Raw genomic sequence first — 288,358 nt, 5'->3', positions numbered from 1 at the left:
CCAGCTGCTGATTCCACTATAGTGCCATCACCCCAGGGGGGCTCAGCGGTTTGGAAATTTTTTAGTGTGTCTGCCTTAGATCAGAGCAATGCCATCTGTTCTCTCTACCTCCAAAAATTGAGCCGTAGAAAGGCCAACAGCCGCGTAGGGACAACTGCCTTACGAAGACACAAACTGCAATGGGAAGAGCACCAGAGGAAAAGCAGCACACAAAAGAAAAGCCACCCTCCTTCTCCTCTTCCTCCTCCAGGTGCATCATCTTCAGCCTCTTTCTCCCTTGCACCTTCACAATCACAGGCACCCTCCTCCACTCCGCCTCTTACCTTGAGCGATTCCTGCTCCTCTGCCCACAGCAGCAGTCAGATGTCTGTGAGAGAAAGCTTTGAGCGGAAGAAGCCAATATCTGCCAGTCACCCCCTTGCCCAGCTGTTACCATACCAGCTGGTGGACTTTGAGGCCTTCTATAAATTTGTGGCCATTAGGACACCGCAGTGGAAGATACCAGGCCGCAATTATTTCTCAAAAAAGGCGATACCCAAACTATACTATTAAGTTGAGAGGCAAGTGGTGTCATCTCTGGCACACAGCGTTGGGTCAAGGGTCCATCTGACCACGGATGCCTGGTCTGCCAAGCACGGTCAGGGCAGGTACATTACTTACACAGCCCATTGGGTCAACCTGGTGACCGCTGGCTAGCAGGGAGTACGTGGCTGTGTAGCGGACCAACTTGTGACACCTCCACGGATTGCAGGCAGGTCTCCTGCCACCTCCTCTCCTCCTGCTACATCCTCTTCGCTGTTGTCCTCCTCCTCCTCCTTGACTGAGTGGCAGTTCAACTCTACTGGTGCTGCAATCTCCTCTCCAGCTACACAGCCCCAGCTCCCCGGGGCCTATGCTGCATGCCAGTTACGGCGGTGTCACGCCATCTTAGACATGTCTTGCCTCAAAATGGAGATTCACACTGGAGCAGCTCTCCCAGCTGCTCTTAACAAACAGGTGGATCAGTGGCTGACTCGCACCAACTGGAGATCGGCAATGTGGTGTGTGACCACGGCAGCAATCACATTTCGGCTTTGAATTTGGGAAAGTTGACACATTCCCTGCATGGCACATGTGCTGAATCTCATAATTCAGAGATTTGTGTCTAAGTACCCAGGCTTACAGGATGTCCTTAAGAAGGCCAGGAAGTTGTGTGGGCATTTCAGGTGGTCTTACAGGGCCATGGCACGCTTTGCCGATATTCAGCAGAGAAACAACTTGCCGGTGAGACGCTTGATTTGCAATAGCCTGACTCTCTGGAATTCGACCCTGCTGATGTTCGACCACCTGCTACAACAGGAGAAAGCCGCCACCCAGTATCTCTACAACTACAGTAGAAGGGCGCACTTTGGGGAGATGGGGATGTTCTGGCCCAAGAACTGGACACTCATGCGAAATGCCTGTATGCTCATGCGGCCATTTGAGGAGGTGACAAACATGGTGAGTCGCAGTGAAGGCACCATCAGCGACTTGATCCCGTATGCTTTCTTCCTAGAGCGTGCCGTGCGTAGAGTGGTGGATCAAGCTGTGGACGAGCGTGAACAGGAACAGGAGGAAGAGTTGTGGGATCAATTCTCATCAGAACAAGATGTTTCCTCAACACCTGCGGCAGCACAGAGGGGGGAGGAGGAGGAAGAGTCGTGTGGGGAAGAGGAGTCAGACTCAGATGATGAGGAAGGTGTTTTTTTTTTGGGAGGAGGAGGCAGCAGAAGAACAACTGTAGCAGGTGTCGCAGGGGACTTGTGCTGCTCAACGTTCCCGTGGTATTATTCGTGGCTGGGGGAGGAGAACTTACCTGACCTCACTGAGGATGAGCAAGAGGAGATGGATAGCATGTCTGGATCCAAATTTGTGCAGATGGCACCTTTCATGCTGTCCAGCCTGTTGAGGGATCCCCGTATAAAAAAAACTCAAGGGGAATGAGCTGTACTGGGTGGCCACGCTACTAGACCCTCGGTATAGGCACAAAGTGGCGGAGATGTTTCCAAATCACCAGAAGGCAGAAAGGATGCAGCACTTGCAGAACAAGCTGGCAACTATGCTTTAGAATGCATTTAAGGGTGATGTCACAGTACAACGGAATAAAGGTACCACTGCCAGTAATCCTTTTCCCATGTCCACGCAGGCAAGGACAGGACGCTCCATTGATCCCATGGTGATGTCGGACATGCGGACATTCTTTAGTCCAACGCCTCACCTTAGCCCTTCCGGATCCACCCTCCACCAACGCCTCGACTGGCAGGTAGCCGACTACCTGGCCTTAAGTGTGGATGTAGACACTGTGAGCAGCGATGAACCCTTGGACTACTGGGTGCGCAGGCTTGACCTGTGGCCAGAGCTGTCCCAATTTGCCATCCAACTTCTGTCTTGCCCTGCCTCAAGCATCCTGTCAGAAAGGACCTTCAGCGCAGCTGGAGGCATTGTCACTGAGAAGAGAAGTCGCCTAAGTCACAAAAGTGTTCAGTATCTCTCCTTTATCAAAATGAATGAGGAATGGATCCCGGAGGGCTACTGCCCGCCCGAAGATTAAGTCAGTCCCCACACACAGCATCTCTGCCTGCACGCCGTGTGACTGCCTGCCCCAAGACTAAGTCGCTCCCCACACAGCATCTTTGCCTGCAGGCCGCTTGACTGCCTTCTCCGCCACCACCAACAGGGTCCAGGACACCAGGCGGATTCCTGAATTTTTAAGGGCACTGCTAGCAGCAGCCGCTATAATAATTTTTCTGGTGCGTGTACATGCCTGCCTAATTTTTCTGGCTGCACTGCAGCTGCAACAACAAAACAAAAGGCATGTACATGTGCCAATTCCCCTTCGTGATCGTTACCTTGACGCAGTGAAGGGGCTTGCGTATCACAATGAAGCAATGACCGATGGCTATAAATGGAGGAAAAAAAGCAAATTGGACATAATGTCACACAAAACTCCAAAAATGGGCTGGACAAAATTATTGGTACCCTTAACTTAATATTTGGTTACACACCCTTTGGAAAAAATAACTGAGATCAGTCACTTCCTATAGCCACCAATAAGCTTCTTAAACCTCTCACATCCATAATTTTGGACCACTTTTCCTTTGCAAAATGCTCCAGTTCGCTCTTATTGGAAGGGCGCCTTTTTCCAACAGCAATTTTAAGATCTCTCCACAGTTGTTCAATGGGATTTAGATTTGGACTCATTGCTGGTCACTTCAGAACTCTCCAACGCTTTGTTGCCATCCATTTCTGGGTGCTTTTTGAGGTTTGTTTGGGGTCATTGTCGTGCTGGAAAACCCAAGCTCTCAGACGCAAACCCAGCTTTCTGACACTGGGCTCTACAGTGCGACCCAAAATCCTTTGGTAATCCTCACATTTCCAGAGTTCATAATGCCTTGCACACATTCAAGGCACCCAGTGCCAGAGGCAGTAAAACAACCCCAAAACATAATTGAACCTCCACCATATTTCCCTTTAGGTACAGTTTTTTTCTTTGTAGGCATTATTCTGTTTTCGGTAAACAGTAGTATAATGTGCTTTACCAAAAAGCTCTATCTTGGTCTCATCTGTCCACAAGACATTTTCCCAGAAGGATTTTGGATTACTCAAGTACATTTTGGCAAACTGTAGTCTTGTTTTTCTATGTCTCTGTGTCAGAAGTGAGGTCCTCTTGGGTCTCCTGCCATAGCATTTCATTTAAATGTTGATGGATAGTTTGCGCTGACTTTGATGCTCCCTGAGCCTGCAGGACATCTCAAATTTCTTTGGAACTTGTTGGGGCTGCTTATCCACCATCCAGACTATTCTGGTTTGCAAACTTTCATCAATTTTTCTCTTCTGTCCACGCCCAGGGAGAATAGCTACAGTGCCATGGGTTGCAAACTTCTTGATAATGTTGCGCACTGTGGACAAAGCCAAATCTAGATCTCTGGAGATGGACTTGTAACCTTGAGATTGTTGATATTTTTCCACAATTTTGTTTCTCAAGTCCTCAGACAGTTCTCTTCTCCACTTTCTGCTGTCCATGCTAGTGTGGCACACGCAGACACACAATGCAAAAACTAAGTGAACTTTTCTCCTTTTTATCTGCTTTCAGGTGTGATTTTTAAATTGCTCACACCTATTACTTTCCCCAGCTTATTTTAAAGGAGCATCACATTTTGGAAACAATCTTATTTATCCACAATTTTGAAAGGGTGACAATAATTTTGTCCAGACCATTTTTGGAGTTTTGTGTGACATACTGTCCAATTTGCTTTTTTCCCTCCCTTTTTTCACAATACAGTAGAGTCCCTTTATAGTAAACTTCAATGAACCTGGGCAAGTAGTTTACTATATCAGAAGTTCGCTATATTAGAATTGGTCATACATTGCATATTCATACAGATGCATGGTCAGGACTTGCGGACTTAGATTGCTAGTGAGAGGTTTACTATAACAAGATTTTACTGTACTGAGTAAACTCTGTAGTGTTTGGGAAATCCAGGATATCAACAGGAGCAGAAATACTGAAACCACCTCATTTGACACCCATGAATAATGCCCAGATCAAAATCACAGATTTTGTTTCTTCTCTCTTCTAATGCTTGCTGTGAACATTAACTGATGCTCCTGACCTGTATCTACTTTATTTTATGCAGTACACTATTGCTACATGATTAGTTGTAATTGTATGACTCAATGGCATGGTGGCTAAGGGCTGGCACTTTTGCTTTCCAGTGCTAGTGTCCCAGGCTCAATTCTCAGCAAGGATGCTATCTGCATTGAGTTTGTATGTCCTCCCTTTTTATGTGTGGGTTTCATCTGGGGACTCCAGTGTCCTCCCACATCCCAAAAAATCACTAGTAAATTAATTTCCTTCCACACAAAAAATAAAAAAAAATAAAATAAAAAAATCAGACTATGGAAGGAACATTGGCTTGTGAAACCTGGTAAATGACAGTTTGTGGCAGAGATTGTTCAATGTATTTTGTAACACACTGTGGAAAATGTCAGCACTATATATATGCATACCAATACAGGCATTGGCAATAAAGTGGTCCGTGAGCTCACATCATTACTACAGATTCCTACTTTACCCTATTACGCATTATGACGTTCTGTACCTTGTTGTATGGGTAGTACTTGTAACAGTACAGAACTTTTAATTAATCTTTATTTTTCCCATTCTCCACTTTCTTTGTCCTGACCTCATATTGCTCCGGCATCACACAGGCAACACTTCATAGTTAGATGGCAGCTCTGTAGGAAATGCCTTAAAGGCTGTTCATTTGGTGGCTTCTTTAGCAAAAGTCTCCGTATAATTCCAAATCAGATAACTACAGTAAAGGAAAAATGCTGTCAGTGGTAGATTTACTTTGCAGATATCTAACTCCACTTCTGACAGTTGCTCTCTTTGATGTCTGCATAGAAGGTCGTAAACACAGACCTCTGGTAGAATTGAATGACAGCACCATGGGGTCTGCACTGACCCAATTGAAATCTGCCTGCTTGCTTCTTGTACGCACATCACTATGTAGATGGATGGCAAGTTTCTTCTGTTTTAATTACCATGATTTAAGAAAAGTGTGCTGCTAGCATATTTCATAGTGGCTGTAACGATCGGTGTAACACAGAGAGGGTCTGATTATTGGTGATCTGCAGTATCACCAAAAATACAGATATATACCTGATTATTGATGATCTGCAGTATCACCGATAATCAGATATATTACTAACCTCTGGACACCTGAGTACTATGAGTGTTTTGGTGTAACAGTAATACTTAGAGTAATGCACCTGCTGAGCAGGTGATAAGAAGCAGCCTGGAATACTGCTTATGCTGACACAGGAACCTTCCAACAGCCTGAGATTCTCCAAGGGGTGGAGTCAGGCTGAAGGTAGGAGGAACCTGCACAGGAGACTATCTCCTAAGGGGGAGAGATAGTTCCCAAGGTAGTATCAGATATCAAACAATGCCTAGTCTTGGTGTGAGGTCCGTGGTCTCTACACCCTGGAACTAGTCTGATGCACAACATAAATGATAATACAATTCCCTAGTCTGGGGTGTGAGTTCCGTGATCATCAACACCCTGGAACTAGTCTGGAATATAACATAAATGATAATACAATTCCCTAGTCTTGGGTGTGAGTTCCGTGATCATCAACACCCTGGAACTAGTCTGGAATATAACATAAATGATAATACAATTCCCTAGTCTTGGGTGTGAGTTCCGTGATCATCAACACCCTGGAACTAGTCTGGAATATAACACAAAGACAATACAAGTCCCTAATCTTGGGTGTGAGGTCCTTGATCATCAACACCCTGGAACTAGTCTGAAGTATAACAGAATGATAACACAAGTCCCTAATCTTGGGTGTGAGGTCCTTGATCATCAACACCCTGGAACTAGTCTGAAGTATAACAGAATGATAACACAGATTCTGACAATAAGGTCTGAGTGCTTCCACGTAGTGATCGCAATGGCAGACAACCAGTGAATGACCAGCACCCAGTATAAATAGCACAGCGCTCACCAGCGCCTCCCCTAAGTGCCGGATCAATGGGAACTGATTGAATCATCAGCTGACCGGCTTGGTCAGCTGACTCCCTTCTGGCTGTCATAAAAGTTCTGCCTCCCAGTGCGCGCACGCGTCCTTCTGAACCTGAGTGGACTATTAGTCCCAGCCACACCAGACATGTGTTGTGTACCACCCGCCGCACTGGACGCGGAACCAGCCGCACCGCTATCAGGGCATGCGGCGGTTTCTCCGCGTTCAGCCATACTAGCAGATGTAGGCCTATGCGTGCAAACCGCCGCGTTAGATGCGGAATCAGCCGCCTTGTTCTGAGCACACGCGGCGGCTTTTCCGCGTTTTCTCACAGTGGCCATAGGAAGTCTCTGAAGTCACTCCACTTCTGGGGATGATAGGATTCATTGCACTGTCTTCACTTTTCACATAGACAAATAATCCAGCAAAGCCCCCATTATTTGGAACTCTGGCAACCGGAAGTCTTAACTCGGCATGCCTGAGGGGATAATGGGGACTGTGCTTTATTTATTTTATTTATAAAGCTGCAAAATATTACGCAGAGCTGGACATTAGTTTAGGTTACAGACAATATATAGGGGTGACAAACAGCAATAAGACAATACAGGAATACAAGAAAAAACAGATCATGCAGCACAGTATGAGTACAATGTAATGCTTAGTCAGTCACTGGATGGAGCATGGAGATTAGGCAAGTCGAGTTCACTCAGATCCATAGGATGGGTGTACGGTGATGGAGGTGCGTGAACAGGTAGGACACATAAGGAGGAGGTCCCTGCCCGAAGGCTTAAAATCTAGAGGGAGAGGTGGGGACACAAAAGGTAGGGGACCAGAGTTCAGCTGCGAGTTTAGAGCACTAGTGAGGGGGTTAGGCCAGAGTGGACAGGTGAGTTTTGAGGGCCTTCTTGAAGATGTTGAAGTAGGGGAAGTCCTAATGGGGGGAGGTAGGGAGTTCCATAGTGTTGGAGCAGCTTTTGAGATGTCCTGGAGGGATTCAAAAAAGGTTAGCTGCTGTGGTGGAGCGATGGGAGGAGTGAATAATTTGATTTTAAAGGGATAAGTCCCCAATAAACTTGCTTATATTTTATGGTGTCTGCTGTATGACATTTGATTATTACTTTATGCTATATGGATGGCTTTCTCTTTGTATTTAGTGGTGACATAACACATCCATATGTAGAAAAGGTTAGGGGTAGTGAGCCCCTCAAGGCGCGATCTGGCCACCCCGGTAAGTCACTCGGCTGCTCCCACGGACACTGCGCGTGTAATCAAAACAGAAGAAAGAAAGGAGCGCTCTGAGATTTCAATACGTAAATAGATTACTAAGGTTGGAATGGTCTCACCTAATCGTAGTGTGGCTGGCACAGCGTACACAGCCGCGGTAGACAGGCGTCCCTCTAAGCCAGCCGGGGACCGGGCTCTCCGTATCGACAGGGCGGACGTGATGTCACTATTCCCAGCTCTCCTAGCGGCAGTTGCTATGGGGACCCAGACGCTTGCTCTAACACACGCGGATGAGCGTGGTGAGCGGCGTCTAGTCCGCCACAGGGGGCATGCATAAACAGGGAGATAAGGGCAGTAGTGCAATATAGCACACACACGTAAAGTATCTACATCACAGTCATAATCTATTTACGTATTGAAATCTCAGAGCGCTCCTTTCTTTCTTCTGTTTTGATAACACATCCATGGATTTGGCTCATTTGCTGTATTTTGTTAGTCTTTTAGGGTATGTATCTACCAGCTTTGCACATCTAGAGACTTAAATCCTTGCCCATTCTTCTTTGCAAAACTGCTCCAGCTCAGTCAGATTAGATGGACAGCATTTGTGAACAGCAGTTTTCAGATAATGGCCTCAATTCACTAAGTTTATGCATGAGATAATAAGGCAAGAGAAAACTTACCTCCACATAGTGAGAGAGTTATCTTATCTCTTCATTCCTTAAATTACCTCCTCTGTAGTTAAGTTGCCTCCTCTGTAGTTATTTTCACACGCAGTTAATTAATGTCCTGTCTTTAACTTAAGAATTCTGGAGTTATTTTAAAGACAGAAGAGTTAATTTTAGTTTTGCCTGAGGTAAAATGTTTCCTGAATACTACATGCCTCGTCACCATGGTGATAACTCTAGAAATGTTATTAAAGACAGGAGATAAACTTGGTGAATTGAAGCCCTTGCCACAGATTTTTGATTGGATTTAGATCTGGACTTTGACTGGGCCATTCTAACACATGGATAAGTTTTGTTTTAAACCATTTCATTGTTGCCCTGGCTTTATGTTTAGAGTCGTTGTCCGGCTGGAAGGTGAACCTCCGCCCCAGTCTCAAGTCTTTTGCAGACTCCAAGAGGTTTTCTTCCAAGATTGCCCTGTATTTGGCTCCATCCATCTTCCCATCAACTCTGACCAGCTTCCCTGTCCCTGCTGAAGAGAAGCACCCTCAGAGCATGATGCTGCCACCAGCCCACCACCATATTTGACAGTGGAGATCGTGTGTTCAGAGTGAAGTGCAGTGTTAGTTTTCCGCCACACATAACGTTTTGCATTTTGGCCAAAAAGTTCAATTTTGGTCTCACTTGACCAGAGCACCTTCTTCCACATGTTTGCTGTGTCACCCACATGGCTTGTGGCAAACTGCAAACGGGACTTCCTATGCTTTTCTGTTAACAATGGCTTTCTTCTTGCCACTTTTCCATAAAGGCCAACTTTGTGCAGTGCACGACTTATAGTTGTCCTATGGACAGATTCCCCCACCTGAGCTGTAGATCTCTGCAGCTCGTCCAGAGTCACCAAGGGCCTCTTGACTGCATTTCTGATCAACACTCTCCTTGTTCGGCCTATGAATTTAGGTGGCTGGCCTTGTCTTGGTAGCTTTACAGTTGTGCCATACTCCTTCCATTTCTGAATGATTGCTTGAACAGTGCTCCGTGGGATGTTCAAGGCTTTGGAAATCTTTTTTGTAGCCTAAGCGTCCGCTGTTTTCGCCGCTCCCCGCCGATCGCGCCGCTCAAACCCAACGGGTCTCACCGCATCTCACAGGCTTTGCCTGTCTCAATGACAGCAGAGCCATGTGAGCCGGTCAGAAGCCGTTTCATTGGCTCCTGGCCGTATCTATCAATGTAAGCTGCTCCCATTGGCTTACATTGATAGACATGGTCAGAAGCCAATGAAAGCGGCTCCTGACCGGCTCACTTGGCTCTGCCATCATAGAGACGGCAGAGTCTATGTCCTGGGTGTCTCGGCAAGCGGCTATGATGGCGGTTGCAGCGGGTATGTGCGGCGATTTGTCTGTATTTCGTCGGGATTCCACGTTCTTGTACCAGCGGTCTCTGGTCCTTAAGAGGGCAGAGACCGCTGGTACTTAAATGGTTAAAGGACACCTGTAAGGGTTAAAAAAAAAAAAAAAAAAAGAAAGAGCCGCTTACCTTACTTTCATTTTTGGCGACAGGCCACTGCGCCTGCGTGTGGGACAAAACTAGAGATGGCCCAAACGGTTTGACCGCAAACTTATTCACGCGAACTTCAGTGGTTCGTGTTCGTGGTGAACCGCCAACTATATGCGAGTTTGACCCGCCCCCTATACTACATCATTAGGGTCAACTTTGACCTTCTACATCACAGTCAGCAGACACAGGGTAGCCAATCAGGCTACACTCCCCCGTGGAGCCCTCCCCTTTATAAAAGGCAGGCAGCGTCAGCCTTTTCACTCACTCTTGTGGCTGCAGTAATCAGAGAAGGGAGAGAACCTGCTGTAGACATAGGGAAAGCTTAGTTAGGCTCTTGTTAGGCTTGTTAACTTGCTCCTTGCTGATACTTGTTGCCAAAAAGCACCCCTCAACAGCTCTTTTGAGAGCTAATGTTGTTCTTGTGATCTATATTTTTTGTGTGTGTTTGTCCCACAGACACTTGTGTTGCATATACAGCCCTGTCAGTCAGTCGCAGCTGGTCCTTGGCCCCTTGGTAATTTCTACCGTGCCACTGCCAGGCCCAGCACATTTAGTGACTACCTGTGTGTGTGACAGCTGCACATTTGTAATACCAATCACTGCATACCTATCTGCTCAGTGCACCTACCTACATGAGCGCACGCAGTGTTATATACCACCAGTCACTGCACCTGTTCACGGTACCTGTGTGTGTGACAGCTGCACATTTGTAATACCAATCACTGCATACCTACCTGTTCAGTGCACCTACCTACGTGAACGCACGCAGTGCTCCTCTGCCCACAGCAGCAGCCAGGTGTCCGTGAGGGAAATCTTTGAGCGGAAGAAGCCAATGTCTGCCAGTCACCCCCTTGCCCGGTGTCTGACAGCTGGCATGGCAGAACTGTTAGCTCGCCAGCTGTTACCATACCAGCTGGTGGATTCTGAGGTCTTCTGAAAATTTGTGGTCATTGGAACACCGCAGTGGAAGATACCAGGCCACAATTATTTCTCCAAAAAGGCGATACCCAAACTGTACCATGAAGTTGAAAGGCAAGTGGTGTCATCTCTGGCACACAACGTTGGGTCAAGGGTCCATCTGACCACGGATGCCTGGTCTGCCAAGCACGGTCAGGGCAGGTACATTACTTACACAGGCCATTGGGTCAACCTGGTGACCACTGGCAAGCAGGGAGTACGTGGCTGTGCAGCGGACCTAGTTGTGACACCTCCACAGCTTGCAGGTAGGCCTGCTGCCACCTCCTCTCCTTCTCCTCCTACTACATCCTCTTCGCTGTTCTCCTCCTCCTCCTCCTTGGCTGAGTGGCAGTTCAACTCTACTGGTGCTGCAATCTCCTCTCCAGCTACACAGCCCCACCTCCCCAGAGCCTATGCTGCATGCCAGGTACGACGGTGTCACGCCATCTTTGACATGTTTTGCCTCAAAGCGGAGAGTCACACTGGAGCAGCGCTCCTGGCTGCTCTTAACAAAAAGGTGGATCAGTGGCTGAACCCGCACCAACTGGAGATCGGCAACGTGGTGTGTGACAACAGCAGCAATCTCATTTCGGCTTTGAATTTGGGAAAGTTGATACATGTACCCTGCATGGCACATGTGCTGAATCTAATAATTTAGAGATTTGTGTGTAAGTACCCAGGCTTACAGGACATCCTGAAGCAGTCCAGGAAGTTGTGTGGGCATTTCAGGTGGTATTACACGGCCATGGCATGCTTGGCCGATATTCAGCGGAGAAAGAACTTGCCGACGAGACGCTTGATTTGCAATAACCCGACTCGCTGGAATTCAACCCTCTTTATGTTTAACTGCCTGCTACAACAGGAGAAAGCCGTCAACCAGTATCTCTACACTGAGTACATGGAGTGAGTTTGAATGGACTTTCAAACCAATGACTACATTCCCTTGCTGAATTAACAATGACAAATAGGCATAGGGCAGCATTCACTGACAATTGTCCTTCCAGCCGTAATGCAAATAAACCGTCCCCTGGTTATGTCCATTGCTCCCAACTATCTCTTTTTCAGAGGGAACTAAATCCCCGTCCCTCTTTCTTCCTTATTTGTCCCTTTTTCAGGACTCAAGTACAGATATACTGTATGTCAATATATGTATTTTTATATTGACAATGTTTTTAATATACTCTAATTGTTATTTAAATAATTTAAATTGATTTTTCTTATTTTTAAATGTTAAAATGAAGGAGAACTAATTTTGATACAGAGGACCAGTGTAGTCTGATTTTTTAAAACTGTCTTTTGCTTCTGAATTCTTTCCGGTATGTGTGACTCGGGAGGCGGGATAAGGGGTGTGTCCTAAAGTGTCCCTTTCTTATCTCAAAAAGTTGGGTGTTATGTATGTCTAAACGTATTTAAAAAAAAGCTAGCCCCTAGCTACAAATTGTGTATACATTTTTTTCAGCTGATAACTTGTGGAGGTATAAATTACAAATAATATTCTTACCAAATTGCCTAATCTTGAGATACTTAAAATCCTGATTTAGCCAATTGGAAACTTGAGTAAGGAGTGCGTATAAATTGTTGAGGCAATGTCTGCTGTATTGTGGATCTGAACCTCACTGATAACCTATTTTTTTCCATATAAAACCAAAAAGGTATCAGCAACCTTTCACAGCGCGTAGTTTAGATTTGGGTGATGTATTACAACTTGCACAACCTCCCATTATTTAATGCATATGATAGTAACTAACTGGTGTCAGACTTTGATAGTTGTGTCTTGCCAGCAAAGTGGGAGTTCAGAATCAGAATCAGAATCGGTTTATTTCGCCAAGTACAACAGGGGTTGTACCCGGAATTGGTTTTGGCACTACAGGGTCAGCAGTGGTACAGTAGACATACAGTGATACAGTAGAAACAAAAAGCACAGTGGTACAGTAATATACTTTAGGCATACAGTAGATAAAGAAGATTATACAAGTTTAGGCATAGATAAGAGATACAAAAAGAACAACCAAGAAGAGGGACCAAGGGGTCAATCCGCTCCTGTCTATGGCACTCCAAACACTTTGCAGTGATACTTGAAATCAGATGCCCCTTGGACTGTCCTTGGGGAGGGGGGGAGAGAGAGAGAAAAAATGTGTCCTCTGTAAGGTTGCGGTGGAACCTGGCCGGTTGATGTTCTGGTTGGCTGGCTGGCTGAAGTAGTCCCATGTGAGCTGCCTGTTTGGGTGAAGCGATGTGGTTGCTGCAATGTTCGATGATGGTGGCATGCACCCACCCCAGTAGAGAGATTGGTGGGGCTGGCGTGGTGAGCGGCGACTAGAGTATCCAGGTTGCACCTAAATTTAGCACCTGGTTGCGGCCTAATATAGAGCGATCGGGGGTCTGGTAACCGGACTTGGCAGTAATGGTGGCTGAGGAGACCGCAGACCGCCCACTATTGTGGAGATCCAGGCCATGGCGCAGGCTGGCATGGTCTAGCATGGAGGAGAGAGAAGCAGGGCTGGCAAGGTCTGGCATGAGTATAGAGTGGCAGGGCACACTAGCCTTGTCCGGGAGCTGGTCCTGGTGATTGGAGCCGAGATAGCTGAGATTTCCTCCTCCTGGTTGGAGCCAGGGCTGTGCTGCCGATGCTGCCCTGATCAGCTGGTGGACCGAGTTATGCATGAAGCCTCTTCACTACTAATATTATGATGGCCAAGTTAAACCATTAATAATACAAATGAACTATCACTTTTTTGGAACTTTTAATGGTTTAAATAAAGATATAAAGTTTTTGTGCAAGTTTGTGCTAATCAACTGTACAATATTGAACTGGCGACCCTGCGGTGCAGAGGGGCTCATGATCGATGCGGCCCTGAAAAAGTGAATTACAGATGCTAAATGCAATTTAAAGGACCAGTATACTCATTGAATGATGACATTCCAGCTCCACATCTTTAATTCAAAAAGAAGTGGACCTAAAACTGAAAAACATCCTGGCAATGCTTAGGAGAATGCATGGAGAACCATGTGATCTGTGTGATCAGATGATAGATTTGAAAGGCTCTGATTTGCAGGTCATGAGATCATGCGTTTTACCAGGAAGTCATCACAGCTAATCTGAACCTTACAAATCAGCTGATCAGACTGATCACATGCTTTTCCATGAGTTGTAAGCATTGTTATTCCTAATCAAGAATACACAACGTTCTAGTCCAGAAGTCCCCAAACTTTATCGGTAAAGGGCCGGGCCAACATACTTCAACATACTTCAGACTGCTGGGGGGCCGGAACATACATAAAATGATGTTGCAAAACATTACATTGAATCTAGGTATTGATTCTCCCCCCCCCCCCCCCCCTCCCCAATCATGCTCGGAGGAGAACTCTCAGCAGCAGCCATTCAGTCATGCGGCGCCCGATGAACGTCTTTGTGCACCAGACAATGGAGCATACCCAGGTGACAGCCTGCAGTCCAATTGGACAACAGTGTCACCTGATGCAGAATTGGATTGGAAGCCAGCGAATGACTGCTCACTGGCTTCTACAGTATGTGGATGGGGGGTGCTAACACTGCTATTCTATATGCAGGCGTCCGATATTTAAAGGTATAGTGGGCTGTATCTATAAGTTTATATATTTTGTTTGGAGGGCCAGTAAAAAATCCTTGGTGGGCCGCATTCGGCCCATGGGCCTTAGTTTGAGGACCACTGTTCTAGTCCATCATGAACTCTGCTGCACGACTCATCCACCTCTCCTCCTGCTTCTCCAGCCCTATACCCTTCTTTCAGTCACTTCACTGGCTGCCAGTTACACAAAGTGAAGGAAGACTGAGAGGCGGCGATCCAGGCTGACAGACACGCTGAGAGGCAGAGCTGCGGCTCATAGATCTGCCTCTCACGGAAGCGCTGCCCGGATTGCCCCTGGCGAGTTAGGGGGGATTTAGATAGTGTACAGCAGCGGGGATGCAGCGGCTTAGTTAGGGTTAATATGTTAAACAATATTTTTGGGGAAAAAAAGATTTTTAAGAGACTTCAGAGTCTCTTTAAAACCTGTATGCCACGCACAATAATCTCAAAGCTAAACAAGAAAACATGAATTTCTATATTCAAATACACAACAAACAATAGAACACTTTAAATATGATAATATTCTCATTTCAGACAACCACAAATTTTGTTGACTGACATATAAATAGTTTCTAAATATCAAGCCTGTCCACATATTATAGAATCCTATTTTGTCCACTAGAGGTCATCATCTGACAACTATCAACGCTGTAAAATTTTTTGAACTTGCGGTAATACTTACATCATGTTGAGTTAAGACTTTTCCCACTATAAAATCACAAGCATTGCGTTTTTTATGCTTTTTGTTGCATGTATGCACATTTTCTTCCCCCATTTGCATTTCTCACAATCAGTAAAAATCCCAGCAAAACACACGTAAATCCTGTAATATAATAAAAGCTCAAACCGTGTGAAAATGCAGCATACAGTGTAGTTCTGCATTTAAAAAATATGTGGTTATTTTATTTTGAGATTTCTGTGAGGAAAAGCATGCCCTTGCAAAATTGCAATTTACCCTTTCAAATTTCAAAACACATATTTAAAAACACCAGAAAAAAGTGAGTGGCAACCAGGGGCAGATTTCAGGAAAGGCCAGAGAGGCCCAGAGGCTTCCCGATCCTTATGGTTTCTTGCGGATTCAGATGTGCTTTAATTACACTTATTTACAACTGCATTATAAACCATGTAGCTTGTGACAAATCTCGCATGTGAGGAGCAGTTGAAAAAAGCATGGCCAAAAATGGGCGCAATTGTTATTTATCGATAAACGTCGGCATAATTGTTATTTATCGTAATATAGAAAGTCATTACGCTATTTAGCAGGCGGCTGCAATTGAATTGAATTCTATCGTATTATTGGTAGCGGGGATCAGCGGGTTTTAAGGTTATGCACCACTAGGGGGGTGTCTTAGGGTTAGGCAACAACAGGGGGGTCTTAGGGTTAGGCACCACCAGGGTGATTTTAGGGTTAGGCCCCCCCAGGGGGGTATTAGGGTTAGGCACCACCAGGTTCTGTGTGAGAGTAGGGAGAAGTTAGGTTACAGTTAGGTTCAACATTATCTGTAAATTTATAGATAATGTAATACCGCAATTAAATCGCTATTTACCGTTTGTTAGCGATTTTGTTATTAAATGTTGCACTTAAATTGTTATTTACTGATATTGCTAATAATATCGTTATTTAACATCGCGCGTAAATTAGCTTGCAACTTTTTCAAATGTATGCCCTGTATGACCCTCTACTCCTGTGTTCCAGTAAGACTTATCAGCAATAGATCAACATGTCAGCGCTGTTTACAAACATTACTTGTATGGAGCCTGTATCTGGCTGCTGACAAGGCTACTGTCCTCGATGGAGTAGAAAAGCAGCCGGTTGCTCAGGTACCATGGCTCACACAGGAAATGCCCCAAAGCCGTGCAACTTTTAGGTCTCTTTATACCTGGACCACTCTTCAGGCTTTTCATGGTGTTCTGTGCGCCATCAGCAGATAACTGCACCTTGGTTTTGGAGTTAGCGTATACACTTTGTTTTTGTAAAGGACAGACGCTTCCTTTTCATGTCTTGTATATGAACTCATATATTTGAACCTTCTTTCATATATTTGATATGCAATACCGCCATATCAAATATATGCGTAGTAGTATATGGGTAGTGACATGCAGCAAAAGTCCTCTGCACTTACTGCACTGACAGGACAGACCCTTGCCCACAGTTGTAAGTGCTCACGGTGATAAACAACACGGTTGGCAATCAGTAGAAAGTCCCTTTCACCGCACCATCCTGAGTGGGGACAGGTCTAATCTCCTCACCTGCATTTACAGTGGTTACCGTATTTTCCGGACCATAAGATGCACTTTTTCTTACTCAAAAGTGGGGGTGAAAAGTACCTGCGTCTTATGGTCCAAATGTAAAAATTGGGGCCAGCGCCAGGAACCCACACATACACTGCGGTCAGATAGCTGATCCCTGCCGCCCACCGCACAATGCCACAGCGTATCACTCACTTTAATTGCAATTTTCATGTGGCCTCCTCCCATAGTCCTGCTTCAGATGCCGATGGCCGATGTGGGTGCGCTGTCCATCACGGCCGCTGCAGCGCCAGACACGCTGACCCCTGCCGTCACACTTCCACTTGGCCTGATGTTTCCGGGGTCAGGGTCGGCTGTCCGGCGCTTTTGCAACAAGTTTCCCCCTCCAGAGGGCTGGCTCGCTCTTTCTGCGCTGTCTGCAAAAATGTTGATCCCTGCCGCCCATCGCACAGCGGGATCGCTCACTCTCTCTCCGGGCTTCCGTCTTCACATGTCCCTATGAGAAGCCGCCAGCCAATCAGGTGGGGGCCGATGGTCCTGCGCGCGGGAGCAGGCTCTGCCGTTCTAGCCAATCACTGCACTCGCTCTCCAATTCTACTCAGAACTAAGAGTTTTTACTGGAACTAAGCACTAAGACAGCCGACCCTGACCCGGGAAACATCAGGCCAAGTGGAAGTGTGACGGCAGGGGTCAGCGTGTCTGGCGCTGCAGCGGCCGTGATGGACAGCGCACCCACATCGGCCACCGGCATCTGAAGCAGGACTATGGGAGGAGGCCACGTGGAAATTGCAATTAAAGTGAGTGATACACTGTGGCATTGTGCGGTGGGTGGAGATCTGATTGGCCGGGTTTTCCCGGCCATCTGAAGGGGGCCATGTGGGAGATGGAGTAACAGGCCACAGGACATCCACATAACAGAGAGGGGGACACAGAATAAACACACAAAGGCCATAGGGGGACACAGGACTGACATAGGGGGACAAAACAAGGGCTGAGTAGCACAAGGAGGGACACAAAAGGTACAAGGTAGACATAATTTGGGGGGAAAGGTCCATAAGATGCCCCTGTGCCATGGACGCAGCAGGATAAGTATAGATTTTTTTCCCCTGATTTTTGTCCACAAAACCTGGGTGCGTCTTATGGTCCGAAAAAAACGGTACCTTCGAGGGGACCCTGGTTTGTGAGTATTATTTAATTGCTTTACATATTTCACCATTTCCAGTACTTACTACTGGGCTCTCGGTGTCCCATTTTGTAAGTATCCTGGTTTGCACACACTGGCCCATATGCAATTTACTTTGTCTTCTATGTTTTTTCCTAGGTGATAATTTTTCATATTCTATTTAAAATAACTTAATTACTCAATCACAAGTAGTTGAAGAAGTATTATCAGAATTATTTTTGGGGTAATTTTTTTGCTTGCTGGGGGTTTAAAAGGTATTTTATTGACAAGGTGTGAAATTATTAACTTGGAGAAAACTTACAGTAGGTAAAAAGTCAATTTCATATGGGCCACTGAGAGATACATTTGTACTCTTTGGTGTCTTGTTTTGCACATTGATTATTATTAATAATAAACGATAGCACTTATGCATTGCATCAGCATACTTCTATCACTGTGATCTTAATCATTACTGAACCAAGGTTTAATCACATAATTTTGAATCTCTGATGTTGACAGTACATTGTAGTTGGGCAGACTAATTATAATAGGTTACTGTGTCATTGCAAAGATTTTATTTGTTGTTTTTTGTGCATTTTTTATTGTATTGTACTATAATAAGGTATTAGCATTGATCATGATAAAATAAAGATATTGTGTATAATTTGTACAAACTTTATCTGAGTGGTACTGTTTTGGAGGCTTTCTGCAACAAAAAATCATGTCAGGCATGCCATGCACGGCTAGAGGGATTTGGATGCTTTTTTGCATCAGAGCAAGTGCCAGCGTGCATCTCAGAGACTTTTCGGCTTTGTATTCGGTTGCTATTACTGTATTACTTTTTATAGCGCCAACAGCTTCCATAGCGCTGTACATAGTGTAAAACAAATATTGGGGAACAGATTGTTGCTATGGGCAACATTAAATGTTTGGTCTGTGAGGATTCCAATATCTCTTGGTGTTTGTTGTACTGTCTAGGGCTCTGCCTCTGACGCAGGAGAACAGGGTTTGAATCTCAGCTCTTCCTGTTCAGTAAGCCTGCATCTATTCAATAAGGAGACCTTGGGCAAGACTCCCGAACACTGCTGCTGCCTGCTGAGCTGGCCCTAGTAGCTGCAGTTCTTAGAGTTAGGAGAAAAGTGTGATATAAGATGTTCTGTGTCTTTCTTGTATGTTGTGTTGCTGCTTGGGAGGAGCTTGCACTCATGTTGTAGTACCTAGATGGACAATCTGTTCTGCACATTGACTGGTGTTACTTTTATCAATGCAACAAAACACAATGGGTCTGATTTACGGAGATATCGCCTGAGACCTCCCAGAGTTTAGGACCCGTTTTCACTAGTGCTGAATTCATAGCAAATGGGTAACATTTCCCTGCATGCAAGATGGAAGGGGAGGGCCTATACCTACAATGGGCTGCCCAACTGTACTGCACTGAGGTGCGATTCTGGATGGCATGCTGCAGATTCCTGCAGCACGCACCCCAATCCCTATAGCCATGCATGGCCCAGCGTAGCGATTTGTGCTGTCTTTACAGCATGACAGAAGCTGCGGCCAAAATGGCCATGGCTCCTCGTGGAAACCGGCCCATAGAGATCAGAATCGCTTACTAATAGACTCTGACTTTGTATTTATTTTAAATCAACCAGGCCTGCTGCTTGTATCATCCTCACTGGAGATATATAGAGACATGAAAACATCCAGATAGAAAGAGAATATGGGAGAGCTGTGTCATTTAATTTGTACCTTAAGTCCCAATTTTAACACGATCAGAAGAAAAAGAGGATGTATCTGGGCACCAATCACTGAAAAAAAATCACCTATTTATTTTGCTTCAGTGATACATGCAATAATCTAGCCTTACAGCTGTTTCACGGGATGACCCGCTTCTTCAGAGGCAGATATCTGCTGCCTCTGAAGAAGCGGGTCATCCCGTGAAACAGCTGTAAGGCTAGATTATTGCATGTATCACTGAAGGTGTTGGAAGCAAAATAAATAGGTGATTTTTTTCAGCGATTGGTGCCCAGATACATCCTTTTTTTCTTCTGATCGTGTTAAGTTTGCTCTCTGGAGGCACAATTGCCTGCTGGCACCTGCATCTTCCGACCTGCCAGTCGCACATCTTGTGCCGATTTTTTCCTGTTCTCTCCACAAGTACCATTAAGTCCCAATTTAAAGGGATTTGAAGTGAGAGGCATAGAGAGCCTTTTCTGCAGTTTGGCCACTCGCCTGTTCTGCCTGGCGCACTCCTTCATTGATCTGTGTGCTCCTCTCTTCATCCCTGCATATTTGGTGATAACCCGGCACATTATCACGTTATATACGGCCAGGTCACTGAGAAGATGTGGCCAGCAGAGATGGGGACGAGGAGTGCGGACTAGATGGGGAGCCCAAGGACCACAACAAAGTCAAGGAAAGACCAGTTTGGGGGTCCTTGTGAGGGGAGGCAGTTGGTGAACTGTACACCCAGCGAAGATGTGCACAGTCTGTGCATCCAGCACATTCACTCCTGATAAGCTACGATTGCCTGAAGCACCCTAAATTGGTGCGGCGGTGGTGTGATGAGACTATTTGATCCACACTTTGGTCTCACAGGCCTGTTACAGCTGATTGGCTCTGCCTCACACTGCTCCTCCACTTTAAAGAGAACCCGAGGTGTGTTTAAAGAATGTTATCTGCATACAGAGGCTGGATCTGCCTATACAGCCCAGCCTCTATTGCTATCCCAAACACCCCTAAGGTCCCCCTGCACTCTGCAATCCCTCATAAATCACAGCCGTGCTGTGAGGCTGCGTTTACATCTGTAGTGTCAGTCTCAGCTGCTCCCCCGCCTCCTGCATAGCTCCGGTCCCTGCCCCCGTCCCTTCCCTCCAATCAGCAGGGAGGGAAGGGATGCAGGCGGGGACTGGAGTTCTGCAGGAGGCGGGGAGAGCAGCAGACTGACACTATAGAGATAAACACAGCCAGCTCTGACAAGCTGTTTGTCAGCAGCGTGGCTGTGATTTATGAGGGATTGCAGAGTGCAGGGGGACCTTAGGGGGGTTTGGGATAGCAACAGAGGCTGGGCTGTATAGGCAGATCCAGCCTCTGTATGCAGATAATATTCTTCAAACCCACCTCGGGTTCTCTTTAAAGAAGCTGATTGCATGTCATTGGTAAAGGTACCGAGTGTATGCTTGAGTGTGTGTGGCATGGTGATTAGCTTCTGAGCGCTCCTCTATGATTTTAGCTTGGTTTAATGCCATGCTGGAATAAAGAATGCCGGTTATACTTTTTTCATGCCTACTGAGTGATGTTGCCTCTTTCTCGCCCCTGCATGGATCGGCGGGTGTCAGCATCAGTTGCTCACCTGTAAAGGTCTGAAACCTACAGATGCAATTTTTTCCCTAAAGTGTTCAGAAACTCTGTGGGCGCAGAGCTTCAGAACACTTCGGACAAAGATGGCCGTGGCCGTCTTGCCACTAGAGGGGGTGGAGTTTCAGAGCTCTAATGGGTCGGCAGGTGAGTTGGCACTAGTCTAGTTTAGGGTGCCCAGCAGGAAATCTCATAGAGAACAGCTCTTCAATTACAAAACAAAGTGTTGTGAGTGGCCAAAAAGTGTGGGCATAGTTTACTACTGGAAACTAGCACCCGATCACATTAGGGGAATTTCCCTGTGAGGTTTCCTGCTGGATCTTCTAGCTCTCAGTTCCCCAACCCTATCGTCAAGGCCCACCAACAGTACATGTTGTGCAGAAAACCACAAACATGCACAGGTGGGGTAATTCGTGTCTTAGCAGAGCTGATTAACTACCTTTGTGGATTTCCCCAAAACATGCACTGTTGGTGGGCCTTGAGGACAGGGTTGGGGAACTCTGCGTGTAGCGCCTATAAAATAATTCCCCTTTAAGAAATAATAACTAAATGTATTCTAAACCACACCCACACTAGAGTGATTCCTTGTCTTATCAGCAGCAATGTCACCTCACTTCCTGCTCTCTGTGGCTGGTACAGGAAGTTAGTGGCAATCTCCCCAATCAGAATGCAGGGATCCATTTATATTGTAACAGAGGCCCCAGCTCTCCTGCACACTATCCAACAATGAAATTAAGCCTTTGGGGGGGGGGGGGGGGGGGTTCCTACTACATGATTAATGAAAAAATAATTATACTCACAGGACACCATCCCTTCCCCCTGCTCACCCTCCCTTGCCTCATATTCAGGCCCCTCATCACCACATAATTAGATGTGTCACCCTCCCCAGGCCTGGGACCCACTAGAAAGTGCAAAGCGCTATCACAATCGCTATCGATTTGTGATAGCGCTTTGTAAGCGATTTTGGGATCGATTTCCCTACTCCTATACAATACATTGGAGTGAAAACGCTACCAAAATGCTGCATGTTTTGTGATTGCAATTTGCCTAATCGAAATCGCTTTAGTGGAATCTGCCCCATCCATTTACATTGGCAGAGTGATTAGGGAAATCGCTAGCGATTGAAAGCGCTCCCTAAACGATAAAAAATGCTCTAGTGGGTCCCAGCCCTTATAGGCATTCTGGCTGTATAAAACAACCATGATGCAGCCAACCTGGCAGCAAAAACATATCTTGTGGTAGCTTGTGTCTGATGAGCAGCACCCTCTAGTGAGCAGAGGTAGAAGCCAGACGAACACAGGAAGCTAAATCCCAGTACAGAATATAGCCTTTAGCACAAGTATTGTTATTTAGTATTTATATAGCGCAGACGTCTCCCGCAGCGCTTTACAGAGTGCATAGTCATGTCACTGACTGTCGTCAGAGGCGCTCACAGTCTAATCCTACCATAGACATAGTCTGATGTCCTAGCATATTATTATTATTATTATGTATTTATATAGCACTTTACAGAGTACATAGTCATGTCACTGACTTTCCTCGGAGGGGCTCAAAGTCTAACCTCTACCATAGTCACAGTCTAATGTCCTACCATATTATTATGCATTTATATAGCACTGACATCTTATGCAGCACTTTACTGAGTACATAGTCATGTCAATGACAATCCTCAGAGGTACTCGCAGTCTAATCCTACGACTGACTAAATTAGAGAGAGGGCAACTGGCAATGTCTACTGCTCTTTGTGCCTGCACCCACTGCTTGAGACTAGAGATGGGCCAAACTGATCTGCCGGGGAATAGTTCGCAGCGAACAAGGGGCATTTGCATTTAACGCAAGTTTTCTTTAAAAAAAAAAAATTGTTTTCATTTTCCCCTTAGACTTTAATGGCAGGTGAGTGGCCGCCAACTTTAGCGGTAAATAGCAAAGCGCCCTTACGTGCTAGAAACACCAAATTTGTAGGGCATGTGGAGGGGGACAGTGGGTGCAAGAGGAAACATTTTTTTTTTTTTCAAAAACCCTTATAGTTTTTGAGAAAATCGATTTTAAAGTTTCATAGGAAAAAATACATTTAAAATGCAGTAAATGACAAATAATGTAGCAAACCTAACAGTAGTGTAAATTTCCATATATCAAAAGAAAGAGCAATGAATTTCATGACGGGGTTTCTAGGTGGTCTGTACGCAGTGCCCCCCTGAAAACACAGTGTAAGTGGCAACGCGTTGGCCAGGGATCGCTATACAGTCGCAATAGGGCTGTATAAAGATGCCTGGCAACTTTACCTATTTTTGAAACTTGTGGGAAATACAAAAAAAATGATGTGGGGGTCCCTCCTCCTGAGTCTCTTTAACCCCCTTGTCCCCATGCAGGCTGGGATAGCCATAATGCGGAGCCCCGGCCGCATGGCGCTTTGCACCCTGAGTTATACCAGCCCGCATGGCCCATGGTATGGGGGGATCTGGGTGGGAGGGGCAGCCAAGCCTCCCCCTCCCCCACAGAGCCCTTGTCCAATCCATGGACAAGGGACTCTTGCCCACCTCCGGGGCACCGGAGGTGGGGATAGACGACACCAATCCACCAGCTTATGCTGCAAGGAATACCTCTGCATCATAGGCTGCTATCAGCACAGAAGAGAAACTCATAGTGTGGCCCTCATCCTCCCCTGACCTCAATCATAGTGACAACCTTTGGAGAATCCTGAAGCAAAAGATATGCGGGTGGGAGACAGTTTACATCCAAACAGCAGCTCTGAGATTCTGACATCCTACCAATAAATTCAAGCAGAAACTCTCAAAAACTCACAAGTTCAATGGATGCAAGAATTCTGAAGCTGCTATCAAATAAGGAGTCCTACTTAATACATAATTTGACCTGTTAAGAGGTTCTTGATTAAAATAGCTTTTGATTATAGTAAATATGACCTCCTAATGCTGCACATTCAACAAACAAATGACCATTTTCAGATCTTTACAGCCTATAAAAGGTTTTAAAACTCTGTTGTGCATAATAATTTGGAACAGTGCATTTTAAGTTTTTTATTTTTGAAAAAATCCAGTTATCGTGAGGAAGTTTGTTAAGTAATATCTGAATTATGCTCGAATGGTTGATGACAAAGTTTATGCTGACTGCCACTTGCATCCACTATTTAGGAAAATCAGAGTGAAATATACTTTGCATAATAATTTGGAACATGGTGTACTTACTCCAGATCCTCTCCTTTTCTCTCCAGGGTCCACTCAGAGCAGGTTTCTACATGGTCGACTAAAGAAGCTGAGTGCATGTGCTGAGCGTCATATTCAGAGGTTGTCTTTTGCAAATAGATGTAAGAGTGATGGCAGAAGTAGCAGGGGGTTCAACCTGTCCTATGCTCAGACCACACGCCACACACTGCATCACATTGATCTGCATGACTGTTGTCCCAGAAGAAAGCTTCTTCTAAGGATCATGCGCGAGAAAGCACACAAAGCGTTTGTGGAGGACAAGCACACTAAGGACATGGATTACTGGAACCAGGTCCTGTGGTCTTGAGACAAAGATAAACCTATTTGTTTCAGAAGGATTCAAGTGTGTGTGGCAGCCACCAGGTGAGGCGTACAAAGACAAGTGTGTCTTACCTACAGTCAAGCATATTGGTGGGAGTGTCATGTTTTGAGGCTGCAGAGTGCTCATGGCACTGGGAAGCTAAAGTCCATTGAGAGAATCATGAATGCCAGCATGTAATAGGACACACTGAAGAAGAGCATGATCCCCTTCCTTTGGAAACTGGACCACAGGGCAGTATACCAACATGATAATCAGCCCAAACACAACTCCAAGATGACATCAGCCTTGCTAAAGAAACTGAGGGTAAATGTGCTGTACTGGCCAAGCAGGTCTCCAGGCCTTAACCCTAGTGAGCATCTGTGGGGCCTCCTCAAATGGAAGGTGGTGGAGCGCAAGGTCTTTAACATCCACCAGCTTCATGATGTTATCATGGAGTGGTGGAACAGGATTTCAGTGGTAACCTGTGAAGCTCTACCTAACTCCATGCCCAACAAAGACATACCACCTTAATGCCGACAATACTCAGATTTACCTCCACCTCTGATCTCTCCACCACCACGGACAAGGTCTCCTCATGCCTTTTAACTATTTCCTCCTGGATGTCAGCTAGGTTCCTGAAGCTTAACCTAGACAAAACTGAGCTCCTTATCTTTCCACCTAAAGCCGCATCTACACGCGTAGATGCGGCTCCAATCCTCCTTATCAATCGAGCCGCTGATGCGGCTCGATTGATAAGATCCGACAGGACGAATCTTGCTTCCGCTGATTCCCTGCTCGCTCCCCGCGAGGGGACAATGGCAGGAAATTGAGCAGAAGATAAGCGGCGCCGGCGGGGAATCGAATGCGACGCACGTGCGGCGAGCGAGGACGCGGCGGGCACGCGCGGGGACGCGGAAGAGGCGATCCGGCGGCTAATCGAGCCGCCGGATCGCAGCCTCATCTACGCGTGTAGATGAGGCCTAATGCTGCTGCCCTCCTCCCAGATTTCCACCTCACAATCCATAACATGACCATTCGCTTTCCAGGTCTGTTGCCTAGGCGTCACCCTGGACTCTCCCCTTTTCTTTTATCCCCAAAAGGTCATCAAAGCCTGCAATTTCCGCCTCTGCAATATCTCCAAGATCCGCACCTTCCTGACCCTGGACACTACCAAGCTGCTCATACATGCCCTCATCATCTCCTGCCTTGATTACTGTAACACCCTTCTGTCTGGCCTCCCCTTGAACCGCTTTGCCCCACTTCAATCAGTTATAAATGCAGCTGCCAGACTAATCCATTATTCTCACTGCTCCACATCCACCCTCTGTAAATCCCTGCACTGGGTCCCTTATCTGATCCAGGACCACACCGTCAAAATGCATTGTGAAGCCGTCTCAAGGTTCTATGCCTGGCCTATAAATCTGTGCACAAAATCTGCCCCACCTAAATCTCTGAGCTTGTTCACAGGTATACACCAGACCGCCCCCTCCAGTCCTCTGACCTATGCTTAACTGCCCCACACATTTCCTTTCTCCATCCTCTGTCTAAGGAGCAGAATGCAGCTGTGGTGATGTGGTGGCAACTTTTTGGTCTTAAATACCTTGATGGAGGAATGTCTTTTTTCAGCCAAACTATGTCATTGCATCTCTCTGCTTCCACCCTCGCCCCCCAGGGGCAGCCATGGTGTCCACCATTCCTTGGGAGCACAAGGAGGTCTACACGCGTCGCCCCTGTTGAGATGCAAAGTATTTAGCGTGGGCCAACTACTGCAGTGAACAGCAGTGAGTTATTTTTAGACCCTCATATTCTGGCAAGCAGATGCTATTAGCAAATGCTATGCCATTTTAATTAGTCAATAGACAATCAGGCAGCCAGTATATAGTCAAGTGAACCTGCACAGAGCACATACATTTCTTTCTCTCCAGTTTTAACTATGTAATTATGTAAAATAAGGTGATTATGGGGAGGAGTTTTTGCAATATCTGCTACTACAGTAAAGTTTTTGTAAGGCTGTGGGGCCTTCTTTAAACAAACAGTGGAATTCAGTTTTGAAACAAATCTCTGTGGATAGAATTAAAAGGTATTGCTATTATTAAATGTATTTTTGAATGGAAGCATACAGGTAGTAAACTCTTAAGCCTCATACAAACGTATGCAGCATGTTGCCTGGCAGGGTCTGGCTAGTCCAGTGCTCTTTTTGTATGCCAAGGGGGTGGCGGGTTTGAGGACCGACAAAGTGGCATGGTAGTGAAGTCACATGGCTGGCGGGGTAAGAGAGAACAATGTCTGAGCTGCCGATGGGTTGGGGGCTGCTGTGCATACCCTGGATCCTCAGCAGAGACTGAATTTCATCTAGTGTGTGTATGGGGGTTTAATCCTGGCTTATAGCTTCATTCATGCCAAAGCTTAAAGACAAACATGTCAAGGAACACCAATAATTCATATCCCATTACTGCTAGAAATCATAGTCTACAGTATTTATAAATTCCCTGCATTCAGAACTTTATTTGAATTCCTAAAAGCATATGGTAAATATTGTAATTGTTGATGAGCCGGAAACTCTCCTAACATGCAAATCTCATCTAACCCAGAAAATGAAAGCAAACTAGCAAATGAAAACCACGGCTGCCAACCAAATAGACGACAGCTGATTAATCAAATAATACAGTTTCCTGGCTGATTGGTAGCTTTCATTTGCTAGCTCTGCTTTCACTTCCTGTGGCTCAAGAGGTTTGCTAGTTAGGATCATTTTACATTACACAATATTCTTTATATTCAAAATGTGGCAGATGTGATTAAGGGGAGGGCAAACTAAAGTGTGATGAATCAGAAGAAAATATGCTGCAAACTGAGACTTAAAAAGTTCTTCATTAGTAATGAGCAAATATGGCAATTTTCTTTTTGCCATAATGATCGCAAAAATGTCACATCTTCACAGAGATAAGAATATTCATGTAAATGTATGTGCATGAGAAGATACGTGTTCACACAGATTTTTTTGTGAAAATATGTGGGTGTAAAAAAACTCACTTTTTCCAAACACATTAAATGGGCATGAGAAAACATTGGCCTCGATTCATAAAGCATTACCGCATGCGTTATCGCCCAAGCGGTAAATTACCGCATGGTATGTTGTTGATAGTTGATTCATAAAATTTAATGCATGTTTTTCCGCACGTAATTAAAACGTTGTTTGTGTCGGTAAACTGAATGAAGTGTATTCATGAAAAAAAAAGGGGGAGGAAGGAAGCGATAAATAACATGTTATCGCCAGTAAAGACCTGGCGAGTATATGTTATACATTTATATCTATATATATCTATATCTATATATATATATATATATATATATGTCTATATATATATATATATATATATATATATATAAATATCTATCTATCTATCTATCTAAATATCTATCTATCTATCTATCTATCTATCTATCTATCAAAAATAAGTCACGTGTCTAAAACTGCCCACTTCTACCCAGCATGCACCTTGTCATTAGGAAGTCAGCGGCAAACTACCGCACTCAGCAAATTATACCGACAGCTTTTCGCACCACCCCGCACACTTACCGACTGCTATCGCAATCACCTCGCACTCAGAATTTTTTTTATGAATTCACTGCAAAAACCCTCATTTACCGCTAGCGGCAATTTCACGCTCATCTCTGAACTACCGCACTTACTCTTATGAATCGAGGCCAATGTCTAAGAAGTTATTTTTTGCAAAATCCATTATATTTTCACAAACTATTGAGCCAGGCAGAGATGCAAATTGCAATGAAAAAATGACTTTGGCTAAAATTTGAGCTCATGCCTCTGATTATTAAAGAGCTAACAAATTACGCAGCCGTGTACAATAAATAGGGGAGACATTACGGCAATAAACAATGTTAAGCAAATAGCGATCAACAATGGTACACAAAATAGTGATGTAACAATGTAGGGCTAAATAAGCAGAGGGGCCGGAGTCCATATTGTGGCAGAGAAGAGCACAAGGGGAGGAGAGACATACTGCATAGGATTACAATCTAAGGGGTGGGGGAGAGAGATACGGGGGGGGGGGGGGGGGGTTAAGTCCAAAACGGACTAAAATAAAAATGTGTGGCTTATATCCACAGTAGCATGTATTGTTTTAAAACTATAATGGCCAAAAACAGAAATGAATTTTTTCGATTTTTTTTTCTTATTATTCCCGTTGAAATGCATTTAGAATAAAATATTTGTAAGCATAATGTACAGTATCACCCAAAGAAAGCCTGATTGGTGGCAAAAAACTAAACAAAATATAGATCATTTCATTGTGATAAGTGGTGATACATTTATTGGCGAATGAAAGGGAGGAGCACTGAAAGGTGAAAATTGCTCTGGTCCATAAGGGGAAAAACCCCTCAGTGGTGAAATGGTTAATCTTTTTCTGAATGTGCTTGCTACACTTTAAAGGGAACCTTAACCGTGGGCCCAAAAAAAAAAAATTAACTTACCTGGGGCTTTCCCAAGCCTCCTGCAGCCGTCCTGTGCCCGCGCCGGTCCTTCGGTGCCCTCCGGTCTCCCTCCGTGGCTAAGTTTCGTTTTCGGCCGACCGCCAGTCGTCCTCCGGCAAAGCGTCCTCTTCTTCCGGATTCCCCGTCGTAAAGAGCCGTAAAGCTCGTCCGCATGACGCAAGACGCGTCATGCGGACGCGCTTTACGGCTCTTTACAACGGGGAATGCGGAAGAAGAGGACGCTTTGCCGGAGGACAACTGGCGGTCGGCCGAAAACGAAACTTAGCCACGGAGGGAGACCGGAGGGCACCGAAGGACCGGCGCGGGCACAGGACGGCTGCAGGAGGCTTGGGAAAACCCCAGGTAAGTGAATTTTTTTTTGGGCCCACGGTTAAGGTTCCCTTTAAGCTCAGGATCACCTTTGTAATAAAAACACAGATATGGTTTGCGGTCACATCAGAAGGGGCAAGCTAGAACTGTATAAATTAATATGAATTGCTTTGATCGCCTACCATAATTACACAAAACACCACATAAAAAAAATAAATGAATCAGAAACTCTCCTTATGAAATTGTAATTTGATTAAATTCTGATTTAAAAAACAAACAAACAAACAAACAAAAAAAACCCTGAAAAGTGTTGATCTGTCAGACAGCTACGTCTTCATAAATCGGCGTCTATAAAAAAATCTGCAGAGATATAGTCTGGCTATCTTCACTTCTGTGAAATATTAATGTGTTTATTAACTTCAGAACTGAAATGGGGAAATAAAATAATTCTGGAAAACTAAAGGATCCTGAAGGAAATAAGGAGTAAAGGTATGACACTGATTTACTAACATTTGAATCTTCTGAAGACCCCAGCCTGGAGTGAAAGATTTCATTGAATACAAGCTCATGTTTGAATATGATGACAGGCCACATCACAGCGAACATTCCTCTGGCTGACCTCTCTTCATTTAGTTTCAGTGCTCCAGTAATTGAGCCAGCTGTTCCCTGCAGAGGAGAGCAGCGACAACATGGATGTTTATAAGCTGAAAAATGTCTTGGGTTTTGCACCTGCCTTCTGGTATCGCACAAGGAGTTGGCAACAGCATCCGGAAAATCATGTTAAGTTTTCATGGGGAAAATGGCCCCAGGTGGTAACAAGATCTCTTGTGCTAACTCAACCTCATGCATGTCTGATGTGACATAAATGTACCAACACCCTCCGCCTGTTCTATAGGAAGAAGTATTCCCCTCCTTCACCTGCTGCTAGGCCATTTACTGCAACCTAGAGCATGGATTCAAACGAAACAATAAAAACAACATAGATAAAACATTTTAAGATACACATAGTTGATATTCACTAAAATGAAAATTAAATGTGCTCTCAGTTAGCTTTCAGATTTAAATAGACGCATCTCATAAGATTGACAGAATAAATCTGTTTTTGTTTATACAGCTTTGGCATTATCTGTTGTCTCATTCATTGTCTGACAGGAATTCTGACCAACATACGGGGGAAATCATCAAAATTGACAACCCTATTTATTTTACTGACTAAAAGGTAAGTCGATGGAACATTTGGTAAGGTGTCTTGGTTTCTCACCAACATATATACTGTAGATAGAAAATGTATGTAGGTTCAATGGCAAGGCAGTGACTGGTACTGAAATAGCGTAAATATCAGAGTTGTCCGGAAAGTATGAGCCATTTGCGTTTATTTGCCATGCAATGTATTCTTCCTGTGTGATTTATCTTGCATCTGTAAGGTTAACCTCTTCTCTCCCTGCGCTGCTCGTTATATATACAGAAAAAGGCACAGCAGGTTATTTTTCTTGCGTCAACTGAAAAAATTTGGCACCCCATGCAAGTTGCTCAGGAGTTTTTATACTGCTACTGTGGAATCCATCGTTTGCTCTTCCTCATCTGGTATGCAGAGGCAACTGCTAGGGATAAGTACAAACTTCATAGAGTAAATAGCACTGCAGAAAAGATAATTGGATTGCCACTGCCGCCCCTAGATCTCCTTCCCCACTGCCAGAATGAGGATGAGGGCCACCAAAATCTTGCTTGACCCTTCCCACCCCTGCAGCTGCTTCTTCAAGCTCCTCCCATTGGGCCACCATTTCAGAGCCATCCCCTCCAGAACCACCAGGTGCTGGAGTACTTTAATCCCTCAAGATCTACTCCTACTGAACTCCAGTCCCCCATGATAGGTCTAGCTAGCACATGGACAGTTATTTTACCTGGAGCACCCTACCCGATCCTTCTTACTGTGGGGTCTGGCCTCTTACCCCAGCTACTGTAGTTCATATCTGTATCCCTTGGCTGAGTGTATGCTCCTTGGGCCTGTCTCATGATCATTCTCATGTTGTCTATTCTATCTCTATGACAATGTATGTACAACTGCCATGTGTTCCAAAAACAATTCCAGGTACGTCATTCAGCGCACTTGACTTATTAAGCAGATTCAAATGTGACAGCAGAATGCCGGTGACTGTTCTAATAGACCAGATAATGTATCAAATGTGCAGGTTCAAGAACATTTGAGAAATAGTGATCACAACATGATAACGTTTGATCTGGTGACTGATAGGCCACGGGGCAGCGGGACCACTAAAACTATGAATTTTAGAAAAGCAAAGTTCAATCAACTCAGGAAGGCACTAAATCTGGTGAACTGGAATAATGTACTACAAGGGGAGGACACTGAAGGGAAATGGCAAGCTTTTAAACTTACTCTCAATTAATATTGTAGTATGTATATCCCATATGGAAACAAAATATCTAGGAATAAAAAAAGGCCTCTATAGATGAATAGAAAGGTTAGAGATAAAATGAAGAGGAAAAAGAAAGCCTATAAGGTCCTAAAACAGGAGAGGGACCGGGGCTGCATTAAACAATTATAAGGAGTGCAATAAAAATTGTAAAAAATAAATTAGGCTGGCAAAGATTGAAGCTGAGAATCAAATCGCTAGGGATATCAAATGTAACCCAAAAAGTTTTACAAGTACATTAACTTTAAAAAAAAGAAAGGTTGACTGTATTGGATTCCTAAAGGATGAGGGGGGGAACTCAATGGTGGATGACCATGGTAAGGCAGAGTTATTAAATGCTTTATTTGCTTCTGTCTTCACAAGGGAAACATCACTGTTGCAAATTACAGAGGCAGAAGAGTCTCAATCTTTCCAACTGTAATATTAAATACTTATTAAATACTTAATGCAGGAAAAAGTGAAGGCAAGACTAAATAAATTAAAAATAGACAAGGCACCTGGCCCGGATGGCATGCATCTTCGGGTCCTAAGGGAATTAAGTTCAGTTATAGATAAACCCCTTTATCTTATATTTGTGACTCTCTTTCAACTGGCACAGTCCCAGTGGATTGGCGTACAGCCCATGTTTTCCCATTATTTAACTACCTCATGACCGCCCCACGCCAATGGGCGTGGCCGCGGCGGCAGCCCCAGGACCGCCTAACGCCAATTGGCGTCAAGTCCTGGGGCTCTAATTTGCATGCGATCGCGCGCACGCTGTGTGCGCATCTCATGCTCAGGGGGCGGAGCTATTGCCGCTTGGGAGACTGTTAAGACGGCGAGATCACCGTCTATTTACGCAGCGCAGCGCTGCACTGGGGATGGTCGTGTGACACGGCTGTCCCCCTGGGGGATAAGAGAGCGATCGGCTGTGATAGGCTGGCTGGGGAGGGAGGGAGGCTGGGGGAGGCAGAGGAATTTTTTTTTAACTACCTGTGGACCGAGCGAGTACGAATCTACGTCGGGCAGGGGGCGCTGCGGTTCTGGCCGGACGTAAACTCTACGTCCCATTGACTGCGCGCCCCCGCCCGTCCCCGTCGCTCGGTCCGCTCTGCCCCCGCCGCAATGTGATGCCCTGCCGCCTCTATGACGGCAGAGCACTGTGAGCTGGGCAGGAGCAGTTTTCTTTGGCTCCTGGCCCTGTCATCCATGTAAGCCGTTCCCATTGGCTTACATGGAATGACAGGGTCAGGAGCCAATGAAAGCGGTTTCTGACCGGCGTACAGCGCTCTGCCGTCATAGCGACGGCAGAGAGAGCAGCCTGCGGCGGGGACAGAGCGGCGTGTCCAGCGGGAGCGACGGTAACTTGCGGCGATTCGTCGGGAAGCGGCGGTTTGCTGGACCAGCACCCTCTGGTCCTTAAAGAGACTCTGAAGCGAGAATAAATCTCGCTTCAGAGCTCATAGTTAGCAGGGGCACGTGTTCCCCTGCTAAACCGCCACGATCGCGCTGCTAAACGGGGGTCCCTTCACCCCCAAACCCCCCACTGCAACTCTTGGTCGCAGACTTGGTCGCTCCTGGAGGCAGGGCTAACGGCTGCAGCCCTGCCTCCAGTCGCGTCTATCAGCGGCGCATCGCCGGCTCTCCCCCGCCCCTCTCAGTGAAGGAAGACTGAGAGGGGCGGGGGACTTCACTGAGAGGGGCGGGGGAGAGGCGGAGATACGCACTGACAGACGCGCGTGGGGCAGGGCTGCGGCGGTTAGCCCTGCCCCAACCAGGAAGCGCTCCCCGGCTGTACAGAGGAGATTTAGGGGATCAGGGACCCCCGTTAAGCCGCGCGATAGCGGCGGTTTAGCAGGGGCACACGTGCCCCTGCTATCTATGAGGTCTGAAGCGAGATTTATTCTCGCTTCAGACTCTCTTTAAGGGGGCAGAGGGTGCTGGTTCCGAAAGGGTTAAAAAGCGAACATAATTATTTATTTAAAAAAACAACTGGGGGGCGATCAGACCCCACCAACAGAGACCTCTGTTGGTGGTGGTGGTGGGGGGGGGGGGAAATCACTCGTGTTCTGTGTTGTGCGGCCCTGCAAATGTGCCTTAAAGCTGCAGTGGCCATTTTAGCTAAAATGTGCCTGGTCTTTAGGGGGTTTACCACTGTGGTCCTCAAGTGTTTAAGAAGGGCAAAAAATCAGATCCAGGAAATTATAGACCTGTAAGCTTAACATCAGTTGTATGCAAACTATTTGAGGGGTTACTAAGAGATACTATACATGACTTCATAGTAGAAAACAATCTCATTTCTCAGCATCAACATGGGTTTACTAAAGACAGGTCCTGTTTGCAAAGGCCTTCGACACTGTTCCCCACAAAAGTCTGGTGCAAAAGTTGAGGATGCAAGGACTGGGGAAGAGTCTGTGTGCATGAATAGGGAACTGGCTAATGGACAGAAAAAGAGTTGTGGTCAATGGATCATACTCAAAATGGGAGACTGTTAGCAGTGGGGTCCCACAGGGGTCTGTACTGGGTCCAGTGCTCTTCAATTTATTTATTAATGACCTAGTAGATTCAGTAGTGAGCAATGCTGCTATTTTTGCAGATGATACAAAATTGTGCAGAATCATCAACTCTCAGGAAGATAGTGTCATATTGCAACAGGATCTGGATAGGATGGCTATATGGGCACATACATGGCAGATGAAATTCAATGTTGACAAATGTAAAGTCATGCATTTTGGTCGTACCAATGGTCTAGCACCATACAAAATAAATGGGATACAGCTGGGGACATCAAACTTGGAGAAGGATTTAGGAGTACTCATCGACAAGTTAAATAATCGCACTCAATGCTAAGCCGCTGCAACTAAAGCTAACAAAATTTTGGGATGCATTAAAAGGGAAATAAAAACTTGAGATGCTAGCATAATATTGCCCGTTTAACTCCCTAGTAAGGCCACATCTGGAATATGGAATTTAGTTCTGGGCACCACATTACAGAAAAGATATTTCAGTTTTAGAGCAGGTGCAGAGACGAGCAACAAAATTGATATGTGGGATGGAAGGTCTCACTTACCAAGAAAGGTTAGATAAACTGGGTTTATTTAGTCTAGAGAAAAGACGCCTTAGAGGGGATCTAATTAACATATATAAATACATCATAGGGCGATATAAAAGCTTGGCAGAGCTTTTTGTCCGTAGGCCTTCTCAAAGGACTAGAGGACATGATCTGCACATGGAGGAAACCCGTTTTAGCCATTTATTTAGGAAAGGGTTCTTTACAGTAAGAGTGATTAAGATGTGGCATGCATTGCCACAGGAAGTAGTTATGGCAAACTCTATACCTGCATTTAAAGGGGACTTAGACGCTTTTCTTGCGTTGAAAGACATCCATGGCTACAATTACTAGGTAATGCCTAATGATAGATTTTTTTCCCCTTTTGGGGCTAATTGGACCATGCCTTGTAAGGGTTTTTCGCCTTCCTCTGGATCAACAGGGATATGTGAGGGAGCAGGCTGGTGTTGTACTTTGTTCTCTGGTTGAACTCGATCCAAATAACTATGTAACTATGTTCAGAAGCATTAACGTGAAGCCTCCCCCCACTTTCACATCCCTGCATCACTGTGATATTACTACAACTAAAGGGGCCCATACACCTAACGATTTTCCCGCCAAAATACGGCCGTTTCGATCACAGTGATCGAAACGGCCGTGAAATCGCCGCGCACACCGCTGACAGAACGATAGATTTCCGTCCGAAATCCATCGTTCCCGTCGACTCCCGTCGATCCATCCGTGCAGAAGATTTTTCTCGGGTCGGGAGTGCATCGATAGCAGCGTTCGAATGCCCGATGACCGACGCAATACAGCGGAGATACATTACCTGCTCCGCCGACGCAAGTCCCCGCTGTCACCTCCCGGCTGGCATCTTCTCCCATCACCTTCCGCATCACGGCATCAGTGTATAACTTCCTGTGTCACTGCAGTGACGGCAGACGTACAAATAGAGGGCGCTCTATTCGAACTTCTGCTGTCACTTGAGTGACAGAAAGTTATACGCGAATGCCGGATGTGTGATGCGGAAGGTGATGGGAGAAGATGCCAGCCGGGAGCCGATGCGAAGAAGATGCCGGGACCACGCGGAGAAGAAGACAGCGGTAGACCAGGGGACTCACGCCGGCTGGAACAGGTAATGTATGCAGGGGGGGGGGGGGTGGCTGCAGCTACACAGATTGTGATCGGTTTAAGGCTGAAATCGATTCACAATCTGTTTGCAGTAAGGTGGCCATACGATCCCTCTCTGATCAGATTCGACCAGAGTGGGATCTATCTTTTGGTCGAATCTGATGGCAAATCGACCAGTGTATGGCCACCTTAAGGGATTTAAAACCTTGTAAGAAGATAGGATATATGGTTAAATAAGGGAGGGGATTATATGGAGTACAAAAATAAATAAAATCAGAAGATACAGTGGGCCCCATCCAATTCAACTGGGAGATAATTTTCCATCTTCTGTTTAAAATTACTTTTCTACTGTGCAATTAACACCTACAAAAGAGTAGATGGAAAGTACAGTCAAAATATTCTGAGCATTTTCTTGCTTGCTGGTGGCTTGAGAGTCAACAAATCGTATACAAATTAACCACTTAAGCCCAACTGGACGAGATTTCTCGTCCAGTTGGGCTGCGCGCACTCCCGCGGGTCGCGCGCGCCCGCGGGCCCCCCCGTGCGCGCCCCCGCTACTGGCCGCTAGCCCACCGATCAGTGAAAGGGATTATAAATCCCTCTCGCTGATCGGATTCCCCCGGAGAAAAGCCGACAGCGTCTCTTCAGACGCTGCGGCTTTTCTGAGCTCTGGTCTCCTTTCTTCTGCCTGGGAGCGAGATCGATCGCTCCCAGGACTTTTTGATTCTGGCCATCTTGTGGCCAAATAGCAAATTACACCCAAAAAAATTTTTTTTTAAGAATAAACCTATAAATATATTAAAAAAAACCCTGTTTACCTCCCACACCAAAAAATACCCACATACAAGTTTAAATAAAAAATAAAATAAAAATTACAATAATAATAAAAAAAAAAAAACATAAATAGTTACCTAAGGGTCTGAACTTTTTAAATATTCATGTCAAAGGAGTATATCAATATGATTTAATAAATTATGGGCTTCTAAACAGTGATGGACGCAAAACGGAAAAAATGCACCTTTATTTCCAAATAAAATATTGTCGCCATACATTGTGATAGGGACATAATTTTAACGGTGAAATACCCGGGACATATGGGCAAATACAATACGTGAGTTTTAATTATGGAGGCATGTATTATTTTAAAACTATAATGGCTGAAAACTGAGAAATAATGCATTTTTTCCATTTTTTTCTTATTCTTCCTGTTAAAATGCATTTACAGTAAAGTGGCTCTTAGCAAAATATACCACCCACAGAAAGCCTAATTGGTGGCGGAAAAAACAAGATATAGATCAATTAATTGTGATGAGTAGTGATAAAGTTATTGGCAAATGAATGGGGGGTGAAAGTTGCTCGGATGTAAAAAAATTTCAACCCTTCGGGCTTAAGTGGTTAAAATGGCTATCCACTTTCAGATATGGCAAAATGAAAATGAAACTCCATTACTATTGAGAAAAAGCCCATTATGGGCCCTGACACACTAAAAAGCGTTTTGCGGGTCTGTTTTCTTTTTCTTTTTTTAATGCCTCCATTTTTTAATGCCTCCATTGACTTACAATAAAATCATGGCAAAATTGTTGCGATTTTTCAAAAAATCATGATTGCAGCAATTTTCCCGCGATTGTAATGTAAGTCAGTGGAGGCGGTTTTTAAAAACCCACAAAATGCTCTTTGGAGTGTCAGTGCCCTATATCATTTTTATACAAGTCAGAGATTAATTAAAACATCACTTAACCACTTAAGGACTGCAGTGATTGAAATCTACACCTTGTTTTGGTGGCTACCTGGCTGGCAGGGGTAGATTTCAATCAGCCGCCGCTGCGCGCATCCGTTTTCTTTGCGCCTGCTGATCTTACCACTGAATCCCGCCGTGTCCCATCACAGCTCACTTGCTCTGCCTGTCTCTATGATGGCAGAGCCCTATGAGCCAGTCAGGAGCAGATTTCATTGGTGAAAACCACTTCATAGTGTGAAGGGTTCTGCCTCTGACAAAGGAGTCCAGGGTTTCAATCTCAGCTCTTTCCGTTTAGTAACACGCTTGCAAATTTCTTTTCCAGGGAGACAGCACCCAGGTGTAAGAACCTGGGAATAAGTTGGTGCCTGGCCTCGACCGGATTGCGCCAACGGTCTCGGTACAATCGAAGGGAAAGAAGAGGCGGCACACCACTGGCTGTAAAAAGTTTCTTGCATTGTGACACTACATGTTACGGACATGCAGGTCCTTCATCAGGGGCATAACAGCAGCTCGACACACATGCAATATGGATATAGGCTCCAAGTGAACTGCCCCACCCGAGCTGGATATCTGCCCCATCCTGCATTGTTACTATTCCGCAATACAAGCAACTTTTTGCAGCCAGTGGTGTGCCGCCTCTTTACCTTCCTGTTTAGTAAGCTTTAACCTATTCAGTAAGGAGACCTTGGGCAAGACTTCCTAACACTGCTACTGGCAATAGAGCACACCTTAGTGGCTGCAGATCTGCTGTTTTGAGTCCGCCAGAAGAAAAGTACGATATAAATGTCTTGTGTTGCCTACTAAGTGAGCATCAACATACAGCCATTTTTTTTTTAAAGTGGTGCAACCCTTCTCACCCTCAAGTCCCATTGTCCTCTGCCAAGGACAAGTGGTTCAGCTTCACTGCATGCTAGGGGAGATAGGAGCAGTCTCTGCAGGGGTAATGTAAGAATCTGGGAGCCCCCTTTAATTAAGACTTTCAGATGTCTGCCCCCTTCCAGGTAAGTAGGAAAAGGGGTCATTTCTGAACTCAGACTAAGCAATTTTTTTCCTTCAAGTCTGCATAATTTCTTAAGAGAGTCATCAGGCTATTTATCCTACCCCCCGATCTACTTACCTGGGGCTTCCTCCAGCCTCTTGCAGATGACATGACCTATGCCGCAGCTCCGCTCTTAGCTGCCAGCCCAGGGTCCCAGCCGGTGCACAACTACTGCGTCTGCGCAGTACAGTCTGGACAACATGGACTTGATTGACAACAGCGCTCGCGTAGGCACAGTAGAGGACAGCCTGGCGAGACACCGTCGGGGACTCTGGGCCAGCGGCTGAGAGCGGAGCTGCGGCATGGGACATGTCAGCTGCAAGGGGCTGGAGGAAGCCCCAGGTAAGTAGATTGGGGGGTAGGATAAATAGCCTGATGACTCCTTTAAGGAGCACATGCACAATAGCTGTCCATAGAGGTCGGGGCCCAATCCATAGAAGGACAGTTCTGTTCATGAGTGTTATTCAGACATAGAACATTTATATTGTGCTTTTCTCCTGGCAGACTCAAATCGCACTAGGACGCACTCTATAGGCAGTAGCAGTGTTAGGGAGTCTTGCTCAAGGTCTACTACTGAATAGGTGCGGAGATCCGAACCCAGGTCTCCTCTGTCAGAGGCAGAGCCCTTAACCAGTACACTATCCAGACACTACTCAGTCACAGATGTAGAACAAGAGATAATGTTTTTTAAAACTTGGAAATGAATACCAGTGAAATATTTTAACTTGAATAAATTCTTATATACAGGTAATGGGAATAACTTCCGTTACCTACTGAATCAGGTAGAGACAGGCATGTGTAGTCTACAGTATTATAGGGTGATTCCATACTCAACCATAAGCCCAAGGCTTAGCAAAAGATGGTCATGATCCTTTCGTCCCTAACATTGGACAAGAGCAGTGAGGCTTTGCTGCCTCCTTTTGTAGATTGTATCTCAACCAATATTCTGGACCATGTGGGTTGGTACAGCTCAGGAGGTGGAGTTATGCCAGCTTGCAGGATGAGCAAGTAATTAAAGAGGCAGGGTTTGTGATCTTATTTATTTTTTGCACAACAATAAAAAAAAAAAATTATTTATAACTCTCGGGAGATACGTTTTTTGTTATACACCTTGTATTTTAAATATATTTGGGCACTTCCTACATAGCCATGAATCTAGCCAGATTTTCTACTTAACCACTTAAGGACTGCAGTCATAAAACCCCTTAAGGACCAGAGCCTTTTTTTCCATTCGGACCACTGCAGCTTTCACGGTTTATTGCTCAGTCATACAACCTACCACCTAAATGAATTCTACCTCCTTTTCTTGTCACTAATACAGCTTTCTTTCGGTGCTATTTGATTGCTGCTGCGAGTTTTAGTTTTTATTATATTCATCAAAAAAGACATGAATTTTGTCAAAAAATGACTTTTTTAACTTTCTGTGCTGACATTTTTCAAATAAAGTAAAATTTCCTATACATTTGAGCGCGAAAGTTATTCTGCTACATGTCTTTGATAAAAAAAAAACCCATTCAGTGTATATTTATTGGATTGGGTAAAAGTTATAGCGTTTACAAACTATGGTGCCAAAAGTGAATTTTCCCATTTTCAAGCATCTCTGACTTTTCTGCGCACCTGTCAGGTTTCATGAGGGGCTAAAATTCCAGGATAGTACAAATCCCCCCCAAATGACCCCATTTTGGAAAGAAGACATCCCAAAGTATTCAGTGAGAGGCATGGTGAGTTCATAGAAGATTTTATTTTTTGTCACAAGTTAGCGGAAAATGACACTTTGTAACAAAACAAAAAAAAAAAAAAAAGTTTCCATTTCTTCTAACTTGCGACAAAAAAAAATGAAATCTGCCATGGACTCACTATGCTACTCTCTGAATACCTTGAAGTGTCTACTTTCCAAAATGGGGTCATTTGTGGGGTGTGTTCACTGTCCTGGCATTTTGGGGGGTGCCTAATTGTAAGCACCCCTGTAAAGCCTAAAGATGCTCATTGGACTTTGGGCCCCTTAGCGCAGTTAGGCTGCAAAAAAGTGCCACACATGTGGTATTGCCGTACTCAGGAGAAGTAGTATAATGTGTTTTGGGGTGTATTTTTACACATACCCATGCTGGGTGGGAGAAATATCTCCGTAAATGACAATTGTTTTCTTTTTTTAACACACAATTGTCAATTTATAGAGATATTTCTCCCACTCAGCATGGGTATGTGGAAAAATACACCCCAAAACACATTATACTACTTCTCCTGAGTACGGCGATACCACATGTGTGGCACTTTTTTGCACCCTAACTGCGCTAAGGGGCCCAAAGTCCAATGAGTACCTTTAGGATTTCACAGGTCATTTTGAGAAATTTCGTTTCAAGACTGCTCCTCACGGTTTAGGGCCCCTAAAATGCCAGGACAGTATAGGAATCCCACAAATTACCCCATTTTAGAAAGAAGACACCCCAAGGTATTCCATTAGGAGGATGGTGAGTTCATAGAAGATTTTTTTTTTTTGTCACAAGTTAGCGGAAATTGATTTTAATTGTTTTTTTTCACAAAGTGTCATTTTCTGCTAACTTGTGACAAAAATAAAATCTTCTATGAACTCACCATACTCCTAACGGAATACCTTGGGGTGTCTTCTTTCTAAAATCGGTTATTTGTGGGGTTCCTATACTGCCCTGGCATTTTAGGGGCCCTATACCGTGAGGAGTAGTCTTGAAACCAAATGTCGCAAAATGACCTGTGAAATCCTAAAGGTACTCATTGGACTTTGGGCCCCTTAGCGCACTTAGGGTGCAAGAAAGTGCCACACATGTGGTACCGCCGTACTCAGGAGAAGTAGTATAATGTGTTTTGGGGTGTATTTTTACACATACAGATGCTAGGTGGGAGAAATATCTCTGTAAATGACAATTATTTGATTTTTTTTACACACAATTGTCCATTTACAGAGAGATTTCTCCCACCCAGCATGGGTATGTATAAAAATACACCTCAAAACACATTATACTACTTCTTCTGAGTACGGCGATACCACATGTGTGACACTTTTTTGCAACCTAGGTGCGCTAAGGGGCCTAACGTCCTATTCACAGGTCATTTTGAGGCATTTGGATTCTAGACTACTCCTCACGGTTTAGGGTCCCTAAAATGCCAGGGCAGTATAGGAACCCCACAAGTGACCCCATTTTAGAATGAAGACACCCCAAGGTATTCCGTTAGGGGTATGGTGAGTTCATAGAAGATTTTTTTTTTGTCACAAGTTAGCGGAAAATGACACTTTGTGAAAAAAAAAACAATACATATCAATTTCCGCTAACTTGTGACAAAAAATAAAATCTTCTATGAACTCACCATACTCCTAACGGAATACCTTGGGGTGTCTTCTTTCTAGAATGGGGTCATTTGTGGGGTTCCAATACTGCCCTGGCATTTTAGGGGCCCTAAATCGTGAGTAGTCGTCTTAAACCCAAATGTCTCAAAATGACCTGTGAAATCCTAAAGGTACTCATTGGACTTTGGGCCCCTTAGCACAGTTAGGCTGCAAAAAAGTGTCACACATGTGGTATCGCCGTACTCAGAAGAAGTAGTATAATGTGTTTTGTGGTGTATTTTTACATATAACCATGCTGGGTGGGAGAAATATCTCTGTAAATGACACATTTTTGATTTTTTTTACACACAATTGTCCATTTACAGAGAGATTTCTCCCACCCAGCATGGGTATGTGTAAAAATACACCACAAAACACATTATACTACTTCTCCTGAGTATGGCGATACTACATGTGTGACACTTTTTTGCAGCCTAGGTGCGCTAAGGGGCCTAACGTCCTATTCACAGGTCATTTTGAGGCATTTGTTTTCTAGACTACTCCCCACGGTTTAGGGCCCCTAAAATGCAAGGGCAGTATAGGAACCCCACAAGTGACCCCATTTTAGAAAGACGACACCCCAAGGTATTCCGTTAGGGGTATGGTGAGTTCATAGAAGATTTTATTTTTTGTCACAAGTTAGTGAAAAATGACACTTTGTGAAAAAAACAATAAAAATCCAATTTCCGCTAACTTTTGACAAAAAATAAAATCTTCTATGAACTCATCATACACCTAACAGAATACCTTGGGGTGTCTTCTTTCTAAAATGGGGTCACTTGTGGGGTTCCTATACTGCCCTGGCATTTTACGGGCCCAAAACTGTGAGTAGTGTGGAAACCAAATTTCTCAAAATGACTGTTCAGGGGTATAAGCATCTGCAAATTTTGATGACAGGTGGTCTATGAGAGGGCAAATTTTGTGGAAACGGTCATAAGCAGGGTGGCCTCTTAGATGACAGGATGTATTGGGCCTGATCTGATGGATAGGAGTGCTAGGGGGGTGACAGGAGGTGATTGATGGGTGTCTCAGGGGGCGGTTAGAGGGGAAAATAGATGCAATCAATGCACTGGGGAGGTGATCGGAAGGGGGTCTGAGGGGGATCTGAGGGTTTGGCCGAGTGATCAGGAGCCCACACGGGGCAAATTAGGGCCTGATCTGATGGGTAGGTGTGCTAGGGGGTGACAGGAGGTGATTTATGGGTGTCTCAAGGTGTGATTAGAGGGGGGAAATAGATGCAAGCAATGCACTAGCGAGGTGATCAGGGCTGGGGTCTGAGGGCGTTCTGAGGTGTGGGCGGGTGATTGGGTGCCCGCAAGGGGCAGATTAGGGTCTAATCTGATGGGTAACAGTGACAGGTGGTGATAGGGGGTGATTGATGGGTAATTAGTGGGTGTTTAGAGGAGAGAATAGATGTAAACGATGGATTTGGGAGGTGATCTGATGTCGGATCTGCGGGCGATCTATTGGTGTGGGTGGGTGATCAGATTGCCCGCAAGGGGCAGGTTAGGGGCTGATTGATGGGTGGCAGTGACAGGGGGTGATTGATGGGTGGCAGTGACAGGGGGTGATTGACAGGTGATCAGTGGGTTATTACAGGGAAGAACGGATGTAAATAATGCACTGGCGAATCGATAAGGGGGGGGGGGTTGAGGGCAATCTGAGTGTGTGGGCGGGCGATTGGGTGCCCGCAAGGGTCTAATCTGATGGGTAACAGTGACAGGTGGTGATAGGGGGTGATTGATGGGTAATTAGTGGGTGTTTAGAGGAGAGAATAGATGTAAACGATGGATTTGGGAGGTGATCTGATGTCGGATCTGCGGGCGATCTATTGGTGTGGGTGGGTGATCAGATTGCCCGTAAGGGGCAGGTTAGGGGCTGATTGATGGGTGGCAGTGACAGGGGGTGATTGATGGGTGGCAGTGACAGGGGGTGATTGACAGGTGATCAGTGGGTTATTACAGGGAAGAACGGATGTAAATAATGCACTGGCGAATCGATAAGGGGGGGGGGGGGGGGGGTTGAGGGCAATCTGAGTGTGTGGGCGGGCGATTGGGTGCCCGCAAGGGTCTAATCTGATGGGTAACAGTGACAGGTGGTGATAGGGGGTGATTGATGGGTGATTGATGGGTAATTAGTGGGTGTTTAGAGGAGAGAATAGATGTAAACGATGGATTTGGGAGGTGATCTGATGTCGGATCTGCGGGCGATCTATTGGTGTGGGTGGGTGATCAGATTGCCCGCAAGGGGCAGGTTAGGGGCTGATTGATGGGTGGCAGTGACAGGGGGTGATTGACGGGTGATTGACAGGTGATTGACAGGTGATTGACAGGTGATTGACAGGTGATTGACAGTTAATCAGGGGGGATAGATGCATACAGTACGCAGGGGGGGGGAGGGTCTGGGGGGGTCTGGGGAGAATCTGAGGGGTGGGGGGGGTGATCAGGAGGGAGCAGGGGGCAGTTTAGGGACTAAAAAAAAAAATAGCGTTGACAGATAGTGACAGGGAGTGATTGATGGGTGATTAGGGGGGTGATTGTGTGCAAATGGTGGTCTGGGGGGTGGGCAGGGGGGGGTCTGAGGGGTACTGTGGGCGATCAGGGGGCAGATCAGTGTGTTTGGGTGCAGACTAGGGTGGCTGCAGCCTGCCCTGGTGGTCCCTCGGACACTGGGACCACCAGGGCAGGAGGCAGCCTGTATAATACACTTTGTATACATTACAAAGTGTATTATACACTTTGTAGCGGCGATCGCGGGGTTAACAACCCGCCGGCGCTTCCGATTGGCCGGCGGGTTGACGTCGCGGGTGGGCGGAGCCTATTGCCGGTGGATGCGCGCGCATCCCAGCGCGCGATCCCCGGCCAGAGAGTGCCCCAGGACCTGACGCCAATCTGCGTTACGTGGTCCTGGGGCTGCCACTTTGCCGCCGCCAATATGAAGTAGGCGGTCGGCAAGTGGTTAAGGAGAAACTGTTGCGAAAATCCTAAAATTTAAAACACATACAAATAAGTAAGTTTCTTCCTGAGTAAAATGAACCATAAATTACTTTTCTCCTATGTTGCTGGCATTTACAGTAAGTAGTAGAAATCTGACATTACCGACAGGTTTTGGACTAGTCCATCTCTCCATAGGGGATTCTCAGCATGACCTTTATTCTTTATAAAGACACTCCTTGAAAAAATATTTAAACAAAGATGCTGGCCAGACTCCCTGCTCACCGTACACTTTTTTTTGGCAGTTGGACGGAGCAACTGCCATTCACTAAGTGCATTCTGAAAATAAAGAAATCCCTGTGAACACCCCCCCCCCCATGAAGAGGTGGGCTAGTCAAAATCCTGTCACTTCTGTCAGATTTCTACTACCTACTGTAAGTAACAGCAGCATAGGAGAAAAGTAATTTATGGCTCATTTTACTCTGGAAGAAACAAAGATTTTCGCAACAGAGGTTCTTTAACTATTGGTTTTAATTCTCTTATTCCATGCTCCTGTCTGACTGCAGTTAATAGGCTCCTGGTTACCTAGCTCACCTTACCCAAATTATTATAATGGGCTCAAAGAGACCAAAAAGCCCTCTTACTAAAAAAAAAAAAGTTATGCTAAATATGAATGGAAGGCATTTGCTTTGCGTGGAAAAGAAAGATCTCCCATGATGCTTCACTTCTCAATATACAAAACATTCCTTTAATTGTTTAATCAAGATTCATTAATTCCTGTTAAATCAAGATTATAGTTATGCAATTTGCTGTTCTGTACTTCCCTTCTTACTGAAATGGTTTCAGATTTGGAGTCTTGCTGAACAATTGCTCATCAGTTTTTAAGGTGTACAGTATAGTATTCACATAGCCTAAACAGGCATGTATTTGTTCACATCAAAATGAAATGATTAGATGGACTACTCAGCAGATACAAACCAGGACCTTCAGGGATCCAGAGAGGGTTTCTAGCTCAGTATGTATGGCTAGCATAGCCTTACTGATCTACAGTATGCTCACCAATGTAGAAATAATGAGAAGTCTTACGCTGAAGTATAATGGTTTGCCTAAAGTGCATAAAATAACCATTCCCCCCCCCTCCCCCCCCCCCCCCCCCTCAACCTGAACTGCCAGATACAGAAATCTGCCCACTGAGGCCTATTAACTTTACAAGGAGTAATTATCCATTTGCTTTTTTCCTGTTAATTCAAAATAAACAGAATTGACTAGGGTTCCCAGTGTAAACTTAAACAAGATTTATTAATACAAAAGAAATATACATAAAAGTATACAAATGTATTGTAGCTACTATGGAAACACTTCTGATTTTCAAATAGCTAACAATATACAACAGATTGCTAGGATACAGAAATGTTACTTTTAGAAATAATATGAACACAACTGGACCATTTACAGAGGAATTCTTTTTAAACAAACACAAAATACTGTTTTGGTTGCCTCAATATCAAATGCACAAAAAGATTGTCGACTTTTTACATACTTTTTCCACCAAAGCTTATTTTCAGTTTTGTATGAATGCTGGAATCTTAACTGCGAGGCTATGCTAGTATTTTTGGGCTAGATGCAATGCCTAACTTCCACAACCATTTCATCACACCGCCCAAGTGTTTTCTCACTAATGGAAGATTGTGTCTTTGTGACAGCCTGATTAAGACTTTTTTGAAGGCAGGGCCACCATCAGAAATGTTGGGGCCCCATACTGGGAAAACCTACTGGGCCCCTCTCACTCAGGCTTACTTTAATCACTAACTACTAAGGTAACTCCTGGATAACCCTCCCAACACCTCATCACATTAATGGGCAGCCCATGCGTGGCACTGTTTGCTGGGCCCCAGATACACTCAGGCCCCATACAGCAGTCGCCCTGTGATGCCCTGAAGGCGGCCCTGATTGAAGGAGTGGACACAAACTAACATTAGGAAATGGGGTATCTACAAAAGCTTCTAAAACGTAAATGCATTATTTAGACCACCAGCCGCTAAAGCCATTTTTATTGATGATTTGTCATTTTTTATGACTTTTTCAATAAAGAGCTAATAATTTACTGAAGGTGGTGCCTGCTTCACTTGGATCTGCTTATTTAGACCACCAGCATGCACACAAGCTGAACATATCAGTTTTGGTAGATCAGGTCCTTAGTTACATAGAAAACTGCTTCTTATTCGGATGGTGCCTAAACACAGATCAGCTAATTTTGGTACAGGGATGTGTGAATCATTTGTAATGAGAATTACGGAAATAGTGGCGTTCAGTGACTAGTTTGGGCGCCGGGAATAGCCGGAGCTAAAATTAGAAACAAACTTGGTAATTTGACCATCTGCAATAGCGGGTACATTATATGTGTGACCCCCCTCCCCCAAGTGGCGACAACTTGCAGGGGGAATAGTATTTAATAAGGCCCAGAGTTTCAGTGGGAGCGAGGTGAGCCATCTTTCGACTTCACCCTGCGCCCAAATTTGCCCTCAGCCATTTTAAATGTACATGCCTCAACGTAAACATGGCAGCATACCTTGTTTTTCAATGTGCTGTTTGTTCAGTATTGGAACAGCATGATCGGTGCAGATTTATGCAGCCAGGATCACAGCCTATGCCAAAGAATAATTACACAAGTGCTAGGGGTATATTTGTGATCATGTCAGGCTGGAGTGACATCATTATGCAACAAATCAGATACCCTAACCATACTGCCACAAATATGCACAAAATGTGCACAAGCTCAATAATATAACAATTTTCATTGGAAATATATAGAAAAGGAAACAAAATCTGGAACTATGTGCAAATTCAAGACTATTTAAATAGGGAAATGTAGAAATGACCTAAGCAACCAGGAATTTACAAATCCAGTTTATAATTGTCATTATGCACGAAAGTGCATCTGTTCTTTTACCTTCCCGGCCATGAGGCCAGCCCCCTTGGCTCTACACGACTACTCATGTTCTGTGGAGGTGGTCTTCCCCATTTATTGCTACAAGATGTAAAGCTGGCCAGGTCCCAGGGTTTCCAGTGTCACAGCCACAAAAGATAAAGGGCAGAGCATTAGAAGCCCCACCCCCTGGCCGACATTTCATCTTGGAGAAGGAGGAGATTAATGGCCTTTATTGAATGAGGCTTACAGCAGGAGGGGTCAGTAGGCCACTACAGCCTTATCTTTCAGCTGCTGTGTTCTAGGGGAGGCACTGACTTTCTCCCTGCTTTTTGGTCAGAGAAAGGACACGTGTATGTCCGTGCACACGTACACCTGTCCTCACAGTCCATTAGCAGTGCATGCTATGAAGTAAACTTCATGCTGGATTGTGCATAGAAAAAAAAAGCTAATCCATCAAAAACCAAGAAACACTGCTGCATGGAGTACAGCTAAGCAGGATATGCCGTGACATCCGAGACCGAGGCTGGATTCTCAACGGGGAAGGTAGAAGGCTTTTTTGCTTGCGTCTGCAGACTAGAAAAATCATCATTAAAAAAGCACCTATAACCCATTGTTACAATCATTACCAGTAATAAATATATGGTTTTTGTAACAATTCTGTCTTATTGTCCTCAAAAAACATCATTTCGGATTGTTTGCATTTATTGTCCTCAAACTCAGCCTGTGATATTTTCCTTCTTTCTGTTATTAGGTTTCTGAGGTTTTTTTCAGGCCAAAAGCCATGAAAGCTGCTGTGTAAAGAATACAGCTAAACAATCTTAATAAAGTAAAATATATCAGGTAGGAGGAGCAATATCTAGTATTAACCAATGAGAGCTGCAGTCTTCTCTCTTTCTGTCACTGTAACTCTCGATCTCAATCTAGAGTGTACACAATAGTGAGCTGTAAAAGGTATAAATAGAAAACAGCATTAACAGTAATATGGTTAGGGATGGTGAATGAGATGCAAGTAGTTCTGAGATAATGCATAGATTTATGTAAATTCTGAATGCAAATGTATGCAGCTTGAAAATGGACTAATCAAAAAACGCCTTGGCAGGATTCGATTGGTCCATCTTTAAACTACATCAACTTGCATTGATAACTTGCATAATCCTGCATCAACTCAGAGTGATTTGAATCCTACTGACCATTCCTAATGCTGGGTACACACTATGAGATTTTCTGTCCCATTTACTGTCAGTTCGATTATTTCCAACATGTGTGATTTGCTTTCAGATCGATTTCTGAGCATTTTCTAATCGATTTCCTACTAAAATGCACAGAAATCGATCGGAAAATTCTCAGATATCGATCGGAAAGCAAGTCGAACATGTTGGAAATAATCGATCTGATAATTATAATAATAAAAATAATACATAGCGTCACCCGAAACTACATCCCGTCATAGAAGTAGTGACAGTCCTATGGGGCTATCAAACTGATCGTGCGTGGCGGGGTTCTGTTGCGGCACCACAAAAGTTGCAGTGCTTCATGTGCAATAACCCCGGACGTGAGGCATACTTTCAATGGAAAGTATGCCTCGCTGATCGCACAGCAGCTGTAACGTGAGGTGTGACTTGATGGGACTGTTGCAGTGCGCTTGTAGAACGATTGCTCTTAAATAGTGTAAAAGGGGCCTAAGACCCCGTACACACCTAAAATCGTGATTTTTCCGCGATTAACGCGGAAAAATTCACTGGACGCTGTAGCGTTTTGGGAGCGATAGCAATTAGCGGTTCTATACATTCCAATCGCAAGAATCGCCGGCAAACCGCTGCATGTACCGCGTTTGCGGCAGTAAGTTTTTAAAAACCGCTAGCACTTTGCGGTAAGTGGAAATCGCGCGATTTCCGCTCAAGTGTGAATGGGCCCTAAATATGGGGTTAATGAATTGACTTTATGGTACAGTAGTGCATTAGGCCAGGCTGAGTTCCTGTCTGCTCACTACTACAGAAAGCAGAAAAGTTCTGTGCTGAATTTAGGGAATAGACAGATGTATTACAAGACAGAGGCATACATGTGCCACTGGTAAGGATTATAACCATATCCAGTATTAACATTACAAAACCAAAGCATACATGTATTACGGGCAATGATTGTAAGGATCTCCAACATTAATATAAATGGAGTGCTTTTCACAATAATGGTTCTTTCACAAGGCAGCAGAGGATGGAAGCAGCTGCAGAACACCTGCATCGAATAATTAGTTTTACACAAACGTAATCCTTCCCTGTTTGTTCTTATAGGGGGGGGGGCTCATTGTGATTGATTTAACAGAATACCGCATGGGCCCAATGACAGGACCATCAACCAGCCATTCTCAGATGCTGGGCTGGTTGTTTTGAAATCTTGTAGATCTAGCAGAGTTTCTGCCGGTTTCAGACACCACCTGTACAAGGCTCCCCACTCGCAGCTACAGAGCAAGCACTTGTACACCAACCGGGCTCATCCCCAATAAGTTAAACATTAACAAAACTTAGACACACTGCTACAAAGCACAACAAATGAAATTATTACGTTCGGTGGCATCTTTTTTCTTTTTCTTTCAATATATTTATATATTTACAGTACACTGTAACAATTTCACATATCCAGTCCTACTGGAAATGCCACATATTTATATATATATATCTAAGTACAAAAAAATCTATATATTATTTACATCATGCTTTGGGAAACAGCTTTTTCAGATTTTAACAAAGAAAAAGCAAGAATATAATAAGAAATACAAACAACATTCAAAACAAAACAATAAAAAAAGTGAATGAAGCATTTTAGTACAAAAATGCCGGAACAAGTGCATAGAATATATCATGACAAAACAACAGCTGACAGTAATAATGCTTAAGTGGCATAGTATCAAAACTATACATTTCAGGCATTTGTGTTGCTACTTACAGGTCATTATTTTCTACAAAAAAAATATTTTTGGCAGCTGGCATCTTAACAGTAGTGGTTTGTATTTGTGATTCAGTAATAGGAGCTGTTTGCACATCCTCTACTTTGAAATGCATCGTTTCGTTCTTTCAAGATCATGTTTTTTCCTAAAAATGAAAAAGATGCATTGAAAAGAGAGCAATGAGTGATTTGGTAAATATTTATACTCTTTCATTTGCCATCTATTTTCCTGCTATTTCATGAGATACACTGAGGTTATTTGATGAGCAGTGCAAAAATCTAAGTGCAAAGAACAAATCCTAGTAAGCTACACCAACCAGTCAGAAGCCATCTTTTGCGGATTTAGCTTCTGACTGGTTGCTATGGGTTACTTGGTGCTTTGTTTTCTGCAACCTGCAGGAAAGAAACAGTGGTCATTTCCATAGTAACTAATTTAGCGCTTCCTTTTAAAAAGCAGTAACTGACTGGCTACTATAGGAACACCTCTACCTTGCTCTAGTTTTTATAAATTAATAATGTTAGTGTTCAAAATCGGGTTATTGAAATTCAGAAACCTGAATTTGCCCATCATATTTCAAGACCTAGGGAAGATGACAGGTTGAGGGGGAGAGTTCACTTATTTGTGCTTCACTAGGCAAATAAATGAACTCCACCTCCTTCCCCCCCTGTCCACATGTCTGGGTGCTGAAGTGTGGTGATGGGCGAATTCAGGTTTCCAAAATGCAATAACCTGAATTTGAACACCAACACTATAAATGAACAGTTACCTATTCATACCACAGGATAAGTGATTATAAATACACTAGTGCGCAGACTAAAGAGGAAGTCCTATGACCTAGTAAGAACAAAAACAGTGTCAGAGCAGTGAACATGACGATCCACTGAAATGTTTCTATAAAGCTTGCCACATGCATTAGATGGAAATAAGATTTGCAAAGTAATAAGTTACCATCTACATGTGACCAATGATCACTATATGGACATGCATGCTTGCCGACTATGCCCCTGTCACCATTTGCTGCCATGCTGTAGAGGGGAAAAATATAAAGCTCCCGTCATGAAACCTTAATAAAAAAAAAAAAAATCTATCCTGGCTGTCCACTAAACCCCACAGCACCACAGAGTCACTGAGTGACAGGTATACCAATATTATTCTGGCTGGATAAACAATAAAAGTGACCCTCTCTCACACACACTTAATGAAGTGAGGCCAGATTTGTCTAGCGCGTTTAGTTTGCCTGTACTTTTTACCTCAATCAAGAGTACCCATTCCGCGTCACAGGGACCTGAAGATGAGCAGCAGGGCTATTGAACAAATCTCTCTCTCTATATTCAGATTTATATTCAAATACACAAAACATGTTGCCTTTATTATATAAAGTCTGATAGTATAATGCAAATAAAAGTGCTTAACTAGCTGAAAATAAGTATGGAGATGGTCCTTTCTCATCAGACTCTGCTTATCAGTACATCCCCACACCTCAGTTTTGATACCTTGCTTTTTCATCATTATGTCACAGAGTGAAGTTTTTACTTCAGCAGATATTTAAGCCAACACTTCTCAATGGCTTCCCAAATTAATATATTTAACCTTAATGCACACCCTACAAGTGCCATTTCACGTACAAAAAACAAAAGTTAACAATACAATGTTTTTCTTTCATTTAGCTTTCCACAGGCTTATGATAGTGTTATGTAAATGGACATAGGTCATCTTTAACTACTTTTTTGTCCCGCTGTTTCAGAAAGCTTTTGTTAAACAATTTATCCCCCAAGGCAAACTAAAACGTAACAGATCTTTCTTTATGCTTCATGTTGGATAGTATTTGTGCTGGGTAAATAACCCTTGCCTAGGCTAGAGCACAGGAAATGAAAATATCTCTCCAACAGAGACGTTTCAACAATGAAACCCTGACAAAAATTATATCCCTTCCCCACTCAACTGAAACAACAACAGAAATGGCATCTATGTCGCAATGGGAAGATTTCTGTCTTCAAGGCTAAGGGCCCATTCACACTAGGGCGATTAACGGCTGTTTACCACTAATCGCAAAAGCACTAGTGTAATGTTAAATATATGGGGCAGTGATCTCACTGCTGCAATCACCGGTGATTTGCGATAAATGCAGTCCATGCAGCACTTTTTTTTTTAATTGAGTGATTGCTTTTGCAATGTAAAAAAAAAAAAAAAAAAAAAAAACGCTAATCGCCAGTGCTTACAAAAAAGAAAACAACAAAAATGTACAGCAAAAAATTATGCGCTTTACCATGAAAGTAGTCTCTGCACAATGCTAGCGCTAATCACCAGAATTTTGCAACCCCCAGTGTGAAGGGCCCTAAGAGGTTGTCTGCTTCCAAAATAGTGAAAAGACTGCTAAGGTAAAATTGGCTTCATTTACATACATCAAAGTGCATTTGACGTACGGTATGTAGCAGAACCTGGTATACCTTCACCTTGTAAATCTCTCACCTACCTCACTCCCAGTGTTTAGGTGAATGGACTGCGAGAAATATTAACTTCTCTTAAATCCACACTGACATACATTTTATTGCAACAAGCCTGAATAAGTAGTGCATATGCCTGCTCTCTGTAGGAGGCAGCCACAGGGAACTGCAGCAGACACACAAACCATTGAATGTCTGATATTGGCATTGGAGAACATTGATGATAGTCTTTTCACCTAACCCGGATTCTGTGACTCTGACAAGCTTCTGTGCAGGTTCACATTCTGGCTATGTCTATTGCGGCTGCGCACAGAGGAAAACATGACGTTACAGCCGTCCACTTTACATTTATGGAGATGTTGAAGGTGGACAGTTTTGTAATGTGCCTTAAATGTCCCCTTGTTACTATACATTTTTTGGCAGATGTGACAGGTTATTGGCATACTGGAGGGGATGTTTGAGAAACTCTGTTCAGGGCTAACAACCAAATTCCAATTCTGGTAAGTCTTATCTTGTGGTATGAAGCTCAAGTTTTGACTGTAATCATGACTATTGTCCACTGGTAGGTTACCTTCTTCACTACCACCATCCGAGTCCCAGGAGGAATGAGAACTGCTTGCTGACTTCATGCTGGATGTGGTGCTCAAGTCCAGCACAACGCTGTCGCTGGCAGGATCTGCACCAAAGCCATCCAAACAAGCTTCTCTGATTTTGTTCATGGGGTAAACAAGACTCCCTGTTCGGTTCATTCCTTTAAAGATCACAGATGTTTGTCCAGAGTTTCTTAATGGGGAGTCCTGGAATCGATCCTTGGTCATATCTTTTAGAAGATAAGGGATATTGTAGGGGTTGTTTTGCATTTCTAGTACATCTTTGGTCAGTAGCTTATGATGAAGATTGAGATTAGAACTGTGTCTGAAATAAAAAGGACACATTATCATACTGATGCATACTTGAACCTGTCAATAACTAATGATACAACAAGAAAGGGGCTGTCTTCTTTTATTTAGTTTAGCAGTGCCTAGTGGTGCAGAGGTACTGGTGTTTAATTCATGCAGAATTGCAACGGATATTTGGAGTAAGTTTAGACTTTGCACCCAAGATATTATTACTGAGCAAGAAATATTATTGGACAATTTAAAGGAAAAAGTTATTTTGACCCCAAATTGGATTTAATTCCTAACAGTTGTTGCCTATGCACCCAAAATAATGGTTATGAAATGGAATCAAGTATTGGCCTCTACAAAGACGTAATGGATCTCATATGTCTATAATGATTTGTTCTGATATATTGTACACAACTACAGAAAAGTCTAGAAATGTAGGTCTGACTCACCAAATAAAAGTATTGGCGTCGACTTGTACTTGAGTTGGACCTAAATTTCTGACCAATAGGTGAGGAGTGGTATATTAAATGGAAATGCCAGTAAAAGTTTGATAAAGTCTGGTCATGTTGCATTAGTTCCTATAAGCTGAAACTGGGAGAGATCGTGCTATAGTACTTTGAATAAAAAAAAAAAAAAGGGGGGGGGGGGGGGGGTGTTCAGAGAGGACACATTCAGATCAAGAACTTGCATGGTAAGGTAAGATGAGACTATTACTGTATTGCGAATTGTATTGTTGGTAAATTATGCTTTTCTGGTTTGCAGTAATTGTAAACCTCTGAATTTGTTCCCCCCTTCTGTATGCTTAACTTTTTCAAAAAAGGGGGGGGGGGGGGAATTAATAAAGTTAAACAAAAATAATACACACTGTGCTAAAAGGGATGAATCACAAAACATTATTTCTCCTGTTCACCTTATCGGTAAGGGCTAGTTCATATTTGATGCGCAAATCGCAATTTTACGTTTCAAAATTTTACGTCTCAAAAGTTTCACATTTTTATCCCAATTTGCAATTGTGATTCCTGATCAACAGAATGAGCACTGCATGCAGCGCGGTTGCTTCAAATTGCAAATGATGTAGTGAGAATTTATCCATAGGGATACATTAGCAGCAGCGTTTTACTGATCGCCGGCGATCAGCAAAACGCTACCAAAGCACCCAGTGTTAACCAGCCCTAAAGGAATTTTTCAGCACTTTCTAAGTAAAGAAAATACTCAGAATAAGTTGTTCCCGATTGACTCTGTACTGTGTGCTATGTTTGCTGTGTGATTGTGTTCTGTGCTCCGGCTTCTGATCTCCTGGTCCTACTTTCCAGCTGTTCCGACTGGTTTTAAAAATGTTATACAGAAAACAATGTATATCTCGTATATACTAGGTAGAATGTAGTTTTACCTTATTTTTAGTAAACACTTATTGTACCATTTGCTGACTCACATCTTCGTTTATACTGCCAGTTGTGATCATTAGTTCCACTGCCAGTTCAGGCATAACGTTATTTATTGCCTGGCAGTTTGAATAAAGTGATTAATTAGCATGTAACCCTTACAGCTACAAATACATTTAAAGAAAATAAATTGTATCAAATTATATTTCCTAACTGTCCAGTAACTACCTACCTCCTTAAAGTGGACCCAAATTAAAAATACAAGATTTCAGAAATAAAATCTATTTTCTAAATTATAATAATAAATAGCAGCCTTTTTTCAGCTGCATGATGACAAATATGAAATATTTTACATTTATTGGAGGAACCCCTCCCTTCTTTTCAAATTGCCGGGATTTTTCCGGCAAACTGGTGGAGTAGATGGTGTCCAGCAATAGAGGAATTGCTAATGGCTGCCCCCAGTGTAACCCTAGCTATGAAAAGAGAAGGGTGAAAAGCATGCACTGAAATGATCATAGGTTTGAAGGAGTGTTTATTTATCTTTGTATGTGTCAGAGTGGTGCAACTAAATATTTTTAATTAAAAAAATGTTTGGTTTGGGTCCGCTTTAAGTAAGATAGAGACCTGTACACTCATATCATTAGCATTACTAATTCATGGAAATGTCAAACACTTAAAGAGAAACTCCGACCAAGAATTGAACTTTATCCCAATCAGTAGCTGATACCCCCTTTTACATGAGAAATCTATTCCTTTTCACAAACAGACCATCAGGGTAGCGCTGTATGACATATGATATTGTGGTGAAACCCCTCTCACAAGAAGCTCTGAGTACCGAGGTACTTCTGGCAGTTTCCTGTCTGTAAACCCTGTTACATTGTGGGAAATAGCTGTTTACAGCTGTTTCCAACTGCCAAAACAGCAAGCAGCAGATTCATCACTTGCCAAAAAGGTCCCCATGTAATAAATGTCAGAATATAAATCAGGGATTTAAACCATTTTACAATGGGCAAACACTGACTAAATAATTTATACATAATTATTGTAAAAATGAAGCACTTTTTTAATTAGATTATTTTCACTGGAGTTCCTCTTTAAGCCTTGTACGCATGTATAAGGTCTTTCACCTGGCAGGGATCGTGGTCTGAAGCTGTACAGACACATTACTAGCCTGAAATCAGTCCATTGCTATGGCAGGGTATGCACAACAGAGCAGCTTTCTGTGGGCGGGGTGAATGGGGAGAACAACACGATTGGGGGATGCTCAGATATTGCTAAAGATCCATCAGGAGGTCACATTACACAAATTAAATGTACGCTAGCCTATATACAGAGCTTAAAGTGGATCTGAGGTAAACTTTTACTCATTGCATAATTGTGTTCCTTTCTTATGGTTTATAGGGCATGCCTCAAGCCAAATACTTTTTTTTTTGTTTTAATACTCTAATTCCCTATAAACTAAACAAGCCATGCCCACAGGTTTTCAGAGAGCCTTGGCAGTAGCAAGGGCTTATGGGAGCTCAGTCTGGGTAGGAGGAGAGGAAGGTGTTACTAACCATTGATTTCCGAGGCAGAGGGGAGGAGGGAGGAGGGGGATTAGGTTTTTTTCACAGGCTGAGTGCTGAAGATGCAGATAAGCCTGCCTCTGTGTAATGTTTACAAACAACATGGCTGCTGTCATTGTATCACAGGAAGAAATAATCATATTCTATTGAAGCTGTTTGCAGATTTGTTGTGTAAACTATCTAAACTTTAGATATATAAACAAGTTACTTGTAATAGTTACAGACTAACCAGCAAGCTCATGGAGAACCAGAACTCATTGGAGTGTGTAAGGGACTACAATGGTCCTAAAAGCCCCTTTACTAAAATGCTAAGAAAAAGAAAAGTTTGCTTTCTTAAAACAGAAAGTATTTGTGATAATTCAGGTTGGAGTGAGCTTGAGAAGTCTCAAAAAAGCAAACTTTTGTTTTTCTTAGCATTTTAGTAAGGTACCATTGTAGCCCCTTACACACTCCAATGAGTTCTGGGTCACCATGAGCTTGCTGGTTAGTCTGTACCTCTCGGTGTTACAAGCCCTACTGCATAGAGCCAAATTAATCCATGCCATGCACTGATGAGGATCAAACAATCCGAAACAGTCTGTATGCATGTTGGATTATGGATTATTATGGCTATGTACAAATTAACAAGCTGACACATCATTGCATTCCAGCGGTCCTGGAGGTGTGTTTAGCTTCTAAGGGTAACAATGGATAATTTGCATATATTCAGCAGTGGTGCCTGGGAGACATCTCAAGCTCACTCCAACCTGAATTATCGCAAATTCTTTCTGTTTTAAGAAAGCAAACTTGTTTTTCTTAGCATTTTAGTAAGGGGGCTTTTAGGACCATTGTAGCCCCTTACACACTCCAATGAGTTCTGGTTCACCATGAGCTTGCTGGTTAGTCTGTAACTATAGTTTTTCATCTCGGATCCACTTTAAGGTGAGAAGATAAGGGTCTGCTCCACCCAAAGCTGACAAATGAAGGCTAGCGTGTAGGAACTTATGACCACCATTTTACATACAATAGTATAGCTAAGATATCAAGCTGATTGCAGGTTGAGATCAGAAGGATGACAAAAGCTATGCTCGGAAACATATTCAAATACAGGTCAATAGGCCACCATCCTTTAAACAGCATCAATGTGAAAATGGGTGTGAGCCTTTATAGCATTAGTGTACTAATTTTTTGAATTGTACTTAGGCATTGATCAAAATGCAAAATGACTACCTACATAGAGTTTGTAGAGTATGTTCTCATCTTGTCTGTGTGGGTTTCCTCTGGGCACTCTGGTATCCTTCCACATCCCAAAAACATAGAGATAAGTTAATTGGCTTCCGCCATATTGGCCCTAGACTATGGTGAACTTATGACTATGGTATAAATTAGATTGGGAGCCCCTCTGAGGGTCAGTTAGCGACAATACTATGTACTGCGCAAGATGTCAGCATTATAAAAATACTAAATAATTACTGTTTTTACTATATTTTAAAAATGGAATGAACTTATAACCAAGTGCGCTTAATACACAGGAATTATAGGTGTTCTCAGTATATCAATAGATAGATAATTATGAGTGTAGAGTAACTTTAACCTTTGTTTTTGCTGCCTCTGTATTTATTCAGCTGTCATTTTTAGATCGGTCAGCCAAGAGGTGTTCGATATGCACCACGCATTGGTGCCTATGCCCCCTCCATAGCAACATACGCATTACAAACATGAAGGCTAGCAATACATCTGTACAGCATCAGGGCCCACACTCACTCGAGAGATCAAGTCCCGACATTTGAAGACGTGTATATACCATTAGAATGCTGACTAAAGTAAGTCTCTAAAATATGTAAACGTTCTGCTGCTGATAATAGCTGAAGGACAAAAACAATGATAGTTCTCAATTATGAAAGGTTATTCCTATTTAACTCCCAATCCAGAGACATTTTATGAAATTCTACTTTAACCTTTGGCATCAGTATTTTAGCACTAAAATTATATAGCACTGTTGAATTGATGCTCAAAGCAGTCTGTGCTCTGAAATGTTTCTGAGGACAGTAGAAGTAATGGAGCAGGGAAATCTGAAAAGCTGGCTAGTAGCATTAAAAAGGCAGGTATACAATCCTAACTTCTGATTTCTATAGTTCAGAGTAGTGTTCTCATGAGGAATGCTATTAAAAAATAATTGTGAAATATCATGAACTACATTCAGTGAGTCTAAGCAAGTCAGCTGTGCTACATAAATGTCTACTAAATTTGTTTTAAGTAACACTACGCAAAGCATGTTTAGAAAGAGTAAAATCCTTGCTTAGGTAGAGGAGTCAAGCTCCTTAGCAATTGCAGAACCTGCAATGTTATGCATATGCCAAACACTCTCCAGCTAGCAGCTTCCTGTTCCTGGTTCCCTCAACCAAAGTCATATTTTCGGTCCTATGCAGTTGTAAAAAAACCTGTCACTTATGTACATAGCAAGATAACTGGCACTAAATGTGTCTAAAAAAATGTGTAGGAGAGCCCAGAATATCTCTTAACTTTAAATCGTATAGTATAGGAGTAATTATATCTTACAGCCATCAATTAACAAACCACATAGAAGAAATTTTAATGAGGCACAACAAAGACAATGCGTTTCACGGGTACTGGCCAGCTTCCTCAGGTCTATAAAAAGTGCCTACAACAGAAACATATGGATCGGAGGTCTGACGGTATGGCACAAGACAGGGAAGCACAGAGCGGGCAGGAGAACAATGCACTCAGCCTGTCCTCTGCCAGGACAATCTGCAAGGAACATTGCTTGCTGACAAATCGAGGGAGAGTACAGGTGGTCTGACCAGCAGTCTAGGCTTAGAATCATCTAGCAATTGTACAAGGCTTTACAACCACAACTTGTGCATACTCTGGCTTTCAGTATTAGAAACCAGCAACTCAACAACCACAAGAGTGAAACTGGGCAGTGGAGGAGTCAGACCTTGCTTCACTACTATATCCAAAAGAAATTATCTACGTAGAAGTGGGTGTGCAAATTATGTAGGGTCGGGCCAAGGCGAGATAGGCTCCAGCCTCAGGGCGCAGTGTAGGAACACAACTCACTCAGCTATCATTCCCCTATTGTGTTGGAATCATAGAGAAATACAAAAAGGGGATACATGGCATTGACTGCTAGCCAGATATTTAGAGATTAAGGGGTTGGGGGTCCTGGGGCGCCTCTATATCTAATAGCAATCGTGTGTGACAGCTGGGGTGGGTGGGATCAAGCGCACTTTGGTGTCTAAAGCTAAATACACATGGGGGACCGTTGTAGCTGGTTGCTGGCAGATCGGGGACGTGTGCGCGACAGCTCGGCGACACTTCGTCGCCAGGTCCCTCTGTGCAGCAGCTGTACACACGGCGCACAGAGATGCGGTGGAAGCTGTCGCCGAAGGTTCCTCCCCCCCCCGCCGGAAACTCTGTGCTCCGGCTATGGGTTGTTGTTGCTAGTCCGCATACACACGCGGTACGCGTGGCGGACTAGCGACAGTTGCGACGAAGCTGATGCCGGCGATTGGCTGGCGACAGCTCTTACTAGCGACGGTTCGTGGCGCGTGCTTGTACACACGGGGGACCTGACGCCGCAACACGCGCGTGCCACGTGGTTGCGGCGACAGATGTAACCCGTGTGTATATACCATTAGCCCTGGGTGCTGGAGGACCTTATCCCGGCTCTGAAAGTATGGCCTAATGAACTTTTGCATTACATCCATACCTTGTTAAAATTTCTGCCTTTGAAAAAAAAAATTGCCATTCATAAATGTACTGGACTTCAGGAGCAAAATGTGAACATTACTTCTATAGCAACAATAAAACAGTGGCTGAAGGTGGGCCTTAGCAGGTCCTCTGATGACACTGCTGGGAATGAGCACTATATGAACAATCCATTTCAGTATACTTTCTATGGTAAAGGGACAGCGGCGCAGTACATGAGGGAGTGGCTTCCGGCAAACAGGGTAAGCGGGATAATGGTATGTTTGCTCACCTGTGTTAAAAGAGGGATGAGGAACTGTAGTGAAAATAGCCTACTGAATAAAATTGCCAATTTTTTACAATATTCACTTAGTAATTTTTTAGTCAGTATTAGCCCATTGTAAAATATTTCCTCTCCCTGATTTACATTCTGAAAATTATCACTGGTGGTGACCTCTTTAGATCTGCTAGGTGATCTGTACGGAATGTTCGTTACTGGGGGTTTTAGGACGAGGGAGATACTGCTTGCTTGACAGTTGGAAAAGCTGATATTTCCCACAATGCAATGAGGTTCACAGACAGAAAACTGTCAGGACCATGGTCTTGACATCACACAGTGGGAGGTGTTTTAGCACAATATCAGCCCCTGATGATCTATTCAAGAAAAGGTACATTTCTCGTGGGAAAGGGGGCATCGTCTACTGATTAGATCAATGTTTGTTTAAAGTTTCTCTTTAGGTGACCTTGTGGTACACCTGCTCACATGCTATATTATTGTTTGTGATGGCCCTGATCAGCCACCTTGGCCAAGTTTCGTCTTGCGTGTACGAGGCTCAAGGCTGGCCTAACCTCTCATGATCTGTTTATACAATATTTGTACAATTTCCACAACTAACGGCCTACCCAAACAAGCTATCCAAATTACTGTTGTAAGGGAGAGCAGGCCTCAACTGGGTCACATTGAATCATAGGTAAAGTTCCTGACAAACACAGGAAGTATATACAGACTGCATTGTTCCAGGAGTGGACCCCTCTTCACCTGAGTTCACAGCTTATACTATAGGAATCTGCCCAGGCACATACCCTTCATATTCTACCAACCTAAAAATATCAATCAAATCTTGATCATGCTTAATTTTTCCTGATTAATGTTGACGTGTCTGTACAGAACTTGCCCCCGGAATGTCAACTTAGGGATCCCTGCAGGGGACAGTCCTTGTACTTGTATAAAAAGCTCAATACCCACTGGTGCTAAGTGGTAGAACAGATTAACAATATGTGGAAGACATTGATTTTTTACCTAATCTACAAAAACTGTATAGTGTATGCCTAGCATAATATGCAATCTCTCACAAACAAGGACTTCTTCCTGTCTCTGAAAAGGTTGGCTGCATGCTTATTCCAAATCAGTGACTAAGTAGTGATGTAAGTAAAATGCACATCCTCAAAGCATGAAATGATCGGTCCCAGGTTTTCATTCTATAGCGCCTTTAAAAGTTCCTTACATGCTTCAGATTTTATCCAACCCAACAGGCAACCCTCTAAGTGATCACTGTGGAGCACAAAGAAGACATTCTGCCATTTCCTCTAGTTCCACTCACTGATACTTCATAAAGATTAGCAAGATGATCCTGCAACAAGGTCTTGTTGCAGAAGCAGTGAATCCCAAGTCCTTATGTGCACATGAGTATGTATTCCAGCAGCAGTATGTCCTGTTTGGATAGGCGCTCGCTTGCTCAATGGGAGATGCATGGGCTAAAGTTAGAGAAGCTCTGCTGTCCTACAGACTCGCAATGAAAACCACCGACACCCCTGTGGAAATAGTTTACAGTATGTTTTATCTTTTGCACCAATAAATGTATATTACTACAGTGGTGCTGCTGGTGGTTTTACTCCCATTAGTGAAACAATAATCAAATAGAATTATATAGTCACACACACCAAACTATTTATTTCCAATGTACAGCTTAATGAAGGACCTGTACAAGAAAAATATTTTGGAATGTGAGGGTATACTTGAAATGTACTTGAGAAAATAAAACTTGTGGTAAGGCTGTGGTGGTAGTTATGTGAGTGGACTTCCACATCTGGAGGTAAAGACAACCTTTGAAGAGGACTCCTAGTGCCTACCATCAGTTTTTATTATTTTAAGTACACAATGGGCTTGATTTACTAAGGCAACTCCAGATATCTGCCAGTCTTTTCCAGTGCCAATATCACAAGTGATCTAGCAAACTTGGACTAGGTTTATTAAGTCTATAGAAAAACTGTCCACTTTTGAGCTAAAACAATACAGGCCTTCACTAGGCCATATTAAAATATATGTGAGGTTTCTGAAAAGAAAGTTAGCAGTTGTGTGTTTTGCAGCCTCACACATCCAAAGTCAGAAACGTATTAAAGAGAAAAACAAACAAACAAAAAAAAACTTGGAAGATGCAACTGCAATTACACAACCACTAATTCACACACCTCTCAAAAACCCAGACTATGATCTCATATTACCTAGATGATGGTGGCCAATTTTTTTTTTTGCAAAATAGCTTAATTGAAATGACATTGAGAAAATGGCAACAGCTCTAGCTAATTTGTTATTAAAAACAGGTAATTACAACAAAACAGCTTAAGATATACTGTATATATACACCGACCCAAATCAGTTTTGTTGGCTCGCTTATGAAATCCCCACTGGACATGCTTGGAAGTCTCAGGATAAGCTATGTTGACAAAGCGACAAAGTCAACATTGTGTGGTTTTACTGGCCCATTAATGGAGGGCAGTCAAGGCAAACACAATGTTTCAGGGTTAGTGCAATGTTTCATTTTCAAATAACTCTGCACCATTAATGATGCAGAACTGCATAAAAAGGGAGAAGTTAAACAGACTTAATAATGCTATATATTATAATATATGATGGCTTGCACCACTTTGTAAGAATAGCTTCAGCATCAATAAGGCTCTTGAATGCATCCTGTTCCATTTAGCCTTTGAAAAGGCTGAGGGATTATTATTATTATTATTTAGTACTTATATAGCGCTGACATCTTCCGCAGCTCTGTACAGAGTTTATATTGTCTTGTCACTTAACTGTCCCTCTGAGAAGTTCACAATCTAATCCCTACAATAGTCCTAAGTCTATGTATGTATCATGTAGTGTATGTATCATAGTCTAGGGCCAATTTAGGGGGAAGCCAATTAACTTATCTGTATGTTTTTGAGATGTGGGAGGAAACCAGAGTTTTTGGGAGGAAACCCACACAGACACGGGAAGAACATACAAACTCCTTGCAGATGTTGACCTGGCTGGGATTCGAACCGGGAACCCAGCATTGCAAGGCGAGAGCGCTACCCACTAGGCCACCATGCTGCCTGTAATGTTATGTTGCTTAGTAACAGCTCTAAACTTTTCTAGGTAGTTAGAATGAGTCGGGTAAAAAGGGCGCCGTGCGTCAAGGACATTTGGGCGCCGCCATAGGCCGTAGTGTGAATACAGCTATAGCGGCGCTAGGTGAGTAAATTGGGCATGGACAACAGACAGAGCCCAGATTGCAATAAAAACAGTGCAATTCAGCTGCAAGCAATAGCTGGAAGCCGAATTGCATGTTACCCCCACTGTAGAGTACTATGGAAGGGGAATAGTAATTAACATCGCCGGGAGATTTGCCACAGCAGGGTGAGCAGTTTTTCGGCTTCACCCTGCGCCCAAATTTCCTTTTCCAGTGTAGGTAATCTAAAGATCTTCCTAGGGAAAAGACAACTCTGAAATACTTGCACTTCTACACTTCTCTCATGAAGCAAGGCGAAACATTTGCATCAAGTGCAGAGATTCCAGGTCTGTACTGTGTTTACACTAACAGCATGCAGTCAGAGTAGAAGGAGAAGTGAGAGGAGAGTGAGGAGAAGAGGTAATCAATGGGAAAAAGCAGCTTGTTGTGCTGTGTGAGGAGTCTGACAGTGAGTGAGGAGGGGGAGGCAGGTGAGCAGCAGTGCTTCATTTGACTTGCACAGCAGAAGGGAGGAGGTGGTACTGCTGTCCTGAGGAGGAATGGAGTGGCCGAGGGTGAGCAGTTTGTTTGTCACAGACTCACAGCCAGCCAGTGTGCTATTGTGTTGAGCTGCAGCATGTCATGTGAGAACATTAAATGAAGCAGAGGAAATTGCCAGGTGCTGTGCGATCATTCCAAATCACGGCGGGGGGTGCATAACACAAGTTTGCCTCAGCCAGTAAAAAAAAAGTCTAGAACCGGCCCTGATAGGGATGATGTAAACATTTCAAAAAAAGTTTTGATTCTCCAAAAATGAATTGGTATTTCCTTTTTAACGTGTCAGTGAAGCCCATATGTTCCTTAAAAGACAACTGAAGCAAGAGGCTGCCATAATTATTTTCTTTTAAGTAATACCAGTTGCCTGGCTATCCTGATGATCCTCTGTCTCTAATACTTTTAGCCATAGACCCCGAACAAGCATAGGATCAGGTGTTTTTGACATTATGTTCAGATTTGACAAGATTAGCTGCATGTTTGTTTCTGGATTTATTCAGACACTACCTGCAGTAAAATAGATCAGCAGGGCTATCAGGCAACTGGTATTGTTAAAAGCTAAATATGGCAGCCTACATATTCTTCTCACTTCAGTTGTCCTTTAATTGCAATGGCAAATGATAAAAACAATACATAAAAGTGATTTGTTAAACTTTTACCTGTCTCTGCTCCTTCGAGATGGAAAAGCGGCATTGCATCCATCAATTGTACATAAATGCATTTCTTTAGGGTGCACATTTTTGTAATGCATCTTAACACTGTATGGGTTTTTAAATGCTTTTTTACAAATCTCACAGTGAAAGCGTTTTTCTTCCTTAGGAGTTTCAAAGTGCAGATCAACACGTTCTAGGTCTGCAGAATCATCTAAGCCTGGGCCCTTGTTAGTCATAGCACTGAAAATGCCTCCATTCAAAGGGTAAGACCGAAATTCAATACTGTCCTCAGAATCTGCGTGTTTTGGCTGTTCTTTATTATACAGGGAGGGGTCAGCCAGCTGCTTGACAACATTAAAGTGGTTTGAACGTTCATATTTATTTTCACTGGAATCCACTTTCAGTGCCGGCTCATGTTTGAAAGGATGAAATTCATTTTCAGAGTCAGAAGACATATTGTCATAACTTTTATCCATAACAGAGTGAGAATTTTGTTCCCCTCCGTTATGATGATGGAATGAAACTGAAGAGTGCACATGATCCCTCTCTTTTCCACCTGGATTCTGTGTTGGAGATTCCAGATCATCATCATCACAGTTATCGAACAACTGTTCATCATCCCTATGTGATGAAAGTTCCTCTTCACAACTAACATTTTCAGTGTTTTCCGTTGGTGTATCTACAGTGTCTTTCTGGATCTTGATTGGCATGCTAGATTTTCTAGACTTCTTTTTAGGTGCAGTGTCTAAGGACAAGTCTAAAGATGTCAGCTTATCATCGACAGACGATGAAATGATTGGGAGGGAAGGAAGCATGCCAGGAGTATTGGCCATCTCAGCTGGAGTTACTGGGCTTCGGTAGAAAGGTAAAACTGGCTGAACAGTTTTCAAGTTTGGAATGAGAACACAAGACTGTCCAACATTAGGCAGACCAGAAGGTACCTTTAATTCAGAACCAGGATTTACATAGTTAGCTGACCTGTCTATGGAAGGACTTTTCAGTCCCATCCTTTTGTGATCTTCAGACACAGAGATCATTAGTCCATTCCTTAGATCTTTGTCTCGATTGTTTCGGTTCATTGGCATGTGAAGTCGAGGGTTAGGGTTAGAACTATGACGGTTCCTGCTTCTCAACGAGCTGAATACCATGTTGCACCCCTCAATTGTACACCTGTGCTTTATCTTTAGGTGGACAGCATTGTAGTGAATTTTTAATGTTCCTTTGTCATAAAAAGTCTTTTCGCAAGCGGTGCAAAAGACACGTCCCTTTCTAGGACCTGAGCCATTTCGATCACCACCCTTTAGTTTACTGTCAGGAGAAAGTGAAGCCAGCTCATAGTTTGAAACAGTGTTGTGTGAGCTGGAATCACTTAATGGGCTGTCATCTTCTGCTTTGGTGATGATATCATGAGCACTTATGTTGGACTCATTTTCAAAATGAAATGATGCAGAACTGGTAGTCAAGAAGCTACTCTCAGAGAATGATATATGGGTATCTTGTTTGCTTTCATTTCCTCGGTCTTGACTTCTTTCTGTTAGAGGCCTCTCAGGTGGTGAGCCAATGAGTGGTGGAGGCAGAGGGCTGAAGAACTGAAATGGTAGTGTAAAGGCCATGTTATTGATCATATTCTCAAAAGGATGTATGGAAGATGGAGATACCTTCTCCAGTGCAGGTGGTACAATAGGACTGCTCCTGGGGGCACTGGACTCAATAAATGTTCTGATGTCTGAATTTGATCTTGCTGGAGGAACAAGCACAGTGTAGCCCTCTTTTTCATGTATTGCCATAAGTTCTACAATAGACTTTGTTTCCCCAAAACGAAGGAACTGTTGCAATGTGGCCAATTCTTCTTCAATCGTCATGATGGTCCAGTGATCTAGGACCTTTCCTGATGCATCCTGCAACACATATTAATGAAAACAATTGAGAACTTATATTTTAGTGCAATTCAAAATCAGGATACGATAACTCAGTCTAAAGATGGTGAATGGCATCACAAATTCTTGCTACAGTCAAATATAAATACGGTACATCAAAAGGCATTGAAAATGATAGTTTTTTATATTGCTTTTAAGTACATTTCAATGTTTAATTTTGGTAATTGCCACAATGTAAAAAATAAAAGACAAAGGATGAAATAATTACCGGTATGCCTGCACACTTTGAAGGATTACAAAATACAGTATTATAGCATATACTGTAAATTAGATATGAAAACTACAATTACACTGCTATGGTGGCTTCATTAAGATCTATGTCGGGTGACTGTAACAAGCTCTTAGCCAATAATATCAGACAGAAACCAGAGTTCTCCCTAGAAGTCTTTTCCTGCTTGGGGGCATAAAAATGTAGTTGGGTGGGGATGGGGAAGTGGGTAGAAAAATCAATGTTTTCTCATGTCTCATATCTCAAAAGCAAAAGAAAGAAAAAGTTAAATAGCTTCTACTGAGAGGCGGAAATGAAGAGGCATAAAGGGATAGGTAGACTCAGGTGACAAACAGTGACAGGTAGTTTCTGGGAACAGGAAAATAATGGCATGTAGATTCCAGTAACAGATCGATGGTGATAAACCGTTTCTAGGGACAGGTCCAGTAGATAGTGACAATTATAGATAATCTCTAAAGGCTGCCTACACATTTCTGACTGTGACCACCAGGTTGCACGCTGTCTGGTCTGCAATGTGCAGAGAACTGCAGACTACCATGGCACTCTGTACATAATGTGGATTTCATTAAATGACTGAGGAACAGTGCACAACCTTCTATGGTACATGCTTCCCTATTCATCACTGGGTATCAAATGACATGGCCTGCAGGCAGACTGGATTATTTATGACAAAATTGCCACAGCTGTGCAGTGTGATTGCTTGCGTGCAGTGTTGTTATTTTCCCACCTGCATGCATGGCGAGTAAAAAGTGGTGTTTGTCCTCTTGCACAACATGCTTTTCCCAATGACACTTTTTAAGAGGAGGTAAGGTGAATAATTTCTGTTGAGGCTTTTCATTGGTCTGTCTGAACCAATGGGAATTCTCGGGGCAAATCCAAACAAGCCCCAGAAGAAAAAATAAAGTTTAACACTATGATTAAAAGCATCATAATTTCTCATATCGGTCTTTATAACATAATGCTGCTCCTAAGTTTAATCTTTTAAAAGGGTAACATGTTATATATTTGGTAAAATAGTGTTTTTGCATAGGTCTTTGCATCCTTATAGCATGTGTGTCTTTTGTAAAGGTTGTTTATCTTTTTTTTTTTTTTCAGAAACGGGCCATGGTTTTAAACTTTTGCTTGTTTTCTGTCACCAAGGGGTATTAATAACCACCCACACTCCCTTATGTCCTCTTCCTGGAGACATCAGTCATAAGTGTTTAAAAACAAATCTACTACTCTTTACCTTGTTACAGAAAAAAAATTATATACTTTTTTGTAACCCCCATGTTTTAATGGACATTTCTAAAGATCATCACTTTTTGCAACTGCACTCTGCATAATGGGCAGGATTCACAAAGCTTTTTCACCTGTTTTCATCTTAGCTATGTTACATCTTTAAGCTTCCAAAGAGCAAAAATATAACATAATTAAGGTAAGAAAAGTAATACTGAAATGAATTTAATCAGGAACAACTTACAGAACAAGGTTCTTTTTATCAATTAGGTGATAAGTCACTTATGAGAAGTTTTGTGAATAGAGCCCAATGTAAGATAAAATTAGGACCCCAACAGGGTAATTATCAGATAAATTAAGAACCCAACAATCCAATGGGCAAGAAACATCAATGTGCAGGTGCTGTACTGACGCAGCTAAACCTTGCATGTTTCACTCCAAAATATAACTTTGTCAGAGGAATAAAGTACATTGTGCTGTACATCAAATAAATGTGCATCACTCTAGTGTCTGGGCTGAATTGTTATACGTTGGAAACCTCTATACTAGTATTTTTCTATTTATTTCAATGCATAATCAATAAACATGCTACATCTATATAAACTTGAAATATTATCATTGAGTTGACTGACTCTTTAATTGTCATGAAAACCCATAAAACACTTTAGCTAAAAACAGGGGCTACATATTTGTGTTTAATGAATAATTTTAAATTGAACAGTTTATTCAGGGAGATAGAAAACTTGTAATTTAAGTTCTAGATGAGCTGCTCATTTAAGTCAAGTCCCATTTTCCCCCCATTGCAAGTTTAATAATCTTTGAGGCATGTAAAGATCAGAGAATAAATGAAGGCGTATTGATCTATAGCCAGCGTCCACAAAGCACAGCTGTAATTACACTTGAGTGTTGGAGTTATATCAAACTCTGGCCTTGTCTAACTTTTCCCAATAACTACAATAAATATTTTATCACAGGACATGTATTTGATAGCCTACTGAGATTTTTCACAGTCCATGACAGACTTTCCAGGTTGATGAAGAATGTATCATCATATTTTTTTCATGCTGTAGAGGTTTGGAGATAATTGATTCCATATTTTTAATCCCAACACTAAAACGCAAGATTATACAGATCATTAAATATTGATCCTTGTCATGATATAAGGCCATAATGGAGGTTTGCATAAAAACATAATTGTAATAAGTAGCAGGAAGTATATGCTACTTGCAGGGAGCTTAACCAGTGAAGCTCAACTTGGTTTTGTCTGGTTACCAGGCGTATGGACATTACACTGCAAACAGCGTTCTCTAGAGTGGCAAACCCTATTTGCTAAACTTTAATAAAAGGCAATGTCATTGCTAATAATGATCTGCAAAAGTGGTGAGCAGGGTAGATGGGAGAACACTTAGAAAAGTATAGCTCGTTTTTGCCAATACTCACTTTTATAAATATTGTAATCAGCTGATTTCTGCAGCTGATTTCTGCAGCTGTTATTTCTGCAGAAACATTTATAAATAGGTCCCTTTTAAGTGTATGGATTATTTCCCAGTTTTTTCTACCTCTGTTCCTTCACCACCTGGTAGCATTTGGTAAGCAGAGCATATCTGAGATAAATATAACCAATCTGAAATAACATTTTGTGCCACTCAAAGTGACCACCACTCTATACAAGTAAGCTAAACTAAAGATGCATGCTGTACTAAACTTGGCTGGAGCACCCTTCTGTGGTCACCTCACCCAAGAATCGAGTGTGTGTACAGGTGTCCCCCTAGCTCATTTAAACATCTGGAATTCCAAATCTTTAAAGAGTGATCCTCAAGTGCATGGTCCCCCCCCCACCCTTACCGCTCCCACCAAAAGCCATATATGCACCTTGTAGTCGCTTACCTATGGAGACAGTATGCTTCACTCTAAAGTGACATCTGTACAGCATCTGAAGGATCAAGTCCTGATCCCTGACGGCGACAATCACTGGGAGTGTGCACACTCATTTAGAGTGGGGACAAAATTAGATATTTCCATTTCTTCTCTCCCTCAAGTGCTTTGCCTGCCGCTTACTACAGCTCTATTCACATCCAGGCGATGAGGAATTATTTAGACAAGAGGTAACACCAAGAAGAGAGTCTAAAAAAGCACTCCCCATGACTCATGCTCTGTACACACTTTGAATTTTCAGTCAAAACTATCGAGAATGATTTATGAGGAAAATCTAGAGAGTACAGGTGAGTAAAGGTACTCCCCCCCCCCCCCCCCCCAAACATCACTGGTCTCCTCTGTAGCTAACTAGCGAGATGGAACACTTTAGCCTAACATCTCTTTGTGTGAAGTTCCCATAGCAGAGCACAGCTTGCCTGTCCTCCCCTCTTCACAGAACAGAACACACTGCTCAGTCAGGGGCAGCATGTCGGTACAACCATCCTATTCAAAATGCCACCAACAACCATTTCAGGTGACATGTATATAAAGTGTCCATATACAGTAGCTGTGCTCTGAACCGGCTAGAAGAAGAATGCAGTCAAGCTAGGAGGAAAGAGGACAATTATACAGCAATCTGCATTAAGATTTCAGAATGTACTTAAAACAATTTATACTAAAATAGGATGCTAGATTTCTGCCTGACAGCATGGAATACAACCCCATTTATGTGACTAGAGGTGCACCCTAATTTATCTGACTGCAATGAACAAATGGATCAATTCACAGTTAAAGAAGATCTAAGTTGAGAGGCATACAGAGGCTGTCATATTACTTTTCCTTTAAAACCATACCAGTTGCCTGGCAGTCCTGCTGATTTCATTGGCTACTGGAGTGTCTGAGTCACACACCTGAAACAAGCATGCAGCTAATCCACTCACACTTTAGTAAGAAACATCTGATCCGCATGCTTGTTCAGGGTCTATGGATAAAAGTATTAGAGGTAGAGGGTCAGCAGGGCAGCCAGGTAATTTGCATTGTTTAAAAGGAAATCAATATGTCAGCCTCCACATCCTTCTCATTTCAGTCTTCCTTTAAATACCTAAACATGTACTAATGTGACTAAATCCTAAGTGGTTAGCATGCTTGCCTTGCAGCATTATCATTCCATGTTTGAATCTTGGCCAAAGCAATAACTACACAGTGTTTGTTATGTTTTCCTAGTCATTACACAGGTCTTTATCACACATCATAAAACATACTTACTAGCTTCCCCAAAAAACTAGACCTAGTTGTTGGAGGAAACATGAGGCTATGCTGAAGTAGACTCTGAAAGGAACTGCATGATAAATGTGCCACCAACGACGGGTCCGTCAGACCCTCCCGCTGGGCGAACGTTCAGCCGATAGAAGTGCGTGTGTACGCGCTGTCAGCGGACTGATAAGGCTGTTTCTGAATGATCCGCTCAGCGGATCGTTCAGAAACAGCCTTGTCAGTCCGCCGCCAGCGCGTACCCACGCGCTACTGTCGGCTTAAAGTCCGCCCATCGGGAGGGTCTGACTGACCCGTCGTTGGTGGCCGTAGTGCGTGTGTACGCACGTTAAAGGAGTCATCAGGGGTTTCAAATGAAAATAAGTGCTACTTACCCGGGGCTTCTTCCTCCAGGTCAGACTGACGTCATCGCCGGGGACAGGGAGGGAGAGGCGGCAAACGGCTCACTGCAGAGCTGCAGCGAGAGACATGCTGGGAGCTTGGGGCTGGAAGAAGCCCTGGGTAAGTAGCACTTATTTTCATTTGAAACCCCTGATGACTCCTTTAAGAATGTAAAAACTAAGACAATTCATTACTTTCTACCATAATCCTTCTGTGCACTCCAAAAATTCTAGTCACTTAACTAGGTCTCCACCCATTTTGCCTCACAGATGCATGCTGGGAGGCTGATGAAAACAGAGGCAGCAAGTAGCTAAAGGTGCCCATCAACAAAACAATCCTGATTGTACAATCTTTCCAATTCTATGAAGTAGAAGGGTAAACTTAGTGAATATACTTTGCAAGGATACTGAAGGTAATATTACTTAAATGTGTTAAGATTGTTGTCGATGGGCAACTTCAAATTCAGCCTTAAGGTGGCCACACACCATACAATTAAAAGATCAAATTTTTACCAATTTGATAATTTCGATCATTTGTCCTAAAAAATTGGGAGCTTTTCTTGGTTTTTTTTTTTTTTTTTTTTTTTTGGAAATTAGAAATCTTGGAAATTTCAGACCAACTTTATCAAGAATTGTATGGTGTGTGATGGATTGTCAATAACTTGATGTACAGTTCCAATCATTTTTTTCTGAGCTTTCAATTATTTTATTCATGATTGGGAGAAAAATGAACTAAGGTGTGTGGTACATTGGTCAGCTTTTTGAATTGTTACAATCAATCAGAAAAATGGATTGCTATTCTTGAATTGAACAGATATTTAAAAAAAAAATTGTATTGTGTGTGGCCTCCTTTACTGTGGTTTTTAGGGATGCAGAGGGAGTGGATATTAAGGTTTACAAAGTAGGTTGTATATGCTCTCTTAAATAATATGAAAACAAGTTGGGAATTAAACAAACAAAAATTAAAGCATAATAGGAAGCTAGTTTCACTTCCAGTGCGATTGGCAAGTGAACTCTGTATGTGATGGCTGCTCCTTTAGTTAATGCAAGCGCTGTAATAGTACCTGAAGGACATAACCCCGGATGTAGTCCTGTAGTGTCCAGTCAAGTGAATGCAGTATTTGCAGGACCTCCTCTTGCTTCAATACACTGAAAAGCCGATCAAGCAAAATTTTCAGACGGACGGGGACGGCCTGAGTGCCATAAAGCATAAGGCTACTGATATCGAAGACCACGCTGGACTGAACAATCTCCACTTGGCTGGAGGGATAGAAGTGCGGGATCCGTAGCTTGCTTAATGCTAGGTCACAAGACAACAAAAGAAGGTTGAGAATCTATAGGAATGGGGAAATCTAAACAATCAACAGTGTTCTAGTCACACATCACTTACCGTGTGCCACCCATCCATGCCTGCACTGCTCACAGTGCCGGGGGTTTATTTTCCCAGGTTTAAAACCGTGGCAGATGCAGTTGACCAAGGTGCACCTTATTGTCTGGAAAATAAATGCACAAAGTGTCAGGATTTAAGATACAAAAACCTATTTAAAGATCTGTTTAATTTTACAGGTATATTTCAGAATATATGCAAAAAAGTAAAAAACAATAAAAACACAATAACTTAATCACTTAATGACAAGCTGACTTATAAAAACGTCCTGCTAGAGCCTTTTAATGGCTCCAGGACGTTTTTATAAGTCAGACAGTGCTGCTGCCGCTGTGCGCGTGCACGCTCCCCCGCATGCATTCCTGCGCACGTGCACGTGAAAATAGTGAAAAAAAAAAAACACACAAAAAAAAGAATACACCTTTATTTCCAAATACTATATTGTCACCATACTTTGTACTAGGGACATAATTAAAATCTTGTGATAACCAGGACAAATAGGCAGATAAAATGTGTGGGTTTTAGGTACAGTAGCAGTGTTTACCTACCTGCCCTGGTTCATGCATTTGTATCCTCCCGCCTAGACTACTGCAACGCCCTGTTCATCGGATCTACAGAAAAGGTTCTGCGCCCCTTACAGCTAGTACAGAATGCTGCAGCCAGACTCCTAGCCAATGCCCCCCGCAGCTCACACATCACCCCAGTACTGCAAACTCTTCACTGGTTACCAGTAAAATGGAGAATCAATTTTAAGATCTGCCTGCTGACATTCAAGGCTCTACACCACATGGGACCCAAATACATAGCGGATCTATTGGAACTTTATGCCCCTCCACGCACCCTCCGCTCTGCCAACAAGATGAAACTGGTTATTCCCAGGATACACTTAACATTTGGTGCTCAGGCCTTTTCCTATGCAGCCCCTTCTCTATGGAACTCACTTCCACAATCAGTACGAGAGGCTCCCTCTCTGGACAGCTTTAAAAAAAGGCTAAAAACTCACCTCTTTTCCCTAGCCTTTGAGACGGCATAATGCAGGGTCACAGCGCTTTGAGTCCCCAGGGAGAAAAGCGCTATATAAATGTTGTTATATTAAAACTATAGGGGTTTAAATTGGAGAAATAGTGTATTTTTTCATTTTTTTCCTTGTTTTTCCCTTTAAATGCATAGAAAAGAAAGTAATTACTGAAAACAATCATTAACCCCAAAAAGCCTAATTGGTGGTGAAAAAAACAAGATATAGATCATTTCATTGCGATTAGTAGCGATTAAGCTATTGGCAAATGAAAGGGATGAGCACTGAAAGGTGAAAATCGCTCTTGTCCGTTAGGGTAAAAACGCCTTTGGGGTGATGTGGTTAAGGGGGGAGGGGGGGGGGGAGGGTATTCAACCGAGTTAGAAAATCATTATATATTCACACAGTTATGCTCATTTCATTCATATTTTATCAATGTGGGGCAGCACTGTGGCATAGTGGTTAGCGCTCTCGCCTTGCAATGCTGGGTCCCCGGTTTGAATCCCAGCCAGGTCAACATCTTCAAGGAGTCTGTATGTTCTCCCAGTGTCTGTGTGGGTTTCCTCCGGTCACTCCGGTTTCCTCCCACATTCCAAAAACATACAGATAAGTTAATTGGCTTCCCCCTAAATTGGCCCTAGTCTACAATAAATACACTACACGATACATACATAGACATACGACTATGGTAGGGACTAGATTGTGAGCCCCTCTGAGGGACAGTTAGTGACAAGACAATAAAATCTGTACAGCGCTGCGTAATATGTTGGCGCTATATAAATACTTGAATGAATAAATAAATAAATAAATACATGTAGAATGCAAAATATAGGGATGGTCAATGCTATAAAAATAATTCTAAGTTGTTGCCAGAATCTGCATATTTATACAGCTTTAAAATGCACCAGTTTAATTCTGCCTTGGCTGTATTCGATTGGTTCATTTTCAAGCTGCGTACATTTGCATACACCATTTGCATAATCCTGAATTAACTTGCAATTATTAGCGTCTCATTGACCATCACTTGCAAAAGGTCTCTTACAAAATTCACTTAAAATAAAAAAAGAAACTGATCTATTTTAAAGGGAGGGTTCAGGGAAAATAAAAATACTAATCCACTTACCTTGGGGCTTCCTCCAGCCCGTGGCAGGCAGGACATGCCCTCGATGCCGCTCCGCAGGCTCCCGGTGGTCTCCAGGGGCGCACCCAACCTGGCCAAGCCGGCTTCCTGGTCGGGCTCTTGTGCGCTCCAACGTGCGTCTCACGCGGTCACGCTGACGTCAGACGTCCTACGAACTGTACTGCGCAGGCACATAACTACTGCGCCTGCACAGTACAGGCTGGAGGACGTCCGATGAAGTCGACGCGACCGCGTGAGACGCACGTTGGAGCGCACAAGAGCCCGACCTGGAAGCCGGCCTGGCCAAGTCAGGTGAGCCACCGGAGAAGACCGGGAGCCTCCAGAGCGGCGTCGAGGGCACGTCCTGCCTGCCACGAGCTGGAGGAAGCCCCAGGTAAGTGGATTAGTATTTTTATTTTTTATCTCTCTCCGTGGATCTTCCCTTTAAGTACAGGTGAATGTACATATAACATGCCAATTTAAAGGGCAACTGAAGTGAGAGGGATATGGAGGCTGCCATATTTATTTCCTTTTAAATAATATCAGTTGCCTGACAGCCCTGCTGATCTTTTTGGCTTTAGCAGTGTCTGAATAAAGCCTGAAATAAGCGTGCAGCTAATCTTGTCAGATCTGACAATGTCAGAAACTCTGCTGCATGCTTGTTTAGGGTCTATTACTAAAAGTATTGGAGAAAGAAGATCAGCAGGGCTGCCGGGCAACTAGCATTGCTTAAAAGGAAATAAATATGGCAGCTTCCATATTCCTTTCTCTTCAGTTGCCCTTTAATACTCTTTTGTAGCGTGTAATACAGCTAGTGGATACAGATAGTCAGTCCTGGATTGGGGACAAAAGTGCATAGGAATCAAAGCTGCATATGTGTGCACTAGATAGTGCAGCTCAGCAGATGTTAATTGCTTTGTATAGGGCCTTCTCAGTCATTCTTGTAGAAGCAGTAGACAAAGCTGCTTACTGTACCTATCTGCAGACGTAAGGAAAACTAGGCTTGTATACAGACAAAACTTTCTTCTTCTGTTCCGAAAATTGGTCGTCACTTATCCAATAACTATTTCAACTATTGCCAACAAGTGGTATTTAAGCAACGGTTTCTGTCGAGCATTTTCAAGCATTTAAAAAAAAAAAAAAAAAGATGTACAGTTAAAAGACGGAGTCAGTTCTAAACAGCAACTGTTGTGACAGTATGATGCAATGTTATAAAGTTATATAACGGAAAATAAAAATCTAAGACTCTTATTTGCTCTCTTTCCTCATTCGTTTAGTCGACTCAGACTGTTTGTGACCAGATGTACATCTGCATGCCAGATGTCTGTCAATCAAGGCTTCTTTCAGCTGTTGCATAGGCATGTTCATAGCTTCCTCTTCTGCTTTTGCTCTCAATTTTTCCAAGCATCAAGGATTTCTCCAAATGATCTCGCCTTTTCCTTTTCGTGTCCAAAGTATTTAAAGGAGCACTATGGCGAAGAACTGTAAAAAATGTAAAATATGTGCAAACAAACAAGTAGTATGTTTTTTTTGAGCGCTAAATTACTTTTCTCCCATGTTGCTGACACTTACAGTAGGTTATAGAAATCTGACAGAAGCAACAGGTTTTGGACTAGATCTCTTCATGTCAGATTTCTACTACCTACTGTAAGTGACAGCAACATAGGAGAAAAGTAATTTATGGCTCATTCTACTCTGGGACAAAACGTACTTCTTATTTGTCTATGTTTGCACATATTTTAAAATTTTACAATTTTTCGCCATAGTGCCCCTTTAAGTTTTAATAGTAGTAGCAGCCCTTCTAGTGAACACTCTGACCTTATTTCTATAAGTATTGACTGGTTTGATCTTCTGGCAGTCCAGGGAACTCTCAGTCACTTTCTCCAAACCCACAATTCAAAAGCATAAATTTTTCTACGCATGACCTTATTTATAGTCCAACTATCACAGCCATACTCTAGGGTACTACTGGGAAGATCACAGCTTTAACTATCCTTGATCTTTGTTGGTAAGGTGACATCTCTATCCTTTAGTATCTTGTCCAAATTTGCCATAGCTTTCCTCCCACTTAACAAGCGTCTCTTAATCTCATGGCTGCCGTCACCATCTGCAGATATCTTTGGTCTAAGAAAGATTCTGTTACAACTTCTCCTTTTTTCCATCTATTTGTAGATTGTTTATTGGAGCAGATGACATGACTTTAGTTTTCTTGATGTTAAAGAGAACCTAAACTGAGAAGGAGATGGATTTTTCTTTTTAAAATAATACCAGTTGCCCGACTCTCCTGCTGGATCCTGTGTCTCTTATACTTTTAGCCACAGTCCCTCAACAAGCATGCAGATCAGGTGCTGCAAGTTGTTTCAGGTGTGTGATTCAGCCACTGCTGCAGCCATATGCTACGTACACACATGCGACAACGATCGTTCGTTGTGAACGACGAACAAACTTTTAATTGATGAAAGAACGACCTAAGTAAAGTTAGTTTTTAAATGTGTGTAACCATCTGATCGTTAGAACGAACGTTACATCACGTAAAGCAACTATTGCGCTTGCGTATAAAAATGAGAAGTTCCATGGAGAAATAGCGAAATGCGCATGTCAAGCCTAGTACGAACGACCGTTTCCAACGATGTACTACTTTTGCAAACGATCGTCGTTGGAAAAAATCCGCCAAGCTAGATCGTTCGTTTTTAACGATCTAGCTCGTCCGCCGTTAGACTTAATGATCGTTGGTTGCTTTTTTTTAAACGATCGTCGTTTGAAACAATCGGGGAACGATTGTTTCAAACGACTATAGTCGCATGTGTGCACCTATAGAGATCAGCATGACTGACAAGCAACTGGTATTGTTTAAAAGGAAACATCCATATCCCTCTCAGTTTAGGTTCCCTTTAAACAGTAGGCCAGCTTTGGCACTTTCTTGTTTGAAATTCATGATTGGGCACATCCATCCTTCCTTAATTTCAGCCATCAGATTGGTATCATATCTCAGATTGTTAATATTATTGCCAGCTATTTTAATTCCAGCATATGACTCATCCAAACCAGCTTTCTGCATTGCATATTCAGCATAGAAGTTCAATAAATAAGGAGACAGTATGCAACCTTGTCACACTCCCTTGCCAATTCTGAACCAGCCAGTTATTCCATACTCCATTCTAGCTGTTGCTTCTTGGTTTGCATATAGATTTCTCAAAAGTCAAATGAGATACACAGTCAATAGCTTTTGAATAGTCAATAAAGCAAAAGACAACATTCTTCTGGAATGCCCTTGCTTTCTCTATTATCCAGCGAAAGTTGGCAATATGGTCCATTGTGCCCCTCCCTCCTCTATAACCAGCTTGCTCATCTGGCAGTTCTCGTTCCATACATTGCTGCAGTCTAGCTTTATTTGCTACTAATGTTCTATATATTATCCGTACTACACATACGATTCATTATCTCATAAGTTTATTTTCACTTCAAATTTGCCTTAACCACTTCAGCCTTTAGTGTTTTTTCACCTTTATGCATCCGAGCAATTTTCACCTCCCATTCATTCACCAATAACTTTATCACTAATTATCACAATGAAATAATCGATATCTTGTTTTTTTCCACCACCAATCAGGCTTTCTTTGGGTGGTACATTTTGTTAAGAAATATTTTATTCTGAATGCATTGTAATGGGAATATTAAGATAAAAATGGAAAAAATTATTATTTGGCAGTTTTCGGCCATTATAGCTTTAAAATACATGCTACCATAATTAAAACCCATGTATTTTATTTGCCCATTTGTCCCGGTTATTACACCATTTAAATTATGTCCCTATCACATTGTATGGTGCCAATATTTTATTTGAAAATAAAGGTGCATTTCTTCAGTTTTGCATCCATCACTATTTACAAGCTTATTATTTTAAAAATATTAGTAATTTAACCTCTTGACATGCATATTAAAAAAGTTCAGACCCTCAGGTAACTATGTATTTTTTTATTGTAATTTTTTTTCTAATTAAAAATTTTATTAAAATATTTTTGGGTGTGTGGGAGCTAAACCGTTAATTTTAAATGTAAAAATGTCTATTCATTTTAATACAAATGTATGTAGATGTAGTTTTACTATTTGGCCACAGTAAATTTTATTTTTTGGCTTCCTGTAAGCGTACTTACAGGTAGTGAATAGGGGATGTGTAACAGAACAATCGCGGCTTCTCCATAGAAGCCAGCTATCGTTCTAACTGTTTTCCCATTCATTGATCTCCCGGCGGCTCCATTTTCTCATGGACGTAGCTCCTATGTCTAGCATGCATATTTGGACGTAGGAGCTACGTCCTGAAGGCTAAAGTGGTTACAGGTAACCTTAAAAAAAATGAGTTTTACTCACCTGGGGCTTCCAATAGCCCCCTGCAGCTGTCCGGTGCCCTCACCGTGTCCCTGCGATCCTCCTGTCCCCGGCGGCGGCCACTTCCGGTTTCGCCGTCAGGACCCGACAGGCTGGGAACACGAGTGATTATTCGTGTTCCCAGCCACAATAGCTCCCTCTATGCTGCTATAGCAGCCTTTTATGCTGCTATAGGGAGCTATTGCGGCTGGGAACGCGAATAATTACTCGCGTTCCCAGCCTGTCGGGTCCTGATGGCGAAACTGGAAGTGGCCGCCAGCGGGGACAGGAGGATCAGAGGGACACGGCGAGGGCACCGGACAGCTGCAGGGGGCTATTGGAAGCCCCAGGTGAGTAAAACTCATTTTTTTTCCGGCTTAAGGTTCACTTTAAAGAGACACTGAAGCGAAAAAAAAATGATGATATAATGCATTGGTTGTGTAGTACGGATAATTACTAGAATATTAGTAGCAAAGAAAATATTCTCATATGTTTATTTTCAGTTACAGTGGCTTGCAAAAGTATTCGGCCCCCTTGAAGTTTTCCACATTTTGTCACATTACTGCCACAATCATGAATCAATTTTATTGGAATTTCACATGAAAGACCAATACAAAGTGGTGTACACGTGGGAAGTGGAATGAAAATCATATATGATTCCAAACATTGTTTACAAATAAATAACTGCAAAGTGGGGTGTGTGTAATTATTCAGCCCCCAATGGTCTGAGTGCAGTCAGTTGCCCATAGACATTGCCTGATGAGTGCTAATGAGTAAATAGAGTGCACCTGTGTGTAATCTAATGTCAGTACAAATACAGCTGCTCTGTGATGGCCTCAGAGGTGATCTAAGAGAATATTGGGAGCAACAACACCATGAAGTCCAAAGAACACACCAGAGAGGTCAGGCATAAGGTTATTGAGAAATTTAAAGCAGGCTTAGGCTACAAAAAGATTTCCAAAGCCTTGAACATCCCACGGAGCACTGTTCAAGCGATCATTCAGAAATGGAAGGAGTATGGCACAACTGTAAACCTACCAAGACAAGGCCGTCCACCTAAACTCACAGGCCAAACAAGGAGAGCGCTGGTCAGAAATGCAATCAAGAGGCCAATGGGGACTCTGGATGAGCTGCAGAGATCTACAGCTCAGGTGGGGGAATCTGTCCATAGGACAACTATTAGTCATGCACTGCACAAAGTTGGCCTTTATGGAAGAGTGGCAAGAAGAAAGCCATTGTCAACAGAAAAGCATAAGAAGTCCCGTTTGCAGTTTGCCACAAGCCATGTGGGTGGGTGGGGGGGGGGACAGCAAACATGTGGAAGAAGGCTCTCTGGTCAGATGAGACCAAAATGGAACTTTTTGCCCAAAATGCAAAACGCTATGTGTGGCGGAAAACTAACACTGCACATCACTCTGAACACACCATCCCCACTGTCAAATATGGTGGAGGCAGCATCATGCTCTGGGGTGCTTCTCTTCAGCAGGGACAGGGAAGCTGGTCAGAGTTGATGGGAAGATGGATGGAGCCAAATACAGGGCAATCTTGGAAGAAAACCTCTTGGAATCTGCTAAAGACTTGAGGCTGGGGTGGAGGTTCACCTTCCAGCAGAACAACGACTCCAAACATAAAGCCGGGGAAACAATGGAATGGTTTAAAACAAAACATATCCAAGTGTTAGAATGGCCCAGCCAAAGTCCAGATCTAAATCCAATCGAGAATCTGTGGCAAGATCTGAAAACTGCTGTTCACAAACGCTGTCCATCTAACCTGACTGAGCTGGAGCTGTTGTGCAAAGAAGAATGGGCAAGGATTTCAGTCTCTAGATGTGCAAGCTGGTAGAGGCATACCCTAAAAGACTGGCAGCTGTAATTGCAGCAAAAGGTGGTTCTACAAAGTATTGACTCAGGGTGCTGAATAATTATGCACACCCCATTTTGCAGTAATTTGTAAAAAAATGTTTGGAATCATGTACGATTTCCGTTCCACTTCGCACGTGTACACCACTTTGTATTGGTCTTTCATGTGGAAATCCAATAAAATTGATTCATGTTTGTGGCAGTAAATTGACAAAATGTGGAAACCGTCAAGGGGGCCGAATACTTTTGCAAGCCACTGTATATAGTGTTTTTTATAACATTGCATCATTCTCTAATATTTGCAGTTTATACACTACTCAGCGTTCTAAATGATTTTACAGAGCAGGCCAGTGAACTTTTGAACTGTCCTCTGGAGAGAAAAAGAAAATACAGTGAGTGACCATGGAGATAACAAGCTTCAGAAGACAGAGCTCTCTGCGACTTTGAAAGTCGTGGAGCTCAATGGCTCTTTTGCATAGATAACAACTGGAGTTTCTTAACTCTTCCTGTACTGGAAACAATATTAGACTTATGTCTCTGCTCCTAATGTTTTATTTCTTAGCTGTAGTACACATACAAATCCTACCATATTTTTTTTTCTTCGCTTCAGTGTCTCTTTAAGTGTTTAATATCAGTTACTACAATAGCAAAATAATCTGCATTATTGAAATGATTTGCAGCATACCAGCTTGTACATTGTGATTTAGTGCATCACAGAAACATATGCACACAATATTGAGAAGAGTTCACTGACAGATTATAGTCCATGGTCAGAGTTTTATAGCTTCCAAATGAATGTAATGATCACGTTTCATTAAGGAATACATTACTCTGTACGTCCTATACATCTGGATACCTTATGCAGGTCATAAATAATCACTGATCTGGCAGATTTTCACAGCCAGAAACACAGTTCCAAAGGCAAAACAACAAGTTTCAAATCTGTTGCAGCCTTGTACGGTACTTCAGTGAGAAAAAACTTAGCTTATCACAATGCTAAAAAATCTTTGCAGATGGAGGACTGGTAGTGATAAAGAGCAAGATCATAACATTTCACAAAGGTTTTACAATTCAAACAAATGTATTTATGACCATCACCACTGTAGTCATGTGTCATTGTTAGGATAAGTTTTATTGTTTTTGCACCCATTCATTTTATGTGTTCAAAATAGAGAAGATTAGTATAAGACCTACATGCCAACCAATATTCACTCCCATCCGATGAACAATTTGATGAAAATGATTGGATTGGCTGCTGAGCAGAAGTGATTTCTTCAGAAAAATGATCAGATCAAAAATGACTACAAAACTACTCATTGTGAGATCAGTACTGGCAAATTGTGATCAGTCCTGCACGTTGCGCTGTGAACATGTGCTAATGACGAACTGATCCCTATAGGGCTAGACAGGAAGACTGAGACAAACTTCAACAGAAAGTCAAACAATGTTTGAGATTTAAATAAGACAGCCTCCTTCAGGAGATTCTAATAATTTGCACCTGATCTCATCCACCTGGTTGCAATTGTAGATATTTGAAGTTGTGATAAATGCAGAACTGTATGTACTTTTCAACATGCAAAACTGAAGTGGATGTTTATTCAAATTACACAATGGACAGAAGTGGAGCATTACATTTGTTATAGGAGGTCATCTTCATCGACCACTATTGATTAATGAAGATCAAGTCTCTGTACGCTTACTTTAAGTGTCACATTTCCTAGCCAACTGGCAAACCCTTAGGGCTTGTTCACACCACAAAAGCTTTACTAAGCGCTTTGATTTTAAAAGGTCTTGCTAATGTCATCCTATGTGTGTGTTCACACTGGAGCAATGCAATTTTGTAAAATTCCCCCCATAGCATTGCACTAGCAAGAGCTTAAAAAACTCTTTTATTGTGAACATGAACTTAAATGGTCGAAACGGGAGACAAATAGGGATTCACTCACGAATATGCACCGTAAGTGTGTCCCTATCGCTTGTGCTGCCTGAGTCTCCCCTTTCCATCTGCTCACTTATCACCATGCATGGAGCCAGGCTGACTAAGAGCTGGATAGGCAGGTGAGCAATATGAAGTAAAGCAGACCTCCTCAGCTCTGGCATAATATCAGTCCTGATCCACGTTGAGGTTAGTGAACAGGCATTCCAGATAGGGAAAGGAACAGAAAGGTGCTGTCCATAATTGTCCAAATATCATGAGGTGTGTCACAGTAGGTAAATCAATGATTAAGCATTTGGAGATGCACTGGTTCACAAACCCAAAATCCCGATGTGATCATGAGTTGGGAAGTTGCTAATAAATATTGGCAGAGGGACATTTCAAAACCAGGGTTAGGATGGGGAGCACTTCAGAACCAAAGTGAAGACATTAGAAGCACATCTTTTAAAGAAGGATCAGCATAACCTTTAGCTACTTCATAGTGTACAAACCTTTACTATACATAATGGAGGTGACATGCCAGTATGTTAAAATAAAGCTGGGAAACCCTTAGGAGCAAAATGTGGATACTTACCTCAGAAGAGGACAGCCTTTGAAGGCTTATACTGTCCTGCTGCTCCTCTGTTCCAGTGCTGGGCCCCTCGAGGATCCACAGAGCTTGCCTGCAGTAGCACTGAGCCACCCTTTTGGCTCCGTGCTAGTGAGCAGGCACGAAAGCAGTCTGCAACTTGTGGAGGTCTCAGTGCTGGAATAGTGAGGAGGAGGGCAATGGAGGGAAGCCTCTCGATGATCCCTCTCCCGAGCTAAGTACCTGAATTGGAACCTTTTTTTCCCCTTCAGGTTTACTTTAAGAATATTGCATTATTGACCAAGGACCCAATGTAAGATATTTTAAGCGCATGGAAGTATAGTTAAAGTAACAGGATTTATATGATGTTACAGAAGAAGTAGTCAGATTTCAGGCAAATTTTCTCATCCTAACTGAATGGATACATTTGCATACTATCCAAAGACAGAGAGACGTAAATGTGGTGGCTGTGGAATTCCTCTATGTCTGGATGGCTGTGAATACTATGCCCAGCTTTATGTAACAATGAGCCGATGTTGGGGATACATATTAATCCTCTGGGGAAAGCACTCCTATACAGAGTGGAAAACAGATTATGGGAGACTAAGAAAACCAGTCTCAGGTTACCCCTATTAGCATTTCATCAGCAGCACTTCCTACAGGGGTTTAGAACATCTGTTGAAATTGTGTGTGGAAGAGGTTTATAGATTGTAGTCATCAATAAATACAACTGTTCAAGATATAAAAAAAATAGTGTTCTGATAAAAGAAGTTTTAGTTGTAAGACCTCACAGTAAGAAAATAGAATAATAAAAAAAAAGAATATGGAATAATAAAAAATAAAAAAAATGAATATGGGCTATACAATCCTGGAAAGGGTGATTCTGGTGAAACATGCTCTATTTACACTACATGCTGGTATATTACATCCCATACTGCCTTTATAAATCTGCTATGGGCTGCAGGAAGAACACCGCTACCTTAACATCTAAGGAGCCTTTTATCAGGCATCTGATTGGCTACCTGAAGTAAAAAGTGGAGAAAGTGTAAATTGCCCTCTTTCACAGATCTCCCCTTTGTTAATGTGCAGCAGAAGGACTGAGACTCCAGGGCAGATGATGCAACATATATTGGTATCTAGCAAAAACTACATTGGTATTCAGTGTGATCTGACACCTGAAGGTGAAGTGTTAAATACGAAGAAAAAAAAAACACAACTTACCTCATTCATTTTGTTCCTTGGTTCAGTCCCCCAAAACAGCTGAATCTCATTCCCTGGAATGCACTCACTAACACACAAAACAGAAGGTCAAGTTACTTTCTGAAAACATTTCTTGGCAATGCTTCTCAAACCAGCTACCACCCTCATCACAGTATTCTCTGCTGCTACAACTAATGACTTCTGTTTGGTATCAATAAACCTTAACCCTTAAATATACCCAGAGCCATAGTTCATCCCAGCCTTCATTTCTCAGACTATGCAGGAATGGTTTTTGGTAAACCCACTAGTAAAGCTCACACATGTATTTACTACATCAATTAAAGAGAACATGTAACACAAATATGAAAGTGGAAGCTGCATTTTTTCTCCTAACAGCTTCTATAAATACCAGCAATGATCCAATATTTGTTTGAAGACCAGTTCCCTTAAAAAAAAATAAAAAAAAATGGGGAGGTGGGGGGGTTCCAAAACTTCACAGTAAATGTAAAATGCTTAACCTTCCATTTTAAAGCAATACATCTGCAAAAACAAACCTTGCTTTGTGAAGTGGGAAAATGTGCACTGGTTGCTATGGGCAACAACGCTGTGTAAACCTTAAAACATAATATTCCTATAACTAGTTGCTACAGGTAGCAAAAATAAATACTTCCTTCATATGAAACCCTGGGCTGCAGGTACCGCTTTCAGGCCCTTATTCAATTCCTACATTTTTTCCCCCTAAGAAATAATTTTTCATCTTTTGTCACATGACTAGTGCTGGTGAAGTTGGCCAATGGGAGCAGTTTAGTGAAGCAGGAAGGGGTGGGTAAAATGTATAAATGGCTTTATAAAAGCTGCGGGTGCATAATGCTGCCAGCAACGGGAGCCTGATAAGGGCATGAACACGGCCAGGCATGCGTATTGCAGCCCGACTGACACAACTGGAGCCTTTTTACCAGTGAAAATTGTAAACGGTGCAGCTGGGGAGGGCGGCAAGGGACACAACAGAGGACATGGGGCTGAAGGAAGCCCCAGGTAAGTACAAATGGTGCCATAGGGGTCGTCTCATGTATATGGTAAATCGGTGACCTTTGACCTGTAAAGTACTTGCTCTGCACATGTGCAGTATGTCAGTTCAAACCTCTGTGTCCGCCCTCGCCTTATCGTGCACACTTCCGTCACATACCGTGCGTGGTTCATGTGAGGAGACGCACAGGCTGCAGTAGAGGGAGTCAGAGCATTATTTTCATAAAGGGACCAGGTTGGTACTGATATACTGCGAATGGTTACGGGTCAAAGGTCACAGACTTACCAACGTCACGGCTGCTACCAGAGCAATTCCTGGACAAACTGAGCCACTCAGGATTGAACAGAAAGATAGGTAAGGCTCTGCCCACACCTGTGTATGGACTTCATTTACCCACCACTAGTCACCTCAGAATATGGCATGGCAGATTTTTCATAGATACAATCATATTTGGTTAAGATGTGATCGCAAGCTGGATTTTTTTAATGCTGTGTATTAAGAAACTACAATCTTTTCTTTCAATCTGAATTATCTAATCAAAAATAAGATTGTTCCCTAAAATGGGCACCTTAAACTTACACAAAAGTCAAACAGGGGCAATAAGAAGATCTACACAATGTTTTCCCAGGTTTGCTTTACTTCACAGAATTTAATGGATTGCTTTAAAATGTAAAACTGCTTATACACCATACAATCTGGACTGCAATTACTTTTACAACCTTCTCATTTCCATATAGTATGAGAGACTGCTAAAGTATCTGTTCAAGCTATATTCCTTACTCTTCAACTAAATAGATTTATTAACAATGGACACAGTTGTGCGACTATTAGGTGTATAGACTTATTACATTAGGGTTGTGCAATGTTACTGTAGGGCAGATGTAGAAAGCCAAATATGCCCATTGAGGAGCCATAACAATCTATATTATTAATCTCAGCAGAAAGGGGAAATGGTCTATTCAGCACCGTCTAGTAAAAAGCATGTGGCTACAATCAGATGAGCATAGCATGCCAGGACAGACAGAATCCTTGTACAAGTAATGTCTCAGTATCAATTAACTGACCAAGCATAAGCCACAGCTCACACAGAAAAGGATTAGATCATCATTGGGCTCTGTCACTTGTCTATTAACCCATTAAGGGTCACTCCTTCAGCAAAGTTATAAATGTTGCGGAAATTGTTTGAATTTGCTAATTCTGATATTTGTTTTGGACACGGTGGATCAATTTTTTATAAAACAAATGAATAGTATATGGGGGATTTGTCTGATTTTTCAAACAATAGAAGCAATCAAGAAGACTGATTGACTTTAAAAGACCTAAAGAAGAAAAAATAAAGACTGGCAGGTGGTATTTGGCCACCTTGAGAGACATTCCTTATTTTGGAACCACCTTATCCTTTTGGAGCCCCCTTGTCCTCCTTGTGTCCCTAATTCTGGTCTCTTGTACAGATTCATACAAGTACAGATTCATACAAGTACTTTTATCTAATAAAAAGACGGTCTATATCTTTTATATCCCATGTCAAAATCATTGCCTTATGAATTATTTAATGCTAACACAAGAGAAAAGAGGTGATTTGATACATGAAAAGAAGTGGCCAATTAATAAAGCTGGGGCATGTCAGCCGTAAGTATGCATCACTAATTTACTGCTGCACTTTAATGTATCACGGATTTCCAGTCCACAAAGCAGTGTTACCAAGAATTAGGGTTGAATTACCACAGCAGCACCTAGCTACAGAAATAAATAGGAAATGGTATTTATAAAGCAGTGATAAGTGTCATCGCTTGCTGCAGTACTCTGGGTAAATATCCCTGTCCTGGAGAGAGCGATACCAGTTACCAGGGTAAGTCAGTGGCAGGGAGTATCATCCAACGCCTCCACCTGTCCTGTTATCTCTGCATTACCACCACAAACAATTGCTGCAGGACCTCATTCTAAAATTCCATTGAACAGTTTCTTTTATCACTGCAATTCTCTGAAGTACATTCATTAAATGCACTAAGAATTGCAGTGATGTAACAGAGAATTGTTACCACTATAATTCTTGTACCTTTATAAACTGGCCCCCCAAGTTCCTTGCTCATGAACTTGTCATCTTATGCTTGAATGGAGGTGTGGCAGGGGAGTGGCTGGAGATGTTGGAGACTGGTAGGGGGCGTGTCATTTGCTAATCTGTATTAACCCTAAAAAGCATCCCTCCTTTTACCCATACCTCCCTACTGTCTGAGATACAAGGCAACCATACACACGAAACACACTTTATAGTCATGTTTGTTGAACTAAACAACAGCTCACAAGTTTACTGGTAATTTGCACATTTTCGAAAAAGGAAGTCCAGGTTGCATCTGGTACCAATATTAGCCTGACTTCTACTACCCAGAATGTGGCATGCAGCTAAGGATTATTGGAAAAGTGCATACAGAGCTAGTATGTGGTATTGTATGTGGCTTGTATGGATTGGTTTGCTGTGCGATTGCCAGGTGACACTAGGAATCTGGCCTCACCTAAACAATGCAATATTCTCATGTCAAATAGTCATTGGGTGCAGCATGCCACATTTACTTGCATGCCCTCAAATGGGACACCCTAAAATGTCTCCCATGTATACATGCATAATAGCACAAATGAAGATTTCTATTCAGAGCGTTTATGGGGAATATAAATGTGGTGCTAAAAACCTCTGGGAAACCATACCTGTCAACTAGACCTAATTGACACAGACATCACTGGTAGGTCTAGCGTGAGCCTAATTAAACATGACCCCCCCTCAGCTTTCAGCACTGCCACCTGAAGCCAGCACACACATGAACTGCATGTGTTGCATGGTTACTTTTCAGTTAGCTGAATAGCTCTATGCCAGCAGCTGACACGGTCAGTGAACAGCTGTGCCACATCATACAACTGACCTAATTGCCAAAAGGCCATGTAGCATGTCTATTTCATGCATGTCCACTTGTGTATGTTGTAATCACAGGCAGAGTACATTTCAGACATTTCTGGGAATTATGTGCAGGCAGAAACCTGGTTCCAAGTTACAGGGATGTACGGGTGCAGGAAGCGTTGTGCAACATTCCACAGACCCTCCACACGCAGTGTTACAGAATGATCTCACTGGTGTCAGTCGGTGGAAGCACCATTTTGATTTCATCATCTTTGGTAATAAACAAGCCACATACACAGTGTGTGGGAAGCTGGAAGCCTGGAAACCTAATCATCAAAATCATAGTACAGCTGAACTCTGCTTTTGTAACAGGAATACACAGGCAGGGCCAGACATGAGTACAAAAATTCATAACCACTGAGTGTACCTAGTCACAGAAAGTCATCTGCATCATCTCCACAGCTACAAGAGTCACTGCGCTCTGTGAGGTACACTGAGGAGACTAATGACTCAAATGCTGATGAATGGACTGTGGAGAGGGGGGATTTCCTATTGTATTCCTTTTTCCCAATCAAGAAGGAATTAAACTATAACAGCAATTACTTGATGTCTGGAACTGGATGGCTGGTTTTATTTACATTCTATGTGATAAAAATAATAATAATAAATAAATAAATAAATAGAGGAGCCCTTGCCAAAAAGTATATTTGTGGTGCAGGTTAGACAATGAACTCCAACACTTCACAGGTAATTGGCGACATCCCCATTTTAATTTTAAACTATTTTTTTTATTAGTTATGATAAATTAGCTTCTGTACATTCAGATTTTGTGTTATATGGCTGGCCATACACAGGCATTTTTCTGGCCAATTCAATCACTTTGTTAAAATCTGCAAGGGTCTATTACCTCTACCATGCTTGACCGATAAAATGCCTGAAATTGTATGAAAATTGATAAGAACAGTGTTCTCGCACTTTGGAAAATGTTCATCTACCAAGTAGGAGCAGCTGGGAATTGACACATAGTGTTGTACTGTAACTGGCGATTAGTGGTTTGATATCGATTTGACCAATTTGATTCCTGCTGAGATCTAACATAGGTGGTAACAGACTAGAACTATAAAGATTGTGAACTTCAAGAGATAGTTAGGACAGGACTAATGCTTTGTGCAAGAGGTTTGCACTGTAAAAATACATAATAAAATAATGTGCATTACCATACCAATGTTGCTCACAGGCTGAGCATGCTGCACTATTCCTAAAGTGAAGTCCATTGAGATGAATGGTTTTCTGCAAACATTCAGTTATGCAGAAAAGTAACCATGTTTAAAAATGGCCCATTGTATGTTTGAAGCAAAGACTGATGACTTTGTTATATCACTTCCAATTTTCTGCAGTACTTTTCATAGAATACTGGAAAAAAAATTCATATCACACACCATCTCACACAGAGACTCCCAATCTAATTACTCTAACACCCTCTAAGAAGGATAATTGGGGAGAAAGCAAATGAACCTACCATTATGTTTTTGGACCTACAAAGAAATGACAGATCTGGAAAAAAAATTCAGGCACGCATGAGAGGATCATACTGACTCCAAGCTGTTAGTGTCCTTGGCAGGTCTACCATCTATGACCCTGGAGCTACAAGGCAAGAGTGCAAACCACAGTCCACTGTCACCACACTTCCAAACTTCAGTACACAATGCTGGGCTTCCAAACTTCTCACACCCTTCTTGATGTCAAACACCCGAGTCTAGTCAAACCTCAGAGTAACCTGAGTAAAAGCTGGATAACTATGGCGGACATAGGACTATGGTAGGGGAGCCCTCCTAGGGACAGTTAGCAAGCATATATACTGTAAAGTACTACAGATGTTAGTGCTATAAAACTACAAGAATAAAATAATGGCGATCAGAGACAACAAGATACGCTCAGGAGTAAAATATTGGGCACCTAGTGGAGTGGTCATGTTGAACATTATGTGTCCTCTGGTTTATAAACAGGCAGCTAATGTGCGAGCTATATAACTGAGCTATTCTGATGTTACAAGAATGCTATACATCAATATCATTTTGTTGTAAAACCCGAAAGGGTTTATGCAGCTGAATGCAATTCACACATCAAATTAGAAGAAACCCCTTCAAAAGACAGTCACGTCATGCTACACACTACATCTTAGAAAACCAGGTTACAAATGTAACAGATGTAAGTAAATTCTATACGTAAACTTTATTCTGCTAAACCAATACAAAACAAAAAACTACTTTTAAAAAGAATACTGGGCGAGATTTAATAAAACCAGTGCAAGAAAAATTAAAACTTAAAGGGAAGTCTGCCATATGTATTTCCTTTTAAACAATACCAGTTGCTTGGCTATCCTGCTGATGCTCTGCCTCTAATACTTTTAGCCATAGACCCTGAACAAGCATGCAGCAGATCAGGTGTTTCTGACATTATTGTGAGATCAGACAAGATTAGCTGCTTGCTTGTTTCTGGTGTTATTCAGACACTACTGCAGCCAAACAGATCAGCAGGGCTGCCAAGCAACTGGTATTGTTTAAAATGAAATAAGTATGGCAGCCTCCATATCACTCTCACCTCGGGTTCACTTTAACTACTGCAAAAGTGGAACAGAAGCTCAGAAGCTCTTTGATGCGTGCATCTGCTCCACTTTTGAGCAAGTTTGGCACCTATTTTCCTTGCATTGGTCTTAAAAAAATTTGCCCCAGTGATCTCAAACAGAAATGGAAAGATATGCCTCCTATGAGCAAGCCGATGCAATTGTATAATTTTGCTATGTGATCTGAAAGCGATGACAGGAGGAAATTATAACGACAGATTTTTCTGTAAGATATCTTGTTCAGAATAACTCCTAAAATATTAACACAAAAAACACCCATTTGAAAACATTTGTTGTGTTCCTCTTCCCAAAAACAAACTGTTTGACTTCCTTAGTCTTTGGACTGAAGAGTTAACTAGATGCTTTTGAAAATTGTGGATGTCTGTCTTTGACTGCACCCAAAGGATGACATGTGGATTGAGGCCTCTTCAAATACCAGGATAAAAAAAACAAGTCTCACATGAACTGCACAGCACATCAAGACCAAATGATAGAAGCTTTCAGCTGACAGCTACACTTGCTATGTGTGCTGCAGATGCCTGAGCAGGTAACAACCTATCCATCACATGACCACTCAGTGCTAGAGCCAGACTATCGTTACCTGTGCATATCTCCAGAGAGAGTGGGCCCTAAGCCTGTGTGCCATTATATTACACATGAGCTTACGCAGATGCCTACCAATATCAGTCAGGGATCTCAGGCAATTCCTTTGAAGTTCACACTGCTATTCTCAGAAAAAGAAGAAAAAAATACAGGAACGGATGTCTCAAATACTAAGATACAATCTTTATATGCAATGAGTTTAACAAACTTCATTTTTTTTTTCAAAGCAAATACACAAGCATGTACTGATAAAGCCTGTACCAATAACACAATATAAAACAAAGCATGCACCAGTATTTTACATACCTGAACATTAGCTGTCAACTGACCCACACGCAAAAAAAGAATCACATTTGAGAGGACTCGCTCATGGGAGAAAAAAAAAACAAAAAACAAAAAAACGTGCTGTGCCAAAAAATCTAAAGCAAGCTGCAAAAGTTAAAACAACTTTCCAAAAGATGCTAAAATTTTAGGTTCAGTAAGTTAAGTATGCAATTACATTGTTTGCAGAGAGCTAATGAAAGAAGCCACTGTATTCAGGATCTGCCCAAACTATGTCACAGGTCACACAGGGGCAACTGTATGCTGAATTTCATACATGTTGGGACCCATTTTGTCCTTGTGTAAATTGTCAGACTCCACATCAGGTATTAACCCTTGCAGTGCATGTGCATTGCTAGAGACAGAAGGTTTTAGTTTGTTGTTCTGTTTTGGTATGTTTGCATGTGTGGTTAGGTTTTTGTGTCTGCAGAAGGGGGGAGGAGGGGGGGTCTCAAATCTAAAAGGTACCCAAGTTTGTGGCAACTACATGTATTCATTTTTCATTTGGAAGCAGTATGTGTACATTAAACTGCTTGATGCATCTGTTATCGCACATATATGGCCACACAGACATCTTTCCAACAGGTCTGTGCTCTGAAATAAATAGCAGTTCTATAGGTTTTCTTCATATTTAGAAAAAAAAAAAAGTATCCCTGTTTGAAGGTTGAATCCCAGTTGCCTTAAGCTCCCTATTAAAAAAAAATCTATAAGAACATTTGGATTTAATGAAAAAAAGTCCAATGTTTTAAAACAGTTGCCAGCACGTAAATGCTAAAAAGAAGATGATGACATTATCTGCTGTAGCCTGTAATAAAGCAGGAGCTGAGACAGTGGCAGCTCAGTGGTAAGAAAAGAGGAGCAGTAGAGAAGAACATGTTTCTACACTGCCTTTGAGAAAGTTTGGCTTCCAGCTATGCACTGATTAATATCAGATCTCCTCCTTTACTTGCCTCTTGACAATCGTGTCACATCTGGCTGACAAATCCTTACAAGCTTATCCAAACCTAGGCAACCCAGATCATGCTCCAGGACTCGCTAGAAGGAAGCGGCAACACCAGCCCTGTACTGATGTGCCATCATGAAACTAATGAAGCTGACTTCACTTGTAGACTGCAGAAACACGAAGCAGCACAACATGCCTGGAGCTCCTCGCAACATAGATGTTAGCTCACCCAACAGATAAAGACAACAATAAGCTTTCCAGTTCAAGAAGCTGAAACAGCGGCACCATTCCAAGCTGCGAAGAGGCGCCTTGTAAAAGGAGATAATCACAGATTAACATAGGAGCAGAAAGACACCTAGATGCAGGCAGAACAGGAGAGCTTGCACTTTCCATCGCCAGCATTACGTCAAACTCAGAAGATGGTCCGGGCACACCTATCTTAATGGATACAGCACGGTTAAAGCCATCTATCAGTGTATTGATTGCACTGTACCAAGTTCAGTGGAAAGATTGGTTTCCTATCCGCAACTACAGGAAAAGCTTAACATTAAAAAAAAGAGAAAAAAAAAAAAAACTACTAGACACATTTTGCCATAAAATACCTGCTTTTTAAAAATTAATAACATGCACTTGTGAACAGCATTTATCCAGCCCATTAAGGGTTATGACAATGGAGTGAGCTGAGGACATGAGAGGATCACTGAAGACAATACTACTGTGATGCCCGTAGTCTCATCATCATTTCCCTCATCACATTGGGGACCGCAGGACTAACAGGAAGGACAACGGAATGCTTCAGTACCAGCAAAAGCATGTATGCATAATTTACAGACAATCACTGGCCACTAATAATCCTCAGGACTTTAGGAAAATTGTTTTACAGCCTGCTCCTAAGAGCATTGCTTCTGCTTCATAATAGGAACATTAATGTACTTGCTTAAAGCACTTTCTACAGAACTCCTTTAAGTTACACTGTCACTCAGCATCATTAGTGGCTAAGCAGTGCGAAGTCTTCCATGTAGAAAATGCACTTGTTACAGACATAATTACATTTTTAATGTGCTGACTTATTCTGAGGGCACCAGATCACCATCAATCAATGTGTACATTTATACAGTCAGTATGCAAAGCAAATGCCTCTATAAATAAATGATATTCAGACGTATACAGAACACAGATTTATCTTGCATGGAGAATAAATGACAGAATAGACAGATGTATAAGAAAGTTTCTTACTTTGTCCATCGCTAGAGTGAAATCATGTCCCAAGCAGTTCCTCATTCCCTCAATGAGTACTCCAGCTATGTCTTCAAGCGCACTCCTGTCTGTACAAGTACTAAAACAGAACATCACACGCCTTCTTAGCCTTGTCTGAATATGAGCACCTCTAGGTCTGATGAATGCTAAGACTGTGCACAGGGGAGTGGAATGAGATCCTCCCACTTGGTGTTCTGTGGGCCCTCCAAGTTTGTGTCTGCCTAGCTCACTCACCTCTGCAGCATGCTCTCACCTCAGTGCCCTGTAGTGCTCTGTTCCAGCATGCTCACACAGTCACAGGGCAGTCCCCTCACAGCTGGCTGGAAGAGGGCATGACACTCATCTTTCACAGAGATTTGATCAAAAGGAATCACAGAAGCTTGAGGCACTCCTGATGCAGTCTAAGGAGATTCTACCTCAGTTCTGGCAGCCTAAGTAATGCATTAAATCAATGCAGCTGACCTAAGGCCACTCACATTTTTTTTTCTTGAAAACAGAACTATCTGTGTATAAACCACCAGGCCTATTTCGAATTGGAATTGCTTGTTAGAACCAGTGACCTAACCCCACATACACCTTGCCAAACTGATATTATTCAACACTGTTTATGGAGCTTAAAAGAAGAGATAGAAAGTCGAGCTTTCATTCAGGACAAAACAAATAATGTAAAGGCAATGAGGAATGTACAGAAAAAAACATGTTTGAAGGATGTAATAAAAGGAAACTGTCTCACTGCAAAATTCCTCTCTGAGGGCTCTTTTACATACAAGCGATTCCGATTTTGATGCGATTTTACAAGCGATTCCGATTTTTTTGATGCGATTCAAAAAAAAAAACAAAAAAAACAAAACAGTGACAAATCCCCAATCGGAATCAGAAATTGTAATTGCAATTTGCAGTGTAAAAGAAGGCCTGAGGGCCCTTTCACACTGGAGCGGTATGGTAAATTTACCGCACCCCACCCTAATGTTAATCTATGGGGTACTTCTTACTCCCTATTTTACGGTATGCTGCTCCGGAAGTGGCCTAACGTGTGGACATACCTACGATACCGCATGACGACCTGCGGCGATATGCCTTAAACCGGAGGCCATATAAGTCTATTGTAACGCACGTGTGTTTAAAAAAACCACCACAGTTTTTCACGTTGCGCATGCGCGGAAGCGTATTTTAGCAATATACTTCTGCGCACGCCATCGATTGTCCAACAGGAAGTGAACGTCACTTCTCATTTGGCCGGATGCCAGTCAGGGATTAACCCGTACAGACGTGATGCAACATGGAAGTTACCCAAGTAATGCATGTTGTGCTAATTGCACAACTTGCGCTACCTACCTGACGGAAGTAATGATAATTTTACCACTGTATAGTGAAAACCCTCCATTTATGGCCCTTAGAAAGAGAGATCAAAATTATTAGCAGACTGCAGGTTGGATATATGAGGTGATCTGAAAATTAGAGTAGCCAGATTGGAAGGAACTTTGTAGGTAAAAGCTAAGGGGTACACACAGGGCCAATTCCAGCAAAAATGGGGACTTGGGCAAAAATCAACATGGAATCAACCCACACTCCCCCCCCCCCCCCTCCAAAACAGTGCAAGAGGTTGCACCTCACCCCAGCGCAGCATTAAACGCCCCTCCTTTCTGGCCCAAAAGAAATTCAGCAGCAGGTGCCAAAGTCCCACCAGAAACTAGCATCATTAGGAGAATGACCCCCCACCATTGACATTCGGGCCCCCAGGTCACCCCCCAAAGCCAATAGTGGTCCCCCAGGGCCCATGCAGAGTACTCACAGCAGTGTGCACTCACCTGTCCAGCCAGGCAGTATGTTACAACAGCAGTTCTCGATGGATACTTCGCGTACGAAGGACAAATGGGATTATATACCAGTGTCTCTGCTGCCCCAAAGTCACATGACCATGCTGCTTTATAATTTTTATATTACTTCCAACCTACACGATTTATTTTCTCACCACTCAGGAACCCTGAATCATATTGTCACGCTACTACCTCTCAACCCTTATATTAACTCTAAAGTGGACGTCACACTCTGTGTGTTGCATAACACCATCTACAACGCAGGCATAATGATACAAACACTCACATGCAGCAACGCTGTAATTATCTTACCGGTCAGCGGATCCAGCGATGTCGCAGCCAACCCTGGAAACGGAGCTTCGCAGGAGTCTTCCTGCAGCGGCATCCCCGGCTCCCCTCCAGTCATGACTGAGCGCTCCTCCAGGCGAACGCGCGCGTCTTTAAGAGGTTCTTATACTTTCAGACGTGCGTTGTGTAATTGGAGTCAGCTGACATGATTGTCAGCTGACAAAATGCTTGGAGACTGCTTTTGGTCTGCTGATTTCTGTTAGGCTGCACTGATTGGTTGTTCCCTTCTGGGGGTTGGTTTTTGCTTCTTTCTTGCCTGTGATAGCAATCAGTACGCTGGTTTTGCTGGGCACCGTATCACTCAGTGATAAACATATTGTATTTTAATGCGACTGCCAGACTGACTTAGATACGACCTTAGCTTTACTGACCACTCTTTCACCTAGTCCTTTGTACTGCAGCCATCTGATCTAACGTGTATGACCCTAGCCTGTTACTGACTCCGATTCTGCCTAGCCCACTGTACTGCAGCCAGCTAAGATTGTGTATTTATCCACTTAGCACCTAGCATGATAAACGCAGTGTAAAGCAACATGCACAGTGTGAACTCATCCTAAAGGTACAAGAAGCAGTGTTGTAGCAATAGGGGATGCAGAGGTTGTGACCGCACTGGGGCCCCAAGCCCCTCAGCTACGCCATGGACTGTCACCCGGCAGGAATCAGGGCACAATCCATTGGGCGACATTGTAGGGCTGAAGCTGTATAGATATTACGCTAGCCTGCAGGCTAGCAATGGGTTCCGTTGCTATGCAGGGCTGAGGAGGGCTAATGGCTCGGCGCACAACAGAGTGGGTGGGGTGAGCAGAAAAAGGTCCTCAGCATGCGCTTGGCTGAGATGATTTACCAAGCAGATAATTTGCCGAGGCACTGAGGGGAATCAGGAGCCGCTGCACACAAGCTGGATTCTCAGCAGGGGCGGCCCCAACCAGTTACCTCATCCAAGAACAGTCTAGCGCAGGCATGGGCAAATTCGGCCCTCCAGCTGTTACGAAACTACAAGTCCCACAATGCATTTGCCTTTATGAGTCATGGCTGTGGCTGTCAGACTCCTGCAATGCATTGTGGGACTTGTAGTTCCTTAACAGCTGGAGGGCCAAGTTTGCCCATGCCTGGTCTAGCGTGTGCACACTGATTTACTGTAAATATTGCTTAAAGGCCAACCTTACTTTATCAAAGGCAGACCTATCGGTGTCAAAAGAAAGTATTCTGCATTAGGAACAGCCAGTGATAAAATACTCAGCATATCTCCAAAAATACTACTAGCTGGCTATAGGTATTTTTAGGCATGAGAAATGACAACTCACTCATCTGCAGCATTGCTGTTTGGTCACATTATGGTCAGTTTAAGGCCCAGCTCCAGTAGGACATTTATTTTTGTACGCATTTTTTTGGGTACCAATTTTCACATGGGAAGAAAAAGGAGCAATTTTTATGTGAATTTTAAAAAGCATCTACCATATTGGACAATTTATCCCAAAAAAATTCTGCAGGCTTACGTTTTTTTCATGCATACAAAAATTGGGATGTAGTGGAAATTGTACATGGAAAATACATTGCTATCAGGCAGAATGCGGTATCGCTTTTGAAAAAGTGGATGATTTCAGACCTAGTGAACCTAGGGTGGAATTTCATTCTTCTTAGGGTTAGGAGTTGATTAGAAAGGTTAGCATCCGTAAGCAGGTTAGGGAAAAGTTTGGTTTAAAAATTAGAGGTACTAGCTTAAAAGGAACCCGATGTGTGAGACCTATGGAGGCTGCCATATTTATTTCCTTTTAAAAAAAATACCAGTTGCCTGGCTGTCCTGCTGGTCTTTCTGGTCAGTCCAAATCACACACCTGAAACAAGCATGCAGCTAATCTTGTTAGTTAAGACAAGGTTAAGGATAGCATCAGGAAGGGGGATTATGTTGGGGGGCAAATTAGGAGTTAGGTGTCAGGAAGGGGATATAGTGTTAACTTTATGGTTAGCTGATGGATGGGGACATGCACCAAAACACTAAAAACTACATTGCTGTAAACCTAAATTAGCAGGGTATTGGTAACCTCACTGCTTATCAGGAAGCTGATGTCAAAATACTGTAGTGGGCGGCAGTCTGATGACCACTGTCCAATGGAAAAAGCCAAGCGAGACAGAAAAGGGCAGTACAATTTAGGAGTAAGGTGTAAGGGCTCAGGCACACTACAAGCGTTTTTCGGACCGCTTTTGATCGATTAGCGCTTTTTAAAAATTGCTCCTATTCACTTTCATTAAAATCGCTTAAAAATTGCCCCAATTCCTTTGCGTACGGGTTCACTGTGATTTTTAAGAAAGTGAATGGAAGCAATTTGTAAAAAGAGCTTAGAAATTGCTAATCACAAAGCGCTCAGAAAAGCGCTTATAATGTGGCTGATTCCTTAGTCCTCCATAAACAGTTCAATACAACTTCACTGTATTGGCTGGATAGTGTACTTGTTAAGGGCACCGCCACTGACATGGGAGACCAGGGTTTGAATCCTGGCTAGGGTCAGTACCTATTCAGTAAGGCGTCCTTAGGCAAGGCTCCCTAACACTGCAGGGTGGCCTCTTGAGCGCTCCCTTAATGGCTGCAGCTCTTGAGAGCTTTGAGTCCGACAGGAGAAAAGCGCTATATAAATGTTCAGATGATTATTATTACTTTAAGAATATTCTAAGCAAAAAGTACAAGACAGTAGAGGGGGGGGAACCCCCCCCCCCCCCCAAAAAAAAAACCAAAAAAAAAAACCCCCACAGAAATAAGTTCTAACGCTCTCCAATTCTACTCAGAACTAAGAGTTTTTACTGGAACTAAGCACTAAACACCCCAGTTTGAAAGCAAAATATAATTAAAATATTCAACAACCTGTCTATAGTAGGAATTGGGGAGCTTGGATTTCTTTAAAAATATGGCCTATGATTTTGCTTTCATTACCTTTGGCAGAACAGCAACCCTCAAGGGCTGTTTCATAAAAGAAGAGCAGCCTGCAGAGAAATTGTAGACCTCTAATTGCACTCATAATTTTATATTGCCAGAGTGGTCACTTTTAATCCCAAAAGAAACAGACTACATAATGTAATACTTGAGCCTCATCACATATAGCTCAGAAAAAGGTTCCACTTGAAAATGCAAAGCACCTGGGAGAACAATTCAAATTTCACAGTACACTGTCCAACATTCCCAATAAATGGGCTATGGAAACTCAACCTCTCTCTGATTTAAGATTGTTGCTTAGAAAGCTGAAATCTGAAGGGGAATCAATTTTCTCTGCTGCAGCTCACACAAAGAACATTTACAGACTCCATCCAAAAAGCATGCTGCAGACAGGAAGTGAAATGGAACCAGTAGCCACATCTGGACCACGCTTTATTTTTACAAACAACACAAACATTTGGAGCACGTAAAGAACTTCTGAGCCTGAGCTCGCCTTTCACTACCAGCTAACACCTTACAGACAAGACACCTTGCTGCCTAGCTTCCATCATCTGCATGGTATATGGTTAGCTCCAGCTCTCTAGTTCTCGGTTTGGAAAATGATTCCATTGTGATGGCAATTACATTCTTGTTACTTCTGGTCTGTAAAAAAATATAGAATGGGCAACATGGAAAATGATTGCGAAGCTATCTCCTTAGCAATGAGGTCTGAAATCAGGTGCCTTCAGGGCTACATTCTTTATGTAAGCCTTCACATTTTGGCAAGGTTAACAAGCTTCCACATAGATGACATATTTGTCACCTGACTAGACGCAGAAATGCTAGCAAACATGGATGTTTAGCACAGCCCTCTGCCTCACGCACCATGAACTATAAAGGGTTCCATTGGACCCCTTACAAGCTCTGCCATTTACAATGAGGCGTGAGCGCTGACTCAAAAACCACTGATGCCAAAAGCTCAGCGTGACAGCCATGCAACTGATATTGTTTATAAGGAAGTGAAGATGTCTGCCTCTGTATTCTTCTAACGACCAGTTCCCTCAACATCAGGCAGATATCAATAGACTATCACATCTTTCAAAGTGTATGCCATGTTTTAGATTGCATGCGACAAAACTATAGCATATCAGTACCAACCCCCAAATAGTACAGCAAATACAGCATGGTTACTTGTTCATTCTGCTTAGTGCAATGCGTGGCAGACTGACCTGACAAGTGTGAATGGATCCTATAATAACATAGGATCCATCGACTGTCAGTTTTCCCCATGCAGCCCAAAACAGATGAAAATAAAGGTTGTTTTGTGGTATAGTAGGATCAGTGCTCTGCAATGAATGCCAGGCCCTTCTTATAGGGTACTTCACCAATATGACACATGACACCCTTTCCCAGCAGAGACAGCGGGAAACTGAGCTGCCGAAATAACGCAGCAGCCTTCTCCTACAAGTAGAGACAGCCCTGGACAGAAGCCTCATCAAGATATAATTGGTGGGACTTTTAGGTGTTCCGGTAGGGTAAAATGGGAGGCTTACTAGCTAAAAGCTTACTCTTCTTCTTTTACATTAGCCAATAAATGATATCATGCTGATTCAAAACTTCTTAAAGTGTAACTGTCGGGCATAAAATCAAAAATCAATTCTTTATTTTTATCTGGTAAACAAGTAATAAGGATGCTAACCAGGCAATCCAACAGTTAAAATCTCTATTACTGGTCTTGTTTATAAATGATCATTCCCCAGTTTACTTGACTCTTATTTGGTACGATGCCGCACAAAGGAAGTTGCAGGGCATGCTGGGTTGTCTTTTTTTGCTTCTTTATTTCCCCTCAGACTTAACTAATGTACAGAAGCAAAAAAGGACAACCCAGCATGCACTGCAACTTCCTTTTTGCGGCAGCGTACCAAATAAGAGTCAAGTAAACTGGGAAATCATCATTTATAAACAAGAAAAGTAATAGAGATTTTAACTTTTGGATTGCCTGGTTAGCATCCTTATTACTTGTTTACCAGATAAAAATAAAGAATTGATTTTTGATTTTATGCCCGACAGTTACTCTTTAATATAAGTTGGGGGATAATAATAAACATACAAAGTGTAAATTGGCTTTTACTCTGCATAGGCTGATGTATTTCATTTTGAGTAAAGGTTATTCTTTAATTAGATGGGAACTCAAAACGTGCTAAAATCGGTCTAATTGCATAGACCTAAAAGTATTTAGGCAGATATAAGTCTGCAAATAATCAATACCGGTTTGGCAGGACACAGTAATCTTTTCATTTTATATTTTTCATTTTTTCCATTGGAGGTGGCTTTTTAAGATTTTTACAGTGCACTCAGTTGGACATTTTTCTCTCCCTGCTGTGAGTGAGCAGGTGTGGAAGAGGCACTACTGAATGCAACATTGTGTGTATGTTAGTTTGAAATAAAGCGATACACTGGTTGTTACTTCTTAACAAATAAACTGTACAGTAAATTAACTCATTCACACTAGTAAGGGCTCGTTCCCACTTGTGCGATGGCATGCGTCTTACGAGACGCGATGCCGGCACAGCTGCTGCCTCTCGCTGCCGAATCCCTCTAGCCGTGCTATGCGCGGCTATGGGATTTGGACAGTCATGCACAACATTATGCTGCAGGGCCTCAGATTTTTCCTCGGCCCCGAATTCGGATGGATTACATAAACTTCTATGGGCTGCTAAAATGCATCCAAATTCGTGGGCGGGGAATCGGCCCGGATTCGCAGCAATGGAAACCTAGCCTTAGGGAGTTGAAATGCATTAAAATGCACGAATTTAAACTCACGTTTTAGTTTGTGTGTTGTTGTGCAGTTGCATGCAGTTATATGCGTTTTAAGCACTTTAGACGAGATGAAATGCACTGCACAGCAACTCACTGTTGTAGTGTGAATGATAAAGTGAAAGTGTATCGACTTTCATGTTCCCTTGTAAAACGCATACTATGGGCAGTGCGTCAAAATTCACTGCAACTCACTCCGTGTGAATGACCCCTTAAGGCCCATACAAACGTCGGACTTTTGCGAACCGACGGGTCGTTTGAACGTCCCGTCGTTGAGTCGTCCGCACGCTAAATCGGGCGTGTGTACAGACTGTCGTTCGGATGATAAGACTGATTTTGAGCGATCCGCCCGGCGGTCTATTGAGAGTTCCAGAATTAAAATACATGAGCTATCGGCCTTTTCTATCTCTCCCCTGCCCTCAGAAATTGTATTCTCCCAGGAAAACTTATGGCTGTAATTTGCTTATCAGTGATGTTTACTATATTCCTGACAAGGTACTGACAAGACAGAACCTGTCACTTTATACATAGAAATTAACGCTTTCAGGCAGCAAAATAAATCAAGCAAAACAGCCTGGTTATTAATATGTTTTGCACTGTACATACACGTTTATCTTATGTCACCTCAGGTACACTTTAAAGAAGAGCTGGCAAGTGACAGGAGGGAGCAATGCAAACATAGCATTGCTGCATAATGAACACTCCTACCACCAGTTTACATGAAAGCCATCCACATTAAGAGCACTTTGAATATGATGACATAGTGTAGATCAGCAGAGGCATGATGAATTAGGCCTAGTGCGCACCAAAACCGCTAGCAGATCCACAAAACGCTAGCGGTTTTGGGTGCGGATGACAGAGTTTAGTCCCAGTGCACACTGGGCGGATCTTGATGCGATCCGCCGGGTGTTCACCGGCTGCATCCGCATCAGCATGGCTAATGTATCTCTATGGGCTGGTGCACACCAGCGGTTTGAGGTTTTTAGCAAACCGCAAACGTGCAGCAAGAGACACGTTTGCGGCTTGCTAAAAACCTCAAACCGCCGGTGTGCACCAGCCCATAGAGATACATTAGCCATGCGGATTTTCAGGCGGATGCGGCCGGCGGATCCGCCCAGTGTGCACTGGGCCTCACTGTGATATTCACAGTAATTTAAGATGTCAGTAAAGCAAATGTGTAGCGAAATGTAAAAGAAAAAGTTACACTGTACTTACCTATGGAGAGGGAAGGCTCTGGATCTCATCGAGCCTTCCCTGTCCTCTCTCTGAGTCCGCTTTCCAGCATTTTCCCCAGTACAAATTTGCCACCTCTGTGAGCCCTCAGAAGGCTTTAGAAGCACTCGTGTCCTCGAGTGCTTTTGAAGACTGGCGGCTCCGTTTTGTGCATGTGAGTGCTCACTGACGCATGTGCAGAACAGAGCCACCTGTCTTCAAAAGCACTTGGGGATTCAGGTGCTAACAAAGCCTTCTGAGGATCCCTGAAGGCGTATTCCACAAGATGGTCAAATACCTGCAACGGGGTCACAGTGCTGGAACAAGAGCATCGAGCGAGGCGGGGAAGGCTCCATAGGATTCTAAGCCTTCCCTCTATATAGGTGAGTATTCGACCTTTTTTTCCTTTGCTTCAGTATCACTTAGAATTGCTCCATCTCTTCTTCCCAGTCAAAGACTGTGCTGGGGAGGACAGAACATAAGATTCAGGTTACTCACAGCAGCTGTACAGTATGTACAGAAACAAACAACAATAAAAAAGATGAGATCAATGATCTGGCTGTCCTGCTGATCCCCTACCTCGAACTTTTACCCGGAACAAGCATGCAGATAAGATGTTTGACTGAAGTCTGACTGCATTTGCCATATTCTTGTTTCGGGTGTGTGATTCAGACACTACTGATCCATGAAAGATCAGCAGGACGCCAGGCAACTGGTATTGTTTAAAAAGAAATAAATATGGCAGCCTCCATGTCCCTCTCACTTCAGGTATCCTTTAAACACTGAAGGAAAATAAATGAAATGCTAATGCAGATTGAATGCGTCTTGCACGGTATATACTGTATGCTTGTGTATATTAGTCTTGGTTCCCTCACTTTCTGAATTTAGCCTCTGGTGAAACCTGTCAGCATAACATTTCTGCCCCCACTCCCATAGATTGTGGGCCATCTTATCTCACCTGCTTGCAGCTCAAATGATGTAATGCCGGGAATACACGGTACGTTTGTACCGCTCGATTATGGACCGATTATTACCGGATCGATTCCCGCTCATCCCTGCGGGCGATTCTCTTATCTTCTGCTCATTTTCCTTATCTTTTTCCATTGTCCAGCCCGCGATATCAAGCGTGGAATCGATCCAGCAGGTGATCGGACATGTCGGAAATTATCAATCAAGCCATCTAATGGCTCGATCGAGCGGTACAAACCGTACCATGTATTCCCAGCATTACAGTGCCTATATAATCTGTATGACTTTATGCTTCATAGTACTTTCATTGCTGAACTCCATAGGGATGCTTGACATGGCTGCGATTTGAGATTCTAGATAATAACGTGTTCTTTGCTGGTTTGAGGATGCTGAACCCCACTGTGGATCTATTTCAGGCACCCCTGGTTAGAATAATTATATCCAATACCGGATCCAACCTTGCATGCCTCATGACTGAACATCTATTAATGGCATAGGGTTTACATTTATTCTTTTATATTTGTACAATGGAATAGCAGCCTCTATAGAGAATCTCTGGTTGCATTTTATGCAAAGTGTTATTGATTAGATTAACAATTATCTTCTTTAACCCCAACAGAGCCACAAGAAGTATTGTACTGTGCAGCAAACAATGATAGTTCATCATGTCTGTGCATGATATATACACCTTGGCCAACCTTTCTTATTATGCTTTTATGAACAAATAAAGCTTGTTTATTAACGTTACCAGGGCCGGTTTAAGCAACAATGGGGCCCCAGGGCAAAATAAACCTGGGGGCCCCCCCCAACATATACCCCGGAACAAAAATCGGCATTAGGGGACCTTTTTTGCAGCTGGTATAGTCAGGGTGTGAAGTCCCAATCGGTCGGAGCTCCACATCCTGGCTATTCCAGCCTGCATGGGGGACAAGGGGTTAAAAAGTTTCAGGAGTGGGGAACCCACATAATTTTTTTTTTTAAATTCCCACACTCTAAACATAAAAAAAAATTGGGAAAATATGAATAAATGCCAGGGATCTTCATACAGCCATATTGCGGCTGTATAGCGATCCCTGGCCAAAGCGCTGCGGCTGCGTATAGACCCCCTGGAAACCCCGTCAGGAAATTTATTGCGCTTTTGTTTGATGCATGTAAAATTACACTACCGTTAGGTTTGCTACTAAATGTGACATTTACTGCATTTAAAAGTATACTTTTTTCCTTCTAAACTTTAAAATCGATTTTCTCAAAAACTATAAGGTCTTTTTGAAAAAAAAAATTTTTCCTCCTATTCCTAATGATCTTCTTAACATATCCTGCAAATTTAGGGTTTCTAGCATTTAAGGTGGATTTGCTATTAACCATTAAAGTCGGCAGGTTTTTAAATGTGTATTTTTTTTTCCTTTGAAACTTTAAAATCGATTTTCTCAAAAACTATAAGGCCGATTTGAAAATTTGTTTTCCTCTTGTAGCCACTGGGGGCCCCTACTAGCTCTGGGGCCCTGGGGCAGCTGCCTCCTTTGCCTTAATGGTAGCGCCGGCCCTGAACGTTACCTTGGGGGTCAGATAGCTTATTGCTGTTTAGACAAATCATACAGTATAAAGCGAGCATACACATATTACATAGATGGGACCTGGTGGTCTTCTGAAATCTTTCTATGAGGGTCATCCAGAAAGTTAGACGTTTTCATGAAACAATTAAGAAAACATTTTATTTTAGACACATTGGGCCAGTTTCCTCCAAGGTAATATTTTCACATCTTCTCAAGAGAATGCATCACACTCCTCACCTATGAGATGGAAAAAGTGTGTGTGTGTGTGTGTGTGTGTGTGTGTGTGTGTGTGTGTGTGTGTGTGTGTGTGTGTGTGTGTGTGTGTGTGTGTGTGTGTAGGGAGGGGGAGGAATGGGCTTCATGTTAAAGGATACCCGAAGTGGGGTGTGACATGATGAGATAGACATGTGTATGTACAGTGCCTAGCACACAAATAACTATGCGGTGTTCATTTTTTTTCTTTCTCTGCCTGAAAGAGTTAAATACCAGGTATGCAAGTGGCTGACTCAGTCCTGACTCAGACAGGTAGTGACTACAGTGTGACCCTCACTGATAAGAAATTCCAAATATAAAACACTTTCCTAGCAGAAAATGGATTCTGAGAACATGAAACAGATAAAACGGGTCAATAGTTCATAGATTTTAGCTCTGGCATACTTCAATGAATGTGTAATTGAGCAAAAACTATAAAACAGTTAAAACTTAAAGAGAAACTCCGACCAAGAATTTAACTTTATCCCAATCAGTAGCTGATACCCCCTTTTACATGACAAATCTATTGCATTTCACAAACAGACCATCAGGGGGCGCTGTATGACTGATTTTGTGCTGAAACCCCTCCCACAAGAGGCTCTGGTACCGCGGTACTCTGGGCAAACTGCCACAATGTAACAATGTTCACAGACAGGAAATGGCTGTTTACAGCTGTCTGTTAAAGCCAGAACAGCTAGTAACAGCTACATAACCTGCCCACAGTAAAAATGTCACCATGTAATACATGTCAGAATGTGAATCGGGGAGAGGAAAGATTTTACAATGAGCAAACACTGACTAAATCATGTATACATAATTATTGTAAAAATGAAGCACTTTTTTTTATTACATTATTTTCACTGGAGTTCCTCTTTAAAAAGTAGATTTAAACATAAAATAAAACTGTGGAATATCTTAAAAAGTCAGTTTTAGGAAAAGGAAGATACAATCGTTTATTTCATTCGTTTATTTTTTTGCTTCGGGTGTCCTTTAATGCTGCTGAACAAACAGTTATAGGCATTCTGCAGTCATGTGACAAGCGGTACAGGAAGAGCAGAGATTACTCTGAGGGTTGGTTCACTCTTGAGCGCAATCACCGGCAATCAGCAAAGCGCTGCTGCTAATGTGATCCCAATGGGATCATTATCACTGCAGCATTTGCGATTTGCATAAATTGCAAAATGCGCTACATGCAGTGCTTTGGGGGAAATGTTGAACGAGAATCAAAAAGCAAATCGCTGCAATATCACGATTTGCGTTCTGAGTATGTACAGACCCTGACAGATGCAAGCTAAACTGCACTGAATTAATACTTAACATGGCAGATAAAAGCAAACAGTGGTTACTTTCTGGAGGACCCTTGTGTATAAATCATTTTAGTTAGTTTTTAGTTAATCAGGTACTGAATTTGACAGGTCCAATTCCAAGCTGCGTTAATTTTCATGCTATTAACACAATTAGCTTCTCACTGCCCATCTATATTGGAGTTTAGCATCAGTCCCTTTGTGATTTCTGGGAGCATGGAAAGAAGCTGCGTACACCCAATACTGTAATGCTTATCAACACCCTGTAGCTGATTTCTTATTAGTACATGCACCTTTAAGCATGGGAGCCACTAGCAGCACTTTTCTTAGAGTTTTGCTTTAAAAATCCATTCTCCTCCCCCCCATCGCTTCCCTTTCCCCTCCCTTCCCCATTCTATGTATAAAAAAAAAAAATGTGTTTTATTAACCATTTCAGCCTACAGATATTTTTCATCTTATGCATCAGAGCAATTTTCACCTCCCATTCATTTGCTAATAACTTAATCACTAATTATCACAAGGAATTGATCTATCTTGTTTTTCCGCCACCAATTAGGCTTTCTTTGGGTGGTACATTTTGCTAAGAATTATTTTTTTCTAAATGCATTTTCACAGGAATATTAAGAAAAAAAAATGGAAAAAAAATCATTATTTCTCAGTTTTTGGCCATTATTGCTTTAAAATAATACATGCTGCCATAATTAAAACCTATGTATTTTATTTGCCCATTTGTCCCGGTTATTACACCATTTAAATTATGTCCCTATCACAATGTTCGGCGCCAATATTTTATTTGGAAATAAAAGGTGCATTTTTTCAGTTTTCCGTTCATCACCACTTACAAGCTTATAATTGGAAAAAAATGTTTGTGATATACCATCTTCACATGCATATTAAAAAAGTTCAGACCCTCAGGTAACTATTTATGTTTTTTTTTTGTTATTTTATTGTATTTTTTTTTTCATTAAAAATTTTATTTGGGTAATTTTTGGTGTGGGAGGTAAACAGTTAATTGTAAATGTAATAATGTGTGTTTATTTCATTAAAAAATGTATGTAGATGTTTTACTATTTGGCCACAAGATGGCCACAATCAACAAATTTGTTTTTAGTCCTGGAAGTGAACGCTCACTTCCAGGAAGCATATGGAGGACGGGTAACTTTTTTTTTTTAAATCATAAAGTCTCTAGTCCTGAAGGAGCCAGAGACCACTTGTACTGAAGGGATTAATTTTTAAATTAACACCCTTGAATCTAAAAAAAATTCCCATAGCATTACATTAGCAAGAGCTTTACAAATAACAAGTGCTTAGAAAAGCACTGCTAGTGGGTTCCAGGCCTCATTGGTGTAAGCACCTCTAACCACTTGAGGTCCAGAGGTTTATAGCCCTAGTGACCAGGCCATTTTTTACAATTTGGCACTTCACAACCTTTAACGGTTTATTGCCCCCCCAATTGGCCCTAGATTAAGATACATACACTACAGTAGCATACATAGACATATGGCTATGGAAGGGATCAGATTGTGAACGGAGCAGTGCTTTTCAGCGCTGCTAGATTTGGGCGCAGCCGGCGCCTCCATAGACTACAATAGGAATCACTCCTATTGCAGCGCTCAGTGAGTAACGTCGGGTCCGTCAGAAGACGGAGCCGAGGTTGCTTGAAAAACACAATAATTCGGCCTCCAGCAATCGCTGGAAGCCGAATTATTTCATTCCCCCACTATCCATGTCGGCCTGGAGGGGGAATACTAATTAAAACGGCCCGGACTTGTGCAGAAGCAGGATCAGACATATACCGCTGAATCCTGCGCCCAAGTCTACCGGCGCCGATTTCAAATGTACTCGATTGTGAACCCCTTTGAGGGACAGTTAAGTGATAAGACAATACTCTGTGCAGCGCTCCGTAAGAAGTCAGTGCCATATAAACAATTTTTTGTTATAAATGAAAAAGAGCCTGCCAGCGCAGATTGCTGGCTTGCAGGCTGGTCGCTGGGGCCCGCTGTGTTTACTGACAGGAGCTCGTGTGATCTCCCATCAAATCTCACTCCTCGTGAGAGGACGCCATATGGAGGAGCAACAGAGCCTCTCTGCCACCGCCAATGTGCGTTAGGTGGTCGGCAAGAGGTTAAAGAGATTATGAAGTACAGGCGTCAAGCACAAGGCCTGCGGACTTAATATCCTCAATTTGGCCTGGTGCACACCAAAAACCGTTAGCAGATCCGCAATATGCTAGCAGATTTTGAAACGCTTTTTCTTCTTTTTCTGTAGCGTTTCAGCTAGCATTTTGCGGTTTTGGGAAGCGTTTTTGGTGTAGTAGATTTCATATATTGTTACAGTAAAGCTGTTACTGAACAGCTACTGTAACAAAAAACGCCTGAAAAACCGCTCTGAAGTGCCGTTTTTCAGAGCGGTTTGCGTTTTTCCTATACTTAACATTGGAGGCAGAAACGCATCCGCAATCCAAAATCTGCTGCAGCCCGGGAGTATGCGTTTCAGCAAAACGCCTCCCGCTCTGGTGTGCACCAGCCCATTGAAATACATTACCCTAGCGGATCCGCACCCGCAAGCGGATCGCAAACCGCAGCAGAAACGCTCTGGTGTGCACTAGGCCTAAATGTGGCCCTCCAGAGCTTCAAATGTGCATAACTATAAGCAGTAGAGGAATGACAGCACACTGCCTTTACAACCAGAGGCGCACACCAGTGACAGTGTTTCTGGCTGAAACATAGTCAGTTTAAGGTGACCCAAAGGGACCACTTAGAAAAAATTACCATGGTGATTCCTCTTAGAAAACAAACCCCCTTTTGTGGTTGTTAAATCCCTCCAACCCCCCCCCCCCCCCCCCCAAAAAAAAAAGCATCTTGCCTTGGGACAAATTCATGGCAGTTAGGTACAGTACGCTGTGAGGCATGCATTACAGGAAGTAGCCGATTCTGAAATCTGTTGGCATGTACTTGTTGCTTCTATGAACATCATAGGGATTTAATGTGAACTTACCCTCAGAACCAATATTGGCTAAAGGTGGCCATACACTGGTCGATTTGCCATCAGATCGACCAACAGATAGATCCCTCTCTGATCGAATCTGATCATAGAGGGATTGTATGGCTGACTTTACTGCAAACAGATTGTGAATCGATTTCAGCATGAAATCGATTCACCGTCTGTGAAGCTGTCGCTGCTGCTGACGCCTCAAGGCCCCTGCATACATTACCTGATCCGGCCAGTGCGAGTCCCCCGGTCTCCGCTGTCTTCTTCTCCGCTGTGGGCTCCATCTTCACTTTACTTCCTGCCGGGGGAAGTTTAAACAGTAGAGGGCGCTCCACTATTTAAACTTCCTGCTGGGACAGGAAGAAGTGAAGCCTGCTTGACTTGGAGCGAAGCAGCAGTGACAGCGGGGACTTGCCCCGGCCGGATCAGGTCGACACACTCCCGACCCGCCGGCGATCGAGCGAAATCTTCTGCACGGACAGGGACGGGAATCGATGGGAACGATCTATTTCGGATGGAAATCGATTGTTCGGTCAGCGTTTGCGCAACGATTTCACAGCCGATTCGATCACAGTGATTGAATCGGCTGTATATCGGCGGGAAAAATCGGTAAGTGTATGGGCCCCTTAAGAAGGTAGCCCTAATTATACGAGTGGTCACAAATGTAGTCATCAAGATTGACATGAGTATAAATTAGGAAAGGCTCCATGTGCAGTTCCAACGCACTGTTCTGCACAGAAAAAAATGTTCAAAACCATCTTAGGCTCCCTGCACACTGCATGCGATTCCGATTCAGATTTTTAATCGTTACTGCATACTGCGTTTTTTTCTCCGTTTTTCTGTTTAGTGTATTCAGGGAAAATTGGACTTGCAAATCGGAATCGGAATGGCAAAACGGATTTGCAGTGTGCAGGGAGCCTTAAACTGACTTTTTTTCTTACCATTTTCTCTCTCTGCATTCTCCTTTTTTTAGGGTCAGTTGAAATAATGATGTACATAATGTTTGTCAAATCATTTTACGTGTTTTACAGAAACTAAAAGCTATCTTTGCCTCAGGTTCACACATCCTCTGATTCCAGAGTGTGGAAATCAAGGTAGCCATGAACTGTGGTGAGGCATCACAAGGTGATAAACACAGTCTGTTTTAGGAAAATGTAAACACAGACCAAAAGGAAAAAAAGCTTCACTCTGAGTGAGCTGATAATAGCCCAGGAGAGCAGCAGAAAACACCACTTAATACCCTTCAGAATAAGGTCATGACAGGGTTGCATGACTTGTACACTGCTAGCACTGCTTTAACATCACACACAGTCATCCTGGTATTGTGAATCATTCAAGGGATTTACAGGGCACTTTAGAGAGGCTGAAGGCTATGAAAATTGAAGGGTGCAAGAGACTCAGATTACAACCTAGGGACATGTATACCTCTATCTCTGAAAAAGTGCACAGAAAGCTGCCTAAAAATTCCTTTAATGTAAAATGACATCTGTGTCAACCTCCTGTGAGCAATGTCACCAAGCACACAATTTTAACCCTTTTCATTTCAAACATGACAGTTTATGTACAGTCTCTATACAGCCTCTGAAACCAAAGTACAAATGTTAACACAATTTGTTAGTGCTCCCTATCCAAGATAAAACAGCACCCAATTGTATTTGAAATAACTTGAAATAAACTAAAGGTGGCCATACACTTATAGATTTTCAGCAGATTCGACCATCAGATAGATTTCTGGCAGATGCCTGTCAAGTCGAATCTGACAGGAATCTATCTGATGTGTGCCACACACTAGGAACAGATTTCCAATAGATTTCAGAATGAAATTTTATTGGAAATCTATAGAAAATTGATCTAAAGGCATAACTGCACCATTAGATCCAATGCAACTCTATGGGCCATGGATATGCTGCCAGCAGCAGGTCAACCTAGATCTTCCATCCTGTCAGATAGATCAAATCCATCAAAATCGATCTAAATCAGCCACAAATCGATCGATCGATTTGAAAGAATCGATTTCTGATCGATCGATTCTATAGAATCGATCGATCGATGGCCGAAATCAACCAGTATATGGGCCCCTCAACTGGCACCCAGCATTGTTTATTTAGCAATTAGTGTGAAAGCCGCCTTCAGCATTGTCTAACAATTTTGCAAACACAATGTAATTATATTGCAATGGTACTTTTAGGCTGTGTTCCCACCTGCTGCCGGATGACATGCAGCCAGCGGGAGCAGACACACTGAAACATACTTTTCATGTCAGTATGTATCCCCTCGGTTCCGATCCTATTGTATGTAACGCCTCAGTTTAAATATAGCCTTAGAGTTTTGATTGAATAAAATGTATAACAAAAATTAAATCTGCATTAACAAAAATTATGAGACCGTTACCCCAGGGCTGTTTCTGACCTCCAGACAAGTCTACCTGTGTCACACCACAACACACACTTTAAAGGAAACCAGGAGACCGTGAAAAAAAAAAAAAAAAAAAAAAGTTTTATACATACCTGGGGCTTCCTCCAGCCCCATGTGCAGGATTGCTCCAACGGCCGCTGGAGAGATATGTAGAGAACGCACTTCCTCTTGTGCAGACTGGCTGCGACTGGCAGAACTAACGGGACCTGATACAGGAGCTGCAGGCAGCTGAGGACTGCGGCGTGGGAGCAATCCATGCGCACAGAGCTGGAGGAAGCCCCAGGTATGTATAAAACCTTTTGTCCCATTAATCTCTGGTACAGTTTGTATGCTACTAATCAGTCTCTTTTATCCCCCTATACATTCCTAGTGGTGTGGGTCACCCCGAGCTGCTTGGTTATTCTGTTGTACTGGTCCAAGCCCTCCCCCATACAGCCATATCAATCCCTGCCATGTACTGATGAGGGCCAAAAGTCCGAAACAGGCAGTCTACATGTGAGATTGGTGTGGCTGTGTAATATTTAAAGCTAAAGGCTTGCTTTACACCAGCGGTTTTGAATGCTTGCCTGGCTTAGAGGGGCGAAAAGTGATAATTTGCATATTCAGTATTGGTGCATTGCGGGTAACCACAAATGTTCACTTATAGCTCAATTATTACAAGTTTCCTTCTGTTTTAAGAAGGCAAATTTTCACCAAGCACTACTAATAGAAGGCAACAGCATTACAACAGAAGTACTTTGCCCAGAAGAAAAGAGATCCTATGAAAGTGTAACAACTGTGCTGTTGCTATGATCTTCCTATATCTGGAGCGCCTGTGGGCATTGAAGACAGGGCCTGTAAGTACCACGTCAAAAAGTGGGGTGTAGCCACAACAGATTGTAAGCCAGTCCAAATATTACGCAAAACTAAAGTATGTGAACCTATGCTGTGTTCATTGTATTAATGCACCACACTCATTTTATTCATACATTACTGAGCCACATGCATCACTGATTCTCATTCCAAAACGGTCACATCAAAACATAATTTGAAATGGAGAAATTGTGATTATCAATCAAAAGGAAAAATTAAATACCAAGTGTGTTCCGTGACTTAATGTGCACTAAAAATCAGTTTGTTTTTTTAAGAAAATCACAAATAGGTACATTTACTAATAAAATACATAAAGGATAAAATTGTAAAAAATGTTGCACACACCTCTGTATATATTTAATAAGAGATACATATAGTCATATATCATGCAGTTACTAAAACTGGCAAGCAGTTACAGGCAAGCTGTTATATTAGCCACTAAAGAACCTTACAGCATCCTTATGGGCCTGTTTCCACTACACGCAGATTGGATGCAGAAAAACGAACTCCAATTAATGTCTATGGGCCTGTTTCCACTAAACTAACTTTTTCTGATGCATAGGCATTCATTGGAGTCAGTTTTTCTGCATCCATTCTGCATCCAATCTGCGTGTAGTGGAAACAGGCCCTAACTGTGCAAACAAAACATCACTGAAGCACTGTAGAGATCTATAAGGATACACTAATCCATTTAACAAGTAGTTGCCACAAATCTATTACTCTATAATCTCCACCCAAGTTTAATGGCAAAGCGACAGACCTCATGGTGATGGAGCCTCTATGACAGAACCCATAGAGACAGATTACTTTAGTGACAGAACTCCTGTGGCGATCCCCTTAGTGACAGAGCCACTTGCACCTAAGCCCATGTGAAAGACCCCCCCCCCCCTCAAAGTGACATAGCCCCCTACTACAGATCCTTCAGTGAAACCACCTTTTCAGTGACAGTCTCTTAAATAATATAGGCACCTATAAGAAGGAAATCACCTTCCTCTCACATTCCTGGCACTGGCACCTGGCTTCTTGTACCAGAAGCTGCTGCCAGTCTGCCATGCCCTCATCCCCTTACCCTGGAACATATCCAATCACTGCAACTGTCAAAAGGTACTTTGGTGCACTGAGCAGACTGCTCCAGCTCAATCAGGTTTAAAGGGTGCCTGTTTGAGACGGAATGTTTCAGGATTATCCATACATGTTTCCTAAGGTTCAAGTCAGTAGAAGGATGGCACTACACAACATAATAAGATTGTCCACATCAAGGAAATGATGATAGAATCCCTACAAATTCCTAGTTATTCCTTAGGTACTTCTGACGTATCAAAGCACCCTCCACATCACAGATCATCAGAGGGATAAACCTCCACCACACCCAATGTGATAAAACTCTCCGGATGGGAAAACCTACATTGCAGGTCTATTCAGGCAGTAGGACACTTATGGCCGTCCTTCACCACTCAGGCTGTGTTGCAATTTAATACAACCATCTATATACTCCGCTTCAGAGTATTAGAATGCTGGCTTTAGTGATCACCACAATACATTGGGTACAAAACCTCTTAGTGTAAAACCATTTGATTTATTAAAAATATAAAATAATATTGCACTCAGTCTTACTGTAGAAACTTCACACAGTTTTTTATACAGGCTCTCCAGTGTTCTGTGCCCTGGCTGGCTCTATCCCTTCTGATCGGTGCTCTCAAGATCCGTGTGTGCGGAACACCAAATCCAGAGGGCAGAGCCTGGATGCAGGACTAAAAGCGGAGTATATCCAATATAGATGCTAATAACAATACCACACTAGAGAAACAGCAAGTAGTTGCTGATATGTGCCATATACAGGAAGTGCAGAATTATTAGGCAAATGAGTATTTTGACCACATCATCCTCTTTATGCAGGTTGTCTTACTCCAAGCTGTATAGGCTCGAAAGCCTACTACCAATTAAGCATATTAGGTGTTGTGCATCTCTGTAGTGAGAAGGGGTGTGGTCTAATGACATCAACACCCTATATCAGGTGTGCATAATTATTAGGCAACTTCCTTTCCTTTGGCAAAATGGGCCAAAAGAAGGACTTGACAAGCTCAGAAAAGTCAAAAATAGTGAGATATCTTGCAGAGGGATTCAGCACTCTTAAAATTGCAAAGCTTCTGAAGCGTGATCATCGAACAATCAAGCGATTCATTCAAAATAGTCAACAGGGTCGCAAGAAGTGTGTGGAAAAACCAAGGCGCAAAATAACTGCCCATGAACTGAGAAAAGTCAAGCGTGCAGATGCCAAGATGCCACTTGCCACCAGTTTGGCCATATTTCAGAGCTGCAACATCACTGGAGTGCCCAAAAGCACAAGGTGTGCAATACTCAGAGACATGGCCAAGGTAAGAAAGGCTGAAAGACGACCACCACTGAACAAGACACACAAGCTGAAACGTCAAGACTGGGCCAAGAAATCTCTCAAGACTGATTTTTCTAAGGTTTTATGGACTGATGAAATGAGTGAGTCTTGATGGGCCAGATGGATGGGCCCGTGGCTGGATTGGTAAAGGGCAGAGAGCTCCAGTCCGACTCAGACGCCAGCAAGGTGGAGGTGGAGTACTGGTTTGGGCTGATATCATCAAAGATGAGCTTGTGGGGCCTTTTCGGGTTGAGGATGGAGTCAAGCTCAACTCCCAGTCCTACTGCCAGTTTCTGGAAGACACCTTCTTCAAGCAGTGGTGCAAGAAGAAGTCTGCATCCTTCAAGAAAAACATGATTTTCATGCAGGACAATGCTCCATCACACGCGTCCAAGTACTCCACAGCGTGGCTGGCAAGAAAAGATATAAAAGAAGAAAAACTAAGGACATGGCCTCCTTGTTCACCTAATCTGAACCCCATTGAGAACCTGTGGTCCATCATAAAATGTGAGATTTACAAGGAGGGAAAACAGTACACCTCTCTGAACAGTGTCTGGGAGGCTGTGGTTTCTGCTGCACGCAATGTTGATGGTGAACAGATCAAAACACTGACAGAATCCATGGATGGCAGGCTTTTGAGTGTCCTTGCAAAGAAAGGTGGCTATATTGGTCACTGATTTGTTTTTGTTCTGTTTTTGAATGTCAGAAATGTATATTTGTGAATGTTGAGATGTTATATTGGTTTCACTGGTAAAAATAAATAATTGAAATAGGTATATATTTGTTTTTTGTTAAGTTGCCTAATAATTATGCACAGTAATAGTCACCTGCACACACGGACATCCCCCTAAAATAACTAAAACTAAAAACAAACTAAAAACTACTTTCAAAAATATTCAGCTTTGATATTAATGAGTTTTTTGGGTTCATTGAGAACATGGTTGTTCAATAATAAAATTATTCCTCAAAAATACAACTTGCCTAATAATTCTGCACTCCCTGTACTGTATGTTAGCAACTCCCAGGATAAGGCACATGGGCAACAGTCATTAGTGACAAGTACCTGCAACTAGATTTCAATTCATTTGAATGGAGTTGCCAGTGGTTGCAATTAGTCACTAGTACTGGTGACTAGAGTAGGTCAATGAGATGATAATTCCAGCTTGTATGCATCTTGGAAACTAAGTCAATTAAATGCACTTCCTGAATATTTTGACTGGCCCAGTTTCAAGCTTCTTAGTTTTAATTAAATTTGTATACACGCCCACATTTTTTTTGCATCTCTATTGGTGACTTGTTGGTTGTGCAACTACAACCAAGTTGATAGCAACTCATTCACTCATGTGACATGGTCCTAGTGAAACAGAAGGGTGATGTCAAACATGGAGTGGTATAGCCCCATTTTGATGCCTGTTCATGGTTTAAAATATAACCCTGTACATTTCTTGTATGTCCCCGCACCACCAACGATGTGAATAGAGCAGAATAAAGGCAGTAGCTTCCCACTGTGGGCTGTGTGAAAGGGCTCAATTCAATCCCATTCCAATGAGTGATTCATTATTCCCCAATGTGAAATCAATCGAGAAGTAGTGATCATTTTACTATCTTGCACCACTCAATTTCTACCAGATTCCAGCAGAAATCTGAGAGTCGAATGAACCGCCTCTGCCACTAGCTTTCTATCAGTTAATGTAGTATATTGCTATGAGGATATGCACCCGCCACTTCTCCCCACATGTGACCTATAAAAACTACTGTACTTCACTAACAATGTTTGACCCATATTTCAATCAACTATGGTTTTGATTTCAACTGTTACCTGAAGTCAAATGCCTCACAGATATAAAAAAAAAATTCTATGGCCTGTATTAGGCAGCTACTCACCATAGCCAACTCCCTTGACCTAGTTCAACACACCAACACCCACCCACTCTGCAAGTCACACTCTCGACCTTATATTCACTAAATCCACCACCATTACAGACCTTGACATCGCACCGTTCCCACCCTCAGACCATCACCTGCTCACCTTCAACCTCCTCACGGAAGGCACCTCCAAACTACCAGCCCACCCACCTGGCCGATGCTAGCGAGACCTATGTCAGCTCAACCCTAGTGTCCTTGCTGACTCCCTCCATGCCCTCTCCTCTACTCTCCCCACCCTAACCTGTCCTAATCGTGCTGCAGCTCAGTATTGTCAAACCCCCTCATCAGCCCTAGAGGACGCGGCTACCCCAATATTCTGCCGCAACTGCCCCCCTAACCCCCAGCCTTGGCGCACTACCCATACTCGCAACCTCCAGAGGGTAACATGCACCACTGAATGGAAATTAAGGAAAATTCAACTTAACCAGGACTTCCTACAGTACAAGGCTAACCTGCTGCACTAAGCTCACCAGAGCACAAGCTTCCAACCCCCAGTGTTTCTTTCCCACTTTCAACTCACTGCTTAACCCCGCTCCCCCCACACACACACACCCTCAGTTTCCTCCCTCTCTGCCACAGATTTAGCCACTCACTTCAACAAAATTGTCTCCATCCTTCAGGAAGTATACAACCTTCAATCCTCACCTCCCACCCCCTCCCATCCAGCTCCTCCCCACACTATCCTCCCCTCACCTCCATTTCTACTACCATTGAGGAAGTCAACCACCTACTGCAGACTCCCCATACCACTACCTACCCCCTTGACCCCATCCCTTCTGATTTACTCCATCTTTACTTTATGGATTTGGCCCCAGTCCTCACTACCCTGTTTAACCTTTTCCTATCCACAGGCACCTTCCCCTCAGACTTCAAGCAGATCAGTGTATTACCCCTGCTCAAGAAACCTTCACTCAACCCCTCACTACCCTCCAACTACCACCCTATCTGCCTCCTGCCCTTTGCCTCAAAACTCCTTGAGCGTCTGGTTCACAAACGCCTGACCCAGTACCTCAATGCCAACTCCCTGCTATATCCACTGCAATCTGGATTTCCACCTGCCCACTCAATGAAACAGCTCTCACCAAAGTGGTCAACGACCTCTACTTAGCTAAAGCTGAAGGCAAATACTCCATTCTCCTCCTTGACCTTTCAGCAGCTTTTGGCACAGTGAACCATTCCTTACTCCTCCAGTCCATGGGCATTCACGACCTCACCCTGGCCTGGCTCAAATCCTATCTCTCAAACCGCTCCTTCACAACCTTCTTCAATGAGTCCTCATCCACCCCCAACCACCTCTCGGTGGGTATCCCCCAAGGCTTGGTCCTTGGCCCCCTACTGTTCTCCCTATACACATCCTCCATTGGCAAGGTCATCTCCTGTATTCAGATGACACCCAGATCACCTCCACTACCATGGACAAGGTCTCCTCCTACCTATCAGTCATCTCCTCCTGGATGTCCGCTGACCGCTAGGTTCCTGAAACAAACTAAGGACAAAATTTAATTTATGATCTTCCCACCCCGGCCATCCCTGAACCTCCCAGATGTGCATGTCACTGTTAACCACACTACCATTCGCCCCTACCTCTCAAGCCCGCTGTCTGGGTGTCACCCGGGACTCTGCACTCTCCACTTCCCACATCCAAAACCTCACAAAGTCCTGCGACTTCCACCTCTGTAACATCTGCAAGATCCGCTCTTTCCTGACCTCAGTTACCAAACTCTTCATCCATGCCTTTATAATTTGCCACCTTGACTACTGCAATGCCCTTCTGTCTGGTCTCTCTATGACCCAAAATTTCCCCGCTGCAGTCCATCATAATTGCAGCAGCCAGAATTATCCACTCCTCCCATCGCTCCCCCCACGGCAGCTCCCCTCCGTGAATCCCTCCACTGGCTTCCTATCCAGTCCAGAATCAGATTCCAGATACTGTGTCTGACCTACAAATCTGTCCACAAACCGTGTCCAACCTACATTTCCGATCTTACTCAGAGGTACACACCTAGCCGCTCACTTTGCTCCTCCAATGAACTTCGCCTGACCGCACCCCGCATCACCCAGTCCCATACACGCCTCCAGGACTTCTCAAGAGCTGCTCCAACACTATGGAACTTCCTACCTCCAACCTTTAGGGCAGCCCCCTCCAACATCTTCAAGAAGGCCCTCAAAACTCACCTTTTCACTCTGGCCTATCACCCCTCACTGGTGCTCTAAACCCGCAGCTGAACTCTGGTCCCCTACCTTTCGTGTCCCTACCTCTCCCTCTAGAGTGTAAGCCTTTGGGCAGGGTCCTCCTCCTTGTGTGTCCTACCTGATCATGCACCTCTATTACTGTGCGCTTATGCTATGCATTTGAGTGAACACAACTTGCCTAATCCCCATACTCCCATCCAGTGACTGGCTAAGCAGTACCTTGTACTTATACTGTGCTGTGTGATTTGGTTTTTCTTGAATTCCTGTATTGTCTTATTGCTGTATGTTACCCCTAAATATTGTCCGTAACTTAAACCAATGTCCAGCGCTGCATAATATGTTGGCGCTTTATAAATACAATAAATATATAAATGTACTGTAAATGCTGGAATATGAGGAGAAATAAGGCATACGTTCAGAAGGTATAGTTTTTTTTTTCTTTTGTTTTTTAAACATTTTATTTGCATTTTTCCCATTTTAACAACAATTTGCAGGTCCAACATACCTGCTTCAGAGAGACATTACAAACATTTAAACTAAGATTTTAAACAATAAAATAGCTCCCCCTCCCTATCCCAACCCTTCCCACCCCACCCTCCCTATCCCTCTTCCTACCCCAGTTTGTTAAAGCAATTATCGTAAGAGAACAGAGGCGACAGCAGGATAAAAGATAATAAAAGTTGTAAAATTTGCTGGGAGGCAGTGGTGGACTTACCTCCGGAAAGCAGACTCAAAATACTCTCTGAATTAAACAAATAAAATTATTGCTACCCCAAAAAGACGCAACGCGTTTCGCAGGCACAGCCCGCTTCATCAGGCAATAAGATAGGGTACAAACAGTAGCTTGTCAGTAGCACGAAAAGCACCTCTGAACAGAGGTAAGTCCACAAATGTAGCTGCTTTCAGCCTATTGCTGACATTTGATTTTAATTACATGTTTTCAATAAAAAGCTTATGGAATAAATAAAACTGCATATGGAACGAAACGTACATTTTGTAAAATCTGTCCTAAATATAGCACAACTTTATCAGACCATAAGGAAGTGTTATCAAGCTTATTAAGCTCCAACAAATAGGGAATAATGGCATGTATTTAGTCACTTGGTAGCAAACTTTTTACAGACTTCCTTCCAAGCTATTATAGCATCTCTTATTAGGCGTATAGGAATGGGTGAGAATTTACTGAGTAGCATGCCTGGGAGGGCCTATGGCTCAGCATAAGCCACTTCTAGTGCAAAATTTGAGAAACAATTGGAGCTGTTTATCCAGTCTCAAGTGTGTCTGACCGGACAAGCTAGATTGTACCATCTAATATCAGGAAGGCTCAACCCGCACAAATTCTTTTGGTAACCAACTTGTTTAGAGCAGTATCGGGTTTCCCATCCCTCCATAAAAATGTTGATCCAGAGGAAGGCGAAAAACCCTTACAAGGCATGGTCCAAATGGCCCCAAAAGGGAAAAAATTCCTTCCCGACTCCAGATGGCAATAAGATAAAATCCCTGAATCAAGATCATTAGGCATTACCTAGTAATTGTAGCCATGGATGTCTTTCAACGCAAGGAAAGCATCTAAATGCAGGTATAGAGTTTGCCATAACTACTCACTGTGGCAATGCATTCCACATCTTAATCAGTCTTAAGCAGCCCATACACTCAGCCGATTTTCTGGCCGACCGATCGATCAATCGATTGCAAATCGGTTGGCCAATCGACCGATCGACGGCCGATTTCGATCGATTTCGATGGATTTCCATCGAACTTGCAGGGTGGAAAATTTAGGTCGATCTGATGAGATTGCTTATCAGTTTGCATTGGCCTTAATGGAAATCTGATGGCAAAAAAATGCCATCAGATCGAATTTCAATAGATTTCAAACTGAAATCTATTGGAATTCTATCCTGGTAAAAAATGTTCTAAAAACGCATCAGATAGATCATCAGATGCATTTCTTATCTATCTGCTGCCAATCTGACGAGTGTATGGGCACCTTTACTGTTAAGAACCCTTTCCTAAATAAATGGCTGAAACGTTTTTCCTCCATGTGCAGATCATGTCCTCTAGTCCTTTGAGAAGGCCTAGGGACAAAAAGCTCATCCGCCAAGCCTTTATATTGCCCTCTGATGTATTTACACATGTTAATTAGATCCCCTCTAAGGCGTCTTTTCTCTAGACTAAATAAACCCAGTTTATCTAACCTTTCTTGGTAAGTGAGACCTTCCATCCCACGTATCAATTTAGTTGCTTGTCTCTGCACCTGCTCTAAAACGGCAAGATCTTTCCTGTAATGTGGTGCCCAGAACTGAATTCCATAGTCCAGATGTGGCCTTACTAGAGAGTTAAACGGGGGCAGTATTATGCTAGCATCTCAAGTTTTTATTTCCCTTTTAAAGCATCCCAAAATTTTGTTAGCTTTAGCTGCAGCGGCTTGGCATTGAATGCAATTATTTAACTTATTGTCAATGAGTACTCCTAAGTCCTTTTCCAGGTTTGATGTCCCCAACTGTATCCCATGTATTTTGTATGGTGCTAGACCATTGGTACGACCAAAATGCATGACTTTACATTTTTCAACATTGAATTTCATCTGCCATTTATGTGCCCATATAGCCATCCTATCCAGATCCTGTTGCAATATGTCCCTATCTTCCTGAGAGTTGATGATTCTGCACAATTTTGTATCATCTGCAAAAATAGCAACATTGCTCACTACTGCATCTACTAGGTCATTAATAAATAAATTAAAGAGCACTGGACCCAGAACAGACCCCTGTGGTACCCTACTGCTAACAGTCTCCCATTTTAAGTACGATCCATTGACCACAACTCTTTGTTTTCTGTCCATTAGCCAGTTCCCTATCCATGCACACGGACTCTCCCCCAGTCCTTGGTCTTCTTAGTGCTGTGCTGTAGATAAGAAGATTCAGAGATTTGGTGCACTGCACAGATTCTAAGATTGTTTTATTCTAAACAGACAAGCTTAATACCCAGTTAACCACCAGCTCCAGTTACCCAAAAATTGCTCCCACTCCTCGACTGACTCCACAGCTCTGGCTACAGGTGACTGCTATGGAGCCTGGAGCCTATTCAGCTTACCTCCCTGGGTCTCCTGCCATACAGTTCAACTAGCAGAAGATCTCCCTCCCTGAGCTTCCTGGTCATCAGCAATTGTCACAGAGTGGTGCTGGGTAGCGTTTTCTCACTTCTCCCCCCCCCCTCCCCCCATTTCAGAACTCCACAGGAAATAGTATGACAGCTACCTATTCTGGTCTTTGTTCCCAACATCATAGGTCAAGCATTTAAACCATTAAACGAGAAATGATCCAGCCCAAAAAAGGCCAAAAACTACACAGGATGCAAAATGAGAGTACCTTAAGGCCCTGTTCAGACTATGTGCTTTCCTAGCCGTTTTTCCAGAACGCGTACGGGCAGGCTTTGCGCATAGAAAAGGCTACTAATGTTTTGTAATGGAGTCGTTCACATGTATGCGCATGCAACGCATACGTTTATCATCCGCATTGCTGCACGCAGTTCTGTGCGTCACGCACAGAAACGGATGCAATGAAAGTCTATGGATGAGTATCAAAAACGCGTACTATTGCGTTTTTTGCGTAGGCTTCTCTCTGCGTTTCCCATAATTCTTTAAGGTTTCCTGTGTGAAAAACGCAATAGAAAACGCATTTGAACGCAAGAAAAGCGTTTTCTTTGCATATCTATGCGTTCTACAAAATGGGCATAGTCTGAACAGGGCCTAAGGAGGCAAAGTCCACAAAATTGCATGAAAACATCTACAATAAAAGTTAAAAAACTATACTGGTGGCTCTTAATTATTTTCTAGATAAAAATTCACATAGAGGTCAGGAGAAATGCCTAATGTACTGAACAACAACCGTATATATTATACATAAAAAGGAACTTTTTACCATGTGGAATTCATATGAATAAAAGAATCATCAGGTTTAAAAATAACAAACTATTCTAATGTACAACAGTTAATCTGTGCAGTACATACTAGTTAGTAAAGATCTTATCCAGCTGTTAAGTGAAAAGAACTGATGTAAGGAATCATGGCTTCTGGTGCGTTATAAGAGCATCAGCTGGTGACCCATTACCCAAAGTAAATGGAGTCGCACATCACCAGTTTAGTCTAAAGCGTAAATTCACCTTCTCAGATTATTAGTAGTTTGTAATTGTGAATGGGGACTGTGCCATTACTCACACAATATTCATACATGATGCAGTCATTTCAGAGACATTCCCTTTGGAAGAGTCAGACAGTCACATAACCCAGGGACCTATTCATAAAACAGCTGGAGTGGGTGTTCTCCAGAAAGTGAACAGTTCTCACTCCTCAGAACAGAGCCATAACTTGACACCCAATCCTCGCTATGAAACATTGACTTTGTGGCCAGCACAGCAGCTAGTACGCCTCCCTGCCTAGTTTTCAATACAGCATTTAACTTATACTCCCCCCAACAGTTTCCTCCAGTGTGTTCATAAAATTATTGCGTACCTCTCATCCTTCCCTACAAGCGTCAAGAAACCATTTTCTCGGCTCCAATTGAATTCTTTTATGAAGACACTGAGTTGGGTGTTGGAATAATTGAATGTACTTTTACATAATAAGCAGCAACATGAAGATAACACTATGCTGAGCTGTAGTGCTGGCCACAAGTGTTCAATCCCTCACCAACAGGGAGAATGTGGGTGGAGACAGGTGATCTGTCCAATCTGTTAATTAGATCGCCTTCTTATGCAACATGCAGCCTGGACATACTGGGCGTAAAAGAATACCTCAAGATACAGAGAGCAGTGCTTTATCCTCAGGAGGGCGGCATCAAGTTTCACCCTTGACATTCTACTTATCAGAAGGGGTTAATTTTATGTCATTGCCAGTGAGACACTAGAAAAGATGAGCAGTGGTTTCCAACAAGCATAGTCTCACACAACAAAAAACAGTCCTGGTACGGATGCTCCCTAGAGGTGTGGCTTTTAATCCATAAATTGCAACACAAGTTTTAACAGGCAAGTCTGGTCTGTCACCAGGAGTTTAGCAATTAACAAAAAAAAAAAGGTTCCTTTCCATCTTAATGGTTTATGAGAGACGCATGTGAGCTACAGCGTTACTCGCAGCTCTACGCAGATATCCATCTACTGGGTGATCCTTCTGCTGTTGCAACCAATTAAAAGAAGCCTATGGGCCAAGAGTACACATAAACAAAACATTCCTGAAGTCATGTTTCAACTTCAGTGATGTTTTCAGAAGTGCAGATAGCAGCGTGGAATAGGTAGAAAACAGGAAAATGCACTAATCATGCCAGATCAGTCTTCAGAGGAACAGAAAATAAACGACTACAGCAGCAGCATCCAGAACGATTACAAAGAATAGAATGGAATAGCATACTGAAAGCTGTATGGCACTGTAGATCATTAAAATAGAATGTAGCCACAACAGGTTCCCTTACATTTTACATAGTAAGGAAAAGATTATACCTTACCTGAATAGTTATCAGTGTCCCCAACAGAATGATTTCCTTTCCCAACAAAGTAATAATTATTTGGACAGAAAGATTGGGGTGGGAGGGGGAGATCTCCAGAACAGGGACACAGATAGTAATGTCTTCTGGACGTGTCCCTGTTCACTTCACTTCCTGTCTGAGTAACCTCAGTCACTTCCAGTTTTACAACAGATCAGAACAGATCACCGCACCACTGAATAGGCATAAATTACTTGATAAATGTCGACTATTTGGATATTCAATAGTCCCCAGCCAAATCTGGGGGCAAGATACTATTCTACATGTAGTTTGTGTGTTCTCTCCATGTTTAGTTGGGTTTCCTTCCACATCCCGAAAATGTAAAGGCAAGTTAATTGGCTCCCCCCCAAAAACTGACAGACTATGGTAGGGACACTAGGCAAAGGTATCAATTCACTAAGCTTTATCAAACGTTTGATAATTTACCTCATGGGTAAAAACTAAATTTTGAATTCACTAAGGTGTTATAGATTTATTAAATGTTTTATCAATAAAACATTTGATAAATATATAACACCTTAGTGAATTCAAAATTAATTTTTACGCATGAGGTAAATTATCAAACATTTGATAAAGTGTTTGATAAAGCTTAGTGAATTGAGGCCTATGACTATGGACAAGTGATTTGTGATTTTTTAACCAGCAACGCAGAGGAAAGGAATGCTTATTTACAGTCAAAGCAATATCAGTAAGGTTAGGAACGCACTTGTCTTGGCAGAAAACCATGTCTTTTCTGGAATGAGTGTTTCTGCATTTTTCTCTGCATTGGCGGTTTTGAAATTTGCATTTTTGTATGCATTTACGTTTCTAATATTCTGCCTTTTCAACAAGAGAGAAAAAATACATTACTGGGTCTGATATTAGAAAAACTCATGCGAAAATGCATCCCTTTGCTCCCAATACAAAAACATTGTATGTGGGAAGAAGGAATTTGCTGTGCGATATTAAAAACGCACATAAAATCACATTGGAAATCACACAGCAATGTGATTTTTGAGTGACCCATAGGCTTACAGTATATGCGATTTTGCATGCATTTTCCACTATGGGGCAAGACACATGCAAATTAATTATCGCTGCCCAAGTTGTGACCAGTGGAGAGCTGAAAATTTGACTTCAGGTGACTATCTAATGAGGATTAGACATATCTGCAAGTTTTGGCAGGACTGGATTACAAAGGTCGTGAAAGCAGCTGTATTGTGAGTAGGGGAAACATTATCATTGGCTGCCATGGTTGTCTTTTTTAACATTGTTCATACAGGAATAAATTTCACTTATGTATTGGTGTAGTACAAGATCTGAAAGACTCAACCCAGTGTGGTCTACAGGTGGACCCAGGCCATAAATAGAAGAGAGGAGAGGTGCCACAAAACTATGATGGCTCTTATGCTCTCTTACATGCACCCCAACAGCAATAGGTATGATGCTAATAGTCATAACCAAATATTTAAGAAGCACCTTGCCATTTCCCAAGTGCAGAGGTGTTGCTGGGAACCGTTACATACCTGGTGTGTACTCCTGTGGATTAGCCATTGTGTGATTTTGTGTGTGCCATTTTTCTATGCATTGGCTGTGCAAGCACTTTTGGCGGAGAAGCTGCCACTTTCTGCACATGCGCGAGGGTTAAAGTTATGTCTGCTGGGAGGAAAGGCAGAAAAGCCACACATCATTGTAACCTAAGCAAACAGTTTATCAGCGCCAAGGAAATAAAACATATGATCGCTGCCGAGAATGAACGTCCAAAGTCCACAAAATTAGTATTAAGAAGTCAGCGCAGATCAAAGAGGAATAAATACAGTCAATAAAACTCCACCACGGTGATATTCCAACCTCACATGGTCTCGCGGCCAACCATCACCAGAAAAGAGTAAGAGGGGCTTACCAGCTGCCAACAACCCGCATTATAAGGTTGTATGTCTCGCATTCAGTGGTAATCCTAACGAACCTCAAGAAGATATGGGTCCAAACTTCCACCACTCCCTCACTCCGATATAGTGTGTGGTATCCAGGAAGGCCAATATATAAACAGAACAAAAACGGCAAATCTAAGTGTAAACCGTTTATTGTAAAAACAATCGGTATAGACCATAAAAACAAGATAAAAACAAAACCTTACATACGGGGCCCAGGAACTGGGAACCTCTAATAAAAACTTGCGCATGTAAGCTGGTCCACAGCCAATAAGACATTAAAGGTGCCGCCTGTCTTCTTGCCCATCATTGTAACCTGAGATGAGGGAACATTAAAGGCATCTTTACCTTTAGAAAATGGATACTCCTGTGATGCCAACCATTGCATGCTTATATTTGGGCTTCAGATTGGTTCAGATGATCTTGCATGTTTGCTTAAGAATATTTGGGATTGTTCTCTTGTCAATCTAACAAGTGCATAAATGCATAGGACCATCCAGTTGCCCAAAACCTTGAAAATAAAACAAACATTTTTATTTCTGTTCTCAGTGGAGAAGTGCAAAATAAACAAACAAAAAAAAAAAAAACAGTATAAAGCTATAACTTTATCAAGTAGATAATGAATAAAATGGCCATCCTCCTTCTACTATGTTATTTTGACTACAGGTCATCTTTAAACTAAGGGGAAAACATGTAAAATCTTCCTCAGCCCTCATAAAGGTTTACTTTCTGATCACAACATTATCAGACAATAGAGCTCAGTGTTAGGAGGGTTTAGTTTAATTTAGGGAAGTTAGAATGCTCAGTCATCAACATCTTCAGCAGGGACTGTCAAGGTCAAAGAGGTTTAAAGTAGATAGACGATTTAATGGTATTAATGGAGAAATGTTTACAGAGGCCGCCCAACAAATCTCCAAGGTCACCAATGTTGTCGGGTGATGAACGGTTTTCTTCTGGGACTAAAAAAGTCACAAGCACACATGCCATAACAAATAAGAATGGCAATATAAGAAATAGTTAAGGCAGCATAGAGAATAAGAAATTTGTGAAAATGCTCGCTTTGCTAATAAGAAGGTCCTGAACTTCATTCAGAGGATAGACGAAACATTCCAGGGCTGCAGTGTAGAGTGACTGTACAGAAACATCCACCTGGATGCCATCAGTCTTAGCCATGTAAACATTATTGACATCAGTGTTAGCCTGCTGACCAGCCTGGGTTAGCAAGGGTCACCCACACAGTCCGGTGACCATAATGTGCTTTAAGCAATAGATGTTCTGGAACTTGTCAGACTAGCCGAGACACAAAGTCCCTTTCTCCACTATCTTACTGAAGTCTGAGATATTCAGAAAATGTCTTTTGCTTAAAACAAATTCAATACTAATGTTCATCCCGTTGTTGTAGACTGAATAAAATGTTCTTTTTTGACGAGAGATAGAGAACTTTCTGCAGTTCAGAACAATGTGGAATGTTAAATGACAGATAACCAGTATATGAAAAGGCTACTGTGTACACCTGCACATCGTTAACAAGGAATCCAGAACACCAGTGTCAGCCCTGAACGTCCCCACAAGAGATGTTCATTCTTTTTTTAAAAGATAAAAAAAAGTAAGCAGACTGTACACAGACTTTTTAGGACAGTATCTTATTTGATACCGGTTGTGTCTCAAATATGATAGACTATACGGAATTAAATTATGTCTGCCAATTACAAAGCTTTTTTTTCATTTGGTCTGTCTAGGTACTCTATAGTATTGGTCCAAACCCTATCCCATAGAGCCACACCAACCCCTGCCATGCACTGATGAGGTCAAAAGAATCCACTTCGGGCTCAACCCTAGATCTAGGACTTTATATCTCCGAGCGTTTTTTAATTCTCATAGATGCAGTTATACAGCATAGATAAAACAGCACAATGTTTTGGGCAACCAGCCCTTCATCAAGTGCTCAACGTTCTGGCAAACCATATGCAAATATATAGACACACCTTAATCAAACACGCCCCCTTAACATCATGTGGCGTGCACTTACTTATAATGTATTAACCCTATCTACAGAGAACACCACAACTAAAGGCAACATCTGATGCTCAAGTCCTCATTAAAGAGTAACTGTTAGCCCCCAAAGTGAAATTTAAATCTCTACAGCAATGTTTTATTTAGTATTAAAGTGATCCAAAAAGCCAATGCAGAACTTAAAAATCAATATAATTTTGTTACTATGTAGCCTTTTGCCCAAGCTAAGGACGCAAAGCCGCATATCAGATACTGATGCGCATGCAGAGCATGCCTATGTCTGCCCGACCCCCCTCTCCTCCCCAGGACCAGGTGCCGATCTATTCGCACCACAAACAGCTGACCGCTCTGACAGGGAGAGAGAGCGGCAGCACTTCCAGCGCAGCCACGGCAGAGCAGACGCCGCCGTGCATCTCTCTCACTTGTCTCACATGTGACTCGGCGGCGGCTGCTCTGCGTGGCTGCGCTGGAAGTGCTGCCGCTCTCTCTCCCTGTCAGAGCGGTCAGCTGTTTGTGGTGCGAATAGATCGGCACCTGGTCCTGGGGGGAGAGAGGGGGTCGGGCAGACATAGGCATGCTCTGCATGCTCATCAGTATCTGATATGCAGCTTTGCATCCTTAGCTTGGGCAAAAGGCTACATAGTAACAAAATTATATTGATTTTTAAGTTCTGCATTGGCTTTTTGGATCACTTTAATACTAAATAAAACATTGCTGTAGAGATTTAAATTTCACTTTGGGGGCTAACAGTTACTCTTTAAGGACATTTGGTGAAGTACTAAGTTAGTAAAAACGAGATTAAACGAGCACAGGAGCAATATCCGCAGTCCTGAGCAACTTAAAAAGAGAAAAAAATGGAAGAAAAAAAAGAAGATTATCCCCTTGCCAGGCATTTTATTGAGTGTGGCCACAATGCCAGCCAATTGAGGTGGCAGGTATTAGAGGTTGTTCAACATCAAGAGGGCAGGAATTTTGAGAATATTTTGCTCAGATGGGAGACCTGGTGGATTGACAGGCTGAAGACACGAGCACCAAAAGGCCTTAATGAGGACTTCAGCCTCAGAGGTTACCTTTAGTTGTGTTCTCTGTAGATAGGGTTAATACATTATAAGCATGTGCCTGCCCCATGTGTTTGATTAAGGTGAGTCTATATATTTGCATATGGTTTGCCAGAACGTCGAGCACTTGATAAAGGGCTGGTTGCTCGAAACAATGTGCAGTTTCATCTATGCTGTATGACTGCATCTATGAGAAATAAAATCCGCTTGGAGACCTTCCATGGCTGTATAGCTGTTTGCTACCATCAGCGAGCTACAGGTGCAAACGCAGCGTACGATTTAGAGGGTATAGAAAAGTCCCGGGCTAGCACTCTCTAAGATGCGGGCGTGATCTTATCAAATACCATCTGCACCATTATTACATTAAATTGATCCAATCTAGGGCTTGAATTAGGCCAGCCTAAACCATATACTGAATAAACTGACGTCAAGGAAAGCTACAGAAGGAAATGCGTCAATATAAAAAACACAGAGAAGAATACTGAAAACACACAAACACATAAAAAAAATACAGGTAATTTAGAATGGACGGGCAATTACTTTAATGAAGCATGTTAACATTTCACATCATTGGTAGTACTGTGATGTGATGTGATTTAAGACCAATGTGCATTTGACCAATGCGACACCATATGTTTCCCACCTCTTTCCCTTCATTAATTTGTCTTCCAGAACTTCTGGAAAAAAGCCAGTCTAACGTGTGGACAATTAGCAGTGTCCATGTGCTCCTTCAACATAGCAGTAAGTCACAGCCAGCTCAATGCCAGAGGCACAACTGACAGTGCTGCGTAACAACATTTTTAAAAATCACTAGTAAACTAAAATGTGCCTAGGAATTCTCCCTACCATCATAAGAACCAACACCAAACCACAATAAAATATATAGCTATAGATCTCTATGTCCATAGAGGATTACTACCATGGAAATAGCAAACAACAAATCCAACAAAATAAATATAAAAATAAATAAATAAATAAATAAATAAAAAAAAAACCCTCAAAAAATTGAAAGATTAGATTCTCAACTTCTTGGTCACAGATACTATAAATTATAGGAAGTTGTAACGTTTGCGGAATCGTGTCCGTGGTCAGCGCACCAGACGTGCGCTGACGCGGCGGAAATCCTCCACTAACGTGTAATTGGGAGAACCCAGGTTAGGTGCAATGCACCAGTAGAGGGTAATTCCCACCAGCAGATGGAGCTGTGGAGTGCAGACAAGCACAGCCTCTGCACGGCCACAGATGCCAGATGGGAATTGTACGAACAGGATCAAGCAGGGCTGAATAGCCCTCAAGAGAAATAGCACAGGGACAGAATGTGTGTTCAACAATCCAGCCGCTACCCGGCGATGGTGAACACACATCAGCAGAAACAAATGCGGGAATGCAATCGCAGGAGAGAGGCGATTGCCAAAAGTGACACAAGGCTGAACAGAACAGAGCACGAGAGCAGCAAAGGCACAGCAAACAACAATGAGAAGATAAGGAAAATAACAAACGCTAGCTAAACGCGAACACCGCACTAATTCGCAACAGCGAACGCGTTTTTGCACGATCACCACGCGTTAGGTGCCCAGTGATAAGCGTGCTACCCTAACTAACCAATGACAAACACGAAATAGAGAACGCAAACGCTTGCTTAACGGTTACCTCACCGAGCCTACAGCAAACGTTCGTATCAGACAAGACAGACAGACAGGTGGGGCTGCCAGTAGCAACTGCTGCTCTGGCTAGCACCCCTAAGGCAGAGATACAGAAGGAGGCACTGCCACTACCACTAAGGCAAGTGCGATCCAGACAGATAAACAGAAGGGCTACCAGTAGCAATCGCTGCTCTGGTTAACACCCCAAAGGCTGAGATACAGAAGGAGGCACTGCCACTACCACTAGGGCAAGTGCGATCCAGACAGATGGGGCAGCCAGCAGCAACCGAAGCTCTGGCATACACTCCCAGACAAACAGAACTATTCCCTGTCGACCGCCGCTGGCGACAAGACAATCGAGGCACAGAAGGAAGCACTGCCACTACCATTAGGGCTAATGCAATCCAGACAGATGAACAGAAGGGGCTACCAGTAGCAACCGCTGCTCTGGTTAGCACCCCCAGACAGACAGAACGATTCCCTGTCGACCACCGCTGGCGACAAGGCAATTGAGACACAAAGACTGTACAGGCAAAACAGATAATACAATCTGACTGCACTAGAGGGAATGCCTAGTACAGTCCCAAGAATTACTCTAAGATAATCTTTGACAAACAGGCAAGGCTGACACTCTAGGAGTGTTGATCAGTAACAAACCATGAAGATGACCACCCAAAGGATTCTGGGAGAACATGGTATTTATACTGCCAGCCTTCAAAGGAGGCAAGTAGACAATTTGCATAACGCATGTATGCAAATTCCTCAGCAGCAGAGCAGGTCTGAAACTTGCAAAGCAAAGACAGGTCTCTTTTCCCTTTTGATGTTGCATGTATATAAAGCTGTCTGTACCACCAGCTTGCAAACTAACAGGATGTAAACCTGACGAAGGCTGCAAGGCCGAAAGCTTGTTTATTCTTATTCATTTGTAGTTAGCCAATAAATGGTATCATCCTGATTTAAAACTTCTTGCTTTTACTGATGGCTAACACGGTACAATACCCTACTGCTACTACTTATTGCTAAAATAGCACCCCACAACAGCTCTTTTGAGAGCTAATCTTGTTCTTGTGATCTATTTTTTTTTGTGTGTGTCCCACTGACAACACTTGTGTTGCAAAGATAATCCATACTGTGTGTGTGCCACTGCCAGGCCCAGCACATTCAGTGACTGTGTGTGTGACAGGTGCACCTTGTAATACTCATTACTGCATATACCTACCTGTTGTGTTCAGTAAACCCACCTCATCACTGCATATACCTACCTGTTGTGTTGAGTGCACTATTCTACCTACCTGAGTGCACACAGTGTGATATACCCCTCCGTGCATACCTGTTAACTGCACATTGTATTAGTCAAGTCAGTGCATACCTTTCACGTCACCCCCCCCCCCCCCTCCCCCCGATATGGACAAAACAAGTAGAGGAAGAGGTAGAGGCAGACCCAGAGGAAGGCCACCTGGCAGGTCTGTGCAAGGTCGTGTTGATGTGATTTCATGCGGCCCGGGCCGAAAGTACAGTGCTCAGAAGAAGGCACGTGCTATCAACTCCCAAGATTGTCAGGACGTGGTTGACTATTTAACAGAGAACACCTCATCTTCCACAGCTACCAGCGCTAGTACAAGCACCACATCCGCTGCATTTGACACTTCACAGGAGTTATTTGGTGGTGAAATCACTGATTCACAGCCAGCCGCTACTGCTACAACAAGATGAAGGCGCTAAGCAAGTTACACCACCTCATATGTGTGAGTTAGGCGATACTATGGACGTAATGTGTGAGGTGGAGGATGATGAAGTACCTGCTGTTGGTGCAGTTTTGGAGGTGTCTGAGGCAAGCGAAGCTAGGCAGGATGATTAGGATGATGACGATTATACGGATGCCACGTATGTTCCCAATAGAGGAGATGAACAGGGGGACAGTTCAGAGGGGGAGTCAGAGGAGTAGGAGGAGACGAGTTCCTGAAAGAAGCAGGGGGAGCTCGTCTTCAGAAACAGCTGGTGGCAGTGTCCGGTGGCAGTGTCCAGCCAACATGCCCTTCAATGTCAGCTGCTGATGCCACCATAGTGCCATCACCCCAGGGGGCCTCAACGGGTTGGAAATGTTTTCATGTGCCTGACTCAGATCAGAGCAATGCCATCCGTTGTCTCTGCCTCTAAAAATTGAGCCGTGGAAAGGCCAACACTCACGTAGGAACAACATGGAGAAAAAGCACAAACTGCAATGGGAAGAGCACCTGAGCAAAAGCAGCACACAAAAGAAAAGCCACCCTCCTTCTCCTCTTCCTCCTTCAGGTGCAGCATCTTCAGCCGCTTTGTTCCTTGCTCCTTCACAGCCACCCTCCTCCACTCCGCCTCTCACCTTCAGTGGTTCCTGCTCCTCTGCCCACAGCAGCCAGGTGTCCGTGAAGGAAATCTTTGAGCAGAAGAAGCCAATTTCTGGCAGTCACCCCCTTGCCCGGCGTCTGACAGCTGGCGTGGCGGAACTGTTAGCTCCCAAGCTGTTACCATACAAGCTGGTGGACTCTGAGGCCTTCCGTAAATTTGTGGCCATTGGGACACCACAGTGGAAGATGCCAGGCCGGAATTATTTCTCTAAAAAGGCGATACCCAAACTGTACTGTGAAGTTGAGAGGCAAGTGGTGTCATCTCTGGCACACAGCGTTGGGTCAAGGGTCCATCTGATCACGGATGCCTGGTCTGCCATACACGGTCAGGGCAGGTACATTACGTACACAGCCCATTGGGTCAACCTGGTGACCGCTGACAAGCAGGGAGTACATAGCTGTGCAGCGGACCAACTTGTGACACCTCCACGGCTTGCAGGCAGGCCTCCTGCCACCTCCTCTCTGCCTGCTACATCCTCTTCGCTCTCGTCATTCTCCTCCTTGGCTGGTGCCGCAATCTCCTCTCCAGCTACACAGCCCCATCTCCCCAGGGCCTATGCTGCATGCCAGGTATGACGGTGTCACGTCATCTTAGAGATTTATTGCCTCAAAGCGGAGAGTCACACTGGAGCAGCTATCCTGGCTGCTTTTAAAAAACAGGTGGATCAGTGGCTGACCCCGCACCAACTGGAGATCGGCAACGTGGTGTGTGACAACGGCAGCAATCTCCTTTTTTTTTGTACAAAAATCATCCGACTCCCGACTCTGACTCCTCAGTTTATGAAACCACGACTCCGACTCCAACTCAGACTCCGGGTGCCCAAAATTTCCCCGACTCCTGGACACCCACTCCAACTCCGACTCCACAGCCCTGAAATAAAGGTACCACTGCCAGTAATCCTTCTCCCATGTCCACGCAGGCAAGGACAGGACGCTCCAGCGATCTCATGGTGATGTCGGACATGCGGACATTCTTTAGTCCAACACCTCGCCTTAGCCTTTCCAGATCCACCCTCCACCAAGCATGGACCGGCAGGTAGACGACTACCTGGCTTTAAGTGTGGATGTAGACACTGTGAGCAGCGATGAACCCTTGGACTACTGGGTGCGCAGGCTTGACCTGTGGCCAGAGATGTCCCAATTTTCCATCCAACTTCGGTCTTGCCCTGCCTCAAGCGTCCTGTCAGAAAGGACCTTCAGCGCAGCTGGAGGCATTGTCACGGAGAAAAGAAGTCTCCTAAGTCACAAAAGTGTTCAGTACCTCACCTTTATCAAAGTGAATGAGGCATGGATCCCTGAGGGCTACTGGCCAGCATAAGTGTTTCTAGTTTTCAAAGTTCGCCTCCCCATTGAAGTCTATTGCGGTTCGCGGAAGTTCGTGCGAACCAAACTTTTTGCGGAAGTGCTCGAACCGAAAAGCGGAGGTTCGGCCCAGCTCTAAAAATAATTTAGAAACTATAAAAATATTGTTATAGATAATATCTTAAAATTTTGCCTATATCCAGTGCCCTTTTTTTACAGACGCCCTTTTAGCATGTATGCGCTTACTGTATGCCCTTACTCACATTTCACATTTGATGGAGATATTTCAGACTAATACCCTATCCAGAAAGCATGGTGCTAACAGAAGGATAGGTGTTCTTTAGCTAGGGAGCAGCTCTAACTGCTGAGCACAGCACCACCCCTCCTACTGCTGCTTAGGGTTTTGTGACCAGCACTGCAGCTCCACAGATTCTAATCTCTGCTGTGCTGCAGTGCTGGCCACAAAAAGTTAATCTTTCAACCAACACATGGAGAAGGTGAGCAGTGTCCGGTGACCTCTGACAGGGAAAAACTGCCCCCTTTCATTACCTCCCTAACTACATAATGTGTGTGCTGATGGATGGAGGGGGGGGAGGGGTTTGGACAGCTTTCTGCCCTGTAAATTTGGATAAAACAGAAAGGAGCGGCACCGCTGTCTTGTATCAAAGCTCTTTTAATAGCACCAAAGTGGCAGCAGTGACAGACTGCTGTTTCGGTTTACACCTTTATCAAACTGCTCAAAGCCATGATGGCTTTGAGCAGTTTGATAAAGGTGTAAACCGAAACAGCAGTCTGTCACTGCTGCCACTTTGGTGCTATTAAAAGAGCTTTGATACAAGACAGCGGTGCCGCTCCTTTCTGTTTTATGTAGTAACAAGAGGAACAAATTGGAAACCCGGGCACCAGCCAGCAGGATATGCTGCACACAACACCTTTAATACATCCCCAAGAGTCCTGACAGATTATTGCAAAGCCTGACAGCCGTTTCACAGATAAAACTGCTTCTTCAGAGGCAACAATAGCACACAACATGGCAAAACACAAGATTAAATACATTTTCAGATAAGGAATGGTAGGCTTACCGCACTTCCTGAACGCCCCACCGCCGACCGCGCGCCCAGTTACGAGCGCCGCCCCGAGCCGCTGATTCGCCGGCAGACAGTGACGTCACCCTTTCGGGAGCGTCTAACAGGCCATGCCTGATTGGTCCGCGGGAATTCCTGACGTCTCCCTTTCGGGAGCGTCTAGTAGACGGAGCCTCATTGGTCCTCAAAGGGTCAGGTGACTCCGCCTCTACTTCCCTATTTACATCTCGCGCAGCGGTATCGATGGGGAGTATAGGGCTGGCGTCTAGTTATCTAGGCGACCAGTCCTGAAGCGCGGCGTGCCTGCAAAAGATAAACAAACAAACAAAGCCACAGTTAAAAACATTATAGCGAAGCGGATACATAGCAATTGAATATAAAAACCTAAGGGGAGAAAAACATTCTACATAAAGAGAGCCAGATATGTGGACAGCCCACCAAAAATACATCAAAATGCCTGGAAAACGGATGTCATATTTTAAATATTAAAGAATCCCTCCAGACCAAATTGTCCCAAGGAAACCGGCGAACATCCCAGTATCAGGTACAAGGGTAAATAGGAGGAGACCCCCCCCCTGATGCCCAACTCAGAGAACTCTGAGTATAAGTCCCAGACAGGGTCCCAACCTTTAAGTAGGGCGGGACCCCTATTCAGATGCTCTGTTCCTAGGGATACGGTCTGGAGGAGAACAGGGAAATTGTTAAACAAAGGAAAACAATCAAGGAAGAGGAAAAGAGAAGGACCAAGGAATAAAGGAGGAAAACAAGGGAAACAAAAAAAAGGGAAACAAAAGGAAGGAAACAAAAGTGGGAAAGGGTGGGAGAAAAGAGGAAGGGGGGGGTCTGGAGGGATTCTTTAATATTTAAAATATGACATCCGTTTTCCAGGCATTTTGATGTATTTTTGGTGGGCTGTCCACATATCTGGCTCTCTTTATGTAGAATGTTTTTCTCCCCTTAGGTTTTTATATTCAATTGCTATGTATCCGCTTCGCTATAATGTTTTTAACTGTGGCTTTGTTTGTTTGTTTATCTTTTGCAGGCACGCCGCGCTTCAGGACTGGTCGCCTAGATAACTAGACGCCAGCCCTATACTCCCCATCGATACCGCTGCGCGAGATGTAAATAGGGAAGTAGAGGCGGAGTCACCTGACCCTTTGAGGACCAATGAGGCTCCGTCTACTAGACGCTGCCGAAAGGGAGATGTCAGGAATTCCCGCGGACCAATCAGGCATGGCCTGTTAGACGCTCCCGAAAGGGTGACGTCACTGTCTGCCGGCGAATCAGCGGCTCGGGGCGGCGCTCGTAACTGGGCGCGCGGTCGGCGGTGGGGCGTTCAGGAAGTGCGGTAAGCCTACCATTCCTTATCTGAAAATGTATTTAATCTTGTGTTTTGCCATGTTGTGTGCTATTGTTGCCTCTGAAGAAGCAGTTTTATCTGTGAAACGGCTGTCAGGCTTTGCAATAATCTGTCAGGACTCTTGGGGATGTATTAAAGGTGTTGTGTGCAGCATATCCTGCTGGCTGGTGCCCGGGTTTCCAATTTGTTCCTCTTGTTACTACATTGTATGCTGACTGACCCGGAGGCACAACCTTTAACTCCTGCTACCCCCTTGGGTCTGCCTACCAGGGTATCTAGTGCCACCCTACGTGTCTACTTTTTACTGTGCCTGTTTTATCTGGACTGCACTTCCCAGGAGGCACTGGGGAGAGACCTTGGGCACGCTGCATACTCTTTTTTGGAAACGGTGCTCCCTCTCTTTTGTTTATGTGCCCTGTAAATTTGCACAGTCAACTCAATGGGAACTGGAGCGACATGACCCAGCTAGCCAGGTAGTTTCAACATATTTCAAGGTATGAAAAAGCAAAGTGTTGGGCATGAATTTGAGATGACCACCTTTATCGAATGATGCAACTCACAGCAATTATTACTGCAATGATTCCTTGTGTCATTAAGACAACTGAATCACTAAAGATGAGAGAGTAACCAAGCAGCTCAGGGTGACCCAAACTACTAGGAATGTGTAGGGGGATAAAAGGGACCAAAAAGCCCTCTACTAAATGAGCAGAGGGTCTAAGGCGTGAACTCCCCCCTTCCCCAACTAAGCTTTTTTGTTTACTTGCTCATACCTTGACTTTTTGCAGCAAACATATTTCAAAAAGGAGATGGTTTTTAATATTTCCAGCAGTTATTCTGTCATTAAGAATTTAAACTAACCCAACTTCCACTTTACAGTTTTTTTTAATCGTATGGTTTGCAAGTTTAAAGTAACGACATGGAATCTTTGAAATGTATATTTTATAATTGTTTTTTTCTTATTATCTTTCTAACTGTGGAAGTAAGCCATAGGAGTCTTGTTTTTGGCTTTAGGAACTAGTTGCACCACTAGGAGGTATGTTTTTGAGCTCTGTAAATAAAAAAAAATAAAAAAATATAGCTAGGTACACACTCTAGATGACTAACAGGATTATGGAGAGGACTACCCCTGTCTTCGTTTTGCTGTAAAATAAATATTTTAGAGTCTTGGGAAAATGTGCAAAGCAGCATAATCTTGGGCTCCAACATGTTTAAAGATTAAATATTGCTCTATCAGGATCAAAAAACTTTTGAAAGTGAATATCTGGCTATCCAACCAAAGTATCTGTGTGCAGTGATTAGAAAGGGGAAATCTACTTCATATACCTTCCAGGTGTCCTGTTTCGGTGTGTGGGTGGGAAAGAAGTGGATGGAGGAAGATCTATTATTTCTGGCTCTCCTGATGCCCTTATGCATATATGGTCACGGGTCACATTCTAGAACTGGATGGTGATAGGAAGTCATCAAAGGTCTTCAATGGCATTTTGCATGGAGGCCTTCTTGTATTGTGAGGTCAATCTCTCTGATCTTCATAATTAGAATGCTTAGGCTTCTAATAAAAGTTTTTTTCTGCCAGCTAGGTCAGGTTGAGTCACTGTGGGAAAGTTTGCCGACACTTCTCCAAAACATGAAATCCTTCAAAGTGTCTAAAAACAACACAAATAATCCTCAGAGGGACATAGTGATCATGTCACAATAACTAATGATACATACAGTTTAGGTAAACACAACTTGCTCCTCACTTTCCATGACATCATGCAATGTGCTCGGTAAGCATTTCCTTCTTATGATACCTTACAGGCCGATCTGTGATGGGCAGATTCTACAACTCCAGCACTTATAGTCTGCATTTTTCCTGCTAAAAACTGGCAATAGGCATTCATTAGATCAGCATCTCTGCAGAATGAGATTACTATGATAAACAGCGCTAAACATGGTAATTATGTTTACTTGACGGATCTCAACCTGCACTATCAGATGTCAGAAGGCAGCTGCCAGTGCGTTGGAAGAAACGGTCTGCCTATGGCACCGGTATACATCGTTTGATCAAAGGTACACCCTCTAAGGACTCACAGAACACATTTTACACACTCACCTTTAGATTTACTTCTGTCCATTTCCCCTTACGCAAATTCATATGCAATACTACAACCCTTTGTAATCAATAGACTGCATTCGAATTCACTTGTAGAGGAAAAAAAAAAAATAGAAGTTCAATTTTGCTGTATCACGCATGCAAATCCCTATAACCATGCATGGCATTGCTAGAGGGAATCAAATGCAAAATTACATCAGCACAGGTGCTGCAACCAGGGCTGTGGAGTCAGTACAAAAATCATCCAACTCTGACTCCTCAGTTTATGAAACCTCCGACTGCGACTCCAGGTACCCAAACTGGCTCAGACTTCTTAGTCTAATACTTACCAGGGCAGTGGATTTGGTACAAAAATCATCTGACTCCAGACTCAGACTCCTCAGTTTATGAAACCACCGACTCAGACTCCAACTCCAGGTACCCAAAATCAATCAGACTCCAACCTAGACTCCACAGCCCTGGCTGCAACAGATCTGGATACAGACAGCACCCTAGTGTAAACACTGCCTAAGGCCTGGAACCCACAAGCAGTAGTACTAAGCCATTTCTAAGCGCTTGTGATTTGAAAAGCTCTTGCTAATGTAATGCTATGGGTGTGATGCCACTAGAGCAAAGTGATTTTATAAAAATCCCCCATAGCATTGCATTAGCAAGAGCTTTTTAAATCACTAGTGCTCAGAAAAGGCTGCTAGTTGGTTTGAGCCCTTAAAGTTTATCAAAATGTAAAGCTGTGGGGGAAAATAAAAGAAAGTGCTAGCTTTATTTTTTTGGTCCTTTGACGGCTGACTGTAGAGACAAGCGGGAGCCCACAATAGTATAGTACGTAAATACTAAACAAACATCATTATTGGATGAAAAAAACTACTCACAAGGATGGGTTAACTTCAAGGCAACCACTGTGGCCCATATGCAATTAACTTTTTCACCTGAGTTTTCTCCAAGGAGATACATTTTCATCTTCTATTTAAAATAAACTTTCCTGCACTTTTCAACTGAAAAAGTACCAAAAAGAAGGTGAAAAGTACTGTCAAAAATATTCTGAGTATTTTCCTGCTTGCTGGTGGCTTAAAAGGCATTTTATTGATAAGGTTTGAAAATATCACCTAGGAGAAAACTTGGGTGAAGAAGTGAATTGCATATGGGCCTGTATATGCAGATGGGGAAATTCACCTGTCCCCACTGAGGGTAATAAGTCAGTAGTAAAAAAATGGGTAAAAACCCTTCCACCAGGGTGTATAAATATATTATTTGGAAACAGGTGCCAAAACAGTATAACCTATATTAAAAACAATGTAAAGGGGGGTAGTGGTGGACAAAGACTTATTTCTTGTCCTGGCAGATTTAAAATTGCTCCTTTTGTGTTTTGCCTGAGGAAGCGGGCTATAGACCCATGAAATGCATTGCAACAATTTTTGGAGTAATAGACAGATTGTGTGACCACTAACCTCCCTTCCCCCCTTAAAATGTTGTTCAGTTTTACACAGGTACTATAACGAATACATTTTCATGAATGATACAGAAATTACAGTATTTTATCAATGTATTCCTCATCACAGTTTAGCATTTGCCCATCTGCTTTTCACTAAAAAGCTGTTTGTATGTAGTATATAAAAGCACTTATGCATTTTGCCACTTGAGCACTCACAAGTTAAGTGATCAGGAAACAGTGGGGTTATAGAACAGTAGGGGGTCCTGGCTGCTGCTTACTTGCCTTGCTAGGTGCGGGCGGGGAGGCAGAGTGTGTTGGTTAGGCGTGGAAGGCAGAAGTGCCTCTACAGTGAGTGGGCAGCTGCACCTGAATGCACGGCTTGTGAATGCACCGTGCAGGACGGAGGCCGACAGTCCTGCCAATGCCCCTTCAAAGAAGAATATTGTGACCCCCTGAGACCGCAGGGTAAAGGCTGGCCCTGGGTAGGGGGATGATGCAGCCTCTAGATCAATTCTGCTTTGGCCTGCCCTGTGCTCATTCCTAACTTTATGTGCTAAAGTATTCAAATTCCAATTTGGCCTCAACAAGTCAATGTTTTCCCTTTAGTTTCAGACAGTGTGGATAGAATCCATAATGGATTTTGTTGCGGTAGGTTTATCTTTGGGGACGTTGATAATTTCCTGTCCAGCCAGAAGTGGGGTAATCTCTCCAATAGTGACAGGCCACACCATTTTTCTCTGTAATAAAGGGGGCAATAGAAGAATTTCCAGTTTTTCCAATTCCCACATTAAAGACACAAAACTCTATGGTGGTTTCAAATTAAATGAAAAAGCAAAAACCCTGGAAGGCACTACTGTAAACGGGTAAGAGGTTCTTGAAACTAAAGTACCAGCTTACAACAAAATAGTAAAAGTAACACGGTTTACGGTTATTGATCATTAAACAATATGAACATTGCTAATGTATAATATCCCTTCCAACACCTTAGTGTAGAATTGGCGACTGTGGATTCAATTCATAAAGCATTACTGCATATGGTAATGGAGAAAACAGCTTATTTCACAGAGCATGTAGGAAAATGTCATTTCATAAAGGCTGTTACCGCATGGCAAGCTGAAATTACTGACCAGTGAGATAAAGTAAAACATGCGGTAAAGCCCAGGAACATGTTCGGTAATTACCTTCAGCTCTGGTGGGTTGGAAACCAGCATGCGATACCACATGATAGACTGAAGAAGAGAGCCAATAGAAAGAGCCCCCCTCCTGCTACTCTCTGTCCATTTGCTCCAACATATTCTCGGGAGGCACAGGTTTTTTTAAAGTCACCCCCCCCCCCCCAATCCCCGGGCAGGGGAGAACCAGCACAAAAGAGATTTCTCCTGCAGCCCTTCAGACATTAACCCTTTAGGTTCTTGTTTGAAGATGCGTGGGGAAATCATCTAAGCAAGGCCTGTCTTGTGTTTTTTGGAAGTTCACCTAAACTCTGGCCATTAAATAAAATGTTAATAAAAACTAATAGACAGATTCAGAGGAAGTAGAACAAACATGAACATCTAAAGGGATGCCAGGGATGCCTTTACTACAGTAATGCCATCACTGCACAGAAGCACTGCTGTTCTACCGCATAGGTCTTTTTTCGGTAAATTACCGAACTTCTGCTGCATTGTTTAGACATTATTTATGAATTGTCTAAAATACTGAATGCGGTATTTTACCGACCAGATTTCTTTTTTATCGAACAGCCCGTTATACATTGAATCTATTAAGGCCTTTTTCACATGGGAGACTGAACTGCACGCTTATCAGGCTGCCAACCGGGCTGCCGACCATGAGCACCTTTTACATGCAATTTAATGCAGCCACATGGAAGTGTTTGTAATCCCATGTGTGTCAGCACTTGACAAGGCAGTGGAGTTACCGAGCAGGAAAAAAAATGCATTTGAAGTCAGCCACATGCGAGTCAATAGGGTTGTCCACCTCTCCTCCTGCCTGTGCTGAGTGCTAGAAAATGTCAGGCAGTGGATTCATCACCTTCAACATCCCATGAGAAAGAGGCCTAATGGTGCTGATGCTATTCTGCATAGTTTTAAATGACACTTTTATAAGCAGGAGTTCCTATTAATTTCAATGTGACGCAGCAGTGTTAAAGTTGTGAAGTTGCATCAGTTAGAAGTGTGCAATTACAATGAACTTCACAGTAGCTTCAAGGCATTATAAATGTTCTAGAGTTACTGTAAAGCAGTAATGTGCCATAATAAAGGCATGAAGCTACAGCTTTAAACCTTTATAAATGTGCAATGAAACTGCGTATGTATATATATATATATATATATATGTATATATGTGTATGTATGTATGTATGTATGTATGTATGTATGTATGTATGTATGTACGTACGTACGTACGTACGTACGTACGTACGTACGTACGTACGTACATGTATATGTATGTATGTATGTATATGTATTATATATATATATATATATATATATATATATATATATATATATATTTTTATCAGCTGAGTGTTAAGGGGACCCCCAAAGTAAGTTTGTATGTGTTCAATTGTTAAAATCTATAGCCATCAGATTAAAAAAAAAGTACATAGTGCAGTTTAAAATATGAATTTATCAAACTGGTTGTAATAAACACATATTATTGTCTTATTTCTTTTATCTAGGGATGCTTCCAGCCCACCATAGTCTTTGAGGTCAGCGTCTTTAGGGTCCCCTCTGTTGTGCCGCTGTCACCCTTCATAAGAATGTCTGACCCAGTTTGGCTGATGGTGTAATGGTTAAGGGCTCTGCCTCTGACACAGGAGACCAGGGTTCGAATCTCGGCTCTGCCTGTTCAGTAAGCCAGCACTAATTCAGTAGGAGACCTTTGGCAAGTCTCCCTTACACTGCTACTGCCAATAGAGCGCGCCCTAGTGGCTGCTGCTCTGCTCTGGCGCAAGGAGAAAAGCGCAATATAAATGTTATTTGTCTTGTCTTTGTCTGGTTGCAGACCACTGTGCCTAGCACAGTTCCATCCATGCGCCTCCATCAACTGAGCTCCCATACACACCGTTCTGTGCATGTGCGGTTTGCGAAAGAATGCTTTGTGCAAGTGCAAAATGGGCTCAGCGACAGGAGCTCAATTTATGAGGTGGACGGATGGGGCCACGCATGCACAGTAGACAACAACCAAGTTGGAGATCTAAGGGGGGCCGTGGCACAACAGAGGGAAACTCGAAGACACTGAGGGGCCTCAAAGTCTATGGGGGGCTGGAAGAAGCCCCAGGTAAGTAAGAGTGCACTTTTATTTGCCCCAGTTCAGGTATGCTTAAGGCTGGTTTCACACCAGGACGTTGCGTTTTAGGGGACGTTATGGTCGCACAACATGCCCCTAACGCAACGCCTGGTGCTCCCTGCTTTGGACGTCAGAGTGAGCCGCGTTGTGCAGCTCACTCTGGCGTCCGTGATGCCGTGATGCGTACTCTTGTGCGCATGCGGCATCACGTGGTCCCGCCGGCCAATCGCTGCACAGAGCAGCCGGTCCAGGAAGTAAACACTGCACGTCACTGAGTGCAGTGAATATTAATTAGCCATGTGCCTGGCCGCTCCCTGCTCCTCCCCAACGTTACTGAGCATGTGCAAGCAGTCTAACGCGGCTCCGCCACTTAGAAAGTACTGCATGCAGTACGTTGTCTGGTGGCGCAGCGTTACTATGTAACGCAACGTGGGCACTGTGAACAGCCCATTGATTTTTCATTGCTGTGCGGTGGGGTGCGTTACAGGCTGCTCTAACGTGCGCCTGTAACTTCCCACTGTGAAACCAGCCTTAAACTCAATAAAATTGAGATGCCTTTTCACCTAGGCTGAGTAGGTGAAAAAAAACTTTTCCCTCATTTACTCTTTTTTCTTTTTTTGTGACAAACACCACCTCTAAAGGTGCCCATTAACGGTACAGTTTTTCAATAAATGCGATCTTTCCATGCAATTTGAATTATCGCAAGTAATCTGAAGGCAATTATCGAATATTCACATCTACTGAACGATTCTTTCTTCAAATGAGATCATATTTTCTAACTTTCGGGTTAATTTTACCCTGTAAAGCAATCGACCAAAGAATCGTTCACTATCGATTGCCTTCATAAACTGCACATTTTGTATACAATTCAGTTGTAAAAATCGCATCGAAAGATCGCATTTGGTGAAAAATTGTACTGTTAATGGGCACCTTAAAGAGAAACTCCGACCAAGAATTGAACTTTATCCCAATCAGTAGCTGATACCCCCTTTTACATGAGAAATCTATTCCTTTTCACAAACAGACCATCAGGGGGCGCTGTATGACTGATATTGTGGTGAAAACCCCTCCCACAAGAAACTCTGAGGACCGTGGTACTTCTGGCAGTTTCCTGTCTGTGAACCTTGCTGCATTGTGGGAAATAGCTGTTTACAGCTGTTTCCAACTGCCAAAAAAACATGCAGCAGCTACATCACCTGCCAACAGTAAAAATGTCACCATGTAATAAATGTCAGGATGTAAATCAGGGATTTAAAAGATTTTACAATGGGCAAACATTGAAGCACTTTTTTTATTGCAATATTTTCACAGGAGTTCCTCTTTAAGAACAATTGATTCAACAGAAAAGAATTGCCAGTTGAAAAACTGTTATTTGCTGTTAACATCAAACCAACAAATGATGATTCATGTTATAACCTTCATGACTAACTGTACAAAGTTTTCTTGAAAGCTTTCAAAACTTCTTCAGGTAGAATACAGAACTAGATCAGAACCATACAAACATACCTGCCTGAAGAGAAAACTGTGTTTCAAAAGCTTGCAAGAAAACTGTACAGTTAGACTCCTTTCACACTGCGTCCAACAGACAATTGCAACATGATGCAATTATATTTCTGCGGCACTTTCACATCTACACATCAGCGGTGCTCTGGTTTCCGCGGAATAACACACAACATGCGCATTTACAGTGGCAGTAGAGCATACTTTCAATGAACTGTATGCATCGCACGCCTAACGCGAAATGCAACTTTTCACCACCATTGCGATCCTACTACAATGTTGTATAATGTGAAAATAGCATCAGGTCATCAATTACCTGACTCAACATTTCTTGTTTTGATGTCAACACATTTACTCCACTTCTAGCACCAGCTTATACCTCACTTCCTGCTAGTGATTTTTATTTTACTCTGGCGACATTATTTTTGTACTGCAATAATTTTACAACTAAAGCGAGAATACATTAACAAGCAGTATTTGCAACTGGATCCAGCCTTCAAGAGCAGGTTGGTGGCCATGGGGTCAATTTTGTAAGTGTATTCTTTTGTGCATGATTTATAACTTGTGGAACGGATTGCATACAAATGGGGAAAGGTGAAATATAAAAACTTTACCTAGTAATGAGCTGTAAACCATCGCAAGTGAGGTGATTTCAGCTTTACAGTGGGCATTTTGTTCTACTATGCATAATTACTTCCTTGGTGTTAATGAGCAGGCTATGCAATTTAAAAATGCTGATGTTTTCTCTTTGACTAAACAGTGCAATGCCTACGAAGGCACCCAACGGATGATGTTTATCCAGTTTTCCAAACAAAAAAACGATATGTTCATCTACAGCACCCAAATACATTTCTATTCTTATTATCACCAACGTAAAAGTGAATAGAGTATAACCTCATTGCTGCAGCAAGGAAGTGTCTTCTATCACACTTTTTATGCTCGAGGCCCATCATACTGTGTCATCAGACATAAGCATATTATGATATGAATCATCATGGAAGATTTCCGTCAGCAACTCTCACAGCATAGCTGGCTGCAGAATGTTCCCTCTAAGCAATGACAAAGAATTCCACGACTACCACGACCTCCCCCCTCCAGCTGATGGGTGGACTTCAAGTTTGGTTCTTCTTCTGGAAGGATCTACAGGTGGCTGTGTTTGAGCTGTGAGCTTACAGCTGCTGAGTGACAATTCCCATCAGCAACTCCCTAATGAAGGAGGTTACATAGAAAGGGATCTTATTTCAGCTTATATCTGCGACCCCCCTCCAGTATTTAAGGAGAATAGGACATCCAGGCAAAGCCTCATTATACTCTTGCATTAAAACTGCTTGGAAAGGAATGTCATGTTCAGATATAAAGCTGTGCTCAGCAGGACTGTGTCATACAGAAAGGAGTCAGACAGTGTCCCCTGAGGCACTGAAGAATGTAGATTACTGTAATTCAAGTGATCATGTTCAACAATGCAATCATTGTCAATATGCCGGCATTCCATGCAGGTAGTGTTGTGGGATATCACTGTTGCCACCTGCACACCTACAATATGCAATTAAAGTAATAACAGCAATGGGATTAGAATTGTGAGATTCTGTATGGCTGCTTGAAATCTGCTCGCTAGACCAATGTTGATTAATCTCTTAAAATAAAATAGCATTATTACTGGATTGCAGTTTCTCAAAGATACAGTATGTATGTACAGTACCAGAGAGTGTTTTCCCTGCTAAGCTCCTGTATGTTCCTGACAAATATGACACCAGTAGTATAATGTCTCATAATACCCTAGGGATACGAGTCACTGGTGATGACAACTGTAAAATAGCAGCGGCACCAGTAATAAGCAGGATGGGGTTTTGTCATAGTAAAACATTTTACAAAATAGGATCCTGGCCTCTGAGAAGTGACTACAATTCTCAGCATGCAAATCAAGTTTAGCAGTATAACTAAATCCGAGGAGTAATGTACAGGAGTTCCTTATCTCATTATTAAACATGAACTCAATAGTAAAATGATAGGGCATTATTACTGATTACATTTACAAGTATTGTAAATTTTAATAAGGCACACCTGTAAGTGCTTATAGTTTTACAGTGAAGGGTCTGACAAAATGCAGGGCAATGTTTACATAGATAATGGCTGCACTGATGTACTTTCAAGCATCACCTCCATCTTATTGCTACAGCTCTGTCTGCATGACTGATGGTACCTGCCCCACTCCCAGGGAGTGCAGGAACAGCCTGGCACTCCTGGCCGTTTCCCAGCATGAACCTTTGCAGTGATGTCATCATACATGGGGAGGATCCTGGAATGGAGAAGGCAATGAAGCAGCAGGGCTGATTGGTGACAGGAAGGCTGCTCAGATGCAGTCTAAGGGCTCTTTCACGCTTCATTGTGCGCTCTAGTCAGTTAAAATTTTGTGTGCGTGTTGTCACTCAAATATGCATTTCCTCCTGCTGTGATTAAGAATGCAAAATATGGGTTTGTACTGTTTAACCACTTGAGGACTGCGGTGTTAACCCCCCCTAGTGACCAGGACATTCATTACTAAAATGGCCACTGCAGCTTTAAGGCCAAGCTGCAGGGCCGAACAACTCAGCACACAAGTGGTTTCCCCCCCCCCCCTTTTCTGCCCACCAACAGAGCTCTCTGTTGGTGGGGTCTGATCGCCCCCCAGATGTTTGTTTTTTGTTTTGTAAATATTTTATAATTTTTTTTAATAAAATGTGCTATTTTTTGAAAATTTGTATTATATCCCTCCCTCCCTCCCCTGGCCAGCCAATCACTGCGATCGGCTGTCACAGCGGATCGCTTCTGAGTCCCCCAGGGGGACAGCCGTGTCACACGGCTGTCCCCAGTACAGCGCTGCTGCAGATCGCAGTGCTGTACAAAGTAATTAGACGGTCTAACAGTCTCCCAAGCGGTAATTGCCGCTCGGAGACTGAAGGCGGGGAGGAGCTCTGCCCCCCAAGCAGGAGATGCGTGCGATCTGCTAGCCCCATAGACGGCCGTTCACGTCAATAGGCGTGGAGCAGTCCTGGGGCTGCCGCACTGCTCACACCAATTGGCGTAGAGCAGTCGGCAAGAGGTAAAAAAAAAAAAAAAAAAAAAAAAAAAAAAAAAAAAACAGTAGTAAGTATGAAAAACAATATAACATATGTGTTTTAATTTTTTTTGAATGCACAAACACAGTACGAAAGAGCCCTTAGGCTAGGTTCACAGTACAGGTAGTCCCCGACTTACGAACACCTGACTTACGAACGACCCACTGATACGAACGGCATGGATTCTGTCTTTCCATGAAAACAAGTATAAAAAGAAAAAACATTTTCAAATTGGACTTGTAGTTTTTTTAGAAAATCAATTAAAAAAAAATCTAACAAAAGAATGTTTTTTAAACTTGTATAGGCAGGTACAGAGGGCAGATGTGACACAGAGGGGGACAATAAAGGCACAGGGGGGCACAGAGGAGGTACAGGGGACAGAGATGGCAACGACTTAAGAACAGATTCAGGCCTTTCACAGTGCGATGTTAAAGTCGCACATTATAAAATACTTTAACGCAGAGTAACGCACAGCAATGCAAAGTCTGTGCGACATTCACAGTGCACACGTTGCATTTGTGTGTAATGTGTAGAGTTATTAACCACTTCCGAATACCGGGTGGTTTGGCTGATCTGTGCTGCGGGGGCTCTTCAGCCCGCAGCACAGATCAGAAATCAGGCAGGGCGATCAGACCTCCCCCCTTTTTTCCCCACTAGGGGGATGTCCTGATGGGGGGGTCTGATTGCCGCCGCGCTGCTGTGCCTAGCGGGGGGGCTCCTCAAAGCCCCCCTCTGCAGCACTAGTCCTCCCTCTGCCTCCTTCCCTCCCTCTCCCGTCCCCTGTGTGTGGCGCAGGACGGAAAGCCGTCCTGCGCCGGATAGGATAGGCTTTAGCCTATCAGATGCCGGCGATCCCCGGCCAATCAGAGGCCGGGGATCGCCGATCTCCTCTACGGCGCTGCTGCTGCGCAGCGCCGTATATATGTAAACACCGGGGAAGATCTTCCCCGCGTGTTTACATTTACCCTGCGAGCTGCGATCGGCGGCTCGCAGGGTGTTCACGGAGACACCCTCCGTGAACTGACATCTTACGAGCGGCCGTTTCCATGGAAACCACTTCAGGATTCAGGGGCGTAGTTAAGCGTACGCAGAATCCTGAAGTGGTTAAAAAGTGCTGCATGCTGTGCGTTTAGCAATGAATCTGCTGCGTTACTTGTGTTGCACATGCTTAGTAATTTTTTTTCTTTTTTTAAAATGTTCTGCATGCGCCGTTTTCGTTCCATAGTAAATACATTTTATAACGTGCGACTTTAACGTCGCACTGTGAAAGTGTACATGCATTGCGTTAGGGCCATGTTGTGCGACCTTAACGTGGCATCAAACGCAACGTCCTACTGTGTAAGTAGCCTCAGGTTAAGAACGAACCTACAGTCCCTATCTCATTCATTAACCGGGGACTACCTGTATAATGTTGCGTTATAAAGTTGCAATGCAAAATTACAACGCAACCCAACAAAAAGTGGTAACGCAGATAAACGCAGAGTTACCGTTGCATACAGTTGGTACAGTAAAGCATACAGGCAATGAAAAGTATGCTTTCCTGTACCTGGTAACGTGTGCGTTTAGAAGTAACGCACTGCAGCAGTGTGTAACCATAACACTACATGTTACAATGCAGCGCTAATGTCCCACTGTGAACGTCGCATAGACTTAATTGCATTGCGGTAAGCTGCGTTATAAGACTTTATAACACAGCACCACAATGTCCTGTGAACCTAGGCTCACTGACACTTCAATTTCCTGGTCTGGGGCTATAAGACAGGTTCAAGGATGACCCATCATTGATGAATATTTGTAAAAAATGTGGATACCCAATCTTAAAAAAAACACACACAAAAAACCCAACACCTATGATTAGGACAAATCATTGCCCTTGGCAGAAAGATTCTAATACTACAACATAACAATAACAACAACAAAAAAGTGTTGTTGGGTAAAGTGTGGTCTTATCTGATACCTGGGTTAACCGCGGACAACAGAAGCTCATAAAATCGTAAAATCACTTTTGACAAAAATGGATTGAAAAAAGGAGCATATTCAAGAGATAAAGGTTGTCAACCTCCTAGTGACTTTTTTTTTTACATTTCAAATAAATTGTGAGGGTCAGTGCACACCAAAAAGCGCTAGCGTAATTTCAAACGCTCAACGCTTTTTGAAGTGATTTTTCCAGGCGATTCTAGGCATGTGCCTAGCAATGTTCTAATCATGCCTAGTGATTTTTTGAGTGTTTTTGTGTGGCGTTTATTTTTTGTTACAGTAGAGCTGTAACGGAACAGCTTCTGTAACAAAACGCTTGGAAAATCGCTTTGATCTAGCACTTTTCAGAGCGATTTTTCACTTTCCTATACTTAAAGAGGAACTCCAGTGAAAATAATGTAGTAAAAAAAAAGCTTCATTTTTTACCATAATTATGTATAAATGATTTAGTCAGTGTTTGCTCATTGAAAAATCTTTCCTCTCCCCGATTAACATTCTGACATTTATTACATGGTGACATTGTTACTGTGGGCAGGTTATGTAGCTGCTCCTAGCTGTTTTGGCTGTTAGAAACAGACAGTGGCGTAGCTACAAACCTCTGGGCCCCGATGCAGAATCTGGATGTGCCCCCCCCCCCCCGGCAACAACAGCCCCCCCTCCCCCGGCAACACCCACCCGACGCACACACATATCCGAATCCCTATAGCCAGCTATAGGTCCCTCCAGTATAGGTAGCCAGGCATAGGTAAGCCAGTATAGTTGCCCCCGGTATAGGTTAGCCAGGTAGGTGCTTCCAGCATAGGTAGCCAGTATAGTTGCCCCCAGTATAGGTTAGATAGGCAGGCGCCACCGGTATAAGTTAGATAAGTTAGACAGGTGCCCCCAGTACAGGTTAGCTAGGTGGGTGCCTCTAATATAGGTAGCCAAGATAGTTGCCCCCAGCATAGGTTAGATAGGTAAGTGCCCCCAGTATAGGTTAGTTAGGTAGGTGCCTCCAATATAGGTAGCCAGTATAGTTGCCACCTGTATAGGCTAGCTAGGTGCCCCCAATACAGGTTAGATAAGTAAGTGCCCCCAGTATAGGTTAGCTAGGTAGGTGCCCCCAGTATAGGTTAGATAGGTAGGTGCCCCCCAGTATAGGTTAGATGAGGTAGGTGCCCCCCAGTATAAGGTTAGATGAGGTAGGTGCCCCCCAGTATAGGTTATATTAGGTAGCTGCCCCCCAGTATAGGTTAGATTAGGTAGCTGCCCCCCAGTATAGGTTAGATAGGTAGGTGCCCCCCAGTATAAGGTTAGATTAGGTAGGTGCCCCCCAGTATAGGATAGATTAGGTAGCTGCCTCCAGTATAGGTTAGATTAGGTAGCTGCCCCCCAGGATAGATTAGGTAGCTGCTCCCCAGGATAGATTAGGTAGCTGCCCCCCCAGGATAGATTAGGTAGGTAGCTGCCCCCCCCAGGAAAGATTAGGTAGGTAGCTGCCCCCCGCTTTGCCCCCACATAATGGAGGGGGGAGCCGCAGCCGCGGGGAGGGCAGCCTGACCTCCCCCTCCCTTCCTCTCCCCGGCCCCCCCCCTCAGATGCAGAGTGAGCGGCGCACGGAAGCGATGTAGGCAGAACTCACCTCCGTCCCTGGTTCCAATCGCCGCTGGTCTCCTCCCGCTCTGCATAGATGTTGTTACACACGCAGCTTCCTGTTTAGCCGGAAGCAGCGTGTGTAACAGCATCTATGCAGAGAGGAGATCAGCGGCGAGTGGAACCAGGGAGGTGAGTTCTGCCTACAGCACTTCCGTGCGCCGCTCACTCTGCATCTGAGGGGGGGGGCGCGGAGAGGAAGGGAGGGAGAGGTCGGGTTGCCCTCCCCGCGGCTGCGGCTCCCCCCCTCCATTACAGCGCCCCCCTCCCAATAGCGCGCACGGGCCGCTCGGCCCTCCAAACGAACATGGGCCCCCCGGGCCCCTCCCCCGCCTCTTCAGGAGCCGGGCCAGGTCGCCAAGGCGACTGTTGCGACCCTGGTCCCTACGCCACTGTAAACAGCTAATTAATGTCTGTGAACATGGTTACATTGTGGCAGTTTGCCCAGAGTACCGCGGTACTCACAGTTTCTTGTGGGAGGGGTTTCAGCACAAAATCAGTCATACAGCGCCCCCTGATGGTCTGTTTGTGAAAAGCATTATATTTCTCATGTAAAAGGGGGTATCAGCTACTGATTCGGATAAAGTTCAATTCTAGGTTGGAGTTTCTCTTTAACATTCAGGCTGAATCACCTCAGAAATCAGCAGAAATGCTGCAGGACCCGCGTTTGGTAGAAAATCACATCGCTCTGGTGTGCTCCGTCCCATTCAAATACATTAGCCAAGCGTTTTCAAACCGCTGGCATTCTTAAAAGCGCTCAACAGCACTCTTGGGGCTTGATTCATTAAGACAAAAAGCATGCCTTATCAAAGTTAGCACGCCTTATCAAAGTCAACACGCCTTATCAGAGTAGCATAGCGAGCACTACCAACCCGCAGGGGTTTAGGGCAGGAGTAGTGGAGCTCTTATCACTGCCAATTAGCAGGCATACGTTCGCTATGCTACTCTGATAAGGCATGTTTGCATTGATAAGGCATGTTTGCATTGATAAGGCATGCTATTTGTCTTAGTGAATCAAGCCCTTGGTGTGCACCAGCCCTACAAAATGAGCAGAAAAAGTGTTTGGCATTGGTTCCCGCCATCGCAAACGACGCTAGAAGCTACATGAGTTTCAGAAAATTCGACAGCAACAATTGTGGAATTGCAAACTGTAAATGCACTGAAATAAATGTTTCCATTCCTCTCAATGGGCATGAAAACTTTTTCACCCGTTTTCATCTGTTTTCACCTTGTCTATGTTAGATTTTTAAACACAAAAGAGTAAAAATATAATATAATTAAGGTATGAAATGAAGTTAATCAGGAACAACTTACTTTGAGTGATTATTTTACTTGTAAATGTGCTGAAAGGTTATTTTATTAAATATGTGATAAATAAGTCATTTATGAGAAATTGAGAATTATTATTATTATTAATTTATAAAGCGCCAACATATTCCGTGGCGCTGTACAATGTAAGAAAACAAACAAGGGATACATAATGATACAGACAATGATATACATCATTTATGAACACTGATACACAATACAGCACTGCTGATTACAGTTTGATTTAACATGAAGACTAAAATGTATAAATGTCTAACAGAGTGCAAGCAATTAAATTAATAACATTCCATGACACAAAAGGGTGAGAGCCCTGCCCTTGCAAGCTTACAATCTAAAGGAATGGGGTGGAAACAAGAGGTGGGGAAGTATACAGTATATGTACAGGCAGTGCGTAATTATATTATTTAGTGGGCGCATGGCCTAAGCTAGAGAATATGCTTGTCGGAAAAGGTGGGTTTTGAGGGAGCGTTTAAAGATTTCAAAGGTGGGAGAGTGGCGGATGTGCTGTGGAAGGGCATTCCAGAGGAGGGGTGAGGCATGTGAGAAGTCTTGTATACGTGAATGTGAGGAGGTAATTGTACAAGAGGATAAAAGAAGCTTGTGTGCAGATCTGAGATTGAGGTTGGGTTAGTATCTGGAGACTAGTGAGGAGATGTACAGGGGAGAGAGATTGTGGAGAGCTTTGTAGGTTAGGGTTAAGAGTTTGAACTGAATCCTCTCGTGAATTGGTAGCCAGTGAAGAGCTTGACAGAGAGAAGCAGCAGAGGAAGAGTGAGAGGAGAGATGAATAAGTCGAGCAGCAGAGTTCAGTACAGAATTGAGCGGTGCTAGTCAGTTATTTAGTTGGAAGTCCATTAAGCAATATATTGCAATAGTCCAATCGAGATATAATAAGAGCATGTACTAACATTTTGGTTGTGTCATGGGAGAGAAAAGGTTGGATACGTGCTATGTTTTTGAGTTGGAGATGGCAGGAGCTGGTTAGGGAGTTAATGTGAGGAGTAAATGAGAGAGAAGAATCAAATTGTAGAATGCAGTGGAATAGAGCCCATTGTAGAATGCAGTGGATCCCGGTGCTAAATTACATGGACGGATGTCGGCAGCATTCTGTCTGACCAGCTCTAAGTTTATTTGTAATATTGTTTTTTTCCCAGATGCTAAAAACACTAGCTCTAAGTTACAAATAGGCCCATTCCATTCATAATGATTGGTTCCGTGATAAACGGCTGCCCCTAATATCCATTTATATTTATCGATTAATTTTTATTACAAGAATATTCTAAGTTCTCAAGCACAAAATAGCAAGGAGTGGGAATGGTTAAAAAGATACAAATAATTTAGAGTGGATTCAGGATTATGCACATTTTGCATGCAAATGTATGCAGCTTGAAAATAAACCAATAATTTCCTGCTGAGGTGGAATTTGTTCCATTTTAAGGCTACATGAATTTGCATGAAAAAAAATGAACACAATCCTGCATCAACTTGAAATTCTTTGTATTTCATGGCCCATCCACAGAGAGGAGTAGGCACAGGACAAGCAGAACGCTAACAATCCTCTGAATTTTTATACCTGAATAGTAAAAAAGTGGTGGACAATATTGAATTCAATGGGGTCACAGAAGAGCTTGTGTTTGAGACTCCGCACAGCCCCGTCCACTAAGTAAGCTGATAGTGTGTCAAGCTTCGGCCACCAATCTAGCCTATTTTTAGTAGGAGGGTGGGAACATTCTCTTGCCTTATTATAGGTCAGTTAGCTTACATGATGTTTAAACATCGTGTGACACAGACAAGTCGATATGTGGCAAGGAGGAAGAGTCTGCATACATCAACTGATGAAGGATAAATGGGTGCTAATACTAGAACTGCTGGACATAGACTTAATGACTCACTTCCTATTGAAACAAAAATTAGCAAGGAGAATTTCCCAAGGCAATGGTACTTTTTCCAAAAAGGATCTAACCCAATTCGACGCCATACAAAATTATATATACATTTTTGTAATGGGTTTGGAGGTGGGGTACTTGAATATTACGGAGTCAGGCAGTTCATAAAAATTCATGTGCTTGGCCTGATCTGTTACATTACTGTGCCAGTGACTGGCAGGGCATGATGGTACATGATTTTTCATTTCCAGAGGCAAAGTCACCTCAAGTCAGCCACATTATCCAAGAAAATGTCTGCAAAACGCTGATCCCACAAGTAGACTAGAAGTAGAAGAAAAAAAAATGCAACCAACTAAGCTTACTGGGCCACACACATACACATATGGCTGGACAACTGCACGGCATGGCAGAATCTATTGGGAACATGTGTTGTCAATCACGCTAGTCCATGTCCCACAAGACTATGAAGAATTCTGGAAACAAAATGCTGATTGACACTGCCTCTTCCCAAGAGGTTCTGTAGAAGAAGGGACCTGTATGAAAGACAAAATGGATGTCTTGGAACAGACAGATGTCCCAGATGTTGAACCACTAAACATCCTGCTACTTATGATGTGGACAAGGTTCCTTAGAAATACGCTATAAGTTCAGTAAAAACAACCTTAATACCACATACTGGATCTTGCTGCTTTATAAGCTTAGTACAGGTAAGCGTAACAAAAGTGAAACACACACCATCAAAAGACGGAAAACTTCACATTTTATCCAAAACATTTCATTAGCTTTCCACATTATATCCACGGAATGCATTGCAAGGAGGTTTCCTCATAATGCCACCCATGATACACAGATATAGAGGATGTGAGCTTAATACAATTGCAAAACACAATCGCATTTCCCTCTTGTATAGACAAAGTGGAACTCTAGTCAGAGTAGCGGTCAGGATAGCATGGTAAAAGCACAGACCTGACCGTCCAGCAGCTTTTGTGCCAGACCAGCAGCAGAGCACTGTGAATGGACCAGACCTGGTAAGCATAAAATTCAGTAATATTATAATTGGGATGATGTCTTTTTTTGTAGGAGAAAGACTGAAAAACCTTTTGTCCTTTTTGATGTGATCCACCTCACTTCAAAACAACTCACTTTATTTGTAGAAAGGACTATGGTATAGACATAAAGCACAAAATCTTGTAGGTCTTGTGGTACAAAAATATCCAAAATCTTTATTGACACAGTTACAAAATTCTTAAAAAGGAGGTCTCTGCAGGATGCTCCTCATTTGCATGAATAATCACAGGAAATTTCAGTAATTTGTAAAAAAGGCTTTCAGCAAGAAATCAATTGGCAACGACACGCTCATTTCGGGCATATAATGCCCTTCATCAGGCCACTGTATAAGCACTTTCTACAAAAGAGATCAAAAAAAAAATTCCCATTAAGAAACATTAATATAATGTATTGAATAAACGAGTACCGACACCCTACAGAAGAGGTTCCAAAAAGGTGAAGGCGGAGTGTGTTCTACACAAGGCCCTAAGCAGGGTCCTCCACACTACGTCCCAGAAAATATAGTGTCCAATCCCAAAGGAAGATCATAGAAGGGTAGACATATAAAGACATCAGTCCAGGTGTAGAGAACAGTGTGACAAGAACAACATGAGGCAGTAAATATCGGCTCAATAGCCACACTGTCAAGGATGAAATGTAGAGTATATAATATAGTCAAGACCAAATGGGGCCCACACCATAAAAAATAGCAACAACCACATGGGGCCTGTAAATATTGGTCCCCGTTGCTGTACTAAAAGAGAAAGAGGCACCTATGTATATAAAGAAAAAGGCACCTAAAAGTATAAAGAAATCAATAATATACATATACACCAACCTATATATCCTGTAGGCAATGCATGGCAGGAGCAAAGGGTATGACAGAAACTAGGTCTGACCAAGCAGACACATATCACACCTGGCAAAAAATATATAGAGAGTATAAACATATATAGAGGAACAGTCCGCACTCAGGGACACTGCACAATGAATATGACCAACAGCATCAATATATTGCATAAACTACATCAATTATAGGTACAGTGAGATGGCAACTGGTTAAAGTCTCTATGAAGCCTGACCATAATGTGTTAAATGTGTTACAGTACTAGAGACAGTGAAGGGTCCACATGACTAACACATAAGTCGATTATGATGCCACATATAGTACCCAACATCACTAACATATAGTCCTGTCACTGCACCAAAACGAATTGATTCCTATAAAAATAGACCAAGTCTATATACACATAAGAGTCCCAGCATATAATAAAGAAAGGGATCTACAAAATATGAGACCAATACATATATGCATAGATACTTACAATCCTGATGGCAGGTGTAAAGATCACCAAGCAGCTATCGACAGGAGTGCAACTGTGTAATGGCGACTAAGCCACTTAAATACAACTACTCAGCGTCCCTGGAGCACCAGGGCGCATGACAGGAAATCATGCAGCCAATAGCAATTGGCAGCCTCAGAGGACGCAACCAGCCCGGCACTGTGCGTCCAGCGTGTGCTCGTAACCACGCTGGAGCGCAAACCGGAAGTTGTAGGCGAGGACTTCCGCCCCTGCGAACCAATTGGAGGAAGGCTGGCTGGGCACCAGGAAGTGCTCGGCTTGTATATAACCAAGCCGGAACGCACGAGTCTACATCACTGAACACAGGCCAATTGGGAATGGTGGGGGGCGTTCCCTATGCAAATAACGCACGAGTCTACATCACTGAACACAGGCCAATTGGGAATGGTGGGGGGCGTTCCCTATGCAAATAACGCCTTGATGGTGCACACCAAATATGTTACACCTCGTCTATGGCTATAGTGGAGTCCCCAAATACTATGAATTTCACAGCCCCATAAAAAAAGGGAGTCTAAAAAGCATCCCCCATAACGCACATATGTGCAACCACATATATATGGATAACAGACTCTGTCACTATTTGACGCTGATGGTCAATCCAAAGCATAGCTAAGCATCACAATGGAAAAATGGTCACCTCTTAAAGGGGACCATACCAATAAGTAAAAAGAGACATAAAGTCTCATTGAAAGGGGCACAAATACCCCAACCGAGAGTCCCCTAGACAGAAGTGACCATAAAATATATAGGCTAAACAGTGTCACTGAGTGCAGACTATACATGTTTAAATGCCAAGTTTACCTCGTCTCCATACCATGTAGGCCCAAGGAGGGTAAGTATTGTACATTGATCGTTGTCAATTGAGGTACATCAAAGACTAAAAAAAGGGAAAGATACAGAGAAACAAGTCATTACAAGGGATGAAACAAAATACTCCTACTTAAAGCATATTACCACACATGGAGGGAAAACGACTCAGGGTCCTAAATTCTATTGTGGCTTGTATTCTACATTCATGCCATAGGGAATAAGGGTTTGTAATGATCTAATCCACTGGGCTTCCTTGTGTAACAAAAGAGCCTCCCTATCTCCACCTCGTCTAGGAGGAACAACTACCTCCAAAACGAAGAAGCGCAGTTGATTCGCCGCATGTCCTCTTTCGACAAAGTGCTGGGCTACAGGCGAGTCAATCTCAGAAATACTCAAATTTCGACGCAGGGCCACGTTGATATTGGACCTATGTTCTACTATTCTTTCCTTGACCGGCCGTGTGGTTTCACCCACATATAATTTGCCACAAGGGCATTTAATCCCATATACAACATATGGTGTAACACATGTAGCATAATGTGAAAATTTAATCTCATGACCTTTCATAGGGTGATTAAAGGTTTTACCCTTCATCACCAGCTGGCAACATGAACAGCTAAGGCAAGGAAATGTCCCCTTGCGAGTAGGGGCAAGGACTGTCTGGAGATTAACTCGACCTGAGCCGATATCAGCTTTGATAAGGTGGTCTCTGATCGATTGTGCCCTTTTGTAGGCAACCATGGGTGGATTTTTAAATAATGGCACCTCGGTCCTCATGGATCTTAAAATTGGCCAATGCCGTTTGATCACTGAAGTTATTTGTGGAGATATAATGTTGAAGGATGTGGCAAGGATCATCCGATCCACCTCCCTATCAGACCCAGTTTCACGTACCCGTAGCAATTCTGACCGTTCACGGTCCAGAATTTGCTTTTTAGTACGTTCCACCAAGTTTTTAGGATAATTTCTTTCCATAAACCTAGATGCCATACCTGACATGCGCCGTGTAATTTGTGTTTGATCACTCACAATACGTCGGACACGCATGAACTGGGACTTGGGTAACGATTCACGTAAGCTCTTTGGGTGAAAGCTTCTAAAGTCGAGTAACGTGTTTCGGTCTGTTGGTTTAGTGTAGAGGTCGAAAGACAACAATCGTCCCGACCTACACACATTCACATCCAAAAATGCAATTCTTTCTTTTTCAACATTACATGTAAACTTCAGTGATGATGATGCCACCTGTAATTCATTATAAAAAAGCTCGAAGGAGGACCTGGGTCCAGACCAGATCAGGAATATGTCATCAATATAACGGCGCCATATACAGGCGTGATGTTTAAATAAATCGTTCTGGTAGACCCAGTCCTCCTCGAACCTTTCGACAAAGATATTAGCGTAAACAGGTGCGACATTAGACCCCATAGAGGAACCCCTAAGCTGTAAATAAAAGGTATCCTGAAAAAGGAAAAAATTCCTCTCAAGGACCAATTCGAGCAATGACATAATGAAATTAATCTGTACATTAGCAATCATTTCATCTCTCAATAAAGACTGCCTAACAGCTTCCTTCCCCTCCATGTGTGGGATGCAAGTATACAATGATTCTATGTCAAGTGTGACCAAAAAACAGTCATCATGAGGCAAAACCAGCTCACTAAGTTGTCTAATGAAATCTGATGTATCCCTAAGGTATGATTTTTGGTTTAACATATATTTTCTCAAGACCTTATCGAGAAATATAGCTGTATGGCTTAGGATTGAATCACAACCTGCTACAATGGGACGACCTGGTGGCTTTTCTAGTCTTTTGTGGATCTTTGGGAGGCAGTAAATAACAGGGATGATTGGTTTATCATTATAGAGATAATTATATAGTTTTTGGTCAATAATACTGCCCTCCAAGGCATCATCCAAAACTACCTTCAGTTCCTTAAGAAATTTAAAAGTGGGATTAACATCTAGTTTTTTATAAACTCTATCATCAGATAATTGCCTCAGGATTTCAGAAATGTAGTCACACCTATTCATAACGACAACCGCTCCCCCCTTATCTGCTGGTTTGATCAAAATAGACTGGTTTCCTTTTAATTCATACAAAGCATTCTTTTCAGCTATGCTTAAATTATGTTGCATAAATGGGAAACTACCCCTCCTGAAGTCTCTCTCGAGCCTCACCATATCTTGTTTGACCAGCCTAATATAAGCTTCTACTCGTTCATCACTTTGTGGTGGTTTATTACCTGTAGGCAAGAAAAGGTTTAAATCTTTGGCATTATATAGCGTCTGATTTGATTCTACCCTTGGTAAGGCCATAGGTTTTGAGAAGAAAGTTTTCCATCTAAGCTGGTCAAAGAATTTTTCAAGTTCAATATCCAAATTAAAGAAATTGGGTGAAGCAGTAGGACTAAACGAGAGGCCCTTAGACAACACAGAGATTTCATCATTGGAAAGGGTGTAGTCAGAGATATTGATCACAGGGGATAACTGTAAGTCCAATCCGGATACTCCATCTGTCACATGCGGTCCCTGAAATAGTAGTCCCTCTTCGGAATTTGCTTGGGTGTGGGTTTCTTCTTCGGAATTTTGGGAGGCACCTGTCCTGGTACCCCTAAAAAAGAGGGATCCGAGGCAGATGATCCAGAAGAAGGTGTAGGTGAGTTTGGAACACTTGGTACCGGTTTTGGATGTCTTTTTCTTGATTTCGGGTGGCGTCTCCCACCTCCTGGTGTATGTGGGTGGCCTTTTTGTTGCCATTTATATACGTAACCTGATGTATAGTCTCGACAGTCCCTTTGGAATTTTTCTCTTTTAGTTTGCAATACTTCCTTCCTATATTTCAAGAGATTCTCCTCTAGAGAGGCTATTTGAGCGTCAAATGACTCCTTGGGAACTTGACTAGATAGTTTCTTACGCAGGTCAGCTGCGTCAGCTTTAAATCCTGGCAATTTTTTATATATCCACTCCACATATAATAATAGGATATCAAAAGATGATTTATTCAAGATACCTTCAAACCGGCATAAAAACTCACTGTCATCTGTAAAGATGTTGGGACGTATGTGTGACCTCACACCTCTTGGGATTTTCAAATTCTTGTAATATTCTGCCAAAGTCTGACCGTGTAATTCAAGATCTATAATGTACTTCTCGATTTTTTCTAACTCTTTTAGATCAACTGTGGAATTGTCATAATCACCCAGAATTCTACAACATCCCTCCACATTGCTCAAAATCCTTTTGATGTCTTCATCTACATAGGAAAAAATAGCTGTACCAGCTGATTGTGCTGATTCCTCCGTAAGAGGAGTTAGATCATTAGATGACATGAGAAACAGAGAAGATAACCAACCTAAAAGTGGTTATAAAAACTTTTTTTGAAAAAATCTCCCCAGTGGAATAACCAGTAATATTATAATTGGGATGATGTCTTTTTTTGTAGGAGAAAGACTGAAAAACCTTTTGTCCTTTTTGATGTGATCCACCTCACTTCAAAACAACTCACTTTATTTGTAGAAAGGACTATGGTATAGACATAAAGCACAAAATCTTGTAGGTCTTGTGGTACAAAAATATCCAAAATCTTTATTGACACAGTTACAAAATTCTTAAAAAGGAGGTCTCTGCAGGATGCTCCTCATTTGCATGAATAATCACAGGAAATTTCAGTAATTTGTAAAAAAGGCTTTCAGCAAGAATGGCATCTAGGTTTATGGAAAGAAATTATCCTAAAAACTTGGTGGAACGTACTAAAAAGCAAATTCTGGACCGTGAACGGTCAGAATTGCTACGGGTACGTGAAACTGGGTCTGATAGGGAGGTGGATCGGATGATCCTTGCCACATCCTTCAACATTATATCTCCACAAATAACTTCAGTGATCAAACGGCATTGGCCAATTTTAAGATCCATGAGGACCGAGGTGCCATTATTTAAAAATCCACCCATGGTTGCCTACAAAAGGGCACAATCGATCAGAGACCACCTTATCAAAGCTGATATCGGCTCAGGTCGAGTTAATCTCCAGACAGTCCTTGCCCCTACTCGCAAGGGGACATTTCCTTGCCTTAGCTGTTCATGTTGCCAGCTGGTGATGAAGGGTAAAACCTTTAATCACCCTATGAAAGGTCATGAGATTAAATTTTCACATTATGCTACATGTGTTACACCATATGTTGTATATGGGATTAAATGCCCTTGTGGCAAATTATATGTGGGTGAAACCACACGGCCGGTCAAGGAAAGAATAGTAGAACATAGGTCCAATATCAACGTGGCCCTGCGTCGAAATTTGAGTATTTCTGAGATTGACTCGCCTGTAGCCCAGCACTTTGTCGAAAGAGGACATGCGGCGAATCAACTGCGCTTCTTCGTTTTGGAGGTAGTTGTTCCTCCTAGACGAGGTGGAGATAGGGAGGCTCTTTTGTTACACAAGGAAGCCCAGTGGATTAGATCATTACAAACCCTTATTCCCTATGGCATGAATGTAGAATACAAGCCACAATAGAATTTAGGACCCTGAGTCGTTTTCCCTCCATGTGTGGTAATATGCTTTAAGTAGGAGTATTTTGTTTCATCCCTTGTAATGACTTGTTTCTCTGTATCTTTCCCTTTTTTTAGTCTTTGATGTACCTCAATTGACAACGATCAATGTACAATACTTACCCTCCTTGGGCCTACATGGTATGGAGACGAGGTAAACTTGGCATTTAAACATGTATAGTCTGCACTCAGTGACACTGTTTAGCCTATATATTTTATGGTCACTTCTGTCTAGGGGACTCTCGGTTGGGGTATTTGTGCCCCTTTCAATGAGACTTTATGTCTCTTTTTACTTATTGGTATGGTCCCCTTTAAGAGGTGACCATTTTTCCATTGTGATGCTTAGCTATGCTTTGGATTGACCATCAGCGTCAAATAGTGACAGAGTCTGTTATCCATATATATGTGGTTGCACATATGTGCGTTATGGGGGATGCTTTTTAGACTCCCTTTTTTTATGGGGCTGTGAAATTCATAGTATTTGGGGACTCCACTATAGCCATAGACGAGGTGTAACATATTTGGTGTGCACCATCAAGGCGTTATTTGCATAGGGAACGCCCCCCACCATTCCCAATTGGCCTGTGTTCAGTGATGTAGACTCGTGCGTTATTTGCATAGGGAACGCCCCCCACCATTCCCAATTGGCCTGTGTTCAGTGATGTAGACTCGTGCGTTCCGGCTTGGTTATATACAAGCCGAGCACTTCCTGGTGCCCAGCCAGCCTTCCTCCAATTGGTTCGCAGGGGCGGAAGTCCTCGCCTACAACTTCCGGTTTGCGCTCCAGCGTGGTTACGAGCACACGCTGGACGCACAGTGCCGGGCTGGTTGCGTCCTCTGAGGCTGCCAATTGCTATTGGCTGCATGATTTCCTGTCATGCGCCCTGGTGCTCCAGGGACGCTGAGTAGTTGTATTTAAGTGGCTTAGTCGCCATTACACAGTTGCACTCCTGTCGATAGCTGCTTGGTGATCTTTACACCTGCCATCAGGATTGTAAGTATCTATGCATATATGTATTGGTCTCATATTTTGTAGATCCCTTTCTTTATTATATGCTGGGACTCTTATGTGTATATAGACTTGGTCTATTTTTATAGGAATCAATTCGTTTTGGTGCAGTGACAGGACTATATGTTAGTGATGTTGGGTACTATATGTGGCATCATAATCGACTTATGTGTTAGTCATGTGGACCCTTCACTGTCTCTAGTACTGTAACACATTTAACACATTATGGTCAGGCTTCATAGAGACTTTAACCAGTTGCCATCTCACTGTACCTATAATTGATGTAGTTTATGCAATATATTGATGCTGTTGGTCATATTCATTGTGCAGTGTCTCTGAGTGCGGACTGTTCCTCTATATATGTTTATACTCTCTATATATTTTTTGCCAGGTGTGATATGTGTCTGCTTGGTCAGACCTAGTTTCTGTCATACCCTTTGCTCCTGCCATGCATTGCCTACAGGATATATAGGTTGGTGTATATGTATATTATTGATTTCTTTATACTTTTAGGTGCCTTTTTCTTTATATACATAGGTGCCTCTTTCTCTTTTAGTACAGCAACGGGGACCAATATTTACAGGCCCCATGTGGTTGTTGCTATTTTTTATGGTGTGGGCCCCATTTGGTCTTGACTATATTATATACTCTACATTTCATCCTTGACAGTGTGGCTATTGAGCCGATATTTACTGCCTCATGTTGTTCTTGCCACACTGTTCTCTACACCTGGACTGATGTCTTTATATGTCTACCCTTCTATGATCTTCCTTTGGGATTGGACACTATATTTTCTGGGACGTAGTGTGGAGGACCCTGCTTAGGGCCTTGTGTAGAACACACTCCGCCTTCACCTTTTTGGAACCTCTTCTGTAGGGTGTCGGTACTCGTTTATTCAATACATTATATTAATGTTTCTTAATGGGAATTTTTTTTTTTGATCTCTTTTGTAGAAAGTGCTTATACAGTGGCCTGATGAAGGGCATTATATGCCCGAAATGAGCGTGTCGTTGCCAATTGATTTCTTGCTGAAAGCCTTTTTTACAAATTACTGAAATTTCCTGTGATTATTCATGCAAATGAGGAGCATCCTGCAGAGACCTCCTTTTTAAGAATTTTGTAACTGTGTCAATAAAGATTTTGGATATTTTTGTACCACAAGACCTACAAGATTTTGTGCTTTATGTCTATACCATAGTCCTTTCTACAAATAAAGCATAAAATTCAAGTATCTATTACAATGTCTTTTTACCTGGTAGGACTTGAGACACTGTCCATACAACATTGCAAAAACATGGCCTACCATATCTGACATCAGTTATACTTTAGAACCAATAAACATGCTAGTTAAAATGTAATGCTATGTACACACTACTAATGACAATGCCCATTAGTACATACAATAGGGAAAAATGAAAGGACAAGGGGGCAATACCAGGCAACACTACTAGCACAGTGTTAGTAAATATTTACCTAACAAGAGGGAAGCCTCTGGAGACTTCCTGTGCCCTTCTCGACACTGCTTTCCAGGACCCTCCAGTAGATCCAGGCCCCGGTCCTGCTGCACCCGCACGAGCACAACTGCACCTGCACCATGCAGCCACTCCTGCACAGACCCCGGCCTTACTCGCATAGGTGCAGAACGGCCCACTGATGCATGGAGAGGGCCGAGGCCCTAATTTTAATTCCAACAAGCCCTTGTCTGATTTCTTTATGGGTTCAAGCTTTGCAATGGGGAACCAGAGGACGGTGTGGGAAGCATCTATAGGATCCAGAGGCCTCTTCTTAGGCAAGCAAAAATTGGGTACGAGAAAAGGAAAAAGAAGTCAGGATAGGAAATAAGTGCAGTGATCTGAATGCATTGCACAAACAATTTTATTCAGTGCAATCAATACTCATAAATTGGTATGAGATAAGAGATCATATAAAAACTTTGACAGATTTGTCAAAATAATTAAAAACAACGTATACCAGTCCACTCACCGCCGTTCATACCCCAATCGAAAACTTGAGCCTGCCCGCTCCAATTAAGACCAGCCCGCTAGGTAGTCTATCCTTAAGACCTGTGTAATTCTAGATAAACCGTGGCAAACCCGGTTCAATAGATATGGTCCCATACAGTTCTCACAGTAAAGGACTGAACACTAACCGCTATGTGTGTATTAGTGGTCAGTCCAAATGCGCGTTAGAAAACATTAGGGTTAGGCAACATCATAGTAAAATATCGGTAAAGATATTAAGTAGAGTTACCGGTAAGTAGTAGAAGATCAGTAATTTTACCAGAATTCTACTACTGGCAGTTTCTGGCGCAATTTGTTCCCTGCGCCATTTTTATAGGTACGCATATGTAGGACTATACCATATGGCTTACTAAAGCAATATGAGGAATTTGGTCAAGAGAAAAAAAATGCACTTTGCCTTTAGAAGCATTAAGCACAAACATTGCACATTTGTTGAGTATTCTACCTACATGGTACACATGTCACATGCCACTATACCCTGCACTAATATGATAAAAGGGAGGCAGTTGACTCTGAAGAAATCCGCCCTAGACACAGAAGTTACCGGCAGTGAAATATAGTATGCATGACTGGGATCTAGCGATGAGTGCATACGTTTATGCTACATGCTGCGTCTGTCAGCTCTAATAATCAAATGATATTCTTGAAGGCTTGAGACAGCTAGAAATCCAGCTGTTTGTTGTTTCAATAGATCATTGATTACATCTGCAGTATAATCAATAGGACAAACATCTGTGACCTGAAACTAGGTCTTCTGCAATTTCAGAGATGAGGGATTACTGGAAAAAAAAAGTTACAAGCTATACTATATATGTTTATTTGTATACTGACTTCAAGCCCGGAGAGTATCAAGGTTGCAGAGTCCTTCAAAAGTGCATTTTGCCCCTTTTACACTAGCAGGTAATTCCTATGTTGCATTACCCTATTTTGCCAAAAAAGCAATGAAAGTCTATTGAGACTTTCACACTTATTGCGGTCCCTTGCAATGCTCCAGGAGTATCCAACGCAAGGACAACAGAACGTTACAGAAAGCACCGTGCATTGGAAATCTATCAGCGACACAGATAGTGTAAACAATGGAGCACAGGGCCTCACGGCGCGCATACGCGGACCGACGGGAATCCCAGTGTAGTACTTCCTGCCCGGCATGGATTAAGTCACTGAGCCGGGGGCAGTGCTATGCATATGACCCTGTCAGTGCACTCTACCGCAAGGGTCATAGGTTTGTCATTTTTTGCTTTGCAATTGGGTATGCGACAGGAGCCTCGCATCACCACTGCAACGCAAAGAAAGAAAATCTGTAAAACCGGCCTAAATGTAGCCATAAATGGAGTTAGTTTATTATTAGATTTACCTATTAATAAAAAGGAGTAGTGTTGCCTATTACATAATAGATACATACAGTATCTCCCCATTTTCCACAGTCAAATTGAGGACATTGAACAGCTGGGTTGGAAACGCTTCACACTCAATGTATTTGTACGAAGTATGACATGTTGGCAGTTTTTATAGTAGTTTGAACAATAAATATATAGATGTTATCAATGTCAGCTTTCATACCTGTAAGCCATGTTTTCCCGGCTAGTAGAAGAGACCTGGGGCTCCCGCTGTCGTGCGGACCAGTGTTTGTGATCCTATGTACCATTTATCTGATGGAATGAGTTAGATATTTATTTTAATTTATTGTATTTATAAAGCGCCAACATATTACGCAGCGCTGATATACATGAGGTATATTGCCTGCATATATTGGAGGGACAGAGGAACTGAATGCCAGGCTGTCATGGTAATCCCAAGTCTTTAACACTTATTATTTAGTGTATTTATAGAGCACCACCATATTACACAGCACTGGACAATAAATACATACAAGGATATAAAGGATGACAGACATAACAAGGTTCTACAACATAGAACAAAGCTATACAAGGCAAACAAGGTACAAGATACATGATCATGCGGTTTTGGGCTGGTTAGGTAGGCCCAGTAATACAAGTACGCGGCGGTCATAAGAAAGGAGCACACAATCCTGTAGACTACACTAGGGAAGGGAAGACCCTCCTAAAAGCTTACAATCTACTTTGACAAGGACTCCTAAAAAAACAGATCTATATACCATTTCTTGATCGGTGAGTTAAAGCGGATCCGAGATGAAAAACAAATAACAAGTAAATTGTCTATATATATCTTATCTAAAGTTTAGAAAGTTTACACAGCATATCTAGCTGCAAACAGCTTCAAAAGTTTATGATTATTTATTACTGTGATACAATGAGGGCAGCCATGTTCTGTTTGTCACAGGCTGAGGGCTGGAGAGGTTATCAGCTTGCCTGTGTGTAAACTCAGTTCCCTCTCCTCCTCCCTCCTCCCCTCTGCCTCTGAAGTCTCTGGCTAGTAACCTCCTCCTCCTGCCTAGACTAAGCTCCCATAAGCCCTTGCTACAGTGCCAAGGCACAAAAGGAGCTGTGGGCGAGGCTTGTTTAGTTTATAGGGAATTAGAGTATTAAAAACAAAACAAAAAAAGTATTTGGCTTGAGGAATGCCCTATAAACTATATGAAAGGAACAATTATGCAATGAGTAAAAGTTTCTCGGATCCACTTTAACCATTTCATGGTTCCCGATCACTGGTCCCTGTCCCCCGCAGAAAAACCGAAGCGCTCACCCGTGAGGCTTCAGTTCTTCTGCCCGGAAAGATTTCCACATCCCCCTTGTACTTCCGCTTAGCGAGAAGTACAAGGAGGGTAAACAAAAACGAAGGTGGCCATCTTGTGGTCAAATAGTAAAACTACATCTACACATTGTTTACATTACAATTTACACATAACATTAAAAATAAACTGTTTATGTCCCACACCAAAATATTACACAAATAAAATTTTTAATGGAAAAAAAAAATTGCAATTAAAAAGAAAAAAAAAAAAAAAAAAAAACAACAACGACAAATAATTACCTAAGGGTCTGAACTTTTTAAAAATGTATTTTAAGGGGGTATACTACAAACATTTTTTTAAATTATAAGCTTGTAAATAGTGATGGACGCAAAACGGAATAAATGCACCTTTATTTCCAAATAAAATATTGGCGCCATACATTGTGATAGGGACAACATTTAAATGGTATAATAATCGAGACAAATGGGTAAATAAAATACATAGGTTTTAATTATGGTAGCGTGGATTATTTTTAAGCTATAATGGCTGAAAACTGAGAAATAATGAATTTTTTCCATTTTTTTCTTATTAAACCTGTTAAAATGCATTTACAGTAAAGTGGCTCTTAGCAGAATGTACCACCCAAAGAAAGCCTAATTAGTGGCAGAAAAAACAAGATATAGATCAATAAATTGTGATAAGTTATTAGCGAATGAATGGGAGGAATGTGAAAATTGCTCTGATGCATAAGGTGAAAAATCCCTGCGGGCTGAAATGGTTAACATATAGCAAAAATCTAACCAATATATCAGTCTAACAAGCAAGTAGCTGTTTTTAATGATATTGAGTTGAGCAATAACAGTTGTAAGGGTTTGACAGTACAGTGCAACTTTAAAGTCATGCTTGAATAAAATAAACAGAAGGCTAGTGCACACTTCATCAGCACCGCCCTGTCTCTCTAGGCTAGACCTGCAGCCTTGCTATCCAGTTCTCGTTCCGAAGCACTAAATCTAAGCAGTATGTACATATACCCGTACCACCTAATATAACTCCATAGGGAGCTAAAAAACAAACATTGTGGTCCTAGTCTGAACACAGGGACAGCAATCTAAGTGGAGAGGAAGGCCGCACACCATTGCACTAACTGAAAATATTGGCAGGAAGAAAGATATGCAGGGCAGTACTAAACTAATCAACATTCATCCTGTTTGTTTTGTTTTTTGTAATTATAATTATTGCAGGTATAGAAGAGTGCTAAATGGATGGCAAATAAAAGTCACATGTTGAATGTTCACAATTTGCTCCATTGAAAGTCATCAACAAATAAACTGTTTATCTGGTAAGATACATCTATGGCAGTTCTGGCATGATCGGAATTCTGGAAGAAATTTGGTTTAACAGAAATCACTGCCTACATTAGATCACTTGGTTTAGAATTCTCTCGCTTTCATTGCTGGGCTTATTCTAACTTTTGAATTACAAGGCAAGTAAAACACAGAACTGCAGTTTATGATCAATGTATCTGAAGAGCTGTAGAAGGCAACGTGCCCCTTTGTTTTACTGTGTGAAGAGGTCACAAGGATGCATATATGGAAATCCCCATCAAGTCCTGCTAAGCGCCCTAGCTTTCAGGAATGAGGTTACAAAGGAATCTTCAAATAGGAAAAACAGAGTAGCAGTCGGTCCAGTTGTTAGCAAATAAATAACTGAATGCACAGGGTTTATCTGGAATGCTTTCTGTAAGATAACATGGTCATACGCCTCAGCACCACCTGTAAGGTATATAGATGGTGACTTTACCTGAGCAAAGTCTTTCTTATGTCTTTTTATAAGAACTGGGTAAGCCTGGCCAAAAAAGACCTTTATAATATCACAGCAGTCACTCACCACTAACTACAAGATCACATAACTCACTTGTCTCCCATACCAAGGCATAGCTCATTCATGCTTTCCTACACTACGGCAGCAGTCACTCACCATGTGTAATAAGGCAGCATTCACACAGAGGACCTGGACCGAAGTATTTCAAATTGCAATACTTTAGCTTACTCTGGTACAGCAGCTGCAATTATCGGGTGGGATGCCTGCCTATGCTACCCGAGCCATGAAGCTGGCACAATGTCCAGGGAACCACAGGCTTTTGTAGCTGTCTGCCCATAAGCCTTGTTCAGCTCAATTGAAATGAGTAGTGAAATGTGCATATATGCATCTGCTAACACAGTCTCAACTGTATGAAGCACATGCTTTAAGTCAAGAGAGGTGACAGTATAGGAAGGGATTTATGTTGAAATTGGAAGCCCAATTTTATCTATTTTCCAGGGTAGGGGTGGAAGCTTTGGCATTGTCTTTGACACAGACGTCATCCCTCATTTTTCACCTATAAACTCTATTGTTATTTATCTGTAATTCTTCTGATCTTCATATGTATTGTTCTGTTTCTTTTTCATCAATCTGTCATGAACAACCCAAATATGAAGAATCATAAGGGCTGATATTGGCCAGTAGACAGAACACCATGCTCACTAGCTCTGCCTTACTGGCCAAAACCCAACCTGCACAAGTGAAAAGCAGTTATTAGATTCCAGAGGAGGGGTAGGAGTGGAGAGGAAAACATGCATTTTTTTATTTATTAACCTCCCCCCCCCAAAAAAATAAAACTTGTTGTAATATTTATATACATTTTCTTTTGAAGTTATAACACAGAGGAACAGAACTGAAGCCATCACCAGAAGAATGGCAAGGCCTAGAAATGGCTTTGCTATCAAAGTGCCTTTGAATGATGCAAATGTTTGGCATATGTCCAGCACGCTTTACTCTTTAAATCAGAAATCATTAAGTCATTAAGATTTTTGCAGGGATGTATAATCAAGATGTCCCTGAAAACAAATAGAGGAAAAAAAACAATATATAATCATAATGGTCAGAAAAAAAAAGCTTTCACTACAAATGTGTACTGTATCACAGCTGCGGATGCGGGCTACTGGGCAAACATGCCCGCGCCTTTCTTGATCATACTCCCGTGTCCAGTAGTACACAAAATTACCTCAGCGCAAAAAAAACAAAAACAATCAGTTATCTCCCTGGCAGAGCCTGCCCGTGGGCAGTGTTGACAGATCCAGCAATTCAGTACCTTATCCTGCAGCACTATCTGGATGATCAGTGCTCAAGCCGCACTTCTGTGGTGTCGCAAAATTTCTTTAAACTTCCTGTAATCCCGACATCCCAAGGTAAAAACAGCGGCAAATCTCCGCTTAGTGGTGAGACAGCCCGGCTCAGCTCCCCAAGTGCCCCGATCACGGGACTTCCAGACTTCCGGTCTTGCCTGCTATGCGTTCCAGCGTGGTTCACCGCTAGGAACGAGCGGCTGTAGCCTCCTGATAAGAAAATAGTACAATAGTGCAGACTGCTGGAAAGAAGGGGTCACACACGGGGGTTCACACATACAAGGAAGCTTCTTTGTTTATTGCACATCAAAGAAAGTAGCCTCCACTTCCCGACTCGAGTTTCGGCCAATGCCTTCATCAGTCCAGTAGTGTTGTGCACCTTCACAGTTCATAAAGACTGAGGCTGGTTTAACAGTTGGCCATTGCGTTTGCGGTGTGAAGCTCCACCCCCTCGCACCACAGAAAATGTCATTCATCTGACCCTGTGGCAGGGTGCGCTGACAGGGTCATATGCATAGCACTGCTGCCCCACACACCCTTCGCAGCCCCTCGGCCTGTGACATACTCCCTGAAAACAGAAAATATGTCACCAGGAATCCCGGGTTTCCCTGTCGTATTCCCATCATTCCACGCATGCGTGTTGCATGGCTGCCAAAGTTAAAATTTCGGTGTCACCTAATGACTATAAATTACTTTTGATCCCCACTGTGTTGCCGCGGAAGTCTGGTGGCAACGCACTATTGACTTTGCAGCGGACGATCAGCCACTTTTAGCGCTGGTCCCATTGCCTTGTCGCTGCGTTATCCTGTGGTAAAACAGGGTAATGCAAGGCAAGGGTAAAAGGGTCCTCAAACCTCAAAAGTGCAGAATGTTCCCGGGCATGGTAGTGTGATAGAGAGAAGCCCATGCAGTAGCCTGTGACCACAGTTGTGGTCTGCGATCTTTGGGACGGGACAGCAACACCTTGGAGGCCAGCGGACTACAGCAAGAGACCTGATAGAGCACAAATAGCTAAAAGAAGCCCCAAGTACATTTAATGTCCCCCACCTTGTATATCCTTTAACTGTATTTTCAAGTCTTAGCCCTTTAGTCCCCTTTGTGTTTGAGGTCCTTAGTGATTGCACAGGAAGTAAAAATTCCTAAAAACAGCCAAACACTGAAAACATAAAAGTGGACACAAAAAGAGAACACCGACCTATTAAATCTAGGAACTGATGCAGTGTTACACATAGATCCACAATAAACTGCCCCTCTAAGGCATGGAACAGAACAGGATGTTAATACAGACTGCTGTTATCCTGATTAGTATCTGCTTCAGATGAGAACGTTCTATTTTTTGACATTTCGGCATTCTGAGGACTCACCCAGAGGATGAAAAGAGACACATACAGGGAATCAAGCATGTGAAATATACAGTAATTGCAAAATAGTCTGCTAAAGGTTCCCAATGCATAAATGTTTACTTTACATTTTTCTCCAAGCTTTCTATTAGCAAGGAAAACTTTTACACTTTAATAGTTTGCCCCTGCGATTCCTTCAAAAGCACGGGAGGTCAAAGGGAAAGCCTTTATGAATCAATCTTTCTTTTCTTTGCCGTATTTGATCATGTCACTTGGAATGGAGCAGAACGGGGCCTGATGAAATTGGAAAAGCATGTGTAGATAGAAATCATTTTCAGATGAATTCAGACACTTCCTGCCACTCTGCAGATGCCACAGTGCTGGAAGCCACCCTCCCAGGAGAGATGATTCACCTGGAAGGAGGGCCAGGCTCTGCCAGATGTGTAGGAAGCAGCCTGGGACCCACACGCTAACACTGTCTCAATTGTATGAAGCATATGCTTTAAGTCAAGGGTGAAAAATGCAGGCACCAGCACATGCCAAAACGCTTTCAAGCATGGCCCACCAGTCAGCCTCAAGCTTAAAGCGTTGATCCATCGAGTCAGCAGATGTGTGTCACTGCCGTACAAGTTGTGGCTGGTTACAACTATAAAGGAGTTAAGTGACCTAATCCAGACATTCAAACTTCACGGATAAACCCAGAGCACTGTCACTTTTCCAGCTCTGAGCTACAGACATTCCTCCAATATCTGAAAAAAGATCCTCTGCTTTATAAAGATTACAACGCAGATTATACTTACATATTTATACACATACCTTTCCCTAGTCAACAAGCAATCCATCTGATGTTCCCAGTATAAATGTATTGGGCAAAAAGGACACATTTCGTGTATTAAAGAATTACTGATTAAATACAAAAAAGAAAAAAAAAACCTATATACTCAATAAATATATACTCATTAAATATGAATAGGGTTTATAGGCTAACTCAGCAGGTTGAAAGAACAGTACTTCTTGGTGATCGGATTCAGCACAGGTCCACACACACATACACACAGAACAGGCACACACACATACACACAGAATGGGCATACACACAGCACAGGTCCACACACACATACACACAGAACAGGCACACACACATACACACAGAATGGGCATACACACAGCACAGGTCCACACACACACACACACACACACACACACACACACACACACACACACACACACACACACACACACACACACACACACACACACAATGTACAGCTGTCACATCTGACAGGAATGAATAAAGCATTACCAAATGAAGGCGGGGAGCAAGGTGTACATGCAAGCAGCATTCATCTTACAGACTGTCCCATAAGCCCCCAAATGTTGATCGTTCAATTTAAAATGTCAGCTTAGTTCTACAGATTTAAAAGCAGCTGTCAAAGGCTTAAAATCGCATGTACAACTGAGCCTTGGACCCTTGATCAGTAACTATGTAGTAAGCTTTACAACCATTTTAGTACTCTGCGTTTCAGAAAATACGATCTTTGTTCTTTTATGTCCGTCCCCCCCCCCCCCCCCCCCCCCCCCAAGTGTATAAGCCCTTAGATTATTGCTGATTTGCTGCACTAACATATTAGAACTGAGTTACTGGTAACTTTGCAGAGTTACTGGCAACTTTGTATTGCAGTAAACATACACAGTAGTAAGGGAATTCCACCTGATGACTTGATGGCTGCTTATGGCAAAATACAGGAAACCAGTGATAGGCTGGGGAGTGTGAGCAGAAACACTTTTTTTGAAAGTACAGCCTGTACTCAGTAGTCCCATGCTCCAACAGGGTCAGTATTAATGTAAAAAACAAACAAAAAAAAAAAAAAACCACACTTTACATTAAACTAATGGCATTTGACTTAGGCTTTGTTCACACTAGGTGAGCTATCAAACCACTTCCCAGAGTCTATGGGAAAGCATGGAGCTGATCACTTCTGACAATTTTTTCTGAAAAATTTCCATCTGAAATGAAATGTACCTGAGTGCAGCAATGACTCATACAACATAATCGTACGGTTTAGATACGCTGCTTCTCCAGCATAGTAAGCCATGAGCCTGAGCCTCTGTTCACACTAGATCTGCTGCAGAACCACTTCCATAAGCAGGGAACAGCAGACCTACAGACATGCAGAATGGACCACACATATCCATCTTCACTATGTCTGATTATATGTTACATTTCCACAATGCACAAACCTGACCTGCACAATTTTTCTGGAGAATGGACAGGTTGCCATTCAGCCTACAAAATGGCAGATTATATCCACTCCTGAAGGTTGTGAGCTTTGGCCATCCCAGTCTGAAAATCTTACAAATCTTGTATCAACAATACACAGCCCAGCTGCAACTGCAAAACTACAAGTCCAGCACAACCTACTAGGGCTGTGTGGTGCTTTCAGATCTAATAGGGCTAGCTAACAACTGGTAAGGTTGCTGTGATACACCACTTAAGAGACACAAAGTACAAAGGAACATTGTCTGTAACATCACATGACAATTAGGGAACCTCTATCAGCGTATGTAAATGCCCGTTGAACACACACAAAAAAAGGATCCTGACTGGAGTACCTTGTACTTCACCTAGAACTTCCATTTGAGATAATCTAAGCCATATGTATGGACATCCTTTGACTGAAATGAGAGCATTGTGTACAAAGTCTGTCTGGTTCACATTCTATTCAACACAAAACAGCCATTTATTTAGCTACACCATTGTAAGGATGCTGATTTTAGTTTAAAAGCAACTCAGGCATTCAATGGTCATTTCATTAATTCCTAATGAGTGCATGAATATATGAACGATTGCCTATGAAAGTGGGAGAGGAAAAGTTCAAGAGTCCACCTGTCATTATCCTATTGCAGGATGGAAAGTGTAAACAGTCTAACTGATTGAAATGGGCGACAGCTCCACTTTTCCTTTCCTTCACTTCTACTAAAAAACTCTTTAGCCCAGATGCAAGATATCCACATCCATTCCGCGTCAATGGCGTTTGAGCCTGTATAGGTTAAAATGGTTATTTCTGCACCAATTTGAGCTTTAGTAGGAGGAGATAGAAGGTGACAGGTGAACTACGATGTCACTACACTGCAGATGTGTCATAGAACGCTTCATTCACATCATTTTCCCTTTACCACTATGACAACTTGTGGTTGCTGCACTAGAGTGAAATTATTATGCTAATTAAAGTCAGAATTTCATTATGTGTAAAGCATCTATAGCAAGAAGCTCAGTCCTTACTAGCTCATCTTTCCCCTTCATGTTGTGGGTGGTACAAAATTTTGCACAACATACATTCATACCTCATATTGGGCAAAGCTTTGTTTTCACAATTTTGAGGGCAAGAAACAAGCATGTTATCCCCTTGTGAAACCGCCAGTGAGGTAACCTAGGGGTACACACACATTTGTGGTTGAGACCACTAATAAAATATGCTACTTGCACCATTTGAGTTGCAGCAACCACACAGTCACCATATTGCTGTGGTTTTCTACAGTAAAAGTATGGCGGTCGCTGCAGAGGTGCAGTTATGGAAACATTTAAACTCCAGGTTTAGCCACCTCATTATCTCTGACAGCTGGCTGCTAATGCCTGAAAAACAGCTATGTACAGTTCTACAGGTGATTGCATGACCATCCATATAAATCAATAAACCCTAAAAGCACTTTCATACAAACCCATGCGCTTTTCTCCCTGCGTTAGTACTTTTGTATGTGATTTCATTTGTGTTCTCGTCTGTCGCATTATTTAAATCATACATGCCAAACTTAGGTACGCGGGCCAAATCTGTCCCTCAGAGCCATCAAAATTTGCTCCTCAAGTGGTTTCTCCGCATTATGTTTGGCCCACTCTAGACCACTAGGGATGTTATATTGGAGGTAAAGCCCTAGATCACCAGGGAAGCCATATGGGGGAGAGAAGGGAAAGCACTAGACACCAGAGAAGGGAGGTTGGTCACTAGACAGCAGGGAACTAGGGTGCACTAGACACCAGGGAACTATACAGGGAAGGGAGGGGGCCACTAGACACCAGGGAACTGTATAGGCAAGGAGGGTGCCACTAGAGACTAGACAAAAGGGAACTGTGTAGGTGAGGGAAGTGGCTTTAGACAGCAGGGTACTGTATAGGAGCGGGAGGAGGGCCAATAGAACTTGAAGTTGGCCCCAACTTGGTCACAATGTTCAATTTCGGCCCACTTTGTATTTCAGTTTGACACCCCTGATGTAAATAGAGAGTTTCTCCAACCCTGTCCTTAAAGGAAAACTTAAGCCAAACAAAAAAAATGACATTTACTCACCCGGGGCATCCCTCAGCCCCCTGAAGCTGGATGGTGCCCTTGCAGCCCCGCTCCGATCATCCTGTCCCCGCCGGCGGCTACTTCCGGGTTCGGCGACAGCCGCCGACAGGCTGGGAACGCGGCTGATTTTCCGCGTTCCCAGCCGCTATATCACCCCTCTATGCTGCTATAGCGTATATATATACAGCTAGTAGAGGAGGAAGAACAAGGAGAGGGAGATAGAAAGGTGGTGGTGGATGGGAATGAGTCAAGAGAGTTAAGTGATTTGACCTCTGAGGGGAAGAAGCTGTTCCTGTGCCTTGAGGTCCGGGTGTAGATGGACTGATACCCCTGGCCTGAACGAAGCCGACTGAAAAAGCAGGAGCCTGGGTGTGAGGGATCGTTTGGGGTCCGGAATGCTCTGGAGCGCAGTCTGGTGTATAGAGGAGGTCCAGAGGTGGAAGTGGTTTTCCGATGATTCTTTCCACTGATCTGATGAACCTCTGTAGTTTGTGTCTGTCACTGGCGGAGGAGCCAGCGTACAAGGCCAGGATAGAAGAACAAAGGACAGATTCAATTGTGGCGGAGTAGAAGCTCGTCAAAAAAATGTCTAGTCCATACTGAACTTACTCAGTTGGCGGAGGAAGAATCGTTTCCTTTGGATGGAGGTGGTGTTGGCCTTCTACCTCAGGTCTTTGGAGATGGTTGAGCCCAGGAGAAGAGCACAGGGAACTCTTGCAACTTCCGTGCCATCAATATGGATTGTGGGTGAGCATTTCCTAAAATCAATGATCATCTCAATGTTTTTTTGCAGTGTTGAAGGCCAGCCCGTTCTCCCTACACTAGTTGCAAATACTTTCAACCTGATGACAGTATGCCTACTCATTGTTGGTGATGAGGCCAACAATGGTGGCGTCATCTGCGAATTTGATAACAGGATCAGTGACAGGACGCAACCTTGTGGGACCCTTTGTTACTGGACCTTAGTTAAGAGAGGACAGTGCCTAGCTTGACAACCTGGGATCTGTTTGTGAGGAAGTCCGTGATCCACAGGCGCAGGGTGGGTGGACTTTGAGCGCAAAAAGGTTCTCCTTAAGTATTTGAGGGCTGTTGGTGTTAAACGCCAAGCTGAAGTCAAGGAGGAGGATCCTGATGTAGTAGTTCGGTCTAGCTAGAGGTCAATAGCGTCATCGGTTTTCGCTCTGTACGCAAACTGGTGCGGGTCCAGCAGGGGCTCTGTGGAGGCTTTTAGAAGGGGCATAACCATGCTTTTCTATAATGATGCGAGAGTCACAGGTCTGAAGTTGTTGAGGTTGGGGACTCCCTGTTTTTTTGGGGACGGACAGGGATGATGGTTGACTTCTTGAAGCATGCAGCGACTTCGCCATCCTGAAAGGAGCTAGCCGTTGTGCACAAGTTTTCAGGCATGCTGCTGACACTCTGTCTGGGCCTGAGGCTTTTCTAGCATTTAGCCTTGACAGGTGCCCGCAGAATTTCACCCTCGTTCACAGCCAGAGAGGGTCAGGTTTGGGCATGGAACAGATAAGGGGGAGGGAGCAAGCGGTTCTGGGAGCCCTGCAGGCGCTGCTTGGACCTCAAACCAGCAATAGAAGTCACTGAGGTACTCGGCGAGCACTGCACTGGGGGTTGCATAGCTGGTGGTGGCCTTAAGCCCTTTTCCAGACAGTGCATGTTTTGTAGAAATCCAGGAGGTAGTTAATCAGCTCTGCTGAGACAATAACTATCCCACCTGTGCAGGTTTGTGGGGTTTTTTTTTGGAGAAAAAAAAAAAAAAAGAAGTACTGCTGGTGGGCGTTGGGGACAGGGTTGAGGAACCCTGAAATAGTAATTAGTAGCCGGCCATGAACCTTGTCCTGTCTGTGAACCTTGTAGCATTGTAGGGGACAATGGCTGATAGAGAGATAGTATTAATATATATATATATATATATATATATATATATATAGATAGATAGATAGATAGATAGATAGATAGATAGATAGATAGATAGATAGACATACATATATATATATATATATATATATATATATATATATATATATATATATATATATATATATATATATATATATATATACATACATACATACATACATACATACATACATACATACATACATACATACATATACATACACACATATAAAGGATCTTCTCAAAAAATTAGCATATTGTGATCAAGTTCATTATTTTCTGTAATGTACTGATAAACATTAGATTTTCATATATTTTAGATTCAAATACACACAACTGAAGTAGTTCAAGCCTTTTATTGTTTTAATATTTATGATTTTGGCATACAGCTCATGAAAACCCAAATTTCCTATCTCAAAATTTTAGCATATTTCATCCGACCAATAAAAGAGAAGTGTTTTTAAAACAAAATAAGTCAACCTTCAGATAATTATGTTCAGTTATGCACTCAATACCTGGTCGGGAATAGTTTTGCAGAAATGACTGCTTCAATGCGGCGTGGCATGGAGGCATCAGCCTGTGCCACTGCTCAGGTGTTATGGAGGCCCAGGATGCTTCGATAGCGGCCTTAAGCTCATCCAGAGTGTTGGGTCTTGTGTCTCTCAACTTTCTCTTCACAATATCCCACAGATTCTCTATGGGGTTCAGGTCAGAAGAGTTGGCAGGCCAATTGAGCACAGTAATACCATGGTCAGTAAACCATTTACCAGTGGTTTTGGCACTGTGAGCAGGTGCCAGGTCGTGCTGAAAAATGAAATCATCTCCATAAAGCTTTTCAGCAGATGGAAGCATAAAGTGCTCCAAAATCTCCTGATAGCTAGCTGCATTGACCCTGCCCTTGATAAAACACAGTGGACCAACACCAGCAGCTGACATGGCACCCCAGACCATCACTGACTGTGGGTACTTGACACTGGACTTCAGGCATTTTGGCATTTCCATCTCCCCAGTCTTCCTCCAGACTCTGGCACCTTGATTTCCGAATGACATGTAAAAGTTGCTTTCATCCGAAAAAAGTACTTTGGACAACTGAGCAACAGTCCAGTGCTGCTTCTCTGTAGCCAAGGTCAGGCGCTTCTACCGCTGTTTCTGGTTCAAAAGTGGGTTCATGTTTCCATCTGCTGAAAAGTTTTATGGAGATGAAGATTTCATTTTTCAGCACAACCTGGCACCTGCTCACAGTGCCAAAACCACTGGTAAATGGTTTACTGACCATGGCATTACTGTGCTCAATTGGCCTGCCAACTCTCCTGACCTGAACCCCATAGAAAATCTGTGGGATATTGTGAAGAGAAAGTTGAGACGCAAGACCCAACACTCTAGATGAGCTTAAGGCCGCTATCGAAGCATCCTGGGCCTCCATAACACCTGAGCAGTGCCACAGGCTGATTGCCTCCATGCCACGCCGCATTGAAGCAGTCATTTCTGCAAAAGGATTCCGGACCAAGTATTGAGTGCATAACTGAAGATAATTATTTGAAGGTTGACTTTTTTTGTTTTAAAAACACTTTTCTTTTATTGGTCGAATGAAATATGCTAATTTTTTGAGATAGGAAATTTGTGTTTTCATGAGCTGCATGCCAAAATCATTTATATTAAAACAATAAAAGGCTTGAACTACTTCAGTTGTGTGTATTTGAATCTAAAATATATGAAAGTCTAATGTTTATCAGTACATTACAGAAAATAATGAACTTTATCACTATATGCTAATTTTTTGAGAAGATCATATATATATATATATATATATCTCTATCTATCTATCTATCTATCTAATCACATTGTTAGTGGGTGTTTTTATAGATAAGGGCACTGATACTGTCCATTTTTTTCATGCTTGCCAGCAGTAAAAATGCTGACCCGCAGGCTCAACCAATATGAATGAATTGCACAGTGAGTATCAGTCATTTCTTGATCTTTCTTTTATTTTTTAACTTCTCATTTTGCAATGTCTTTATTATTTTTTTATTCACTCTACTACAATCTTTTGGTGACATTTCTAAAGCTCAACACACACCATACAATCTTGGTTGTTCAATCTTACCACTTTCATGTAGTATAAGAGCTTATCCAATCAATAATTCAAGGTATTTTCAATCTATTGGCCCTTATACTACATAGATTTGGTAAATCTGTACAACCAAGATTGTATGGTGTGTGTTGAGCTTAAGAGTTCATACTTGGTCCACGGAAAATGCCTGTTTTCCGTGGACTTATTTTTTAAATGTGTATTTTGCACGAGCATTAGGAACTGCACACAGTATGCCATACTATGCTGCAAGCAGCAAGTGGTTTCCCCACATGTAGGAGCTGCACTTAGATGCGAACCAGCCCATTGATTAACATGCAGGGAAACTGCATGCAAATCCTCCATTTCAATTACACTAGATGCATATGAAAACTCACATAAACATGTGTATGCAATAATTTTAACCACTTCCCAACTGAGGGGTTTTACCCCTTGACCACCAGAGCAATTTTCACCTTTCAGCGCTCCTTCCATTCATTCGTCTATAACTTTATCATTACTTATCGCAATGAAATGAACTATATCTTGTTTTTTTCGCCACCAATTAGGCTTTCTTTAGGTGGGACAGTATGCAAAGAATTATTTTATTCTAAATGTGTTTTAATGGGAAAATAGGAAAAAATGTGGGGAAAAAAATTATTATTTTTCAGTTTTCGGCCTTTATAGTTTTTAAATAATGCATGCTCTGGTTATTAAAACCCATTAAATGTATTTGCCTATTTGTCCCGGTTATAAAACCGTTTAAATTATTTCCCTATCACAATGTTTGGCGCCAATATTTTAATTGGAAATAAAGGTGCATTTTTTTCAGTTTTGCGTCCATGCCTAATTACAAGCCCATAGTTTATAAAGTAACAGTGTTATACCCTCTTGACATAAATATTTGAAAAGTTCAGTCCCTAAGGTAACTATTTATGTATTTTTTTTTAATTGTAAATTTTTTTTTATTTTTTTTAATTACAAAAAAAAAAAAATTGGGGAGTGTGGGAGGTAAGGAGTTAATTTTTTGTGTAAAACTAGTTTATTTGTATGTAAAACATGCTTTAGGGTGTAGTTTTACTATTTGGCCACAAGATGGCCACAGTAACTTTTTGTTTAATGCGACCTGCAAGCGTCCTTCCGGACGCTTGCAGGAAGTACTAGGAGGCTGGGAGTTTGTTTTTTTCTCACAATGATCGCGCTGCTCAGCGGAGCAGCAGCGGATCATTGCGGGGCTTAGATCAACGAACGGGAATGGATTTTCCCGTTCATTGATCTCCGGGCGAGCGGCGGGCGTGCGCGCTAGAGCGAGCGGGAGCGCGGGCAGCAGCTGGAGCGCGGAAAGTACGGATTTTTCCGTCCCTGGGGGTTAAAGGATGGAATAAGGGACGGAGAAATTCGTACGCGTGGGGGTAAAGTGGTTAAAATTTGCAAACAAGAAAAACGCATGTGGAAACAGGGAGCAGGGCAAGGTTTACACTTATTGCAAAAAACTGAATGAATTACACATACGTTTTTTCACATTTTAGTATGACAATTTTTTTTTTATTACCATAGGTAATAAAAGTCAATTGGAATTTGCATGTGCATTTTAGCAGATGTGTGATTCCTTATCGACTTTCATTAGATGTCTGGTGAACGTGTTTTCACAGTTGCAAAATGCTCACAAATTTTAATAAGTGTGAACCCTGCCTTAAAGGGAAGGTTCAAGCAAAATAAAAAAAGAGTTTCACTTACCTGGGGCTTCTATCAGCCCCATGCAGCCATCCTGTGCCCTCGTAGTCACTCACTGCTGCTCCAGTCCCCCACTGGCAGCTTGCCGACCTCGGAGGTTGGCGGGCCGCATTGCGTACAGTTTTACGCATTCCCGCTAGTGCAGGAACATTAACACATACATTTTTATGCATTACGGGTTCTATGCGTACATTTTTACACATTGAACCAGTGATGCGTAAAAATGTATGTGTTAATGTTCCTGCACTGGCGGGAATGTGTAAAAATGTACGCAATGCGGCCTGCCAACCTCCGAGGTCGGCAAACTGCCAGTGGGGGACTGGAGCAGCAGTGAGTGACTACGAGAGCACATGATGGCTGCATGGGGCTGGTAGAAGCTCCAGGTAAGTGAAACTCATTTTTTTATTTTGCTTGAACCTGCCCTTTAATACTACAGCATTCTATGGCAAATGTATCTGCAGTTTGCCAAATTGTATCATCAAAAACACATAGCGTAAAAGAGCCATAACCAGTCTCACCATTCAAACAGCCATGCCTAACTGCTCAGTTTTCCCCGCTCTGACCCTTCTCTATAGAAGCACTTCTATAAGTCTGTAGCATATAAAGGGGTTAATGAATGCTGCATGACTTGTACCATCTGTAAATGTCTCTGGTCCACTTAAACATAAGGCAGAGCTCCAAACATACCTAAGACAAGAGGGAAAAAAAAGTTTATTTAAGAAGTACCACCATGTACTTGGTATAAATCGCCGGGTTACATAAGGTATTCATTCCTTCACTCCCCACAGAGAGCTGACAGTGTCAGTACCATGACTTGGCTGTGTGCTTTCACTCCTTCAGGTTTTTTTCTGTTCTCCCTGAACTTTTCTACAGTGTAGTGCTACATTATGATTGCTGCATACAGGGCAGTGCAACCCCCAGGATAGTACTGAAAGGAATGCAAATTAGCGAAACACTTACATTTCACTCCGCTGCATGACATCCTCTTTGACAAAGTTAAAAAACAAAACGAAAAATCTTTATGCTTCTTTCTGAATAAAACTCTGAGCTTAAAGTGCATCTCCAGGCATAAACAAAAGCCTGATGTGTAGTAAATCTCCATATTCACCTACTCTTTGAGAGTCATTATGGTGACAGATACCCGCTCTTTGATCCGACAGCAACCCCCCTCTTCCTCACACACACACACACACACACACACACACACACACACACACACACACACACACACCGATTAGGCCCTCCAAAACCACGACCTGTCTACTTCCGATTGAGGGAGCACTTTATCATGGGTCAGAGTTTAGAGTGCAGCAGTTGAAGGGAATCTGTCATAGCAAACACTTGTCACCACCAGAACCAATATAGGAAGAGTAAAAAAAAAATTTTTCTCAAAACATTTTTATTTCTGCATATAGACTCCATTTAATGGAAACCTGCGGTGTAAACATACAAAAATATTTTATTACAAGGTACGCGTTAGACATTGTTAGCGATTGCCAGGGAATACCATCTTCAGTTAATTGCTGGACTTTGCAGAGTGCCCTGAAGCACTAATCCCCCATGGAGTGTCTATGTAAATAGTGACTTTAGGTAATGGGAGCACAGACATGCCCCAAGTTCACATTCCACATGGCAAGGCTCAATAGGCAGGCCAAGCCTATTGAAAACCTGTTTCAGTCAGCCAGAGGTTTGAGACTTGGATGAAGGTTCACCTTCCATCAGGACTGACCCTAACCCCACTACTAAGCTATAGAGTGGTTTTAATGAGAAACATTAATATGTCTTGAAATGGCCAAGTAAAAAAAAGTTATGAGTAATTGTTATTGCAACAAGGAACATTCTGCAAAAGAAGAAAGTTTTAACATGGTATCAGAAGATATTTACTGTTGTCTCTTCAAGAAAATATTTATGAGTAAATCCAGAATCAGAACTGACTGAGTATGCAGGTGAGGAAATGGCAGAGATGCATAACAAGGTCACAAGAACCCACAGCCATGTTCACAATTTCAGCAGGCTCATGACTGGCACAGAATACAGTACTGGATTAGAACACAGCAGTCAAAGATTTTTTTTTTCTAAGTAATCTCCTGAAACTCAGGTCAACGTATCCAACAGAAAAAACATTTCTGACTGTTCCTATAGCCATCTATCCACATCAACTACCACTATGGAGTCCTCTTCAGATGTCTTTTCCTACAGATCGATTTCAAAATTGAGGAACAGGTAAAGAAAATCACTAGGGGCCAGGTCCAGATAATAAGGTGGGTCATCTACAAATGTGACTGTGCATGCCAAAAAACATCAACAGCAACTTGAGAGCAATGTGGCAGAGCCTAGACTTGGTTGGAGAGGTCTTTCTGCAATATAGAGATTCTAGGCACCAGTAATAAGTAAGTAGTAAGTAAACTTGCCTAAGAAAAAACACTCTATTTTCAATTAAAATACCCAGTCAGATACAAGAAAAATAGAAGCATACTTTTGCATAGTTGTGGTCAACCATTTGACGTGAAGACAAGGAAAGCAGACCCATGGTTCAATGCAGAACCTCCAATGCCAGCAGCATGTTTAACACAAGCAACTCTCTGCCCTGGCACTAAATGAGGCTACTACCCTATCAGAATCCTTTTTCAGCCAAAGAAAGGCCATTAAAAAAGCTTAAAAGTTTTGTGAATGAAATATTGAGTGACAATACATTTCATCACGCTGTTGAGTAAGAAGTGAAAAGCACCAATGCACACTAAATAAATAGGACAAGCAGATGCAGAGTCCTGTCTTTGAACAACATGGCTCCAATCTCTCACCTGGGATCTATTTCCCAGATGTCATGCTCTCTGCTTAAACTATCTAGTCTTTGTAGGAATGCTGGCGTTAAACAATGTGCTCATTGTACTGTGATAGAGCAAGCCTGAGCTATGGTATGGGACACATACACACCTGTTCCACCTATGCCAAAAGGCCACTCAAGCCAAATTTACATCAGTCAGCATCCACAATTATCAAATACAGTCTGTAAGAATACATTACTCTCAGCATGACCAAGGAGAACAAAAATGGAGGGTGGTGTCAGTGCACTAGTCTTATACATTTATGTTAAGCCAAAGCTTATGATGTCTAACTCTGTCATTATCATGTACAAATTATGTGTCAGCAGTATTTGTTTGATCATATTGAGCCTTCTAATTGCACTAGTTTAGTGTGTATTATCTTGTTTCTCCTTTCCAACAAATGAAATATAGCACAACTGGAAAGTGAAACAGTTTCTTGCACTTGGGAATATTTATTCAACTTTTCCCCATTTTACTTGAAAGGGTTTTTTATGTATTTACTGGCAAATATTCAAGTTTTAACTTGCACCATTGTGCTGTATATACAGCACCATCAATTATTTGCAGCATAGTGCCAAGATGATACATTGTAATTTTGTATAACCAAACAAGTCTCCATTTGGTAGGTACTGATTATGGCCCCTGGTACCAGTTTCCATATAAATGTGTACGTGCCACTGTACAAATTGAGAAACAAAACATGGGGTATAAAATATTACAGACAATGGTGTAAAAAATAGAGTTGGTACAAAATACAGGATTGGTAATTACTGTGACAAAAGTAATACGAATAAAATGTGTAACAAATTCCAAGACACAAAAGGGTGAGATAGCCCTGCTCTTGCAAGCTTACAATCTAAAATAATAGGGGGAAACAAGAGGTGGGGTAGTGGTACCCATGAACAACCAGCCTGGATTCCCTCTCTTGAGAATCCAGCCACCTTTGCCAAACCTTGCTGAATTTTAAGGGGAACTTTATGGTGAGAATAAAGTATTTTTTTCCAATTGGATGACCTCGAGAACCAGGGACCTCCAATAGGACACGCAGAGGCTGATAAGATCAGAGGAGAACCACTTTAAAATAATAGTCTTCCTAGCCAGGAATAATGTTTCGGGAATTAATATTAGTTTATGATGCTGGTCTTCAACCTCGTCCATCAAACCGAATAGGCACACCTTAGGATCTAGACCCAGTGGCCTACCACCAATGTTGGATAGGATCTGAACGACATGCCTTCAGAAAGACTCCACTACAGGGCACATCCAGATGAGGTGGGAATATTCAGCATCTGCCCCGCCACATTTAGGGCAATCTGCATTATCTCGTATCCCTTTGGTAAACATAAAGGCCAGAGTCCAATAGGCCTGATAAAGGACAGAGCTGGATGAGCCAGTTGTGCATTGCAGTGGATGACAACTTGACTGACAAGTAAAAGTCCTCCCAATCATCAGGCTGGAAGGATATGTTACTGCCTTCCCACTTAGTAAACCCTGGAGCTACCTGGTGTTCAGTTTTCCCGTTCAATAGATGGGTATACAGATAGGAAATCAAACCCTGGACCCCATGAGTTCTCAGTACCCCAACCAATGGGCAATTAGTTATGGGTAAACTTTTTAATCCAAATTGTGGTTTCAATGCATGTGTAAGCTGGAATGCTCTGAATGTTGATGAACCAGACTCCCGGGCCCATATGCAATTCACTTTTTCTCCTAGGTCATAATTTCTAATCTCTTTAAAATAACTTTTCAGCATTTTGCAATTGAAACAAGTACCAGTATTTTCTTGCTAGCTGGGGGTATAACGGGTATTTTAATGACAAGGTGTGAAAATATCGACTTGGAGAAAACTAAGGAGAAAAAATGAATTGCATATGGCTTCTGGTGCCTACTAATCATCTTTTCCATAGAAAGAATTTGCATGGACACTACCTGGGGTAAAGAAAACACCCCCACTGTGTTTTCCAGAAGATAGTGTCTGGCATGGCAAACATGTAAGGAAGTAAGGCATTAAACCAAAAGGGATCCTCTGGAGGGCAATTCCTGTATTTATATGCTTTCTTGCTTAGTCTCCATACCTGAAGGGCTAGTTTGTGTACCAGGGTAAGAGAACATGTAGCCCCATGTAACACATTGCTCCCACTTCAAAGAGAAGGAACAGGTTATACTCAGTAGCATATTGTGCCAGCAAGGATTTAGAGGGGGAGGGTCCCTGCTCTGGCATCCATGACTGGAGAAATGGAAGCTGACTAGCAAGGTAATAGAGGTGGAAGTCGAGAAGAGTGAGACTCCCCTCCATGATGGGCCTTGCCAATGTATGTGGCTTGATCTCATCCCTCTTGCCCTTCCTCCAGTATGAAAGAAGAAATTATGCTGCTCAGCTTAGTGAAAAAGGATTTCTTGTTAGAAACTGTAGAGTGCAGGACTACATGTAACTCCACCAATCACAGCTAACGGCAGCTTCCCCCAAACTTTACATTTATCAAACAATTACTGCAGTAGTTGAGACACATTGGCTGATAAAAAAAAAAAAAAAATCACCGGGGGTCCTGGTAATCACTATGCCCAAATACTAAAATGGCTGAACTATTAGTAGAGGACAGTAAGTCTGGGCTAGAATGATGGTATCTCTATCCAGGACTTGTACCAAGTGCTCTGGAGTCCCAACAAAGGCCAAATTCATAAGGGATACAGCCACCCTAAGGGAAGTACAAGTGTCTTCTAGATAAAGTATGATATAGTCTGCATAAAGACCGATAAGGTCAGTGCAAGGGCCTAATAACAGAACTGTAATTGTGAGAGAGAGAGGTCCTAAATTTAAGCGCATGGCCCCAATGGCAAAGCCAAATAAAAGGATGACAGCGGGCATCCTTGTCATGAACCACACTGCAGACTGAAATATTCGGGTACCTGCCCATTTATGCAAATTCTAGCTCTAGGGTTCTGATAAAGAGCTCTAACCCACCTAATGAATCTTGGCCTGTTGTATTTTATCGGTATAAACTGTGTATTTCCATGTGTGCCTTAATGGAAATGTATGTCTGGACATTTATGTTGCTATGAGAGATTTACAGTGAATCTAGTTGATCAGCTGGGGCCTTGCGCAAAGCCTGTGTTTCATAAAGGACTTTTTACAACCACACACATCTGCATATGAGTAAATAACACAGCAAAGACAATGGCCTCTGACACTGACCCCAGCCCCCGCAAATGGCCATTGAGGAACTGGCTACCCAAGGTGAGAGGAAACTGAGTTATCTGGTTTGTCAACAATGGTCCATGGGACTAGCTACAAGTTCCTTCCCCCCAGCTGCTAAGGGCAGGAACTATTGATGATGTATAACACAGAGGAGGAGTCTCTATACCTGTGGTATCCAGATAGAAGACAATGCTTGAAAAGCTTCTCTCTCTCTCTTAGAATGCTGACATGGACGGTGGAACAAGAATAGGGGCTCAGCTAATGAAAGTGTGTGACTGTGCATAGGGTATATAGAGCCATTATGTGAGACACATACTTTGTATGATCTAACTTGTACATATGTATATTTGTAAATAAACCCCTTCTATTTAACCCCTTTGAAACGACCTCAAGTGTCTGGTCATTAACATAGAAATAAGTTAACATAAGCTAGGGTACATTCTACATGGCCCAAACCTGAATCCTCTACAGACACACAAAGAGAAACTCTCACTCAATGGAGACTAATGCCTTCATGGTGTCTAGAAACATTTGTCATTGGAGGTTTAGCCTGGAAGTAAGGGACTGTAACTGAGATCTAACCTGTCTCTGGGCACTGTAATTGGAAACTTATAACTGAGTTTATAGGGGCATAACTGATTTTATAGGGGCAAGACTCCCTAACACTGAAGGGTGACCTGATGAGCGCACCCTGAGGCCCAGTGCACACCGAGCAGGTTTGGATGCAATCCACCAGCCGCATCCACCTGTAAATCCGCTTGGCTAATGTATTTCAATGGGCTGGTGCTCACCGGCGGTTTGAGGTTTGTAGCAAACCGCAAACGTGCCTCCTGCTGCACGTTTGCGGTTAGCAAAAAACCTCAAATCACCGGTTTGCACCAGCCCATTGAAATACAATAGCCAAGCGGATTTACAGGCGGATGCGGCCAGCTGATCGCATCCAAATCCGCTCGGCGTGCACTGGGCCAAATCTCTGAAATCTGCACCAAAAACCGCTAGCATTTTGTGGATCTGCTAGCGGTTTTGGGGTGCACTGGGCCTTAGTGACTGCAGCTCTAAAGTTATTTATAACGATTAGCGCTGTAAAATCACAGCTCACACTTCCGCGATTCAGAGTGACTGCGGTCAGTGCATTATAAGCACTGTGCCACAATCACTCCAGAATCGCGGCAAAATGCTGCAGGTAACATTTTGAGATTGGCGCAAAACCCCCACATTCTGCAGCAATCGCGGCACAGAGATCACTTCCATAGGGTAAAATAGCACTAGTGCTTTAAAAAGTGCTAGTGCTTTGGCGATTAGCAGGAATCGCCCGCTAATAGCTGTAGCATGAACGGGCCCGAGTCTGACAGAAACTCTATACAAATATTAGGATTATTATTATTAGTGTGTTAGAGATCTGTCAATGGAACCTATCACTGGGCATTTCTTTTTTTGATAAATCTTTACCACTGGGCATATCTTGTAGGTGCCTTTTACTGGGGAACCATCACAAGGGCCAGGAGGCAACTGCTGGTCACTGAAATTTGACTGACGGTGGATTGTAAAGGAAGAGTCTGAGCGAGTGAACCAGGGAAGGAGGGGAAAAGCCTGAGAAAACAAACAATCCAGGTCTGATTGGTGGGAAGTAGGTGCACTTTAGCTTCTCCGGCTTGGGGGATAGGGAGCCCTGTCCCATCTCTTGGTGGCTGCCACAACCGAGACACTGCATGCATCTTATGCTTGCCTTTAATGGGAACCCGAGGTGAGAGGGATATGGAGGCTGCCATATTTATTTCCTTGCAAACAATGTAGGTTGCCTGGCAGCCCTGTTGATCTTCTGGTATGAATAGTGTCTGAGTCAAAACCTTGAAACAAGTGTCTAATCCAAGAAAACCTGAGTCAGCTGAGTCAGAGTACCTGATCTGCTGCATGCTTGTTCAGAGTCTATGGCTAAAAGTATTAGAGACCCAGGACCAGCAGGGCTGCCAGGCAACTGGTATTGTTTGAAAGGAAAAAAATATGGCGGCCTCCATATCCTTCTCACCTTGGGTTCCCTTTAACACAGCCGTCTTCCGGTCACTTTGCTGTAAACTGCTAAATTAGCATGAATTAAGTTTTCATTCATGTGCTGTTGGGGACAGACAAACTGACCAGTTTATGGAAGGGAAACCGTCTGTGTAAATAGGCCTAACAGGATGTGAAGAGGTCAGAGCTGATGTAAACTCTGCTTGTTGCAAGCTTGGCAGTGCTAAGGATTTCATGGACATGGGGTTACACTTATGGCCCATACTCACGGGCTACAATTGTCGCCGCAACCACGTGGCGCGCGAGTGTTGCGGCGACAGGTCGCCCGTGAGTATGAGGCGCGCACCCCGAACCGTCGCTCGTCGCTGCTGTCGCCTAGCGATTGGCGGCGGTCAATGGCATGGCGACAGTTGCCGCCGCAACTGTCGCTAGTCCGCATGTGTATGCGGACTAGCGACAGCAACCTAATAGCCGGAGCATTGAGTTTCTGGCAGGGGGGAGGAACGTCGGCGACAGCTTCCGTCGCATCCCTAGTCCCACTTCCGCGTGTGTATGCGGAGGGACCTGGCGACGAGCTGTCGCCGAACTGTCGCGCACACGCTCCCATGTGCTAGCGACAGGCAGCAAAAGTAGCCCGTGAGTATGGGCCATTACTTGCAGTACTCACTTGAATTACCCCAGATCCACATGTCTGGATGAAACCACACTCAAACAAAAAATCTCTAAAAGGTTTGATTCATTTTATTAAGTGTAATGTTTGAACGAGTCTTAACCCTCATGGCGGTATATTAACCACTTAAGGACCACAGTCTTTTCGCCCCTTAAGGACCAGAGCCTTTTTCTCCATTCAGACCACTGCAGCTTTCACTGTTTATTGCTCGCTCATACAACCTACCACTTAAATGAATTTTACCTCCTTTTCTTGTCACTAATACAGCTTTCTTTCGGTGCTATTTGATTGCCGCTGCGAGTTTTACTTTTTATTATATTCATCAAAAAAGACATGAATTTAGTCAAAAAAATGACTTTAACTTTCTGTGCTGACATTTTTCAAATAAAGTAAAATTTCCTATACATTTGAGCACGAAAGTTATTCTGCTACATGTCTGATAAAAAAAAAAAAAAACATTCAGTGTATATTTATTGGTTTGGGTAAAAGTTATAGCGTTTACAAACTATGGTGCCAAAAGTGAATTTTCCCATTTTCAAGCATCTCTGACTTTTCTGCGCACCTGTCAGGTTTCACGAGGGGCTAAAATTCCAGGATAGTACAAATACCCCCCAAATGACCCCATTTTGGAAAGAAGACATCCCAAAGTATTCAGTGAGAGGCATGGTGAGTTCATAGAAGATTTTATTTTTTGTCACAAGTTAGCGGAAAATGACACTTCGTGACAAAAAAAAAAAAGTTTCCATTTCTTCTAACTTGCGACAAAAAAAAAATGAAATCTGCCACGGACTCACTATGCTCCTCTCTGAATACCTTGAAGTGTCTACTTTCCAAAATGGGGTAATTTGTGGGGTGTGTTCACTGTCCTGGCATTTTGGGGGGTGCCTAATTGTAAGCACCCCTGTAAAGCCTAAAGATGCTCATTGGACTTTGGGCCCCTTAGCGCAGTTAGGCTGCAAAAAAGTGCCACACATGTGGTATTGCCGTACTCAGGAGAAGTAGTATAATGTGTTGTGGGGTGTAATTTTACACATACCCATGCTGGGTGGGAGAAATATCTCCGTAAATGACAATTTTTTAATTTATTTTTTACACACAATTGTCTATTTATAGAGATATTTCTCCCACTCAGCATGGGTATGTGGAAAAATACACCCCAAAACACATTATACTACTTCTCCTGAGTACGGCGATACCACATGTGTGGCACTTTTTTGCACCCTAACTGCGCTAAGGGGCCCAAAGTCCAATGAGTACCTTTAGGATTTCAAAGGTCATTTTGCGACATTTGGTTTCAAGACTACTCCTCACGGTTTAGGGCCCCTAAAATGCCAGGACAGTATAGGAACCCCACAAATTACCCCATTTTAGAAAGAAGACACCCCAAGGTATTCCGTTAGGAGTATGGTGAGTTCATAGAAGATTTTTTTTTTTTGTCACAAGTTAGCGGAAATTGATTTTGTTTTTTTTTCACAAAGTGTCATTTTCCGCTAACTTGTGACAAAAAATAAAATCTTCTATGAACTCATAATACACCTAACAGAATACCTTGGGGTGTCTTCTTTCTAAAATGGGGTCACTTGTGGGGTTCCTATACTGCCCTGGCATTTTAGGGGCCCTAAACCGTGAGGAGTAGTCTTGAACCCAAATGTCTCAAAATGACCTGTGAAATCCTAAAGGTACTCATTGGACTTTGGGCCCCTTAGCACAGTTAGGCTGCAAAAAAGTGTCACACATGTGGTATCGCCGTACTCAGAAGAAGTAGTATAATGTGTTTTGTGGTGTATTTTTACATATAACCATGCTGGGTGGGAGAAATATCTCTGTAAATGACACATTTTTGATTTTTTTTACACAATTGTCCATTTACAGAGAGATTTCTCCCACCCAGCATGGGTATGTGTAAAAATACACCACAAAACACATTATACTACTTCTCCTGAGTATGGCGATACCACGTGTGACACTTTTTTGCAGCCTAGGTGCGCTAAGGGGCCCAACGTCCTATTCACAGTTCATTTTGAGGCATTTGTTTTCTAGACTACTCCTCACGGTTTAGGGCCCCTAAAATGCCAGGGCAGTATAGGAACCCCACAAGTGACCCCATTTTAGAAAGAAGACACCCCAAGGTATTCCGTTAGGGGTATGGTGAGTTCATAGAAGATTTTATTTTTTGTCACAAGTTAGTGAAAAATGACACTTTGTGAAAAAAACAATAAAAATCCAATTTCCGCTAACTTTTGACAAAAAATAAAATCTTCTATGAACTCATCATACACCTAACAGAATACCTTGGGGTGTCTTCTTTCTAAAATGGGGTCACTTGTGGGGTTCATATACTGCCCTGGCATTTTACGGGCCCAAAACTGTGAGTAGTCTGGAAACCAAATTTCTCAAAATGATTGTTCAGGGGTATAAGCATCTGCAAATTTTGATGACAGGTGGTCTATGAGGGGGCCAATTTTGTGGAACCAGTCATAAGCAGGGTGGCCTCTTAGATGACAGGATGTATTGGGCCTGATCTGATGGATAGGAGTGCTAGGGGGGTGACAGGAGGTGATTGATGGGTGTCTCAGGGGGTAGTTAGAGGGGAAAATAGATGCAATCAATGCACTGGGGAGGTGATCGGAAGGGGGTCTGAGGGGGATCTGAGGGTTTGGCCGAGTGATCAGGAGCCCACACGGGGCAAATTAGGGCCTGATCTGATGGGTAGGTGTGCTAGGGGGTGACAGGAGGTGATTGATGGGTGTCTCAAGGTGTGATTAGAGGGGGGAAATAGATGCAAGCAATGCACTGGCGAGGTGATCAGGGCTGGGCTCTGAGGGCGTTCTGAGGTGTGGGCGGGTGATTGGGTGCCCTAGGGGCAGATTAGGGTCTAATCTGATGGGTAACAGTGACAGGTGGTGATAGGGGGTGATGGATGGGTAATTAGTGGGTGTTTAGAGGAGAGAAGAGATGTAAACACTGCACTTGGGAGGTGATCTGATGTCGGACCTGCAGGTGATCTATTGGTGTGGGTGGGTGATCAGATTGCCCGCAAGGGGCAGGTTAGGGGCTGATTGATGGGTGGCAGTGACAGGAGGTGATTGATGGGTGGCAGTGACAGGGGGTGATTGACAGGTGATCAGTGGGTTATTACAGGGAATAACAGATGTAAATATTGCACTGGCGAATTGATAAGGGGGGGTCTGAGGGCAATCTGAGCGTGTGGGCGGGTGATTGGGTGCCCGCAAGGGGCAGATTAGGGTCTAATCTGATGGGTAACAGTGACAAGTGGTGATAGGGGGTGATTGATGGGTGATTGATGGGTAATTAGTGGGGGTTTAGAGGAGAGAAGAGATGTAAACACTGCACTTGGGAGGTGATCTGATGTCGGACCTGCGGGCGATCTATTGGTGTGGGTGGGTGATCAGATTGCCCGCAAGGGGAAGGTTAGGGGCTGATTGATGGGTGGCAGTGACAGGGGGTGATTGACAGGTGATTGACAGGCGATCAGGGGGGATAGATGCATACAGTACACAGGGGGAGGGGTCTGGGGGGGGGGGTCTGGGGAGAATCTGAGGGGTGGGGGGGTGATCAGGAGGGGGCAGTGGGCAGGGGCGGTGGATAAAAAAAAATAGCGTTGACAGATAGTGACAGGGAGTGATTGATGGGTGATTAGGGGGGTGACTGGGTGCAAACAGTGGTCTGGGGGGTGGGCGGGGGGGGGGGGTCTGAGGGGTGCTGTGGGCGATCAGGGGGCAGGGGGGGGGCAAATCAGTGTGCTTGGGTGCAGACTAGGGTGGCTGCAGCCTGCCCTGGTGGTCCCTCGGACACTGGGACCACCAGGGCAGGAGGCAGCCAGTATAATAGGCTTTGTATACATTACAAAGCCTATTATACAATGTGTCAGCGGCGATCCGGGTGCTAGTAACCCGCCGGCGCTTCCGAACGGCCGGCGGGTTACAGCGAACGGTGGGCGGAGCCAGTCCCCGGCGGCTGATCGCGTCACGAATGATGCGATCGCCGCATAGCCACTCCTGCAGCCGCCCCCGCCGATGGGCGTATTGCGGTCGTTTGGGCCCGGACTTTGCTGCCGCCCATCGGCTGGGGGCGGTCCTTATGAGGTTAAAAACCGCCAGGGGGCAGCGCAGCCATTTTTTTGAGTTATTTTTTTTTTTTAATCATGTAGCGAGCAAAAAAAAAAATTATTCAAATCGGCCCAGCAGGGCCTGAGAAAACCTCCTGCGCGGCTTACCCCGAACTACGTTCGGGGTTACCGCCAGGAAGGTCAAGAAGGCCACACATGGTACAACTCAAGCATTCAACAGGATGGGCAAATGCAAATATTTTAGCTAAATGTTTCTTTTTATAAAATCAAAGTAGAACAAATGTGAACTTACAATTTTAAAATAGTTTGTCGACACAAATGAAACTGATCACAATTTAAACTTTGATCAATTTGAGTAGATTGGTAAATCTATTATATATGGGTCATCAATAGCAAGTGTGTAAAGATAGCCATGTAATGTAAATCATTTTTAATACATCAGGTGTGATGAAAAGAAAAAAAAAAAACGCAACTTGGGCACATTTGATTTTTGAATAAACCATCAATAGATGTTGAGGTGTGTGGGCAGTGTACGATTAAGTTCTCTACAGCGCAATACTCCGCTAAACTGTACAATTATTATTTGATCAGATATTTGCGGAATTCTGAGTGATCTTGGGTGGTCCACAGCGGTATTTCCTGATCAATTTTCTCTGCTCTCCCACCCATAGTGAGCATCAATGTAGAAAATATCCCAATAACCTCAACTCCTGAAGTTCACTGTCTGGGGGTAATCTCTGGACTCAGCTCTTATTTCAACCCATCTCAAAAACTCTGCAGTCTACCAAAAACCAAACTAGCACATCTCCAGTCCCTACTAAATTCTGCTGCCCACCTCATCCATCTCACCTCCCGCTCATTGAATGCAGCACCTCTCTGCCAATCTCCATTGGTTACCTATTACACAAAGGATCCAGTTTAAAGGGAACCTAAACTGAGAAGGATATGGATTTTCCCTTTTAAAATAATACCAGTTGCCTGACTCTCCTGCTGATCCTGTGTCTCATACTTTTAGCCACAGCCCCTCAACAAGCATCCAGATCAGGTGCACTGACTAAAGTCAGACTGGATTAGCTGCATGCTTGTTTCAGGTGTGTGTTTCATCCACTACTGCAGCTAAAGAGATCAGCAGGGCTGCAAGGCAACTGGTATTGTTTAAAAGGAAACATCCATATCCCTCTCAGTTAAGGTTCCCTTTAAACTCCTCATCCGATCATACAAAGCTCTTCATAAGTTGACATCTCTTTACATTTCCCCACTAATTCCCAGATACCATCCCGCCTGGAACCTTTGCTTCTCCCAGGAGACTCTTGTTCTCTAACCACCTCCTCTCACTCCCGCATCCAGGACTTCTCACAAGCATCACCTCTCCTCTGCAACACTCTCCCACAACCAGTCAGTCATGCTCTGATCCTGGAAATAATCAAACCTTTCCTTTAAAGCACTCCTGTTCAGACAAGCCTATAATTTGCTATAGGTAGCAATGGAGGTTTACAGCCTCATCCGCTAACCCGTGTCTCCTTCCCTAATGTCTCCAACCCACTACACTATAGATTATGAGCTCACAAGGGCAGAGTCCTCCTACTAGTGTTTTATTCTGATGTAATGTTTCATATGAACATGCACCAGTATTGGTGAGGTCTCAAACCACACATCAACATGGTCTGTATTTGTATTGCTGGATGTTTGGATTGTACAGAGTTCTGAACAACTCATGTATCCAAGTTGTTTTGTACTATGTAGAGAGCTACAGAAGATGTTGACGCTATATAAATAATAATAATCAGTGAAATGCTGATTGTTTTCCCAAGTCTAGCATACATTGTACAGTGTAGGCCTACCTCAAGACGACATTCGCCCAGATACAGGAGCAATACAAGAACATGGCTGTGAACAAGGACATAAATACACACATTTACATATTTAGTCGGCATGAAAGTAGTAAAAATATTGTAGTGCAGTCTGTCCCTGGCACAGCAGTGTCTTGAGATAGAAGGCTCTGAACTCCTCACCCTGAGCATGGTTTTGTCATTGATACTGGTGGACAGCATCTGCTAGTCCAGATCAAAAAGCAGTATGTAGTCCAGATGTGTTAAGCTGTCATTACAAGAGTAAACAGTTGTGATGGACAGCGTGCTAACAGCAGCTTGCACTCCATTCTATATGCTGGTGGCTGCTTGGCGGGCGCACAGGGATCTGGTATGAATACCTCAAGCAGTCCTTCATTCATCATCATTGCAAAAATGTTTTTGATCATCCTGCCCTCCTGGGTGACATCTACAATCTTAAACGATTTTACATGCTCATAACTTTTATAAAAAGACAACGGAGGCCATTTAAATTTTTCTATCCTACACCCTGTCCTGTCTTTTTGTATGTTCACCTGCTGTTTATAAAAATACATCCAGGAACGTAGCAGCACAAAGTAAAAAAAAGGCATAATGAGTAACCAAAAGCAAATCCGGTTTATAAACACCACAAATATCAGAACCTTTCATCACTATGAGGGGGGGGGGGGGATAAAAAAAACACAAGAAACTAAGATAAATATTGCATACCTTTGTAACAACTACATTTTAGCCAACTTTTTAACACATTTTTTGGATTGAATAGAAAATGGTTAGGAAAGAGCTCCATCAAAAGGGTTATTGCAATGTGCAGCTTTAGTCAGGAGACATTAGCCAGTCTTTTCCTATGGACATACAGCAGACTCTGATCACCTATTCCTGTGCTCACAGGCAGGAAGGAAGGGAAGAGGTGGGAGGGGTCAGGTGATGGCACGGGGCAGAGGAAGTAACTTGTACTGGCAGCTCTGTATTTTGTGCACATATCGCTGTGGGGCCTGTACAGAGTGTTGGTAGCAGAGCAGAGCACACTCATATGTCCGCCGACAGGCTCCTCCTGTGTCATGTTTCCAGCTTCCACTTGTTTGCCTGCTCTACATGACCCAACAGCATGTAGGTTACGAGACTACGTACATGATGGCGGGTCACGGGGTACAGGTGCCCCCGCATGGATGAAAAGAGAACACAGGTAGAGCACGCCGGTGGACAGGTGAGGGCACTCTGCCGCCAACACTCTACATAGGCCCCAGGGGACCATATTCACATGCAGGGGGGGGGGGGGGGGTACTTGTGGGCCTGGCAGTAAGCCCTGTACTGTGGCGGCACCATAGAATCTTATTAGATTTCAAGTTGAAAGCTATTAAAAATCTATATGAACTGTGTGGCAGTAATAGATCCCTCTCTGATCAGATGGCAGTCAGAGAGGGATCTACCAGTTGAATTTGGACAGTGTATAGCCACCTTACCTCAAGGACAATCACCTCACTTACAATATGCTGATCACTAGTAAATGTGAAGCCAGAATAGGAACAACAGGCAGGGGTAACAGATAAACATGACATGCTGACTGAAAGTGAAATTGCCTAATTTCATTCTGTATAGCAGAATCCAATGTTGCACTAGCTCTTCACTTTTCTTGTTACTTTTCAAAACCAGATCCCTAATCTTATTTCACAGTAAAGTAAAAAAGTAAAAACAGGTTTGGTAATCAACGTGGAAAGTGAAGAAATGTAATGCAGTATATCCCCCAAAGTGGCAAAGAAAAACCCCTCACACTTCAATAAGAAGTCCAGAGTCATTGCTTCTCCTCTATCAATCATAAGTTGTTCCCACACATGGCTGTTTTAAAGTGGCAAACAGTGCCTTTACTGACTTGCATTGTGGCCATGAGCTGCTATCGGAAAATTGCTGATTAAAGGCAAAAATGGCAACCAGGCTGTTTAAACACCACTGCTCTCCATTATTTCCTATGGTATTCAGCACTGAAAACAAAACTGATTCTTATAAAATCACAAACAAGTCTGTTCTGCACTTCAGAAGTGTGGAGATTGACACAAAAATCCTGAAAAAAATGACATTGTCATTAGTGAAGATCACTAAAAGTGTGTTATTTTACCTGCGTCAATTATAAGTGTCCCGATAACAATAAATGTAGGTCAATAATTTGGTAAACATATCTGCATTTATCCAAGGAATAGCCTCTTTGTAAATAAGCCCTGTTTTGTGATCCTTACCCCAAGAGCTTATAACATTTGATCTATTCTGTATGCTTGATAGACTGAACTAGCCTAGTGAGTTAAGTGACACTGGAATTCCTATGGTGCTTCCTGCCTGCTGTCAGCTACATTCAGAGGGATTCAGGCCTCTGGTTCAGTAGGAAAACTCAGGCCAGCTCTCAGGTTTTCATCCAAAAGATGTAGGATGCCAAATTCATGATTACAACTTGATTATCATGGGACACAGAATGAGCTTGGCCTTGATGCAGTCCTGGGGTTTCTGCCTTATCCGTGGATATGTGGAATGGTAAAATCCCATTTTATATGGGTGGTGTCATGTGTACCTGCTGGCTTACTATGTGCCGAGCTGGGGATCTCTTTCATATATATCCTAGATTTTTCCTTTAGCCAATCTGACTACAGTAAATACTGTCATTGGTTGCTAAGGTTTATTAAACATTTCACAGCTTTAGCCCACCAGTCCATCTTTATTTCACTGCTACCTATTCTGTTGTTCAGCAAATCTGACTTTTATTTGTGATAAAAAGGCTAACACTTGCTAATATGCGTTTAGACTGTTAGGTCTGCCTGGTGCTTTTAGCAGTCTATATATTATACATGAGTACACAACTTATCAGTCCCCTAGGGACCATTACATTATGAATGTAAAAAGGCAACATGAATATATGACAGGCAGGGCAGCTCTTGGCGTCACTGAATCCTTGCAAATGGACTAGCTTTCTATTGGTTCAAGGCTTGCAGTGGATTCTCCAGCTATGAGCATCTGCAGATTCTCTTTGGTCTACACTTGTGTGGGTGGAGTTTTATCTAAATGTGGACATTAATGGTCCAATTTCCCAAACAATCGACCAGTATGAAAAATGTGATTGTTTGGAAACGTTATGAATCGGATCCATTAATCTGATTGCATACGTGTTACCTTCCCGTTAGTTGACCTGATCGATTGTTGTCAGCTGTGAACCCCACAAAAAGAAACAAAAGCCACATACTATCGATACAACTCTAAAATTAGAGTAACTTAACACACCAATCTCCAATGAAAAAACGTAATTTTATTAGAAGCTCATTCTACACATAAAAACAATTAAAAAAAACCTTTAAAAAAATCTCCCAGACAAAATCCAATTGTAATCACACATCAATATACATATACATGATAATATTAAATTATAATCTGGTTCCTCACCAATCGAAAGGATAATACGAAGTGAACTAAAGTGCTCAGTGCTGTAGACATAAGTGGTTCAATAATAAATTTGTGTGCATGCCTACGTCCCCACCAACCAAGGGAGCGGGCGTCCGCATACACACCACAAAGGTTGGACTAAAAAACCCTTTAAAGTGCTCCGTGCTGTGAACATCGATGGATATAGAATGAATCTGTGTGCATGCCAACGTCCCCCTCAGCCAACGGGGCGGGCGTTCGCATACACACCAGTGTACAAATATGTGCAAAATAGATAAAAAAATACTAAACACAAATGCAAAAACACATATCATATAGCTACAAAAATTAATCAAACAATCAATGTCCAAACCATCTATACATGACTGCGTGCCCTGTGCAGTGTGAATACCAGCAACACAGTAGAATTAAGTCAGCTTACCACTGGGAGGAAACGAATAGGGAGCCCAGGAGGACACCTTGCGCGGTCGCAGCCTACAGCTGCTTCTGAGGGAGGCTGATTGTTGTCAACTGATCACATTTATTGGATCGGCCAGTCGATCTTTAAGTATGCAGGAGTTTAGTTTGTTGCATACAACAAAAAGATAAATATAAATTAAAAAGTCAACTAAAACCAAAAATCCATTAAAATGTAAATTTAAGAAAAAAATGAATAAATTATATAACTGACAATCATTCTTTTGTTTTTTGTTTCTCCTGTACATGATCAGTCAGAACAGAATGTACTGTGCCATTTAGGTACATGTCTAAAGAGAATCTGTACTGTACGATTTGTACAATAAAAAACATACCAATCGAGTCACTGATCTCCTGGATCCCTCTTTGCCGTTTCCGCCGCAATCCTGCCTTTTAATCGCCAGTTTTAGGCAGTGTTTGCAAACAAAAAAACATGGGATTCTCACAGTTTCTCAGCATGTGACAGGCAGCTCCCTTCCCCCTCAGCCTCACAAACTGCATGACACAGACAAGCTGTCTGTGAGAAAGAAACAACACAGAGCCTGCAGGGTGTGTGCATATATGGTATTCCTTACAACAGAGGAAGCCCATTCCTACCTGGGTCGACAAAGCTTGACAAAGAAAAGTAGATTAGATACATTACAGAGACAGTGCAACTAGAAAAGGTTGCAGTAATCCAGACCACATTAGAACAAGTTTAGGAACTTATAGGATAGAAGAAAGAAGGCTGAAAATGTTAGTCTCTTTAATTGAACGATAAACAGACCATGCATATTTGTTATTCACTAATTTTTACAGTACTACAAAAGAACATTGTACTGTATGTATAAAAAGTGGAGTAGTAGCACAGACCAGGGCTGTGGAGTCGGTCCAAAAATCCACCGACTCCGACTCCTCAGTTTAGGATTCCACCGACTCCGACTCCTCGACTCCTCTAATTTGCATATTACAATTTTGTTGATTAAAAGTATGTAACATGAAATTCGTCTCTTAACTGCCAACGCTTAGGAATTTTACAAGACAACTGAAGTGAGAAGTATATGTAGACTACTATATTTATTCCCTTTAGACTAAAACTAGTCCTTGGTAAGAGTACTTGTAAAAGGTACAAACCGGAACAAAGAACATCTATCAAGCCCTAGGCAATGTAAGTGTGGGTACATGTAAGAATGATGTGCAGGTACTCTGCAGGGGAATGAGGAGATTGTAAACAGACAACACCTCTGTGTTCAATGTGCACAGCATTCTCAGTGGATTCCCTGCAGCTCTGTGGGGAGTGCATATGTAGAGTATAGTACTACTGTGTAACAAAGTAAACCTAAGACAGATTAAATTAAAGTTTTATACATACCTGGTGCTTCCTCCAGCCGCCTTCAGGATAATCAGTCCCTCGTTGTCCTCCTCCTCCACCACCTGGATCTTCTGCTATGAGTCCAGGTACTTGAGCCAGTCGGGCGTAGTGCGCATGCACACACTCCACCGCCAGGAGCATACTACACCTGTGCAGCACTATTGCGCAGGTGCAGAATGTTCCTGGCTGTGGGAGCGGCATGCGGCCGGACAGCGCTGACTGGCTGAATTACCAGGACTCATAGCAGAAGATCCGGGTGGTGGAGGACAGCGAGGGACTGATTAGACTGAAGGGGGCTGGAGGAAGCCCCAGGTATGTATAAAACTTTACTTTTCATCCGTCTCAGTTACCCTTTAATTTGTAGTCACCAAACCAAATTTTAACAACAAATCAAATTATTTGATTTCATCAGCAAAGGGAGTGCATACATTTGCATAAATCAGCATCAATGCAGAATTATTTCCATCTCGTTGACCATCTCTATTAGTGACACAGCTACACATCAGGCTTTATTCTTACAGCATAGATGTTATTTAGTATATATAAGAGATTCCTGTGTACACATCATATATACAGTCACAATCAGATATGTATATCTGACCTTAAAAATACGGGGACTGCTTTATTGAAGCAGCACAAGTAACTAATTTTGATTGGTTTATTTCATTTTTGTGGACTAAGCACAGCTATTACGGTATATATAGTGTATATATACATTATTTTTAATGACTATTATCTGAGAAATAGAAAATGTATCATATTTTCTATTTTAATTACAGTTACAAATTCATTAGGAGTCGGAGTATTTTTTCCCGACTCGACTCCAGGCACCCAAAATTGCTCGACTCCACGACTCCGACTCCAACTCCACAGCCCTGGCACAGACCCATGGATCATACAGTGGTATGAAAAATCATTTGCTTCTCCTTAGATTTCCTACACTATTGCATGTTTTTAACTTTTTGAGTGGCTGTTCGTACTTACCGTATATACTCGAGTATAAGCCGACCCGAGTATAAGCCGAACCCCCAACTTTAACTTAAAAAAAAACCAGACAAAAATGATCGACGCGAGTATAAGCCGGGGGAGTAAATGCAGTGTACCCCTGCATCCCCTACCCCACCACCACCAGAGTGAAATAGGCATGTGTTGGGGATGACTGTACCACATTTCTAAAATAAGGAAACAAAGAAACAGTAATAGTTTTAGGTATTACCATTATTATAGTAAAACCCTCCCCCCAGCACAGAGCATTATGATGTATTTATAATTGCCGGTCCACACTGCCAATAGCAGAAGTCACTTCGTATACTGCCATCAGACCGGTAAGATTTGCAGCTCTGAAGTTTCAGAAGTCCTCCCTCGAGTGTGGCCATCAGGATCTCGTCTTGCAGTGTCTATATTGATTCAGGCATCCAGTGTGCCGCCAGACCTGAATGTATTGCGGCTTTGAGGTGTCCGAAGTGTGCTCTGTGTCTCCTCCCCCCGCTGGCTCCCTCAATTGTGGCAGTTAGGATCTCACCTGCAATGTCTATATAGTTTCAGGCGTATTCAGTCCATCAAGTGCGCTGTCAGATCGGAATGTGTTGTGGCTTTAAGGTGTCCTTTGAGTCTCACGAGTGTCCCCGTCAGAATCTGCAGAGTGATGCCCGCTTCCATTCCATTATGATGCACACTTCCTTTACCACCGACAGGAAACCTTTGCAGCCGAAGATAGTAGATGTCCCATCTCTAGTGCAGTTAGCGAGGCACCACTAGATGGCGCCATAGAAACGCGACTGCTGCAGAGATCTCCTGGCAGCGGACCGGGAGAGAAAGCAAACGTGCACCACTCTGCAGATCCGGACGGGGACACTCAGGAGACTCAAAGGGCACCTTATAGCCGCAACATGTTTCGATCTGGCAGCACGCTTGATGGACTATATATGCTGGAAACAATACAGAAATTGCAGGTAAGATCCCAACTGTCACACTCGAGGGAGGAGGCAGGGGGAGGAGACAGAGCACACTTCAGACAATTCAAAGCTGCAAATCTTCCCAGTCTGACGGCACTTACACCGTGCGCAGAATTAATCACATAGCGGGGGGCCGTCATGTAGCTTTTTTTTTTTCATTCACCAATTTCTGATGACTCAAGTATAAGCCGAGACCCCCACTTTTGGGCCACATTTTTGGGCTCAAAAACTTGGCTTATACTCGAGTATATACGGGTATACAGAATATATTAGAGAAAAGAAAGGAAAAAGCCGTACATGCATACGTGAGTTTGTTCTACTGAGTATGCGTGGGTTTGTTCTACTGAGCATACCCTAAACTTACTTCTTTGTCTGTGACAAAGCCTAGAGTTAACTTAAAGAGGAACTCCAGTGAAAATAATGTAATAAAAAAAGTGCTTAATGTTTACAATAATTATGTATAAATGATTAGGACAGTGTTTGCTCATTGTAAAATCTTTCCTCTCCCTGATTTACATTCAGACATTTATCACATCGTGACATTTTTACTCATGGCAGGTGATGTCACTGGAAGGAGATGCTGCTTGTTTTTTTGGCAGCTGGAAACCGTTATTTCCCACAATGTAACAAGGCTCCCACAGTGTGATGTCAGGATCTCAGAGCTGTGAGGCACTGACATCACACTGTGGGAGGGGTTTCACCACAAAATCAGCCATAAAGAGCCCCCTGATGATCCGTTTGACAAAAGGAATAGATTTCTCACGGGAAAGGGAGTATCAGCTTCTGATTGGGATGAAGGTCAATTCTTGGTTACAGTTTCTCTTTAAGTAAAAACACACTTACAAAAAGTACATAAAATGAATAAATTATCACTTACATCAATGCACTTTTCTAATAGGTTTACAAAACACAATACTACAGTAAATTTAAAGTGCACTTGAGATGAAGGGAGCAAAAAGGTTTTTTACTCACCTGGAGCTTCTTCCAGTCCCTGTAGTCTGTCAGCTTCCTCTTTGTCTTTCCAGTCCCCTCTATTGTGTCGCTTTCAGTCCCGATAAGGCCGTGCTACTCCACGATCACTCCTGTGTCTGGGAGCATTCTGCGCATGCACATTTTTATTTTTTACTAAGCATACACAGAATGCTTCCATCCATGGCAGCGCAATGGAGGAGATGCGCAGCCCAGGACAGCACATGCACAGCTGCCAGCAATCTGTCTGGATCACGCACTTCTCTGTAGCAAAGCGGAAAGGCCCGGAAGGACATCAAGGGAGCTGACGGACTACAGGGGGCTGAAAAAAACCTCAGCTAAGTATAACTACTTTTGTTACGTTCTTCTTAGGTTTACTTAAAGCACATGTAGCAGAATGGTGCTTTACCATTGTGGAGGCTGAAACATGAATCCATTAAAAGGCATATTAGCAAAACTTATTTAGAGACCACATAAAGACAGACTGAGCAGAACATATGACTAGGAAAAAAAATGAGAATATCTATGGCATTACTGCTAATAAATATGACTGCTGCAACATTTTATAGGAGAAACTATGATTTCTCAGTTTTTCTTCAAACATTTTTCAAACAACTTTTCAACAAAAGCAAAAGCCTATCCCTACTTATATTATTAAGCAAAGCAGTTAAAAAGTTATGAGTTGAATCTAAATCTGACAAATGCACTCTGCTCACCAGGGTATGCGGTAGTCCTGGTCATGTAGAGGTTAAGCTAGGAACATACAACAACTTTGCCGGTGGTAATCAGAAAATGTTCTATAACAGAGTCTACTTTCACATGCAGGCAATGGTTTGTAATGGACATCAATAATGTAAGGACATTACTTAAAATTTGTAATCCATAACTCATGTGGACTGTGACTGCTCCACATTTGATTCCAGTCCAAAAGGTACTTTATGATGTGGCCTTATCCCTGTTGTCAGCAGAATTACACACGGAGCAGTCATGAAATGAATACAGCTACATAAACCCCCACCCTCACCCCCATCAGATCTAGACTCAAACCTACCCATAATTAAAAAGTAGTGGAAACCAGCAGCAATAGTTTATATGCTACAGACGATCTTGTATCATTGACCCCGACAAAGAAGAATGTTGAACTCTGACTAATGCTACAATTTCCAGACAACAAAATTCAATGCTCCACATCCAATTAGCTCTGGTTTAGAGAGCAATTTCAAACTCAACCCTGGAATACCTTAAAGCAAAATGTCAGGTTTATACCATGCCACTTGTGATCTTTCAAAGATTAAGTCCTTTATTCTGTATTTTTTTTTTTTTTGGGGGGGGGGGGGGATATCTGCATCCCTGTAGAATATACTGCAATATTCTCAAATATACCAGTAATTCACAGATTCTGCATATTTCACATTATTAAAAAAAAATTAGATGCTTTGCTGTAACATTTCATATAGAAATGCAAAGGCAAACAAACACTTCAAAATACGATCTTTTCACCAATTTGTTTTTAAAAAGAAAGGTCTGGTAATATGTAAATTTGTCAATCTCCTAAAACCAGGCAAATAATATACGAAGCTGTCTATGGGCTTGATTCACTAAGACAAATAGCATGCCTTATTAAAGTTAGCACGCCTAATCAGAGTAGCATAGCGAACTTATGCCTACTAACTGGAAATAACAAGATCTCCACTCGTTCTGCCCTGAGCCCCTGCGGGTTCATATCGCTCGCTATGCTACTCCGATAAGGCGTGCTAACTTTTATAAGGCGTGCTAACTTTGATAAGGCCTACTAACATTGATAAGGCGTGCTATTTGTCTTAGTGAATTAAGCCCTATGTCAGCAGTCCAACTGGGTTGCTGAAACTGTCCACATGACAGTTTGCAAATGAAAAATGCATGTCAAAATGTTCAGTAGTTCCTGTAGAAAAAGCGGCTCAACTTCTCCTGTATAAATAAGACACCCCTACCATCTTCCCAGCCTCTCTGTTAGTAGCTTGTGTTTAGCAAAGCTCATGGAGAATCGACAGTTTAAACAGGCGATAGATTTCTACGACTGTAATGCCTGGTACACACAATGCAATTTCCAGATTCACGGTCAAATCAATAATTCGCAACAGGTCCAATCTGATTTCCGATCGTTTTTCTAAAATGTTGTATAGAAGTGATTGAAAGATCGATCTGAAAAATGGGATTGGAAATCAGATCAGATCTGCCATAAATTATCAATATCGACCGCCAATCTGACAGGAAATTGCATAGTGTGTACCTGGCAAAATTTGCAGGTTATAATCCGGTATATAAAGTCAATATAAATGTTGCGCTCCTCCACACAGTCTCTGATCGAATAATTTATCACCGGTTCGCAGACACCATATAGTCACCTGATATTTTCTTTCTAAGGTGTATGCGCTCACAACGGTTCAATAAAGGATAGTCCTGTATGAATTATTATCTCCAGTCCAGTAGACAGTCTCAGACTTCACAATGACTTTAATGCACCTCAGGAAAAGAAATAAAAGAAAACAATAGCCATAATAGTGTAGTATGCTTTTATAGAATGCGCACCTCCACCTTCAATGGTACTTATACTGTATAACCCCCTACAATCAGTAGTACCAAACGCTCACCAGATGATTATGCTGCTCAACTACAAACAGCCTCAAAGCATAAGGAATATAACCACGATCCCTCTTCATGGACATCTGTTCATCCTAAATCCCAGCCGACTGGCAATATCCCTCAAATAATAAAAATCAGTAATAGTGCAGTAAATTAAGACCAGCTAGACCTCCACCACACCGTGAAGTCCCCTGGGTTGGATGGATCACTGGTAACTTCCCCTGTGATTATCACTCCACCACGCCGAGAGGCAACTATGCTCGATGGGGTCACCCACGTGCCAATATAGATTGCACTCACCAGAACAGGTGGCTGCTCAATCATAAACAGCAGATACGTATTTGATCATAAATGGGTAAAGCCACTTCCTTCCTCCACTCCACAGCGATAGATATACCCCTTTAAAACTAGACACATGCCTCCATAGCGCAATAAAAGACTTTTAATAGGACTTAAAATTGTGATATCACACTCACATTTTCTCCAAGTTAAAACAGCATTTCAAAAACACTCCAGTGTCCTGGATATAGACATCAAAGCTCCTCCGTGTGCCGTCTCAAGCTCCGCCCAACGCGTTTCGTCACATGGACTCATCGGGGGCTCAACACCAAGCTTCTTCTGAGGAAGAAGAAGAAGCTTTGCATTTTACCCCGCGAAACGGTCGTAAGGCCGTGCACCCCTGGTGCCCACAGCTGCCTCCCCATCACCCATCCACAGCTACTAAAACATAAGTATACCTTTTCAGTAATTACCAATTGTGGTTTTTAGGATCCTACTGAGACTTCCCTCTGCATTCTCCCCCCTCGCGTGTTGCCCTGGAAGATTGCCGACAAGGGATAGTTGCCAATCTTTTCTGGCCACGCTCTTCTTCCGGCATCAGCTCAGAAGCTGCAATCTGCCTTATGCTGGGTACACACGTTGCGATTTCCCGCTCAATTTGCTGGATCGATTCGATTATTTCCAACATGTTCGATCGGGTTTCGATGGATGCAGCCGTCGATTTTGCATTTTCATGTTGGAAGTAATCGAATCGATCCTGCGGGAAATCGCAACGTGTGTACCCAGCATTAGGCTGGACGCCCACTTGTGATTGCAAAATCTCTCTCAAAACACTGAGGGTTATTTTGTAACTTGGACCAAGAGTTTCGGCCCAATTCAGAACAACAAACATACATTCCACAGTGATGCACCTGCCATCAGTAAAGATGCTGCCACCTGTGATAAATTTAAGAATGTAAATCAGGGTGAGGAAAGATTTTACAATAGGCAAACACTGACTAATTTCTACAAAAAATTATTGTAAACATTTAATGTACCTACTTCAGATGCAGCACAGTTAGAAAGCAGTTTATTTATTTAGGTATTTATATAGCGCCGACATATTACGCAGCACTGTAAAGAGTAAATTGTCTTGTCACTAACTGTCCCTCAGAGGACAGCACACAATCTAGTCCCTACCATAGTCATATGTCTATATCATGTGTAGTGCATGTATTATAATCGAGGGCCAGTTTAGGGGGAAGCGAATTAATTTATCAGTACGTTTTTGGGATGTTGGAGGAAACCAGAGAGCCCAGAGGAAAACCGCACAGACACAGGGAGAACATACAAACTCCTTGCAGATGTTGACCTGGCTGGGATTCGACCCAGCACTGCAAGGCGAGCGCACTAACCACTATGCCACCGTGCCCTAGCAGTTGAAGGACTCCACACTTCTTGTGGTTTATCCAACTACATGCACATCATGTGTGGCCCTACACTGTGCCACAAGACAGCAAGGCAGAAATATGGCCTAGCTGAAGACTATTCAACAAGAAAATGTCAGTATTCTAATTTTGTGTCTTGCTATTCATTATACATTTTATTCATCATGTTACTTTTGTCACTGCAATTACCAATCCTGTATTTTGTACCAATACTGTATTCTGTATATTGGTGTATAACATTGTCTGTATCATCATGTACCCCATGTTTGTTCCTTACTTTGTACAGCAGCATGGAATGTTGGTGCTTTATAAATCAAATATAATAATTACTATGCATAATTGTAGAATGAACAGTTATGAAAGAGTAATAGTGCTGTAAAGCTAAGTAGCAATAAGAAGTTTATCAATCCTTTTCAGGCATTACTGTCTTTAAATATGTACATTATGCTGTCTTCACGGTACACGTGAAGTTATGACAGTTCAGTTATCTGGCATAGGGGGTCCATTGTTACCTCTATTTGAAAACCTGTATGGAAAGCATAGAAGCACCCCTTAATTAGAAATGATTTTATATTACTAACTATACCCAACAGGAAACAAGCAAAATCTTTATTGTACAGCATGTGCCAGGATGCCCCCTGCTTACCTCAGCTAGCGTAAGAAACAAAATCACAGATATCCTAACTGAACAGCAGTCTGCTGGGAAGTAGGGATGGCCCTGCTTAGGAGAACTCATGGAGAAGCATGTGATCAGTTTGATCAGCTGATAGATTTGTAAGGTTCTGATTTGCTGGTCCTGGTCATGTGTTAAACCATGAAGTCATCACAGCAAACCAGGACCTTACAAATCTATCAGCTGATCAAACTGATCACATGTTTCTCCATGAGTTCTAATCAGGGCCATCCCTACTGGGAAGGGATCCTGATGGAAATGAGACTTCAAGGTACGTACACTACAGACTGTAAGAGATTGCGGAGAAGCCGCCGCGCAGACTGGTCACTTCTGTGTTATCATTGTGTTATACTTCAGACTAGTTCCAGGGTGTCGAGACCACGGACCTCACACTCAAGACTAGGCATTGTTTGATATCCGTTATGACCTACTGCATTCTTGACTATCCCTCTGCTTTCTTATTCGGTACCTACACATATCTGATATCCTGTTGCCAATCCTGCCGCCAATCCTGCCTGCCCCTGGTTTCCGAATCAGCCTTCTGTCTCTGTACCTTATCTGCCCGTGTGTTGCCGACCTGGCCTGCCCGACCTTGAGAGCTATCCCTCTCCATTGAGAGATTTGTCTCCAGACCTGCTCGTCACGCCCACCTTCTAGGTGTCATTTAGCCTCAGGGCCTTTCTGCTATTCAGCCTGGGGCTTCACCCCGTTGGATGTCTCAGGCTGCTGAAAGGTCTCTGCACTTATCTGAGGGAGGTAACTCCCATACGGCCAAAGACCACCTGCTCCTCGGGTGGTCCCACTCAAAGTCATTACTGTTGCATCAAACACTCACATTACATAGGTGTCCAGAGGTTAGCTATATCTGTATCTATATCTGTATTATTGGGGATTCTGCAGATCATTAATAATCAGGTATATATATCTGTATTCTTGGTGATACTGCAGATCACCAATAATCAGATTCTCTCTGTGTGCAGACACCGATCGTTACACAGACTTAACTTCTGTCATCTGAAACAATCTTTAAGCCCTGGATAAGAAGGGAGTACTGCTCTATGGTATGGGAAGGGGAGACAAGCTACTGGCACCATGCTACTGGAACCTTAATGAATTTCCTACAGGGGACTGCCACAGAGGAAGGAAGCTACATCAAGGAAATCCTGTATGGACTTCATATTTCTGACAAAAACAATCTGGAATGTTCATTTGGGCTGAGGAAAATCTAATGTGTATATGTAGTGTGCGTAAGGGTCCTTTCAGACTGGTGCCGAGCGATTTGTAACAATCCCACTGCACCGCAGCTGAAAAGTCACACCGCATGTCATAGCCGCGGTATGACCGAAGAAAACGTAGCATGTGAATTCTGGGATTACCGTGGATGTTCCCCAGTAATGCACAGCAGTCACATCGCGTCACACCTAAGTCAGCATGGCAGCGTCTCATTTACATTCGTCCATCAAGAATAACCAGAGAAAAAAAATACCCTCTAGATTGTGACAGGATGTAGCGATACCCCTGTTTTTGTATTCACATTGCACTATGGACTGTTCTGCACTTTTGTCTCTGCATGTTTGTCATTTTGTACTTCCTGTGTTTACTATGAGCAAGTGTAAGGTGCCAAACCCAATTCCGGGCACGACCCAGTCGTGCTTGGCGAATTAACTCATTCTGATACAACCACATTTCAGGGTAGTTCCTAGCAAGTGCAGTTTTAAAACCAAGTGCAACAGGTAATTGACTGTTTTCCTGTTAAAGAAAACAAAAGAGGATACCAATTCAACACTTAAAATCTTGTGCCCTGGTTTGAAAGAAAGAGGAGAATTGTTTTTGTGCAATTCCAGACACAGGAATGGCTTTAGAAGAGATGCCCCTGGACATCTCAGAGGTCTTGGGGGCACACATGCCTCTCATCTACAAGTCAGGAACACAGGGTCGGCAGTGATCCTCCCCAGACGCTAAATCATAAACTTCATGTTTTTGGTATTTCACATTCTAGCCACAGTTTCAACATCCCATATCCCGTGACATTATGGAATGATAAATCAGCAGGCGTGACAGCTCCCTTGTAGAGACTGGTACGAACCTAGAATCTGCCACAGCCAACACCCACAGCTTCTGCCAGATGTCTTCATGAGGTCGGATGCTTTAACCCCACAATGGAACAAGGAGGAACGTTGCTACATGACACCAAGGAGAAGGGAGGGGGAAATCCAGTGCACTGAAGATTAGCTAAAGATAATTCTCTTCCAGAAGCAGATGTGATAGGAGCAGGGGTTTTAGGCATTCAAGACAGCACATGAAACAAAATAAAGTTTTGGATGCCATCCATTTTTAACGCTTTAGTAACATTTCCTCATCTGAATTTGCAAACTTTGGCTGTACAGTATTTGTAAAACTCACAAGCTGAAAACCTTATTTTAGATGGTCAGGTAAATTTGCAAATCTATATATTTTACTAGTGTAAAATGAGCAACCGGATTTCATTTTGTGTTACTTCTTCTAGGTGTCCCCTTTATGTACAAACTGACCTAACTTTCATGTGTGAACAAACAAAATGAAAGTCATATTTTACTATGAAGAACAACATTTATGCAATTGAATACAGCAACCAAGAGGTTAAAGTTAAACACAATAGCCTGCAAGTGCTGTCCTTACCAATAGCTGAATGAAAATTAGCAAAGTGCCCGGGGTCATTTCAAAATGACACATGAGAATCATGATTCTTGCAGCTGACGACTAATGCTTGCTCTAACAGGGGTAAGGAAGCAAAAAGTAAAAACTTCACAGGAAGCTAGAAGCTACGACGTCTGTAGCGAAGCCAAGAGGCTGATACATCACATATTTTACAGTATTCTGATTAATAAATTCATCGTCTGACAGTTTTAAAATAAAGAACAGCCTTTTAAAAAAATAGTACAACATGATCCGACTACAAAAATGCTCCTAATAAAGCATATCATGCACAGGTTTATATCACATCTACACACTGTAATATATGGTCATGCCAAAATGACAAAGCAGTTAGCAAGGATGAAGCAATTATCAGTACTCTGTTCCCATAGCTACTGTGTCCCCTTCAGGCCCACCTTGCACATAGATTTCCCAGCGTGCAGGACCACATTCCATATACCAACAAGCTAAAAGGAGGGCCAAAAGCAAGGGTAAACTACAATGACAACCCTTGCCCACATAGACCCAGATATCCGCTTTGGATTGATTTGGAAATCAAGGTTTGCGCCTACTTCTGCCATGTTCTTAGCAGAATGCCACAGCTGCCAACACAAAATCTATACTGTAGTGCACAGGATACTAGCACATAAGGGTAGGTGCAATACTATAAATATGTATCATGCAAACAGCCAAAGTCATTTGTCTTATAATTAAAGAAAAAAATAAATTAAAAAATGATGCATTGATGATTTCAGAAAAATGACAAACACATGATAAAGGTAATGAAATTAAGACGATAGTAGGTCTGATCCAGTCCTTAGGGTTACAACTGCAGCTCCTGCAACAACTAGCCCATTAGTGTTCTTCCATAAAATCCCTGAGTAGGAACTTGCAGCAGCTCTATGACAGCATTGATGACCCGTAAGCATTTACAGCTTACACAGCCTCTTGACAGATAAAACTCGTAGAGCTGGGTCTAGATCAGGCATGGGCAAACTTGGCCCTCCAGCTGTTGAGGAACTACAAGTCCCACAATGCATTGCAGGAGTCTGACAGCCACAGTCATGACTCATAAAGGCAAATGCATTGTGGGATTTGTAGTTCCTTAACAGCTGGAGGGCCAAGTTTGCCCGTGCCTGGTCTAGATCCACAGGTGGAGCCATTCTTTATAACCCTCATTGCCCAGCCTATAAGTCATTTTTAAATTCATCAATACATTTTGAGTAATTTCTCAAATATGATATGGGCACCATGTATGGGGTAGAAACTAGTGATTTTTTTTCTTTAACGGGTACAATAATGGTGATGTGCTTGTATTTTAAAACATTTAATTCAGTACTGGTAATGCAAGTGCATCACATTATTGATCAGAGCCTCATTTTATGTACCTTTTCAATGTAAGAGCACTACAGTAGAGTCTTGGTTATGCCGACAGGGATCAGTTCATGCCAGTGCGGTGTTGAAATGGCCTAGATCGTCGGCATGCCCTAAGCGTCACGATGTGCTATAGCAATCATTCATCATCATGCTAGGGCCATGTTACTCATGCACAATAGAACTTCTAAACTTTCAGTCTCGAAACAGCTGATTTCAGAGACCTGCACAGTTGCCCTATAATAGTGTGCTGCTGTCCCTGTCTTCTCCGTATGGGGTGCACTAATCGCCGTATGGACTGAACATTTACTTTAGTACTGCAGCAAGCTGTAGCCAAGAGACAGGAAGTGGTGGGACACTCCTCAGCTATTGCTTGCTGCAGTGCAAAATAATGGTGCAGTCCGTTGAGCATACAGCGAAAGGTGCACTCCGTATGGCGCCATATGGAGAATGGTGCGGTCCGTTTTGGAGTTTCCATCGCTGCTTCCGGGCAGGGCAGCACAGCGCAATATTATAGGGCAACTGCAAATGTCTCTGAAATCAGCGGTTTTGGAGACTGAACATTCTATTGCACATGTGCATGAGTAATATGGGCCTAGTATGATTGCTACGTAATGACGCTTAGGGCACACAGACGACCTAGGCCATATTGACACCACACCGGATAAGTGTGCTTTCTGGTTGCTTGAGACTCAATGATAAAAATAGGCCTTGATAACACAGTGCTATTCCCCACTCTATGTACACACCATGAACTCTGTACTAAATGTTAAAATATAGAAATTGAAAGTATATTAACCTTGGGAAAGCCGTGGAACCCAGTCTTTCAGAGACCATGAACAGTCTAAGATGTTGGCCTTCACCACTTTGAGAACTGACAGAGATTTTTGCTGGTTGGTTAGTACTAAAAACACAAAATGGGCAAGCACCATAAACCACACCACCGATATTGGGATGATAATAGCTGAGTGTACAGAAAGGAACTCAATAGGAATCATGCAAAACTACAAAGAACAGAAGCTCCCTCAAAATAAACACGTGATTCACCGCTCAAATAGGTATGGCGGCTTCCTCTGGGCAAGAGGAAGCCACCATACCTATTTGAGCAGCGAATCGCGACAGTTTTCCATAGGACGCCATGCCCCACATCCCTGCTTGATCCCTTTCTCGTATGCACCAGCACTTTCACTCAGTATTCACACACTGTCTTCTGCACTACTTTGCACCTTTCTTTGCTCTTTTGCACATTTTTCTTTTCCCTATTGGGACTTTCACACAGGAATTGCTATCATTGTTTGTTATATTGTTTGCACGATAATTATGCACCTTATTTATTGCTGATGCTGCTGGTCTTTTCTTACCATCAAGGTTTGATAGGGCTAGCCATGAAATTCACTATTTGATTACAGGATCAATTATTGCTTTTTATGTTTGAGCATGTGGTGTGGAAACCCAGCCATTTGGCTGCTATGTATTGTGCCATTTTGATATGATTTGATATGATTATTTATTTGTAGGTTTCCTTGCATGGCCATCCTGGTGGTTTGTTTTTAAGTGTTTTTATGATTTTGTGAATAAAGAGGATTATATATTGTTATTTTTGGAGTGGTGCAGTTTTTTGAGGGAATTTCTTTTCTTTTGTAGTTTTGCATTTTGCTGGTTGGTTGAGACTGTGGTTAGTTGAGTTCCAGATAACTGTGACTCTACAGTATTACTTTATGTGGAAGGTGAGGACAAATTATCAGGAGGATACCAGTAAGAAAGGTTATAAAGTATTCCAGAAGTGGTTCAAAAACTATTAAACCAGATGTGTCAATATGTTAGTAGCTCAGTGTACTGACAGTCTCATTGTTGTCCCCCCTCCCTTAGGATGGTGTTCACTCCTGCTTCATAGTCCCCTTAGAGGTGGATGAAACCGGTGGGGTTGGGGGGAGTGGAAAAGCAGTTTTAGGCAAAAACGGTGCTCCTCCCTGGGCTTCCCACTAGTTAGACTCTGGCTTTGGAATGGTCATGTGACCTGACTGACCAATGAGAGAGTTTTCATTTTACCGCTCATTGAAGGAAAACGCAGTTCACATTTGTGGAGGGATCCTTCCCCCCTCAACAATCGTTTTATATTACAGAGAAATGCAGAGAAGTGTTGGGGGAACAAAATGACTGCACATATGTGTCACAGTGTTAGGTGCCAGAGGGAGAAGATCCATCTAGAATTGAAACATAATTTTTGGAGGTACTAATCCATTAAGAGGTGGATTAATCTTTTCATCCTGCTATTATATGTTGAAAGTGATAACATTGCTTGCTGCCGGCAGAAGTGGCAGAAAGAATGTTCCTCCCTGTGACGTTCAGTGCTGGAGACACTAGAATGACTACTGAACATTTCTATATCCCCTCCAGCAATGTATGTCTCTCCAGGACAACAACATACATAAACATTAGTACAGCACAGCACAACCTCATTGGCAAGTCAGACAGAATGAGTCATGGTGACACATTTCCACACAATAGACTTTAAGAAGTTTTAAGTCCGATCAGTCTTATTACTGTATCTGCCACTGCCATAAAAATGTTTGCAGCAACAATTTAGTCCAGGTGGCTTGCATCTATATATACACACAAGCCTTATCCAAAAACACATTATGTAATGCAGCAAACAGAACAACACTGCATCCAGTACACAGACTGATCAAGGAATTTTAGAGCTTATTCAAAAATGGAAGTACCCAGTGCAGTTAATAATTAAAAGCTGAAGTACCGTAATATACAGCAGCAAAACATACATAATTTATGAACTCATTTAATGACAGTAAACAAAAATCAAAATGGTTGATGTCATTTCCTGACATGTCATCACAACTGCACTGTCTATGTTCCACAATAGTCACTGCACCGATGGTCACTTGATGTGCTGGAGTCACAAGACACTGTACATAACTCCTTAAGATTCGCCCACCCATGGTGGGTCTGCCATGACTTGAGAAAGGTCCGAGGACGGCCCGAAACGCCTGTGCGTCATCTTACAGATACCCATATATGGATTTTATGATGCTGTAACCTTTTAAAAGAAGCTTAATAAAGTATTTTAGATGGTGCGAATCTTAAGGAGTTATCACAACTGCACTGTGTCATTGAACACAAACATTTCAGGACCTACAACCCTATGTCGAAAAAAGGTGGGTCGCGGTGTATTCTGTGAATTAAAAACACAAGGCCCCATATGCAATTCACTTTTCTCCCAGGTGATATTCCCACACTTTGTCAATGAAGGGCTTGATTCACAAAGCAGTGCTAACCTACTTAGCACGTCTAAAGTCTTTAGACGCGCTAACCAGGGTGCTAAGTAGATTAGCACCGGAGTTCTCAATCAGATCGCGCGCTAACTTTGCGCGCGTAAAACTTTGTGCGCGCAAAGTTTTACGCGCGCTAAGTCCCATAGGCTTTAATGGGCACTTCGTGCGGAGCGCCCTGCGCTCAGTGCAGTACGCGCGTAAAGTTTTCCGCGCGTAAAGTTTTATGCGCGAAAAGCTTGTTTAGACGTCCTAAGGGGGTTTTCACAGGCGTGCTAACAGTTAGCACCGCTTTGTGAATCAAGCCCGAAATGTCTTAGCTACCAGCAAGCAACAACATTTTGATGGTAATTTTTCACCTGCTTTTGGTATCTTTTTCAACTACAAAGTTCTGCAAAGTTATTTTAAACAGAAGAGGAAAAATAATATCTCAGGAGAAAAAGTGGATTGCATATAGACCCACGTGTGGATTTGCAAATTGAATAAATCCTATATTTTAATTGAAAATAGAACACCACCACAATGGCAAAGGGTTGAAACTAAAAAATATTGCTTTTTTTAATTTTTTTAGAAAAATATACACTTATTTTGAATCTGATGCTAGTAAACAAGCTTTGTTTTATTTTTATTTTTTTCACTAATTTAAGCATCAGTTTTCTCACAATCTGTGACAACAGTTAGCAAAAAGATTTATAGCTCATACCAAACATGTCAAAAAGGTATGTACATCTTCTACGAAATGTTGCCCATGATCTGAGATTTCTTGTTTTAGGAAAAAAAATCACTTTAAACTGAAAATAGGTGTGGACATCGATTTTACACACCCTATAAATCTTAGGTTAATGCATAGTATATTTATCACATGGTTTTGTCACCCTCTCCCCAGTCATTCCCACCAGGTCCACATAAATCTGAAAGAATGACCAAAGAGAAAGCGATCAGGAAGTATAACTATGTAGTGGGAAGTAGACCACATTTGTAAGAATATAGAAGAGAATAAATTAGAAAGAGGGAGAAGTTTTTAGAAGGGACATGTTTACCACTGGGGTGCATCTCCGCTTCATTTGGCAACAGTAAGTACACTTTTGGAAAGAGGAGACCAAGTGCTGTAGTTATGAAAATAAAAGGTTTTCCTATTCTTGCCTCAGCTGACCAATGATTCGGGTCTCCTTGGTCAGGTCTTCCCTGAAAAACACATCTTGCTGGCAGCTTCTGTTGCTCCAAAACCTGTATACACTGATCAGCATTGATGGCCCCTTCCCAGTAGAGAGTCAAGAAGAGGCTAATTATTTTTGAGTTTATATAAGTTATTTAAATTCTATGCAAACGTATGCAGCTTGGAATTGAACTAATTTAATGCAGTATCTGACTATTTTGACTGGTCCAATTTCATACATTGGTATAAAATTTGCATCTCCATATTATTAGCATCTCATTGACCATATCTACTTCCCAGGAGTGCAAACAACCCATGCCATGTGCAGTAATGCTACCTCTTACCATCATGGCTTCTGGCTTTTGAAACAACAAACCAGATGGACCTTCATAATTTCTAAGTCCACCTTTTAATAAGTTACAGCCCTGAGAAGGCGTCAGTGTTTCTGGATAATGTTTTATAAGGTTTCTTTTTTTGCATGGTAGACTTTGCATTGCTTTTGTTGATGTAGCAATATATGCAATATGGTGTTTGGAAGTGTTCCTGAACCCGTTCAGTCACTGCAACTATAGAATTGTGACAATACTGCCAGAAGGCCTGAAGATTGCAGCCAATACTAGCTTCTAGGTTTTGTCCCATGTTTGCAGAAATTTCTATGGACTCTTAACCTTTTTATTTTGTACAGTAGATTTTTTTTTTTGTACAAATCTTGAAGTACACCTGTAGGGGAAAAAAGTGCCCCTAATGGGTACACAACTCAATAGAGGGAAGCTTCTGTATAATCACGGTTAGCACTACACTAGTCATACTACTTTACTGTAATGGAGCAATGCTTGATACAGGTTTTACTGCCTCAAAGTTACAGTACGTTGTCCAATTATCTCTTGCTATACATTCACTAATAACCACTAGATGTTTTAACTTGACAAACACACAAGACCACACAAAGTCCAAACTGATAAAGAAATGGTTACTGTAATTGCGATAGATCCAATGGCAATTCCTATTTTACAAGTTATCAGTTAATTTTATATTATTATTTCTCATTATGCACACATATATTTATATATAAACATACATAAACACCCCTCTTGAAGATTGCAATGTACATTTTTGGCTCTTTGTAGCACCAAACGATCTCTGGAGCCATCAAATTTTTTCCAGAGACTGGCATCTACAAATCTCTCCTCCCTCATATATGTATCTGGTGTTTGTTAGAACAGACCCATCTGTACTGGTCTGTAATGAATCTCTGGCACTGAAGGAGTTGTTTGGCTCTTTCTAACCCATTTACTGGTCATTTATATAATCACGCTGCTCTGCAAGTATGCACCATTACATAAATACCTTGCTGGAAATGATAAGAAAAATGTTCCAACACCGGCAATTTCTAAATTCCAGACTGATCTGGAATGCAAGGATTACAATTAGAGATCTTCTGCATGGACAGTTAAAGGCAAACTCTCCTGAGAGTTTCTGAAGTGCTGCACATATGTATTATATGTGAAAGTTAATGTACCAGCATAAATATTGCAGGTAGGTTGTTTTACATTGAGCATTAGGTCGTGGTCTTTATCTTGACAACAGTATTTTAGTCTACTTAGTTGGCCCAAATATTGGAATATAAGATTTGGCTTACATTTAAAATCTATGCTGAAGCTTCAGAAGATACCATGTAATGAATTAGCACTGGGTATAGTTTTAGTTATGCAGCCATTTAGGAACATTACATTGCCAACATATAATTACCTGGGACTCTGAAGTGGGTTTTGTTACCAACATGTTCTGAGATTTTTTTAAGCACAAATTTGCATGAAAATCTGTATTCACTACCTCCGGCACTTCTGTAATATCACAGTTTAGTCGCAGCAGGGAAACCATAAAGGACCACTATCGCGAAAAATTTTAAAAAATAAAATACATTTAAACACATACAAATGCACAAGCATGGTTTTTCCAGAGTAAAATGAGCCATAAATTACTTTTCTCCTTTGTTGCTGCCACTTACAGTAGGTAGTAGAAATCTGACAGAACTGACAGGTTTTGGACTAGTCCATCTCCTCATGGGGGAATTTCAGTACTTTATTTTTTATGAAAGCAATCCCTGGAAGGGGTCTATACAAATATGCTGGCTGCCCCTCCTACCTGTTTGCACACTATTTTGGCAGTTGGGACTGAGCAACTGTCAATCACTAAGTGCTTTTGAAATAAAGAAAACCCTAAGATTCTCCCATGAGGAGATGGGTTAGTCCAATCTGTCAGATTTCTACTAACTACTTCAAGTGACAGCAACACCGGAAAATAGTAATTTATAGCTCATTTTACTCTTGGAGAAATGTACTTATTTGTATGTGCTTACATGTATTAACATTTTACATGACATTTTTTACATGTGTAAAATTCTTACAGTTTTTGCGATCTTGGTCCTTTAGAAAACAAGTGACACCCATGCCAACCTAGAAATAAAAAAAAAAAGACACATATATAAGTAGAGAAATACTAGTTCTACTTGCATAACAGATGTATTGCACTGTCCGAATTATGATTCCTGTGAATTTTATAAAGGAAAAGTAAAGAATCCTAGTCTAGACAGTTTCCATCTTGGTTACCTTTAAATGAAGCTAATCCTAACATAAATTTCCTCCTTCACTCTTTTTTCTCCTCTTGCCTCTCCTCCCAGAATCTTCATTCACTCCCATTGAGGTCTATACTAGGAAGTGCACTGTCTTATGTCATTAGAAGGAGGGGGAAAATAAGGGGGAAGTGGAGGAATATATTATAGATAAAAAGACCCCTCAGCATGCAACTGTTGCCAGCCGATGGCAATTAAAGGTCCAGTGCTCCTAAGATATTTGAGAACTCCAAACCATAACAGCAGATTAATGTCTTTATCACTTAATACACTCAGACCAGTTGCTGTTTAAATTTGATTTTTATGGTGTGGTGTCAATCCCGCTTTAGGCTGCTTTCACAGTGGGACGTTACGGCGCACGTTAGAGCGGCCTGTAACGCACCCCAACGCACAGCAATGAGAAAGCAATGGGCTGTTCACAGTGCCCACGTTGCATTACATTGTAACGCAGCACGTCTACATAACGTACTGCATGCAGTACTTTACACGTGGCGAAGCAATGTTAGACGGTTTGCACATACTCAGGTTTTTTTTTTCATTTTATGGGCGGAGAGGAGGCGGGGAGAGGCCGCTACGTAGCCAGGCACATGGCTACTTATTATTCACTGCACTTGCAGTGTTTACATCCTGGAGCGGCCGCGGATTGGCTGGCTGGACCTCGCGATGCGGAGAGCTCCGCTCACGTGGTCTCCGTAGTGCCTCCGGCAGAGCAGGCGCACCAAGAGCTGCTTGTAACGTGGCTCTTGGTAGCGTCCTGCTCCAACACCACCAGGCGTTGCGTTAGGGGCACGTTATGTGCCCTATAACGTCCCCTAAACGCAACGTCCTGGTGTGTAAGTAGCCTTAAGGCTCCTTCCACACTGTGCACATTGCGTTGTAATACAGATCATATCTGTAGGTTTTTAGGATTTGGGAAGAAACCCACACAGACACAGGGAGAACATAGAAACTCCATGCAGATAGTGCCCTGAGCCAGAGTGCTATCCACTACGCCACCAGGCTTTTGTTTATAACCTCATCCTACATAATCTTACCTCACATTGTCAAAGTCTAGTCATCTTATGGCACCAAATACGTGCAATAATCCTCAAATTAACCTATATGCCCATGGGGATGCCCTACCATAGTAAAGAGGTTTCCTGCAATGTGGGATCAGCAGAAAATGATTCACACAATGCGTAAGCACACCAAGACACACTGCCCATACAATTCAACAAGCATGTTCACATCTCTGCGTTGCAAAAGATTGTTACCCTAACATGCTGTCTGCAAAGTGTTTCTGGGTACAGCGTGCAAAAAAGGCTCTGCACTATGGAAAACGTATGGACTGTAAAATGAAGAATGCAGTGCATTGCAATATGCGTACATTATGCAATTCATATAGCCCTAAACTGCTTTATTTTTATATCCAGCTCTTAAAAGAGTGGAACATTTTTGATCCTTGTGTGAAGTTTAATCGCCACACATATGGCAATAATGAATTTCACAGTTTTAGAGGTTATCCTTAGGCCAATGTTAGGGTATAGTTAACAAAAGTACACAGTTAATGTAGGGGTAGAATGTGTAAAAGATTAACTTTTGCATTATAATAACATTAGCAGATTAGGTTAGACTAAAGAAAACACATTACATAAATGTAACTTCCATTACTATCTAGTCTTAACCTGAATAATAAAGAGGAGGGGAGCTGCAAATTCACTAATCTTTCAGCAACCCACTGTATGGTCTTATAGGTGGTCCTATAGGTCCTATAAGGCTAAATGGGCTCTATGGCGAGTTTAATATGAGATAGGAGAAGATGAAAGATAACAGATTAAGATAAGGAGAGTGCCAGAAGGTACGAATATAGAATAAGTGAATGATTGTGTGATTCTCAAGAAGGAGTGAATGGTTACTTGGTTGTATGACTGCGCAGATCACTAACACCGTAATTTTCAGAATATAAGACGTACTTTTTCTCCCCAAAAAGTGTGCATGCGTGTGTGTGTGGTGAGTCTTGTATTAGGAAAGTGTGACAATCAGTAGTTACCATGTCATAGTAGGAACCCCTTGAACCAGTCACATGCTGTGAAACAGGAATTGCTTCCTGGACACTGGCCATGCCCCCCCCCCCCGGCGCTATCGTGTCCTGTGCAGGAGGAAACTGTGACGGGTATGATGCTGGTCTAGCAGGGGGATGAGGAGGATATGGCTGAAGACAGAATGACGACAGGAGAATATGCCAGCTGCTGTACATTGAAGGGATTACCTAAACAACTTTTGTTATGCCTTCTCTCCATGGCTAATACCGGACTACACGCAAATAAATTATTCACGATTAGTAGTTTTCCTCAATTATCCTGGTTTCAGCATACAAAATGCATCTTATATCTAACATGCTCATGCTCCACTCTGGGCAAACAATGAAAAAAATAACTTGTGAACATTTGCATTTTTATTTCCCAATTGTATTCATTACGTTCTAATCAGTAAAGTTTCTCTAAATAAAAAAAAAAAAATAAAAAAAAATAGATGATGATTTCAGTTACATATACAAATGTGTTAATTTATATGCATGATTAATATTGCATATACCATACATTAATGTGTTTGGCATTACAGAACTAGACAGCTGCTTTTCAACTGAAATGAGCAGTATATAGAAGCTGCAATATTTGTTTCCATTTAAGCAATACCTGCTGATCTTCTGCCCGTGAGGGCTCGTTTCCACTATTGCGGTGCGGAATCGCCTGGATTCCACCGCTGATGAAATCGCATGCTGATGCGATTCCCCATGCGTTTTTTGCCGTGATTTCGCATGCGATTCCGCATAGGTGAGGGTACATGCGATTTTAACCATGTCACTGCCTGTGTGAATTTACATTCGTACCTATGCGAATTCGCGGCAAAACACGCATGGGCAAATCGCATGCGATTTCCCTATTAAATACATTGCATGCGATTCGCATGCATTCCACTCGCAGGTGAATTCTGCGGCTCTTTTGTGCGTTTTTTCACAGCTGAAAAAAAAAAAACGCACCTCAACAACGCTACAGTGGAAACAGGCCCATCCACTTGCATTACATGTGCGAATCCGCATGCGTTGGACGCATGTGGATTCGCGATAGTGGAAACGAGCCCTGATACTTTCAGCCATAGACCCTGAACAAGCATGCAGCAGATTAGATGTTTCTGACATTGTCAGATCTGACAAGATTAGCTGCATGCTTGTTTCAGGTGTTACCCAGACAATACTGAAGCCAAATAGACAAGCAGGGCTGCCAGGCAACTGGTATTGTTTAAAAGGAAATAAATATGGCAGGCTCCATATTCTTCTAACTTAATTTGTTTGGCAAACACATTAATGCAGTGGTCCTCAAACTAAGGCCCGTGGGCCGAATGTGGCCCCGAGGATTTTTTACCGTCCCCCCACACACAAATTGGATTACTTATAGATGCGGTCAGCTACATCTTTAAATTTTGGTGGTCCACATATAGAATAGCAGTGTTGGCACCACCAATCCACATGGAAGCCAGAAAGCAGTAATTTGTTGGTTTCCAATCAAATTCCACATCAGGTGACACTGCTGTCCACTGCAGGTTGTCCCCTGAGTATGCTTCACTGTCTGGCCCGCAAAGACTTCTAGATCATTTTATGTATACTCCGGCCCCCCAGCAGTCTGAAGTACGTTGACCCGGCCCTCAACCCAAATGTTTGGAGACCCCTGCATTAATGTATGGTATATGCAATATTATACACACCTCACATTTCCCTTGGACTAAAATTCCTGATTGCATTATATTCTGCTTCAAGCTCTTATGTATAGATTTTCCACTGAGCGGTCAGAATCAGTGAGAGCACCCCTATCAGGGCACTCAAATAAAGTCCACTCTCTAGAAGGTCTTGACCACAACTGTGAATAATACAGATCAATGAAAAATACTGCAAATTCATGCAGGATTATGTAAATCTTTAAAAACTTGGTTTCAAGCTGCATACATTTGCATAGTAAATTTACATAATCCTGCATAAACTCAAAATTCTTTGCATCGCATTAATCATCCCTAGAGAATATTTACTTAGTTAAAAACAGGGTCTACAGTATCCCCTTGAATCTCCACCTGCTTTCCTTCTCAAAACAACCTCTTTCATTTTTCCTTGATAAAACAATACTGTATCTCATAGTATAGAACGGCTACAAAAAAAAAAAAACCACCACAATTTTATTATAAAAAAGGTTGAACTTAAGGTTATACAGGACAAACAGTATGGAGTTTTCCAGTGGGATCTTCCCAATTTTAGCAGCCTGGGCTCATTAAGGAAAGGCTTGCTTGAAGCAATGAAACAGGTGATCATTCTTTGCACATGTACAGTCGATGATTTGTGAAGGATGGAACTATAATGCTGGCCACACACTGTACACTACATAAGCAGGTAGTCATAAGGATGCAATCTGTTTTTAAGTAGTACCTTTCCTCACCATGTACAAATGTAAGTAACTGGTCAGCTGCTCCCATTTAATAGCATTGCTTATTGATGTTTATGCAGAGCTTCTGTTTGGTTTCAAGGTGCGTTTGTAGTTTCTTGGGGGGGGCTCAGCGCACCTCTGATTGGTGGCCAATCGTAGGCGGCCTGGTGATGCGCTGATCCACCTTTGCACACTACATAAGGAGTGGACATTTATCACTTGAAATAGTGCAATAGGTCTTCAGATTGGATATTAGGCAAAATCCAATAAAAGTGCCACACTGCACAATTCTGGTGACCGCCCGGCTGTCATAGCTCTAATATTGGCAAGACAGTAGCACATGCAGAGGAGGCGGGCCAGCCAGAGCAGCAAATAATGAAGAGGGCAGGACTCACAATCCCAGCTCTCCCGTCCTGTGAGTCAGCAGCAGAGGCAAAGAGTGTGAGAAAGATGGTCTGCTTTTCCAGTGTACAGTTCTGCTGCCCCCTAGAGTTTGCTGCCTGCATTACTTGATTGAAGTTTTTATCCCAGTAGTTCAGGTAGCAAACTCAAGGGGGCAGCTGGAACAGCACATGATCTTTCTCACACTCTCCCTCTGCTGCTGAATCACAGAACCAGAGAGTTGCATGTGTATGTCCCACCTGCTCTCCACATGCTGCTGCCGCCATGTAGGCGAAAAGCTGCTGGATCATCTCGCTTCATACACCTCATTAATGTAAGATCAAGGGCCAGCAGGGCTCCTGGGGTTTATGAGTGATTCAGGCTTTAACCACACCACAGCTTGAAGTGTCTTCTGGGACGGTAAGAGAACTTGAGGAGGCTTTTGTAGCGAGAAGGGAACACACAGTCATCAGAGGGTCGCCACTGCATGCTGGGCAGAAGAGCCTACACTCCTACTGCTCCCTGCATGAATGCCCAGGAACACCCTGGGGGGAGAGCTGCTCCGCAATTGGTGGAGACCTGGAGGTCTATCATCCGAATCTCAGGCCCTGGGCAATTGCGCAGTTTACCTGGATGGAAGAAACAGCCCTGTATTTCCCTGTAAATCCCCACCCAGCTAATTTCTCATGCCACACGGCTGGGGAAAAAAGTTCTGGGGAGAACACTGGGTGCAAGCTGATGAATACAAAATTACTCAAACGTGATCAAGAGGTTCAGCTAGACCAAATCAATTAATCAAACAAATATGTTGCTCCAGTTACCAAAAGTTAGCAACCTAAAATGAAGTGATTTCAGACAGATTCAGCTAAAATGATCACATTTATTTCAAGTTAATCAAATTGTATGTGAGGTGTTGTACTGCCTAGTATAATTTTGTATTTATGGCTAGCATTGCAAGTCATTTTCAGTCTCTTCACCTAATAATCTTAGTTTGAGGGGGCAGAATAAACAGAACCTGCCCTGCTGACAGAATCGACTTCTGCCTTTTTTATATATGCCCTTGTAGACTGGCACAAGAAAAGGTGCATTGTTTTAGTCTATCGCCACTCCAGATAGCAGTGTAACCAGGGCGGTTCCCGATCACTAAAGAAGTTGCTACTAGACCTGTGAAGTCATAAACATAATTGCAAATGCAAGAGGAACAAACGTGACAGGGCCTGTCACCAGCAAAGTTGCAAAATCCCGTTGACTGTGACTTGCCATGTGATGTTATAGAGGTGCCGTCTGAGCATGCCAGCTCACAATTCCCTGCTTCAAATGCCACCTGGGAAACCAGCTTCTAAAACATTGCACAGCTGAAGAGCTCAATATAGTTCTTTCTTGCTAGGCATAGCAATACATAATTACAATAGTACCACAGCACATACTGCACAAAGACACACAAGATAAATATTTGGAGAAGGAGACACTAAATATTAATCAGTTGTTATAAGGTACTGCATATCTAGCCAAATGTGACCACTATAAACGCTCAGACAGTATAAACTTTTACAAACCAATATCATTTAACTTAAAGCCACAGTTCAGGCACAAAATGTTTTTTCTAGTCGTGTGTAGTCATGTCTGTGTACAAGGTCCTTGTATGGCCAATGCCAAATCATTTCTAAAGACTTGCAATGTCCTGTACAACTGACGGTCTGTGCTATTGGCTGCAATCGGCTCAAACACATTCAGACTGTGCTTTCCTCCTTGCAATTCAAACAGTGCAGATGATGCAATCCGTCACATCCACACAACTCACAACTAATTCACTTCACTCTCCTAATCTCTCTTCCCTCTGATCATGTGAGTAAAATTTCAAGGCATAATTTTAAGCTGCAGAAACCGGATTTCAGACAATAAAAGATAATACATGAGCACTCTGATTACTGAGCTATTAGATCTTTGCATGGAGTTTGAATTTTAAAACTTCATTTGTTAATACAATAGGCTTGATTCAGTATAAAAAAGGCGGCAGCTATTTCTATCAAGTATTATTTCCTGTTGAAATAACTTTTCTGGTGACTAAGTAAATGTATTTCAGACTAGCTGATGGCCCGGCATTGCCCGGGTATGTATCTGGCTGGAGTCGGCTCCGCCCACTTTTTCTAACCCCCAACACACAAACACTCAATGACCAAGATTGTGAGCTTTGGCATTAATAATTTGTATATTCCTATAGAAATTAAATAAATCTGATTGGCGGTTTGGGACGCCACCCCTCTCCAGTGTTTGGACCCCAGTCACCCAATGACCAACTATAGCAGGTTTGAGGCATCTGATATTAACAGTGTAAAAATAGCAGCAATTTAAATATTCCCCTTAAAAATCAACAGGTGAATTTTGATTGGCTATTATAGGCTCCACCCACTGAATATTAATCTCAGTCAGCCAGTGGCCATCTGGGCAAAGTTTGAGAGCCCTGCCATTAACAGTGTAAGAAGGCCTGCAGTTTATTTTTTCCCACTGAAATTAGTTTTTGGCTCTGCCCACTTTTTGAAACCTGGACACACAGTCACTCAATGACCAAGTTTGTGAGCTTTTGGGTCCTTGGCATCAATAAAAACAAATCTGATTGGATGTTTGTGGATTTGCACCCTTTCTGAATTTGAACCCCAGTCACCCAGTGACCAACTGTACCAGCTTTGATGCATCTGCTATTAACAGTGTAAGAATGGCAGCAATTTCAATATACCCCTTGAAAATCAACAGGTGCATTTTGATTGGCTATTGTAGGCTATTGTAGGCTCCACCCATTTTCCTGATTATTAATCTCAGTCACCCAGTGACCAACTGCATTTTTGTTCCTGGTCTAAAAAAAATACAATTATTATAATTTAATTTTGAAACATTAATCCTAACCCCAAATATGGGATATCAGGAAAGGTAAATTAAAGAAATTAAAAAAAAAAAAAAAAAGCGAACAAGGAAAGAAAATAAATAAATGGTGTAATTAAAAGCACAAGATGGAAAAGCTTTTACTTAGGTTCCTCAAATGCAGTTATATTGTCCCCAAGTATTTCCTGCTGTGACCCGAGTGTCAAGACCTCTCTGCCTATTCCAGGATCTGCCATGACAATTAAAACTACAAAATGAACTTCCAGATTCCCCTCTCTTAGGCCTAGTGCACACCAGAGCGGTTCTGCTGCAGTTTGCGATCCGCTTGCGGGTGCGGATCTGCTAGGGTAATGTATTTCAATGGGCTGGTGCACACCAGAGCGGGAGGCGTTTCGCAGAAACGCATACTCCCGGGCTGCTGCAGATTTTGGATTGCGGAGGCGTTTCTGCCTCAATGTTAAGTATAGGAAAAACGCAAACCACTCTGAAAAACGGCACTTCAGAGCGGTTTGCCAGGCGTTTTTTTGTTACAGTAGCTGTTCAGTAACAGCTTTACTGTAACAATACATGAAATCTACTACACCAAAAACGCTTCACAAAACTGCAAAATGCTAGCTGAAACGCTACAGAAAAAGAAAAAGCGTTTCAAAATCTGCTAGCATTTTGCGGATCTGCTAGCGGTTTTTGGTGTGCACTAGGCCTTAGGCTGGTTTCACAGTAGGACGTTGCGTTTTAGGGGACGTTATGGTCACATAACGTGCCCCTAACACAACGCCTGGTGCTCTCTGATGTGGAAGTCAGAGTGAGCCGCGTTGTGCAGCTCACTCTGGCGTCCGTGATGGCGTGATGCGTACTCTTGGACGCATGCGGCATCACGTGGTCCCGCCCGGCCAATTGCTGCACAGAGCGGCCGCTCCAGGAAGTAAACACTGCACGTCACTGAGTGCAGTGAATATTATTTAGCCATGTGCCTGGCCGCTCTCCGCTCCACCCCAACATTACTGAGCATGTGCAAGCAGTCTAACGCGGCTCTGCCACTTATAAAGTACTGCATGCAGTACGTTGTCTTATGGCGCAGCGTTACTAAGTAACGCAACGTGGGCACTGAACAGCCCATTGAGTTTTCATTCCTGTGAGTTAGGCTGCGTTACAGGCTGCTCTAACGTGCGCCTGTAACGTCCCACTGTGAAACCAGCCTTAGACTGAAAGTAAAGCCAAGTTCCAGGATTTTGTTTTATTTTAGGTTTAACTACTGTGGAATGGGGTGCAAATTTTGTATACATCCCCCCCCCCCCCTCTTGGGAAATTTACCCTCACTTCCTGTCCCTTGGACCTTCTAGAAAAGCTTTAAAAAAAACTTTCCTATGAAAGCAGTTAGCCTTGGAGACAGAAAACATGGCGTAGAAAAACAAAACGAAAACAAGGATGGTGGACTAACTTTTCCTACCCTACAAAAAAAAAAAAAAAAAAAAAAAAAATCAAGGAAAAACTAAAAAATGTTCTGATGTGATCTGTCAATTTTATTTGGACAGTGAATGATGTAAATTTTCACAGAATAGCAATAAAGTTTAGAGGTTTATACCTCACCCAGACTAATGGTCTGTACACACTTGAAAGATAAATGAAAGATATCAGACCAATTTTACCCCCTTCCATGTAGTATGAGAGCCATACTCTACACAGTCTATTCTATTGAGCTGAACTCCCCATCAGATAAAAATCTTTGCAAGATGCTGCACACACAGATGCCTGTACACATTCAAAAGATCAGTATCTGCAAAAGATCTGTTCCTGCAAAATGCATTCATAGTCTATGATATCTGCAGATCCTCATACGCATTAACAGACTTCATCTGCATATCTGACAATCATCTGCAGATCTGAAAATCCATCCTGGTGGATCTGATCTGCAGATGAATGTCTGTTAAACCAGGTATGTATGAGGATCTGCAGATCTCATAGACTATGAATGCATTTTGCAGGAATGGATCTTTTGCAGGAACGGATCTTTTGCAGATAATGATCTTTTGAATGTGTACAGCATCTTTGTCTAGAGCAGGGGTGCCCAATGCATCGATCGCGATCTACCAGTCGATCGTGAAGGGCTAATGGGTAGATCACGATCCGACGCTGAAGACAGGTTACGCATTGATTGCTGACAGTACTGTCAGCCAATAAGGGTAGCGAATGTGTCTGCGGCCCCTTCCTGCCGTTAACAGCCAATCAGTACGGCTGAAACCTCCTGTGATGTCACATGCAGTCTGGAGGAGGGGACATGTTTCAGCAGCGCTGTACTGCTGGCTGTTGTACGCTGAGCCTGCACGCTGGGTCTGTGAGGATCAAGCGGCTCCCTGGTTTAACTACCTGACATGTGATTTGCATCAGACCACCCACGTGCAGGGTCTCCCGTCCTTCTGCTGGCCGGGGCTGTGTGGATCACACTCCACATCAAGTGAGTGCTTCTGGACTCAGTCACGCTCTACTTCTCTCACTTCCTACACACACCACACTTCACTGGTTAGTTCATTCATTCACGATTGATTGTACAGGAGAACTGTAGTGGTTGCTACCAGGGCTGTGGAGTCGGAGTCGGATTCGTGGAGTCGGAGTAATTTTGGGTGCCTGGAGTCGGAAAAAAATGCACCGACTCCGACTCCTAATGAATTTATAACTGTGATTAAAATAGAAAATATGATAAAATGTTCTATTTCTCAGATATTAGTCATTAAAAATAATGTATATATACAGTAATAGCTGTGCTCAGTCCACAAAAATGAAATAAACCAATCAAAATTAGTTACTTGTGCCGCTTCAATAAAGCAGTCCCCGTATTTTTAAAGTCAGATATACATATCTGATTGTGACTGTATATATGATGTGTACACAGGAATCTCTTATATATATGTTACGGCCAAAATCAGAAATCGGCCAATTCTAGAATTGGCCGGCCGTTTCTAGAACTGGCCGATTTGACATCGGCCAAAGTCCAAAATGCTGGGGATTTCTGACATTGGCCGGCCAGTTTGCAAAGTGGCCAAAGTCAACTGGCCAAAGCCCAAAATGTAAAAGTCCCAGGTCCTTTCCAATAGCACGAAAGGCACTCAGAACTTTGTCTTGCTCTGAAAGATACAAAATAGCATAATAACCTTAAAGAGAATCTGTATTGTTAAAATCTCACAAAAGTAAACATACCAGTGCGTTAGGGGACATCTATTACCCTCTGTCACAATTTCGCCGCTCCTCGCCGCATTAACCACTTGCCGACCGCACGCTTATACCGTGCGTCGGCAAAGTGGCAGCTGCAGGACCAGCGACGCAGTATTGCGTCGCCAGCTGCAGCCTAATTAATCAGGAAGCAGCCGCACGTACGAGCGGCTGCTTCCTGTCAATTCACGGCGGGGGGGCTCCGTGAATAGCCTGCGGGCCGCCGATGGCGGCTCGCAGGCTAAATGTAAACACAAGCGGAAATAATCCGCTTTGTTTACATTTGTACGGCGCTGCTGCGCAGCAGCGCCGTAAGGCAGATCGGCGATCCCCGGCCAATCAGCGGCCGGGGATCGCCGCCATGTGACAGGGGACGTCCTGTCACTGGCTGCACAGGACGGATAGCGTCCTGTGCAGCCCAGATCTCCCGGGGGTGGCAGGTAGGAGAGGGAGGGGGAGGATTTCGCCGCGGAGGGGGGCTTTGAGGTGCCCCCCCCGCAAAATGCCAGCCAGGAGGAGCGATCAGACCCCCCCTGCACATCATCCCCCTGGTGGGGAAAAAAGGGGGGCGATCTGATCGCTCTGAGTGCCCTTTGATCTGTGCTGGGGGCTGCAGAGCCCACCCAGCACAGATCACCTAAAACAGTGCTGGTCCTTAAAGGGGGGTAAAGGGTGGGTCCTCAAGTGGTTAAAAGTAGTTAAACACAGTTTTAAAAAGTTTGTTTATAAACAAACAAAATGGCCACCAAAACAGGAAGTAGGTTGATGTACAGTATGTCCACACATAGAAAATACATCCATACACAAGCAGGCTGTATACACCCTTCCTTTTGAATCTCAAGAGATCATTTGTGTGTTTCTTTCCCCCTGCAGCTATCTTCCACTGAAGTGTCAGGCTGTTTCTTCCTGCAGAGTGCAGACAGCTCTGCATGTATAATTCCTCAGTATGTGAAAGCCCAGCCAGCTCAGAGGATTTATCCAGCTTGTAAAAGATAAGAGAGAAGAGAGAAGCTGCACTAATCTAAATAATACACAGGCAGTGTGCAAAGAGGGGCCTGGAGGGGGGAGATTCACAGAACCACAACACTGAAGAACTTGGCAGCCTTCCAGACACAGGCTGACAAGTCTGACAAGAGAGAGATAAGTTGATTTATTACAGAGACTGTGTTAGTAGAAAGTGCTGCAGTTAGCCAGAACACATTAGAATAGCTATTGGAACTTGTAGGATGATAAAAAAACAGGATGAAATTTTTGTTACGGAGTCTCTTTAAGGCTCAGGCACACTATAAACGCTTTTCTGAGAGCTGGCGATTGATTAGCGTTTGCTGAGCGCTTTTTAAAAATAGCGCCCATTCACTGTCACTAAAATTGCTGTAAAAATCGCCACGATTGCTTATGCGTTTTTACGCGTACGCATCAATTTTTTCTGCGATTTTAATGAAAGTGAATGGGAGCTATTTTTAAAAAGCCTCAGAAAGCGCTAATCAATCGCAAGCTCTTAGAAAAGCGCCTATAGTGTGTCTGAGCCCTTAAAGAAAAAAACATTTGTTACAGCAGATACAAATCCTACAATTAATCTGCAGTGTGACTACTTCCTTCTTTCATGGAAGTAGACATATTGTTAACATCCTGTGTTTACCAATTACATCCCCTAGCTGACCCAGCTGAGACCTCAATTTTTAATGGTGATTAGTCACAGATGAGGAGGAATTAGACAGATTAAACTGTAATACATACAGGGTGCAATTCTCTCTGTTTTCCGTTTGTCCTGTGCAAGAGTTCAGGTCCACTTAAATGAGGTGGCAGTGAGCAGCCGAAATGGGAAGGCAGACAGGTGGCAGAGAGGTGGTGCATCGTCAGGGAAACAGATGCAGACAAGCCGGGGAGCTGCTGAATGGTAGGGCAGGGAGCCGAACAGCCACGGAGACTGCGAAGAGATGGAAGGGGGCGGGGCTAGCTGACAGGAGGGGCGGAGACTTAGAACGTTGCAGCTGCAGTGCACATTGGTAGGGGAGACAGAGTGGGGAGCCGAACAGCCATGGAGACTGCAAGGAGACGGAAGGGGGGCGGGGGTGAGCTAACAGGAGGGGCGGGGAGTCAGAACGTCGGGAAGACAAGCTGCAGTGCTCAGCGGTAGGGGAGACTGAGGGCGGGGAGCTGAACAGCTGGGGAGACTGCGAGGAGACGGAAGGGGGCAGGGGCGAGCTGACAGGAGGCTGCGGGGGGCTCAGCACTTCGGGACTTGGCCGGACACATCTAGCCAGGAATGCGTTCTGGCCGGCCAAAGTCCGCAAAAAGCCTCCGTTTCCCAAACTGGCCGCTTCAGCTGGCCATTTCTAGCTTTGACCGGCCAGAACCCGAAGTGGCCAGACTTCGGGTTCTGGCCGTAACATATATACTAAATAACATCTATGCTGTAAGAATAAAGCCTGATGTGTAGCCGTGTCACTAAGAGATGGTCAATGAGATGGAAATAATTCTGCATTGATGCTGGTTTATGCAAATGTATGCACTCTCTTTGCTCATGAAATCAAATAATTTGATATGTTGTTAACAATTGGTTTGGGGACTACAAATTAAAGGGTACCTGAGACGGATGAAAAGAAGAGTGTTATACATACCTAGGGCTTCTTCCAACCCCCTTCAGGCTAATCAGTCCCTCGCTGTCCTTCACCACCTGGAACTTCTGCTACGAGTCCCGGTAATTCAGCCAGTCAGAGCAGTCTGGCTACGTGCCGCTTCCACAGCCAGGAGCATTCTGCACCTGCGCAATAGTGCTGCGCAGGTGTAGTACGCCCCCGGCGGCGGAGTGTGTGCATGCGCACTACACCAGACTGGCTCAAGTACCTGGACTCATAGCAGAAGATCTAGGTGGCAAAGGAGGACAGCAAGGGACTGATTAGCCTGAAGGGGGCTGGAGGAAGCCCCAGGTATGTATAAAACTTTAATTTCATCTGTCTCAGGTTTACTTTGTTACACAGTAGTACTATACTCTACATATGCACTCCCCACAGAGCTGCAGGGAATCCACTGAGAATGCTGTGCACATTGAACAGAGAGGTGTTGTCTGTCACCCATAAACCTTGTTCAGATTGTGCATGAAGAATGTGTAATGTGTAATAGAGGAAGAATCTCCTCATTCCTCAGCAGAGTACCTGCACATCACTCTTACATGTACCCAGTTACATTGCCTAGGGCCTGATAGATGTTCTTTGTTCCGGTCTGTACCTTTTACAAGTACTCTTACCAAGGACTAGTTTTAGTCTAAAGGGAATAAATATAGTAGTCTACATATCCTTCTCACTTCAGTTGCCTTGTAAAATTCCTAAGCGTTGGCAGTTAAGAGACGAATTTCACGTTACATACTGTTAATCAACAAAATTGTAATTTGCAAATTAGAGGAGTCGATGTCGAGGAGTCGGAGGAATCCTAAACTGAGGAGTCGGAGTCGGTGGATTTTTGGACCGACTCCACAGCCCTGGTTGCTACCAGTCTATTTTCTCTACTTTCTGTATGTGGGGGGGGGGGGGGGGGGGGGAGGTGGTAGGGGGACAGGGATAGGTGGTAGATCGCCTCGTCTTGATCATCATCAAAGTAGCTCATGGTCTGAAAAAGTGTGGGCACCCCTGGTCTAGAGCATCCTGCAAAGATTTTTATCTGATGGGGAGTTCAGCGCAATAGAATACTGTGTAGAGTATGGCTCTCATACTACAATGAAGGGGGTAAAATTGGTGTGATATCTTTCATTTATCTTTCAAGTGTGTATGTAGCATAAAACAAATTTCTCCTGGAATTGTGCTTTAACCACTTCACCTTGAAGGGGTTTTCCCCTTAAAAAAAAAACAGAGCAATTTTCACCTGTAAGCTGTCTTCCGCCTTCCATTCATTTCCCTATAACTTTATTACTACTTATCACAACAAAACAATCTATATCTTGTTTTTTCACCACCAATTAGGCTTTCTTTGGGGGGTACTTTTTGCTAAGAATTATTTTATTCTAAAAGTGTTTTATCAGGAGTAAGAAGAAAAAAAAATGGAAAAAATTCATTATTTCTTAGTTTTCAGCCATTATAGTTTCAAAATAATACATGCTAACATAATTAAAACCCACACATTAAAAAAGGAAAAATTCTTTATTGAAGAAAAAGGAAAAAAAAAAAAAATTGCAGATGTAATTTTACTATTTGGCAACAAGATGCCCTCGCAGGTGTTTTCTGTATGCGTACTATTAGTGGATGGGTTTTCTGAATGACGGTCATTTACATGGGGACTTAGATCAATGAATAGGACTGACCCAGGCCTGACAGGAGCTACTTACATACCTGATGTTTAACTCTTTCAGGGCTCGTTTCCACTATCGCGAATCTGCATGCGTCCAACGCATGCAGATCCGCACATGTAATACAAGTGGATGGGCCTGTTTCCACTGTAGCGTTGTTGAGGTGCGTTTTTTTCAGCGTGAAAAAAACGCACAAAAGAGCCAACGATTTCGCCTGCGTCGGGAATCCGTGCGAATCGCCGCTAATGTATTTAATAGTAAAAACGCATGCGTTTGTTACATGCGTTTTTACCCGCGATTTCGCACCTTTTTCAATTTTATTTAGCCCTGGCAGTGTCATGGTTAATTTCGCATGGCACCCTGCCATGCGAAATCGCATGCGAAATCGCGGGTAAAAACGCATGTGGAAACGCATCCGCATGCGTTTTTACAAGCGTCGGAATGCGGCCGAAATCGCGTCGCAACAGTGGGAACGAGCCCTCAGGCAGAGGCAGAAAAAAAAAAAAAAAAAAGTACACCGCCTAGTTATTTGTGTGCTAGGCACTGTATATACACTTATGCCACCTCGTGTATCCTTTAAGTGTAAAAGGCCCCGAGGGCTGGTTCACACTACAAGTGCTGTTCTAAATGCCAGGGATTTCAAAAATCACTTGCTAATGTAATGCTATGTGTGATTTAAAAGGAAAAAAAAAAACACACACCACAAGTGAGAACACACACATAGCATTACATCAGCAAATGCTTTTCAAATCACTGGCACTGAGAAAGAAGCCTAATAGGTGTACCTTCATTTTCCCTGGGAGCCTCAGTCACTGAGCTTGTACACCATTGTGCCACAAAAATGAACTCTACATGTTGCTAGGAATGTTCTTAGATTTGATTGCGTGAGAAAAGGCTGGATTTTTAACAGAGTACTTCTGAGTGCACATTTTAACTTTAAAGCTGTGAAGTCTAAAATGGCACAATAGCCGTATGCCGCTTACTCACTGAATTATACACCCAACAATGCTACGCCAAAATCATTGTCCCATCGCAGTGCCAGAATACCACAAACCAAGATGACCAGGCCACTATTTTGTTATTATGCAGATAAAGGTTAGTATGTGCAGAAATATTATATGTTAATGAGAAAAACCATCAAACAAAATATATAACAAATATTTACATTCACACACCTATTTACATACATGCACGCACATAACACACATAAGCTTGTAGTATTGTAGAAAGTCTGTTCCTGGGCAGAGGAAAATGCAGGCAATAAAATCCCAGGCAATATGTAAGCCATTAGATGTTGAGTGTTCTCAATGTTGTGTCCTCAGTGGGATGTGGGACTGCACCTTGGAAACCTCTGTATGGAATCTTGAATCCTTATGTTCTGAGGCATTATTTATGAAAGTTTCCCAATCCTGTTCTTTGTCAGGGTTGGGTTGTGAATGTGACCATTGTGCACTGGAATTCCTCTGCCACAGGCGGCAGGATGTTCCAATCAGGCACCAGCTGGGACATGCTGCAGTATTCCTACTAAGGTCACCCATATTAAGCTTTTCCTAACCACAGACAAGGCAAGAGTAACATTTCACCGCGCAGCTCCTGCGTACGTTTCTTAACTTGCTATGGCTTGTTCAATGGCACTAAATCCAGCAGTCCTGCGTGTGCTTCCAGGGTCTCCGAGTCACAGGTGACACAGATCTGACCCAAGATTTCATAAGATTTATAGGCTACAGCCATGCTTCAATACCTGTAGATTTACCCTGCAGATAAGTGGATGTTCAGTAGAAGCATTTTATTATGGTATGACGACAATCCTGACTTTAAAATAGGTCCCCATTTGTGTTATGAAAGCAGATTTTACTTGTTCTACGTAAAAACATCTGGCTCTGACAGCAGACCAATGGGGAGCCCCGGCAGCAGATTCAAAGATGCTTTGCCCGAGCTCCTATGCGCTCAGCAATTACAGTGACAGATGCATTGTAATGACATAATGGAATTTGCGGCGAGAGGTGGCGGGTAATTAGCGGCGTTATGTAGAATGACAGGGGTGCCCGGCGCTGTTACCTGGAGGGCTTTAAAGATGTTCAGCAACCCTACGGGGAGCTCTGGGGGTCTCCTTATTAAAAAGGAGACCCCCAGGTGCTGCAGCAACGACGTGTTTTAGCTGCGTTAGACCTGCTCTTTGCAGGTCTAAGCTAACGCTCATGTCTGCCGGGAGGCATTAAAAGGGCAATAGGATAGCGTGTAAAGAACTCACTGGGTGATTATATCGCCCAAGCGAGTTCTTTTCCGTCTGGTGGGAGGGTGGTGGTTCTTATATTGAACAGGATTAGGTGATGCCCCCATCACCTAAATTAAGAACTCGCCAGTGCTTAGCGCTGGCGAGTTCAGCAATAGGATATGGCCCTATGTGTGCTACTCACCTTTCACATCTGTCGATCAGTCTTTTTCAACTAGAATAGTCCTTATTGCTTGAAGTTTTCTTTCTCAACTGCCACTATCTATACACCCAAGACACTGTTGGGAGAAAAAATTCCCAAAAGAGTTGTCGTTTCAGAGATGCTAGCACCAGCTCTTCTTGCACTGACGATCGTACCACGTTCAAAAGGCACGATCACGAAAATCTTAAAATTTCTAATGCATGTAAACACATACAAATAAGAAGTAGATTTCCTTCTGAGTAAAATGAGACAAATTACTTTTCTCCTATGTTGCCATCACTTACAGTAGGTAGTAGAAAGCTGACAGAACCGAAAGGTTTTGGACTAGCCCATCTCCTCATGGGACATTCTCACGGTTTTCTTTATTTTCAAAAGCACTTAGTGAATGGCAGTTGCTCCTTCCAACTGCCAAAAAAAGTGTACAGTGAGCAGGGAGGCTGGCCAGCTCCCTGTATAAATCCTTTTCAGGGAATGTCTTTATAAAGAATAAAAGCCTTCCTGAGTATCCCCCATGAGGAGATGGGCTAGTCCAAAACCTTTCAGTTCTGTCAGATTTCTACTACCTACTGTAAGTAACAGCAACATAGGAGAAAAGTAATTTATGGCTCATTTTACTCTGGAAGAAACATGCATTTTAAATGTTATGATTTTCGTAATAGTGGTCCTTTAAATCATTTGTCTTGTCCCATTTTGACATTAACTTCCGTGATAACTACAGTATATCGTCTGAAACAAAGCGGTCCTTATGTAAGCATTTCTGCATTGTTACTTCACTGTACGTCACTGCTGGACTGCTTTACTTTCAAATAAGGGATGTCTCTAATTTTTTTGGCCACTCAGGGGTTGCATGGAGAAAGGATCTTGTCCTCATCCCTACCTGTCCCTACCCCATCCCTGGCAATGTAGTTTCTTTTCCACTGTCCCTACTCCATCTCTGTCTGTCCCCGTCCCCATCAATTTTCTCCTCTTCTTCACTCCACCCTCATGTCATTTCTACTAAATCCCAAACCCATTACATGTCTATCAGTTTGTAATCTATCAAAACAGCAAGCCTGGATGCCCCCCTTTATTCCAGCTGTCTTAAAGATGCATCCCCAGCTCCCAGCCATGCGTACACCAGCTTATGCACACTACAGTGAACTTATACTGCTACAGTACCGTTTTCAGCCTTATTCCCTAATAACATACTACCAGCTGCATATATTTATACTGTAAGTCTTCTGCTTATATTTGCAAAATAAACCATAATATCTGAAAGGCACTTTATTTTGCCAGCAACAAGTGTACGCTGCCCTGTCTGCGCAATCCTCCTGGCAACTATGGAAAGCAGAGAATTTAACAGCAAAGCCAGAACAGCATTAATCTGATGCCGACCTCATTAAATAAGCTACAAATATTTATGGTGCGTTGTGCAGGGAGTAGAAGCAGAAAAGAGAACCCCGTCCCCCATTGCTGACTTCCTGAAGAATACTGACAAAGGCTTGTTGGTAATCACATTGAGGTCATGCTCCTCTTTAGGCTTGGGGCACGGCTGTACTGCGCAGTAAGCCGGAGCCGCTTGTGCATGAGCAGCGCCATGCTTGTGCAGGTGTAGCGCAGCCATGCTCATGCCAGAAAGGGAGCATGACCTCAATGTTAAGGAGCGTCCCCACAGGCAGTGGAGGATCAGAGGACAGTGTGGGAAGTCTCTGGAGGATCCAGAGGCTTCACTCTCCTTAGGCAAGTATTAACTTTTTTAGCTTGGTGACACCTCAGGTTCTCTTTAAATAACAGGTGATCCAGGTGACAATGTATACAGCAGAGCACAGTAGCAACAGTTACTCATGCATACTGAATGAAATGAGAAGAATAATAAGAGAAGGGCATATTTTAATGCATACCTGTCACTAGTGTAACCAGGTCTGAACATAGGCCAATTAATGCATTCGCAACCTGCTCCAATGTAATGGTCACAGACAAAGATGGCAGTTTGGGCTGAATTAGACACATTATTATTATTTATTGAGCTTCCACATATTCCGGTTTTCTCCCCAGAAATTTTTTCCAGCCGGGTGGCATGAAAAAGTTGCCAGGTGGCAGGAAAAAGTAGTTGGGTGGGGTGAGACAAGAGAATGCATGGCTGGTGCTTCTGTGTGCAACTTTGCTTACAGCATAGGAGGAGGTGAGTTGATAACAGCCGGGTGCTCACCAAAACTAGCCGGGTGGAGCACCCGGCTAAAAGAGCTTGGGGAGAACACTGTATTCCGTAGTGCTGTACAATGTACAAATACTTCCAACAATGAAGAGCATAGATACCTGAGCAGTTCCACATACTGCACAATCAGGAGAACCAATGACACTAATAGAGCTACATACAATGGTTGTGTAGTTTGAATAACATCACCAATACTGATAGATGTTCATTTGATAAATTGTACAGAAACAGGAAACAAGAGGGTAGTGGAGTTGAGACACTGGAGGAGTAGACGATTGGTGTTAGCAGTTGAGGCAGTGCGTCACAACAGACAAAATCAGCATATTGCTATACAAATGAAATTACAATTCTAAGGGGCTATCAAATTGAGTACAGAGTGGTATGATGCAACACATTCCGTCAGGATAACGCATCGGATACACTTGAGTTACAGGATAACGTGCGTATTTACATTGGAAGTGAGGCATACTTTCATGGTACTGTATAGGTGTGATGGGGTTGTGGTGCAATTGAAGAGTAATACATCTATGGACTGTATGCTCCACTGTATGAGTTCCAAGCGCACTGGGAATGCCCAACGTGACTTCTCAACACTGTGGAGATCCTATTTTTTCAGGACGTGCAATGCAACTTGTATATACTCTTAGTCAAAAACACAACAAAAAGTCAACCATGCATAACCATTAATGGATAAGGAGTTGAAAGAGTTTCAACACCCACTCCACGCACCACATGGCTAAAATTGTGCATCTTTTTTTGCAGGGTTGAGCAATAAAATTAAGGATTATGAAAATTTCCATTAAACAGGAAATGGGGTTCTGTAAGCAAATGAAAACCGCAAAATGTTGATCAACCAATCAGGAGCAGATTGTATAATAATATACAGTTAGTTAAATGATACAAATTCTGTGGTTTGATTTGCATGCAGCCACTTCTATTTCTTGTTGAGCAGAGATCAGTATATACTTTAAATATTCCACTAAACACTAGCTGCCAACTGGGGGCATTGCCTGTGTTTTCATAACACAGAAGTCCAGGCAAGTTTGGGGTCCCGCCAGCATTCTGGGTGGTTGAATTTCTTATTTTTAACAGAAATTACACTTGGGCAACTAAGATAACCTCACACATAGTTTGATATCATTTCCTCCAAGCTCAAGTCCATATAAATGCTTCTGATGCAGCACTAGCTGCAAGTCACACACAAAAATATTTTCCAGCCCGTATAATCCTCTCTAGAACAGACAACAAAATTACACAAATATAGTCTGGAAGCTAAATGAGAGATTTAAATACAGCCACAAGACTGCTAAATGTTAAAAACACTTAAATCTCCTGTCAAATTAAGCTAGGTGCGTGCGTGTGTGTGCGTGTGTCCAATGTGAATAAATGGGTGGTTCTGTAGCAGTTTACATTACGGGGGATTTTTCTTTGTGTTGCACGTGTGGATAAGATTAAAGTGATCCTGAAAGGGGAAAAAAAAAATAAAGTGTCCCATGGGGTACTTATCTCGTGAGGGTGAACGCTCTGGATCCTAAAGAGGCTTTCCCATCCTCCTCAGCAGATCCAGCACAGGCAAGTCCAAAAGTCCACTTGTTGGTGCTTGATGCAGCTGCGAACAAGCGGTTTTCCACTCAGGCCCACTCTACTGTACAGGTGATCTGGCATGGCTATTTCCACCAGAGGCCAAGGGGAAAGCCACTAGTGCCCCTGCGCAGGCATGCCCGTGTAAATATTATTGCTACTGCTTGTTTGGGGTTGCCAGGGCTGGGTCAGGCTGGCTGAGGAGGATTAGGAAGCCTTATTACAATCCAGGGATTTTTGGTACAGTCTGAAAGCAGAGATGGTTGTATAATAATCAGATTCTGCTGCATTGCTGTGATGTTGTGCTACAAAGTGTACAGCATAATGATGAACTTACCAGTCAGCTGCTGACCTGTACTGTCCAATCAGTAGGTGGTGTTTTGTTGGCTTTCTTCATATTGTGTTTTTTCAGCTGCAGGAAGACAACAGAAATAGTGTTACTTATGCTGGCTGTACTATGTACCAGAGCTATCTGAATCACAGGAATGGCTGGCTGGCTTTTGAAATAATGTATCTGGTAAAGTAGGTCACTTGTACTGTATTTACTCTGCATATGTAGGTGTCTGACTCGGTTATAAAGGACACCATAAGTCAGCGGGATATGGAGGCTGCCATATTCATTTCCTTTTACAACCATGCTAATTGCTTAGCTGTCCTGCTGATCCCCTGCCCCTAATTTTTTAAGGGCCCTTTCACACTACATCAGTTCCACTGCAGAATAATTCACACGCACTACCAGGGCTGTGGAGTCGGTCCAAAAATCCACCGACTCCGACTCCTCAGTTTAGGATTCCACCGACTCCGACTCCACGACTCCGACTCCTCTAATTTGCATATTACAATTTTGTTGATTAAAAGTATGTAACATGAAATTCAACTGAAGTGAGAAGGATATGTAGACTACTATATTTATTCCCTTTAGACTAAAACTAGTCCTTGGTAAGAGTACTTGTAAAAGGTACAAACCGGAACAAAGAACATCTATCAGGCCCTAGGCAATGTAAGTGTGGGTACATGTAAGAATGATGTGCAGGTACTCTGCAGGGGAATGAGGAGATTGTAAACAGACAACACCTCTGTGTTCAATGTGCACAGCATTCTCAGTGGATTCCCTGCAGCTCTGTGGGGAGTGCATATGTAGAGTATAGTACTACTGTGTAACAAAGTAAAACCTGAGAGATGAAATTAAAGTTTTATACATACCTGGGGCTTCCTCCAGCCGCCTTCAGGATAATCAGTCCCTCGTTGTCCTCCTCCGCCACCTGGATCTTCTGCTATGAGTCCAAGTACTTGAGCCAGTCAGGCGTAGTGCGCATGCACACACTCCGCCGCCAGGAGCATACTACACCTGTGCAGCACTATTGCGCAGGTGCAGAATGTTCCTGGCTGTGGGAGCGGCATGCGGCCGGACAGCGCTGACTGGCTGAATTACCAGGACTCATAGCAGAAGATCCGGGTGGTGAAGGACAGCGAGGGACTGATTAGCCTGAAGGGGGCTGGAGGAAGCCCCAGGTATGTATAAAACTTTACTTTTCATCCGTCTCAGGTACCCTTTAATTTGTAGTCACCAAACCAAATTTTAACAACATATCAAATTATTTGATTTCATCAGCAAAGGGAGTGCATACATTTGCATAAATCAGCATCAATGCAGAATTATTTCCATCTCGTTGACCATCTCTATTAGTGACACAGCTACACATCAGGCTTTATTCTTACAGCATAGATGTTATTTAGTATATATAAGAGATTCCTGTGTACACATCATATATACAGTCACAATCAGATATGTATATCTGACCTTAAAAATACGGGGACTGCTTTATTGAAGCAGCACAAGTAACTAATTTTGATTGGTTGATTTCATTTTTGTGGACTAAGCACAGCTATTACTGTATATATCAGGGCTGTGGAGTCGGAGTCGGAGTCGTGGAGTCGGAGTCGTGGAGTCGGGCAATTTTGGGTGCCTGGAGTCGGAGTCGGGAAAAAATGCACCGACTCCGACTCCTAATGAATTTGTAACTGTAATTAAAATAGAAAATATGATAAAATGTTCTATTTCTCAGATAATAGTCATGAAAAATAATGGATATATACAGTATATATACAGTAATAGCTGTGCTTAGTCCACAAAAATGAAATAAACCAATCAAAATTAGTTACTTGTGCTGCTTCAATAAAGCAGTCCCCGTATTTTTAAGGTCAGATATACATATCTGATTGTGACTGTTTATATGATGTGTACACAGGAATCTCTTATATATACTAAATAACATCTATGCTGTAAGAATAAAGCCTGATGTGTAGCTGTGTCACTAATAGAGATGGTCAACGAGATGGAAATAATTCTGCATTGATGCTGATTTATGCAAATGTATGCACTCCCTTTGCTGATGAAATCAAATAATTTGATATGTTGTTAAAATTTGGTTTGGTGACTACAAATTAAAGGGTAACTGAGACGGATGAAAAGTAAAGTTTTATACATACCTGGGGCTTCCTCCAGCCCCCTTCAGGCTAATCAGTCCCTCGCTGTCCTCCACCACCCGGATCTTCTGCTATGAGTCCTGGTAATTCAGCCAGTCAGCGCTGTCCGGCCACATGCCGCTCCCACAGCCAGGAACATTCTGCACCTGCGCAATAGTGCTGCACAGGTGTAGTATGCTCCTGGCGGCGGAGTGTGTGCATGCGCACTACGCCTGACTGGCTCAAGTACCTGGACTCAAAGCAGAGGATCCAGGTGGCGGATGAGGACAACGAGGGACTGATTATCCTGAAGGAGGCTGGAGGAAGCCCCAGGTATGTATAAAACTTTAATTTCATCTGTCTCAGGTTTACTTTGTTACACAGTAGTACTATACTCTACATATGCACTCCCCACAGAGCTGCAGGGAATCCACTGAGAATGCTGTGCACATTGAACACAGAGGTGTTGTCTGTTTACAATCTCCTCATTCCCCTGCAGAGTACCTGCACATCATTCTTACATGTACCCACACTTACATTGCCTAGGGCCTGATAGATGTTCTTTGTTCCGGTTTGTACCTTTTACAAGTACTCTTACCAAGGACTAGTTTTAGTCTAAAGGGAATAAATATAGTAGTCTACATATCCTTCTCACTTCAGTTGTCTTGTAAAATTCCTAAGCGTTGGCAGTTAAGAGACAAATTTCATGTTACATACTTTTAATCAACAAAATTGTAATATGCAAATTAGAGGAGTCGGAGTCGTGGAGTCGGAGTCGGAGGAATCCTAAACTGAGGAGTCGGAGTCGGAGTCGGAGTCGGTGGATTTTTGGACCGACTCCACAGCCCTGGTATATATACACATTATTTTTAATGACTATTATCTGAGAAATAGAACATTTTATCATATTTTCTATTTTAATTACAGTTACAAATTCATTAGGAGTCGGAGTATTTTTTCCCGACTCCAGGCACCCAAAATTGCCCGACTCCGACTCCACAGCCCTGCGCACTACCAGATGCGACGACGGGTCCGCTGGGCGGTCTTTAGCCGACAGTACGTGCTGTCGGCGGATTGATAAGGCTGTTTCTGAACGATCTGCTGAGCTGAGCGGATCGTTCAGAAACAGCCTTATCAGTCCGCCGACAGCACGTACACACGCGCCACTGTCCGCTAAAAGACCGTCCGGTCCGGTGGACCCGTCGTTGCCTTTTGTAGTGTGTGCGTACGCACCTCAACTCACTGCATGCAGGCTTTGAATTGATGTGTATGGGATAACAAACTTGCAGTTCATGCTCAGAACATGTGCTTTATGCAATGCACACCGTGTGTATCCAGGCTTGGAGTTCTTTAAAATACAGTACATAAGAGTCATAGACCGGGCACTGTAGCAGCCACTGATTTATTGTTTGCACAAAGTAGATTGTAACATCAGCGTGATACAAACATTAGGTATACAGGTGGAAAGGGGCGCTTATCAGGGGAACCAGGACGAGCACAACAGAGACAACAAGAGTAGTGCTTGGTCATGTGCTACTCGAGCACAAAATGTCTGCACTGCCTGTTCTGCTTCCCCTGATACCCACTTCTTTCTGTACACCTAATGTTTGTACCACGCTGATGTTACAATCTACGTTGTGCAAGCAATAAACCTGTGGATGGGACAGTGCCCGGTCTATGTCTCTTATGCTAGGCACACACCATACAATTTTCTGTTAGATTTACCTGCCAGATAGATTTTTTTCCAACACGTTGGAAAAAAAAAAAAAAAAAAAAAAAATCTATCTGGCTGGTAAATCTAACAGTAAATCGAACAGAAAATTGTATGGTGTGTACCTAGCATTATGTACTGCACTTCAAGTGTTTCTTCTTCTCCCCTACACCGTGAGCACACGCCACTGGAGCTGCAACTTGCCTAGAAGGTGAAGACACGTGAGAGAGAAGAGATCAATGCTGCATGGTGTGTGTGAGAAAACGTGGAAAAGCCGCCGCGAGTGTTCAGAGCAAGGCGGCTGTCCAACGTGGCAGGTTGCGCGCATGGGCCTGCATCTGCTGGCATGACGGAACGCGGAGAAACCGCTGCATGTCCTGAGAACAAGGCGGCGGATTCCGCGTCCGACACGGCACTTTGCACGCATAGGCCTACATCTGACAGTATGGCGGAACGCGGCGGAACCGCCGCATGCTCTGATAGCGGTACGGCTGGTTCCACTCCCAGCACAGCGGATGGTTTACAGCACAGGTCTGGTGTGGCTGGGACTGATAGTCCACACAGGTTTAGAAGGACGCGCGCGCGCTGAGAGGCAGAGCTTTTATGACAGCCAGAAGGGAGTCAGCTGACCAAGCCGGTCAGCTGACAATTCCACCACTTCCCATTGGTCCAGCACTTAGGGGAGGCGCTGGAGAGCGCTTGACCTCTCTTCTGATCTCTGATTTGGTACTTCGCTATATCTGATTCTCCGTTGCCAAACCTTGCTTGCCTTAGGATTCCGTATCTGTCTCTTTCCTCTGTATCTGATCTGTCTGTCTGTTGCTAACCTGGCTTGTCCGACCTCGAGAACTATCTCCTCTGTTTGGAGATAGTTCACAGATCTGTCAGTGACACTCCACCATTGGTGTCACTCACACTCTGGTCCTTCCCACTCTCGGCCTGACTCCTCCCCTTGGGGAGCCTCAGGCCATTGGAAGGAGCCTGCTCTCCGGGCAGTATCTCTTACTGCTTTGCACCCTCTATACGGGGGCTCTCCTCAAAGTATTACGGTTGCACCAAACACTCATATTTACTCAGGTGTCCAGAGGTTAGAGATATATCTGATTATCGGTGATACTGCAGATCAGGGGCGTAGGGCCCGTGGTCGCAACGGTCGCCACGGCGACCGGGCCCGGCTCCTGAAAAGGCGGGGAGGGGCCCGGGGGGCCCATGTCCGTTTGTAGATCCGTGCGCGGCTGTGCGCTATTGGGAGGGGGGAGCTGCAGCCGCGGGGAGGGCAGCCCGACCTCTCCCTCCCTATCTCTCCCCGGGCCCCCCCCCCTCAGATGCAGAGTGAGCGGCGCACGGAAGCGCTGTAGGCTGCCCTCCCCGCAGCTGCGGCTCCCCCCTTCATTATGGGGGGGGGGCCTACCTACCCTATCCTGGGGGGGGCAGCTACCTACCTAACCTATCCTGGGGGGGCAGCTACCTACCTAACCTATCCTGGGGGGGCAGCTACCTACCTAACCTATCCTGGGGGGGGGGGGGGCAGCTACCTACCTAACCTATCTTGGTGGGATCAGCTACCTACCTAACCTATCCTGGGGGGTCAGCTACCTACCTAATCTATTCTGGGGGGGCAGATACCTACCTAACCTATCCTGGGGGGAAGCTACTCACCTAACCTATCCTGGGGAGGGGGGGGGCAGCTACCTAATCTAACCTATCCTGGGGGGGGCAGCTACCTAATCTAACCTATCCTGGGGGGGGGGCAGCTACCTACTCTAACCTATCCTGGGGGGCAGCTACCTACTCTAACCTATCCTGGGGGGCAGCTACCTACTCTAACCTATCCTGGGGGGCAGCTACCTACTCTAACCTATCCTGGGGGGCAGCTACCTACTCTAACCTATCCTGGGGGCAGCTACCTAATCTATCCTGGGGGGCAGCTACCTAATCTATCTTGGGGGGCAGCTACCTAATCTAACCTATCCTGGGGGCAGCTACCTAATCTAACCTATCCTGGGGGCAGCTACCTAATCTAACCTATCCTGGGGGCAGCTACCTAATCTATCCTGGGGGGCAGCTACCTAATCTATCCTGGGGGGCAGCTACCTACTCTAACCTATCCTGGGGGGCAGCTACCTACTCTAACCTATCCTGGGGGGCAGCTACCTACTCTAACCTATCCTGGGGGCAGCTACCTACTCTAACCTATCCTGGGGGCAGCTACCTACTCTAACCTATCCTGGGGGCAGCTACCTACTCTAACCTATCCTGGGGGCAGCTACCTACTCTAACCTATCCTGGGGGCAGCTACCTAATCTAACCTATCCTGGGGGCAGCTACCTAATCTATCCTGGGGGAAAGCTACCTAACCTAACCTATACTGGGGGGCACCTACCTCATCTAACCTATACTGGGGGGCAGCTACCTATCTAACCTGGGGGCACTTACTTGTCTAACCTGTATTCGGGGCACCTAGCTAGCCTATACAGGTGGCAACTATACTGGCTACCTATATTGGAGGCACCTACCTAACAAACCTATACTGGGGGCACCTACCTATCTAACCTATGCTGGGGGCAACTATTCTGGCTACCTATATTAGAGGCACCCACCTAGCTAACCTGTACTGGGGGCACCTATCTAACTTATCTAACTTATACCGGCGGCGCCTGCCTATCTAACCTATACTGGGGGCAACTATACTGGCTACCTATGCTGGAGGCACCTACCTGGCTAACCTATACCGGGGGCAACTATACTGGCTTACCTATGCCTGGCTACCTATAATGGGGGGACCTATAGCTGGCTATAGGGATCCGGATATGTGTGTGTGTCGGGTGTTGCCGGGGGAGGGGGGCTGTTGCCGTGGGGGGGGGGGGGCACATCCAGATTCCGCATCGGGGCCCAGAGGTTTGTAGCTACGCCACTGCTGCAGATCATCAATAATCGGAGATATATATATATCTGTGTCATGTATATGTATATACATATATATATATATCTGTATTTTCTATATCTGTATATATATCTGTATTCTCGGTGATACTGCAGATCACCGGTAATCAGACCCTCTCTGTGTTACACCGATCGTTACAGTGTGGATCTGTGTGTGCGTGTCTTGAACCCCCAAGTGAAATCTTGCTTGTTTGAACATATTTCCTTTATGGAAACCTTAAAGAAAACCTGAACTGAAAATTAAAAGTCAAAAGTAAAAAACATACACAAGACATACTTACCTCCCGTGTAGTCTACTCCTCAATCTCTTTCTCCTTTCCCGCGTCCTGTTTGTCCACTGTGAACAAGGAAATTCTCTGTCCTCCATTTTGAAAATGGCCATTACCCCATAACAGCTTTCTGGTCTGCACACTGTTAAACTGTGACATTGCCCACTTGAGCCATAGGGAAACAGACATTACTTGGCACATCGGTCGTCCTCTCAGCTATAACTGACAGCAACTGATAAATAACTGACAGCAACTGATATAGTTCAGTTCTGACAAAATGTTGTCAGAACTGGAAGGGATCATTTTCAGAAGAAAATGGTGAGCTTCTGAGAGGAACTGATGGCAAGGTAACTATGTAATGTTCATTTGAAGTTACCTCGTGTGTTTATTTTAAATATATTTACTCAGTACAGGTTCCCTTTGAGAGATTCTTGGAGCTAGTTCACAGTGGTCAGTTGCGTTGCAGAATAATTCTGCATGTCAACTCACTGCCCATTTAATTCTATGGGCCTGTTCCCAGTACTGTAACAGATCGCGTTATTCTAACTCGCTGCATGCAGCCTTTGTATTGAAGTCTATGTCCAGTCTCCAATTATAGTTCGTACTCAACGCGTACATTATGTAACTTACCACTGTGAACCTAGCCTGAGGGTTTCAATATAGATTAATACATAACAGTTAGATGCTGCACAAAACATCCTGCTGTCCCAGCTGACTGCTATCTCCCATTAAAATCTACCTTTCAACAGAATGTTGATGGAGAAAGGGGATGAACAGACATGGTTCCCTAGTGCACGCCGATTGAGCATCCACTGCAGCAAAAGATGCTGCAGCATGTGTACAGTGAGTGTACGGCAGTCGCAGACCCCTCTCAACCGCTCGGCCAGCGATCCATCCTGGTGGATCACTTTGGCTGAGTGACAGCCGAGAACATCGTACTACCCTCTTGCACACCTTGAGGTCACTCCCATGCCGCTCTGCCCACCTAACCACACACATACACACATGGGTCCCGATCCCTAATGGGCAACATTAATTGAGCATGTGTAAGGGCCTTTAGAATATTAGAGGCAGATAAAGATCAGCCAGGCAATTTGCATTGTTTGAAAGGTAATAAATATGTCAATTTCAACATTCCACGCACTTCAGGTGTTTAAATAAGTAGAAGTGATTTTTACAGCTGTTTTTGACATTGGGTTTTGTTTTGGTGAACACCATTTTTAACAGCAAAATCATAAAAAAAAAAAAAAAAAAATATTCACAGGAAATGTACTTGGTTTAAATTATTCTTCAAGATGTTGTAATGAGTCCTGGGTTAATTGCATTCTGCAGGGGATAAGGCAAATATAAACCATACTGCCTGAAGATCTTCACCAAAATACAGAGCCAACTTTATATGACTAGGCAGCAATTAAAAGGCATTTGACATGACACAGGTGCCTATAATCATAATACAGTTATTACCATCATGCAGTCCCAAGTCAAGGATCACTGAACTCAGAATGCTCAGTTCCTCAGGATAGTAGTTATCCGCAAATTGGTGTATTACGATGTTAGAAATCTGTACAACTCCTCTTTTTATGCCATCCACACAGTACAATACAGTCATTTATTTCTGAGTGCTTAGGTCTGCTCATTCCACAATACAGATCTTTAGTCTGAACTACGGTAATGTTACTGTCTAACTACTAGAGGAAAGATTTTACCTTTTGCATGCTTTGGAGAGATTGCCAATATCACTGTTCTCTGCAAAATGTTTCCAGCAAGGTGGGATGAAAGAGGAGCCAAGTGCAGGTAGGATGACAGAAGATAGGGCTGCACCTCCACACTGCCAGAAACTGGCAACACACCAACAAACTGCCAGAAACTGGCAACGCACCAACACACTGCCAGAAACTGGCGAGACACCAACACACTGCCAGAAACTGGTGACACACCAACACACTGCCAGAAACTGGCGAGACACCAACACACTGCCAGAAACTGGTGACACACCAACACACTGCCAGAAACTGGTGACACACCAACACACTGCCAGAAACTGGTGACACACCAACGCACTGCCAGAAACTGGTGACACACCAACGCACTGCCAGAAACTGGTGACACACCAAAGCACTGCCAGAAACTGGTGACACACCAACGCACTGCCAGAAACTGGTGACACACCAACGCACTGCCAGAAACTGGTGACACACCAACGCACTGCCAGAAACTGGTGACACACCAACGCACTGCCAGAAACTGGTGACACACCAACGCACTGCCAGAAACTGGTGACACACCAACGCACTGCCAGAAACTGGTGACACACCAACACACTGCCAGAAACTGGTGACACACCAACACACTGCCAGAAACTGGTGACACACCAACACACTGCCAGACACTGGTAATCGTTCATTGCCAGTTTCTGGCAGTGTACTGGTACGTCACCAGTTTTGGGTGTTTGTCAGTGTGTCTCCAGTTTCTGGCGGTGTACTGATGCATTGCCAGTTTCTGGCGGTACTGACTAGTGATTTGACCTGCATAAGGCCTTGTTCACATTATAAAATCGCCAGCACTATCGCAAGCGCTGTGCGATTTATACCGTAATTTTAGGAGAGCTTTTCCCTGTGATTTGTGCTTAGAAAAGTGCTTTTCTAAGCAATTTTGCTCAGTGAGGATTTTTTTCACTTCCTGACATCAGTCCATTGTAGTCCCTTACACACTCCAATGAGTTCTGGGTCACCATGAGCTTGCTGGTTAGTCTGTGCCTCTCGGATTCACAAGCCCTACTCCATAGAGCCAAATTAATCCATGCCATGCACTGATGAGGATCAAACAATCCGATACAACAGTCTGTATGCATGTTGGATTATTATGGCTCTGTACAAATTAACAAGCTGACACATCATTGCATTCCAGCGGTTCTGGAGGGGTGTTTAGCTTCTAAGGGTACAATGGTTAATTTGCATATATTCAGCAGTGTTGCTCTGGGAGACATCTCAAGCTCACTCCAACCTGGATTATCGCAAATTATTTCTGTTTTAGGAAAGCAAACTTTTGTTTTTCTTGACATCAGTCAGTAAGTGAACTCTTTAACCCGGATATGACTACCGTATATTCCGGCTTATAAAACAACGGGGCGTATAAGACAACCCCCAACTTTTCCAGTTAAAATATAGAGTTTGAGATATATTTGCCGTATAAGACTACCCCTCTTTCAACATACACCAAATAAAAATTTAAAACATCATATACTGGTGCTATGTACTGTATGTGGTACACAGTATATAACAGCATATAGGCAGTTGACTGGTTGGGTTGGTCAACTCTCGCTCTCCCTAAGTGGATTGGTCAGCGCTGCTTTTCTACCTGTTTATCAGAGCGGTATGGAAGAATAAATTGTGATGTGCCCATAAAACACGCCTCTTTCACCCCTCTGGCCCACCCTTGTATACGGTTTACCTCCTTCTCTGCCTCTCAGATCTCGCACATGTGCGCCTGCGCTGCTTCACTACAGTCCTCAGCAGCGAGATCTGAGAGTCAGTAACAGGATAGGGCATGTCACCCGGCATCAATGACACCCGCCATTTAAGACAAACCTGACTTTTCAGAAGATTTTTAAGGGTTAAAAAGTAGTCTTAATCGCCAGAATATACAGTAAATACAATGTATTTATTCATAAAAGCGCTGGGGAAATTGCCACACAAAGCACTTTTTCAAGCGCTTTGCGATTTCCTTATACCTGCCATTGAGCCAAAGCCCTCAGAAAATGGTTCCTATAGCGCGTTTGCGATTTCAATGAAATCGAAACGCTTACATGTGAACACTGTCATAAGAAATCATTACACAAGCGCTTTTAGGGCAATTTGCAAAATCGCCAGCGCTTTAAAAAATAAATAAATTAGCAAACGCTGATTGTGTGAACAAGCCCTAAGACTCCATGGAAAATTCCGGCCAGCACCAGTGAAGACGCAAGCAAGCCCCAGTCAATACCTGCTAAAATTGCCGGATATCACCTGTAAAGTGTCTGCTAAAAATGCCAGTCAGCAAAAGCAACTCCTGTAAAAGCAGCAGTTAATACTAGCTTTTTTTTCAGCACTTCCGGTGTGAATGAGCCCAACAAATTGTGTGTAAATAATTTAAAAATGTGAGCAGAAGAGACCCTAGCAAATGATAAGCAAGCTCTCCATGACAGACTTCTGGAAGGCCTCTAGTTTAAACACCCCACACCAAACCTCATAACCATTCTTCAAAGTCTCCAACAAACTGGGTCATGATGACAGTCTTTTAGATAGCAACCGGATAGCTTGGAAATGCAGCCTTACCCTTAGTTTTACTTTTACAATGTAAATAATGTGTTAAAAGGAAAACAGACTATAGGGTAGGTTCACACGGTCACTAACCGGGGTAATTGCGGCAGTCCTCACTCCCATTCAAATGTATAGAATCGCTTTTTTAAATGTCTACAGCTTTCCATGTAAATGCATGTAGCGCTGCACTAGATCCCATCAGCTATGTTTGGTGCTTCCGCGCCCGCCTAGGGTTCTCAAAATGTAACGCAGCGAAGGGACGACGAGGACCAATGCCCAATGTTTTCTACGCATTTTCCTAACGAGATGCTCCGGGAGCCAGTGTGAACCGGCCCTACACTTTTTACTAATTGATTTCACCTCTGTGATGGCCTACATAAATAATGTTGTTTTACTACTATAGTGTCCTCTACCTCCTAGGTTCTCAACGTGTGGTACGCGTACCCCAGGGGGTACTTCTGATGATTCCAGGGGGTACTCGGGTTTGATACACTTAACCAAGAATAACAAATTTAGAGTATCAGAAAATGATAAATCTTGTTTAAACACCACCAAATTAGTATTTAGCTAATTAAAAGCAATAGTAAATGCTTGGAAATAGTTTAGAACCAATTATAGTGTACTACAATTAAATATATATTTGTCAAGAGGTACTTGTGATAATGTTTATTATGCTAGGGGGTACTTGGTGAGTACAGGACTTTAAAGGGGGTACCTACCGATAAAATGCTGAGAACCACTGGAGTCTACCTTGCTGGCTCGAGCTGTACAATGTGATGTTTTATGGGGTCTGCCATCAACATTTTTTGCTAATCTGAAAAAGACATCTGCAGGGCTTAAAGTGAACCTTAAGCCAGAAACAAAAAAATGAGCTTTACTCACTTGGGGCTTCTACCAGCCCCCTGCAGCAGTCCTGTGCCCTCGCAGCCACTCACTAATCCTCTGATCCCCCGCTGCCAGCTAGTTTCGTTTTTGCCGACAGGCCCGTCAGGACTAGCCACGCACTTTTTCCGCATTCCCGACTGTAATTAGCGCTATTGCGGGCCGCAACGCGTCCAAAAATACGCGTTGCCGCATATCTATGTGTTCGTAATGCGGCAACGCGTATTTTTGTACGAGCTGCGGCCCGCAATAGTGCTAATTACAGTCGGGAATGCGGAAAAAGCTACGCGTGGCCAGTCCTGACGGGCCTGTCGGCAAAAACGAAACTAGCTGGCAGCGGGGGACCAGAGGATTAGTAAGTGGCTGCGAGGGCACAGGACGGCTGCAGGGGGCTGGTAGAAGCCCCAGGTGAGTAAAGCTCTTTTTTTTCTGGCTTAAGAGTCTTTTTAAGTTTATAAGGACATTTTAGACTTGTTTCAGACCCTAGAAGCAGAGATGTCAAGGTCCCCAAAGGCCAGGGTCATCACACATTTTTTGGTACAGCTCAAATTTATTGATGGACTGAATCAGTTAAGGCTTGTTCACACTAGGCGGTTGATTTACAGAAGTGTGATAACTGCTCTCACAGCAATTATCCCGCGATCTGTCGGCATGCCGAGGTTTGCACACGTACAGCATTACTCCGCGTGATAAAGGAAGGTGTGCGCGTGATCGGCCGCGTGTTTCACGCGTAAGATCCACTAAAGGAAGAGGTGGCACAGGCAGGAGGACACACAGCACAGGAACTTATGTGTTCATAGAAATATAAGACATCCCCTGAAAATAAGCGCTAGCACAACATTTGGAGCAAAAATTTAAGACACTGTCCTATTTTCAGGGGAAACATGGTACATGAATGTTGAATTGTATACTATTGTACAAGTTCACTCCACCATGATCTACAACCTGCTTGTTGCTGCATCTTCCAAAAGTACAAACATGCACTTTAATACTGCAGACGAGCATAATATTACATACAGGAAACAAATTGTAAATGTATTCTGAGACTCTCACTACATGCATTGCACATGCGTTATATTGTAACAGAAAATTAAGCATGAAGAATTATGTAACCCAATGCGTTTTCATACACATTATCCAGACACCCAGTGCAGAAATGGCATTTGGATAGCGTTGTCCATGACAATGCAAAGAAGTGACCATGCTCATACAATTGTTTACACATTGCGGCCAAAGGAAGCAATGTAACGCAATTCAAAGCGCACAGTGTGAACTCACACAAAATGTATTCCAAAGCATGACAGTTTTAACCACTTGAGGGCCACGGTGTTAAACCCCCCCTAAAGATCAGGCCATTGTTTACTAATTGAGCCACTGCATCGATTTCCGTTCACTTTAAAAAGAAATTGATCGGTAAATGCTCAGAAAAATCGATCGGTAAGGAAATCGGACATGTTGGAAATAATCGATCTGACAGTAAATCGGCCAGAAAATCTCATAGTGTGTACCCAGCATTAGGCCTATCTGCAGAACCACACAACTCAGCACACATGTGATCCCTCCCCCCCCCCCCCTTTTCTCCCCACCAACAGAGCTCTCCGTTGGTGGGGTCTGATCGCTCCCCCAATGTTTGTTTTTTTATATATTTATTAAATTATTTTTTTTAAATAAATGTAACTAATTTTTTATTTATTTTATATTCCCCCCTCCCTCCGCCAGCCGATCACTTCCTGGACTACAGAGAGGACAGCCGCGTCACACGGCTGTCCCTATTACAGTGCTGCCTTAGATTGTAGCGCTGTACAGGTATATTACAGGCGGTTTCGCCATCTAATGCTGGGCATACACGGGTCGTTTTTGCCGCCGGATCGACTCCTGCCGCCACCCCGCGCACGCCTGGATCGATTCCCGCTCGTCCTCACGGGCGCTTCGAGCGCGGAATCGATCCGCCGGGTCATGATATTATCAATCGAGCCATCAGCGGCTCGATTGATAACAAAAAAACGACCCGTGTATGCCCAGCATAACAGTCTCCCTGTGGCGATAGCCACTGGGAGACTGAAGGCAGAGCAGAGATGCGCGCGTGAGCTCCTGCTAGCCCCATTGAAGGCTATTCACGCCAATTGGCGTGGGGTGGTCCCGGGGCTGCCGCCGCATTCACGCCAATTGGCGTGGAGCGGTCGGCAAGTAGTTAAACTAAACCAAAATTAAAAGGACAACTGAAGTGAGAGGGATAGGATGGCTACCATATTTATTTCCTTTTAAACAATATCAGTTGCCTGACAGCCCTGATGATCTATTTGGCTTCAGTAAAGTTTGAATCACACCAGAAACAAGCATGCAGCTAATCTTGTCAGACCTGACACTAATGTTATAAACCTCTGATCTGCTGCATGCTTGTTCAGGATCTATTTATTTATTGTATTTATAAAGCGCCAACATATTACGCAGCACTGGACAATAAATAGGGATACATACAATATTTAGGGGTGACATACAGCAAAATGACAATACCTGAATACAAGAAAGATCAGATCATGCAGCACAGTATAAGTACAAGGTAATGCTTAGTCAGTCACTGGATAGAGCATGGAGATTAGGCAAGTTAGGTTCCCTCAGATGCATAGCATGGGTTCACAGTAATGGAGGTGCATGATCAGGTTGGACAAAAAAGGAGGACCCTGCCCAAAGGCTTACAATCTAAAGGGAGAGGTAGGGACACGAGAGGTAGGAGACCAGAGTTCAGCTGTGGGTTTAGAGCACTTGTGAGGGGTAGTAGGACAGAGTGAAAAGGTGAGTTTTGAGGGCTTTCTTGAAGATGTTGAAGGAGGGGGCTGCCCTAATGGGTGGAGGTAGGGAGTTCCATAGTGTTGGAGCAGCTCTTGAGAAGTCCTGGAGGCGTGCATGGGACTGGGTGATGCGGGGGGCGGTTAGGTGAAGTTCATTGGAAGAGCGGAGTGAGCGGCTAGGTGTGTACCTCTGAGTAAGATCGGAAATGTAGGTTGGACAGGTTTTGTGGACAGATTTGTAGGTCAGACACAGTATCTTGAATCTGATTCTGGACTGGATAGGAAGCCAGTGGAGGGATTCAAGGAGGGGATCCGCCATGGTGGAGCGATGGGAGCAGTGGATAATTCTGGCTGCTGCATTCATGATGGACTGCAGTGGGGCTGTTCGGGTCATAGGGAGACCAGACAGCAGGGCATTGCAGTAGTCAAGGCGGGAAATTATGAGGGCATGGATGAGGAGTTTGGTGGTGGCAGAGGTCAGGAAAGGGCGAATCTTACAGATGTTACGAAGGTAGAAGTTGCAGGAGTTTGTGAGGTTTTGAATGTGGGGAGTGAAGGAGAGTGCGGAGTCCAGGGTGACACCCAGACAGCGGGCTTGAGAGGTAGGGTGAATGGTAGTGTGGTTAACAGTGACATGCACATCTGGGAGGTTTATGGATGTCCAGGGTGGGAAGATCATAAATTCCGTTTTGTCTAGGTTTAGTTTCAGGAACCTAGCGGACATCCAGGAGGAGATGGCTGATAGGCAGGAGGAGACCTTGTCCATGGTAGTGGTGGATATGTCAGGGGTGTGGAGGTAGATCTGGGTGTTATCTGCATACAGATGATAGTTAAAACCCATGGAGGAGATAACCTTGCCAATGGAGGATGTGTATAGGGTGAACAGTAGGGGGCCAAGGACCGAACCTTGGGGGACTCCCACCGAGAGGTTGGGGGTGGACGAGGACTCATTGAAGGCGGTCATGAAGGAGCGGTTGGAGAGGTAGGATGAAAGCCAGGACAGGGCAAGATCGTGAATGCCCATGGACTGGAGGAGTAGGGGATGATCTACTGTGTCAAAAGCTGCTGAAGGGTCAAGAAGGAGGAGAATGGAGTATTTACCTTCAGCTTTAGCTAAGGCAAGGTCATTGACCACTTTGGTGAGAGCAGTTTCGGTTAAGTGGGCAGGCCGAAATCCAGATTGCAATGGGTCTAGCAGTGAGTTGGCATTGAGGAACTGGGTCAGGCGTTTGTGAACCAGACACTCAAGGAGTTTTGAGGCAAAGGGGAGGAGGGAGATAGGACGGTAGTTGGAGGGTAGCGAGGGGTGAGGGTTTCTTGAGCAGGGGTAGTACAGTGGCCTGCTTGAAGTCTGAGGGGAAGGTGCCTGTGGATAGGGAGAGGTTGAACAGGGTAGTGAGGACTGGGGCCAATTCCGTGAAGTGAGGCTGGAGTAAATCAGAAGGGATGGGGTCAAGGGGGGGGGGGGGGGGGTGAAGTAGTGGTATGGGAAGTCTGCAGTAGGTGGATGACTTCCTCAGTGGTAGTAGGAGTGAAGGATGTGAGGGGAGGATAGGCTAAAAGTATCAGTAGTTCTGAGCCTGCGCAGTACAGCCCGGAGGACGTCCGATGACGTCAGCGCGCCGGCGTGACACGCATAATAGAGCGCAGAAGAAGCCCGACCTAGCCAGGTCGGGTCGGCTCCCGGGAGCCTGTGGAGCGGTGCCGAGGGCACCTCCTGCCTGCCACGGGCTGGAGGAAGCCCCAGGTAAGTGGATTTCAATTTTTTTTTTTTTTTTTAGTGTCACTGAACCTTCCCTTTAAAAAGGAAGTAAATATGGCAGCCTCCATATACCTCTCACTACAGTTGTCCTAAAACCATCTTCACAAATGGGAAATTCCTGTTCATGGCAGCTTGTTATTACACAGGAGAGGTGTTTGAGAGTGGGCTCATTCACACTGTGCAGTGCAGTCAGTTATGACACACCACACATGTGTGTAATACACACGGTAATATACAGCTATGCGTTCCAATGTAATGTGGCCGGACCTATTTTATCCAACAAGATTTCCCATCAACTTCTAATGTGTCAAGGTTCGCTTTATAAACGCAGGTGAAACACGTGTCGTGTGTTGGAAACGTATGAAAGAAATTGCATCCATTCATGCGATGTGTACTGTGAATGATGTGTAGGACATTATGTTTGATGGCATTCAAATGAACACAGCGTGATGCACCAAAGACCATATACCAAGGAACAGAATGATGTTGAAATACACACGCAAGTTAGACCAAACGCCATATATCCAGCAAGCTAATGTCACAAGATAAAATGCAGTGGTGTAGCTAAGAAGCCGTGGGCCCCAGTACAACTTTAGCATCGGGGCCCCCCAAGCATGCTATAGATAACAATTGATACAACACACCAAAACCAAATCAAGGACAAACACAGTGTCAGAGGTGCAAGGGAATGGGAAACTATGTTAATGATCACCACTACTATCCAAATCAACTACAGAAGTGATTATTACAAGCACAGGATCAATAAAGAGCCAGTACTGAGTTTGAGGGGTGGGCCCCTCCAGCCCAAGGGCCTCGATGCGGTCACTACCTCTGCAACCCCTATTGCTATGCTGCTGATAAAATGTTTGTAACCTGCTTGCACATATAAGTTCTGTATCTGCTTTCCAGGACATCAAAATAAATCAATGTAAGTAAGCAGTATGGAGACAAATTTGTGTAGCAAAAATGAAGTAATTGTGCCCAAAGATAACACCCCATGCACAATGTCTAAACAGTTCAGGCTCTTTCAAAAGCAAATAATAAAATAGGCTAAAAAAAGAGACATTTCAGTTGTCATGAAGCGAGTGAAACGCCAGCACGTCCCATGCTCCTGCTAGATGTAGTATTGCCTCAGACATGGCCTTACCAAACACTGACACCGCTGACCTGCCGCAGCCTCCTGGAGATCCCCCCTTCCCCCTGCAGGAGGCCCCGCAGCCTCAGCACATGGACCTTATCAAGCCTGATCGTGACAAGATGATTGTCACCTCGACGTGTCACTAGCCTCTCAGCTCATTAGCCACTTATCTGCTGATGTGTTCCGCCCCCAGGCCACATTAGGAGACCGGGAACACCTGGGACTATTTTCTGGCAGCTACTGACCTGCCAGACAATTGCTCTGTAATGTTTTTCCTGGGGGACATGAGAGACGCTGCGAGCAGCCAAACACCAGATCACTGCGAGTTACTGGGCCAGGTGCATTCATAGAGGACAGCATGGCCATTCCACAAGGCGGACTGTTTATATGGGCAGCTACTTAGCCACATTTGCGCAGACGTCCCAAGTGCAGAGATCACGGGCGGCACAAATGGTCATCATTAGCAAAAGTGACACAACACACCAGTCACGGTCACCTGCTTGGAAATAGTTTTAGCTCCACTGGCTGTGGACACGCAGAAGAAGCTGGTAGAATACACAGAATTACACAACTTACGCAGTAAGTTAAACCGTATCTAGCGCTTGTTTTCACAGTTTGCCTGTGTGTGACAAATGGCATGCTGCTAGATGGCGCTGGAGAGTCGTTGTCAGCAAGCATGCCACAAGTGCTGTGAAATCTCTGCTGTGAAGCATAGGATCACACCTGAACTAAAATTACTTAATTATACAAGCTTTACATAGAAATGGTATGAACTGGCTGGCTATAGTGTGCTTTTCCTGGTTCTGCAACATGCGTGTGTCAGAGACTTGCGTGTGTCAGAGACTTGTGTCACTCATGAATACAGCCATGCATTAGAAGTCTATGGCACCTGTATGGGAAGATTTCAGCATCCAAGAATGCTTAGTAAACTGAACATATACAGCATGGTCTAGGAATACTCGCATTAGAGGCTCCAGCCAGGATTGTAAGATACAATAATAATTTCCAAGCTGGCCACTGTGTCCTTCTGTCATGCACACTTCCCCCTCTTACTCCCGCTGTTATTGGCAGCAGTGCTGATTTGGATGACGTGTGTGCAGCGGGATGGCGTGCATGCACGTGTGGCGAGATGGTGAATGCGGCAGCCAGAGCGGAGCAGGAAAAAATGGTGTGAAAAGCACTGTAAATGTAATTTAGGCTCCTTGCACACTGCAAATCCAATTTGCGATTCCGTTTTTCCCTGGATGCTATCAAAAGAAAAACGCGCCATGCAGTAACGATTAAAATCGGAACTGCATGTGAAAATCGATTAAAAATCAGAATCGCATGTAGTGTGCAAGAGGCCTTACCGTTACATTCTGGCGCACAGCGGCTATTCAAGTGCAGGAGGGAAATTATGGGGCAGGGCACACTGCGGGTAATTATCTATCTTTGCACCAGAATGTTGCGCTTCAAAACGGTAAATTACGTTTACCGTGCTTTTCAATAGTGCGTCAGGAAGGTTCTGTTGCGGTATGCGCCATTTTCCTGCTCCAGGGAGGGTGTAGAGTCGGGAGGGTTGGTGTTAGGCAGTGGGGTGAGTGTAGTCCGGGTTAGGCAGCGTGCGTGGAGCTGTTAGGGCCCGTTTCCACTATAGCGTTGCGGAATCGCCGGCAAATCACCGCAGGCAAATCGCATGCGGGTGCGATTCCGCATGCGTTTTTTGCCGCGATTTCGCATAGGTAAGGCTGTATGCGAATTTAACCATGTCACTGCCTGTGTAAATTAACATATATACCTATGCGAAATCGCGACAAAAAACGCATGGGGAAAACGCATGCGATTTCCCTATTAAATACATTGCGTGCGATTCGCCTGCATTCCACACGCAGGCGAATTCTGAGGGCCCTACCCTGCAGATTTTTCCTGCACAGAAAAACGTGCGGGGAAACGCACAAGTGGAAACAGTCCCATCCACTTGTACTGACTGTGCGAATCCGCATGCGGGCAACGCATGCGGATTCGCGATAGTGGAAACGGGCCCTTAGGGTGTGAGCAGAGAGTTTAGTGTGACTGGCGGCAGGGGTTAAATGATACATTACCTGCTCCAGGACGATCGTCTTTCCTCTCCACTTGTTAGTTTGAATGAGCCTGGCAGCCAGCCAATCACCATGCGGCTTCAGTGGTGATTGGTTGGCTGCAGGTCTCTTTCAAACTAAACAGGAAGTGGAGAGGAGACGGGACCGCCGGAACCAGGTAATGTATCGCAGATGCCGGTAATTGCATCTTATCGCTAAGGTTGTTTAACGTTTTAGGACATTTATAAACGCTAAATAACCTTAGTAGCAATATGCCATTATCTGCATCACCCTGCGCCATTTTTACCCAGCGTCTCTGTGAATTTTGCCTAAATCTTTGTGAATTGACATTTCTTGACATTCCCTGAGATAATTACCGCACAAGTCGGTAATTTACTTCACTAGTCGGGAACTGTGATTTTCTGTGCGGTAACAGGTTTAGTGAATAGTAACTTGGGAAGATGTTTGGTAAAATCAGCTGTTTTGAGCATTACCGAATGCGGTAATGCTTTGTGAATAGAGCCCATTGTGTTTCATACAGGAACGCATACAGTGAACTCATTGTATGTTTCGCTGTCGCTGTTAACGGCACACATTTTGCGGTAATGCACTGCGTAAAGTGCATTGTGATGCCGCACGCCATTAAACCGCATGTTGTACGTTGCATAGGTGGTGCATTGCAGTGCGGAAAGCCATGTTACAGTGCTCCCGTTATGCCACACCGCACCACTGTGCACCTAGCCTAAACTGTTTTAAACCCTCCTATTCATTTCTTCTGACATTTCACAATACTGTCACTTGTACATCCATGCAGCTTTGCAATAATGGGACTGCATCTCGTGCATCATGAAAAAAACTAATTCTATACCTGTAAAACAAATAATCTGTTTTTCTATTTTTCTATTCATACAAATTTGCATTCATACATATTTCAATGTAAACCACGGTATTTTATGCAGAATGTTGAGCTATTTATTAGTATTAATAGTTGATATTTGTTAATTTCTATGAATTGCCTCCAAATTTGTTATAAATAGCTATCTTTTTTGTTTTGTTTTTTGACACAACCATCTACAGATCAACTATTAACCACACTATAGATAGTACTAATGAGTGTATATACAGTATATGCATTACACTTTTTATGTGGCTTGAACCTGGGGCAGATGCGCTCCCCCATAGGCTATATGGGGGAACGCATCCGCCTGGCCCGGGATCATCTTGACTGCACAGAAGTGTGGTCCGCTTACTGCAGTGGATCTCACGGATCCGTTGTAGGGTAACAGGAGTGAACGGCTCCTACATATAACATAACATAGGAGCTGTTAACTATTTGCATAGCAATGAGCATAGAACGGACAAAAAAAGGTCTGTTCTCTGCTCTAGTGGGAACAGAGCCTAAGATTGGATTCACACTGTGCGTGTTGCATAAGGCACACAATATAATGTATCCGGTTCCTTTCTCCACCAACCTCATCCTGCATGTTGGAGGGCAACCCGGTGAACGCAAAAACCTGAGCGAAGACAGATGGGTTTTCCCCACAAGTAATTGAGCTAGTTGCAACTGGGAAATCACCAAATGGGGTTACTTTCTTTTAGACGTCAGGCTACCTTCAGGCCGTGTGCACACATGGCAGAAACGCTTGCGGAGCGGGAAACGCTGCGTTTTTTATGCAGCAATGTTAGTCTATGGGACGTAGAAGGACCAGTGTTGCACTTGCGATTTACGATAGGCGTTCTGCAGACGCTTGTAGGGTTGCATAATATACACGCTGGCTGCCAAAACGCACATAATGAAAGTCTTTGGTAACGCATATGCATTGCGTTTTCAATGTGTTTTTTAATGCGTTTTTAATTAAAAATGAAAAATCTCTGATGTATTTCCGCTTCCTGTTGTCTTCCTATTGATTTGAATATATGTAAATGTAAAAATGTATACAAAATGAATATGCGAACCGTAAACGAAATTGAACGCAGGCAAAACGCTTCAAAAACGCAAAAAAAGGGCAAAATGCAAATGCACCAAAAACGCAGCAAAAGCGCATTACATTAACGCAAGCGCACCTGCGGAAAATGCCGGATTTTCACGCTATGTCATACGTGAAGTGAACCTAGCCTCAGGCTAAGTTCACAGTGGTCATTTGCATAACTCACACATTATGACTGTGAACTGCAATGGAGGCTGGCCATAGTGAGGCAGTGGGTGGGCAGTTGACATGCAGAATAAAATACAACACAACTAACCACTGTGAACAGGGCCTTAAAGGGAACCCAAGCTGAAAGTGGTATGGAGGCTGCCATATTCATCTCCTTTTAAACAATGCATGTTGCCTGGCTGCCCCCTCATCCTGTGTCTCTAATACTTTTCACCGCAGACCTGGAACAAGCATGCAGCAGATCAGGTGCTCTGACTAGTCTGACTAGATTATCTGCATGCTTGTTTCAGGGTTGTTACTAATACTCAGACACTACTGATACTAGAAAATCAACAGGACTGCCGGGCAACTGGTGTTTTCTAAAAGGAAATAAATATGGCAGCCTTCGTATCACTCTCATCTCTGGTTCCCTTTAAAGAAGCATTCTGAAAAAGTTAATCGCCTATGGAGTAGAAAGGCTCTAGATTTCATAGAACCTTCTCAGTCTTCTCTCAGTGCCCTCGTTCCCCCTCTGTCCCCAATTTGCCGCCTTCTGCAGCCCCTGGAAGTTTTTCAGAGGCACTCGTGTCCAGTGCTTCCAAAGATGCCTGGCTTCGTACTGCGCATGGGCACTCGCACATGTGCAGTACAGAGCCACCTGTATTCGCAAATACTTGGGGATACGAATGCTTCTGAAGCCTTCAGAGGATTTCCAATAGCGTATTGAATAACTTCAACAAAAGTGATAGGAACAAGGACACCGAGAGAGGACCGGGTAGGCTCTGTGTTGAGATCCAGAGCCTTTCCTCTCTATAAGTGTGTATCTTTTTGTTTTTACATTAGCTTCAGTGTTACTTTAAAGTGTACCGAGCCGAAGCTTGAGTACAAAAAGAGAAAATTACTTAAAGAAAGGGAAGTCTCAAGATCCCATTGAGGCTTCCATAGGGTTTTGCGTTCTTCTCCAGCCAAGCACAGACACCCGGGAGATTTCCAACAACAAATGGTTGGCAATCTTATTAGGGCTGTGAACCTCCTCTGGCATCAGTGCAGCCACACATGCGCATTAAGCCAGAGCCACTCATGCGGCTCTGTGCTACTGCGCATGTGTTTGTGTGGTTACTGTGTGTCCGCACTGGTCCAAGCTTCCGCACGGGCTGCCTTTAAGGCAAGGTTCACACTTGACTGATTTTCATGCATTTTCCAGCATGCAAAATTTCATTAGAACTTACAACCAATATAAGTCAATGAGCTCGTTCACATCTAAATGTTTTTGCATGTGAGTAAAAAATGTACAACCTTCTGCATAATATTGCATACTGTGTGTGATTTCTCATTAACGTCTTCCAAATGTAGGAGATTGAAATCTATGCTCTGTTCTTTGTCATTTTATCCCCGCGCGGTCTCCTAGCTCCCGTCACTATGTCGCTGCTGCAGCCCACTCGCTCAACTGTCCAAATGACAGCTGAGCTCTGTATGCCGGTCAGAAGCCATTATCATTGGCTCCTGACCCTATGATCACTTTGAGCCAATTATGGTGAACACATGTAAAAAATAGGAAAAGGAAGGCTCTGGTCCTTAAGGGGCCATAACCATCTGGTGCTAAAGAGGTTAAAGTGCATCTGAAAAGAAGGGAGGGGGGAATGAATACTTAGCTTAGTGATAGTCCAGAGGCTTCTCTCATCCTCCTCAAGCCCACCGACCGATTTAGCACTGGGACCTTCTGAACCTATTTGACACACAGTCACGCTCCATCAATGTGCAATTGCGGCTGCCAGCACTCATACACAAGTGCAGCCACAAAGAAGAAGAGGGTCCCAGTAAGCACCAGTGGGGTTCAGGAAAATCAGAAAAGGCTTTGGATCATTCAGAGTCTTCTCCTTAGTGAAGTAGACATTAAACTTTTCTCCTACAGATTTGCTTTAAAATCAATGAGCTACTGTGGAAAATGTACACATTTTAACGCAGACTAACACGCATAAAACTTATGAAAAAATGTGTGAAAAAAACACACGTGTTTTGCGCTCTGTCAAGTATGATCCTAGCCTAACTCAGTGATCGTCAGTGTGCAGCACGGAGGCCACATGCAGCCCTCCAGCATTTTCTACGTGTCCTACAGTTTTCTTTATGACTGAAATTATTGTAGATAGCATCCATCATTTTATTCTACACATTTACATAGGACTGACACATTTCCCACAGCGCTTTAGAGACATCTTTGAACAAATGATATAATTAGCTGTCCTTCACTAATGTCCCACCACAGTCTATGGCATACATGTCAAGCTCTGGCCTACAGGCCAAATCTGGCACACAGAGCCATTAAATGTGGCCCACAAGTGGTTTTCCCACTTTACATTATGTTTAGCCCACTCTAGACCACCAGGGAAGCTATATGGGCTACGAAGGGGGCACTAGACACCATGGAACTATATGGGGGGCACTAGACACCAATGAACTAGACACAAAGGGACTGAATAGGGGATGGAGGACCACTAAACATCAGGGAATTGTAATGGGGGAACCAGAAAACATCAGTATGGGGGAGGGAAGACCACTAGACAGACCAGACTAGAAAAAAAAACTGAAAACAATGGATGCCCAATGATTTTTCTTTTTTTTTTTTTTTTAAAGTCAAGAATTGTCCATTTGAAACAATTGCTCTACATAAGGAAACACAGGCAAAAGGATTAACTGGAAGCAAGAATTTTCTTGTAAAAACAGTCAATTGATGAAAAATAACATGACTTTCATAAAACAGATATGTTTGCAATGTAAATAAAAGTATTCAGTAACTAGTACAACAAGGTAAGAGTAATAGGCACACTTAGGCTAGTTACACACCAGGACATTGCGTTTAGGGGACGTTATAGGGCACATAACGTGCCCCTAACGCAACGCCTGGTGCTCTCTGGTGTGGACGTCGGAGTGAGCCGTGTTGTGCAGCTCACTCTGGTGTCCGTGATGGCGTGATGCGTACTCTTGGACGCATGCGACATCACATGGTCCCGCCTGGCCAATCGCCGCACAGTGCGGCCGCTCCAGGAAGTAAACACTGCACGTCACTGAGTGCAGTGAATATTAATTAGCCATGTGCCCGGCCGCTCTCCCCTCCTCCCCAACATGACTGAGCATGTGCAAACAGTCTAACGCAGCTTAGCTGCGTAGAACGCACAGCATGCAGCACTTTTCTGCCTTACAATGTAACGCAACTTGGGCAGTGTGAACAGCCCACTTGTGTTACATTGCTGTGCGTTGGGGGAGCGTTACAGGCGCACTAACGTGCGCCTGTAACATCCCTGTGTGCAAGAAGCCTTAATGAAAGGTACTTTATAGGAACAGGCCTGCAAAGGCTAAAGTAATAAGTAACATGTTTGTTTTTCTCTCTTCTGGAGTGTAATTTTACACTAAAATATATTCCATTAGGCCAAAACTGATCTTCTGAGGCTTTTGAACATTGGAATGTCACTCTGATGGTGGTTCACTCAGTTATTACGCTTTCTTTACTAAAGAAGAGACTAATGCCCAGCGAGAAACTAATACAGCCCAAATCCATGAACAGATGTTTTCAGGGTCTTCTAGGCATTGACTTGCAGAGCTTGTCTTTATTTATGTATAAACTCCTTGGTTAGCTGACGTCAAATAGACAATTTTTAAAGGACCTGGTTAAGGAAAGCCTTCCACTTCTGCAACATAGACATTCATTGATTTATCCTGCAATCTTCTAGAGTTCTTTCTGTGTCCTTTTTCTCTCTCCACACCATGACAGCGCTGAGCTGAGCAGCTGCAGCCTCACTCACAGAGCCTGCTGTTATGCTCACTAATCCCCTTGAAGCTTTAGTGATGATGGCATGTGGAGCTTCCAGCCACTATCCTGATCCTTCCTCAGAAGGGCTACAGCATTATAAGAGTGGTCCATTTTCTTGCAGCCCCTTCTGGAAAATGATTGGGAGGCAATATAGTGAGGCAGGTGGTGACATCACCCCAGAAATTGAAAATCTGAGTGCCCACTACAGCACACCAATTGTAATTGTATAGCATTTTTGCAAGCATTTCACACGATTCTGAGCGATTTTATAGCAATTTTATTTTACAGCTTATGTTTTGCAGAGTGATTGTGATTACTGGTTTGCACTCGGATTGAACCTTGAAAATGCATTTTTGGTTGCTATGGTTTTACAAACAGTTGTCATTTAAGAGGATTAGTTTAAGGCACTTAAACTTGCGATTGGCTGCTTTGGAAAGTGTGGGGTATAAAAGCAAGGTGTCTCTGCCGTCTGTGTGAGTTTTATTGTGAGGAGAGTTTGTTGCTGATTTGAGAGTTGCTGAGTTTTGTACTTTTGTGGATTTTCTTAACATAAATGCTTTGGCATCAATTACCGTATATACTCGAATACAAGTCGACCTTGTGTATTAGTCGACTCCAATATTCAACCCTCTTAAGCTGGAATTTTTTATTGACTCAAGTATAAGTCTACCTAGCAAAGTTAATGGCTGCACTTGGAGACCAGAAAGAATTATAGAGGAACTCCAGTGAAAATAATGTAATTTAAAAAAATGCTTAATTACTTAATTTTTATAATAATTATGTATAAATGATTTAGTCAGTGTTTGCTCATTGTAAAATCTTTCCTTTCCCTGATTTGCTTTATGACATTTATCACATGGTGACATTTTTACTGCTGGCAAGTGATGTCACTGGAAGGAGATGCTGCTTGCTTTTTCAGTAAGCCAGCACTTATTCAGTAGGAGATCTTTGGCAAGTCTCCCTAACACTGCTACTGCCTATAGAGCGCGCCCTAGTGGCTGCTGCTCTGGCGCTTTGAGTCCGCCAGTAGAAAAGCGCAATATAAATGTTATTTGTCTTGTCTTGTCTTTTTTGGCAGTTGTAAACAGCTGTTATTTCCCACAATGAAACAAGGCTTCCACAGTGTGATGTCAGTACCTAAGTGCTGTGAGGTGCTGACATCATTTGTGGAAGGGGTTTCACCACAAAATCAGCCATACAGAGCCCCCTGATGATCCGTTTGAAAAAATAAATAGATTTCTCATGGGGAAGTGGTTATCAGCTCCTGATTTGGGATGAAGTACAATTCTTGGTTACTGTTTCTCTTTAACAGCTGCACTTGGGGACCAGGAGGGGTTAATGACTGCACTGCATGCAGTATTGCAGACATGAACCCCTCCTGTCCCTTAAGTGCAGCCAATGCCTCCTCCAGGCCCTCAAGTGCTGCAATTATTTACTCCCTGTTAATTGTTGTGACCAGGACTTTCACCCCTGTGTTTTCTTGGCATTTCCTTTCCTTAAAGTATCACTTACCACAGGGTAAATTGTTGCAAATGGGAATGTCACTATTAGTACACACATTACTCAGTGCGCTCAGTGTGTGTCAGTGTTGCCTGTGACTCGTGTACAAGTCAACCCCTATACTTTTATGAAGTGAATCATACCTACATTTCTAGACTTATAGTACTTGTATATATCTGGATGCCTAATAACCGGAAATGTTAACATTTGTCTGTCAAAAAAATTGCAAACAGTGGTGCCAAGGCACCGTGTGTGTGTGTGTGTGTGTGTGTGTGTGTGTGTGTGTGTGTGTGTGTGTGTGTGATTTTTTTTGTTCCTTTACAATTGTAAACAGTGAAACTAAATGTACAGTGCAATACCAAGTACCTGTACATGTAGAGACTTTTGCAACTACATGTGCATATTAAAATAATAATTTGCATGATGGTCTGCTCCATCAAGACACCTGGGCGAGGAATGCGATTAGTCCACCTGAAATGCAATGTTGCTGGTAAATAACTCCAGCGTGCTAGTCAATGCTTCAAGGAAATGCACAGTGAGAAGGATATGTAGACTGCCATATATGTTCCCTATAAGGATGGTAGTTTTCAATTTATCAGGTTAATTGAGTGCTACTAAGCCGAAGCGTGCATGTAGATCAGGTGTTCTGTCTCAGGTCTGCATACAGCAGCTGCATGCATATTTCAGGGCAGTGACTCAAACTCTGTTAAAGGTCCACTATCGCGGAAATCATAACATTTAAAATACATGTTAACATATTCAAATAAGAAGTACATTTCTTCCAGAGTAAACAGGGGCGTAACTAGAAATCACTGGGCCCCCCTGCGAATATTTGGATGGGGCCCCCCCCCATAGGTGCCAAATAATCGTAATGGGGCAGCGTTTCACTGTAAATTAATTGTAAAGTGGGCAGCATTTTACCAGACAATCGTAATGTGGGCCAGAAAATCGTAATGTGGGCAGAGTTCACCAGAAAATCGTAATGTGGGCCTTTAGAAAATCATAATGTGGGCAGAGTTCACCAGAAAATCGTAATGTGGGCACCAGTCACCAGAAAATAGTAACGTGAGCAGCAGTCACCAGAAAATTGTAACGTGGGCAGCATTCACCAGACAGTCGTAATGTGGGCAGCGTTCACCAGAATATCGTAATGTGGGACAGAAAATCGTAATGTGGGCAGAGTTCACCAGAAAATTGTAACATGGACAGCATTCACCAGACAATCGTAACTTGGGCAGTGTTCACCAGAAAATCGTAATGTGGGCCAGAAAATCGTAATGTGGGCAGAGTTCACCAGAAAATCGCAATGTGGGCAGCAGTCACCAGAAAATTGCAATGTGGGCATCAGTCACCAGAAAATCCTAATGTGGGCAGCAGTCACCAGAATATCGTAATGTGGGCAGCAGTCACCAGAAAATCCTAATGTGGGCAGCAGTCAGTCACCAGAATGTCGTAATGTGGGCAGCAGACACCAGAAAATCCTAATGTGGGCAGCAGTCACCAGAAAATCCTTATGTGGGCAGCAGTCACCAGAAAAATCGCAATGTGGGCAGCAGTCACCAGAAAATCGCAATGTGGGCAGCAGTCACCAGAAAATCCTAATGTGGGCAGCATACACCAGAAAATCGTAATGTGGGCAGCAGACACCAGAAAATCGCAATGTGGGCAGCAGACACCTGAAAATCGCAATGTGGGCAGCAGACACCTGAAAATCGCAATGTGGGCAGCAGACACCTGAAAATCGTAATGTGGGCAGCAGACACCTGAAAATCGTAATGTGGGCAGCAGACACCTGAAAATCGTAATGAGGGCAGCAGACACCTGAAAATCGCAATGTGGGCAGCAGTGACCAGAAAATCGCAATGTGGGCAGCAGTGACCAGAAAATTGTAATGTGGGCAGCAGACACCTGAAAATCACAATGTGGGCAGCAGACACCTGAAAATCGTAATGTGGGCAGCAGACACCTGAAAATCGTAATGTGGGCAGCAGACACCAGAAAATCGCAATGTGGGCAGCAGACACCAGAAAATCCTAATGTGGGCAGCAGACACCTGAAAATCGTAATGTGGGCAGCAGACACCTGAAAATCGTAATGTGGGCAGCAGACACCTGAAAATCGTAATGTGGGCAGCAGACACCAGAAAATCGTAATGTGGGCAGCAGACACCAGAAAATCGCAATGTGGGCAGCAGTGACCAGAAAATCGCAATGTGGGCAGCAGTGACCAGAAAATCGTAATGTGGGCAGCAGACACCAGAAAATCGCAATGTGGGCAGCAGACACCAGAAAATCGCAATGTGGGCAGCAGTGACCAGAAAATCGCAATGTGGGCAGCAGTGACCAGAAAATCGTAATGTGGGCAGCAGACACCAGAAAATCGCAATGTGGGCAGCAGACACCAGAAAATCGCAATGTGGGCAGCAGACACCTGAAAATCACAATGTGGGCAGCAGTGACCAGAAAATCGTAATGTGGGCAGCAGACACCAGAAAATCATAATGTGGGCAGCAGACACCAGAAAATCGCAATGTGGGCAGCAGACACCTGAAAATCACAATGTGGGCAGCAGACACCAGAAAATCGCAATATGGGCAGCAGACACCTGAAAATCATAATGTGGGCAGCAGACACCAGAAAATCGTAATGTGGGCAGCAGACACCAGAAAATCGCAATGTGGGCAGCAGACACCAGAAAATCGCAATGTGGGCAGCAGACACCTGAAAATCACAATGTGGGCAGCAGTGACCAGAAAATCGTAATGTGGGCAGCAGACACCAGAAAATCGCAATGTGGGCAGCAGACACCAGAAAATCGCAATGTGGGCAGCAGACACCTGAAAATCACAATGTGGGCAGCAGTGACCAGGAAATCATAATGTGGGCAGCAGACACCTAAAAATCACAATGTGGGCAGCAGTGACCAGAAAATCACAATGTAGGCAGCAGACACCTGAAAATCACAATGTAGGCAGCAGACACTAGAAAAAAAAATGCACCTGTGAAAAAAAAACAATTCACTTACCTGACAGAAGTCTTCTCCTCTCCCGGCATCTAACACGCAGCTCCCCGAGTCCTCCTGCAGCACATCTCCCGCGCTGACAGGCAGAGTGCAGGGCTACGGCAAGATGGCTGCCGAAGCCCTGTACTAGAGACACAAATAGTCTCCAGTGTAGGGCTTCTTCGGCGGCCATCTTGCCGTAGCCCTGCTCTGCCTGCCGGGAGACTATGCAGGCTGCTGGTGGAGCGGGGCTGCGGGGAATGAACTGGCGCAGCGTCTATTAGACGCTGCGGCCAGTTGAGCACCTTGCTGGGGGGTCCAGAGCAGCGCTCCCCCCACGCACAGTGAGCGGGCCCCAGAGCAGCCCCGGGCGGCCGGGCCCCCCTGCAGCTGAGAGAGTCGCATCCCCGGTAGGTACGCCGGTGGTGACAGCCTTTCCTCCTCCGGGCCCCTGACTTGCTAGGGGCCCCCCTGCAACTGCAGGGGCTGCAGGGTCTATTCCTACGTCCCTGAGAGTAAATTGCACCATAAATTACTTTTCTCCTATTTTGCTGTCACTTACAGTAAGTAGTAGAAATCTGACTGAACCGACAGGTTTTGGACTAGCCCATCTACTCACGGGGGATTCTCATGGTTTTCTTTATTTTTAAAAGCACTTAGTGAATGGTGGTTACTCTGTCCAACTGCCAAAAAAGTGTGCAGCGACCAGGGAAGCTGGCCAGTATCATTGTACAAATTCTGTTCAGGGAGTGTCTTTATAAAGAAAAAAGACCATGCTGAGAATCCCCTATAGAGAGATGGGCTAGTCCAAAACCCGTCGGTAATGTCAGATTTCTACTACCTACTGTAAGTGACAGCAACATAGGAGAGAAGTAATGTATGCCTCATATTACTCTGGAAGAAATGTACTTCTCATTTGTATGTGTTTTACATGTATTTTAAATTTTACATTTTTCACGATAGTGGTCCTTTAAAGCTTCAGTCTGTGACAGGGATGCAGTTGACGTTTTTAAACAGGCAATTGACATTTTTAAAGATGGAATAAAGATGGCTGCCCCAACATTCTTCTCACTATAATAAACTTTCCCACTGAAATGCCACTGTCTTTTGGTGACAGCCTTTGCTTCTGAATCAGTTGCACCTGACAAGCAAGAGAAAACATTCAGTGCATGATGCAAGTCATTACTGTATCAAAAAACCGCAATGTAGAAAGGCTAAGCCTAACAGCCTGCCATACACCATTAGACAGTTTCAGTTTCACTGACTGGGGAAGACCATTTTTTATCAGACCAATGTGGGTAGAGGTAAGGAGAAATATGCGGTGCTAGAGTGACATTCCCATAGTTTGTACTGCATCAAACAGTAGTGGTCAACTCAACACTGCATCAGATGTTATATCAAGTGTGCACAACAGTATGTAGGTGTAACGATCGGTGTAACACAGAGAGGATCTGATTACCGGTGATCTGCAGTATCACTGGGAATACAGATATATACCAGATTATTGATGATCTGCAGTATCACCGATAATCAGATATATAAGCTATCCTCTGGACACCTGAGTAGAGTAGGAGTGTTTGGTGCAACCGTAATACTTAAAAGACAAGGCCTCAGAGCAGTAAAGAGTACTGCACAAATTCCTTCCCAAAGACCTGCACTCTCCCAGGGGGAGGAGTCAGGCTGAGAGTAGGGAGGACAACCTGAGAGTGACACTCAGGAGGGAGTGTCACTACCAGGATTGGGAACCGCCTCTATCAGTAAGGCCGGTTCTCGAGGTCGGACAAATCAGGTCGTAACCATACAGACAGATACAGTACAGATTCAGAGGGCAGATGCGGGGTCTAATAAACAAGCAGGGTTCGGCAACAGGGTATCATAAATATCGAGGTACAGAATCAGGAGGCAGAAGCGGTCTTAGGGCGAGCCGGGGTTCGGCCACAGAGTATCAGAATAGCAAGGTACAAGATCAGAGTTCAGAAGAATAGTCAGGCAAGCAAAAGGTCATAACAGATAATCACAATCAAACTAGTACTTTAGACTATCAACAGAATCTAGCTAAGTGTAGGATAACAGCTCCAGCTGGTCCCAGCACACTTTAGGATCTGACTCAGGTCTGAGTGCTACCACATAGTGATCGCAACGCCAGACAACCAGCAACTGAACAGCCAGCAGTATATATGTTACGGCCAGAACCCGAAGTTTGGCCACTTCTAGTTCTGGCTGGCCACTTCGGGTTCTGGCCGGCCAATGCGCGAAGTGGCCGCTGCGCTGCGGCCAATGTTAGAAATGGAATGATTCCTCTGACATTGATGTATCTTCTGGCCGCAGCGCAGCGGCCAAACGTATAACAACTTAGTTCATTTAATGCAATTCAGACGGCGGCAATGTAACAATTCAAGCCGCCGGCTTTTTCTCTGCGCCTCTCTCTCCTCCTCTGCCTCTCTCTCTCCTTCTCCCCCCCCCCCCCCCCCCCCGCCTCTCTCGCTCAGTCGCTCTCCTATGGACAGCCGGGCGGGGACACGAGTGTCCCCCCCCGGAGTCGTTCGTCGTGGCAGGGGAATCCTGCCGTTCTTGCAGAGCGGGTGCTGGCAGAAGCGATGTCTGCAGCCTCCCCGCTCTGCTTTCCTGGTGCGACGAACGACTCCCGGGGAGACGCGTGTCCCCGCCTGCTGCCCATAAGAGGAGGAGAGAGAGGCGCAGAGAAAAAGCCGGCGGCTTGAATTGTTACATTGCCGCCGGCTGAATTGCATTAAATGAACTTGTTATACGTTTGGCCGCTGCGCTGTGGCCAGAAGATACATTAATGTCAGAGGAATCATTCCATTTCTAACATTGGCCGCAGCGCAGCGGCCACTTCGCGCATTGGCCGGCCAGAACCCGAAGTGGCCAGCCAGAACTAGAAGTGGCCAAACTTCGGGTTCTGGCCTTAACATATATACTAAACTATACTAAAACACTCTCCAGCCCCTCCTTAAGTGCTGGACCAATGAAACTAAGCAGGGTTGTCAGCTGACCGGCTTGGTCAGCTGACCCTTTTATGACTGCCATATAAGTTCTGCCTCTCTGCACGCACGCGCGTCATTCTGAACCTTGGTGGACTATCAGTCCCAGCCACACCAGTACTGTCTTGCAATGTGCTCGCTGACCTGTGCGCGGGGTTGGTCGCACCGCCATCAGGATCAGACTGCTTGCAACAGGCCCATGCGCGCTAACCATGCCATGCGCGGAAAGAGCCGCCAGCGGCGGCTCTTCCGCGATTCTTCACAGTACCCCCCCCCCCCCCTCCCGAGGAGTGGACTCCGGACAGCTCCTTCCAGATGTAAAGTGTGGAAATCCCTCTTCAAATTATCAGCATGCATGCGCCCCTCAGGTACCCACATTCTTTCCTCAATACCATACCCCTTCCAGTGCACTAGATATTGTACTGCGTTCTGCACTATACGTGAGTCCAAAATTTTCTCTACTTCATACTCAGGTTGACTATCCACCATCACAGGAGGAGGAGGAGTGGGACCCACATGAACCGCTGGTTTGAGCAGGGACACGTGAAAGGACTTTACCCCACGCATGCTGGCGGGAAGATCAACGGTATAAGTAACGTTGTTGATCTTTTTAGCTACCGGGAATGGACCCACAAAACTGGGACCAAGCTTGTCTGAGGGTTGTCTCAGGGTCAAGTGACGTGTGGACACCCAAACCAAGTCTCCTGGTTGGAACCTCCATTCTAAAGAACGTCTCTTGTCAGCTTGACCCTTTTGACTCTGAAATGCCCTTTCCAAATTACTTCTCACCATCCACCAAATGTCTTTAAACGACCTCTGCCAGGCCTCCAGAGTTGGAAACGGAGTGGATGCTACTGGCAAGGGGGAGAATTTGGGCGATCTCCCTGTCACTACCTGGAACGGAGAAAAACCAGAAGAAGAACTCTTCAAATGATTCTGTGCAAATTCTGCGAAGGGCAGAAATTTTACCCAGTCATTCTGCGCCTCCGCAACGTAACATCTCAAGAACTGCTCCAATTGATGTTTACCAAATAACAGGCCACACCTAATAATGTATGGTAGGTTTTTCAGTCATTTTTAGATCATTTTTATTCTTTTTTTTTAACCAAACCTTTAGAACTGGAACCAAATGTATGGTTGAGCTTGTATTCTAAAACAACATTTCATTTCCTGAAAGGCCCCTTGCTTTGTTGCCATGGGATATGGCATTATTTTCACTTAGAACTTGTTCACAAGTCTTTTTAAATTGCAGCGGTGTATGAAAAATACTGCTGCTCTACTTAGTCCAGGTCTGATGATCAATTTTACAGTACAGTGGTTAGGCAGCTTTGAAGCGCACTGTAATAAAGAATTAACATATGGCGTGTCATAATTGTTTGTTTGTAGCGCAAACGTCTGCAACACAATTGGAGCTGATTTCAGCAGACTTAATAAAATAGCATTAGTTGTTAATGTCATCATCAGAATGGACCTCCAAAGCCTGAGGAAAACTGCAGCCATACTTATAATTAGGATCTCTCCCCACCTGCTATCTTGCTTATGTGGCACACTGTGGAATGTGTAAGGAGGACCAGACCTACTATGATTCACTGCTCCTAGCTAATCCAATATGTCAGAGATATCTGTGCTCCAAGACAACATGTCTTGCTATGGTACAGACTGTTTACACATCCGTGTGTTAAAGGAACAGGAGGAAATTCTTCACTTCAAGTATGCTATAATGGATAACGGATTTCCAGTAATGCACACTGACATACAGTACATGCTACTGTATATGTTTGATAGCATGAAGAAGTACATTTTACATTGACCTATTAGCTCTTCTGATTATTATTTTTTTTTACTGAGGATTGGGGGGGAAAAATCCTGTGAAACTTCTGTGCAGAAAATGTTTTCAGTTTGGCTCCATATTACAAATTAGGTGGATTCAGAGCTGTGCGCCGGCCGCATATTGCCTGAGTTGGGCGCAGCTAAAGTAGCAATGCTATAGTCCCACGTGCAGGTACTTCGGGGATCACTGGACCCGGAACTACTTCTCCCTACGAGTTGCTACAACTTAGAGGGGGAATAGTATTAACTCTGCCGGCATTGGGCTCACCCTGAACCCAGTTCACCGGCAGCATACATATACATATGCCTATATTTTGCATAGATTAATATGCGATTGGAAAATGCAGCAAAATTGTGTGCAGTATAAATCAGCTCTCGTAGTAGGCAAGAGGATACTTGTATTGGCAGTGAAGTAATTTGGCCGGGTGCTGAAAATGAGTAACAAAGGGCGAAATGCCCTAACCTATGTTAAACTTTATATGCGCACACAATACAAGTAAAGCTTAACTGCAAACTACATAACGCGGGTGGCGTAAATAACATACTCGGAATAGAAACTGTCACTTGCACACCTGATGTTTAACTCTTTCAGGCAAAGAAAGAAAAAAGGAACACAGCCTAGTTATTTGTGTGCTCAGCACTATACATAGACATGTCTATCTCATCATGTCACATGTCACCTCAGTTGTGGTGACATAAATATCTCACTTCAGGTGTACTTTAACCACTACAGGACCAGAAGCTTACACCCCCTAGTGACCAGGCCATTTTTTACAATTCAGTGCTCTGCAGCTCTAATAGCTTGCTGCAGAGCCATACAACTGAGCACACAAATGAATCTTCCCTCCTTTTATTGTCACCAACAAAGCTTTCTGTTGGTGGCATCTGATTTCTGTTGTGACTTTTTTTTATTAATTTGTCTTTTTTTTTTTTTAAATAAAAATGAGGATTTTATTTAATTTTATGCTGCCCCTTTCCATCCCTCTCCGGGATCCAATCATAGAAATCACCTCTCATAGGCATCAGCCTATGAGAGGGATCCGTTTAGCTGACTCTCCTGGGGACAGCTCAGTGACAGAGCTGTCCACGTACAGCGCTGCAGTAGATCGCAGCGCTGTACATGTAAATGTATTTATTGCTTAGTAACAGCCTGCTAGCCGCAATAGCGGGCTAGCAGGCTGATCGCTGCTGGTCCCTCTCTCCCCCTGCAGGGAACTGGCTCTGAGCGAGCAATCATTTCCTGAAAATCTTGCGCATCGCGAGATGACGCAATTATGCGTTAGGCGGCCCTGGGGGAGCCACTCCGCGGTCGCAATTCTGGGTGAAGCGGTCGCAGAGTGGCTAAGTAACATTGCAAACCTGAGCTGAAATTGTACTAAAGCAAACCCGGCACTTTTACTGATAATTTCCCTACCACAAACCAAATGTAGAAACTGAGGCGCTAGTTGACATGTTATGTTATTTTGGATTTTGTTGAGAAATGACTGATCTATTCAGTTTAGCTCTACATATGTTTGGGGTCATCCATGTCACATATTATCACATACAATTTCAAATGGCTTATTATTACTATTATTATGGTTAGCAGTCCTGTAGTTCTAGTGGTAGCAGCATTAGCTCTTGATAAATATTGCAGCTTGGAAAGTGTTTATGTATGCTGGACACTGATGGTTCTTATATAACCTCTCTCCACAGCCCCAGCCTTGTACAGGTTTACATAATTGCATGCATAGAGATAATGGTGCTCAGATGATTTATTCTGCGCTCGCCACTATTGCTGCTCTAGTGTCTCTTTTACGATGCATAATGTCTCCTGAAGACGTTATGAGTGCTGGGGAATGGCAGCACAATCCATACTTACATCGCAATGAACTCGCTGCTATTACAAACATATGCTGTGCCAATATTTTCATTCATTGCTTTTAGCTGTTCCACAACCACAGCTCTCCTTGAACATACACTTAATAGAGTTCCAATGAGCTGTAACCATTCTTCTTAGATTATGTTTTTCAAGTGGTTCCCAAAGGTTACAATGTGATTCATTTAGTATTTTAGTGTGTCTGTGTCTTTGTCAAAGCAGATCTCATGCTTTTTTACTTCCCTTATATTCAGTAATCCATAAATCACTAGGTTTGTGTTGAAGCACAAATAGAAGCAAGCAGCAGTGTTGCTGTCAGGCAGATTGCCGTGTTTGTGTCACAGAAAACCTAGAGATGAGGATGCTGCATCTCGGGGTTCTCGTTTTCGTGCTCAGTCTTGCTAATAAATATTCCTGTATTTATTGCATAACTACACTACTTTGTTGCAGTGCCCCAATCAGTATTTTCTTTTTTTTCCAGCATCATCATTAGTATTATTGATTTATAACGCGCCAACATATTCCATGTGGTGCTGGTGAAAAGCCGTCTCTGAGAGGTGGGCTTCTAGCTCAAGTACAGAGATGATATTGTGGATCTCTACACAGATTTTAACCATCACCATTGAATTGAGTTTCCTTCATATGGCTCCTCTCTTTTTAAACTATTGTTATAATTCATAGAGTTAAAAAATGGCCGGGAGCCACCTATACTGAAATTGGCCATCGAAGACAGTGAGCCAGTAAGCAGATGTGTTTTCTTTCCATCCCAGTACCTATAATAGCCATTGTTTCATTAAAACCATTAACTACACCTTAGCAATCTGCAGTGGTCAGCATTGCTTGTGAGAGGTACCGGTAGTTGGAAGAGGTAAGTTAGATGAGTGCAGACACTGTGTAATGAATTTTTCCCATCCTGTGGGAAAAGAAGAAGCCAAAGTGACTGCTGTGGATGTGTGGAACATAATGGACTGAGCATGGAGATGATAGATTCATTAGTATTATGAAACAGGAAGAGAGTAGTCATCTGAATTGAATGGCAATGTGTGTGTCCTGCACCACATTACTTAACACATGTATTTTTTATGCTAAAGGCTGAGTCAAGAGAACCGCTAGATTGAGTCACCTATCTAGAGATTTTTGCACCTGAGTACACAGGTCTGTCCATTTATTTCACTCACTATGAGGATATCCTACTGTCGCTGCCAGAATCATATTTATACTTTAGCTTTGCATGAATTAATAGAAGCTTCACCACATCTAAACCCAACTTCTGTTCCCCTGCAGTGGTGTAGTTAAGGAGCTGTGGGCTCCGATGCAAGTTTTACATTGGGGCCCTCCAAGCACTCTATGCATAATTGATACGGTGCACCAAAACCTGCCAATGGCAACTACGGTGTCAGAGGTGCAAGAATGGGATGGGGAACAGTTTGTTAATGATTACCACAATTCAAAGTATCTATAGAAGTGATTATTATGAGCACAGAACCAATAGAGAGCTAATACTGTAGTTGAGAGAGGGCCCTCTGGGGCCCCGTTGCAGTCGCAACCTCTGCAACCCCTATTGCTACGCCCCTATTCCCCTGATGTCCAACAACAGGACAGACCAAATATTTGCATGGAATTTTACATGCTGCCACTGCCAAACTTAGACAGAAGGTTGGTTTGTTAATTGTGCTACCTGGCTAGGATAATAGCAGCCATAGGGATAGTAAACAAGATCCCCTTGATGTATACTTATGGTATTACATATTTGTAGGTGAGCTAGGTCCAGGCCTCTCTGACCTATCCACAGATTCATGTATGTATAAAATGCACTGAAATCATTGAACAGATTCCTTTAAATGTTTACTAGATATACTACTGATGTAACACAAAATATGACCAACAATAATTGAATAAACTCCTATGAGGCTAAGGTAAATAACCTGTTTATTATAAGACCTCTTTTATACTGGAGACTGAACTGCACACTGTCTGGCTTGTCTTCTTTTGACGCTACATGTTGTGTCTCAGCGCTGCCACGATCAGATTAGCAGGGTGGGCCACCTTTCCACCGCCTGTGCCAATTACTATCAGTCACCTGGCCAGTGCATGGGAGCAGCTGACCTATTCACTGCCTTCAGCCTCCTGTGTGAAACAGGCCTAGAAAAAATGCATTATTTCTGTAGAAATAATGATATTTTTTTCAGTTCTTCATACTTACAAATGAATTAATAAATCAATTAATACATTTTAATGGAGAACAGGGGTGTTCGTCTCAAAAAGCCAGTTCCCTAGTTTTGCACAGATTGCCGTTGCTGATCTGGAACTGCCTGCTGCTTTTCATCATCTGGGATGTTCTCGGGCCTCTGAAAAAAACTGTGGCCTTGTTGTTGTGGCCACTAAGCTTTGAGCAACTTTAAAGAGAATCTGTATTGTTAAAATCGCACAAAAGTAAACATACCAGTGCGTTAGGGGACATCTCCTATTACCCTCTGACACAATTTTGCAGCTCCTCGCCGCATTAAAAGTGGTTAAAAACAGTTTTAAAAAGTTTGTTTATAAACAAACAAAATGGCCACCAAAACAGGAAGTAGGTTGATGTACAGTATGTCCACACATAGAAAATACATCCATACACAAGCAGGCTGTATACAGCCTTCCTTTTGAATCTCAAGAGATCATTTGTGTGTTTCTTTCCCCCTGTTCTCATGCACTGAAGTTTCAGGCTGCTCGTTTCTTCCTGCAAACAGCTTTGCCCTTGTCTGTAATTCTTCAGTATGTGAAAGCCCAGCCAGCTCAGAGGACGATTTATCCAGCTTGTAAAAGATAAGAGAGAAGCTGCCCTAATCTAAATAATACACAGGCAGTGTGCATAGAGGGGCCTGGAAGGGGGAGTTCATAGCAGAACCACAACACTGAAGAACTTGGCAGCCTTCCAGGCACAGGCCGACAAGTCTGACAGGGGAAAGATACATTGATTTATTACAGAGACTGTGATAGTAGAAAGTGCTGCAGTAAGCTAGAACACATTAGAATAGCTTTTGGAACTTGTAGGATGATAAAAAACAGGATGCAATTTTTGTTACGGAGTCTCTTTAATGCCCCTGACAAATAAGCTCAGCACAAGAGGTACATTTCTTGTGGGTCTTTACAAGGCTGTGGCTTCGAGGGCACGTCTAGGCCACAATTTGCTGGAGGGGTGAAGTAACATTTCGAACAGCACAGAGCAAAAGCCAGTCATAGATTGACATTTTTGGCCACTTGCAAAATGTGATCCAAGGATTTATACAGGTGAATTCAGCTGTGGATATCTAGACACACAGACAAGACACAGAACATTTATATTGCGCCTTTCTCCTGGTGGACTCAAAGCGGCAGAGCTGTAGCAACTAGAGCACACTGTATAGTTAGTAGCAGGTTAGGGAGTTTTGCCCAAGGTCTCCTACTGAATAGGTGCAGGCTTAATGAATAGGAAGAGCCAAGATTCGAGCCCTGATCTTCTGAATCAGAGCCCTTAACCAGTACACTATCTAGCCACAGCCATCTACCATCAGTATAGGCAATTTTTTTTTTATTTCAATACATTTTTATTGAATAAAGTTTCATAACAAACAAACAATAGTTGCATTGGTAATGTGTAAATACAAAATTGTAACCAACACATATAAATCTTTGTAGATCACGTCAGCTGTTAAACTCACTCATATATCGCATACAAAATAACCTATGTACTGTATATTTAGCAATCCACATTCTAAAAGGGAATATCAGCTTCAGATGAAAGAATAATTGTTACATTTTCTCTTCTTTTAAACACCGTAGATAACATGAAATATAAAACAGCAAATAGGCAGCCTGTTAAAGAGACACTGAAGCGAAAAGAACAATTATGATATAACGATTTGTATGTGTAGTACAGCTAAGAAATAAAACATTAGGAGCAGAGACATAAGTCTAATATTGATATTGTTTCCAATACAGGAAGAGTTAGGGCTCGTTCAGACTGTTCAGACATTTTGGCAGTGCGCATAGTGTGCAACATGCAAGAACGGTAGAAGTGCATAGACAACCCTTCTACCGTTACCATCATATGCGCTGCGCAGCAGTGCAATGCGCTATAGCACTGCTGCATGCATTTTCGGGAATCGCAACGCAGATCCAAATTCACTGTAGTAAATGGGATCTTCAGCGCAGTGCATAGTAGCGCAGATGGCGTGCGATCGTACACGTCGCGTCCCGATCG

The 288,358-nt window shown here is 43.2% G+C and overlaps 1 protein-coding gene across 13 annotated transcripts; it reads right to left on the bottom strand.

Annotated features, from left to right (window-relative positions):
- Nucleotides 1-46,602: 46,602 nt before the first annotated feature.
- BNC1 (basonuclin zinc finger protein 1) lies at nt 46,603-265,092 on the bottom strand. Of its 13 annotated transcripts, none has more exons than XM_068275345.1 (11): nt 264,956-265,092; nt 247,026-247,100; nt 225,065-225,113; nt 141,467-141,786; nt 105,306-105,469; nt 86,269-86,335; nt 74,191-74,293; nt 73,865-74,100; nt 65,857-67,748; nt 54,208-54,551; nt 46,603-51,337 (listed from the first exon to the last, which is right to left on the bottom strand). In XM_068275345.1, the coding sequence occupies exons 6-11, from the start codon at nt 86,275-86,277 to the stop codon at nt 51,264-51,266; spliced, it is 2,658 nt and encodes an 885-aa protein (XP_068131446.1). In that variant the 5' UTR covers nt 86,278-86,335; nt 105,306-105,469; nt 141,467-141,786; nt 225,065-225,113; nt 247,026-247,100; nt 264,956-265,092; the 3' UTR covers nt 46,603-51,263. The 13 variants fall into 13 exon arrangements, with proteins under 13 accessions (XP_068131446.1, XP_068131447.1, XP_068131448.1 ...); XM_068275346.1 differs by having other exon boundaries at nt 105,306-105,464; XM_068275347.1 differs by lacking the exon at nt 105,306-105,469.
- Nucleotides 265,093-288,358: the final 23,266 nt, after the last annotated feature.

This window comes from Hyperolius riggenbachi, chromosome 3 (assembly GCF_040937935.1).
Source record: "Hyperolius riggenbachi isolate aHypRig1 chromosome 3, aHypRig1.pri, whole genome shotgun sequence".
NCBI lineage: Eukaryota > Metazoa > Chordata > Amphibia > Anura > Hyperoliidae > Hyperolius > Hyperolius riggenbachi.
This window is presented reverse-complemented; position numbering and strand designations above follow the sequence as displayed.

What these genes read in the sequence shown, in the direction of transcription:
- BNC1 (XM_068275336.1), bottom strand. Translation starts at nt 96,001, where the DNA reads ATGTTCTGTTTTAGTACTTGTACAGACAGGAGTGCGCTTGAAGACATA. An exon ending in TCACTCTAGCGATGGACAAA is followed by an intron (nt 74,294 to 95,887) that starts GTAAGAAACTTT and finishes TTTATTTTCCAG; the next exon opens with ACAATAAGGTGCACCTTGGT. An exon ending in GCATGGATGGGTGGCACACG is followed by an intron (nt 74,101 to 74,190) that starts GTAAGTGATGTG and finishes CTTGTGACCTAG; the next exon opens with CATTAAGCAAGCTACGGATC.